The sequence below is a fragment of the Acomys russatus genome, chromosome 27, assembly GCF_903995435.1.
Source record: "Acomys russatus chromosome 27, mAcoRus1.1, whole genome shotgun sequence".
In the NCBI taxonomy this organism is placed as follows: domain Eukaryota; kingdom Metazoa; phylum Chordata; class Mammalia; order Rodentia; family Muridae; genus Acomys; species Acomys russatus.
Window position 1 is genome coordinate 34,533,991 of NC_067163.1, and position 274,842 is coordinate 34,808,832.

Sequence of the window (274,842 nt, forward strand, 5' to 3'; positions counted from 1 at the left end):
CTGAGAATAAGTTCCTGTTCCTTAGATCTGATGTAAACTGGAAAAAATGTTTTTCAACCTACACCAAACTTGCTACCCCAATCACATGTATATCCTTCCCCTTGTTCCTTCCTTTTCATTACATCTTTATAACAATGTCTAACAGCCAACTCTTTTGCCCTGTGAACACCTTCTGTCTCCTGTGAAAGGGATCTCAGAAGGCCAGCAGGGGCTGCTCTCAAAATCCCGACTTAGGCTGAGACAACCACTTGAGTACACCAGGGGGGGGGGGGGGGGCAGCCCGAAAATAAAGCATGCTTTAATTAGACAAGCATGGATTTGGTCTTTTTTCCTCGAGATTTTCTGCAAACTTCATTATGGTGCATTTCGTTTTCCCCGCGAACTGATGATTGCTTCACAGGTGGGAACCATGGTATGAGTTTGACTCCTCTTCTCCACGTTCTTTGAGGCAAAGGTCTTCACTAAGCTGCCACGACTGGAATGGAACTCCTGGAAACCAGGGAACCTCTGGCCTAGCCACCAGAGTGACTAGAACGACAAAGCCCCAAAGCCACTCTTTTATTTACCAGAGTAGTCCCAGCGCTAGTGCAGCCAGGAAGGCTTTTTTGCCTTCAACGTTGTGCCGACATTAAACTCTTAAGTAAAATTTACAAAGCATTCACTCACACATTTAACAGATGCTTTGCAAAACAGGCTTTTAAAGGCATAAATCTTGGCTTGTAACCAAGTAGACAAGAAATTCGTGGAATTCCACTCAAGCAGAGTTTGACAAGTTTAAATAAGAGGATCCTTCTTTATAGCCCTGACTACTGCACCCATACAATTTACTCAGTAAATGTTTTTCTATGGGGGGGGGGGGGAGAGGGGAAGGGGCAGGTTTGGCTGAAAGGCGGGGAAGGAGCAGAAAATGATTGAACTGATGTCTAAAGTCATTTCCTACTAAGGAAAGGAAGCTCGAAATACCGAAGTATCTAAGGAATATCCCTTGTCCGCGAGGCCAAATCACCTCTCCAAAGGGCACCTAATCCCACAACCAGGATCAGAATTGGGGTGCACTCCGCTGCAGAGATTGTAGAGCTCCGGGGCCCGCGCGCTCCCGCCTACGGCACAGCTGCAGAGTGGTGCGCGCCGCCCAGTTCCGCGAGCAGCAGCTGGCACTTGTTAGGCCGCGTTGCCTTGGGAACGGGAGAAACCATTCTCAGAATGCCACGGGAGGCCCTCGGGACACACGAATCAGCACAGACCATCCGCGAAGATCGATGGAAGGCCATAGGACGGAAAATGTCAGCCAATAAAATCTCTCGAAACTAAATCAGCTCCCCGAATACTGTCAATGTGGTACGCTCCTTGATGGTTGTTGCGATGCATGCTGGGAGTTGTAGTCCGTCTGCAAGAGCCCGGCCTTCTGCTGGCATTGACGCCACTTCCGGGTGGACCCTGGCTCACAAGAAGTAAGCGTCTTCGCCATCGCTAGATGGTGAGACCGGTAAGTGATTCTGATTGTCAGTGACCTCTCGGTATTTGCCCGTAGGACTTCCGCAACAGGTAGCAGAATGGTTCCAGTCCCCCTAAAAGGGAGCTGCCCCCGAGGGTCCAAAGGTGACTGTACAAAATTTCCTCATTTGGGTCTCCTGCTACCTCGAGCCTCAGCAGCACTCTGACACGCGACGCTCTGGGTCAGTCAGTGCATCTTGACAGTAAGGCACTACTTGTATTTGGAAGCTACGAAAAAGAACTTTTGATTTTGAAAAGACAGGCGTAACTTCCTTCAAATAGTCTATTCGCTTGCTTACGTGGCGTAGCATCCTCCACTTTTCCCTCTTGTCTCCTCGCTCAGCCAAGTCCTGCCATCCTTAGTGTAGATGATTATCGTCTTCAGGTATACTTTACACCCTGGGCGTTCTCGCGGAACCCAATTCATGAATCTAGTTAACTGTTTCCACTTAGATCATCCAGACGAGGCAGTTGCAGCGCTGACTCATCTTTTCTTCCTGCTCTCCCCACACTCTTCCCTCAGAATGCCCGTCTCTGCAGATAACACAGCTCACCCGTCTTGTGCCCCGAACACACACACACACACACACACACACACACACACACACACACACACACACACACACACGCACTATGATACAGGTCTTTTGTCGTATATCCTTTGCTACCTGAAACTCAGCATATGGATCCAAATTAAGAACTGCTAGTCTCTTCCATTTTGCGGATGCTTTTTTTCTCTCCTGGTGGCAGCCATTGTCCCAAGCCATGTAAATTCTGTGTACCAAGTTTTCTCTAGCTTTGTGCTGTTCTGTGGCTGGGGGTGAAGCTCACATCCCTGTACTCTAACCTTGGTGTGTTTTCTGAGTGTAAAGTCACTGTTGGACCTTTTAAGACAATGAGCTCCATGCTCTCAGCATCAGTAACTTTCCTCTCACTGGCTCAGCCACACTCTCTCAGCATATTAGGCTAGTTTTTTTGTTTTTTGTTTTACCACTGATATTTTCTCTTTTTTCCTTTTATTATTTTTTTTACTTTTACATATACATTTATATTATTATACATATATACAATAAACTATACAGCAAGAAGGAACACGAAACAATTAGGAATTATATAAATGTTACACTCATAGTGTTTTGCCTATTTGTGTTTGGCAACCTTGGAGAAAACATCTTTCCTATCTTGGTGAGTCTAAAATTCTGAATGTAAATCAGTATCTATCATATCTCATCTCTATCAACCTAAAAACATCTATCTAGACCTAAAAACATCTTAACTCCTAAACAACTAAGCTTAATTGTAAAACTAAACTATCTGGTCTTAACCCCATCAGTGACTTGAGAAGGAATAAAATTAATTATCTGAGTAAACAGAAAGTGCAAGTTAGCAGCTTCCCAAATGAGAAAATGACAGACATTTCGCTGCCTGAACAGTCACCCAAAACTGTAAATAACATTGGAGCATCATCTTCAGCCTTCTGGCCCATTATATCTGGCAGACATATTTGTGAGGCAAGAACCATTGAGGACTTGCTTACCCTGTCTTGGCAGAGTTTGGCTGTCAAATCTGCCTGCGTCTACCACTGATATTTTCATGTCATTGCTAACTGCATCGATTCTGATTAGAAGTATGAATACATTGATTCTGAACCTCCTTTTCACATTGTAATCACCAGGAAAGGAAGCAGGGGAGATTTTTACATATTGTTGTGCCTGGCACAGCCTTATGCCAACTAATTAGAATCTCTGGCAATGCCTCCTAACTGTCAGAACTTTAAGCGCCCTGGGTGATTTCAGTATGGAATTAAGGTTTGAAAACTTTTTTTTTTTCCCTTAAGAATCTACAGGGGTTGTTGTGTATTTATGCATAAGGAATTAGCTGGCAAAATAAGTAGAGAATTGAGCTTAATTGGTGCCATGTCCTAAACTGAAGTAGACTCCACTTCCTGTGGAGATGAGTTTGTGTTGCTTTACAAGGGACTTGTGGTTTCATTTGTTCAAGGTGATTTCCCCACACCATGGATATTCTCTTCAGAATAAGAGGAGGCTTTGATCTGGCTTTTCAGCTAGCACCGCCTAAAGGTAAGTCTTCCAAAAACGTCTTTTGTTATGGAATTTATAGCCGTATAATTCCAGCAGAGTTCCTCCATTCTGCAAAGAGAAAAGAGTTAATGAGATAAAACAAACAAAAACAAACCTCGAATTAAATAAGATTGAAATTTAGATACTATATTCTAATTCCCTTATTAGCCCACAGGGCACCTCTATGTAAATTAAAAGACTTAACCTTCTGTTTGAACCTTTAGGGCTGTCTTGAGGAAAATTGTTACACACACACACACACACACACACACACACACACACACACACACAGTAAAATATCCCTAATGAGCACAGTGTAAATCGAGTACCTAGAACTATACATTGCAGAGTTGTAACTGTATGCTCCCTATGTCCCAGTACCCAACTTCTTTAAATACTGTAGTTTATTGGAACATTAGAAGAAATTTGGAGAGGAAAGTCAACAGGATTTGTATAGTGCAAAGGCTGATGTCAAACCCTGAGATAAACAGTGGCCAGGGAGGATTGTGGGAAGTCACTGCTGAGAGCGGATGCTCTTCTGGACTCACCTTGTAGACCAGGCTGGCCTCGAACTCACAGTGATCCTCCTGCCTCTGCCTTCCGAGTGCTGGGATTAAAGGCGTGCACCACCACGCCTGGTTTGGGCTCAGGTTTCCAACCAGCACTTGTTGAATCTGAAACTCAGGGGAGAGTTGTCAGAGCCAGGAGGTGGGCAGGGAACATGAGGTCAGAAGGACTACAGCTAACTCCCTCCCTGAAAGCAACTCACATCACTCCTGAAAATGCTGTCCGTGATGTCTGAGCCCAGATGTTCGAAAGGTAAGGACTGAAGAGTGGAGGGGGCACAAAGCGTGAATGCAGATAAGGGCAGGGTTCCTTTTTTGAGGCAATGAAAAATTTGTATGGACTATAAAAAGTTCAGCATTGATCGTAAATTTTTACAGATACACTAAAATCCATTGAGAGAATCCTAAAGGTAGAGAGGTCAAAATTGTGATAGAGGTTGAAACATAGGAGGGGGCTATTTGAGAGCCATGTCGACTGTTTTCTACTTTTGTGTTATGTTTTAAAATGTTCATGTCAAAAGTTTAAGATCTTTTTAACTTGCTTACTTTTCATTTAGAAATGTTTATCAAGAATGCGCTAAGACAGGTGCTGAGTGACCTGACTGCCAAGCTGTCTTCGGATGCCCTTGTATTCAGAATTTGCAACAGCTCCTTGTACCTATGGGCGAACAGTGGCGTAAACACAGGAGAGCTGACTGACAGCTCTGCCTGTAAAAACGTGGTGCACTTCATCCAGTGAGTGTTTAAAGAGTTTCTGGAAATATTTTAAAGCATCATATCATACTTGTAAATGTCTCTGTATATTAAAATTTTAGATTTGATCAGGAAGAGGATAAAAAACGGAAATTCATAAAAAAGAAAGACAAAAAGTTATCTGACATGGTAAGCAAATCTGTTTTTACTACGGATTTAAAAAAAATTAAATCCTTGAATTTGAAGCTAAGTGAGTTTTGGGTGATAATTTAATCTTGCCCTCCTAAAATACTGAGGCCTAGAAATGTTACGTGTCTGTTTTACGTATCTAAACTTTTTTTCTTGTTGCAATGTGAAAATTTTGACAGCTTCATTTTATTTCGCTCCTGCAAAAAAACTGAAACCTCTTTGAGTAGGTATACAAACTGCTTAAAATAAATGAGAAGGGCCCATTCCTAAACTTGATAAAGTGATGCATTCTGTAATGCAAAACAACGCATGTTGAAGGATTTCTTTTAGTTATTTATTGTTTTACTTGTTTGTTCTACTGATTTTTAAACCAGTACTCTGGAGCCCCTACCGCATGCACGTGTATAACTAGGTTCTTCCTTAGGTACAGATGGAAGGTGGAGACTTATATTCTGCAATGGAATCAAATCTGTTGCCATCATTAACTATTTTGGGTTTTATTTTTAAGTAAGTGTGTGTGTGTGTGTGTGTGTGTGTGTGTGTGCGCGCGCGCGTGCATGTGTATGTGTGTACAAGTGCCCTTGGGGATGTGGAGTCACAGATGATAGTAAGCCACCCAGTGTGGCTTCTGGGAACTGAACTCCATCCCTCTGCAAAAGAAGTACTTGACCTTAACCACTGAGCAGCTTCTATAGCCCCATTATTAGCTATATCGATATTCCTATTTCCCAAGATTGGATCAATAGAAGCTTTTTCAAGATGGCTCTGGTGTCCTTCTGAAATTTTATTTTTGGTACTCCCTACTTTTACCCACAAATGATTTCTAGGTGTGTCATGTACTTTCCCTGTTCTAGTTTGGGAACCGGCCATTCTCCACGGAGCACACACGTGTATGTTTACGATACACACACAGGCACACACATACAAAATGCATATACATGTTTACCTGCATAAATTCTATTTCTGCTTCCAGTTCCGTCACAAATTCTCTCACTAATCTCGGTGAGAAGCCTGGCTCCTGGCATTCTCTGTTCTGCTAATTTGTTCAATACACAGAAAATAATTTCAAAATTGTCCTCTACCAAGAGTGTATAGTTGTGGGGGTCGGCGGCACTTTCTCTTTGATTGGTTCATTCTTGTTCTGAGACAGGGCCTCACCTTGCAGCTCTGGCTGGATTGGAACTTGAGAACTAGAGCAGGCTAGCCCCAAACTCATAGAAACCCACCTGCTGAGCAATTTTATTTGATGGGTTTTGGTTTTTACTTTAGGTCTGTGCAAAAGTGAGAAGAATGGCACTATGACCCAGTGGACTGTACACATGGCTCTAATGCTAATAAACACGTGAACAGGGCTGTACACGTGGCTCTAATGCTAATAAACACGTGAACAGGCTGAGTTCACCTTTACTTACCAATTACTCCACATTCATGCAGATTACAGGACTTTGAAGCAGAAAGCGACTCCCTGGAGTCACTGTCTCTAATGCAGCTTTATGCGTCATCCTCTAAGACGATTTACCCTTTATATGCAGTGTTTAGTGTTCCACATGTTGACTCTTGCTCTCTGTCTGAATAGCAACAGATAGTGAATATAGACCTCATGCTGGAAATGTCAGCCTCCCAGAGAGCTGTGGCCCCCGTCATTGAGAGGGAGGATGAGGAGCACCACTACATTAATATGAGCTTGCCGATCGATGCAGTTGTATCTGTTGCTCCAGAAGAAACGTGGGGAAAGTAGGTATTTAAAGACGGTCCTTCTATAAAGTAATCCGAACTTGGTTTGTTGTTGTTGTTTTAAGATATATTGCATAAGTCATATCCAAGGTGATGGGCTGTTTTTGCTGTGAAATACTTCTTGTTGGCTGTTCTTGCTGTGGTAGACTTCTTGTTATCAACCTAAGAGTCATGGAGTAACTAAGTATTTATTTGGAAGAAGTAGCATCCATACTGAAACTGAGAAGGCTTCCCCTTTAGCCATCCAGAGCAAATACAGTTAGTGTGGCTTTGCATAATTTAGACTTTGATTGACAAACCTCAGCAGTAAAAGTGTTAACTCTATTCTGGGCATATTAACGATACGTTTTCATGTTAGCTGCTGTATCTTCTGTTAATTCACTTAAATATCTTCCCCTACAGAGTGCGCAAACTTCTAGTGGATGCAGTTCTTGAACAACTAGTTGATGTGGAAAAATGCATTTTGAGATATATGAAAGGAACATCTATTGTGGTCCCTGAACCACTGCACTTCCTATTGCCAGGGAAAAAAAATCTTGTAACAGTTTTATATCCATCGGGGATTCCAGATGGTCAACTGCAAGCCTATAGAAAGGTAAAAGCAGATAGTTATTATTAGAAAAAAGTCTCTTGTTAGTTTTGTGGTTAATTATAATTTGCAGTAAGTGTAAATTATTTTGTGGCTTAATTTAAAAGTATGCTCTGATTTCTTTCATGAAAATTTTTTCTTTGTCATGAAAATGTTCTAGTTTAGTATAGTATATAACTAAATTTCAGATGCTCAGTGTAGAAATTTTATCATTTTCTATAGTGAAAAATAGAAATGGAAAAATGCTTACATGCCTAGAGTAGCCGGCAGATGTTAAGAAATTCTTTTCCCCTCTGTTACCTCCAGATTTGTGAGAAAGACAGCAGTACAGTACAAAAAGAGTGGCGGAATCCGTGCTAACTGACTATGATACACGGTGATATTGCAAGCACAAATAAGGTTATTTAACTTTCATTAGAGAAGTTTTGGAGAAAAGCTGTCCAGCATTTAAAGAAACGAGATTTATCAACAGAAGTACTGTTTTTAGAATATGTTCTCTGGACCTGCGGCCTTGCCTGGCATTTATTAATTAAGTCCTAAACTCTTGCTTCTAAGAAATAACATAGCCCTAACCATCTATGCTGCTCCAAGGGGTGGAGAAAATTGGTTGTCAGGCACTACACATGCTGGCCTGCTGAAATCACTAGAGTACACTGGGAATTAGCTAGCCGTTAGGGTAAGGATTGTATGCACTTATGCCACTGGGAAAATAGTGCATTATAAACATTGGTAAATGTTTGTATTCATGCCGTCTTGGTTGGTTTTAAATCACTAATTTCTACTCTGTATTTAACAACTGTCTAAAGTATTATAAACATTGTTTTCCAAAGTACTTTGACATATCATTGTGAATTATAACTTCTGATTTACAGAGGATCCCAATTCCAGCAAGTTATTTTCACATTTCTGTCTTCCCTTTTAGTCTTTACTAAGAGGGATGTAAATTGGTTTCAGTCTATTCACCGATTTATTTTAGTGGGTTAAGTCATGTTGTCGAAAACCTACAGCTAATGAATATTCTGTTTTATAATTCTTGAGTTTGAGTGTATTAACTAAAATTCTAAAATTCTTTTGTCTGTTGATTCTGACTTTATTTAGGAGTTGCATGCTCTCTTCAGTCTACCTCATGACAGACCTTATTTCAGAAGGGTTAATGCTTACCACTTCCCAGATGAACCATATAGAGATGGCTACATCAGGAACCCGCATGCTTTTCTGAGCCCTCCTAACATGGACAGTAGTATGGTGAGTTGAACTAGTTTTCACGGAGTTGACAGATTGTTGGCATTCATTGAATCGGATTGGTTCCCAAAAGAAGTTTTTTGGGTTGTTGTTGTTGCTTTTTGTTTTTTGTTTTTTTGTCTTTTGGTTTTTTTGGTTTTTTTGTTTTGGTTTTTTGAGACAGGGTTTCTCTATGTAGTCTTATCTGTCCTGGACTCGCTTTGTAGACCAGGTTGGCTTCGAACTCACAGCGATCTGCCTGCCTCTGCCTCCCAAGTGCTGGGATTAAAGGTATGCGCCACCACTCCCAGCTCCAAGAGAAGTTTTTAAAAAATGATTCATATAGTATGTCATCCCTAAAAAATGATTTATCACTTGTCTCTTTTAAGCATCTGTTGAAGACCTCATTTAAGGAGCCAGGCATGGTGGCATACACTAATCCCAGCACTCAGGAGGCAGAAGCAGGCACATCTCTGAGTTTGAGGCCAGCCTGATCTACAGAGCTAGTTCCAGGACAGCCAGGGCTACACAGAGAAACCCTGTCTCAAAAAAACAAAACAAAACAAAACAATGCCCTTGCTTAAGAGAGCTGTAATTGCTGGTAGAGGAAAAGCTTAGTGCTTCAGAGTGTTTGCTGCTCTTCCATAGGATGTGAGTTCAGTTTCCAGTCCCCTCATCAAGCAGCTCACAGCTGTTGTTACTGCAGCTCTAGATCAAATGCTGTTTTCTAGCACACACACAAAATAAAGCCATGTATATTAGCTGAGAGGGATAGCACACATACCTTTAATCCCATCAAGTTCTAGGCTAGGCAGGGAGACCCTGCCTCAAAGAAGATAGCAGTAATTAATGATCTATAAGGGTTATTTACCCCATATCTCTTACCAACATAGCACTCTCTGATTTCTCTAAAGGTTTCTTCCTTTCTTCTCATTCTGCACCTGAGAAATCATGGGCAGAGTCTTCCCAAGCCACAGCATGGACCAGGCTAAGATGCTGAACGTCCTATATATACTATCTATACAGCAAGTACCTGGCTACAAAGATAGACTCAGTATAAGCAGCTTAGATAACTGAGTTATCAGAGAGTGAGGGCAGGGGTAAATTAAGGATGCATGAAGGCCACTAAAAAGAATCTGTCATCCAAGAGGTGTGCACAGGAGCAGGGAAGCCCCTTGGGAACAGAGCAGTGGGGTAAGAGGGGCCTGGCTGAGGCTCTGCAAGGCCCCGCAGGCTCCTCGCCGGCAATCTGCTGCTTTCCACGTGTGCTTTGGCTCCCGGGTGCCCTTTCTCCCCTTGTCAGCATCTACCCGCTGTGTCTGCACTGTTTTAGTTGTGTAAAACTGTTTCCTGTTTCTCTTTGAGCTGTTCAGCATATATTCTCGGCAGCTTTATCCTCTGCTCTTGCTGCGGGGTTTACTGTGTGAGTCTCAATTTACATTCCAAAGACATCAACTGCGACTGTGGGTCTTTTGGTGGCATTTTTCCAGTCCCTTCCGAGTGGCTAGGAGCTTTGCAAGGAAATCTTAAGAATCCAAATGAGCTTTGGTAGCTGCGAGAGAACTGAGGCACCCAGTTTTGGTCTTAGCCATCAGCGCATGCCTGGAGCACCAGCCATCTCTAAGGGCTGAAGACAGACCAGCTTCCTTTGGAAACAGCACTAGCCAGATGCCCACCATTAATTCCATGTATATCCGTGAGTCTAGAGCCAACATTTTAGAGGTGTTAAATGATTTCACTTACTTTGATAGGAAGAAATCCCAGGAAACCTACAGTTAATATCTTGCTCTGTCTCAGTCATAGAGTAGGAAATGGAATTTTTAATGTTACAATGTAACTCTTAGTGGCCCTCTGCAAGCTCCTGACTTAAGTATTTTTCTCTCAAACTATTTTTAAAACTCTTCCATGATATGTATTGCGTCCTTTATTTATTTTAAGTTCTTAAAAGTTCCTTACAAAAAGCCTGGAAATTGTAAAGCACTAGGTGCATGCTGATTAACTTTGGCAATAAAACAGGCTCCTTATCCATGTTACAAAATACAAAGGGCGTGTCTTCATTTTGTCATTTTTGGTATTTGACCTCTGCATATCATACACACATCTGTGTACACATACATGGTACACACACATATTTCACAGCATAGCAAATGAGTAACTAGGGCTTACTTCTTAGTTAAGAACCAGAACATTGCATGTATACATATAAAATGTACATTACTTTAGAAATATTTGTTTTATTTTGAGTTTTATAAAATCCTACCATTGTATATGTAGCCTTCTACAAGTTGCTTTTTCACTCAGCATTTTATATCTAGAGTTTACCTTCTTTTGTCTTATTCTGGTTTAGTTATCTTGATTCCTGTTTGATAAACATTTATGTAATTTTCCCAGGATTTTTGTGATCTTAGGCAGTCTTCTCTGAGCCTTCCTATTAATGTCTCCTGTGCATATGTATGTGAACAATTGTAAACATTTGCTTTTTTTTTTTTTCATTTTTCAAAGAAAGTTTTAAACTTCATGTTATTTGCCCCTAAACACTTCACCTGATCTCCTGTAACAATGGATTTGTTCGTTATGTAAATCCATTTTACCATGTTCATTATCATGTCTTACTAGTGCTGGATTCAGTTTGATAATATTTTGTTAAGATTTTTTTGCATCACCAGACATGGTGGCACACGCTTTTAATCCCAGTGCTTGGGAGGCAGAGGTAGGCAGATCTCTGTGAATTGGAGGCCAGCCTGGTCTACAAAGAGAGTTTCAGGACAGCCAGGGCTGTTACCCAGAGAAATTCTATCTTGAAAAACAAAAACAAACAAACAAATAAATTTTAAAACCCTGTTAATTCCTCATAATTTTCTTTTCTCTTAATTAAAAAAAAAAGTATCAGTGATATGCAACCTATTAAATGAGTTGGGGAATACTCCATTTTTTAAATTTCTAGAGTTTATATATAATTGGCATATTTTCTTGATTATTTGATATGATTTACCTGAAAAACAACCTGGACTTGGCATTTTCTTTGTGAGATATTTGTTTTTAAGAGATTTTAAGTGTGTGTGTGTGTGTGTGTGTGTGTGTGTGTGTGTGTGTGTGTGTGTGTGTGAAGGTGACTGTGGGAGCCAGAGGTTCTGGATTAACAGGCAGTTGTGAGCTGCTGAGGTGGGTGCTGGGAACTGAGCTCAGGTCCTCTGCAGGAGCAGTGTGCACTCTTCACTGTGCAGCCAGCCCCTTGGGAATATTCTTAGTAGCAGTCAGCTTTGTTCTGACTATGGGATGCTTTCACTTTTGTGAGTCATGTTTTCCTGGGTTTTGATTCTTCATATAATTATATTTTCTTTTTAATTCTTCAGACCACTTTATAATTTTTTTCCTTTAACAATTTGCCTTTGTTGACTCCTCTTTATAACTTTTGTTTTCAGTCTCACTAATTTTGGGGTTTACTTTGATTTGATGTGTTGTTTCTAACTTCTTTTTTTGCTTGGGTTTTTGGTTTGTTTGTTTGTTTGTTTGTTTGTTTTGAGACAAGATTTCTCTGTGTAGCCTTGGATGTCCTGGAACTCACTTCGTAGACCAGGCTAGCCTCAAACTCAGAGATCCACCTGCCTCTGCCTCCCCAAGTGCTGGGATTACAGGCGTGTGCCATGGTGCCCAGCTTCTTGTAACTTCTTAAATTGGAATTTAGCCTATTGTTAATCTTTTTTATTTTTTAATGTCAAGTTTTAAATTTCAGATAAAGCACTACTTTTTTATATTCTATAATTTTAATTTGAAAGGTTTTGTTTTATTCATTTCTAAGTATCTTTATATTTATATATGATGATGCTTCACTCTTTCTTTTAGAAACTTATTTCATGTCCAACATATACCTGAGTTTTTCCTTTTCCTACTAGTGTATGACCATTGCCTACTGTTAGGAAGAACTGCTAAGGCACAAGACACATTTGCTATGAAGGCTGTGACAAATGACCCATAATGGTAGCCACAGATTGTATAAATATGTCTATCACCGTTCTGGAAGCTGGAAGTCCAAAATTAGCATCACTTGGTTGAACTAAAAGTATCCTTAAGGCCATCCTCCCTCCTCAGGTTCCTGGGGAATATCCATTAAATAAAAAAGGGGAAAGTGCTAGGCAGGTTTCTAAGTAGGTCCACTGGTAAGGACTCTGAACTTACAGGAAAAAGCCAAAAGAATATACGACTAAGCCATTGTTCTGTGAAGGCATTTTTATAAGGGTCTAAAGCAGTGGTTCTCAATGGTCCTAGTGCTGTGACCCTTTAATACGGTTCCCAACTTTATGGTGATCCCCCAACCATGAAATTATGTTTGTGGAAATTTGCTACTGTTATGAATTGTAACGTAAATACCTGTGTTTTCCAATGATCTTAGGCGGTCCCTGTGGAAGGACTTGCAACCCACAGGTTGAGAACCACTGGTCTAAAGTAAAAGTGTGGCTCTCAAAACAGTAAACATGACTCAGGGCTCCACACAGAGTGTGTACTTCCGTCTTTAATATTTTACTACATTTCTTCTTTCTTATAGATTTGTGTGGTCCAGGGCGTCTATGCTTATCATCACTATATGCAGGATCGGATAGATGACAATGGCTGGGGCTGTGCTTATCGATCCCTGCAGACTATCTGCTCCTGGTTCAGACATCAAGGTTACACCGAGAGGTCCATTCCAACACACAGGGAAATCCAGCAGGTACGGACCATGCTTGCCGCTTTAATTTGTACCCGATTGTGTATTCCACTAGCTTTTAATATACCATTGATCATTATTATTACCCTGGGGCACCGATTTCTTTTTATTTTGGGAAAAAAATGTTATTTTTACTGATAATCAAAGTACCCTAAATATAATAATATAATTTTAGTAGCTGTCTTTTTTTTTTTTTTTTTTTTTTTTTGAATGCATAAAGGCTCTAGTTGATGCCGGGGACAAACCAGCAGCATTTGTCGGATCACGGCAGTGGATTGGATCTATTGAAGTACAGCTGGTCCTAAACCAACTGATTGGTGTGACTTCGAAAATACTGTTTGTCAAGTAAGGATGCTTTATAAACTAGACAGATCATCTCTACGTAACAGTTTATCATTTTTATTAAGCTAGTAGAAAAATGACAGCTTCCACTTATTTATTTCCAATCAGTGTTCTTCCTCATTAACTCATTGCTTTATAAATCTCATTGCTTTAAAAGAAGCTGTGATACATAATACATGTATTTTCTCGACTTAATTTTAGTATATACATGGAAACTTATCTTTGGGTAAAGTTCTAGATACAAAATGTAGTTTTCTAATGTTTAAATCTTCAAAAAGTCATATAAGAAGAAAACCAAATGTTGACCGTTATCTTTTTCTTTTGTTCTTTTTCTTGCTAAGGTATTAATAAACCAATAAATGTAAAAATTATATATTCAACTTATATTTTCTAAAATTCTAATAATAAAATAAGAAAATATAAATTAGCATAAATAATATCTCTAATCATAACTTGCTTTTTTATTAAACATGTAAGAAGTCTTTTATTTCATTGCCATAAACATTGTGCTCTGATTTCTCACATGTAGTATAAAATATTTACTTTGATAAATAAATTAGACATGACAATATTACAGTCAGCACCACTATCCCCCAAGAGATATAAGCACCTTGAGTTTGAGATTTTCCCAGGCTGTGACAGACACGCCCTAGAGACTGATACAGAGGCCTGAGAAGCTACACTTAGGCTTTGGTTCCTACAAAGCCCAAAGAGAGACCTGGAGCCAGTTGGGAGAACTGCAGGCGAAGGAGGAAGGAAGGGCAATGTCTTCATGGGCCCAGTCCTACAGGGAGCAGAGGGGAATAAGGAATGCCCAGATAGGTCAAGAGAGAGGCAGGATGTGGTGTGCCATGGAGACCTGATGCCCCCTCACTGTCCAGCCTTGAGTGTAGACATGGTTCTCCATTAGAGTGCATGCACTTCCCAAAGTACTGAGCTAGGCAGTTTGGGAGGAGGGAACATCTATCACCCCAGAAGAGGATTGTGGCCATGCCTAGTGTAATAACTAGGTGTTACTGGGGATCCCACCCTACTCAACTCCTAAGACACAACATTAAAAAAAAAAAAAAAAAACCAACTGGGAATAAATTTTCTTGTACTTTGTTAAATAAATTAAATATTTAAAGACTATGTGTCCATAGGCTTACCTTAAACTGTCTTTACTGATGAAAGACTTTAAACTGTCTTATATTGATAACTACAGTAGCAGAATCTATTGTCTATGTATTTAAAATATTTTTGATCTCACAATTGGAATTGCAAGAATCAGAACAATTTCTAAAAATTAAAATTTGGGGCCGATGAGGTAAAAGACACTTGCCACGAAGCCGGAGTACCTGAGTTCAGTTCCTAGGACCTCCATAGATGTGTGCCATGGCACAAGTATATACAATGCACACTCACAAAATACATTTTAAGAAATTAGAAAATCTTTTTATACATTAAAACATTTGTATGTTACCTGCTCAGCCAAGAGCTTACCACCTGGTATGTCCATAAAAGTAATGGTTCCTACGATGATTCAGCTTACAATTATTTTTTCTTTCTAATGATGGAAATCTCATTTAATCTTTCAAATGTGCAGTACAAGACTCAGGTGATGGCAGGTAGTAGCAACAAGTCATAGCTCCCAGTTAACCGTTCACGAAGGGAAATACATGTGGTGTGCTGCTAGCTCTGCTGCTTGACAGTTAGAGATTACTCAGTACGTTTCACTCACAGTATTTTCAATGTGGAGTGGTGAGGGGTATATGGTTATCTGTAAAAGGAAAAGTACTTAATATAACCAAATATGTTGCACTGAAAATGCTTTGAAGTTTTTTCAGAAGAATATATTAGTCCTAGAATCTCTAGTCTATACACAGGACAGCTGTTGTTGATCCCAATTTAAAGACATTTCAGTCTCATGTTAAAATCCCAGAACCTTTATGCAGTTCCAGAAGCAGGAAGCTCTGTTCTTTTTGTCTCATCCATAGTTAGTAGCCTTAAAATGTTAGTGTTTGTATTGCTTTAAGTTGCAAGGAATCAGGTCTTGCCACCACCACTTACTTTGTTTTCAAGATCCACAAACAAAAAGATTAAAGTATTGTTCCTCGCCCCCCAAAATCATTACTTGACTGAATGCTGAAAATAGTCATCTGATAGATGATTTCTCTTTATTTAGCCAGGGTTCAGAAATGGCCTCTCAAGGACGGGAGCTGGCCAACCATTTCCAGAGCATGGGCACTCCAGTAATGATTGGTAAGGGTCTTTGGACATGTTGGGTTCTTTTGGCAAAGTGGAGAGTAAGTGAGATGTATTTGTATGTTTTAATGTCACATTAAAAACTAGTCACTTAAAAAAAAAAAATTAGTCACTTTAAACATCTTAAAATTGTGTCTGGAGAGATAGCATAGTGGTTAAGAGCTCTGGTGGCTGGGTTCAATTCCCAGTACCCCCACGGTGGGTCACAACCATCTGCAGTTCCGGTTCCACGGAATTCAACACTTCTTCTGGCCTCTGCACATGGTGTATCATGTGCCATAGTGCGTCACGTGACACAGTGCATCACATGGCGCATCTGTATGCATAAAAATTTAAATATTTTAAAGTGAACTTACTATACACACTGCTCTTTGGACTTTAATTTCCAAAGTGTAAAGAAGTTACAAAAAAGGTTTAGCAACTAAAAATAAATGCTAAAAAGTAAATATAACTGTGTTTGAACATTTAAAGAGCCAAGAGTAGGTTTTTTGAAAGGTGATAGTCACTTAAGCCTCTTTAGTCATGACTAATTTGGCTGGTTTTGTGACATAACAGACTACTTACCTTCTTTGGGTTTTTCTTTGTAAACTGAGAGTTGATGGGCTGCTGAAATCACTCAGTGGTTAAGAGCTCTTCCAGAGGTTCAATTCTCAGCAACTACATGGTGGCTCACAACCATCCATAAAGGGATCTAATGCCCTCTTCTGGCATGCAGGTGTACGTGCAGACAGCATTATATACATTAAAAAATAAAAGATTTCATTAATTGAGCTAAAGATAAATGGTTGTATTAAAAGCATCTACTCTAGTATATAAGAAGTGGAGGTAGGTAGGTCGGATTCAGCAGAATGTCAGAGATGGGCCAGACACACGCAGCAGGCCATGCCAGGGACCACTATTGCTTTGGGAGGAGTTTGGCCCCTTGCTGGCCTTTTCTCAGTTGATTTTAGGGGATTTTATAGATATAGCAATACAATATAAACCTGTATGATTAAAGAAATGATCATAGCATTTTTTATATATTTCCATATGTAACACAGTCATTAAATATGTAATCTTATCCTTTCAAGTGTACTTGCCATCATGGTTTCACAGTATTGGGCAGTCTGTTCTAATGCTGTCAATAGGCAAAATAATCATTTTTTAATTTGAGCTGAATAAGCAGCTTAATTTATGCCCTATTATATATTTCCTTTTTCTAGGGGGAGGAGTATTGGCTCACACAATACTAGGAGTTGCATGGAATGAAACTACAGGGCAGATAAAATTTCTAATTCTGGACCCACATTATACAGGTGCTGAAGATCTGCAAGTTATCTTGGAAAAGGTAAATATCCAGATCACATATATTTAAGACAGAAGGCACAGAGCCAGAGTGGCTGTTGGCAAGGATAATAAGGCAAGAGCAGTGAGCATCCCAGCAGTATCTCTCAGTCTGCTGAGTAACTGTGTTCCTGTGTAGGGAACCCTCAAAAAGCTAAATGTTTAGAAAATGTTTAGAAAAGCTTTGCTATTGATTAAACTTCCTAATAGAACATGGCACATTTCCTTTACAGAGTTGGTAGCACATAGTTGTATTCTCTCATCAAGATCCCAAGAGAGCAAACTAAACTTCTATACCTTTAGAATTGGGACTGTGGAGACGACTGAGCAGCTACGAGCTCTTCCCCTTCTTGCAGAGGACTCAAGTTCACTCCCCAGTGCATTTTATGTGGTTCACAACCACCCGGAACCCCAGCTCTAGAGGGTCAACACCTGGTGCACAGATACACACATACCCTTAAGAATCTTAGCCTCAGTCAATCGATAAACAAAGTGCCAGTCACTATAAACATGTGAGTCTATGTCTCATTCATGTACATACAGCATAATTCTATGAAGGTTGGAGTTGAAGCAAATTCAGAAATATTTGACAAGATATCCACTCCATAGGGCATAAATCTACATTGATTTATAGCCAGCTAATTCTCACATCACAGGCTGGTAAGATGTAAGATGGCTCAGCAGGTAAAGTACTTTCTGTCAAAGCTGACAACCTGCTAGAGCCTACATGGTGGACAAGAACCAACCCTTGCAAGTTGCCCCCTGACCTCCACAAAAATAACATAAGTAAATGTAATTTCTTTAGGTAATAGCAACAGTTTCCCTTTCAAAAGGAAAGTACTGAGTCATGTAGCATGGTCCCTAAAGTTCCTTTCTTCACGTAGAAACCCTTGAGTTACTTTGGTGTCTGAGCCTGATGTCAAGGTCCTGCTGACAGAGCTTCATGTCAGAGTTTCCATCATGGAGTCCTGTGGTGTAAACGGCTTCTTTCCTTTCTTCCAAATCTAGGGTTGGTGTGGATGGAAAAGCCCAGACTTTTGGAACAAAGATGCGTACTATAACTTATGCCTTCCTCAACGACCAAATGCTATTTAAATTATCCTGGAGTCAAAGACTATAAAGATAGCAGAGCTCTTCTAATGTTAATAAAAGGGAGCATAATTTTAAATTTACATCTTGGCTGTGATTTTATTTAAACTATGATTTTTTTTTCCAAAGGTAGTAAAGAATGCACAGAAATTTTAATTACTTGACTATTATTTTACAAGTTAAATAACAAAGCATGCACAGCCAAAATATTACAGTCATGTAAATACATGTATTCATGAATGTTCTCTTCACTTAGAAGAAAGTTTTCCTCCTCAGGAGTTTAGCCATGTAGTAAGCCAAGGCCATGGCTTGTAGATCAGTCTGAAGTGAAGCCTTCTGTAAGCCACCTCTTGTCCAACAAGACATCTTTCTAGAAAAAAACAAACATATTGACACTAAAGACATTTTTAAGGGGACTAGAGAAATGGCTCAGGGTAAGAGTGCTTGTTATACAATCAATCACAAGGACTGGAGTTTGGATTCCAGCATCCAAGCAACCAGCCAGACATGCTACAGATGTCTAGCCTGCACTCCCAGCTCCAAGTGTTGAATTCTGGGAGGAAATCAAGAAAACTCACTTCAGAGACAGAAGCTGAAAAAATGAAAACTTTACTGTCTGAGTGCTCAGGGAGACTGTCTGTTCAGGATCTGAGCCTTGTCCCCACATTTAAAGGGAGAGATTGCAAGATGAAGGAGGCTTGGGTGAGCTTCGGGGTCATCCAGTTGTATTCTGACATTGAGGGTTAAACAAGGGAGTGTCTGTTGGAGACTGGGCCTTACCTAGGGCACTTGGCTTCAAGGCTCTGAACTCAATCCCCTTGACATATGGTCCGGAACTCAAGGTGATTAGGGGACAAAGGAGCGGGTCAGCTGCATGGAGTTAATGAGGGCTTGGCAGGCAGTTGGTTCTATAGTTTTACAACCGAGGCTCCTTGGTTAAGATAACAGCAACTTCTACATTCTTTACTGGTTTAACAGACAATTAAGAAAAAACTTGGAGGGGCAGGAGAAGGAGCTGGTCCCTGAGCTGGGACTATGAACTCAGCTTGACCCTGCTAAGAAAATGGAGGAGCAAAATGGAAGAGTTGCTTTTGAGATGGCTGGGCCCTGGTGACTGTCTCCTTATACAAGGGGTCCCATGGCCTCTCCTGACCTCCACATGCTCCCTGAGCACAGGCACATGAGTGCATGCACACACAGGCACACACAGAACCTTAGGGAAAACAAACAACAACAAAGCTTTTCATAGAAGGACCCTCCCTAAATTTCCACAGAACAAGTTTTGGTCTCTAGAAGCTGGTAACTAGTAACTATGATCAATGGTAAATCTAAGAAAACAACAAATCTACTGGACCTTAGATCAGAATGCTGATATTAAGTGCAACAAAAACCTCTATACCAGAAGAGACATCCTTGAAGGAAAAAGCCCGCTGCAGCTGGAAGGCACCTACCAACACTTCCTCTTCAAAGCCGTGTTCTCCACACTTCGGAAACCTCGTTTCTGTCTCAGCGCCGGAGCACGGGGATCACGCTCGACTTGCTCACTTGATGATTTTGTTGTGTGCATGCATTTAATCATTGTTAGAAACCTGGCACATTCTGGAAAGCCACACGACCAAGCAAGATCTTCAGCTGTTTGCCCATTCTTATTACATAAGCTGAAATCAGACAAAAATTGAGTTATTAAGTGAAAATTACTGCTTAGTAAAGGAAATTGGAGCACATATCAACACTAGGTACACAATACACAATAAAAGACACACACACACACACACAGCGCACCTTACTGACATTCCATTGCTGTATTTTTAGTCCATTCTTGTATTTCACTATTGAAATCATCTGAATGACTACAAGACTATCTGGTGTTCAATATTCACCATATTGAGTACCTAAATATAATCAATGAGAATGTCTTTAGGAAGTCTAAGCTAAAACTAGTGGAATCTGCCGTGAAGACTTCTACCACTGAATGTTCAGGATCCATTTCCAATTACTCAAGTTGGTAATTTTTGATAACTACTAAGAGAATACATTTTCAATACCTACTAAAAGAACAGCATTATTTAGCGCTTAGGTAAGCACTGTTTTTAAGATCATGTATAATTAGGCTTTAGGAGTGTGATTAATTTAATCCAAGAAAACACAAATGCCTGAAGCCACTGACTTTAATACTCACTCAATCTGGACATCACTGGCCACAAGGAGGCTAAGGCATTCCAGGCTTCCAGCTTTCGCTGCCTTGTGTAGTGGAGTTTCCCCTAAAACATCCTTTAGGACAAGACAACACGTTAGTGTCTATTCACACTCTGTGGAAGCCAGTGGGCAATCTACTACTAACTATTTGAAAAAGCCAGTGAAAACTACCTTGTACCAACTGAATTATTTTACTTCATTGTATTTTTCATAAAGTTCTCTCACTGTGCAAATACAAAGTTTCCTTTAATAAAAACATGCAGCACATCACATTCACATACGTTAAATGTAAGGGAATGGCAGCAAACTAGGGTTCCACAGAAGCCAAAGGTTTACAATTAATAACTTCTCACTTTAATGAAGATGAAAACTACTGAAGAGAGGATGGTGGGCATGTCTCCCACGTATTATATCCTGGTTGACTGAGGCTTGCACAAATAGCAAGTACTTTTAAAAGTACTGTAGATATATGCTATATACTGTGATGCCCAGTAGCCACCTATTGCTAAAGAGCATTTGAAATGTGGCTAGGCTGAATTGAGCTATGCACTAAGAGTGAAATACATACTGGATTGTGAAAGCAAAAGTAAAAAAGCATACCAATCATTGCTGATATAATTACAGACTGAAACAGTATTTTGCATTAAATTATTAAAATTAAATCTCATGGCTTGCTTTTTCTTTATTAATGTGGAGATTTAAAAAGTTTCAAGTTACCATCTTTCTGTATATATAGTTCTACTGGGAATTTTGTTTGTTTGTTTGTTTTTTGGTTTTTCAAGACAGGGTCTCTCTGTGTTAGCCTTGGCTAGCCTGGCCTTAAACTCAGCAATCCTCCTGCCTCTGCCTCCTGAGTGCTGAGAGGAAAGGCATGCGCCACCACACCCAGCTGTAAATTCTTATATGCATGTTTATACCGAGTGAAACTGCCAGCTAGGAAATGTCTGTGCAGAAACTGGGTGGAGGGGAGAGTTGTACATAAAAACAATCGGTTACCTAGTTACCTGTTGGTTGAGGTCAGCGCCTGTCTGCAGCTGCCAGAGAAGAAAGCAAGCAAGGCCGCCACCTGCAGCCAGGTGAACAGGCGACTGCTCACGGGAATCCGGGGGTGCATTGACTGATGCTCCTGTCTCCAACAAATTCTTGAGGCCATCCTCCTGCAGGAAGAGGACAAATTGTCACTGCCCTGTCCTGCTTGAGCCCTCTCTGAGCTGAAAATCCACGCACACACCCGCCACGAAAAAAGAAAACAAAAACCTAGCAACGTTTGACTCGGTAACCCAGCAGTGGTAAGTCATTGTCACTCTTGTGGGAGCTCCCAAGATGGACCTCCGGGAGATTTAGCCTGCAGGGCTGACTTCAAGGAGCCGGACTCTCACCTCCAGGTTGCAATTAAGCAACAGCATCGTCCACCTAAATCAGATGACGAGTCCCCAGGAGTGCAGAGAGGCGACACTGGCTGCACACTGGCAGGTAAGAGTGCACGGGGTTGCCCCTGTACCGAAGAATTTAAAGCGCCCTGGGACCTGCAGGGAGGCTCCTCCCTCCCCGCCGCTCCCTAGCCTTGGAGCATCCCATCGGCTTATTTCTCAACGGCGCGATTTCCCCAGCCCTGCGGCGGCCTCACGTACCCAAACAGAAACACGTGCAACCCGAAACCCAGGACGAAGGGGGAGGAGGGGGAGGTGACCCTGCTGCGTGGGCCCGACAGATGATTGGCCAGTTCGAACCCTGGGCCCGCCCTCTTTGGAGAGAGGGCCTGGCGGCGCCGGCGCGCATGCGCGATGGCGGCGGTGGGCGGGGAGGGTGGAAGTCCTCGCGGGTGCTCTTAGGCGGCGGCCATAATGCGTGCTGAATTAGGCACGTACGGCCGGGTGGAGTCAAGCCCTTTTATCCCTCTGGAGAAGCGGAAATCGCCTGTGCAGGGTTTTGTGCAAGAACGCACGTAGCCCGGAAAAGACGGAAACAGAAGTAACCCACCCCCTCCACCCCCTCCACCCCCTCCTGAGCCGCCAGCTTCCGGCCTCGTGTCCTGCACCGCCATGTACCTCAGGATGCTTAGGAAGGGGACTCCACTGCGGGATTGCTGGGGGGGTTCTTCCAAACAGTGAACTATCAGCCAGTGCTGATAGGTCCTATGAGAGCAGGGTGGCAATTGTGAAATAGCCACCCATTGTCACGTGATCCTTCATAGAAGACTTGAAAACACTCCTAGTCCTGGAAACAGTAAATATAGGGAGTTTGCCAGGTCTGGGATGGCCTTTTGTTACTAGGACTACAGAAAGGGAAAAACAAGAGATTGCAAATGAAGAAAGCAGCCACATACTACTTAGGCCAGGTAATGGTTAACATTAGTAATGTGTTGACAGCATGAGCCTCTGAGCTATTACGTGAGAAGGCCTCCACTAAAACCCGGAACTCAGGTTAAAGCATTAGAAAAGCCCGATCAAAAGGACACACTTCACAAGATACTTGGCCCATACTACTCAAAGCTGTCGAGTTTGTGATAAATCAGGAAAGTCTGAGAAACAGACTGGAGGAAACATAATAGTTTAGGATGAGGTTTTAAAACAGAAAAATGGCATTCCTTGTAAAATTCGTGCCAACCTAATAGCTATAAAGTTCGAATTCCTGGTAATGTACCAATGTTAACTCCTGATTGCGATCAAGGTAATGTTAACAAAACGGGAAATATATAGGTAAGAGACTATTGTTTTCTGGTAAACCTCAAAAGTATAATTTATTTGAAAGAGAAGATGGCATAGTTTCTTCTTGTAAATCCTAGCTATTAAGGAAGTTTTACTGAAATTTTTGGTTTCCCATTTTAATAAGTATACTTTCTCAATATAACAATATATCTGAACCAGGTTTATCACAATTAGCTACAGCTCTCCAAACTAACCACAAAGTTCTCAACCATTTTGTTTCACTAACTAATAGATTTCTTTGATAAGACAGACTGCCCATTGTGGTGGTCACTTGCTGGTCTGAGGCTGTTCTCTAGAACAGGGCTTCTTAAAACGTTTTCCACTTATGGCCCTTCTTTGCTTGAGAAAATTGTATAGGTGTATAAAACAGGTATGAATCAAACCTTTTTTTGATAATCCTAAATTAATTTTAACACAATTCTTTCATATGTGTATAATTTTATAAGGTTGTAATGAAACTTGCATGCTAATAAAATGTATGTTTCCACGTAGAGAAATACGCTAATATTTGACATTACAGAACATAGAACATTTTCCAGAATAGGTGCAACTAAATCAACTGTAAAAAATGGATCAGGAGAGAATATCTCAATTGGTAAAGTACTTGCTGACCTATAAAGGACCTGAATTCAGTCTCCAGCTCCCACATTAAAAACAAAACAAACGAGTATAGCTACCTGCACCAATTCCAAAGCTATAGGCGTGAACAAGGGAGAATGCCTGAGACTTGCAAACTGACCCTGGCTAAAAAAAAAAAAAAAAAACAAATAAAGGCTCTTTGAGAACCTGGCCATCTAGGAAAATGACAGTGGCATGTTCTATCTTAGGGCTATGGCTTTCCCATCTATGAATTTTCGACCAGGATTACAGTACCAAGTATGGTATTCTCTCCTGAGGAGCAGGCTTCAAACCCAATCAGAAAGCATCCTGTTACCCCATAACAGTCGTATCACTATTGCACTAATGGGCACATCTTGCTTGACAGGTGGGTATTGTAGCATGTGGAGTCCAGCACTGGACAGGAGTAATGATGTCTTTTCTCCCCCAACAGAACAGGAGTTCTGTGAAATGCTGACTTCTGGACATGGTATGGTTCTCACACTCATGGGCTCGCATCTGCTATGGTTAGCTGCACTAGATCAAGCCAACCAAAATTCCAATATAAATTGGAAAACGAGGAAGTTCTCTCCAGGCCCCACTCCTTGTTGAGGAGCTACTAACAGTTTATAACTACCAGGAGGGGATTTTTTTTTTTTTTTTTTTTGACGGTGTGGCCCCTAATTTGGTTGATTCAGTGGACGGGCCCATCACATCCATGCATTCATAGGCAACACTAATTGGATTTAGTGGAGTATTTAGAAGAAAAAGAATATGACATGACATTGGGAGGGGGACATGTTAGAGGATTATGGGCGAGTTGAATATTATCCTTGAATACATATATGAAATTCTCAAGAATAAAGAAAAAGATAATAAGATGGACAGAATTGAGAATTGAAGACACTCAAAGCTGGTCTCTGGCCTACACACACACACACACACACACACACACACACACACACACACACACTGTCTTGGTTTTTTTTCTACTTCTGTGAAGCAACAACATGACCAAAGCAACTTATAGAAGAAAATGCTTATTGGGGTATTATAGTTTCAGAGGGTTACAATCTGTGGCCAACATGGCAGGAAGCAGATAGGCACGGCTCTGGAGCAGTAGGTGTGAGCATATATTTGTTATTCACAAGAGAGAGACACACTGGGAATGCAGTGGGACTTCTCAAAGTTTTAAAACCCAACCCCAGTGACATACTCCCTCCAACAAAGTTCCACCAAATAGTACCACCAAATATATGAGCCTATGGGGGCATCCTCATTAACACATGCACATATGTACACTTGCAACCACCCTCATGACATGTACACACAAATAAACAAATGATAGGGGAAAATAATTCTACACTTTCTCATGGGCACTTCTTTGAAAGCAACAGAATCATGCATCAGCCCATGACACTTATAAACTCTCACAGCTCACCACTGCCCATAAACTGCTTCAGCATACATGAAAAGAGTAGGATATAATCACATTTTATGTGTTGAAAGTTAAAATGTAGCTGGTATGCTTATGTATTATTTGATTAATCCTTATTTAATTGACTGTCAGTCCTATTAATATATCAGAGGGCATTTCCTGCAATTATAACATATCCTGTTTCTTTCATCTAAACATAACAAGTCATCGAGGTGGCTCAGTGGGTAAAGGTGCTTACTACCAAGCCTGCGAACCTGAGCTCAAACCTTGGGATCTACATGGTAGAAGGAGAGAGACTGCTTTAGCAACTTGTCCTCTGCCCTCCAAAAACATATGCGCGCACACACACACACACACACACACACACACACACACACACTAACTGTGAACTAACTGTGAAAATTTTTAAATAAGATGCTAATATATTTTAAATATTTAACATAACTTGAAACAGTTTCTTATTAAAAATCCAGTATTTTGAAATATTAACATCCTCTTCAAATTAACTTTTGGGTCTAGGAGAAAAATATAGTATTGATCTTACCAGTCAAATAACAGTTAAACGAAATGAATAACAGTGCAGTGAGTGGTATAAAGATAAGTTCTGCTCAAAGTGTTACTAAGTACATTGTCTAGGCACTTTAAATAATATACATTTTTAAAGTAAGCAATCGAATTTCCACCCTTAACATAATTTCAAAAGTTGTCTAATAAATCTGAGTTTGGTTTGTTTGTTGTTGGTTTTTTGTTTGTTTGTTTGTTTGTTTGTTTTTGGATAGCGTCTCTATATAGTTAGATCACCCAAGATCTCCTGCCTTTGCCTTCTGAATGTTGAAAGTACAAGAGAACCTAAAGGCCTAGCAATAAATCATTTTACTCATTAAATTATCTTCTGCAGGTATAATTGACAATGTATATTTCTGAGAAACTTAGGCTTTTGAAAAAAAATTCATTGCAATTATGCACAGAAATTACCTATATCTAGCCATTTTTAGACCTTGATGAAATTCTGCCTCTAACTCAAAGGAACTGGAAAGTAGAGCATTCTTTTAAAAAAAAATCACCTAAGTATTTAGAATTTCTAAGGTTATGTTTTATTACAGAGGTAGTCACAGCATTACACGCTGGCCACTGTCATCTGTTTAGAGATGTGTAGGTAGACTAGAATCTTAGCTCGTTACTGCCTAACACTGCAGCCGTCCTGAAATTTTACTGTACACAGAGACAGGCAGAAAGAAGGCAGAAAACAGAATTGTTTTTGTAAGGAGGTGCAATTTTTAAAATATTGGTAGGTTTTTCTGTCTTGTATTTGTTCCTGTATTCTTCGTTCGATCTTATGCGTGCATTTTCTTTTTCTTGGAGCTACTAAGAATTAAATTTTAACAGGAGAAGTACAGAGAAAGGAGGAGTTCTTATTTAACTTTTTTACTTTAACTTATTTAACTTGTGATGTGGAAAAATAATATCACAATATGACAAGATATGTTGGAAGGAATTTTTTTTAACTCCTTTAGAGTTTCTGCATTCCACTGTTAACCATTCTGGTTGTGATACCCAGGTGAGAGGTGATGGGCAGGAATTTTACATACTTAAGGTCCATGCTAACTGAACTTTTGTCTACTAAAATCCAGAACAGGAAGGTAGACTGGGTAGGTATAGAAGTAATGGGGCCGGGGGGGGGGGGGGCAGGGGGGGGGTGGGGGGGGAGGAGAGAGAGAGGGAAAGGAAGGGAGGGCGAGAAAAAAGGAGGGAGCAATGATGGAAGGGAGGGGGAATGGCCAGCAATAACATACACTTAAGGTAAGATCCAAAGTGACCTAGACAATCCACCTTTAAAACGCTCTCAACCCTTCCACCAGCTGAGAAGCATAGCTCAGGAGAGAACATTTTAGATTGAAACTGGAACCGTGAGAATAGCAGCTCTCCTTCTCTCCGCTTTCCCTGATTTCAACTAAAAATACTTCCTTTTCCTCTCTGTCTTGCTGTAAAACTGGTATCCGTGACTTCTCTGAGAAAGACTCACCTTCCCCAGAAAACTAAAGACAACTAGAATGGCCAGTCACCTGTCAATCATCTCAGGACCTGGGGCAAGGACAAGCAACCTTGTGGGTCTCACATGATTGTTTTCTAGATGGTTGAATTTCCTCACTTGATGTGTTTTTCATAGTCACTAAGACATCAGATCAATTTAAATTTTTGCTGCTTCAGATTTTTGTCACTTTTTTATAATTGTTCCTATTGTTAACTGCTGCTACACTTGGAGGGCGAGGAGCAATTTTCTATATAAAAATTTTATTCATGTATTTACTACATGATCTCTAAAAGTAAATCATCTCTCCAGTGCATATTCATAACAATAGTATGAACTTTCCTATATATTCTATATATAGCCACTAAATTTTATGCATATCTGTTTACCGTTGGGTGTTGAAGGAAATCCACCCAAGAAAGGAGCTGATAACAGCTCAGTGGCAGAGCCTAATATGTGAGGCTCTAGGTTTAATCCCCAATGTAAAAGGGCAGAAATAAGGGGGCTAAAAATAGCAAAATTCCCCATGGTGCAGACAGACCCAGACTGCTTTAAGCCTGACTCAGTGCTTTGTGCTGCCTCGTACATACAACTAGAGCCCAAATGGAAGTAGCTACCATTGGTGCCTCACCTCGCATAGCTAGACCTGCGAGGAAACACTTCCTCCAAATAATGAGCTGTTTCCTTGAACTCTGTTCGCATATGACCCTACTCAAATGGCTCTGGAGGCTTTAAGTGACACAATTCTGTATGTAAGGATTCACCCACTGTCTTTCTGTCTACAGTTTCTATTATAACTTTCCTATCAATTTTGGTCTGGGAAAGACTTTTGCATCCACACCTTGGGCTTATTGTAAGGGGAGGGGAGGGAAAGGGAAGGGGAGGGAAGGGAGCGGAAGGGAAGGGAAGGGAAGGAAAGGGAAGAGACTCACTGCCTGTTTCAATATTGTCTTGAGATTGCAGTGGCAATGGTTTTCTCTAATTTTCTCTCATATGTGAATAGATTGCGTTTTCAGTTAATATAGGACTGTTCCTGGCTTGTCTCATGGATACTGGCAGAAGTCCAGACTCCTGGGTCAGAGACAGCTGACTGTGTTGCTCACTGTAAATGCAGTAGTCAGGGTTGTCAGCATATTTGAGCCAGCTCTGCAGCCTACCCTGTTCCCTGGTTGTCACAGGGGTGATTCAGAAGGCACAACCCCTTTGGATGGTGATAAACCCAGAAGACTGCACTATGCGAGGAAGCACACTAAGCTAGAGCGATGCAATGCCTGTTAGGGAAGCAAGCCTGCCCTTTGTCCTTTAAGGTTACTAATTAAAAACCCTTGCTCAAGGAAGACAGAGCCTTGCATTCTTCATACATTCAGCAAGAACATGCAGGGGCGCCCCACATGGGTTGCCTCTTTTAATAATGCAATGATCTAAGTGGTTTGTCTGCCAGACTCATGGCTAAGGACAAATCTATGAAAAAAGGTGGTGTTAGCTATTGTCAGCATTCTGAGCAGCTGATTTTAGAAGCATAGACTTTGTGGGCATTCATTGATAACATATACTTTGAAAAGAACCTGTGAGTTTATTTTATTTATTTATTTATTTACTTACTTACTTACTTACTTACTTACTTATTATGTGCTTATGCACAAGCAAAGAAGCCATAATGAAGAGCACAGGGACGGGTAAAGAGGACCTGAGGAAGGTCCTCTTTAAAAGTACTAAGTTTGAATTGCCCTCTTCTAGCAGTCCTGCCTGCTAGAAATCAGAGAGCCGTTTTGACCCATAAGAAATTAGCCTTGTTAGAGACAGCCTCGTGACTGTAGGGACCATGAGCAGGTCTTTGGGCGGGGGGTGGGGGTGGGGGGGATTTATAGGTATTATTTTTTTTTCTCCAAGTATCTTGTCACAACACCGATTGAAGCTAACAACACTTGTTGCCACTTTACCCAAAAGCAGTGTTTTCACTCTGCCCCTTCTTGATGGCTCAGTGGGTCACCAGCAAAAAGGCCCACTGAGTGTTTTAAAAGGGGGACATTTGTAGGTATTATAAGAACATTAGGAGAGTTAGATTAAAGTCAAAAAGTAAGGAAGACGGCTGCTATGAGCAGCATGGGGCAGGGGACCAAGCTTTCATAGAAAATCCCCAAACTGAGGTGGTGGGCTGCCTTCCTCCTTATCTTCAGAGAGTGGGCCTTGCTTTTCTCCTCCAAGATACACTTGTGTTCACAGAATGGGTTGTCAGGTCTCTGTGTGCAGGGTAGAGAGGATGTGACACTGATTTCTACAGACTGTAGGGCCAGTCTCTCAGAACGACCACCTCCTTAAAGTGAAAGGCTCACACTTACTCCTAACACGTCGTAAAAGTTATATTTGCTTGACTTTCTCCTTAAAAGATAAAACAAAATTAATGCATGGGTGGGTAGGGTACCTTTGAGATGAGGTAACCCACCTCCCCTGCTCTGAGAGGGCTCTCATGTATTCAATGGAGCTCGAAATGCTCTCCATTTCATCAAGTCTTTCAGGAATCTGCACTTACAAAACATCTCAAAAAACCTAAATATGACATTTAGTAGGGCCTCAACAAATCCTCCTTTCCTGTTTTTCAGACCCTCTGAAATACTTCTTTTTAAGCCACTAAAACAACAGAAATCATGTGCAGTCTTATAGCCAGAGAAGACAATGTGAGCTTAAATGAGGTAAGGTGTTGTTTATATTTGGTTTTATTTATGATGCCCTGTCTTGAATTTTCCAAGGTTTCTCAACCTGTGGCTCTCACCCCCCTTGGGGGTCACTTATCAAACAGCCTGTATATCAGATATTTATATTACGATTCGTAACAGTACCAAAACTAGAGTTACAAAATAGCAATGAAATCTTTTCTTTTCTTTTTTCTTTTTTCTTTTTTTTTTAATGTTAGGTCACTACAACATGAAGAACTGTATTAAAGGGTCACAGCATTACGAAGGTTGAGAACAACTGCTCTAAACCTTTTTTAATGTCCTCAGTGAAATAAAAACCATTCAGGCTGGAGAGATGGCTCAGATGGCACTGACTGCTCTTCTAGAAGTCCTGAGTCCAATTCCCAGCAACCACATGGTAGCTCACAACCATCTATAATGTGATCTAATGCCCTCTTCGCAGGCAGAGCACTACACATTAGAAAAACAAACGACTTCTCATGCAGTTTGTGAATGGTGCTCGACAGTGTGCTGTCATCCTATTTGCATTGTTTTCTTCTATATATCTTATATGTATTGCTTCGCTCATTAGGAATTTTACATTCTTTAGTGGAAACTTAGATTTTTAAATGCACATAATCCAATTACTTTATTTTTTAAAGATTTCCTTTTATGTGTATGTGTGTCTGCATGCATGTATGTCACTTGTGTGCGGGTGCCAGCAGAGGCCAGAAGAGTGTGGTCACCCCCTAGAGTTGGAGCTACGGGTGATTGTGACCCACTCAAGGTGGCTTATACGAACCAAACTCAGATTCTTTGGAAACACTTTGCTTTTTTTTAATTACTTACTTTTTTATTTTATGTGTATGAGTGCTTGCCTGCATGTATGTATGTGCGCCATCTGTGTGTCTAGTGCCTGAATGAACCAGAAAAGAGCATCCAGTCCCCTGGAACTAGGGTTGCAGACGGTTGTGAGATGCCATATGGTTGTCTAGGAACTAAGCCATGGTGTTTTTAACTGCTGAACCATCTCTTCAACCCCGTAACCGTTAACTTTGTTCGTGGACAGGGTCTCACTCTGTAGACCAGGCTATCCTTGAACTAACAGAGATCCGAGGGCCTCAGCCTCCTGAATGCTGGCATTAAAGACATTTAGCCACTGGGCTGAGCCCATTAACTTTGTATAACAAGGAAAGGATGCTTTAACATCGCTTTATTTCAAACTACAGATAAAGAAACTAGCTCTTAATTAACTCCCCCCAACACAGACATTTCAGTGACTTTTTCTTTTTCTAACTTAGAAAACCATTTCTCTCTCTTTTTTTTTTTTTTTTGAGTCTCCTCTAACGAAGCAGCTTATTGCCTAAAACAGTACCCTGTACTTATGTAAACACAACTTTCCAATCACACAAAGTTTCTCTTGAGAACTTCTGTAGACCACCAATCAGAGACCGTGCCTGGGAGCTGGCTCCTGATTGGTGGAAGCAAGTTGAAGCAATAGAATGTCTAAGAGCCAAGAATAAAAACAGAAAGAAAGAAAAAAAGCATAGCAACAACAGAGTTTGCTGTCCCCACTACCCTCAGCCTAGGCCAACCTGGACTCCTTCATCCCAAATGAGGTGGCCCCTACATTTTATATGAAGGCTCTGATTTACCAAACAGCGGTGATCCATCTGGTAACATGGCAATCCGATACAGACCGGAAAAGAAAACTGAGCAGCACAGCTAAAATACAGTGTATTCCCAGGTAAAACAGACAAGTACTTTCCTCCGAAATGGATTGTTCATTCCGTTAAAGATCAACAGAAAGTCCCCCAGGTGACAGCAACCTTGTCTGTGAGCAGTGTCATTTGTTGCCGCTGAGTTGCAGCTCTTGTGAAGGAATGACTGGGCTCCAGTGTGAACCCACAGCCAGACCCGAACTGTTGCTACCTCCGGGTCCGGTGGCCAGGCAACGTGTGGCAGACGCTTTTATGATGGGTTCCAACTAGGAGTGAGGTCTCCCTTTTTGTGCGTTTTCTGGAAGAAATTGTAATCACAGTATGTGTTCTCTTTCGTTTACAGGATCCACATTGTGGAAACAGGATGAAACTGACCAGTGAGAAGTTGCCCCAGAACCCTTTCTCTCTGTCTCAGTATGCTGCTAAACAACAAAAATTCTTCCAATGGAAGATGGAAAAGCCGGGTATAAATCTGAATATTTAATCTTTGCTCGGAAAATGTCTTGACTCAAATTCCATGTATGTTAAAATAGACAAGGAAACACACACACACACACACACCCACCGTCGGTTTCCGGGAGGTAGTTAATGTTATACTCCTTTGTGGCTTTGCTGGAGTTTAGTAACCTTCTTACTCAGACAGCACACTGACCCTGGGAGAGTGGAGCAATTCGAGCCTGATTATGATTTCCACCCTTAGGATTTAAAGATAGGCTTCTAAAACAGGGAAGCCAGATGTTGCTTCCCTCGGAGTGCCATGCTGTGGATATTTAAGACTATTTTTATATATGCTTTCAAAACTAAACTGGAGGTGGTCAGCTGGTTTGATTAGTAGTTCTACGTATGGCTCAAGCTAAGAGTTTAGCTCACCCACAAGACAGCTTTGCCCAATGTGTGCAGAGACTGCATTCAAGTGCTTACCTGGGCCTGAACAGTAGTCCCAAACTCAATACACACTTCTCGATTGTGCTGGTGTGTTATGTGCTGCGATCATGATTCTAGTTAGGATAGTGTGTGTGTGTGTGTGTGTGTGTGTGTGAGAGAGAGAGAGAGAGAGAGAGAGAGAGAGAGAGAGAGAGAGAGAGAGAGAGAGAGAGAGAAAAGGAGGGAGGGAGAGAGAGAGGTTTTAGAAAGCAGAAGTTGGAAAGAAACCAATATTAACAGCATCTAATGAATTCTATGTTACATACGGTTTCAGGAGAGAACGTACACACTATATAGTTAACACCATTTTTACCCTTTTGAATCTCAGATTATTACTGCCATGCTAATTTGGTGGATACAGCATTGCAGTTCCTGAAAGAGAGAATAAGGAGAGGGGATGCTATGGCGTATTTTCTAAGAGGTCAACTCTATTTTGAAGAGGTACCATTTTTGGTCTTTTTTTTTTTTTTTAAATCCTTGTATTGTTAGAACTTGATTGTTGGGGTTCTTGCCGTAGTAGTGGAGCAATTGCACAGCATAGACAAGACCGTGGGTTCCACTCCCAACATCACACACAATAAGCAGAAATAGAAGATGGTCACAGAAAACTTGCAACTTTCCTACATGGTTATGCCAGAGAAACTCTGAAATAGTTGCAGCCTTCGGTATGGCACACAGACACAAGGTGGAGGAGAGAGCTGAACTTTCACAACAGTTATTCTAAAGGGGTCATTTTGAGTAATCCGTTTTCACATGTTAAGCGGAAAACATGTTATATGATCTTATTCATATGATGTACTGTCATTCGTAAGCGATTTACATATCAACAGTAATTGAAGTCCCTGATTATCTGGTGTGAAAAGTAGCTTTTCATCTATCCTGTACAGCATGAGGAGACCGCTTCCTTATTTACACACATTATGGTGGTGCAGCTTGGTAACCGGTGGACGCAAGAAGACTTCTGTGTGCTAGTATGGTGGCTCCAGTGATAGAGCTGCAATTACTTGTCAGACTCCAAAGGAGCAACCCCAATCTCTCAGGAGCCTGTCAGTACCCCTAAGTTATTAGTCATAGGTTCTATTCTCTCTAACCTTTTGATATTGGTACCCTCACTTCCTCTACAAATAAATATCTTCTGAAGCCTCCGTGGCTTGTAGAGCCTCTCTGAGATGGCACAGCCTGATCGATGGCTTAAGACACTGTCTTCTCGGTTGGAGCCGTCAGTTCCAGCATGTTATTCGTTAACTGTGTATCCATTAGGTGCTTCAGTTTGGGGTTACTTTAAACACATAATAAAACGGAATCTTCCCTGGGCCTTTCAGGGCTGGTATGAAGAAGCCTTGGCGCAGTTTGAAGAGATCCAGGAGAAGGACCACCAGGCAGTCTATCAGCTAGGAGTGATGTACTATGACGGGTTAGGGACCGCCGCACATGCCGTAAGTCAGTGCTTTGTCCGTAGTGTTAAAGGTTTCACTGCCGATGGATTATCGGATACAATCAAACTGTGCTTTTTAAATCTCTGCTTTTACACCTTAATATCTAATTTTCTGATATTTTAATGACTGTTAACATCACTGTACACATACAGAAAAGATGGAGTTAATTTCTTTTGGTCCCTTCCCATTTTGTCCGCACCCCACCCCACCCCACTCCCATCCCCATCAGCACCAAACCTAAGCCTTGTCCCAGGACTAGATTCAACTCTCAGAAACATGAGCCTCTATATATTTGAACTTGAGTGAACACTCCCAAACTATCACAGAAAGGCTCAGTTTTTCCTTTGAATTTCTTCTCCTCCATATGTACAAGGAGTGATCCTCAGGAAAGGCTGCCATATTGAAGGGGCCACTATAGTTCTGTTCACATGGTGGGCAAGTCTAGTGAAATAAACACCCAGTGTCACGTAGGACCAGTTCATCTCTCCTGGAAAACACAGTCCGGGAAAGAGCAAGTGCTCAGTTTCTCCTTCTGAGCATGGTTCTCCTTATTCACAGCACGCCCTTCCGTACGTTTCCTGACAAGACTATAGCTATCCCGTCAACTCTCACATTAGGCATTTTGCATTAAATTTACATTTAAGGAATTTTTAAACAGGGCAAAAATAGTACAAATGTCCATAGTTTTAAATTTTGAAAGGCCAAAGTTGGAAGTAAGCACTAGGTATGGGGAAAGCTTTTGATAATCCTGCCTGACCAATTACATTGTCAGTTTGCCATAGAATTTCTCAGTTGTACAATGTGAGCCTTTAAGAGCAATTTGTGAGCTTCTATAATTCACCACAAAAAAAAAATGTTTCTTGTTATCATTAGCTCTCACCGTGCTGTTGAAAATATTTCTCTTTTTTAAAAAAGAGGTTCCAAAACTATACAAATGCGGATAGAGTGTAGAAAATAAAAATTGAATCACTTCAAATTCTACCATCAAATGTGAATCCTTATTATTGTTACACCATTATGATACAGGGACTAATATGATGACATAGAATATGTTTATTGACAAAGGACTCCCAAAATTCTGTTTTGTTTTGAGATAGGATTTCTCTATGTAGCCTTGGCTGTCCTAGATCAGGCTGGCTTGAGATCCACCTGCCTCTGTCTCCCAAGTTCTGGGATTAAAGGCATATGCTATCATGACAAACTCAAAATTCTTAGGTTAAAAAAATTGATATGGGTCAGCAAAATGCCTAAGTGGGTAAAGGTGCTTGCTGAACAAGACAGACAGCCTGTGTTCAATCCCTGGGCGTCATGGTAAAGAAGAGAACTAAATCACAAAAGTTGCTCTTTGCCTCCATCTATACATGCACCATGGCATGTGTGTGCCCACACTAAATTTTTAATTTAAAAATATTAAAAATTAAAAGCATTAAAATGGAAGTGATGGTAAAGTCCTATGTTAAAGTTTTCTGTGTATTTTATAAGCAATCTATTAATAACAAAATATATGACAAAACATATCTTGGTTATATACATTATGCAACTTTGCATAAGGGTCCTGAGCATCCTTGACTTTTGTACTCATGAAGATTTTGAAACTAATCACTAAGGATGACGAAGAATAACTGTGTATGTGAGCTACAAGTGTATGCACGTCTATGCACATACATATAAACAGTAACACTTACATATATACTTATATACATAACACTTTCAAAAATCATACAATACATACCAATTTGTAATATTTTGCTGTAATAATTTTGCATGCCCCTTCCTTGCTAGTGAACATAATCTATATCATTACCTTCACTATAATCAGTTGCTCATCAATAATAATTTAAAACATATGTGTTATCTTGTTGAAGATAAAGGGTAAATAAACTGAATTTTGGAGATCATTATTACAGTGTTGACTTTCTCATTCCAATTGCTCCAGGAGGAAGGGCTAGAGTGGGTAAGAGCATGTACTGCACCTGATAGAGAACCCAGGTTCAGTTACCAGACAGACAGACACACACACACACACACACACACACACACACACACACACAGAGTTTAAAATAATTTTAAAAAGATAAACAAACTGGGGCTGGAGAGATGGCTCAGTGGTTAAGTGCACTGGTTGCTCTTCCAGAGGCCCTGGGTTTAATTCCCAGCACCCACATGGCAGCTCACAACAATCTGTGGCTCCAGTTACAGGGGATCTGATGCCCTCTTCTGGTCTCTGAGGGTACCAGGCATGCGTGTGGTACACAGAATGTAATGTAATATATATATATATATATATATATATACACACACACACACACACACACACACACACACACACACACACACACACACACACACACATACAATCTTAAAACAAAAAGCTGAATGACATAAACAGAGCCTGAAATATCCATCTCTACTTCAGCACCAGGAGCACTTACTACGCAGCCCATGAGTTGTGTACTTACCACTGTGGACTGCACACACTGATTTTGTTGGCTTAATGATTTATTTACTCGGTCTTTAATGCCTAAACATCACAGATGATGTCAAAACAGGCGGAGGTGCAGTCAGGGAGGTTTCATCAAGCAGTTGACACAAACTGAACCCTTCTGCTTTGAAAAGCATAGAAAGAATGGGTGGCATGTAGACAAAGGAAGCCACCTGAGCCAGGTTAGGAGACGTCCTTTGACGGCTGAAATCTAGCTTCCCCTCTCAAGGCAGCATATCAACTAAAATAATCATGGACAATATGGGTAGCCAACAATTGCCCATTAACTGTTGCTTAAAAACCATACATAGGAGACTGGGCTCAAGCACGGCTCTCGGCCTCCATGGAGCATCCTAACTGTCTAAGGCAGTTTCCAGTTCATGTGCCTGATGCTGCTAATTTAATGGTATGACCTAATAAATGTTTATTGTTGGGCTTATAATTATTATGGCGGTATTATCTAACCCACTTCTGCAATCAGTAAAGACACAGGTGCCTGACGTGTTTTAGAATAGCCCATTCTCACCTGGGCAAGGCAGACATCACCTCCTAAGCTGTCTTCATTTACATCCCAGCCCCCATCCCATGCCATCTGCTTCTAACAATTTCTGTTTGGGCTACCTCCCTTATATAATCCCAAAATACTTGCTAAGGCTGTTTATCTGGGTCATTTCTGTCATGTGGGACTCCAGAGTTCCCCCTCTGGGCCCACACAGCTCTGTTCCTCCCCATGGCAATGTCCTTCCTTTTTCCTCCTCCTGTCCATCTGCTTCTCTTTCCCAAAATCCTCTCTGCCTCAAAAGCCCACAACCTTTCTCCATGCCTACCTTCCTCTGGCCTTGTCCATGTATTGGCTTTCTTTATTAGTCAAACAGGCAGACAAGGTTAAGTGGCAATACTTGGAGTACATCACAGTCTGCAGTAAAAATTTGGGGAAGGGGCAAGCAACTAACAAATACAAAGCACCAGACCATACTCCACCGATGTGCCCATCAAAGCCCACAGTGTACACTAAATCGCTGAAGTCAGGGGCTGGGTGTTTAGCTCAGGAACGGAGCTGCTGGCCTGTGTGGGGTTCTACTTCTCTTCCCGGCTCTGCAAAAAAAGAGCAAAGTAAAACAATTAAGGTCAGAAATGCAAATCGACACCCTCCCTTCATCTATCTTGTATGATCTTCAAATAATAAAGCAGCTTTTAGGGAACAGTATTAAAATCCACTCCCGGAAACATTTGAGCAAAATTAATCACCAGGAAGAGGAATAGTGGGTGCCGATGAAACTATTACACCTATTTACTCACTGACTGATTCCGGCGTTTTTTGCCTCTAGCAAAACAAGGTTGTCACCAGTGATTCTATTCTCCCTTGACTTCTTGGACTTACTAAGTAGCATTGTGTCCAACACAGGGAAGACTGAATGCATTGTACTTTTTATTCAGCTGGTTTCCTTGACCTACTAGGTTTTCAAGGACATTATTTTTATATCAACATTGAATTGTTACAAAACCCAATGTGCTTTTAAAGAATGTTATCAGGGCATCAGAATGTTTCTGCTGACAAACCTCAGGGTTTGAATTCACTCCCTGGGACCTACATGGTAGAAGGAGCAACTGACTCCCAAGTTGGCTTTTGACCTACACACACACACACCATGACATGTGCTCACCCCACCCCACCCCACCCCTGCCCACATGTACACATGCATGCATATGTACATGCATGCATGCATACATACATACACACACTAAATAAGTTAAATATATAATATAAAATATAATGTAAAGGATGGTTAAAAGTCTCAAAACGTTGAGACTCTTAATGTTTACTCTATTGCCATCTCATGCATTTCTTCGGTATTTTATTAGCATTGAAGTAACAAGCTCTCAGTCAGTTTGCTAGCAAGGCCAGCCAAGATTTAAAAGAACAGACCTAACAGAGGGATTCTGGGTGAGGTGGCCGTCACTCCATGAAGCGGGGCTGACGCTGTGACATATTCATCATACAGTCACATGTGACTCGCGTTACCGTCTCGCCAGCAAGAACGACGCGGCGCACACAGGATCCTTCTGCAGTAAAGCTTTAATGCGTCTTGAGAGGGAGAGCATAAGCTTACGACAAGTAAAATGGAGACCCCAAACAGCAGAAACCCATCCCTTATATAGGAAACTGTTCTCCGCTTAGGATGTGTCAGTCCCTGATTGGCTGTTACTCATCAGGCGATATGACGCCACGGGAGAGGCAGAGCACAACAAGTGGAAAGTTCCTTCGCACATGCGCAGATTACTTGTTTTACCAGTTTGGGACACAGGATGTCAGCGCCATCTTGTAATGGCGAATGTGAGTGCGGCCTCTCACAGTCACACATGCAACTCTCCACGTCTTTTGCTAGCATGAAACCATTTCCAAGAACTGGTTTTATTTTTACCTATCCTTTCTAAGTCAGTGCTCCCTGCTTACGTTTAAATCATAACAAGGCTCACACATTACAAAAGTCACAGGGCCATTTATTGTGAGATTTAGAAGTAGGTATTAAGAAAATTACAGTAAAAAATAATAATAAAAATAATAAAAAAAAAAAAGAAAAAGAAAATTACAGTAATAGTGAGGACCTCTTTCTAAAACCTTTGAAAGATTCACATCTATCCAAAAAGAATTGATCAAAAAGGGAACAATTTAAACTACTCAGAGAAAAAATAAGCTGCAGAACGCACTCTGCTCCTCACTCACTTCTGTTGCCATCCGTGAAGGATTGCTTCCTGATTGAGCTGGCGCAGGGTTCTTCAAAACCTTACCAACCCCCTTCTCTCCCGTTCCTGCCTCTCTCTATGTGTTCTCTTTTTACTTTCTTTTCCTCTGAAAGACAAGTAGGTTGGTCCCATTTCCTCCCACAGAGCATCATTGTCAACCCTTCATTAATCCTCCTATTAATCCCGGTATCTGATGGGATGTTTTCTTCTTAGAAGTTTGCTATAGTTGTACTATAAAATAGCAGTCTTTATTTTCTCATAGCTGTAGTGGCTACTTAATGATTTGTCTCCTGTTTAACTTATTTATCCCTCTCTGAGACACAAGCTTCACAAATAAGGAGGCTTGTCTATCTTGTTCATTGCAATATGCCCAGGTATCAGATCTATATAGTAGACTCATCGAGTATCTGACCTTGTGGTCCCATCATAGACTCATCGTGACTTGGAGACATATTTTGTGTGATCTCCAAAACAATCATCTGTGACAGTTAAAGTTACCAACTAAACTCAAGGCTCCCAACAGACCTCCTCTGGTGCTGAGTTCAGCTCTAGTCTCAGGGGCCTTAGCTTCAGGCTGTCTACTAGGTCCTCCTACCGCCAGGGGGAGCAGTCAGGCCAAGAGGACAAACTCGGGCCCATGGGAAGGGTTGAAACGCTAGGTACTGGCTGAGAGAACAAAGGGCATTGCATTGACACTGTGATCATAGAACTCCATTTGGAGGAGTCACATTCAACGACGACAAGGGAACAAAAGAGAGAGATTGAGACAAACATTTTTGCTTCGGAGATTCAGAAATACCTTGACACTGTGATGTGTGGGTCAGGAAGGAAGCCGTCCAAAGCTAGGAATTCATTAACTTGGTTTAGGTAACACAAATCACTTTTGAAGAGCAGCAGGGCCATTGAATGGACACAGTTTCTGGCCTGGAAAAACTAAAGGGGCAGATTCTGAGCCAAGGGAAATTGAGGAATTGTGGCTTTTCGGGCTTTCTGTGGGAATGCCTTAGTGGTGCTCTTTATTTTGACCTTTCAAAAAGATTTTATTTTTAGGTGTGTGTGTGTGTGTGTGTGTGTGTGTGTGTGTATGCGTGTGCAGGTGCCTGTGAAGGTCAGAAGGGAGCAATGGACATCATGGAGCTGGAGTAGTGATGAGCCTACCTGGGTGCTGGGAATCAAACTAGAGTCTTCTGCTAAAGCAGCACAGTGCACACACACACACACACACACACACACACACACACACACATCCCACATCACACACGAAGAGGGTCAGAAAACTCCTCTTCCACTATGTGGGTTCTGGGGACCAAACTCAGCTTTACTCAAGGGGCATGCTTTGTCACTTTTACTTAGAATGACAATTAAGTAACTGTGCAGATGTCAAGTGAAGATGTCAATTTGGACGTTTCTTACTAAAAGGAACTCGTGGGCCAGAGTGAGAGTGAGAGAAAATAGTGTATGGTGTACACTCCACAGTGCATAGCTCCTGGGAAGCCTGAACAGCGCTTGCTCTTTAACCCCTCCTCCCTTGTCTTCATCCTTGAAAATCCAGTGCAAAGATATCCTAAGTGTAAATCTGGGATTGTACACACTGTGTTAGCCTTGAACTGTAGTCTATATAGACTATATGTACTACACTATATATATATATAAATATATATATATATATATATATATATATATATATATATACTATATATACATATATATATATATATATATATATATATATATATATATACACATATATTATATACTATAAGAAGAAAGACATGCAGTCTGAGCAAAACTAAAAACTAGTGTCTTTTGTTCGTTTGTTTGTTTGTTCTTTTCCTTTGTGGAAGGAAAAAGGAGTGGACTATATGAAGAAAATCCTTGATTCCCCATGCCCCCAAACAGTGCACTTAAAATTCGCTGCTGCTTACAACCTTGGAAGAGCTTACTTTGAAGGGAGAGGTGTGAAACGATCCGATGAGGAAGCAGAGAGGTAACCTTCCCTGGAACTAAGAGTTTGTGCTACTAAACAGCTGACACAAAGGGTAACTTCCCTTGCTCTCTCTCTTAGACTGTGGCTGTTTGCTGCGGACAATGGAAACCCAAAAGCGAGTGTGAAGGCGCAAAGTATCCTAGGACTGTATTACTCAATGCAGGAGCCTAAGCAACTAGAAAAGGTACCTTCTGCTGCCCCATTGAAAGACTGTACTTATTTTGGTACTGGCAAAACCCCAGCCTTGCCTATGCAAGGTGAGCACCCTAATGCTGAACCTCATCTCAGCCTTCTCTCTTTTAACGCTAGCATCACATCGAGGTTAATAATTGTTTCCCCAGTTCTTTTCAGAGAAGTCCTGGTGGAGTAAGTCTGTAGGCTTGGCTGGCTCTTACATTTCCTAAACAACGTAAAGGAAGCTCACACTGGGATCTTGTGTTAGACTTTCCGTCGCCGTGACAGAGATTTGACATGAGAGAGAGAGAGAGAGAGAGAGAGAGAAGAGAGAGAGAGGAGAGGGAGAGAGAGTGGGGAGAGGGAGAGAGGGAGAGGAGGGAGGAGAGGATGCTTGTGTAGGTGGGCTTCCCCCACCTCCCTCTGTTGTCCCATCCTGGCCCTGATCCTATTGAATGGTGTTAGGTCCACCCTTTCTTAATCTCCTTCGGAAACTCCTCACCTGCATACCCAGAAGTGTGCTTCATTGTCTCTCAGAATTTCTCAGCCTAATCAAATTGACAGTCAAGATTAATCATCCAAAATCTTGGAGCTCAGCTCAAACCTCTCCCGATGGACAGCCCTTGCCTTGCCCGCTTTTTACCAAAGGAGACTATGGATGTGAGAATCTGTTGTATGCTAGAAACAGTCCCATGAATAAAGCACAACACTGCGAAAGCTAAAAGAAGATTTTATTACTGATATAATAATGACCAGAATTGTTTAAGCATGACTAGAGTCCTTTGATTTGAGGAAGTATTAAATGACACTGATGAGTAAAACACACCAGGAACTAAAAGTTAAAACTGCTGTATTTCTGTTAAAATATACTCCCATGACAATAATTAGAAGGAAATCCTACAACGAGAAGATGTAGGGCTGAGTCCTACTGGTCAGTGAAGGGTTAATGGCAAATTCCTAAGAGCCAGACCACAGCTGGGAATGTTCCTCAGACATCCACTTAGATATGCTTTCTTTAAATTCGGGTCAGTGTGTTAGGTCATGTGATGGTTAATCAGGGTGTAGAATTACTGAGCAGCAAAGCCTCTGTGCTTATGTGTGGAGGATTATCTAGGTTGGGAAGATGTCCTGAAGGCCTAATCCAAATGTGGGTGGCACTACCCCTTAGTCCAGGCTCTCAGACCAGGTAAGAAACAAGAAAGCTGGGCCAGTGGAATGACTCAGCTTAGGTGTGCTTGCCACCAAGCCTGGCCATCGGAGCTTGATCCTCAGAACCCACATGATAAACGAGAGAATCGACTCGAAAAGTAAATAAAACTGAACACTCTCGCTGAGCAAGCCGTTCATCTCTCTGTCTCTGCCTTCTACTGAGGTTGCAATGTGACTGGCCATCTCAAGTTCCTGCCTTGGTGACTGCCCCGCGTGGTGGGCTTGTATCCCTCCCAAACTGTGAGCCAGAAAAATTATATTCTCTTGAATACCTGCTTCCTGTCAGGTATTTGGCCACAGCAATGGGGAAAGTAACAAATACAAACGACCTAAATTGCCTTTGATCTTGGCAGCCAGAACCTGCTGAGATCCAGCCAGGACTCTCCTGTGGTTTGACTATGAGAGGATCCCACAGATTCCTAGGTTTGAACATTTGTTCCCAGCTGGTGGCACTGTTTTGGAAAGTTGTGGGATCTTTAGGAGGCAGAGCCTCCCTGGAGGAAATAGAAAGGAGGTGGCGCTTGAGGTTTTTTTGGTGTGTGTGTGTGTGTGTGTGTGTGTTTTAAGCCTACCCACCTTCTGCTTCTGTTCCGTGGAAGCAATGTGAGCAGCCAATCACCTCCTGTTCCTATCGCCACACCTTCCCTGTTGGGGGGAGGGGGGGAGGAGGAACAATAAGCCATCAGGCTTTTGGTCATAGCAACGGGAAAGCACACACAAGCTCTAGCTTTCCCTTAGCGTTGGTGGGGATCTTGTGAGCGCGCCTCCTTGCAGGTGTAAGTAAACCTTCCCTTAGCTCCTAGTTACACCTTCTTCTCCTTTGCCCTGCGAGACTTGCAAAGCTTGAGACCCAGGACAGCTGACCTTCCTCTGAAACTCTCCTTGGACTTTGAAGCCCATGTGCATATATGGTCAAGGACATTCCTGTAGAACTAGTTCCTGGAGACATAGCCAATACTTACACAATTATACTTAGAATTTTTTCTTTCTAGAGCTCCCTCGTACTTTCATCCTGCCGATAATAAAATGAAATTGTGACTTCTCAGGCATTTTTCTGGCATTCGGAAGCTTGTGGCAACGGAAATCTGGAGTCCCAGGGTGCACTTGGTCTCATGTACTTTTACGGACAGGGAATCCGCCAGGACACGGAAGCGGCCCTGCACTGCCTGCGGGAGGCAGCTGAACGCGGGAACGTCTACGCCCAGGGCGTTCTTGTGGAATACTACTACCAGAGGAAGTTTTTCACCAAGTGTGTTGCGTTTTCCAAAAGGTGATTGGCTTAGTTTGTTCTGTGTTGCTTCCTCACCACCGCTGAGGGGTGGTTTATAATGAATAGGAATTTTTCTCCCATTTCTGTAGCCTAGAAGTCTGAGATCAGGGTGCTGACAAGTTCAGACGGATGGCAAAGCCTGCGTTCTCTCTGTGTTCAGATGGATACTGTGTCCCCACAAGCAGGATTTCGACGGGAAAGTTTCTCCGTTTACAAAGGCTGTATACAGCCTTTTATTCAAGGGCCTTAATCTCACAAACGAGGTGCCCTTGTGCCCTAAACACTTCTTAATCTTGGGACACTGGTAACACATGAATGTTGCAGGGGACACAGTCAAGGTATAGTAATGTTTGCATAACAAGCTAGAGATAATTTCTTGATGTTCTTGGTATTGTCTTGGCATTAACTACTTGGTGTACTATGCCAGATTTGTCCAACAATACTTTCTGTAGCATTGAAATGACAGCTCCTCCATGACCTTAAATGCTCCAGTGCCACTGAGGACTGACATTCTAAATTAGTTAAATTTTAAGCGAGTAGCCAATATGGCTAGTTATGATCATACTGGAAAGTACAATTCTGTACCTTCAGGATTTCAGCCCTATTAGCTGAAGTGGGTTTCTCAGTGTAAATTGACACATTAGAATGTCTATTAAGGAGTCTTAATCACTTCCTATATTCCCTAGTCATGCAGTTCTGTCCCCACATGGCTGAAATAAAGCTTCATGACCATAAAGTGTTGGTATTGGTCAAAGACCCAAATGTCTTACAAATTCTTTGAAGAGTTTTCTGGGTCCATAAGACTCTACCCTATTTCCTACATATACTTATCCATGCTGTACAAAAGCAGTAATAGAGCAGAAAAAAACAAAACAAAACAAAACAAAACCAGTCCGGGGCACTCTAGAGTGGCCACCAGACTATGGGCGCGTTGATCTATGCCCCAGTCATGCTCCCAACCCCATCCCAGAGAATGACAGAGACCGAGAGAAGATGAAAGCAAGAGAAAAACAAAGTTCTTCCCCTCTCCTCCTGGACATCTCACCTTCCAGGCAGCAGGCCATCGAAGGAGCCACCTCCAGCATTCCCAGCAAGTGCCCATCCTGGCTAGGATTCTACACAGCTCTTAACATTTTTCTTACACTGATTTGTTTGTTGGCTGTGAGTGTGCACACACCGCAGCATGCTTGTGAAGCTCAGAGAGCCCCATGAGGGAGTTGCCTGGATCCTTCCACTGTGTGGGTCTTGAAGGCTAAACTCAGTTCATCAGGTTTGGTGGTAAGTGGCATGGTCTGCTGAGCTATCAAGCCTGAACCTACCTTTAAAATCTTTAGAACCTTGAATCATTTTCCGTATTCTGATTCCCCCTAACATTGTAGCTGACATGAAGTTGACTACATCTCCTTCTCACACAAGTCGGCATATGTATGTATAGTTTGCTAAGGCTAGCATTTAAAATTGCACATTCTTGAAGATAAGTATGTTAGCTTCTTAGAATGTTAAAGTGGCCTATGTGATGACTATCTAGACTTGAGATTGATGTTTCAGTGTACGATCCAAGGGTTGCCATGTTTTTGTTGGTTGGTTGGGTTTTTTGTTGTTGTCTTGGGTTTTTGTTTTTTGCTATTTGAGACAGGGTTTCTCTATGTAGCCTTGGCTGTCCTGGACTCACTTTGTAGATCAGGCTAGCCTCAAACTCACAGAGATCTGCCTGCCTCTGCCTCCCTGAGTCCTGGGATTACAGGCCCATGCCACTGCACCTAGCGTGTTGCCGTGTTTTACAGAAGTTTGGATCCTAGGCCCCTGGCTAGGGACAGTGAGGAAATGCAGAAAGGACAGACACCTCGACAGCAGAAGTCCAGTAAAGCTGGGATCTAGTGGGTTCTGCCACCACCCCAGCCTGTCGTCCTGGTTGGAGATCTCTGTAGGGAGAAGTCTCCAGATGTCACATGTAGGAGGAAGAAGCTGCAGTTCTTAGTCTCTGCACACACAGAGCAGCTCTCCATAAACACTCATCCTTGGACTCCTGAGAAAAACCTTTGCCATGCCTCTTCAGCCTGGCCCAAATGGGTTACCAATCATCCCATGGGTCCGAGTTCCTGACATGGCTGTGCCCAGGTTAAAATACACAGTCCCTGAGGACTTCCTGTGCTCCCTGCACAAGGGAGTATAGACTTCTTTTTTATCCTGTACTTAATTTATCCACAAGAAGATAATTACACTTAAGATATTAATGACATAGTTTTCCCTATGAGCATTTCCACAAAGAAGCTGTGATCTAGCTTACCCATCTTGCTAGTAGCAGACAGTGTTACATTAACTTCGCCACCGCAAACTTCTCAAAGGGGTAGGGCCGTCACTGTGAGCCCAGAGGCTCTACAGGTTGTTCTGTGAGAACATGAACCATGGCTGGTGTCCTTTTGAATTTCACAACCTCACATCCCTTCAGGATAGCGGACTACGATGAAGTGCACGACATCCCCGTGATAGCCCACGTCACAGACTGTCTCCCGGAGTTTATCAGCAAAGGCATGGCTATGGCGTCTTTCTATTATGCACGGTGTCTCCAGCTTGGCTTGGGCATTATGAAAGATGAAGCAGCTGCCAAACACTATTATTCTAAGGTAAGTTTGGGGACAAAATGGAAATTTACCTCCCTCCAAACCACTGTCATCTCCTTGAGAGTGGAACTGCTCTCAGGTGAAGTTTTCTAACCTCTGTGCAGACAACCTGTCTATGGTGAGCCTGTGCAGGTTGCACGTAGACCTGGTAGATTCTTACCAGCATAATTAAGCTCAGATGATAAAAAGTGTCATTTGGTGTAAATTTTTCTCCTTAAATCTACTGCCACCTGCAACTAAAGGCCTATCATTGCCCTTAGGGCCTAAATGTTTGAGTCTTCACGTGAAAAAACTGTTTTAACCTGTCTCTAGTAAACTTTCATTCTAATATCGTCATTAAATGAAGGTTTTTAAGTAACACCCCCATGACAAAGTTTCATGAGTGTGAGGTAATCAGTTACCCTCTCACATTTTAATCCATATGGTCACTTTCAGATCTAAGACTTTTGGGTGGGGCTGGGGAGACACTGTAATAGTAACTGCAGTGAATTAAAAAGACAGACAGACAGACAGGTAGGAAGGAAGGAAGGAAGGAAAGACACTGGTCATGCTTTAGGTCAATGATATTCATGAACACAAGTTAGAATGGCACCGTGATTAACTCTGTATGTCATTCTTTGGTATATGTCTTGCTGTGTAGCCCAGGCTGGTCTGGAACTCATGGCAATCCTGCCACTGTGAGCCCTGAACATTCTGGAACTAGAGGCTAGTGCCAGACCTTATTTCAGAAGAGTTAATTCATAGTCTGTAGGTGTGGGATAGCGCCATATCTGCCAAAGCTCTCTAGTGTGCGCACGGGTTTAGAAACACTGAATTATAGTACTTTAAACACGTTTCCAAAGTTACAAATACAACTGATGTCTGCGGTATTTGCCACCATGTCATTCTGGTCATGTGAGTAATGGCCATGAACAACTAACTTTGCTATAAATGCCTTCTGACCTCCAAAACCAATCTAATCCCATGCTCCAGAATATCCATAGTATGCTTTGTAGATAAGCATGGGAGAAAATCTAGTTTAGAATGACCTGATATTTGGTATAAACACCCTGAAAAATCAGTAAACCAAAAGCGACACTAGAATAGTTTCCACCTATGGGGAGATAATAGCCCCGTTACTGTGCACTAAGGCTGCAGGCAGAGCCAGTACCCAGTTAGGCTGTCCTACATTACAGAAGATGCTGGTGATGTGGAGACAGTGTAGAGGAGCAGCTAGTGAGGTTGTATGAGGGAGGCAGTGAGAGCTAAACACGAGGAGACCTTGATGGTGGTGGTCACTGAGCTGAGAGTGTCCTGCACAAAGGAACTCTGGCCAAGAGGGAGGGGAGCTGGAGCTACTCCACAGGTAGGGCAGTAAAGATGGCAGACCCCCTAGCCAGGGCTCATGCCTGGTTGCAGCTCACCGAGCTCCTTCTACTTGGCTCCTTAGGCGTCTATAAGTGTTGTGTATTCTAGAACCCACCATGTTTCTAAAGTATGTGCTGGGAAACTTGGACTAAACATGAAGGAGACCCTTTTGATTTCACTGTCTCCGAAACAAATACAAACATCTTCTCCTGGAAGATCACAGCTAAGCAAACTGGGTAAGACCAATGTCCTGGTGCTGAAGAGATGACATCTGCTCAGAATGGCACCTGGTGTTCCTGCCAAACCCTTGACATTCTAGAGTCATGCACCTTATGATCTAGGTACGCTAAAACTACATTATTTTAAAATAAAAGTATTGTAGATTCCGCTTACATAATAATATAACAGCTTGAGACTAGATGTTGTTGATGTTTACTTCCTGTTTTAATAATTCTTTTTTTAATTTTTAATTTAAAATATGTGTATATTGTTTGTCTACTTTTAAAGACAGGAGAACCAAACAATAAGAATTTATCAAATGCCTGACTCTCTTCTCTCTTTAAGGCGTGCCGCCTGAACCCTGCAGTGACAGATGAACTTCACTCCTTACTTATTCGTCAAAGAATTTAGACCACAAAGCATCTCAACAAAGACCATCAATTCTTATCTGAAACGTTTGTGTGTTTCCAGCAGCTACATCTGTTATTTTCTGAGCCTCTATTATATTACCCAGGGTATTTTACAGAAATGTTACCTTCATTCTTATATTTGTATTCTGTAATTTTATTACAAACAAAAACTTAAAGGTCAATCAGATTGCTGGGCACAGTCCCCGGAGACACACCCTTAATCTATAGAGTGGCCTGGACTGTACTGAGTTTTACAGCAGGACAAAAGCAAAGTGCCCCTTTGCCTTGTTAAATGCAGTGTCTGGAATGACAAAGTACAGATTGAGTTTTATGATTTCCAAAGCACACATGCTGCCAACTTACTTTAAAACATAATTTGAAAGTTTAACTCTTTATATTTTCTTTAGCATTTGTCTGAGTTTATGAATTTTGCTAATTTAAAATGTATTTAGTATTGAATTTTTTTTTTTCACAAAATTAAGTGAAGGCCAAAGAAAATCTAAAGATTTGACTTTCAAATCCTTTTTGTAGAAATTGTATAATGTTCCTATAACTTTTTGGAAGATTCTTACAGATAATTGGCTAATTTGTAAATTTTAAAAAATGGATTTAAGAAATTATTTAGGTTCACCTTCCCCAAATGTGTCCTCAAAGCTCTCAAATCAATGAACGAAACCAGTATTACCCCTCAATAAATATGAGAATTACAGCAATATGCTTTTGTTTGTATTCATGTTCTACATTTTTTGGTAAATCTTAGAAACATTTCAATAAAGATAAAATATGAGAACAAATTCATAAAAATCATTCACCTAAGAACTACATCTAAATATTGTTTGGTAATCTAGCCTGGGAAAGCTTACTTATGAAAATATTAGTTTTTATAAGTAATGTCTTAAGTTTTCACAAAAAGAAATGGATTTCATCATGACGTCTTCATGCCTGCACCACCATTGTCTCACTCCTCCTCTATGACTGCCCCCCCGTAGCTCCTTTCCCTTCCCCAGTCTTCCCTTCTCCTTCCTTACCATATCCATTTACTTATTTCCCGCTACCCTTGAGATCTCTTCCTCTCCTTTTATGATCCTCTATTTTCAAGAGCTATAAACACGTATACATAAATACAAAACTTGCTCTACACACACACACACACACACACACTTTCAAGTCTTGGTTCCAGAGAAAACAGTTGCCCTTGGAGTCTTATTTAACACGATGCCAGTTCTATCCATTTTCCTGCAAGCATTTCATTATGGATGAAATTCCTGCGTGCCTGTTTGACATTTTCTTCTTCTATTCATTTGTTAATGGGCATCTAAGATGGTTGCATTTCCTAGCTACTGTGAATGGTCCAGAGATAAATGTGGATGCTAATCTCTGTGGTGTACACTGGAATCCCTTAGGTACACACCCAGGAGTGGTATGGTTGGACAATGTGTAGTTCTTTAACCCATCAACTTGGTTAGATAATTCTGGTTTTTAGTGCTTAATTTTTGTAATTCTTTATACATCATAGATATTAAGGGTGCTATAGTTGGTGAATAATTTTTTTTTATTTTGTAGACTATGTCTTCACTCTGATGATTGTCTCCTTCGCTGTGCAAAAACTTCTAAATACTTAATAAATTAGCAAACTTTTTCCTCATGTTAGTGACACACATCTAAATATTGTGTAAAAATAAATTAGCAGGCTACATAGCAATTGGGAGACAATGGCAGGTGGGTCTCTTTGAGCCTGATGTCAGCCAGGGCTATAATGAGAGAGACTCTGTCTCAGAAAAAAGAAAGAAAATTCAATTAGCAACAGTCTTACTGTCAGTGAAATCTACGAAAGAAAAAGATGACAGTGAAAACATTAAAATTCGTATGTTGTAAATTGTGTAATGATATGTTTGTGAAATGTATTAAAAGCATTAGGTCTTAAAGTTACCTCAATTCCCTGCTTTTGTTGGCATATTGGCTGGTATGACTTTATTTTATAAATCTAATGTCATTTTCTTTTGAAAATTAACATTTATTTTATGTGTATGAGTGTTTTTCCTACATGTATATTTGAGCACCACACACATGACCGGTGCTGGTGGGGGCCAGGAGAGGTCGTCAGATGCCCTGGAGCTGGAGGTGTGATGGCTGTGAGCTGCCATATGGGTGCTGGGAATTGAACCTGCATCCTTTGGAAGAACAGCCAGTGCTCTGAATCACTGAGCCATACCATGTCATTTGCAACAGTGGATAAATAAAAACAAAACCTCTTAGTAGTAAGAAAATGGAGTTCGTAGGTGGCGATGTCTGCTGGAGCTGCTGCAGAAGGAAAGCCTGACCCTGGCTCTGCACTCACATACTTACTTTACTTGAACTTTGTTTTTATACAAAGAGAAGACATAGTTGTGTACCTCTGCATGCTACCCGAAAGTTCTATAAAGCAACCCCGGAAACAAGGCCTGTTCCTCTGTAGTAGTATTTAACACTCCATATTCCCTCCCAAACACTGCTCCATACCTCAAGCCTATGGGTTGGTATAACTCTCTCTCTCTCTCTCTCTCTCTCTCTCTCTCTCTCTCTCTCTCTATATATATATATATATATATATATATATATATATATATATATATATATATATATATATTTTTTTTTTTTTTTTTTTTTTTTTTTCCCTTTCAAAAGAGAAAGAAAAGAAAAAAAAATTTTCAGGCTCCAGTGAGGTGTGGTAGGCAATCCTAAGTGCCGCCACTATTTGGAAAGCTGATGCAGGAGGATCATGAATTTGGGGGCAGCCTGGATCATTCAGCAAGACCCCAGTCTGAAAATGAAGTAAGAACTTGGAAAAGCAACAGCCGCGCCCAGTGACATACTTCTAACAACTCTGTATTTTCAAAACAGCACCACCAACCAGGGACCAATTGTTCAAATCCCTGAGCCTGACAACACGCAGGCCTGAATGGGACCCCAGTGTGGCACCTACACTGCAGCACACGCTCACTGGGGAGGGGGGCTAGCCTTTACCTCAAGTGAGCAAGGATTCCAGGTTATTACCCTCTTTAGAAAAGCCCAAACTTCTAGGTTCATCACAGTTGGTTAGCAGACTGTGTCTTAAAGAGAGACGTTAGAGTTTTAATTTCTCACCCAGTTTAAATGGTAGCTTAGAATTACGCAAACGATGCATTGGCAACTTCACTCTATTCCATTCCCTGAATCTACTCTAAATGGTCGTTTCAATATCTCATTGAAGGACAGTCCTTATATATAAAATATCCAACCTGAGTTGTGTCTGAAGTCTTTTTAAAAATTTATTTATTCACTTTATATCCTGGCTATAGCCCCTCCCTCCTGTCCTCCCTGGCCCACTTTCCCTTCCGTCTCCCCCCTCCCTTATTCCTCAGAAAAGGGGCACCCCCCTACTCACCCACCCCAGCTCATCAAGACTCCTCTTTCTCTGTGACCTGGCAAGGCAGTCCTGTCACGGGGAAGTGATCAAAAAGCAGGCCACAGAGTCCATGTCAGAGACAGCCCACGCTCCCCTGACTTGGGGACCCAAATGGAGCCTGAGCTGCCCATTGGCTACGTCTGTGTAGGTGGCCTCGGTCCAGTCCATGCATGGTCCTTGTTGGTGCTTCAGCCTGCACAGGCCCCTGAGTCCTGGTTAGTTGGCTCTGCTGCTCCTCTTGAGGAGCTCCTGTCACCTTTCAGCTTACTCCCTCCCCTGCACTATTCCACTAGACTTCCTGCGCTCCACCCAACGTTTGGCTCTGAGTCTCAGCATCTGTTCCAAACTGCTGCATCTGAAATTTTAAATACCATCTTAATTTGGAAGAAGGGACCAAGCCAGGTGTGGTGGCACACATGTGTAATCAATCCCAGCACTTGGAGAAGTACAGGCAGGAGGATCTCTGTGAGTTCAAGGCCAGCCTGGTGTTCAAAGCAAGTCAGGACAGCCAAGGCTTATACAGAGAACCCCCCTCTCAAAACAAAACAAAACAAAACAAAACAAAACAAAAACAAAGAACCTGTCAGTTGTGAGTTAATAGTGTGATAAACCTATACCATGTGATTACCTGTTTTTCTCTTATACAGATTGCAGTTTTGCCTTCTGCATTTGGTATTTCTAGGAATCAGAGAAAGTGGTGCACAGGTATTACTGCCTGGCGGATGACAAAGCCAGGGAACAGTGACTCAGTGACTTGTCTGTGGTCCCACCATCACTGACCTCACCTAGGGCCCTTGCAGTGCACAAGACTTAAGGATTAACAGACTCTTTCAACTCCAGGAAGTGACTTCCTATCTTTGAGGCTGCCTCTTCCACGGCTCAGCTCACATCTTACCTCCTTGCCCATATGGCCTCTTCCTCATTACGCTTTCCTCGGGAGCCCTCAGCGGACAGTGCCTCCTGTGGAAAAGGCTCTCGGCAGATGTGTTATCGCACAAGTGTCCAAGGGCCTTCTGCATCATAATACCTTTGAGCACTGGGATTTGTTTTTAAATTTTATTGCTTCAAATGCTTCAAACTATGGGAAATCTTTGGTAAAAATAAAGACAAAAAATTTTCACAATAACTTTACACCAAGCATCGCACAATAGTGTTCCTCAAAACACGTGAAACACAGGAATGTTTGGAATCCTCAGCGAGGAGATTAACTGTACAATATTCAGAGTTTGTCATTTAACAACAAAAATTTCATAAATATTTAAAATATTTCCTATGTTCTTATCACATATTAACATTTGTACTTCAATCAGCATGTTGAGCTTTAAAGTATTTATATCATTTAAATAAAAACCAGTAATTGTCACTTTGTTTTTCTGTTGTGACCACAGCGTCAGTCCTCCTCCCTCTCACGCTGCTCACCTCGCATGAGACTAGAGGGAGGCACAGAAACAAAGATGTGGTTCTTGTCAGGCCCTCTGTGGAAAAGAGGAGGACGTGTCGTGCCTACTATGACACAGACATTTCTCCGGCGGTCGCTGCGCCATCTCAAGCTTGACCAGCCTTGAGCTGATCCAGGTGAGCCCTTAGCTCAGGACACAGCTCCGTCAGCAGCAGCTCCATCAGCACCTGCCCGAGGGGGAAAAGCAAAGAAGCCGCTGTGAGACTTCTGAGACCACCCTCAGGATGCACGTGACTCTCAAAAAGAGTTCAGACTACAAAAGCCCGATTTATTTCAAGGTCTGTCAGACATGTCAGCTGTCAGTGACATTTAATATTGGTATTTCTTTTTTTTTTTTTTTTTTTTTTTTTTTTTTTTTTTTTTGGAGACAAGATGTCATGCAGCCCACAGTGACCTCCACCTCCTGTGTATGTGGACTGTAGGCATGCACCATCACATCTGGATGATACTGGTAATCCTAATCAGAAAAACAAACGGAAATCAGTTTCCTTTGCCAAAATAACAGAAACCATGCTCATGCAGGCTGTTAAATCAGAAGTCAACAGAGAGCTTAGCGTGTGACAAGAAGACTCTCGAGTCCCCTTTCTTGTTTTTATTTTTTTGGGGGGGTGTTTCGAGACAGGGTTTCTCTGTGTAGTCCTGACTGTCCTGAACTTGCTTTGTAGACCATACTGGCTTCAAACTCACAGCGATCCTCCTGCCTCTGCCTCCCGAGTGCTGGGATTAAAAGGCGTGCACTACCACGCCCGGTCAGGCTCATACTTTTTAGGCAAATAAGAGGACAAATAAAAATGAAGCAGAAAATAACAGGCCCAGAGTTAAAAGAAATAGATGTGATTCAGAATGTGAAGGGTTAAAAATTACCCTCATATGTAAACAGGAATATAAAATCAAGAAAGAAAGAGTCCTGTCCTGTGGGATGCTCGGTACTTACATATAACAGGTGCTTGTTGGCTCTTCTTTCTTGCAGCGCCTTGAATATTTTTATTATGCCATGGCGAGCATTTTGCTGTCCAACAAGGCTCTGGAGTGTATCTGGAAAAAACAATTTTGCACTTGTTCTGTTGCCCTGCTGGGTCTTGAACCCAGGAACTTGCATAAGTTACGTAGATTTGTTACTTTTCCCGCTGCCCATGATAAAACACTTTTGACAAAGCAACACTGTGGTGGGGCATGCTTACTTTGGCTCACATGTGAGATGAAGTCCAACACAGTAGTCAGAACCCAAACAAGTGGGCCAGGCTGCACTCAGTCAGGAAGCAGAGAACGGCTGACACCTCAGCTCACTTGCTCCTTCATCCTCGCACAAGGAGCTTGATCCACAGAAGGGCCCACTTACATGTAAGGTGGCTCTCCTTACCTCAACCTAGTCCAGGTAAACCCGGAGGCTCACCTGGCCGGAAGCTTGCCTCCCAGTGACTCTAGCTTCTGCCAAGCTGACAGTACTGACCCTGGGGCTGACAGGTACATCATATCCTGAGCTCTGAAAAAAACTGAGTTTCTCTCCTCAGGCGATGTTGTACCACACCCAAGAAGGCAAGCATGGAGGCCTGTCTATGTAACTGCTTAGTTCTCATGACCATTTAAAACAAAAGTTTTAGAATTTTAAAATTTATTTATTTGTTTATTTTATTATGTATACAATGTTCTGCCTGCATGTGTGACTGTCCACAAGATCTCATTATAGATGGTTGTGAGCCACCATGTGGTTGCTGGGTATTGAACTCAGGACCTTTGGAATAGCAGACAGTGCTCTTAACCACTGAGCCATCTCTCCAGCCCCCTAGATTTTTTTTCTTTTCTTTTTTTTTTTTTTTTTTAACCAAAGGGCATTCTTGAAGGCTACAATTTTAACATTTGGTACTACTTGTTTTAGTGATTAAAATAAATGTGTTTTAGCCACATTAGTAAAGTTTCAAAGTAAACTTCAGCCTGCTTTCTGAAGCATAAAATATATCAGCTCTAAATATTCCTGAAATGAAATACTCCTATTAAGATTTTTCAGTATCTTCTCGGCAGGTGATGAGAAGCGGCCTCCTGGCAGAGGCGGGGCGTTGCCCTCAGCAGTGCAAACCCTCTCAAATTTCTCAGGCCAAGTCTCACCTGGAATGTTCTCAAGTAGCTTTTGCTGTGCTCTCTGCTTTGTTTCCTGACTTTGTGCTTCGCTTCTGATTCTAGTGGGTGGTGCCAACTTCCCATTTGGCCAAAAAGCATCCCGGAAAGCGTTGACGTAGTAAACTAGCATTGGCTCACTGAATATCCAGTTCACTGTGTCCCGGATTTGTCTTTTAAGAGAAAAAAAAAGTTGCTTGGTTGAAGTTTTTACAAACTGTATGTTCTATCCTCAGAAGGCATTTGCCAAGGGGTAGGCTAAAACACAGCCTGATCTAAATGTTTGATGGATAAACTGATTATTTTAGAACTCGGGCTATGGGAATTATTGTGCACTTTGTCAATACTGGATGATCAACTCATTCCTGGGGTTCACATATTCACATATTTTTCTGTTTCTTCTTCGTTCATTTTTATTATTTAAGAATGGATTCACATTTTTCAATGGCATCCACTTTTCCAATCCAGTCAGTACAGACAAGAAGAAAAGTCTGAGGCTTCCAGCCTGGCACTTCATACACAGTGACCAGCTAATGCTGGAGGCATGACTAAATGCTGAATCAAACTCACAGTCAAAAGCAAACACAAGCAAACACTCTACAATTCAATTCTAGACAGAAAAAATAATGTCTCTATTTCAACAGGGCTTCTGTCTTTAGAAGGGACTGCCAACCTGCCTGCCTCTCTTCCCTAGAAAGCTAAAGCTCTCTATGCTGTCACTTTAATCTCTGTAGATTTCTTTGGGTTAACCACTGGCACTCCATGAAGAAATGAAATTTCAATTTGCGACTGAACATTAGGCAAGTCTTAGGAAAGATCAGCACCTTTGGTATTTTCTTTCTATCAGCCAAAAAGCTTTGGAAGCCAATCAGGTGTGTGACACCATGACTGCTTCAAGATGAGAGGCTGACAAACACTACTACTTAGTTTTATGACGTGTTGTCCCCTGCAGAAGGCAGAGAAGCACGTACCAGGTGCTCCACACGTCCCTGCCTGGCAGTGAACCCGCCGGCACAGAGAGTCAGACAGTTCCCATAGGAGGCTCCTCAGTCTCCATGCAGGAAACTGCTGGGCCCTAATCATCACTGGCAAATGCGGCTGCTGGAGCCAACGCCGCCAGAGGAATATGGCGAGTGCACGTGATTTGCTGAGTTGGACAAGGAAATACATTAGCAAGCTCAAGTAATGGGGGGAAAGGAGGCATCTGGACATTACTTTCTCTAAGGCCTGTCACGGACATAGGGGAGGGGAGAAGGGGAGAAATGGGAGGGAGGGGAGAATGGGAGGAAACAGGGGAAGGGCTAACAATCGAGATGTAATATGAATAAATTAATAAAAAAAAACTTAAAAAAAAAAAAAAGAAGAAGAAGAAGAATGCTCCGACCTAAGGGCACTAAGTTAAATAAGCGAGCCTCTGACAGACAACTTGAAGTTTATTTTTTTTAATTCTAGAAATAAAATAGAAGTAAAGTTTGTTGTGACCATCAGAAAAACATTCTATGTATAAATAATACAAAAATATATTTTCTTTATAGTATTTCCTATAAAACTGTATCAGTTTGCATAATAAAACCATAGCATCTCACTAATGTTCAAGCAGTAAATTATTCACTTGGAAAAACAGTATTTTCACCTCAAAACTTATTTTTCTATACACAAAATTGTGATTTAGTTTAAAAATTTTTAGACATCCACTCACATTTCTATTCTGCAGAAAATCTGAACGCTAATCTCTTGAAGATCTTTATTTTGGATAGTTATTTAAAAGAACCTTGACAATGGCAGTTGTAAATCCCAGGCACAGAGATATCATGAAACAGGACTAAGTCAAAGGACAAGAAACCATCCCGTCTCTTCACTCTGTCTCCTCCCTGCTAAGGTGAAGTGTTGGGCTAATTTCTGAAGGCGGCTCAGATAGCCCATTCCTGCCATATTTGCTCTGATGGCCGCTGACGGCATGCTCTCGCAGCTGCGGGAAACACCAGCAGTTTCTTAGCGAGTGTCGCTGACTGAGCATGCGTTCTCATGGAGGGCCTGAGCTTCTGTGAACAAACGCTAAGTATGGAGCAGTATGAACAACTCAAAAATGTCCTGCAGAAGGTTGCTTGTGCAAACACTGCTATGTAAATGGACACCGATACAGTCTGGAGTCTACCGAAGACTTATGGTAGAACTGTTTGCCACACACAGCCTTCCTCCAGGGGATGTCCATGCATGAAGGAGAGTTGGCGTGTTACGGCCACTTCAGCTCTAGGGGAATGCTGCGGCTAGCTCAAGTGTTTGCCGTCTATTCACCGCGCATGCTCAAGAGAGATTCAGACCTCTGCTTCCTCATCCAGCCTCAGCATCGTATCAGAAACGAGTACAAAAGAAGGGTACTTCTCCTGAAATCCGTGAGCTGCCGCTCCACACTGCAATTCAACATTCAGACAAAGGGTGGCAGTAGCTTTATATGACTCACTTGTTGATGGTTCTTCCAAAAGTGACCTGAACGAGAGCAATTAATGTTCTTCGCACCCATTTAAACACTAAAAGGTAAACCAGAGGAAAACATTTATCACGGGACAGTGCAAACATCTCAATTTCACAGCTGAAAAGGGCATCAGTGTGGCTTTTGATTGGGTCTGAATCTAAGCATCCATCAGAGGCCCCAGTTTCTAGAGACTGGGTCTGAGTTAGCAAACGCCTGCTCAGGGACTCTGACTAAGCCTTTATGTTTTCACTAAGCAAATGGAGAGGTGAACTTTGAGAGTATTTCTCCCCCTCCCCCTCTTTTTTCTTCTGTCTACATAAAACCTAAAATAATACTTTGCTTCCTATGTCCCTGGGCTGCTGTTGGCACGCTGGGTCCTCACCAGCAGAGAGCGCAGTTCATGTTTGCAGACTTGTGCTTGGCTTTCTGCTTTCAGTTCTTCTAACGAAGAGTTCTCATTAAGAAATGTCTGAATTCCAGCGTTGACAGACTCTGTCAAATGTGAACGAAGGCACGGGCCTAACTGTTGCCGCTTGAGTATTCTAGTCTATTCAACACTGTGTGCTTTTATGTCTTCTTATGCGTTTGGGGCGGGAAAGGAGAAATGTAAAGAGCAGAGTGCTGAATCATGTGAATTCCTTTCCTGTAGCACCTTCTAGAGCTGCTGGGCATACTTTCACCTTGCTGACCCTCAGGCTCCTCGGAAGAGGATGAGATTAAAGCAAGCCGGTACACCTCTGTCCTCTGTCCCTGTGGTGGTTTGAGGGGAATGGCCCTATAGATTCCCGTGAAAGCTTGTCCGTAGGGATTGGCACTATTAGGAGGTATGGCCTAACTGAAGTAGGTGTGGCCTTGTTACAGAAAGTGTGTCACTGTGGAGGTGGGGTTTTGAGGTCTCCTATGCTCAAGCTAAGCCCGGTGTGGCACACAGTCTCCCTCTGCTGCCTGCAGATCAAGATGTAGACCTCTCAGCTCCTCTAGCACCATGTCTGCCTTAACACTGCCATGCTTCCCGCCATGATGATAATAGACTAAAGCTCTGAACTATAAATGTTCAATGAAATGTTTTCCTTTTTAAAAGTTGCTGGGGTCATGGTGTCTCTTCACAGCAATAAAACCCTAAAATAGTCCCGGAGGATGTTCTCTGTGCATGAGGGGTTCTGCCCACTATAACTTTTATTATTAACATAGAGATATTTTGTAGGTGTAGAATATCAATGTAAACCAAAAAAGGTAAAAAAAAAAAACTCATGATATTTTTATGTTCATAAATTTGAATATAAACCAATTTCTTACAATGTATCTTTCCATTGCTAGCCCCTGAAATGTCTGGCTCCTGACAGGGAGAAGTGAAAACTACAGACCTGGCAACAACGAAGCCAAAGGCTCGGCCACCTGCATCCAGCAGGAGCGTTAGGAGGGGTAGACCACACTAGAGCACTGCTGACAGCAGCCAGACACTAGACAGGAAGGCCAAGGGGCATCCCCAACTTCTGAATGAAGCTCAGTGCCTAATGAGAAAACTAACAACCGCAGGGTTCCAAGCCATGCTTGTATGAGACTTTCTGGAATCCACCAGGCACGTGGATGTGTCTATTTCAGGCTGGCCTTTAGGCTAGAACGCACATTTCTGTTCATGATGGTAACTTTGCTTGGCCTTTCTAGGTCAGGAGAGAGGCAGTTCATAGCCAGTGGCTCTGATCACGAATGTTACTCTAGAGAGACTGCCTGATAGATGAGGGGTTTAAGATAAAAACCTGCCTTACTAGGTCCTTATGTAGACTGAACACAAACAGGAGCCAAAACAGTTTTGCTGAATCTCTGCCACCATTGGTTTCTCCTCGCTCCTTCCTCAGTTCCCAAGCCCCCACCTTCCCAGAGGGCCCCTTGACTGCTTCTAATGCCTTGTTTATTCAAAGCGCAGAGGCAGCTGCAGCCGCCGGAGGAGTCCGCTGGTGGCAAACGCATCACATCTCATTATCAAGGCCAGTCTATTTATTCCTCTTGGAAATGTCACTGACAAACCAAACATGCCCTGAGCAGACATTCAGTCGAGGATAAGCAGACTGAAATGCCAGCATGCAGCGTCCTACTAAGGCTGGGACCAGGGTTCTCACCTGTTTGAGTTTATGGAAAAAGAATTCGCTGATGCTAACAGACAGGATGCTGCAGACTCACCATGCCCGCCTCTGTGGGAAATGGGGACAATCACAGGTTTGTGGGCAAGACCTCACGGAAGAAAAGAACGGCTGAGTGGAATACTGTTGTTTCCTGGTTATACTGAACCAAGTTAAAAATCAGCTACTGTCTTAAAAGAATCTAAAATACAACAGAGCTGCAAATTTTTCATCTGAACGAGTTTACTATTTGGATGCTATATATCATGGACATTTCTTTAACAATTTGCATAGCCTCCATTTCTTTTGTTTGTTTGTTTGTTTGTTTGTCTTTGCCTTTCGAGACAGAGCTTCTCCATGTAGCCTTGGCTGTCTTGGACTCACTTTGTAGATCAGGCTGGCCTTGAATTCACAAAGATCCACCTGCCTCTGCCTCCCTGAGTGCTGGGATTATAGGCATGCGCCACTGCTCCTGGCTACTAGCCTCCATTTCTAATGCTTATTTTAGCTCTAACTTTAGCTATTGAAATTATTCTATACCGAATCTTCATCTAGTATATCATATATGTGATATATAACTTATATTATGTTACATATAAGATATATATTATATATCCAAACACTACCCTGGCATCAAAACTGCACCTTTCATAACAAGGTATGTGAATGATTTTTTTTTTTTTTTTTTTTTTTTTTGGTAACTTCTGGTGATGAGACAATGAAGCTACACATGAAAAGAGTCCAAAGTGTTCTCTCCTTTTTAATTCAGAGGAGCACGATGCTGAGTAAACCAGGAACCAAGGTTTCAGGAATGCCGAAATTTGACCTGTCCTAAGGCTGTGCCTTCAGCACAAGGATGGCGCGTGACGCCTGCAGTGTCTTTAACGTACTCTGAAGGGCTAGATGAATGAGTGTGTGGGTGTGAACACACGGAATGCACACCAGGATCAGAGCAACGATAAACAAATCCCACTAACAGCCCAAGACACGTACTTCCTCGAAGCTCGAAAATCTCCCCGATCAGCATGAAGCACGGTTCAGCCAAGGCGTCCTTCTTCCCATCCACATCATCGCCGTAATCTGACAGGTCGCTGTCTTCTTCTATCTCCTCCTGGGGCAGAGGGGACATGATGGGCAGCACGTCACATGCCCAGGAAAAGGAAGCAGAGCAAGGCAGAGCTGACCCCCTTTTTTCAAGCACAAACTCCAAGCTATCCACTGACATCCCAGCCTACATAATCACTTGACCTTCAAATAGAAATCTGCCATTTTCAACATGGAGGACAAAGTGCCTCTACTCTCAGGGGACAGCCAGACTCTTCAGCCAGATTCAAAGCTTAAAATCAGCTAACTGGGGGGAAAACACTCTTTAAGTAATCAGGGAATTAGTAATACAGTTTTCTAAAGAGGATGGGACTGTTTTTGCATTTCAAAAGACTTAACTGAAATGGTTTTTAATTCGCTGTTCTTAAAAATATGTGCATTTTAAAATAATTGAGGTATTTTTAAAGATCTGTTTCAAGCATCTACCATACACTTTGGCAAGTCTTATTTCCTGATCTATATGTCAGCATATTTTAATTCAAACCTTATCATATGCAAGGCACCAGGCTGGTGTACGTGAGTGCAATGAGGTCCAGCCTCTCAGTGGCTGACAATGGTCTGGGGAGATTGATTATATATAGTTTTCACAAGGCAGAATGAAGAGCTGCCCAAATACCAGGCAATAAAAAGACAGTTGAAGATAGTTATTCTAATATCTGCAAAGAAACCCAAAGCTGAAGGCAAAAACTCCAGTGCCAAGAATAGCTTACATCCTGTTGAGTCACTGGCCAAATGGGGTGCACAGACACCCCTCCCCCGCCCCAGTCATCTCAGGCTATTGCCAAGACTCTGGGTTACTCACCACAACTTGATGGTAAGGCCCTGTAGCTGAGGATAGCATTTACTTATGCCACTGAGCACAGAGAAGTGGAGCTAGTATCTAACTAGAAGTTTCTCCACTACTGACTAACGTTCATGATGCTGGAAGACACTCTGCATGATACCAGCTACAAACCCTGACACCTGTAACAGTGCCCTGCCTGCAACATATACTGGTGCAGCAGTGGCACGAGTGTTACGGGAGTAACCAACCACTTTCTAAATTGGATTTACGGCCTGCTCCATGGGCCGAGGGGAAAACCTACTACTGCTATTTAGCTAAAGGAACATAGGAAGGACATGACTCCTAAATGGCAGGTCTGGGCATTATTCTACCCTATCAGAGAAGCTGCTTCTTGCAGTAGATGGTAATTAACAGAGGGACTCAAAACCGGACAACTGTGCACAGAGTGAGGGGCTTCGGAGCACTCAGTCCTAAAGGGGATGTCTTCATCAAATCCCTCCCCTCAAGGGTCAGGGATCTGGGGCTTTTTGTTTGCTTGTTGTTGTTTGGAAAGTGGAGAACATGAGGTTGTGTAGGTATGGAGGTAAGGAGCATCTGGAAGGGGCTGGGGAGGGAGAAGAATACAAGCAAAATAAATTATATGAAAAAAGATTGTAATAAAAATTTTTAAAGAAAAAAATAAAGCTGAGGTTGTAGGACTAAGCACCGGACTAACTCTAGGACTTTGGGTATCATCAGGTGAGCAGTCAAAGTCAGTTCCTTAAAGCACAAGGAGTTCTCTAAGATGTCGTTGGCTTCATCCTGGCCCAGGAACATTAGATACTTCACAGAGGCCGAGGAAGGTGAGCACTGAGAAACAGCTACAACGCTCACTGTTAGAGGACAATTTCATGGGGAGCAGGTCATATGTATACCAAAGGAATTCATGCCTCAGACAGGGTAACAGAGGAAAGCCAGCCAGGTCTAAACTGACACAGAGGGAGGAGGTTGTAGAGGAGCTCCGCTGACAGCGGGTTCACATAGACATGGAATAGAGATGTGGGCATTTCTCTGCCCAACTCAGAGTGCAATAAAGTACCACACTCTTGTTCATGGTCAGCCTCTCTGTGCAAACTCAATTAACCAATCCTGATAAAGAGTCGATGCCACTTAGCAATGAACTGGGGAGAAACCAATTTTGCAGGCTAATCTCTTCTAATTTGTTAGATAGCTAAACAGGGGGCTTTAAGCCTGGCGTTCAGAATGTAGACTGACCGCTGTCTCTCCAGTGGCTGCTTTATCATACACCTTGCTCCCACATTCCTCGTGCTGGCTGATTCAGCATGCTCCCCAGTTCTCCATGTCCAAGAATGACACTTCAGCCCCCTATCCTGCCATAACCCTGGGCCTTATCTTCCATCAGCACATTACAGGCACATCCCACTCTAGTCCCGTGATCTGCCCACTATCCCACTGGCCAGACACATCTTCCTCCCTGAGCCCTCAGACCCAGGCAACTTCTTCCCTGGTGGCCTTTAGCTGGCTCACCATCATGAAGGACCAGTTGCGACAGCACTTCCTGTTCACAGTCTGCAAATCTACCTTGCCATTTATCCTTTTGTTTCTGCTTTGTAACTTTTCCAAGTGACTTACTCCAAAATGTGAAAGTGACCATTGAAAATGAATGCATTTGCCTTTCAGCAAACATCTCTTCTTTCAAACAACCTACAAAAAGTTATCTGCTTGAATATGCTGAAGTGGGACCGCCTTTGGACTGCTCACCTCCTGGTGGGAGAAGAAGTCACGAGGAAGTTTTTCCAAAAATGAAGATAATGAAAAGGAGGTTTTTTTCCCCTGTACATCAATGACCTTGAGGTAGTCAGGAGAAGGGCTCAAGAAGGCATAAAGTGCTTCGCTCTGAAACAGTCTCTCATCTGAAAGCAGGTTCTGTGGAGAAAGAGGATTGGTTAACTCCGATATAGAAAACCATCTGGGCTGCTGAGAGCTACAACAAGGCAGACCAGAGAGAGCTCACCATCTCGTGGCCTCACTTTCACTATAATTCTAAACAAACAACAACAAAAAAAATGGCTGCCTTTTCTCTCAGAAGCCAGCTCTGTAAGAACACTTGCTGGCGGTCTCAGTCACAAACAGGTGATGGTGCCTAAGGCCTCAGCCTGTGGGAGACAGTGTGCAGACACTGCTTGGCATTGCCTGATGTCATGAAAACACTGACTTTGCACAGGACTCAGAGATCTCCAGGGTGACTTACTTTGGTAAGACAACTTTACTCAGTTGTGTTGGACCAACTTAAAATTTGCTGGTTACACATGGATACCACAAAATGCTCGTCAATGACTATGTCCAGATATGGTGGCCTTGCCTAGCAGTGCCACCCCTTTCTAGTGACTGTTTACACGGTTAGGTAACTTAACTGTTTACAATGGCCCTTACGGCCTGAAGTCCTGGAGTTCTGTATGTACTTATGTGGCCCAGGAGAAAGAAGGGAGCGTAAACCAAGGGGGTTGTGGTTGTTTTGTTGTTGCTGTTATTGTTTTGTTGAAACAGGGTCTCACTATGTAACCCTGCTTGGCCTGGAACTCACTACAGGCTTGACTAGGCTTGACCTCACAGAAACCCACCTGCCTCTGTCTCCCATGTGCTGGTATTAAATGCGTGCATCAGCACACCCTGACAGAAATCAAGTTTATGTGTGAGTTAATGTGATTATAATTCAATTAGCAATATGATGACAGACATGCATTTTATCCAGTGTCATAAGAGGACAGGTTTAGAGGTAAAGAAGCCAACGGAAGCCATCATCTGCTGATGGATGGAGACGAGTGGTAGCCATCCTTGGGGAAGGCTTGGTGATGGGGAGACAGCTGCGTGCTGCTGGCAACAGAGACTGGGAGTGGCTTGGGAAAACACAAGGCAAACCAGCAGTTCACCTCCACGTAGCTAATCTCACTGTTACACCCCAAACTCCCCAGTTGCTTACCTGTAAAAACTTGTTTAACTGGTTCTTTGACTTTTCCAGAAACTTGTGATCTATAGATTTGAAAGGCAGCTTACTGAGAGAAGGCAACTGGACTTTTTTTAAAGATGGGACACACTGTCGAGGGGAAGAGATTAGATGTTACTCTTTTGAAACTACATTTTAACCCTAGGAAAATTTACAATTACAGATAGAACAAACCAAATAGCTCTGTCTTACATCTACTCCTCGGCCCCTCCCTGCACGGGTGACCCTGAACTTGCGATTTTCCTGTCTCTGTCTGCCTAGCGCTGGGGTTGCTGGCATGGCTCACCACATCCAGCTAAAATACACCCATTGTGTAGTCAGGGTCAAAGAACATGGAGAAACAGCGCAGTGCCGCGCACTGGATGGGCACACACAAAGCACAGCACGCGGTGCTGGAGGCTCGGAACACAAGCTTTTCTACTGGAAGATGTGCTTCTAACTTCTTTGAGAGGAAAAAAAAAAAAAAAATCAAAACCAACCAACCAAAATAAAAAAAAATAATAACAAAAAAGGAAACAAAGAAAAGAAAGGTGCTCTCTAAAGGCAAGCCATAGGCTGAATACATTAGCGCTACTAACATAAGAGCAGCAAGCTTCTTTTTGTGTGTGGAGTCCTACACAGTATCAGACCAGTGCTAGATGTATGGTGTGTGCTGGCTCGCCCTTGTCACAGCTCTTGGAAGTTTTAGAGAAGTGACCAGGCAGAGGGATTGGGAAGGAGCTTCCACCGCTTACAGAAGTCACAGGAGAGGGTCTCACAGCAGGAAACTCACAGTAGCAAGTGGACCAGGAAAAAGAAGTGTCCAGCCATCGTCCAGATGGGGACAGCAAGAGTCCAAAGGCTGCGTGTGGGTGTCATGAGGCTCCATCTGCATAATGCTTTGGTACAATTCACCTTTTTATGTTTCAAGAACACTTTTGCAACTTAAATGCAAGTATATTTTATGTTAAATCTCTTTCCCTCTTTTGTTTTTATTAACAAGCTAGGGTGATACTTAGCTTTAGTTTTACATGGCTTGTCACACGAAAACAACGCAAGTTTCCATAGTGCTAGTTTTACCCAGGAACTCTGGCAAGACCTTACTCTTATACTGAAATAGATGTCTTGGTTTCCATGATCACAGAATGGCGGCCACAGTCAGGCTGTGAGATGCTGTGGCATGTGTGACACTCAGTTTTGGCTGCCACTCTTTTAAAAGGACTTGGAGAGTTAGGAGTCAGAAAGTCCTTGATTAGGAGTGTTAGGAATTACCCCAGAAGACAAAGTTAAAGGAAACAGGCATCTTTCATTGCGAAAAGTGACGCAAGCAGAGTCATTTGCAGTATCAGTTCATTTTGAGAAAGAAAAAAAAGTTGCCTGAAACTCAAGCTGAGATGATTGTCAAGGGTTTCATTGCTGTGGTGAAAGGAGCTCGTCCTCTGTAGACTGTGGAATCACCTCCAGAGGGAAGGGACAAAGAAGAAGAAACGAGGCTCTAACCCTGATTTGGCAGTGCACACACCGTGTAAGTCAATTAAACACTGGAATCAGTTTCCCTCAACTATCAAATACTAGATTGGTGGCATCCAAATGTTTTGACTAAAATGTGCAACAGAAAATACATCCTATTCCACAACCTATAATGAACATTTATAATATCTGCACCTACATTCTATATCATATATGTGTAAAGCACCTACATTCTATATATATATATATATATATATATATATATATGTAAAGCAAAGCAAAGCAACATGTTGCTCATTATCACTATCAGCAGCAGAACCATGCGAGGGTTTTCCATGCGCCACACACCCTTCTGCTTGTATGTAGCATTTATTCCCTTAACCCTCACAGGCAGGACATGGCAGATGTGGGATGCCAGGTGGAGCTCTCTGGCTTTGGGTGACAACAGAGAGCACGTGATGAAATCCCACATACTCTACACTCCCCTCCTACACACGGCCCCGTTAAAGGGTTACAGCTGGCAGATCCAAACCCTCTGGCCCCAGAAGATTCCTGGCCTCTTACATCTTTGGGGTTCTGTAGCAATTTACAATGAGAATCAGACAACCAACTGTATGTTTGATCTATGAGCACTTTCCAAATGTCAGGCTGGAAATGTTGTTGCGCCAGCATCTGTGGCAAGCAGAAAGAGCAATTGCTTGCCTCTGTGAGAGGCATGAGCTCTGGAACCTCTTCGTGATCAGAGACTCTACGGACCTGTGTTCGAGAGTATCCATACCTCACTAAGTTTCCGGTGTAAATTCTGAAACTCACTGAGCCTTCTTGGCACGGTCCAGTTCTTAGTCTCAACCCCTCCAACCTCTTGTAGATTTACCCTGACAAAGTAACAAGGCATTTGCTCGCCATTCTCTTCTGTCACCTTGAAAAAAGCAAAAGAATCCAGAAAGTTAAATCATGATAAGCAGATTTTTTAATTTAATTAATTTATTCGGATTACATCTCCATTGTTATCCCCTCACTTGTATCCTCCCATTCCTCTCCTCCCCACCTCTTTCCCCCTATTCCCCTCCCCTAGGTCTGTGACAGCAGGGACCTCCTTCCCCACCATATGGTCACAGCCTATCAAGTCTCATTTTGGTAGCCTGGATAAGCAGATATTTTTAGGGAGTTTTTAGCGACCTCCCCTGCCACAAATCCCTTCTCTCTGCTCTGCCCTGTGTGCTGCACTCAATAAACCCTGGGGATCTAAGTATGATAGACCTTACTCTGGGAACTAGCTCATGTTATATGACACAGTACATCTTAAAATAAGGGAGAGGATATAAATCATAAGGCCCTTGAGAAACAGTTTTTCTATCACAAAACAAAACAGAAAACAAAGTCAGAAAGATTAGAAGCCCAAGAAGGAAACCAGCAAGAAAAGAGAAAGACCAGATCTCAGGCTTACAAGGAGATGCTGAACTCTGCCAGTGGCTCAATAAGCCTGGAAGCCAGTGAGTGAGCAAGTGAGTGTATGAGTGTGTGTGTGTGAATGAGTGTATGAGTGAGTGAGTGTGTGAGTGTGTGTGAGTGAGCGAGTATGTGAATGAGTGTGTGAGTGAGTGTGAGTGTGAGTGTGTGAGTATGAGTGAGTGAGCGAGTATGTGAATGAGTGTGTGAGTGAGTGTGAGTGTGTGAGTATGAGTGAGTGAGTGAGTGTGAGTGTGTAAGTGAGTGAGTGTGAGTGAGTGTGTGAGTGTGCGAGTGAGTGTGAGCGTGTGAGTGAGTGAGTGTGTGAGTGCGTATAAGTGAGTGAGTGTGAGTGAGTGTGTGAGTGAGTGTGCGAGTGTGTGAGTATAAGTGAGTGAGTGTGTAAGTGAGTGTGAGTGAGTGTGTGAGTGAGTGTGCGAGTGTGTGAGTATAAGTGAGTGAGTGTGTAAGTGAGTGTGAGTAAGTGTGTGAGTGAGTGTGTGAATGAGTATAAGTGAGTGAGTGAGTGTGAGTGAGTGTGCGAGTGAGTGTGTGAGTGAGTATAAGTGAGTGAGTATGTGAGTGAGTGTGTAAGTGAGTGTGAGTAAGTGAGTGTTAGTGAGTGAGTGAGTGAGTGCTTGTGGTTTTGTTTTCCCCACAGAATGCAGACATTCTGGCCTGGAGACACAATAAGCAGAGACCAGTTACTGTAATGGGGGTTCTTTATTGGCCAGTTTTTGCAATTTGCTCTCTCTCTCTTTCTCTCTCTCTCTCTCTCTCTCTCTCTCTCTCTCTCTCTCTCTCACACACACACACACACACACACACACACACACACACACACACACGAGGGCAGGGGTGGTGGTGGAGAATTACACTAATTTTAAGCCTGAACTAATATCATAAATTAGAAAAGAATCAACAAGCAAAGCAAAGAGACACTAGGCTCCCTGGACACCCTGTGCCTCACCATGGGAGGCAGGACTACCATTCCACTCTGTAGGCTGACACTTGAGGCTCAGCAGAGCCCCCAACTTCCCACACTGCTAATAAATGGGCCCAAAGGCAGGAATGTCTGGTTTGATGTCAACGCAACCATCTTAAACAGGATTTCCCTGTGATCCCTGTTTCTACTTCCCTAATCTTTTCAGTGACCAAGGTACCACAGCCAACACCTGACTGATGACTGGCTGCTAGAGCCAAGTGCCTTGTGAGGAAAGTAATGCATGCAGGGTTGCCCCTCCCTCTCCCTATGGAAGGTTTTAATATGCTGAAGCAGCTCTCAGTACAACTGACAGGGCCTCCTCCCACAGGCACCGCCTTCCGCTTCCAGGCAAATGATAATGCCATCCACGCTTATCAAGTGTTACATCTTTAAAAATGGTGTTGCAAGGTTGAGCCCAGCCTTCCCTAACCCACTGCCCCACAGCCTAGCCTAAAGGGGGTGCTCCCAGCGGGGCACCTGGGAACCCCGACACTCTGTTGGAGTTTTCAGAGCAGCAGTGCTTGGAGAACATGCTTTGTGTTTGCCACATCGAGAGGTACACTATAGTTTGAGTTTTAAGCTCCCTCACGCCCAGTCTGTCAAGCTGCTGAGGCAGCGGCAGGAAGGAGCTTGGATAAGCCACTTGACAGAACAGTGAAACTAAACGTTGACGCCATCCTGCTCACTTGCAACCTCGCTGCTGTGTGAAGCATGCTGGATATGGCTGGGCACCTCCAGCTTTCCACCTGACTCAGAGGCGGAGGGAAGGATGCCAGCAGTCACCATGCAGCCGATGCTCAGGGGCGCTCTCCCCCTAAGGGAAGCTATTTTAGAGTCAAACGAAAGGAGGTAGAGCAGGGAAGAAGCAAGCTAACTGGAATGAAGACAATCAGTGCACATTACATACATGTATGAAAGCATCATAATGAAATCCACTATTTTATGCAATTAACATAAACTGAGAGGCAATAAGTGTACCCTTCAGACCTCTGAAAAAACAAACAAACAAACAAAACCCAAATAACCACAAGGAAAAATATCCACTGTTAAAGACCTAATAATGAATATTTAGAGCATCTGAGATCTAAGTGAACGAACTGGAACAATAAACACACTTATGGCTTTTATTTCTTATCATCACCAATTTTCCAAAAGTACTTTCCATATTTCTATCAGTCATAACAAAAATAAATAAATTAGCAATTCAAGGGCATTTACTGTTCCTGTCTCGTGGGTGAAGAAAGGCAAGGCTGACTGAGGTGGACTGAGATCAGATGTACACTGTGAAGCAGTGGATTGTGTCCATGCACACACGAGCACACCAGAGCGAAAACAGAGGGAATGGAGGCTGTGCACAAAGGCGGCTACAGTGCAGGCTTTGGTCTTCGGTCCTAATTCTTCAAGAGAAAACTACGGTTTATGAAGACCATCAACGGCGGTGACCATACCTCTGCACTGGCGATGGTTGCTTTCCACAGGCCCAGATTCTCACACCACCAATCTGTTCTCGCCATGTGCAGCTGAAGGTCTGTGCATTCTTTCTCTATTAGAAGTATTTCATCCTTCAACTTGGAAATAATCTACCACAAGAAAAACAACCTGGGAGTTATGAAAACAATTCAAACATTATGCAAGTCAGCAGGGTAGAAGCATACATAATCAACACACAAAACACTGTGCTTCTATATGCTAACAAGGAATGATCCAAACAAAATCAGAGACAAAACCAGCACCTGCACGCCTTTAATCCCAGCACTCAGGAGGCAGAGGCAGGTGGATCTCTGTGAGTTCTAGGCCAGCCTGGTCTACAAAGTAAGTCCAAGATAGCCAAGGCACAGAGAAACCCTGTCTTGGAAAAGAAAAGAAAGGAAAAAAGAAAAGAATAAAATTCTCAGGTATTAGCCAAGAAAATGAAAGAGCTCTATAACAAAAACAAATCAAAAGCAATAAAATAATGATTAAAAATGACAAATATTTGCAAAGAGATCTGTTGGCATAATGTTCTTGTGGACTGTGTACAGTTTACCCTTGTTCATTCAAATGCTGATTTCTCTATGCCTCTTTCTGGCTTTAATCTGGACATTGCATTGTGATCTTTATTTGAAGTATCTCCTTTCTCCAGTTTGTGTGAATATGCCAAGAAAAACCAACTAGACAATGCTGAGCAATAACAGAGAATAGGGTGGGACATCATGATCCAGTGAGGGGAGGAAAAAGAGCAGGAAGGACAGGGGGGATGCATGTGGAGAGGACCAAGAAGCACTAAGAGGAATGAGCCAGACCTAGAATATGAGTAAAAAGCAAGTATAAAGCAGGAAATCTGAGTGGGAGGAAACTATACTAGCATAAAGGTTTAGGATGGAGTAACTATTGCACAGCATTGTGCTATAGGCTAATTAAGTAGATCTTAAGTCTGTCTATGTGGTTATTTGGGTATAAAGTTGGTTAAGGAGAAACTGCTGATTTTATTAAAGTAATAATTCAATATTAAATATTAATAACCATTCAACAGAGATCCTAAGTTCATGACCTGGAAGACTTGGTATTGTTGCAATAACAGCAACACCACCCAGTGTAACACGCTCATATGATGCAATAACTATCATAACTTCAGTGGCAGAAATAGAAAGATCCATGCCTAAGTTCATATGGGATCTTAAGAAACCCCTCAACCCAAAGAGTTTTGAAAGAGTAAGAACAAAGTTGGAGGGCTCACACTCCCTGACTTACAAACTTACAAAAGTACAGTCCTCAAAGCCGGTGAGAGTGGCAGACAGAAAGACAGAAAGACAGAAGACCAGCCAAGCAGAGTCAACAGCCCCAATAAAAGCTCAACCATGTGGCCACGTGATTTCTAATGAGGGTGCCAAGAGCCTTTCAACAAATGACAACAGAAAGCTGGATACCCCCATGCAAGAGAATAAAGGAGGACTCCAACAATTAACTAATAATGGGCCAAAATCTACAAAATAAAACCAGAGATAAGCGTAAGGGGCATGTTCTGTGCAGCTAGGTTTAGCTACAATTTTTTAGTATGGCACCAAAGGCACAGGTGACAAAAGAAAGCAGCAAAAGTACTTCTTTATTTTTTTTTTTTTTTAGTTCTATGAAAACAGTGAAGAGGACCAGCACAGAACGGGACACAATCTTCTGTATCTCATACTCGATAAAGCTTCAACGGTCAGAGCATAAAGAGAACTTCTGGAATTCAGTAACAACAGCAAACAGCCTAATTTAAGAATGGGGAAAGGACTTGCATACATTGTTTTTCAAAGAAAATATATGAATGGCTAACAGACATGAAAACATGGCCAGTGGCACTAGTAAGTAGGGAAGCGCAAGTCAACACTACAGCAAGGTCCCCTTTACTGGGGACTATCAAAAAATTAAAAAGGAGAAAGAGGAAAAGTAAAGGGTGGAGACTAGAACACTTTTTTGTTATAAAATGGTGCAAATGCTGGAAAATAGTGTGGCTATTGGCTCCAAGTATGAAAACCAGAGTCACCAGAGAGCTGTGCGATTGCACTTCTGGGTATGCATCTAAAAAGAACTGGAAATGGGATGTCGAGGTGTTATCTGTACACCAATGGTCACAGAGCCGCATTATCTACAACAGTTAAAGGTAAAAGGAAACCTCGTGTCTACTGAAGAATGACCGGATAAACACACACACACACACACACACACACACACACACACCTTAAACGCTGTGCTTGCCCTCTCCTTGGATGTCCCCTCTCTTCATAAGACATATCACAGGCTTCTTAAAGCTTGCAGTTTACAGGCGGCAGCTTCCTCTGAGAAGTCCTCCAGGCTTCTTGCCTTGGAAGGCTAAGGGGACCACAGTGTCTATTTATGCCCCATCCTTGATGTTACCATCAACAGACCATGGCTTTATTTTCATAGCGCCAGCAAGTGTGATTCCTGAGGGCTGGAGTCACACTGCAACACTGACTTTGTCTGTGTGTATGCAGAGGCCAGAAGCCGATGTCAGGTGTCTTCTTCACATTTGGTTGTAGAGGAATGCTAATTCAGAGCATGGCTGTTCTGGCACGAGATCATATCTAAAGACCATCTAGGTCTATGTGATCAGGCTGGCAAGGGATCACACCCAAAGGTCTAGGCCTGTGGGATCTGGCTGGAATACAAACATGCCTTTAATCCAGGAGACAGAGGCAAACAGAACAGATCTGAGTTCAAGAGCAAGTATCAGGTAAAGAAAAGCTTACATCCAGGCTACATGCCTTTAATCCCAAACAAAGGTAGAGTTAGTTTGTAGAAGGAAGCACCCATGTTTGAAGTGATGTCTAATTGAGTGGCAAAAAGGTGACAAATCAGAGATTTGACAGAATAGGATTCGCCCAACTCTCACAAGAAGAGAGAGGAAAGGGAAGCTACTTAAGAGGCAGTTTTACAGAGAGAGGAGGGAGTTTTACCAGGACAGGGTAAAGAGATGGGTTCCTGAGAGAGAACTCAGGTGAAGATGGAACAAGCCAGAAAATGAGAAGAAGCCAGATTAGAGCAGATTGCTTAGTTTGAGGCCAAGCAGAGCAATTCCAGTCCAAGAGAGAGAAGCTGAGTAAACAAATCAGCTGGGAGAGAAGTCTGAGGCAGAACAGCTGAGTTGAGCAAGCCAGCCCAGAGCTCAGAGAGAACAGGTAACGGTGAGCTTATTACACAGTAAGTCTCAGAGGCTGAAAACATTCTAGGTCTAAGTTAGGTTGCATGGAGACTAGAATCTTCCAGGACTAGGCCTAGGTTAGCAGAAGGAGGCAGTAAGCCTCCTAGACAACTGAACCAGGAAAACAAAAGCTCCCTTTACACTTGGCTTTTGCGAAAGGGAGCTCACTGTTTCATTTTCGGTAGCCAGGCTGGCCAAAAACTCTGAAGAGACACCTATCTGCAATCACAGCACTGGGCCTTACAGATGGGCATCAGCACGCCTGGCTTTTTACATGGGGACTGGGGATTTGAACTTAGGTCTTTATGCTTGTGCAGCAAACACTGCTGACTGAGCCATCTTGCCAGATCCACAATTTGCTGGCTTTTCACAGGGATCAGCTGTAGAGGTCTTCCCAGTTAATGACTTACCCCCAATAACACCTTACAGTTTGCTTCAGAATCGGAAGTTCTCTAGAGAAATACAGTTAAAACCTGGGCTAATGTTTCGTTCAACAGCTAATGACACTGCTGGTAAAGAGATCTGAAAGGTGGAGTGGTATGCCAAGCCCCACGTGAGGGGAGGACCGCCATCACACGCTCAGGAAATGTTGATTCACATTTAACTCAGAAAAAAAAAAAAAAAAAAAAAATCCTGGTAAGGATTACCGAAGTCTTTTCAACATCAATATAAACAAACAAACAAACCAAACGCCTGACTGTTAGGACATGTCTTATATTTTCCAACTGAATGACTTCAAGGAAGATGAGGCTCCTCTTGGAGCCCCAAGCCCTGAGCACAGATGTCAGGAGCAGAGGGCGCCCTGCATAGCCCCGGGGGACAATTTGATTTAACAGGAAATCTTGGACGGCCGTCACTGGGGCTGGAGGTTAGCATGCCATGAAGCCATCACATCCCTGAAGCCCCCAATCACTTCAGAATCCCTCAGCTGTGCCTCAGAGAGGCTGAAGAATGTCTCTCAGCCAACTGATGACCCCCAAACCAAACTCACTGAAGGACCCTTGCTGGAGCTCATCTTTCACACAGCTTGCGGGAAACACATTTGAATCAGAACTGAGGTAAATCCAGCTGATTCTGCTTATCCTATCAGCGGAGGCTCTCCACGCTTCACACGCATTAACTGGGGATGGCTCCACGCTGAGGGGAGATAAATCTATGTCCTATGACCACTCTGGAGACCTAGTGTTTGTTTCCTTTGCTTGGTGCCTTCTAGGGCAACTAAAGCGACTCCCAAACTTCTCCTTCCCTCGTGTGCTCTGGGAAAGTATCAGCATGAACAGGTTAGCCTCTTGAGGGCCTTCTCCGTGTCTGTCTTTAAAGCAAGCCCACTGCTCTAATGGAGCACTGACCAGATTACACATGAACCAATATTTTGACTGTAGGTTCTTAAAGTGTTTATGTTGTCTTGGTTTTCTTACATTTTGTTTGAGGGGTACTCTCCTATTATAAGATCACTTGCGTATTCATGAGAAAAGTATTAAAGAAGAATCAAAGATGAAAACCCAACGTGATTCACTAAAATTGTTTTACTCAGAGTTGCTCTCCTCAACACATGTGGGAAAAGAGGAGGGCGGTGTAGTAGAACAAGTCACCCCAAAGGGACATAAAAACAAGGGGTGGGGGCTGGGGGGAGGCAGTACCAATCTGTGAGCTGTTCTTTACATATAAAATAAGTGTGTGTGTGTGTGTGTGTGTGTGTGTGTGTTGCATAAATGCGCACACACATGTGGAGGTCACAGGTCAATATCAGGTGCCTTTTTCAATCACTCTCCACCTTATTTTGAGAACAGGTGTCTCATAGAACCTACAGTTCATCAGTTTGGGTAGAATGTGTGGCCAGCAGGCTCCCAGGCTTTGCCCATCTGTCTCGCTGATGCTGTCTCCTGCAGGCACGTCACACCATGCCTGGGTTTTACATGTATGCTGGGAATCCAAACTCGGGTTCTCACACTTGTATAGCAAGCACTTTACCCCACAAGGCCCTCCCTGTCTCCACTGCTTGCATTTTTTTTTAAATGTATTATTATATGTCTGTGGGTGTTTTGCCTGCACATATGTCCAAGCACCACAAGCATGCAGTGCCCACAGGGGCCAGAGAGGGCATCAAATCCCCTGTAACTGGAGCTGCAGGTGGCTGTTGGCTGCCATGTGGGTTCTGGGCAGACAAACCTGGAAGTACTGCAAGAGCAACAAGTGCTCTTGACCACGGGGCCATCACTCTAACCCCAGATTGTTTATGTTTTCTTAATCTTTTTTTTTTTTCAGACATTTATTTTAGTTTACATGTATGAGTGTGTGCCTGCAGGTGTGACTGCGCGCTGTCTGTGTGCCTGGTGCCTGCAGTGGAAAGACAGGGAAAGGGTTGCAGATAGCTGTGAGCTGCCATGTGGGTGCTGGGAACTGAGCCATGGCAAGAGAAGCAAATGCGGTTAACTGTTGAGCCATCACTGCCATGCCCAGAGCACTGCAGAAAACCATCAGCAGTGCCCTTTCCTCTCTCCCCGCAACCCCCCCACCCCACTCCCCGCCGCAAAGAGAAGAAGCGCATTATTTGGAGCCGACATAACAGGTGTTTGGAATTGCAGTAGAAAGGGAAATAACTAACATTTTCAAGTTTTCAATCCTGTTGGCTTTTAGCAAACCATTCCTCCCCGACCCCCATAATTCTTCTGTGAGGTACTCTAAGTTGTAGAAATACAAGCTAAAGAGGGGACTTGCTCCTGCTGACGATACTGAAGGAAGCTGACCCTTCTCAGCACGAACTGAAAACTACTATTGATCAAAGAAGACAAACTTTCAGAGACACCCTTGAAAGCAGGACAGTTACCTTCTTCTCGGGTTTTGGTGCATTTTGAATAGAACTTAGAGCTTGCCTTTTGTATTCAAGCTTCTCATTTAGCTCTCGGAGTTTGTTTACAGCGAAGCTGGCTTGATCGCTAATCCCACTGGTGCCTTCCGTTGCTTCCTCGCCAGCCTCACCTCCTGAACCCTGGCAGAGAAACAGTAAGCTAGCATATTGTCTAAGGACAGAAAATGACCTGTCACCCACTGTGGAACCGGGTCCCCAGACCAGGGACGGGAAGAACACTGCAGAACCTTCAGCACACTTTTCTAAATTATTTGCAAGCAATGTAACAGGTAACAGGTGATCAGCCCAAACAGGGGAGGGGAACCCACGGATCAGTTCCCAAACTGTGGAACAGAAAAAGCATCTGAGGTGCCATCTCTTCAACTGGGATGTTCCCTCTCTTCCATACCCTTCACAGTCTTACAGGAGTATTATGAGATACTTTAAAATAAAACATTCAAATTTAACAAACTTAATGATATTTTTGTAGACTTTTTGTTTTGTTTTGGGCATATATTTGTCTTATTGGCCTTTTGTCTGGTTTTTATTTTCATTTTTATGGGTTTTTTTCTTTATTTCTTGCTTTTTTGTTGTTTTTATTGGGGGTGGTGGTGAGTAGGGAGACACGGAGACCACAACATTAAAGGTGTGTAGGAGTGTGTGTGTGTGTGTGTGTGTGTGTGTGTGTGTGTGTGTGTGTGTGTGTGTGTAAGAATCTTCAGGAAGTTAGAGAAGGGGAAACACGATCAAAATATTTTGTATGGAAAAAAATTAATTAAAAACTGCTCAAATCCGCACTGCCCTTGAAAATGATTTATGCAAACCAACAGATACTTTACAGGTCAATAGCGTTTGCAGTGTGATTTGGGAAAGACTGCTATCAAACCACAGATTATTTGGTTTCCTCCTACTTAGTCTTTCCCGAGAAGCAATGCTGCACACGCGAGGACTTTGCCATCGATTACAATTCCTATAGGTGCACTGTGCGCAGCCAGGGGATAACTCGCTGAGGTCCCTCCTGCTGCTGCACTTACTGGGGACAACTCTCAGCTCATATGAACTCAAACAATTCTATCACGCAGACACTTTTTTCCCTACATTTCAGTTATTTCAAATCCTTCTTCCCTCAAATTCTCATCAGACATTTGATCATAACAACAAGAAAAGTAAGGAGCACAGAGAAGTGGACGTGAGTGTAAACCGTGACTCACTGGGTCGTCCTTTTCAGAAGCCAGCTGCGGGTCCTGCTTTTCTTCCTCTTTCATAATCAGCTTCTCGTGCAGGTCGCTGACAATGAAGGAGGGGTAATACCTGTCCCTCAGCGCCTCGTACACGGCTCCTTGCAGCTTGCTGAACACCTCAATACCTTTGTTTCCCACGAGACACTGCTGGATTTCTTTGTACAGTGACTTTTCCACAGGTATTTCTTTGCTTTCCACAAAGAAATTCTGATAAATTTCACCAACCAACTGTGGGATTTCATTCTGAAAAGACAGGAAGGTGAAGAGAGAGAAAGGTAAGACATACTGTCTTGAGGGAAATGATTTCCCACTAAATTCCCTATGTGTTAACACTAGAAGGACAGTATCCAGGTGAAGCCTGGAACTGTGAGGGCTTTGGCCTTCTGTGCTCACATTCAGGGTCCAGAGGAAATAGCAGACCTCGATATACAACCACCACTTCTTTGAAATGAATACTTACATTGAGCAGTCAATTTTGTAAAATGCTAGAGGAAAATACATTAAGAATAAGACTGGCTCTCCTGGGTAACAGATATCTCAACTTCACAGAGAAGACGTGACTTACAAAAGGAAGGCAGCCCGACTTTTATCCGATGCAATCATAGGATGACGCGCTCACCTCACAAACATGAAAACCAATTCTCACCCTGGAGAGAAGTGAGAAGAATAACTATATGCAATAAGCACGGCGGGCGTGCACCACAGGTCACGCTTGCCAGTGACTCCACTGTCCTGAGCCACATGGGACAGCCCAGTCCTGAGAGGTACACACGTGTACGTGTGCGTGTGCGTGCGTGTGCATGTGTGACTGCTGCTCTCCTGGAGACATACAAACCTCTCCTTCTATGCCCTCGATCCTCACGTGCTCAATGATTCTCCCTTAACCCAGACTTCCAGACGGTCGTAAAAAACAAAACAAAACAAAAAAAGTGTCATCTTAATAAACAAGACTCATTTATCCGGCTGTCAGACCAAACTATGGATGTTCTGAGGAGGCTGCCATGTTTTCACTGCGCTGTCAGGCTTTTATTACATTGAAATGTTTCAAATTATATTCAGTAGTTTGGGTTAACTCTTTAGATTAGGTTTTACAATATCCTTTTGAGAGCAGCAAAAGTCAGCTGGAGTCAAGGCTGGTGATTATATTTGAGTAACAGATGGTAATTTGTGCCTTGTAAGTCAGCAATGAAACGTATCCCTGAGAATTTAAACTATCACAAGACTGAATCTAGCTTAGTGGGATGTGTGCTATATCGGGCACTTAATTTGGTTTTCTATTCTAGCAACATTCATATGCAAATGAAATTAAATGCTCTTTGCACTTATGTTAACGAATCACTCAAATGCTATTGAGAATACAGTCTATGTGGCATGCATGTGAGTTAGGCTTACCTATACAAAGAATGTACAGACACTCTTCTGAGCTATGTACTGAGAACTTAGATACTGCCATGCATAATGTATTGGGGTCTTTGCTGTAAGAGGCATTGGAAACCAAAGGCATTCACGTCCCTTTATTCAATCACATTTTATGTGAAATAAAAGGAAAAAAACTACTGTAAGAAGTACACATCACAAATAGAAAGAATAAAAAGCACGAAAATTGCACATGGTGATGAAATACACATGATGACAGAGCCAGTTTAGTAGGCTGAGGTAACAGTGATAATAAGAGAGCCTTTTATGAGCCGGGCATGGTGGTGCACACCTTTAGTCCCAGCACTTGGGAGGCGGAGGCAGAGGCAGAGGCAGAGGCAGATGCAGGTGGATCTCTGTGAGTTCAAGGCCAGGCTGGTCTATAAAATGAGTCCAGGAAAGTTCAGGCTAGAGAGAGAAACCCTGTCTCAAAAAACGAAAAAAAGAAAAAACAAAACAAAAACAGCCCCCCCCCAAAAAAAGGGCACATATAATGAAAACCCATCTTTTGGTACATTTGTAAATATTCCCCCTTGACTCCTTGACTATTCAGTCCAAAGCAACTTCTATATAAATATAGTACAATTTTATTTGCCATAATGTGCTGAGATATTATGATGTAAAATGCTCCTTTAATACTACTTATCCTGAGGCATCATGGACATGGCGATGTGCTGCCTAGCACTATCTAATGATTAATTTTCCTTAACGTGTAAGTACACTACCTTGTTAGCATTCTTCAGGTGTTCCACAGACTCCCAAAAGCCAATCAGAGCCCGTCTGTCCATCCGCTCCATGTATGTTCCAAAGTGCTCCCGGTAGAAAGGATTGGTCATAATATCTTCAAACTGAAGAATCTATTAAAAGAATATAAGAAAGTGTAATGGTTTGAATAAAAATGGATCCCATAGTCCCATAGAGAGTGGTACTGTTAGGAGGTGTGGCCTTGTGGGAAGAGGTGTGGCTTTGTTGGAATAAGTGTGTCACTGGGGGTGGGCTTTGAGGTTTCGGATGCTCAAGCCAGGCCCACTGTCACTCTCTCTACCTGCTCCCTGTCAAGCTGGATGTAGAATTCTCAGCTCTCTCTCCAGCACCATGTCTGCCTGCATGCCACCTTTCTTATCATGATGACAATGGACTAAACTTCTGAACTGTAAGCCAACACCAGTTAAATGTTTCCTTATGAGAGTTGCCATGGTTATGGTGTCTCGTCACAACAATAGAAACCTTGAGACAAAAAGGTTTTCTAAAGATCACATTTCAAATACCAGTCTGCTCTTAGTTTCCATGAATTAATTTCTACATTCAGGGAAAAGTGCATTTTCAGTTCATAGACAATGTAATATAATATACCTAATAAGATAAAATATCACATTCCTAAATTTTAAATTCAGATTACTGAATATGCAAAATGCATATACTCAAAAAACACTGATTTCATCTTAAACATTTAATCATTCAAAAAAGATTTATTTGACATCTACTTGCTATCCAGACACAGATAACAATCCTTGTCCTAATGGGATCCATGATGCTAAAAGCAATAGTTGCCAATAATAAACAACTGAAGAGAAATGTATAAACGACTGAAGCCTAATGGTTTGGTGCTTGTACTTTTTTAAATCATATTTTATATAGCTAAAGAAAAATGTAAATAAACTTATATCCTGATTTTTTTTGTTTATAGTACTACAGTCAGTAACAAATCTTATGTAAACTTTTATTTTACTTTATTTAACTGGCTCCTAAAATTCCACTACATGTGTTACCAAATCAGTTCTACCACTCACTTATTATTTTGCACATTCACAGGAAAAGAGAACACTGCATATCTGAAGACACAGAGGTAACACCCACGAGCGGGGACCGCAGTAATAAGAGGAAGCAGATAACCTTCATAACGATTGTGACTCAAGTGGGGGAAATGCCACAGATTCATTTAAAAGACATTTTAAGGTCCACATCCTTAGTCTAAACCAGTAATAAAAATAACATTTAATCGGTGGAACTCAAATACAATTGGAAACTTTTATCCTGAAATTCCTAAAAAATGAACATGATGGTAATTTGCAAATGTTCTGAAATATCACTATTAACATATCTCTAAAAGTCACATGCAAAAAGTCAACACACACCCAACCCTTCTCTCAGCAGCCTGTGTTTAGTCTGTGTTGTAGGCAGAAAGGAGGACATTTTTTTTTTTAAAAAAAGCAGTTTCTGGAAACTAATGAAGGAAAATGACTCACTGAATATTCAATACTCAAACATACCAATTTTGTGCTACTCGCCGAGTCTTCAACGAAGCTCGGGTTTTGTTTGTGTCTGTTTGTCTGCTTTTGTTTTACATCTACTTCACAGCTCTTTACACTCCCTCACTGCTACGTCAGGAACAGAACCAGTCTCCCACAGGAGAAGCAGGCGGCACAAACGCTGCAGCCTGTTTTTTGGTTAGGCAGCTCAGTGATCCCGGGATACATTAACACCAGCTTCTACTACGCAGAAACCTCACCAGGGAAACGCCACAGAGCTGAAACCGTAACCCTACTACGCGCTCCCAGGAAGTAGAGTGAAACTCCTATCGACTTTGGCTGCGGAAGAAGAGTCGAGGACTACGCCGGCAGCAGAGGCACCAGGGGGCCATGTTCTTTTACCCCCAGGACACAGTCCTAGACTCCGTTCAATAGTGCTCCTGTGACTTTTCCTTGGGTCAAATAAAATGGTGTGCAAGCTGGTCTCAAAGGAAAAGCCGGGCACTTAGTGCCGCTCGTGTGTGAGCTTCACTTTTTTTTTTCCTTTTATAAATTAATAATTTTTACTTATATATTTATGTTACACATATATAAAATAAGCCACAAAGAACAAGAAGAACCATGAGACAATCAGGAATTATATTAATGTTATATTCATAGTGTTTTGGCTATTTGAATTTGGCAACCTTGAAGAAAACATTTTCTTATCTTGGTGAGCCTAAAATTCTGAATGTAACTCAATATCTCTGATATCTCATCTCTATCAACTTAAAACATCTATCTAGACCTAAAAGACATCTTAATCCCTAAACAACTAAGCTTAATTGTGCAACTAACCTATTTGGTCTTCAACCCTATCAGAGACATGAAAAGGAATGAAATGAATTACCTGAGTTAACAGGAAGTGCATGCTAGCAGCCTCCAAATTGAAAAGAAAGAAAGAAAGAAAGAAAGGAAGAAAGAAAGGAAGGAAGGAAGAAAGAAAGAAAGACAGTTTGCTGCCTGAACAGTCACCCAAATTTTTCTATAACGCTGGAGCATAATCTTCAGCCTTCTGGCCCAATATATCTGACAGATATATTTGTGAGGATTTGCTTACCCTGTCTTGGCAGAGTTTGGCTGTCAGCTCTACCTTTAATTTCTCTTGCCCCTTTATTTTTTCTGAACTCTTCAATCTTTCTATTGGGATCATTGTGTGCATATGGGGCAGATAAGTGGGGGGGGGTCTTTCCTTGAACATAACAGGACAAAGGTTTCTTTGTTTTCATGTGGCAATAAAAACTTTCAATCTAGTAAGCTTATACTCTGTCCTTTGGCCTCAATTCTTTAGAATCTGCAGAATGAGGAGGCTGCCCCTACGTCACGGAGCTTCATAATAGCTGTTAGGAATTACAGTCAGCAACAAAAACTGAGCAGGGGGCTGAATCATGAGTTTTTGAGAATAGATATTGGTATATTAAGAACTTCGAAGGTTCACTTTCCAGGTGAGTACATATGACTGAAAGCATCGCGGTACCAGCTGCTCCAGATTCCTTTCCATTAGGGCTCAGGGGCACGGCCTCTTCCCTGTCATTATCAACCCAACTGCTCCTTACTGTGCATTTCTTATACACACCCAAAGGTCCTAACCTACATGCTGGCAATCTCCTTCTTTTAATTGGATGGTTCATCTAATTTAGAAGTGAATATTTTGAAGTAATTTTGATGGTAATTCTTGCAGATTGGGACTAGGTTATAGAAAAGCGTTCTACCTATTGATGAAGATAAAAATCAAACCAAAGCCATTTTAACTCTAGCAGGATGAACCACCATTGGGATTCTACAGTATTATCTGCGTCTTCCGGCCTTAAAACTGGAGGAAAGGCTTTGACTGTAAGGATGAGCTCATGCTATAAGAAATGTGTTTCTCCTTTCCTGAGTATTTAGAAAGAATGAATTCTTTGTAGTCATCACAGGGCACCATGCACAGAAACTCCATCCCCACGACTTCCCGGTACTATAACCCTGAACACTAGCAAGCTATTAGGCGCCTCTTGTAGGTGTACATGCTGTGTTTCTACTGGGTTGCTTACGTTTTTATCTTATAATAAAACGGGATTCTTTGAAAATAGGCATTTTATCGTACTCCTTACTCTAATCCAATAACCAAAAGACAGTGAACCCTCAATGTGTCTATTGAATGAGTAAACGAATTACGATAATGAAAGAACACAGGTGGATTCCTTCGCTGTGATAAGTACTGGTAGACATTAAGAGGACAGAAACAGAGGGAAGAAGGCAAAATTCAACCTGTCAAACCCACTCACTCCAACACCACAGGAAAGCTCCCATTTTGCATTCGCAAAGCAGAATGTCAGAAAGTATAGCTGTGAGCAGACAGACAGACTACATGGGCATCGCACTACCACCGAGGGGTTCCTTGAGGCTGCACTGGTGCCACTTGTGTGAGATGCTATAGAACTCTGGCCTGATAGGATGGCAACCCCCCAGAAGAGGCTCTGATGAAGACTGAGTCCGGAGCAGAGAGAAAGGTAAGAGCTCATCCTAGAAGAGGGAGGGGGAGGGCCAGGTATAATAGTGACCTGACTCCGAGCCTAAACACACACTGTTAGGGACTCCGACTGCAAGTCAGAGGAAGGAGAAGCTAGAGGCTGCTGCCACGGTTAAACTATAGCAACATTTCCTTCGTGGCTGGTATCTGACAGAAGAGGGATTTGGCTTTTGCTGTGAAGCCCGGCTCCTCAAGCTCCTTGGGACACACTGCAGCAGTTTCCCCCACCCAAGCTTGTCCCAGGTCTTAGAAGACGAGCACGGTCCTTGCACATGGATTAGATCCTCAAATGGGGCTAGAAAGTGTGTGCTCTGCAGACTCCAGTCTCCATCAGCAAATAGTCCAAGATGCAGTGGTACAGATGCTGGCACTGCCACGTTATGGCTTAGTCGGTAGATCTGTGAATCAAGCACAGCTGGGACTCACCTCGTTCTGCATCGTCCTAGCTCCATGGCTCTGGGCAAGACACTCAAATCTACCACTTCATTATCTAAACATCAAGAAAATAGCTCACAACAATTTGGTGAGAGGTAAGTGAAGCAGTCTTTACTTCTTAGGAGGTACTTTTGATCTGGTTGATAATGGGTGACTTTGGTCGAGGCGCTACAAACAGAACATGTTTCTCTTGAAGGGGGTGGGGAGGTGAGCAGAGAAAAGGACAGTGGGAAATATGTGCATGCACACATGCGCGCGCACACACACACACACCCACCTGCCTATCATCAACTGCCCTTCAAGAAGCGACAGCACGAGCCTGTAGCAAGGAAACAGGTCTTAAATGCTAAGTGGCAGAAGAGCAGGCATGTGCTCACACTGTGCTTATAATAAACTGATACGGTCAGTGAAATAGGAAGCCTCAGGTTCTACCTTCTGGCCCTGAGGCCCTTCCCCTTCATCCAGGGCCCCATCCTCTTGCTGGTCATAGGCAGGGCCTCCCAGGAGTCGGATCCTCTTCTCACACTGCTTTTTGGCCACCGTCAGCTGGTTAATGTACCTTTTCATGTTCCTGGCCCTCAGGAGGTCAGTTTTCATGGCAGCCGACTCCTTACCTTGAATAGGAGGAAAAGCAGTCAGCGAGGAGACAAGGGACATAAGAATCTGAGCCAAACCAGTATCTGATGTGCTGCCTTTTAATTTTCTAAATTATTTTATTATTTTTGAGGCCCAACTGGCCTGGGACTTGCTTTGAAGACCAGGCTGGCACAGAAACCTGCCCGCCTCTGTCTCCTGAGTGCTGAGATGGAAGGCCTGAGCCACCACACCCAGCTTTGATATGCTGTATTTCAAACAACAGATGAGAATTCATTAGAAACACGTACAGGTTTACAAATACAAAATCCAACCATTTATAAATCTCACACACATGTAAAACCTCTCTCTATGTATACCCAGAAACTGGTTGGTGAACATATGAATATATAATATCTGTATATGGCTATTTATGCATGTTTATTTATAGACATGTACTGCATGTTCATTGTGTGTCTGTCAGGCACCGGCTTGACTTTTGATATTCAAGGACGGTTGCTTTACTTCATCGAACATTTCAGAGTCTAGTGAGGAAAAGAACCAAAGACAGTATCAACACTTGAAAATATAATATGGGAATGAAGGAAAATATAGATACCCTCAAATGGTGTGACAAAGGGCTAGCCTGGGCTCTCTTAAGGATATCACATTCATGCAGACAAGGATGACCAGTAGAAAGTGGCAGAGAGAAGAACTGGCAAGACTGGAAATGAGAACCCTGGGCCAGGAAAGAGAACAGAGCTCTGAGCCCTGCAGGGCAGATGCAAATGCAGCGCAGATCTGGATGGTGCTGGAGGAGGCAGGAGCCAAGACTCTGGGAAAGAATTGCATTCTTCAACTCAAGCACCGCAAGGCTTTTGATGGGCTTTGAGAAGTCTGCTGTCTTAGTTAGGGCTTCTACTGCTGAGATTAAACACCAGGATAAAAAAGCAATTTGGAGCCCTGCGTGGTGACACACGCCTTTAATCCCAGCACTCAGGAGGCAGAGGCAGGTGGATCTCTGTGAGTTCGAGGCCAGCCTGGCCTACCAAGTGAGTCCTTAATCCAAAATATAAAACAGCTCCAGTGTGTCTGTAAGGGACTCTCAAATGTCCCTCTGAAGCCCCACAATCCAGGTCTCCATCACCTGCACTGCTCCCAGCATCGTCTTTAAGACCCTACATCTCAGTTACCTCTGAGCAGCCAATGGGTTTTCTAGCCTAAAGACACACAAGTCCTTCCACAATCCTCCAAAGAAACACATGGCCAGCCAGGTCTGTCAAAGCGACACCCCAATTAACCTGTTAACAAGTTCTGTCTTAGTTGGGGTTTCCTATTGCTATGGTAAGCACCATGACCATAGGCAACCTGGGGAGGAAAGGGTTTATTCCAGTCACAACCATCACGTCACAGTTCTCCATCGAAAGACGTCCAGGGCAGGAATGCTGCTTACTGGCATGCTCCTCATGGCTTGCACAGCCTGCTTTCTTTAGTGCTCAGGACCACAAGCCCTGGGGTGGCACTGCCTTATAGTGACTAGCTGGGCCCTCCATGCCAATTATCAATCAGGAGAATGTACCATAGTTTTGCTCACAGGCCAAGTTGGTTGGGGGTACTTTCTTAATTGAGGTCTCACCTTCCAAAGTCACCCTACCTGTGTCAGGCTGACATACAGCCAGAGGTAGACTACAGGTCTACAGCTGCCCATGCATACCACGGTGGGTGCTTTCCCATATGTGTTCTATGTCAGATAATACTAGTACTAACCAGAGCACCGGCTAACTCAAAAGTTATCAAAAGGGGGGGGGGAATATTTTGGAGTTTTCTTTGTGAGAAGATAAAGCTAAGGTACTTCGCTTCAGATTAGTCTACTACATATCAGATGCTTTGGGGCTGTATCAAAATAAACATATACTCACAAAAGCTAATTTTTGAGAAAAAAATGTTTATTTTTAAATGCAGAGAGTGGAGAGAGAGAGAGAGAGAGAGAGAGAGAGAGAGAGAGAGAGAGAGAGAGAGAGAGGCCCCATTACTAACTTTTCTTACAGAGGGTTGGAGACACATGAACACATTTGCTTAGGACTTAGCTGAGGTTCAAGATGGCAGCGTTTCCCTGGCAGCTACTAATTGTCATAAGCTCTGAAAATTAAAGCTGCCTGGAACTCTGAAGTATTTGCCTTTCTCTTCAGCTTGAGGCTGCTATGTTCTTTTTGAAGGAAGAACAAACAGGGTTACCTTATCAAACCTACCACCTGAGATGTCCCAGCCTCAAGTGTCACTTCAACGCAGAGGAAGAAGTAGAAACCACAGCGAGTTGAGAGCAGAGCCACACATTCCCCAGTGGAGACAGGGCAGGTGCCCACAGACCTGGCGCAAGGTCATCCTAACGTGCTGTGCCTGAGACGGGGAGAGCTTCCTTCTGTCTAGGGTTCCAACATGCGTTTCTGAGGTAATTATGACAAGTCAGTGCACATGCAAAATTTAAGAGCGTGGCTTCCAGGTCTGCCCTGTGCAATAAGCGAACAGTTCAGTGTGGTGTGACCTCCTAACGCTGAGGCGAAGACCTCCTTGTGGAGGTAGATGATCAGTGTAGTGGAGACACTCTGTGACTGAAAATCAGGACACCTGGCTACCAACTCTGACTCACGTGTGTCACTAACTTGTTCTACTTTGGAACCAGAGAGATTGCTTAACGTCTCTGGAATCAACTTCATTTGATAAGGGCCAGGTGTTATAAAATACCATCTTGCGGAGAGCGGAAGAGGGTTGGCTACTAAAAAAAAATAGAAGAAGAAGAAGAGAGCCATGAGAACGCCATGAGGGAAGTAGACGTGCCCAAACTCTTCAAGGCCAAAGATGGACGGGATGGTAGAAATGCTGGGCTGCAGACTGCACTTACCATAGAACCGGGTGGGGAGAGCCTTGGCCACAGCCTCCAAAAGCAAGAACAGGGAAACAGCAGGCTAGCTCTCCAAAGGCTCGTTTATCAGGCTTTAATCATCCTTTTTTGGCGGGAAGGGGTGGTGTATGTATGTGTGTGCACACATGTGCATATAAAGGTGGAGGCCAGGAATCAAGACAGGACAGGCATCTCTCTCAATCACTCTTGGGTTTTTTTGTTTTTGTTTTTGTTTTGTTTTTTTAATACAAGAACCTGAACCTGGAGCTCACTGACTCGGGTAGACTGGCCAGTAATTAGGCCCCAAGGATCGTTCTGTCTTTGCCTTCCCAGTCTGGAGCTAGGGGTGTGTACTGCCATTCCTGGCTTTTATATAGATCCTGTGGATGGAACCCAAGTCCTCACACTTGTATGGCCTTACCGTCATCTGGTGAGGACATTTCAATATACTGATTTGGGGGACATAACATTTAAACCTCAGGGACTAGAGAGAGAGTTCAGCGGTTAGGAATAGCATGCTCTTACAGAAGACCTGGGTTCAGTGCCCAGCACCTACATCAGGCGAGCTGCAGTCTGTTACCTCCAGTTCCAGGGGATACTGCTCACACACACACAGGTACTAAAGTTTATACAAAAAGAAATAAAAATAACAAATCTTTAAAAATACATAAATCCATCCCTCCCCTTACTAGAGGGCCCACATGGAGCCTGAGCTGCCCATAGGCTCTGCATCTGTGTAGAGGACCTACGTCCAGTCCGTGCATGATGCTTCAGGCTCTTACAGGCTCCTCTCGGTCCTGGTTAGTTGGCTCTGCTGGTCTTCTTGTAGACCTCTAGGTCCTTTTATCCTCTGACTCAGTTGCCTGCTTTTTGATCACTTCCCCCTAATGAGACTGCCTTGCCAGGCCACAGGGGAGGAGGACAAACTCAGTCCTGATGGGACTTGGTGAGCTAGGAGGTGAGTGCGTAGGGAGGGCTCCCCTATTCCAAGGAATAGGGGAGGGGCGGAGGAGGGAGGGTGGGACTGGGAGGAAAGGAGGGAGGGGTCTACGACCGGGATGTAAAGGGAATAAATAAATTATATTTACTAATGCTACAAAATCAGACTGTATTAAAGCATTAGAAAGCATCACAGCATGTCCACCAGAGCCCACAGATCAGCCCCTTTAGACTGGACAGAGCAGCACTGTGATATGTTTAACAGCGACTTGTAATGACAATCGTTACGATTCTCATTAGCAAGTGACACTGTGTGTGTATGTGGGCATGAATTTATGTATAGGAATGTATACATGCATGATTCTATTTGATATAGTTAACTTCAAAGCTGTTTAATTACACTCTAAAAAGTGATCCAGCCTTAGCAAATGAACACAAAGACAAGAATCCCAACCTTCACTAACTGCAGCCCTCTTCACATGCACTGCACATACAGCATTTCCAGCACACAAAGAGCAGCTTCATGTCTTTGCCTGGAGTCTGCTGAATGAATGCTACTCTTGAGCTTATTAACATTTTAGGATCCAAACTGCTGAGGAGAAACCATTAACAGCAGCTGACAATACTGGGCTTATTTGCCCAACCACAGGAAGGTGCAGCATGTGTCCCATCACTACTAGCATGCTGACATTTGGGCCACAGATTCTACAAACCCATTTCTCAAGTACTCTGGCTATTATAGCTACCCATAAATAGAAAGCTGTGTGCTGGCCACTAAGATGCCTCTGGTCCACCTACAGCAGTGCTTCTCAGGATGTGGGTCCCCATAAGTAGCAGCAAAGTAGCAGGTGCCTGAGGGACACTGGAGCATGCCGACCCCTGAACTCAAACAGATCCACAGGGCTGGGAACTTTGGAGTAGGGCCAAGTCACCTGGGTTTCACAAAGTCGCCCAGGTGAATGCGGTACAGACTGTCACTTGAGAGCATGGCTCTACAGAATTAAGCCCAAACTTACTAGGATGGTGTCAAGGCATTTCAGGTCCAGCTCTTGTCCACCTATCAAGCCTTGCCCCTCCACTGCATGACAAGCACCAGCACAGTGTCCACTTGACACAGGCTAAACACTAAGGCTGTTTCACTACTCTCTGTCTCTCTGTCTCTCTGTCTCTCTGTCTCTCTCTCTCTCTCTCTCTCTCTCTCTCTCTCTCTCTCTCTCTCTCTCTCTGACTATGTACATCGGGAACCATCTACTCACATCTACCTTATATGACTCAATGGGACTGAGAGATAGTCAACCTTCACGCCACTCGGTGTTAATTTTAAGAGATGTTATTTCTTAGCCGCTGTTCCAGGTTGACCATCCCACACATCTGTAGCACTACTGTACTCTCGAGTATATCAGTACTGCTGCATTTATCAGTAGACTATGACCTCCTTTAGTTCAGGGACAGTTTTAGTCATTGCACTGCTGGACCTAATACACAACGGCACCCAAGAAATGTTTGCTGAGTAAAGAAAGACTGATTTCTAGTGATTCCTGGGCACTCACTGCTGATACGACGCATCTTAGAAGATCTCAAGGGCTCTCCTAACAACCCAGAATCAGAGGAAGTGGCACTGAGCTCAGAGAAGAGATAGCGGACATTAAATACAGTGGGTAGGCCGGCGGTTCCTGGGAGTGTGACAGTAAGACAGTAGCACACGAAGAAGAAACAGGGTACGAATAACTGTTTAGAGAGGAAAGATAAGTCGAGCTAGGGGACAAGAAAGTCCGCGAGGGTGGAGTGCAGTGGTGGGTCAAATGGCAGGAGGCAGGCAGAGTGGGCGTCATGCCAAACAAGCGGAAGGCCATGAAGCGTTTGGGAGAGCCAGAGTGCTATCGCAAGAGCTGTAAAGACTTTCATGTCACTATGCCCTCTGAAAAGAGCTACACAGGTCGTCAGCAATGTCCAGCCCAACTGGCAAAGACAGGGAAGACTGGAAACAGTTCCTGGAAATTAGCCAGTGCTTGCCAACCTCCTTCAGTTCCAAGACCAACAAGCGATGAATGTCAGTAATGAAGAAAACCCAAACAATGTGTATTTGTCCATTGCTTGAGTGAATAAAGTCTAGGGGAAGAATGTTTGTGGAGTAAACTAAACCAGAAACAAACTGGTCACTATTTGTCAGTTTGCTAGAATGATGTCCTTGTCACACACAATTAGATTTTCATGCTCACAAGCCAAGCATGAGTTCCGTTGCAGGCCTCTCAGCTAGAGTCCTGTCTGATGCACTTCCTGTTTCTAGGTCCTCATCCCCACTGAAGGGCTGGGAGGACCTCCAGGGCTCTTCCTGCCTTCAGCAGACTCGTCACTGCAACTCCCACGTGAGCCGTGAAGCTCCCATGACTTGGGAGATCAACTGCTGACCTCTCACCTCTTGAATGTAATCAAGCCATTGAGCATAGAGCCATCATGTTCAAGGAGAGCCTCTGCCTAAAAGCCACGCTGGACAAAGTGGGACTACATGAGGTCAGAACTGAGAGTGAAGCTTGCAGGGGAAATATTTGACCCATGGGCTGTCGTGAGATATGACCAGGCTAGCCACTCCTACATGCTCCTGTGCTTAGTCAGTGGATGAGGATGGGATAACAATTTAGTTGTAATCTGAATAAATTAATAAACTTAAAATAAAAATAAAATAAATAAAACTTAATTTAAATGCAAAGCAAGACATTAAGAATGATAGTGAGCTAGGCACATTAAAACAAAACATTGTAATAAAGCTGCCATCGCTGTTACTCGTGCCCCTTGGATCCATTTTTAAGTAAGAGTTACGTGAACAACTGCATAGTCAGTAGAAGGGCTAAGTAGCTACGGCTAGCAGGTGAATAGCATAGAAAACATGGATGCTTTGGACAAAGAGAATTTCCACCTAGGATGGCATGGAGCAACTGGGGAGAGATCTCGTCACGCTACTGTCGGCAGTGCAGCTTGGAACCACAGTGACCCAGTGAGAAAGGGCTTTTCTGTGCTGAACTTACACCAACAAAGAAAACCATGTAAGAGATGAGGGTAGTGAACCAAATCCCCATATGTTAAGTGCAGCATTCCTTAAAACACGCGCCAAACCGCCTGGGAGCGAAGCGCCTTCCCTGTGGGAGCAATGAGGATAAGAAGAACGCCCGCCCTTACCGCAGGCGCCCTTACCGCAGGCCTCAGAGACAAGCCTTCCTCATTCAGAGTAAGCCCCAAGCCTCCCAGCGCCAGCAAGGCCCATCATGACCAGTCGCTGCACCTTAGCGAGCTCCTGTCTAGCTGTTTTCCTCCAGCCTGTCTCTTTTGGTCAACCTTTCCCAAGTGCCGCCCCAGCTGTCTGCATCTCCTACCGCCCTGACTCACTCCCCGCCACACACACCTAGACTGCTCTCCAAAGTGCTTACCACCTCCTGACAAGTGTGCGGCTCTTTACTGTTTGACTTCCTCCCAGCTCAGTGAGACTTTGCTTCTTGCTGAAGCATCATCACTAAGTTAATGTTCAACAAGACTTCCGTGGACATGTACGGAAGGCCTTCCTTAGGGGCTCAAGAACCAGGGCCTCTTCCTCATCTGTACCCTCCTTGCTTCCTTTGCACACAGCTCCTGTGTTCTGCAAGTGACTGCGCTAACTGGAAACTTGTGGCAACAGAATGTTTTAAAGTCCCCGACTCGACTCTCATTTGTTCTTTTAACGCCACTACCTGGCAGGGATCTGAACGGATCTGGGAACTTTTTGTTTGGTTGGGTTTTTTCGTTTGTTTGTTTTGTTTTTTCTTTTTTCTTTTTTTAAGAAATGCATATTTTTATTTTATTTTTTTTTTTATTAATTTATTCTTGTTACATCTCAATGTTTATCCCATCCCTTGTATCCTCCCATTCCTCCCCCCCCTGTTTTGTTTTTTCAAGACAGGATTTCTGTGTAGCTGTGGCTGCCCTGGACTCACTTTGTAGACCAGGCTGGCCTTGAACTCACAGCAATCCACTTGCCTCTGCCTCCCGAGTGCTGGGATTAAATGTGTGCACCACCACGCCCGGCTAGATCTGGGGATTTTTAGAAGTCTATTCTTCCCGATGACTTCTGTCTACAGAAGACTCTGTGCTGTAACATGCCCTCCAGCTTTACATATATAAAGGGGCAGGGGAAATGTGGGAGCACAGGCAAGCGACAAGGAGCTAAAAGCCACCCTCATATCAAACCTCTCCCCAGGTCAAGCCTAGGTAAGGAGCCCTACTTCATCTGAGGCAAAATGATGGAGCACATACATCTGGGCTTTAGCAAACTAAAATACAAGAGTAGAAAGAGGAGAAATCGTACCAATCCAAACACTTACCTGGTGGGAAAGACTAAGCGAACCACGACACTAACCTGCCGGGATGACTTAAGTGACATCAAGCAGAAACATCAATGAAAACCACACTGAGTATAATAGAAATTATACTCAGTCAAGCTCAGTGCTAAGATCTGTGGCCACAGTTAAATTTTTAGGCTTTTAAGGCTAAAGTGGTTCACTTGGAAGCACAAGCACTGAGTTTGATTCCTGGAACCCACATAACAGATGTTGGAGCTGGTAGTGTGGGCTTGTAACCCTGTCGCTGCCAGAGTGGGGACAGGTGGACCCTGGGGCCACACTGGCCAACCACCTAGCATACGTGGTAAGTTCCAGGCCAGGGAAAGGCCCTTTTCAGCCTTACCTCAGCATGAAAGATAGAAAGTGCCTAATAATACTCAAAGTTGTCCTCTGGCCTCAACATGTATGCACACATGCATGCACATGCATGCAGATGTGCACACACACATGCACACATGCCTACACATACATGAACACACACACAAAGAAAATACAAATTTTGTCAGGATGAAATTACTTTTACTTTCTTTAATGATATTAGACCAGCAGTTCTTAACCCATGGGTCTCGATCCCTTTGGGGGTCAAACAACCTTTCACAGGGGTCACGTATCAGATATCCTGCACAGCAGATATTACATTCCTAACAGCAGCAAAGTACAGTTATGAAGGAGGAACAAGAATAACTGTGTGGGGTCATCACAACAGGAGGAGTTATATTAAGAGTTCACAGCATTGGGAAGGTTGAGAACCTCCGTAGTAGACCATAGTTTTAATAGATTTAAATTACTGAAGTACATGTCAGCAAATTTGCCGAAGACCTGACAGGAGAGTGGACTCTGGGGTGAGACTGAGGCCCTTTTACAAGTGCACTTGGAGAAAACGAATCGGTTCTTACCCTTGTGCCTCTTCAGTTGGGGAATGCTGCTAATTGTAGTTGCTTGGATTATTTCCACTACAATTTGATACCTGATTTTAAAAGAGAAAGAAAAAAATTCAATAGGAAGAAAACGCTATTTGCATACATACCTTTAGACTGTGTTTATGCTAAACCAACAGCACAGGGGCTATGAGGCCCCAGGACTCAGCAAAGCAATTCTAATGGCCGGAACACCTAAAAGGGTCAGGACGGTGCCACGTGTTAGCACTTCTGAGGCCCTAGTGTAAGAGCCACTCTGTTCGGACAGAGATCATTGCTACCTGCTCCCATGATTGAAAAACTTCAAGGTCATGTACAACTCTGAGGGTCATGTTAAACTCTTCCATTCAGCCTTCCCCAGTAACTAGAGACAATCAGTTTTATCCCTTACATTTTCATTTCTCAATAAGATGGCCACTACTTACGTGTAGCTATTATGTTTAGTTATATTAAAATCTTAAGATTGGGGCTGTAGCTCAGTGGTGTATCACATGTACAATGTACAAGCTTCACATTCCATCCTTTGTAGTATATATATATACATATATGTGTATATATATATATATATGTAATGCGCACACACACACACACACACACACGACACATGACACAAAGACCTTGAGCTACATTTCCAGTGCTCAGCAGCCTCAGATGCGCTGGCTGAGCTGGAGTGTACAAGCAGAAAGAAGCTTCTTTAAGCACACACAGTCTGTTGATGGTCTGACCCCGCAGCCTGCTGTCACTGCCCTACTGTATTTCTTCATTGCTTCTCACAAGACTGTTCCAGACCTTTAGTGGCAGAGCATCTGCTGCGCATCTCTGGCGCAGATACTTTTCAGAAGCTGATTTGACACTTTTAATACTGAGAGAGCCAAAAACCATTAGCTTAGGACACAGGGAACATACATGTACACCAGAAACGACCTCACTCAGGGAAGATAAGTAGAAGTTTCCATGTTAGGTGACAAGAACAAGCCTAGGATTGTGGTTGTTTTGAATGTATTTAATTGGACTTTAGAAATGAAGGTTTGTTTTTTGGCTTTTTGGCTTTGTTTTGAGACAAATTCTCAGTACGTAGCCCTGGCTGTCCTGGAACTCACTCTGTAGACCAGGTTGGCCTCGAACCCACATCGATTCACCTGCCACTGCCTCCTGAGTGCTGGGATCAAAGGTGTGCGTCACCACATCTGTCTTAGAAATGAAGTTCTTGAGAACACTCAACGGTTACTAGGCACTTCCCTAACCACACTGACCTGTCCTGAGTGTTTCATATCTTCTAGTTCCACCGTGTTTAGAGGTTGCCCACAATAAAGCTAGTTAGCATCAGTTCTTACTTTTTAAACAATAACGCTGGCTAAGCCTGGTAGTGCAGACCCCAGCTTCTAGGCAGTTAAGACAGTGAGATCATGAGAGTGAGGCCAGCCTGGACAACAAAGTGAGTCAGGGACCAGCCTGGGAAACTTGGTGAGATCATGTCTCAAAATGAAAAGGGAAAAAGGGATTGGTGACACAGCTCAGCGACATACCACCTGCCTAACATTCACAAGGCCCATTTTAAAAGAAACAGAGCAACAACAGACCACCGGCTGGATTTTAGAGCAAAACAACCACATAACGTTCTCAGCTTTTCAGCCAAAATCACAGGAGACACACAAATTCGTCAAAATTAAAGCTAGTTATGGGTTCCTCACAAACTTGTGCCTTTTTTATTTCTTCAGTTACACGATATAAATACTGATGCCTGATGCTCGCCATCGCAAAGGCAAGCTGTCATTAGCGCTGACACACTGTCACCTCTAGACTGTGGCAGACACTGGCAGCTACCACAGTTTTATCAGGGAAAGCAATGTCCTTAGCCCAAAAGGCCTGAGGGGTCAGGGATGACCACTGCTAGAGTTCCATTAGAGGAGATGTTGGAAAGGGCTGGCTTCCAGAAAAACATTCTTGGTGGGCAAGCTGCATAGAGAAGCCCCCGACATGTCTATCTTTGCCTTTCTATGACTGTCCTGTGTGAAGCCAGGATGGATGTAATTGGAGGAAGGGACCTGAGCCACCTCCATCCTTCAGGGGCCATAAGGACGAGGCCACATGCTCGGCATGGTAAAGTAAGAAGAGACGGGGAGCGTAGGTCTCCAGCGACAGCCCTAAGCCATCAAATCAGTCCCACACTATCTCATGCTGTCGCCGGCAATTTGTGCTGTGGGAAGAAAGCTAATTATAAGTCACTGTGTGTGAACCTATCTCACCCAACCAGAAGGCAGCTCTTTGAGAACTCCATACACACAGAAAATATCTCTAGGCTGATTATATATTCAGGCTGTTTTCCAAATCAGGGCCTTGCTAAAAACGTTACAGATCATAGTTTTCTGGTAGAATCACCATCATTCCACCAAATGATGGCAAAGCCCAAAAAATGGCTCCTTATGTGACTTGTGCTGCAAGTTGCTAAACAGATGAGGAAATAGTTGACAAGAAGCCGCCACATTCCTGGAACTACCAAAACCTACCACTCCCTAACCATGTCCCTCACTTAGTCTTTGAGGTTTGAAGTTTACTACCGGAACTCACTCACTTATCACTCACTTCCAGAGTGTGTCTGCAAACACCTCCCTGTGTGCTGCAATCCGGACGTCTTAAGTCGCCTCACTTTCCATCCACACAGTGCTTCTAACCTGAAGTGTACCACAAGGAAACAACAGGCAAGATGACCTAACCTGCTTTAAAAAAAGCCTAAACTATTACATACATGTTTATTGTAGGAACTTCTATAAGGAAAAGAACAGAGATCGTCAAAGCTGCTTTCTTTTTGGCTGTGCTTTTCCTATGCTTCAGACACACAGGAACAGACACTGATGTGGCTGGTCTCTGCTTCAGGACACTGGGGATTAACCAGATTCAAGGAAAAGCACTCAGCCAATGGTATTTATATTTAAACAATGTGTGTAAATAAATGTTTATATGACTTTAATTCTCAAAATATGAATGATGTGCGTATTTATAACTGCAGACATATGACTGCAAATGAGCCTGGACTACTACCAGGCAAACGGGACTGACAGAAGGGCGGTTGTATTAAACTGGTATAATTATGCGTCATTTAAAAACTTCTCTAAACTGTTGCTCTCTTCCTGTTTCACTCTCTTCTTGATTCCCTAAGCTTACATCTCCGTTTCTGCACTAGTGTCGCCATTTTTCTGAAATGCTCTGTTTGAGAAGCCCAGTCTATTAGTGGGCACCCATCTCAAAGCCCTGTTGATTTGTCCTCTGCACATCTTCAAAGGCGCTCCTATTCTTCCTCCTGCTGTCACCCCATTTTTTCCTAACCTGTGGGTCACGGCGTTGGCTCATCAGTCTGTCCTTCTCTCTCGTCCCAACCCACTTGAGCACCTTTGACAAACCCCTCTCCCTCCTTCACCCCATCCCTTCCTTGCTCAGCACCTCCTCACAGAAGGAGCCTCCCCACACCCCCACACCCCGCCTAGGCTGCCTTCCCCTCTACAAGCAGACTAGCATCAGCTCTCCCACCAGCCCTACTCCTTTTCCCCTCCATAGAGACACAGAGCCCAAGCAAGCCAACTTCTGGGCCAGTCTCCAAACTAGTTTCTCCTGGCTCTTCCTCTGCTTCCTCCCAGAAGGCCACCTCCCGGAAGGAATGCCTATCTAATCGGAGCTCGCCACTCGTGCCTTCTCTCTTACCACGTTACATCAAAAGCTGTCCTCTCTCAAACCCCATTTCACTTCTGCCTGATAATAAAGCCGATTCATTTACTATTTTATGCTGCCGGTTTAAAGAGTCATACTTCCTCAAAGAGTGCTATGGAAAAACAAAGATGGGGTGTCTGGTCATTGTGTGTCTAGTCATGGAAGTCTAAAAACTGATGACACATTTTTAAGTCCAAGGAAACTTTGTGGCTTTGTCTACAAAAAAAGATGGGATACTGAAGAAATACACACCATCTGAGTAAAGAGTTGACACTTTTTTTAAAGCTAACTCCTGAAATTACAGCGTAACAGGAGCTCCCAATTTACAGCTGATGCACTAGGTACTAGGTTTCTTTTATAATAGATGCTACAGTCACCTCCCCACTCAGAAGTAGACAACAGAGCTCAGGTGGATTAAGAAATCCAAACAAAGTTACACTGCTTGTAAGTACCACACCCAGAATGACAGCTGGGGATTGCCTAGCCCACACCTCACGCTTTTACCCACTCCCCTGCTCTTCTAAAGCTCAAAGTATAGAAGCGCGGCTCACATCAGATAGCGCCGAGACTTGTGCCTTCCATATCCCCCTAGCGTAGTGAGACTGTAGGCTCCCGGTACACTGCAGCCCTTCCCTGACTCCCAACCCTCGCACACAATCTCCTCCCTCCCCTTATCTGCTCAAATCCCATCAGTTCTAAAACACCTGAGGTCATGGCCATTCCCCATGATGCTGAGGATTGCTCTTTCATCATGAGAGACTTAATGCTACAACTGCCTGGTTTTTAAACCCACTTCACTCCACTTCTAGCCTGAAGACCTGCCTTACTGCTTAGCTATTTATATCCTCATGTGTCTGCAATGCTGGATTATTACAAACAGCACACACACACTCCCTGTCTCTAGGGAGCTATTTAAACACCCGGCAGCAGCCTTTGAGACTGGTTCCAAAACCAAGAGATAGTTGTAGGCTTTGCCTTGATCAGACCTGTGTAAATTGTTGGTATGTCTCCCCAAAATGATGGTGTGAACTCAACAAGAAGAGCAGGCTGGTGAGGTGGCTCCGTAGACAAGGGGGCTTGCTGCTGAGCTACGAAGCCTGACAACCTAAGTTTGATCCCAAGGACACGCGTGGTGGAGGGAGAGAACCAACTGGCCTAACTTGTCCACAGATGCCCTGTGACATGTGTGCATGGATACACACACAATTAGTAAACAAATGTAGTCAAAAAAAAAAAAAACCCCACACATCTTTTAATTTAATTAAGGAGAATTGCCATAACTTCAATTCAACTACTTCCAAGCTCCAGCACTTCCCCTGCCTACAGTCTCTCTTCTGTAATGGACAAGGTAAAAACTACACAAAGAGGCCTCACTTGCTCCTCTGAGTAGCCACCTCACCTCTGTTTCACTTTAATCACTAAATTCGGCTAAACAGACCTAGAGCAGATTGGTATTTATGAAGTAATCCCGCACACTTGAGACACTTGAGATGCCTTGAGCTCCAAAGCGGCCTGCAGAGTACCACACTTCTACCAACTACTGCTCACTCCAGGCCTGGAGCCGTAGAAAGTGGACTTGAAAGTTACCTACATTCCAAACACAGTCTCAGCAGTCTGCCCCTCTCTGTCTCTGTTTCTGTCTCTCCTCCCCTTCCTCCCCAGTCCCCGGTGCGCTGGCCTGTATGTGCATGCGTGCATGCGTGCATGTGTGTTTGTAAGAGATGTATACGGATTTTTAATGTAGCCATACTTCTCCGTAATTAAAAAGGTACCCCATACTCTCTAGTCCTGAATCTAAGCAAATCAGGTTTATACACTGAGGTCTCTAACTACAGTAGGCTGGAGAATGTATGCCAGACGGACTGTGCCAGGGGAGAGCGCAGTCCTGGACAACTTACAGGAAGCATTGCTTCATAGCTCAAAAGCAGGGCTTTATCAACGCAGGCAACTTTGAGCGGATCAGGGTTCAATTTCCTCAGGGACCATAACTTTAAGGAAAGCTATGTGCAGGAGCCTCAAAGCTGGAGCTCTGTGTCTCAGTTATAAACCTAAGGTGTTTCTGTGTGTTAACAGTCAACACCAGGGTACACCCTTCCTGCTGGTACAACTTCAATCAAGTGTCCAATGGTCTAAGCCTTGGGGTGGGGAGGGAAATCTCAGTGATTAGGAAAACTCAAGAAGTGGGGATCATAATGCCCTTTACGGCTGCAGTGTGTATCAGGGAGAAATGCTACTTCCTGTTAACTGGGTGGCTGGCTGTGCAGTCTGTTACTGCAGCCAGCCAGACTTCATTTTCTCAACGTGAGCCCACATTTAGTTTCTCTAAGATACTGTCTTTCACTAAAGAAAATGAAAAACACACAAAACACAGCACACAGCGTTAACCTCCATTCACATCTGCCCTTTTTCCTGCTCAGTACTTGTTTTATTTTTTATTTTATTTTATTTTTGGGGGGGACTTTATAAGACTTTATAACTCATACTATCTTAAAGATAGTTTTTAAAAAATAATCTGAGGACTGGAGCAATGGCTCAGTGGTTAAGAGTGTTTACTGTTCTTCCAGAGGACCTGAGTTTGGTTCCCAGCACTTATGTCTGGCAGTTACAATCCCCGTAACCTCAGTTCTAGGGTGTTAAACGTTGTGTTCAGATCTATGAGGCGGCATTCACATACACACATGTATATACAAATACACACAAATGTACATGAATAAAAATACTATAAGTCTTTAAAATTAATATTCATAGATGCATATTTAAATATTCTAATTCTATGTCATTAATAATACACACTATGGATGTACCATTTTTAAAGACTAAACCTTTATTGTTAAATGTTTGGTTATTTCAAACTTTTCTCTATTTTAAATAAAACTTCAGGCTGGAGAGATGGCTCAGAGGTTAAGTGCACTGGCTGCTCTTCCAAAGGTCCTGAGTTCAATTCCCAGCAACCACATGGAGGCTCACAACCATCTATAATGTGATCTGGTGCCCTCTTCTGGTGTGCAGGCACACATGTAGGTACAATGTTGTATATGTAATAAATAAATAAATAAATCTTTTTTAAAAAAGTTTTTTGTTTTGTTGTTGTTGTTGTTTGGGGGGGTTCGTGTTTTTTGAGACAGGGTTTCTCTGTGTAGCCTTGGCTGTCCTAGACTCACTTTGTAGATCAGGTTGGCCTTGAACTCAAACTGATCTGCCTGCCTCTGCATCCCAAGTGCTGGGATTAAAGGTGTGCGCCACCACGCTGGGCCCCAAAAAGTTTTAAACAAAACTGCAAAAACAAACAAGCAAACTAATATTCTTGGGGAAAAAAATCTTTCCACAAACTCAGGATTATTTTCTTAAGGTAAATTATGAATAGTAACTAGACAAAAAAGAAGCATTATAGAAAAAGATATACATCTGCCACTAACATGGAATGTCTATTTTTCTACACTCTTGCCAACAGTAGATACCATCAAATATTTAACAATCAGCATTATTATAAGAAAAAAAAAAAGAGGCATGGTCTTTCTTTCCTGTGTGTCTGAGTACTGCTGAGCATGGCATAGTCTGCAGCTCTTTGCACGAGGCCGCTTGCTATCAGCGGTACTGGGCACAGCGTCAGAGGCACAGGCTAGAGATCTTAAGTTAGGACTTGGAGGGTAGAGAACTAGGGTTTCAATCCTGTTTATCTTTCTAGTTTGCAAAAGATGACTCCAGGAAAAACAAAGACACGCTTAACCTTTTCTCGTTCGTGGCACACACAGAAAACGACATCTGACATAAGTCACTGAGTTACCAGCTACCCTAGGTACTACCCAGCCACCACAGGGGCTGAGGAATCTCATTTCTGTGAGCCGCGGTGTGTAGGAAGTTCAGGATTGGAGCAGCTGGAGTAAGGTGTCATGATTTATACAAACGTGCACAGTACCTCCTTCTCCCCTACACACATATAAATACTCTGGGAATACTCTCATTATCAACAATTTTCATAGAGGAGGCCGAGATAGTGGGTTGTCATGAGTTCAAGACAAGTTTGGGCTACACAGTAAGACCCTCTGTCCTAAGTGTAAAAAAAAAATTCATCTGTTATGATTAGTGATTTTTTTTTTTTTTTTTTTTTTTGAGATAGGGATTCTCTGTGTAGGCCTGGATGTTCTAACTCTCTCTGTAGACCAGGCTGGCCTTGAACTCATAGAGATCTGCCTGCCTCTGCCACCCAAGTGTGGGGATTACAGGCATGTGCCACTGCTGTCTGGCATAGTGAGTCTTATTTTCAGTCTTGCCTATGCTTTTTATTATCAATAAATAACCTAATATTCCTACAGATTTATTTTCTAGTACCCAGAAGTTATAAAAAAAAATTTACCAAGGCCGTGTCATGTCACTCCTGCCTGCTAACCTCAAGAAAGCCAGACTGTTAGCTCTGTGGTCTCTCCTAGTGCTCCCCGCGCAGGTCACTGCTGTCGTCCTTCCTCGGGTATATAGTCCGCATGCAGTACCAAGTACTACCAAGTACTAAGCTTATTCTCAGTGCTTGCATTGCACAGTTCTGTTCGGAGTATTTACTGAACGTTACTTTGCTGCTGAGCTTTATAGTTGATTCTGAAAATTCCCTAATGACTTTATGACACATTTTGAGTAAAGCGTACCTGAAGTAAGATAACGCATTGCTTCACCTCCTCAGTTAACCCTATCTAAGTCAGAGCCACCTCTTTTTCTTTAAGTCCCGGGTGGGAACTCAGCCTGGGTTCCACGGAGAAGGCAACATTACACTGACCTCAACCTTATCACTCTAGCCTCCCCGATACTGAGACGACGGCAGCCCTGTGCTTCTATGTCTGGCTTTCTATGTGACCTGTGAGCCTGAGATCTTGCTACCTTAGAAGCATGAATGATTACTGTAGGGAGCCTTTTTAAAGGTTTATTTTTATTCATATGTATATGTATGTTTGTGTGTGTGTATGGATATGTGCACATGAGTGCAGGTACCCTCAAAGACCAGAGGTGTTGGAGCCCCTGGAGCTGGAATTACGGGCAGTTGTGCGCTGTCCAACACTATTGCTGAGAAGACAGCTTGGGTCCTCCAGGAGAACAGGAAGTGCTCTCTTACTGCTGAGCCACCTCTCCAGCTCCTCGATTAACATTTAGGCAGTTAAACCTTGAACATCTCTACAATTGTATTTCTGTATTAGTACAGAGACTGGTCACCCCAAGACAGTGGGCATCATCACCTCCTTATTGTTAGTGTCGCCCATGAGATGACTTTTGTCTACTGTATCAGCATGGATATACTGCACTCATAAAGAGTCACTGTTACAAACTCTTCCCAATCCCATGTTCAATGACAGCACGGTGGTGACTGAGCATAGTTGTGCCTGAAGAAACTGGCAAATGCCCCAAAGCCAGAGTTCTCAGTCCACTCAAACACCAGCTGCTAAAGAGACTACTGTGCCGCTCCTCCTATCTTCCCCGCCTTCCAGTGGCTGGAATCATGAGTCACAAAGCACTTTGCTGCCACAGGGACTCAGTATTGCCCACCTTTAGAAAGGAAAACTGCTGATGTTTCCTTCCAAGTATGAGAAGGCCCAACTCTGGCATCTCTCATTCCCCAATTTACTACTCCCCAGTGAAGCAAGGGTGGGAGGGGTTAACCTGGTCACAGGTAAAGAGGAACTGAGTATGTGAAGCAAGCCTTTCTTCATCCACTTCCTCTTCACCCACTTCCTATTCGGGGTGTATGTTCTTTTCCTTCAAGGGCAGCTAGCAGGTAGACGTGGGTCTGCCAGGGAGGTGGGGAAATGGTACAAGCAGGGATATGGAGGCCTTACTCTGGTCCAGCATTTCTAGGCAAAACTGACTAGCTAGTCCTGGGTTAGCTAGTACACTGCTTACATGTGGAACAATGAATTCTCAGCTATCTACCAGGAAAGAAACTGTCCTTTTGACCTCTGCCTTATGTCTTGACTCTGCAATGGTTCAAGCTTCAGAGCAAAGAAGGGCATTGTTGCTCAGGCCTATCTAGCCCCCAAAATTAGTTGGTAACTGGTAGTTGATGAGTGTTCACAACAAAAATAAACTGATTTGCAGAACCTGACTCTATGGGATATAATAACAATAGCAGCTACAGCTTACAAGTAGGACTATGCAAGGCTGGGTGAAGTGCTATACACACACTGACCTGTGGGTGGGTATTTTTCGTGAAGCAGAGACACCCATCCACAACTGCAGTGGCACTCCAAAGGTAAGCATACAACTAACTCTCTTGAATGCAGAGAGATAACAAACTTACTTACTTCACAATGTCTCCTCCATCAGACTTCATGTTGCTCTATGTTGGGGGTTGGTCTGTGTTAGTGTATTTCACTGTTGATTTCTGGCTCCTCCCTAGGATCTGGTTACACTTCCTATGAGCACATTCCCATGTACACCAAGTGATGCTGTGTAACTTTGCTCCCTAGTTACCCCTGATTAGCTAATAAAGTTGCAGACAGCCTGGGCTGGGCACAAGAGAGGTAGGCAGGGCTTAGACTACCAGGCTTTGGGGTCTGAGAGAGACCATGAGGCAGGAGAAAAGAGAGGAAGCAGAAGATGGAGGAGAAGGAGAGGAAGCTGGAGAGAAGGAAGTCGCCATGGGGCAGAATGGACCGTGAGCACGTGGCCACGGGGACAGAGTGACGGAGCAGATCCAGCCCACACAGGATGGCTTATTGGCAAGTACCTTGGGGTATGTAGCTGGGAGACAGAAAAATGGTTTAGAGGGTTGATATCTGTCCAGCTCTAGTGCTCTCAGGCTTATAAAAGAAATTATCGTCTCTCGGTATCAATTATTTAGAACCTAGCTGGGCTAGAGAAGCCTTCAAGAGTCTGCTACCGCCCTTGTCAGCAGCACTAATGTTGACTTCTCTTCCCTCCTCACCCAAAATGAGTATGTCTTCAGACATGCTCAGCTCCCGCCGGTGCCCTCTGCTGTCTAAGACACCAACAGAAGGAATTGTGTTCTGAATTTGATGTGTTTCTACTTTATAGGAAAACGAAAATATTTTCAAAGCATATTTTCCGAACAAATCCCACATCTTCCTGTATCTTAAAACTAGACTTATATTCATTTATTCTTTTCATAAAATTTTTTCCATGATTCACCATTTTATACTCGGATTTTTCATCTCCTTGTCCACCCACACTAGTCTTTTGTTTAGCATGCTAAGCTTGCTTATTGGTTTCTAGCATGCTCTATTAGTTTGTCTTGCGGTATGCTCAATCTCTCCTTTCATGTTCCTTCACAATATCATCTTGTTTTATTACTCATGCTTCACAATATATTTTGAGATCATTGTTCAAAACCAGTGTGTTCAAATAATTTATGTTCTTCACAAAAGCATGCAATTCAAATAGTTTTAATGCATTATCTTCATGTACAAGTGCCAAGCTGTGGCTGGAATCTGAAATAACCTCAGAAGACCAACCATCTAGGGTGGTTGGTCCTGATTGTGGCACTATTTTGAAGGTGGCAGAATTAGGTCACTGAGAGTGGGTTTCGGAACCTTCTTTCCACCTCTGGTACCAGCTAGTATCTCTGTTCCCTGACCCATCAGCATGGAAACAGCTCTGTCACATGCTCTAGCCATCATAAACGGAGACACTCAGAGGTCTAAAGGAAATCACCTCTCTCTTATGTTATTTCTCCCAAGTAGTTTTAATCATAATGATGCAAAAGTACCTAACAGAAGCACTGAGACCAATTTAGAGATTTAAAAAATTCCCTAGCATACATACAAAGAGAAATCAGTGGTTCCATCCTATCACAAATGTTGACTGCTGGAGTTAAACACCCAGGAATTCCACCTCAAGTTCAGTATGCAATAAAGTTTTCATTCTCTGAGCTAAGTAATCCTCCATCTCCACAAACTTAAGCACTTTGGTCTAAAGCGTTCTCCATACAAAGTGTTTCAGTCTCCACCTTGTTCTTTAAATAAGGGGCCGGAAATAAGTAGAGCTGAAAACAAAACAAACAACAAACAAAAACCTAATGATGACTGGGTTGGTAGTCAATGAAGACACGGCAGTGATGAGCCACTCTGAGTTCACTACCGTCCAGTGCTCTGGCAGTCTACTGCTGTCTTAATCATAGGCAAGGGTACCACTGAGGGCCCTGTTCTCTTACAGGATTAGTGCCCGTGAAGATCTGCAGAGATCCCAGGAGGTGGGGCATTGCCACTGAGTGCTGGGATCAAAGGCATACACCACCACGCACCGCTCATGACCCTCCTTTTGAAGTGGAGTAGTAAAGTCAAACTGTGGCTTGAAGGTAGCTCAGTGGGTACAATGTCTGCTTCACAAGTTTAAGGACCTAATTTTGGGTCTCCAGCACCCAAGCAGAAAGCCAGATGTGGGCATATGTACTTGTTATCCTAAAGCTCAGAGGCTGGACATGGGAGGTCCCTGGAGGCTAGCTCACCAGCGAGTTCAGCCAACTGCTAAGCTTCAAGCAGGAATGGTCCCCATAGACTCGTGTTGAATGCTTGGCCCATAGAAAGCAGCACTATTAGGAAGTGTGGCTTTGGAGAAAGTGTGTCATTGTGGGGGTGGAATTTGAGGTCTCCTATGCACAAGCTGCGTCCAGATATAGTCTCCTCCTTGCTGCCTGTGGACCTAGATCGAGAACTCTCAGCTCCTTCTCCAGCACCATGCCTGCCTGCACACCGCCCTGCCTCCCACCATGACGACAATGGACTAAACATCTGAAACTGTAAGCCAGCCCCAATTAAATGTTTTCCTTTATAAGAGTTGTCATGGTCATGGTGCCTCTTGACAGCAATAGAACACTAAGACAGTGAGAGATAGGTCTTAGGTAAGAGGAAGACACCCAACTCAAGCCCTGGCTTCTACAGTGCACACGCATGTGTGTGTACATGTGCATGCACACATCAAGCTCGTAAAAGCAGAGGGCAGGACAGTGGCTCTTGGGCATGAGCATTCAGGAGAGCTGGATGCAGTCAAACTACACAAAGGGCCTGTTGTATTAGGTAAGTCAGTTCTGGGGTGCTAAGGTACAGCACATGACCACAGTCGTTAACTCTGTACTATAGACTCAGTTTTTGTTAGTAGATTCAACCCTGTGTGCTCTCACCACAAACAAAAACAAAACAAAGCACTGTAATAACATGAAGTGATAGGTGATGGTGAGCTTGCTGTGACAAACGTTTCACGATTTAGTATACTAGCCACATATACTGCATTCAGAAATGTTACTTGTCAAGCATACCTCAAAGCTGGGAGGCAATGCTGTATGTTAAAAGCCATCAGCATTTGTTGGGGTTTCTTTGACTTCCAGCTGAATCTAATGCCCACTAGTACTAACCTATTCGTGTAGTTAAGCCAGAAACTCTCAATCAAGGACAACATTTTGCACACAGGGATCATTTGGCAGCATCTATAGATGTTTTTAGTTATCACAGCTGCAGGGTACGACTGGCATCCAGTGAGTGTTGGTTAGGCATGGAACAACCCCTTGCCTTAATGAATTTTCTAGCCCCAAATGTAGAGTTTATCATGGCAGAGAAGTCTCAGGTTTAAACAAATCTATCTGAAAGGTCAGTTATAAAGATACATTTGTTCTGTCACAATAAATATGGCAAAAAGAAGTGTCCATACAACATTGTGCTGGCTAGTTTTATGTCAATTTGATACAAGCTAGAGTCATCATAGAAGAGGGAGCCTCAGTTGAAAAAAATGCCCCCATTAAGATCAGGCTATAGGGGGTTGGAGAGATGGTTCAGAGGTTAAGGGCACTGACTGCTCCTCCAGAGGTCCTGAGTTCAATTCCCAGCAACCACAAGGTGGCTCACAACCATCTATAATGTGATCTGATGCCCTCTTCTGGCCTTCAGGTGTACATGCAGGCAGAGCACTGTATACATATAATAAATAAATTTTTTCAAGGAAAAAAAATATATATAAATGATCAGGCTAAATGGTGGAGGGCCCAGCCCAACTATGTAATGCTATCTTCTAGGCTGTTGGTCCTGAGTCCTACTAGAAAGCAGGCTGAGCAAGCCATGAGGAGCAAGCCAGTAAGCAGCACCCTCCATGGCATCTTCATCAGCTCCTGCCTCCAGGTTCCTGCCCTGCTTGAGTTCCTGACTTCTATTCATGATGAGCTGTGATGTGGAAGTGTAGGCTGAGTAAACTCTTTCCTCTCCAAGTTGCTGTGGCCATGGTGTTTCATCACACTTATGGTAACATTAATAAAACAGATATGCCTTGACCGAGTTCTCATATACCCAAGCTGTTTTCCAAGAATTAGAATACACCAAATCACATACCATGACATCTAGCTGAGACTTCAGATCAGCAGCGCATGGAAAAATATGCTATGTAAAGAGAGATTAGCAATATGAGTTGCATTCTCTAGGGGAGCTTTCTGTAATACCGATGTCCCATTCCTCTCCACTTGGTGAGTTAAATATAAAATAGCAGCAGACGGATGTGGTTGAAGCTGGCTCTCCAGCTGGTGGCGCTGTGGAGCGGTGGCTGGAGTCTAAAGTCCCAGAGCTTTGCCCATGGGTTAATGCCGTGGTGAGCTAGTTACTAGGTGATGGGACTTGGTTGGAGAAAGCAGCTCACTAGGGTTATGTCCCCTTACGACTTATCTTCTCCCTGGCCCTCCCACTCACTGTTTCCTGTCTGTCATGAGGTGAGCAGCTATGCTGTGGGCCCTAGTGTTCTGCTTTGCCAGGTATTGCTGGAAGTAATGGAGCCAAAAGACTGTGGATAAAAACTGGAGCAAATCAGATCTCTCCTCCTTCAGAATGCTTATTTCAGGTATTGTTTCTGTCCTAGTGACAAAAGCCAACCCTGCTACATAAACATGCCTGGCAGTAAGCCCAGGTAACTCTATTTTTCTGTTGAGGAACAATATATTTCATTAGAGCACATCCCACAAACGCACTGGGGGATCACCAGTACCGGCAGCACAGGACGCTGCCCAGGGCCACCATCTGTCCTGTCCTTGCTGAAGGCTCTGTAAGAGCAGTACTCTCCACCTCTCCTTTACAGTGTACTTGGACCCCAGTTTATCTCCAGAATATTCAGTTGCGTCCCTGGTATGGTCCTGATCTCTGAGTTTTGCTGAGCCCTGGTTTCATGTCCTGGACTGTGACCTCCCACCACTGGCACCAGCAGTAGGAAACAGATGCACGTGTTCCCTAGCATACTGGAGCTAAGATGCCCCTCGCATGTTTGGGTCCTGCAGGTTAGCGGCACTGGTCATTACTCCTAGAAAACTACAGAAAGCTCACAGCATCACCCCAGCTAACCACGGCATCCTCACTTCAAATGCTCTGACCCCAGGGAAGAAGGACAGAGGGATGTCCAACTGTCAGTTTCATAACGCTTGGACGAGTCTGGTATATAGCCAGGGCTAAAGGCTACTATACAGTTCACTGGAACCAAGTGCCTCTGGCCCGAATACTCCCATGGGAATAGCCTAACGGCACCATGAAAGCATCTTATTCTGACACAGAAAGTATCCAGACTATGCTCAAACTAGAAATACCACCCTCAAGGGGTTTGCTTCATCTTTTAAATGCATCCCAGCCTAAATGAATCAAATGACTTTACCTCTTTAGAAAACATGCATCATCTCCCAAATATGCAATATATAAAGCTAAATGACTTCATCAGCTGCTTAGCCTAAAAAAAGTGCACTCCCTGCCCGAGGCAGCAGCCAATCTTCAGTCTGGGTGAGAGTAGTTTGAATACAGTGACCTCAACACTAATAAAGTCAGACATCAGAGTACTCTGATTGTACCAGAAAAACATGTAAGGGGTGATTATGATCAAAGAAAGCAGCTCCATTAGGGTTTGCAGGCCAGTAAGTCTCAGCACCATCGACTAGACAAGGAAGTAATGAAAAGCGATTTGGACAGTCATCAACAGTAAGCAGATCTGATCCTTAGGTAGAGAGATTTTATATCAGGCAGTAATGAACCAAGTGCAAAGACTATGTAATCTACATTTCATCTACATAACATCGCCTACATTTTGAAGCAAAGAGCATGGCCACTGCTCTTACAGTCATCCTGGGGGTCTTTGCAGATTCGGCTGCGCAAGATGCAGAGAATAAAGCTTAGCCACTGCTATGTTCCTGTGATACGCTTAGTTCCTCATAGGTAAAAGATGCCCCAGCACAGGTCAGACAGGACTGCCTGAGACCCTGTGCAACAAAGCCCAAAGAGCTGCTTCACGGGCCAGGAGAGGGTGCCTCAGGATACAGGGTAATCTCGTGGGCTTTCTAAAGGTAACTCTCAATGCCTGCCACAGTATTTGCCCCCCACAGCCCTTTGCCAAGCTTGCTGAAGGGACTAGATACTCTTCTGGATAGCTGTGTGCCACAACTGATAGTGCCAGTTGCACAGGGCTCTTCAAGGGGAAATTTTTTAAATTAAGTTTTGATTATCGTACAAAATAGTTTTCTCTCTGACATTTTCATGCAGATATTTTTAATGTGTGCGTGGGGTGTATGTTTGTCTCTATGTCTCTATGTGTGTTCACGTGTGTGGGGGCATACATGCACATGTGTTCATGCTGAAGCCCAAAGTTGATGCCAGGTTCTTTCTTAATTGTTCTCCGTCTTACACACTGAGGTAGGGTCTCTCCCCAGGCCAGGGCTCATCACTGTGGACAGGCTGGCTGGCCTCTTGCTCAACAATTGCCCAGCTCTGCCTTCCGCATGCTGCCTCAGGAGACTGCAGGGAAGCTGCCACGGCTGCCCAGGTGTTACAGGGGCGCTGGATCCAACCCCCAGTGCTCACACCTGTGGACTAAGCATTTCACTCCCCGAGCCACTTCCCTAGCCCCGTTACGCATCATTATTCCTCTCCCTCATGCCGGAACAGAAGATGCTGTGCCTTTCTTGTCTAATGGGCAAGTCTTGCTGATCTGTGTCGTCTCCTTGATGGCAAACTGCAGCCTTCCTGCAATTACGAGCTCTTGGCCTGCACACTTAAGGGATGAACCGTGGGACTGGGAAGATTGTCTCTGTGGTTAAGAGCTCTTGCTGTTCTTGTGAAGGACCTGAGCTTAGGTCCTTCCTAGAACCCACACGGTAGCTAACAAACATTTGTAACTCCACTTCTAAAAAACTCCAGTGACTTCTTCTGGCATCTGAGGGGAACCAGGCACACACAGCATGGTGCGTGTATATACATGAAGGCAAAGCACTCACATACATCAAACAAATGTTTCTTGAAAAGTGGTAAAGATGAACTATCAGTTCTTATCACTGTTCAGTCCATGACAGAAATTGTGCTCACATGTAAAATGGCAGACGGTGCTAGAGAACCAGCAGGCGGGGCTAGAGACATGTCTCAGTCGGTAAAAGCACTTGCCACGTGAAGCCAGGCATGGTAAAATGCGTCTGTAACCCCAGCATTCCTAAAGTGACAGGGAAGGTGGAGACACAGAAATCCCTGGAAGCCTAGAAGCACAGGCTAGCCCGGGGTACATGGGGGCAAACAGGAGACCCTGTTTCAAACAACGAAAGACAGGATTGTCCAAACAGGATTGTGTTTGACCTCCAAACACATACCATGGCAACCCCCCCCCACGCACACTATACACACATAGACTCACACACAATGCATACGAAAGTTATTTTAAAGGAGATAGAAAATTAATACTTAATCATTTAAAATCATTAGTTCTGACTTTTAAAATCTCTTTGAAAAGTTGTTACCACCCTTGCCTATGTCAGCAATATGAGGTGCCAGAATCCTTTTGGAGAGAAAATACAGAATCCACCCACAGTTCTAGAACAACAGTGAATATTGATGGCGTCACCTAACCTGCCACTAGGTGCTCTAGGCTGCTATATTAAACTTGCCCGGCGTCGGAGAAGTGTCTACATCTGATTTTCTTCTGGATAGAATGTTTACTAAAAGAAAAACTGCTTGGGGACTCAGAGCTTGACATTTTTGAACATAAGGGATCTGCTCCTACACAGCATCTTAAGGAGAAATTATAATTCCATAGAGGACGATCACGGCACACAGGCAAGGAGGTTGAACACGTCGGCATGGCTATGCGAGTGGAGGAACGAACAGCACAATATACAGACAAGACTGCCAGACACGTAGCTCAGTGTGAGCACAGGACTTAGGAGGAAGAAGCAACACAAGAGTGCAACTGTAGGGCTTCTTCTTTTTGTCTTTTTGACACAGAGTCTTGCTAGGCTGCCTAGCCTAGCTTCGAACTCACAGCCGCCCACCTCAGTCTCCAGAGTGCCAGGACCACAGTATTTGCCACCCTACCTGATTCTATGAGCAGTTTTTCAAAGGAAGCCATGATAAGAAGGGCCTATAAGTGGACAGAACCTGTACACTTAGGGTAATAAATGTGGACTGCTGGCTCTTGGGTTTTCTATCAGCTTAAGCGTTACACTTCTCAAGATGGAATTCACTGACTCAGACATAGATAATATATATTATATATATGTACATACTTTATAATTTAGCACATTTAATATTATTCATGAGAGGAAATGCATAAATAAGATTCCAAGATAAAATGCTCATAGACATGATATCATATATAAGCAAAGCCATACAATATAACTAGTCACAAGACGTCGGTGAGACCTAGATTAACCATGACATAATAGGTAAGAACACACACGTCCTACACATGTCCTGTCGGCAGTGCATGACCCAAATCAGAGACTCTGCAGCACAGGCTATCTCCCTGTTAACCTTCGTGCAAAAGAAGGGTGTATGTCTAACATCTCTGATGTTAGGTCCAATCTAATGTCCATCTAAGGTCCAATTTTGGTCAACGTTTTACTTTCTTATTAATGATTTACCAAAATTATTAGTAAAATGAAAATTGGCCCACCAGAGTTTCCCTTCCTTCCCATTACCATTTGGAACAGGAAAAGAAAAGAGATGTGGGGAAATAAGGCCAGAAAAGCCACACACTACCCGACAACAAATAACCGCAGCGTATATGCAAGGAGAAGAACACGCAGCACACCCCAAAACGTCTCAAAGATATCGTCCCTTCCCAGCGGTGCCTGTGGTATTTTCAGATATGCTTCCTCAAAATAATTAGTGAGGAAGCCCTTGTTCCCAGGCCCTGGCTTCTTCATTTTCTAAGACAAATAAAAATCAACACAATGTTTTACATTGTCATTTAAAGCAAAACAACACCACACCACACCACACCCTCTCCTTCAAATGGTTTCCTGTGGCAGGCAGGCAGGCAGGCATCTGAACAGCTACATGGGTCTCTGTGACAGCTCAAGAGCTTTCAAGCTCCTATTACCTAATTCTCAGGAAAACCTAAAGCTTTGAAAAATTAATTATAATTCCACTATTAAGGAGAAGCTCGACAAATGCAGTTGTCATTAAATGAGAAAATTTATGAACTGCCTTTACTTCCATTTCTCTGAAATGAACTCATTCTCTCTCTCTCTCTCTCTCTCTCTCTCTCTCTCTCTCTCTCTCTCTCTCTCTCTCTCTCTCTCTCACACACACACACACACACACACACACACACACACACACACACACACACACACACACACACACACAGGCCTAGCTAGGCAAGGGATGGCAACTGACGCCTTTACTGTGCTATAACTGAAGGCCAAGTACCTGAGCTGCTTCAGGAACTCCACATCCGAGTTGCTGTTGATGAGCTTGATGAAGTCCTCGTAAGAAGGGGCATACGTGTAGGCTCTCTTGTGATGCTCATTCACCTGCTCTCTGTACTCCAACTGGGCGAGGAGCATCTGGTTAATGTAGTCAGGGTTGCTCAGCAACTCCACTACTGGCTTCAAGACTAGAGTAAGAAAAGAAGGTGCCACTGAGAAACAGACTCCTTCTTAAAGACACAGATTCCATATCATGCAACTGAAGTGTATGTGGGAAACATTTCCACTAACCAAGTGGGGGAAGTTATCATCATTTGAGTGTTTTAAAATGTTCAGTAGGTACACATGCATATGTACACATGGAGCTGCTTATCGCTCTGTATAAGTTAATGTATGGTATAATCAATGCTTATGTTGATAAAGGAGTGAAAAGAATAATGGAAGGAAGTCTTTTGGAACTCGCACTAAAAAAACTCTTCAAAATTAAGTACACCGGTTTTCCTCACTTCATAAGGATTATTATGTTTTGATCAGTCTAGTCTACCAAAAGATGAATGTAAGAGGGTGTGGTGGCGTACGCCTTTAATTATAGCACTCATGGAGGCAGAGGCAGCCCGGTTGCTGTGAGTTCAAGGCCAGCCTGTTCTATAAAGAGAGTCCAGGAAAGCCAAAGTTACATAGAGAAACCCTATCTCGAAAAACCAAAGAACCAAAATAAATAAATAAGTAAATAATGCCAATGCCCCCCCAACTATTCAAAGTAGATGCTGGGGAGGAAGTTGGTTATTGGTTAAGTCAGGAACACCATCACAAACCTACCCCCACTAAGTGTAGAGCAGTTAGTAAATCAGCTGATGGGCACAGATGGATGGTGGGATGAAAGAGACAGTCAATCACAGTATCTCTCTTGTTTAAGATTCTCAGGGAATGTTTGTCTTAGGTAATTTTTTCTTCCATTTTGTCTTTGTCCATCCCCACTCCCCGCGCAGTGAATGTATATATGCACATGTGGGGGCTAGAGGTCAGCATCCAGTGTCCTCTATCAGTCTCTGCCCAAGTACTTTTTGAGACAGGGTCTCTCAATGAACCTGGAGCTCCGTTTTGGATAGACTGGCTGGCCAGCAAGCCCCTGAGATGCGCTGTCTCTGGACCCTAGGTCTGGGGTTAAGGAAGTGTTCTGCCACACCTGGCTTTTACAAACTCTGGTTAAGCATTTAGCTGAACAAATAAATCTTAAATACTTCTTATTACGCTATAGTACCATATGTATTGTTTATTCAAAGTTCCCAAAAGCAGCATTACCAATGGCACTTACAGAAGAAGTATAGGTAGATGCTGACAGATTTTGTATGCATGTGTGTTGTGTGGGTCCTCTTTCCTTAATGTATTTATATTGGCCTGGGTAACTCAAAAACTATTCCCAAAGCTTCCCAAGCATAGATGAAGAATGGTTTTCCTGTGTCAAAACTAATAGCATTTGCAATATATATATAAACTTTTAAAGTTTAATATGTATGGCCAAAGCCTTTATGTGATAAGTAAATTTGAAATGTCTAAAATTCCTTACAACCCATATGCTCCACAATATATAAGATCTGCAAATATGTTATATGGAATACAATTTGTCAGGTGTGGTGGTGCACACCTGCAATCCCAACACTCAGGAGGCAGAGGCAGAATGATCGCTGTGAGTTTGAGGCCAGCCTGGTCTACAAAGTGAGTCCAGGACAGCCAAGGCGACACAGAGAAGCCCTGCCTTGAAATAAACAAAACAAACAAATACAATCACAGTATACATAGCACATTTGTTTACACACTTATCACATTAGTGGTGTTAATTTTATACATCTACCTTTCATTGTGAGAATTTCTGCGAGCATTATACGTAAGCTGAGAGACTGGATATCCTTCGAAGGGAGAAGGCAGAACACCAGAACCCGAGAACACGTCTGAAGGAATCTTACTTCATCATGTGAGTTATTCAAGCATGCGTGCAACACAAAAGGCCTTGGCTGTTCTTCATGTCTGAAAGAATAAATAAGTAGTAGATAGATAGATAAATAGATATAGATAGATAGATAGATAGATAGCTAGATAGATAGATAGATAGAAATTTCCAGAAACAATTCAATTATATATCATTAGGTGAAAAACATTCCAAATGAGAGACACATTGATTTTAAAAACTGCTGCCTCCTCAGAAATTATAATAATCAATACTTGCCTTAAACACAGAGCAATGTGAATGAGTGGTGTAGTCGCTGGTTTTGTGAACACGACACAGCTCGAGTCCCCCAGGAAGAAGGCACCTGACTGAGGATTTGCAACCATCAGACTGGCCTGTGGGCATGTCTTTGGGAGCATTTTCTTCCTTCCTTCCTTTCTTTTCTTCTTTCTATTTTTAATGTTACTTTTAGTTTTGTTTATGGATGTTTTGCTTGCATATAAGTCTGTGTACCACATGGCATGCCTGGTGCCCAAGAAGTTACAGATGACTGTGCATCTCTGTGAGCTGGGACTCAAACCTGGGTCCTTTGGAAGAGCAACAAGCGCTCTTAACCACTAAGCCATATCTCCATCCCCTGAGAGCAATTTCTTAATTGATGAGATGTGGGTAGGCCCAGCCCACTCTGGGCAGTGCCACCCCGGAGCAGGTGGTCCTGGTTGTGTAAGAGAGCAAGCAAACCTTGAGAGTCAACCAATAAGCAGAGTTCCTCCACAGTCTCTCTTCAAGGTCTTCCTTGAGCTCCTGGCCTGACTTTCCTCAGTAATGAACTGTGTTCTCGAAGTGTAAGCCAAACGTGACCACTCCTTCCCAAGTTGCTTTAGGTCAGTGTTTACCACAGCAACAGAAAACAAGGTAGGACATGTGGCCTCATTGTATTTCCAAATGCAGTCATGACAACCACCTTTACTAGCAAAGGTTATAGCAACAATTCAAAATGGCATGAGTATTTCTTTAACTTTCTATTGGTTCTTTGTAAATCTCATGTCACGTCACAACGCTAGATGCAGCTCTTGTCTCCCTGGCACCCACTGAAGCACATGGGACACAGCCTGCAACACTTCTAGGGGAAGGAAAAATTTCTTTAACTAAACTACCTTCAAGTTTCCAGATGAATCACTTATGTATTTGCTTGGTTGGTTGGTTTTGTTTGTTTATTTGTTTTGAGACAGGATCTCACTATTTAGCCCTGGCTGGCCTGGAATTCATTATGCAGACCAGGCTGGCCTCAAACTCAGAGATCTACCTCCCTCTTCCTCCTGACTGTTGAAATTAAAGGTGTGTGCAGGATGGCTGAGAGAACAATCAGGGTTGGACATCTGTCACCCTACTGACCACTGAGCCTGCTTCAGCTGATCTGGCTGGCTAGTAGGTGTCCCTTTCTCACTTACAACTCCATGCACATACTGCCTAAAGCTGTGCACTTGACTGAAAAGAATGACCTTCCCCAAATAGAGGAAAGGAGTCTTTGGTCAAGGGTACACAACAGCTATGTTCTCTTGCTAGGACCTCTGAACACGCTCTCAGATGTCTTAAATGTGATTCATAGGTTCACTCTTAAAACCAACTAATAATGCCTAAACCTGTATTGTGAGCCACCTTTATTATTATTATTATTATTATTATTATTATTATTATTATTATTATTATTAAACTTTTTATTGACTCTGTGAATTTCACATCATGAACCCCAATTCTATTCATCTCCCTGTCCCTTCATACACACCCTGAACCCTTGAAACCCCTTGAAAACAATCTCACTGTGGAAGCTGTAGTGTGTTACGGTGTGTCCGTATTTCTTTGCTTGCAAATGTTCACTGCAATGAGTCATTGGTGTGGCTTAAGGCCTCTGGCTTCTGCTATTCTATCAGTATTTGATTCTCACTGGGACTCCTCTCAGATATCCTGTTGTTACCCTGTGTCATAGAGATCCTGTAGTTTTGAATCTGTAAAACCAGCCCGTTCCCATGCACCATCAGTTCATAGATGGGGTAGATGTTGGGGTGGGTCAACTCCAAGTCCAGGATCTGGGCCTGGATGGTAGCTGAAGTGGTCAGCCTGCCAGCTCCCTTGCATCCACACCACCAGGGCCAGCTCTCTTGCCCTGCCCCAGCTAGCTCATCTAATGTGCAGCTGGCAAGGGGCAGAGTCAGCTTTCCCACTCAGGGCCCACTCTCACCAGCACTCTGCCATCAGCACAGCTGGAGAAGGACAAGGCCAGCTCTCCCACTCTCATGACCTTGGGTCTGCGATAGGTGGCGAGGGGCCTGGGGGTGGGGGAGAGGAGAGCATCTCGCTCATGCCACCACAGCAAGCCACCTTTCTTGGTGAGGAAATTCTCGGATAGTAAGTCTGGATTATTTCTATGGACAGAGAGGTCTGCTGCTTAACGCTCCCAAGTGTGAAAGCAAATTGCATGTCAGCACTAAGCCCATCCCAGAACCACTACTTTGAAGGATCTGATTGAAGAGAAGTAGAAAGAACATTCTAGGCTTTTCTTTTCCATAGCACCTGGGAATGCTATTTTTTCTACTATCTTTTATAACAGATGAGTGACAAAGAACCTATAGTAACAAGAGGCCAGTCCTGAGCATAGCATAGAGTACAGAAAACATATTAAGGACTTCATAGGAAATGAAACATGAAATGCATATTGGTATCTTTATGATTAATGCCTCTCAAGAGTCACTGTGACTTCTTACACTAGAGACTGCACTAACTGGAATATATACACCAAAAAGTAACAATCACCTTCTTTGTCTGCATAACAAGCTGAAGATATTCTATCCTAATGTGCAAAGCGACTGACATGAAGATGAAGTGCTGTTGTATGTATGTAGGTATGGGTCTCATGTAGCCCAGGCTAGCCTTGAATTTGCTATACAGCATTAGGAAAACATTCAACTCCTGATCTTCCTGCCTTCACCTCTCCTGTTCTGGGATTACAGCTATGCATTACGGTGCCCCAGTTATAGGCTGCTTTTAAATTAAATGCAGGCTTCATGTATCCTAGATAAACATTCTACATTCTGGTCTCCATGTTGACTTTTTGAAAGGTTCCTGAAGAAAAGCATGCTGGAGCATGTATATGAAACCAGTCCTCAAAAGGCAGACGGAGGAGAATCAGGAGTTCTGGTTCAGTTTAGGCTGTAAGATTCTGTCTTAAAAAACACAAAAGCAACCAAGCAACAAAAGATGGTACCAGGCCTAAAACCATGAGTTCAAGGCCTGAAAGAGCCTTGAATGAGGTCAATGCCAGCCTTCATAACTTATTAAGACCCTGTTTCCAAAAAAAAAAAAATTATTTTTTTAAAGGAAGAGGTGGTCTGGGGCTATAGCTCAATAGTAGAGCATTTAAGTAAAATGCTTGAGAGCCTGGGTGTGAGCCTCCGCATCTTCATTTATTATAAACTATAGCTATGCTGTCGCTGTAGTTGCGTAAATAGTAAATACTAAGATGCTATTCCTTGGTCACCCCCAGCCCTTCTACAAGTAATTTACTGCCTTAAAATACACATTTGGTATAGATCTAAATAGAATTCTCAACAGAGGACTCTCTAATGGCTGAGAAGTGCTTAAAAGAAATGTTCAAAAGCCTTAGTCATCAGGGAACTGCAAATGAAAATCAAAATGACTCTGAGATTCTATCTTATATTGGTCAGAATGGCTAAGATCAAAAGACTCAAGGGACAGCACATGCTGGCGGGGATGTGGTGCAAGAGGAACACTCCTTCATTTCTGGTAAAAGTACAAACTTGTTCAACCACTTTGGAAATCAATTTGGTGGTTTCTCACAAAATTGGGAATAGTTCTACCCCAAGATCTAACTATCTACTCCTGGGCATATACCCAAAAAATGCTCTACTATACCACAGGGACATTTGCTCAACTATGTTCATAGCAGCTTTATTTGTAATAGCCAGAAACTGGAAACAACTTATATGTCCCTCTACCAAAGAATGAATAGAGAAAATGTATATTTACACAATGGAGTATTATTCAGCTATTAAAAACAAAGATATGTAATTTGCAGGGAAATGGATGGAACTAGATAGAAAAGATCATCCTGAGTGAGGTAAGCCAGTCTCAGAAAGACACACATGGTGTGTAGATATTAGCCATGAAGCACAGGATAACCATGCTACAATCCACAGACCCAGAGAAAGTAAACAACAAGGAGGGCCTGGTAGGGGGGTGGACACTGGAATCTCACTGAGTAGGGGAAACAGAACAGATATTGGAGTTGAATGGATGAAGGCAACTGGGTGGGAAGGGGAGCAGGAGGGTCCTAGTTGGGGGAAGACAGAGGGAGAGAGAACTAAAATCAGTGTGGGGCATCTCTGGGAAGAGCTAGAAACCTAGGACAAGGGAAACACCCAGGAACCCATGAGGATACTGAGGACATGGATCCAGAACCAGCCATCTCTAATAACCAGAAAAGACTTCCAATGGAGGTATTGGGACACCAATCTGCTACAAAACCTTCAACCCACAATCTGTCCTGCCTACAAGAGACGCAGGGGTAAAGATGGAGCAGAAATTGAAGGAAAGGCTAAGCAATTGAGTGGCCCAGCTTCAGAACCCATACCATGAGAGAGAAAGCCCACCCCTGACACAATGAATCATATTCTGCTATACTTGTAGACAGGTACCTAGCAAAACTGTCATCTGAGAGGCTTCACCCAGCAACTGATGGAAACAGATGCAGAGACTCAAAGCCAAACATGAGACAGAGCTCGGGGAATCCTGTGGAACAAGGAGGGGAGGACTAAAGGAGCCTCAAGACACCACAAGAAAACCTACAACTAATCTGGGCCCATGGGGGCCCACAGAGACTGAAAGGCCAAACAGAGAGCATGCATGGGACTGACCTAGGCCCTTTGCACATATAGAACAGTTGCATAGCTCGGTCTTCATGTGGGACTCCTAACAGCAGGAGCAGGGGCTGTATCTGACTCTGTTGCCTGCCTTTGGGTCTCTTTCTGCTAACTGGGCTGCCTTGCCTAGGCAGAATAGGAGAAAATGTGCTTAACCCTTCTGCAACTTGATATGCCACAGCTGGTTGATATCCAGGATATCATCTTCTTTTCAGGAGGATGTGGGAAGGGGAGGAAATGAGGAGGAACTGGGAGAAAAGAGAGGGGGAAGCTGCAATTGGGAAGTAAAATTAATTAATTAATAAAAATTTTCAAATCTGGTGAATAGCCTCTACAGAGTTGGCACTGCAAGCTATTTGTAGCATTTTCCAATTCTTATGTTATTCTATTTATATCTCTATCTCCATGTAATTAAGTATACATGACAAGAAAAAATTTAAAACATAGTTATATTGTTTGTTTGTCTGTTTGTTTGTTTTTTCAAGACAGGATTTCTCTGTGTATCCTTGGCTTTCCTGGACTTCCTTTGTACAACAGGCTGGCCTGAAACTCACAGAGCTCCACCTGTAGAGCTCTGCCTACCTGAGTGCTGGGTTTTATCTTATTGTTTTTGTCTTATTGTTAAAAAGAAAAATATACATTTGGTTAGTACTTATTGGGGAAGAGCAGCCAATTGGAACTACTTTTGCAAGAGAAGCTTCTTTATATAATTCTGAGCCTGTGCACCAGCTGGGAGCCACATGGTCATGAGAGTGTCACAAATTCCCCTCCTTCCTAAGAGCCGAGTTAGAAGAAAACTAAGAAAGGCAAAGGCCGGAGAGGGCTGATCCACTGAGATCACAGTACGGAAAAGCTCCCCACATGACTCCCCTAGAACCTCTCTGAGCGGGACACTTTAGGAGGTGGGCATCGGTGCTGCTTGTGAACCGAGAAAGGCTCACAAAGCTTGAGCACTGCGGGTGAGGAAGAATCCTCTCAGCTCCCTGTGAGCTGTGATGGGTCTTCGCTGCATCCTGCCCTGTGGATCACTGCAGTTCCCACTAGTCACCTCCAGTTCTCGCTCCTAGAGTAGGGAAGCTGTCAGTAGCTTTGATGTGTTTCCCAGGTACAGTACGATCTAACCCTCCCACCTAACCCGAGAGGTAGATAGCACCACTACCATCGCACAGACAAGAAAATGAAGAGCTGAATAAAGTCATGGCAGTGATGAACGGTGGAAACAGCTCTCGCTCCATCGGTCTCACTCTCGAGTATGTGCTATGCTACATTATAATCAGATGCTGCAAAGAAAAGGGAGGAACAAACATGTCAGAAAGAAAGAAAGAACATATGTGAATAAAGACACATTTTCCTGAAACAACATGCCTGTGCTTGATGGGCACACAAAACACAGATTGTAAAGAGAGTAGGAAATGTTAAAATGCTATTGAATTAACAGTATAAAGGCAATCACTTTTAGACTTTCTGTACCACGCTGAGACAAGGCAGATGGGACAAAGGAAGAGGAAGCTGAGCAAGCCTTATATGTGATCTGGACTGGTTTACAGCAGCAGCTGACAGGCTGGAAATAAGCACAGCTGACCGGAAATCTGCCTCCAACAACTTGTTTAACAGTCAGACAAAGGATGCATTGCTTTTATTACTGCAATTTATTAGCCTCTGACAGTCACCAACTCAAGGGTGTGTTCCCAGGGCCACCCGCATCATTTTGCAGTCCATGAAGATCTGTCTACCGGTAACATTTACAGGACAAGAATGCTGTTACCCAGGGCTGCCAGAGGAGGCAAATAACCATCAAAACCTACACTTACTGGAGGCAGGCCTGACTGTGTGCTTTGTATAAGGCTACGTAGATAACAGTTATTCTCTGAAACAAATCACCCATATGAAAAATATAGTGAGTAACTGACATTCTTTCAAGCATCTGTAACTACAGGGAATAGTAGTAGCGTTTTTCTCTCTCTCTCTCTCTCTCTCTCTCTCTCTCTCTCTCTCTCTCTCTCTCTCTCTCTCTCTCTCTTTCTTCTACATTTTTATCATCAACCAGAGTAACAAGGAATAGAGAATTAGGAGCTGTGTCTCAGTTGACTCCGTGTCTGCCTGGCCTGTACAAGGCCATGGGTTTACTACCAGCACACCTAAACTGGGTGGTGGCATATAACTAACTGTAACTCAGGAGGCCGAGACAGAAGGATCAGAAGTTCTGCAACACAAGAAAACAAACAGCAAAATAGAATGAAAATCCCTACAAGCCTGAAGAGCCAGCACTTCTAACAGGGAACAGATGCTCTCTTACTCTCTTGTCCTCCTCTCTGTTAATCTATTTCTTCCTTCTCTGTTACTCTCTTGTCCTCCTTCTCTCTGTTACGCTCATGTATTGCTTGTTATTCTCAGGTTTTTCTTGGAAGATATTTCGGAAAGCTGTTGTTAAACATCTCGATGAAAAACTTACCCTCATGTTGAAATTTGATATTCATAAAAACTCTCATTTTCTCTAACTACTTGTCCTTTTCTTTTAAATCAGTATTCCTCTAACTAAAATAAATGTTTAAAATACTGTCATCTAGTGAGTGTAGCTTAAGCACTTTAAAATAAGTTTCCTTGAATTCAAATGAGTCTTTGACAATTATTAAGTAGGCAGAACCATGGAATACTTTAGTTGCTGGGTACCACAGCAAACTACATAATATAAATGATAGTGCAAAGGCCTAAGGAAACTTGGAAAGGAAGGTCTAAGCTACAGAGACCATGAGGAGGTGACCTAAAGGTCTTTTGTTTAACTCTCTAATCCACATACACTGTCTGCCAGAAGTTACTTTCACAGCACAGAGCAGGGTGCTCTGAGAGCGTTCTATGTGTTGCAGAGATGCTTTAGGGGAGGCCAAAGCTGTATTCATTATTATTTCACTCTCACTTGTCACAAAATTTCATTTTTCTCTTTCACTCCCAAGAAGAGCAGAATTTTCCACAGAGGACAGACACGATGTGAACTTGTACCTTAAAAACTTCTTGGTTTAAACATCTGATGTTGTAAATATTGATGAACATAACAGGCACAATCGGTGAGGCTGGCAAATATTTAACAATTGGTTCTCCAAAGGACAAAACTAAAAGTATTTCCCCATTCCATTCTATACATGACCAATTTCAAGCCAGAAATAAGATTTCACTGAGCTGAGGACTGTGAGGCGCTATGCAATCAGCTGTCACCTGCCAGTGCAGGCTGGCTATGGCACCACTAGATGTGAGCCACATGGACTTTGAAGTTCAGTTGCTTTTAAGATTGTAGGAGTATCCTCAGATAAAGAATTTTGAGAACCACTGTCCCGTGGCAATGTTTTGAAGACTACAGGCTGTGCCCAAGTAGTAAGACAATAAAACTAAGTTAGTCTCAAATGACATTTAAGTAAAAAGTGGTGCAGAAAAAGAATCATCAGTTATCACAGGTAATTAGAGCACCATTTTATGAAAGTGGAGCACAACTAAAATGCACTTCTCACCAAACATTACAGTTGGAGCAGCTTGCAAAACACTGGGTCAGCAAGCGGGACAGCAGTGGGAGTGTAACGGTGCTGGGTTTTGGCCTCATCAGCCCGAGGCTGGCAGACCTGGGGAGAGAGGACAATTCAGAGGAAGGAACTATGGAGATGAGCACGGACAGATGCCATTCTTAGCAACCAGTCCACTGCCAGGGCAGCACCACAAGCCAGAACAGGGGTTGTCATGTGACAAACTCAAGCGCAGAGCTTCTGGGAAGAGAATGTGCGCTACCTGCTGCTGAGGAGGAAGCCGATGCCAATGCTCCTGCAAGTGGGCATAAGCAATCTTAACTAGACGTCATCCTAAACAACTGTGCATCTCGACAGGCAGAGCCGCTGCTTTTGTTGGTTTGGTTGGTTGGTTTGGTTTGGTTTTCTAGAGAGGGTCTCTCTGAATAGTCCAGGCTGTCCTGGAGCTCACTCTGTAGACCCGGCTGGCCTTGAACTCACAGAGATCCGCCTGCCTCTGCCTCCTGAGTGCTGATGCTAATTAAAGGTGTGCACCACCACCAGCTGAGCTGCTTCCTTCTTTAGGACCACATTTTATGTGTAAACTACATGTGCTGTAATTCACATGCTGGCACTCACTCAAGAGGGCAATACAAATGTCAGATTCTGCTAACAAGCCTAGGAAAATAATTTGTTCTTGGCATAGAAAACAGCCCCGCTGAAGTCTTCCAAAACCAGATTCACACCAAATAAGCACAGACATACATTTTTGGAACAACAATGCAGGGGTTTACCAACTATGTATGAGATAGTTTCATAATGAAACCAATTCTTTAACTAGAGGCCATGAGTGCTAACATTAAGTTCCTCTAACAAATTTCAGAACATCCCTAGCTAATCAGAGATGCAAATTAAAACTACACTGGGATTCCATCTCAACTCGGCCAGAATGGCTGTCACTAGGAAAACAAGTGACAACGGACGCAAGCTAGCAGGGGTTTACATGGAAGGGAGGACTGACAAAGTGCAGTGGGAATGTAGACTAGCCTGGTCACTAAGGAGTCAGTATGGGTGTGAGGGGGCTCATCGAAAAACAAAAATCAGGGCCCAGGAGATGGCTCAGCAAGGAAAAGTGCTTGCCACACAAGCCTGAAGAATATCTAAAATCAAGCCCCAGGACCCCACGTGAGAAGCCAGAGTCGGTGGTATGCATCTGCAACCCCAGCCACCTCTAAAGCAGGATGGAGGCAGAGACAAGAGAATCTTCAGGAACTAATATGCAGCAGGGCAAGCAAAGGACCCTGCGTCAAAAACAAAGTAGCAGCAAAGAGCCAACTCGGGAAAAGGTGTCCTCTGACCTAAACACATGTGCTATGGCATTTACACACACACACACACAATCTTTTTTAAAAATCCTAAAATTAGATCTACCATAGGCCCCAACTATTCGCCACTCTTCAGCTATACTCAGTTGACTGCAAGTCAACGTACAACACAAATACTCGCGCACCACCACTCATTGCAGCACCACTGAAAACAGCTAAGTTGCATATCCTTGTCCACCACAGCTCAAGTCACAATAGCTAAGAAGTAAAATCAACCAGCTTGCCCATCAACTAATGAGTAGATAAAAAAAATGTGGTACAAAAAAAAAAAAATGTGGTACATACACACAACTGACTATTACTCAGCTGTAAAAATAAATGAAATTTGAAGGCAAATGGATAGAGTTGAAAGCATTCTATTGAGGTCACTCTGCCCCAGAAAGACTGTTGTATGTGCTCTCTCATATGTGGGTCATACTTGAATCATTTGCTTTGCTATGTTTAATCTGGGGTACATGAGGAAGCCAGGAAAACTAGAAATGGGGTGCTGGGGAAACAGTGAAATAGAGTAAGATGAAAGTAGAGAAGAGACTAGTGGGGCAGAGGGGCTCAAACACGGAAGCAGGCAGGGACCAGGAAGTGAGGTATTGGCAGGTGGCTTAACAAACATGAAGAGTATGTTTTAAAAGCTACATAGAAACCTATGATTTTCCAACACAAGGAAGAACTCAATTAGAGGAGATGCTAGAACATAGGAGATAGGAAAAGTGTATGTGTGTGGGGGGGTGTGTACCCGGGGTTAAAGGCTTAAGTAGAGACAGGCAGCTTGGGGAGAGCAGAGGACAGGGGGAAAACTAAACTAAGGCTATGCAAAGACGCCATATGGAAATCCACTAAGTGGATTAAATATGCACAATATAGGTATATTTTCTTTTAAAGGGGAGTTTGAATAGAAATACCCTGCATGAGTGGACAATTCTGCTCCCAGAAGATATAGGGTATTAAATAAGAATCCTGATGCCAGGCACTAGGTACCCAACTCTGAGCTGTTCCTCGGGGAGTCCAGAGGTACCCAGAACAAGTGGACACTGCCACTGAAGATAGCATTCACCGTGGGGGCAGGACATGGAGAAATCAACCTGAGCCCAAGTGGGAATCTCTCCCTGCTGGCTAACTAACTTTCACGGTGTTGCAGCGTGTTGTGCAGGGGGAGAAAAGACATCAACAGTTGCACCCAGCCCAGGACTCTGCACACTACAATACTGACCTTCCAGGCCAGAGGTGCTGTGGTGCGATAGTGGCATATGGCAGTTACGGGCACAACAAATTGCCTTCTGACTGGCTGTGCGGTCTGCTCCACAAGAAGGCTTTTGTGTCTGGTCCTGTCAACTTGGTCAAATGTCCAAGACTAGGGAAGTCATAATCCCTGGGGGAACCTCCTGTTGTTATGATAAATGGCCATGCTGTTAATGTCCTTTATACCCATAGATTTGTACTGCTCTCACCTTTGGTCAGAGGATCTTCTCTTTACGGTGAGTACTGGCTAATCCAGAGACTCGTTTCTGGTCAAGACTCTGAGTATATGAATGCTCAGCTCTGTCAGGATCATCCGTATCGACCTCTCACCATCCAAGGCTCGGGGAACTTTGTGGGAGGAGGGCGAGGTAACAGCCAGTGGATGGGGTAAGCATTACAAAATGCTTCTGCATGTGACAGAACCACTGTCCTCAGGAACTCATAATGGCTATGGTTACCTGCACAAGGTCAAGCCAGTAAAATCCCAGCACTGACTGGGGTTTGGACCTCTGTTGGAGGAGCAACAGCTAACAGCTGCTGAGGGAGAGAAGGAGTCACTCCCCTTTGGGGACACGGCTGCTAGTAGGCTGCTTGGGTGCCCGGTGGATGGCCACACACCCATGCGCTTATGGGCAGCACTAGTTGGACTCAAAAAAAAAAAAAGAGACGAGGATGCAAAGTTGGGAGGGAACTGGGTTGGGGAACACTAGGAGAGATGGAAGGAGGTCGTGGTACCTGAGTATGGTCAATATACACCTTATCAATGTACGTGAACCTTCAAGGGGTTAAAAAACATTATTTTAGAAAGTTAAAATACATAAGCTATAGAACCAGTCTAGAAGTAATGGGTAGAGAAAATGTGGCATAGACTAGCGATGCAAACTTACAAACTTTGTTCATAAAGAATAAAGTTGCATTGATCACAGGAAGATGGATGCAGCTGGAGAGAATGATATTAAAGCAAATTCAGTCAGAAAGGCAAACATCACATCTTTCATCTGTGGTTTCTAGACTTTTATGAGTACATGAATCCATGTATGAATATGAAGGTAGAACTGAAACTTCAGGAGCACAAAGGGCACTAACAAATAGAGAAGTGACAGAAGGTAAGACGGTATGAGGGAAATATGTCTGAAATGCGTTGCATTCTGTATGAAAGGGTTCTGTGTAGGCCAGTACACTATAAGATAGTGTTTCTACTTCATCTCTAGATACCCACAATATTGTAAGTAGGTTAACTATAGTGCTTACCAAGAAATCTACTCTGTAAGTACACTGTGACTATTCCCCTTCAAAATGTCTACATTCCGAGTCAAGCCGGCAGATTATTTTAAATAGCCTGTTTTACCCCCTCAACAGGAGGGGGATGTATTGATGAGAAAGGGGAGAGGTTTGCTGATGTTACACGTTTACCTGGCATTGGCAGCTTTCAGGTCACAGAAGTGAGTGAGCAAAGCCTTTACAACGTCATTACAGACAACTTTAACCACATCCACGTGACTCAGCCTGTGGCGAATCTGCTTGGCAATTTCCCAGAAGTCATCCAAGAGCAGATGGTAGAGCTGTCCTTCATCTCTGCTGAGGTTCCCGTACCAGGAGAGAATATAGTCTCTGTAACTGTAGTCGAACACTGTGAGGAATAAAGCGGAGCTGAGTCAAAGTTGCAAACATCCAGGCGGCTCATTGCTTAAAATATAATGAGAGTAGAAAATACAACAAGGGAAAGGAAATCTTCTCAGTTAAAAGATCCTCATCTAACTGGGATGCCTGGGTCTTGTACAGTCTAATTTTAAATAGTTTGTTTACCTTGATGCCCACCTTCTTAAATACATATAGTACAGCAAATCTTCTCAATCGTCGCTTGGGCCGTGAGTAAATGGGTAAAGTTAATAATATATTTCATTTCATATAATGTAATTATATATCAAGTATCAGCATTTAAAATTAAATGTTTTCATTAATTTTTCAAGCCAAGCTTTGAAATCTGGCGCATGCTTTATAGTTACAGCAATCACAAATGAACTGTTGAAGTTTTTAGTGCTCAGTAGCTGCCTTGTAGGTCTCGTGGTTGCCCATGGCAGACATCACAGCTCTACTTAATATGGAAAGACTGTAATTGTTAGTGTGATTGTTCAAGAAAGAAGGACTCCTGAACAATAAACTGACATCTGGCATAGACAGTGACACCTCCCAAGTGCCACAGGGGGAAAAAAAATTAGCCACACAACCCTGCTCCAGCTCAAGGACACCAAGGTTACTGATTATTTCTGAAATCATTTAATTCTCAAAGCTTTTTCTTTCTCAAACACTACTCATAGCCTGGTAGGATGGTGAACACCTTTAATCCCAGCACTTGGGAAACAGAACCAGGCACATTTATGAGAACTGGAGGACAATTTGGTCTACATTGCAAGTTCCAGGCCAGTTAGGGATATAGAGTGAGACCTTTTCTCAACATACAGACAGACACACACTGAGAGACAGACAGACACACAAACAGAAACCCACATACAGAACATCAAGATTTTTGTTGACATTCATATATGCCCAAGTTTAAGCAAAATCTCAAGGTGATGCCAATGGCTTCAATCACGCCTTCTAGCTGAGAACAATTATCTTCCAAAGGCAGGAAGAAAAAAAAGATGCTACAGCAATCTTTAACCATTCACTAAACATTATTTTATAGACTCTGATATGTAAGGTGGCATTGACAGCCACATGAGTAACAACCAAGCGATGGAGAAAAGCCATCAAACAAATGAGCTCTTCAGATTCTTAGTCATTTTTATGTTACCATCCAGATATTTGATCAGATGACTGTTAAGTTTCCTAAGTTTTGCAGAGTAGCTGTACCTCATCTTGAACTGGGCGGGTTCCGTAGATGTAAGATGAAAACCGGAACAAGACAGCTCTATAATGTCATTCATTTGTGACAAACAAACAGAACATGGATCCTATGTGGCAACTGAGCATGTTATCAAGAAACTGAGGTTAAAGGAGTGAAATGACTTGCAGGCAGCGATGCCACACTTCCTGTCCTACTCTGCACACTGGAGTCCCCCATATGCCACACTTCCTGTCCTACTCTGCACACTGGAGTCCCCCATATGCCACACTTCCTGTCCTACTCTGCACACTGGAGTCCCCCATATGCCACACTTCCTGTCCTACTCTGCACACTGGAGTCCCCCATATGCCACACTTCCTGTCCTACTCTGCACACTGGAGTCCCCCATATGCCACACTTCCTGTCCTACTCTGCACACTGGAGTCCCCCATATGCCACACTTCCTGTCCTACTCTGCACACTGGAGTCCCCCATATGCCACACTTCCTGTCCTACTCTGCACACTGGAGTCCCCATGTGCCACACTTCCTGTCCTACTCTGCACACTGCAGTCCCCCATATGCATAAGCAGAAGAAGGAAAGCGTTAAGAGTAACAGGCAAGAGAACACAGAAACGGTGTCCTTGTCCGCAGCTCATCTGGCGTCTTTAAATGACATCCATAAGGAGCAATAGGTCACAGACACCACTTTGTAAAATGCTCTGGAAAGCACAACAAGAGGGCAGCACGAGCATCCTAGAAAAGAAGTTCTGCTCGATTCAATATGAAGAGGACCTCAATAAAAGCAGCACAACTTTCCAATATGCAGTCACAGCAGATGGTGGCCTTTGCACCATCTAATGGACAAGGATGACAAAAACTTAAATGGCCTCCAGAGGGCCTTGTCTGCAAGGCCAAGTAATTAGGGCAGGATGAGAGTCCCTTGCCAAAATCACTGCTTGATTGGTCCCTTGATCTTTTTATTAAACTAAGTTTTCATACCACAGAAATTTAAACTAATAAAGCATATGCAAAATATGAGAGGTAAGTCAAATTATAAGAGATTTAATAACTTTATAGTAAGATCTACTCGGTGTGCTGCTCTAGTCACTGCTGGGTTGCTGTAAAGAGACACTATGAGGAAGGCAACTCTTATAAAACGCTTAATCGGGGGCTGGCTTACAGTTTTAGAGGTTCAGCCCATTATCATCATGGTGAGGAGCATGGCAGTATGCTCAGCACTGGAGCAGTAGTGGGGAGCTACATCCTGATCCTCAGGCCAAGAGAGAGACTCTGAGCTTGGCATGGGCTTTTGGATCCTCAAAGCGCACACCCAGGGACACACTTCCTCAAACAAGGCCATGCCTCCTAATCCTTTCAAATAGTGCCATTTCCTGGTGACCAAGCAATTAAATCTATGAAACTAGAGGGCCCGTTCTTATTCAAACCACCTCATGTGCCAAAATGTTTAACATGGAAGGTGTATCATCTTTGTAGTGTCCTACTACATTTCCTGACGACACTGCATATGCTATTTAATACAACCCTGAAATACTCCTATGGTAATACAATTTGGTTAGGAATTTATAAAAATCAATTTGGTAGGAATGTATACTCAGCCACAAACTTTTTTTTTTTTTACCATAGATAGATCTTCCATTAATAACTAATCAATATCTTTCTTAAGCATCATAGCTGCATGTATAACTTGAATATATAAGGCAAAAAAAGAGCCATATTTCTAAATATATATTACATAGCAATACAGACTCACACAAACACAAAAATGAACAAAACGTTGTGTTATGTGTACATATATGTTTGTGTGGTATGTGTGTGTGGAGGGCAGAGGGCAATGTCAACTGCCTTCCTTTCTTGTTCTCCACTTTATTCTTTAAGGCGGGGTACCTTACGGAACCTGGAGCTTACTGATTCAGCTAGACTGCCTGGCCAGTGAGCTGTAGGGACCCACCTGTCCCTGCTACATTGGGATTAGAGATGCATGCCATTGGCTTTTATGGGGATGCTAGGTCCTGGGTCCTCAGGCCTGCATGGTGAGCACTTTACCAACTGAGCGGTCTCTCAGCCCACCAAACAACATATTTTTAAAGGTAACTCAAAAGTGAATCAATTGCAGAATATGAATTCCCTCTTGTAGCGCAGGCCTCAACTCCAATCAGAGAGCAGTTGGTTGCCTCAGTAACAATGGGGCCTCTATTGCAACAGCAGTACATCCTGCCAGCAGGCTGGTCAACCAGTTAACGTGTAACGTACGTAGTATAATTCTTGTTGTTCTAACACCTCACTACACTGTCTTGCACAACTTTTTATTCTTATAACTCAGTATGTACATACTTTAGATAATTCCTCGTCTACACTGAGCTACAGCACAAACACTGTTTAGCAACAAATGTGTTTATATGCTTACCACACATATATTTGTAATTTACTGTACTGTTCGATGGCATCATTTTAAGTTATATATACCAAGGGCAATAAAGTAAATATATAAAGACAAAATAGCACAACATTATCTAGTTAAAACTAACTTTAGGAGGAAATTTTTAAGTATTTTGTAAGTGGTTCACATCAACTAAATGTATACTGTAGCTCTAATAAACACGCTGCCACTTAAGCTTTTTTTTGATTATCAACATTAAGTCTGTTACCACTTGCTGTAGTTTAATTTAATATACTGGTACTACGGTTTAGAAATATAAAATCTCTCCAAAGATATAAACCACATTTACAATGGATGTTTCTAAATGCTTGTATAATCTCTTAGCTTTCTCAATACACATTCCTAGATTTGCCATAAATGTAAGTGGCCACATTTTTTAAAAAGTAATTCCAGTTTTGGCCTGTTTGTTACTGCTGTTATCAACAGCTGCCAAAGGTGTAACCTGCATTCCTCAATCTATTGTTAGAGCAGCCACCAGCTCTCATTTTGGGTAGAGAATATGATGTTCAACTTCCTGACAATGATCTTATGTTTTCAAAATATTAGATCAGAACAAAGGACTCTTGAGCCTTAAGAAGTTGGCTAACAATGCCATCTAACAGATAACAGAAGCCAAGTTGCAACAGAGAAAATTACAAAAAAGTCAACCTCAATGTAGCATAGAGAACACTACCAGTAGAGAAGAGGCTGGATTTAGTTAGTGTACACTGTACACATAAACGAAAACATCACACCAAATCTCCTTAATACATACAGGTGACACATAAATTTAAAAAAGTTTTAAAAAGAAAGAAAGCCATCAGATGTGCTTTTAAAAAATACCAAATAATACTTAACCAATGCTCTTGCCCAAAAGCTTTGTGTGACACTTCCCTTTCAAGAAAAATGACTGCACAGGAATTAACTTAAGGGCAACGTGTTATTTGCTTCTGTCAAGTAGGCCTCAAGTTTCCCTAAGCCCATCCCACACAAATAAATCTGAAACAAACTGGCCCACCCAAGAGAAAAAGGTCATCATCAAAGAAACGCAAAGAAACATTTAAGGCTTCCAAAATTAAAAAGGCACCATATTTTAACATTAACAACTACTCTAAACAGAAGCAGCTCAAGTTTCCTCAAATGATGAACAAATAAAATGTGGCAAATAAAGACAGTGAGATATTAATTAGCTTTTAAAAGGAAACAGTGTATACAATTAAAGATTTGTAATGTTTTGTTTTTGTTAGGGTTTTTTTGTTTTTTGTTTTTGTTTTTTGTTTTTGTTTGTTTGCTTGCTTTTGGTTTTTCGAGACAAGGTTTCTCTGTGTAGCCTTGGCTGTCCTGGACTAACTTTGTAGACCAGGCTGGCCTCGAATTTACAACAATATGCCTGCCTCTGCCTCCTGAGTGCTGGGATTAAAGGCGTGCGCCACCACTGCCCAGCTGCTTTGTAATGTTTTTAATGCTGTATTTACTTTATTTTCCATGCAGGAGTGTTTGTTTGCACGTGTGCACCATGTGCGTGTGTGGTACCCTCAGAGGCCAGAGAGAATATAAGATCTCCTGTAACTAGTCACATAGATGGCTGTGAGCCATTGTTTATGTGCTGGAAACCAAACCCAGGACCTCTGCAAGAGCACTGAGCCACCTCTCCAGCAACTGAGGGATGATTGAGTCCCTACCAGAAGCAAACAATAATCTGGAGCACACTCGGGTGTGTGTGTGTGTGTGTGTGTGTGTGTGTGTGTGTGTGTGTGTGTATGTGTGTGTGTGTGTGTGTGTGTGTGTGTGTGTGTGTCTTAAGGCAGTGAAGAAAAGCCAGCAGTTCAGGAGCTAGAAGTGTGTGTGTGTGTGTGTGTGTGTGTGTGTGTGTGTGTGTGTCTTAAGGCAGTGAAGAAAAGCCAGCAGTTCAGGAACTAGAAAGCCAGCTCAGTGTTTTAAGAATCTGCCCTCCTGCAAGGAGGCCAGGTTCAGCTCCAGCACCCACAACAAGTACCACATCACAGTCGTAACTCCAGTCCCAAGAGTCTGAATGCCCTCTTCTATTCTCTGCGGGCACCAGACACACATGGTGAGAGCATGCATACATGCAGGCCTGCACACACAAGCACATAAAATAAACATAAATATTTTTCAACTGGTTGGTGCAGGGCCATCAAGGTGGTTCAGTGATTAAAAGTATTCCCTGTTCAAGTCAGACAACCTGAATTCAACCTCCTGGGGCCATGATAGAAGAAAATGATTGACTCCCAATGTTGTCCTCTGACCCCCACATGCATGGCGTGGCACTTGTGCAGCTGCCCTTACACACAGCACAGGCATGCACAGAAGTAAAATTAAAATTCTGTTTAAAGTTGTTTAGTTTTGTTGAGCCCTGTGAGTTTAAGGCCAGCCTGTTCTACAAAGTGAGTCCAGGATGGCCAAGATAACATAGAAAAACCCTGTCTCGAAAAACCAAAAAAAAAAAAAAAAAAGAAGAAGAAGAAAAGAAAAAGAAAAAATTAGTAGAAACATTACTAATATTAAATGACAGTCTACCAAGTTCTAAAATTCAAACTTTCAAGCTATTTCCCTGCGTCTATAATACTTGTCTTCAACTTTAAACATGGTGATTTTTGTGAACTATGCCGAGTGAAAGTACTTATTTGTGTATTAATTATTCGATGATCTCTTAGCTATCTACCTAACACCATGTAGTTGGGTGGAAAACTCACACTTTTTCCTTGAATGATAGTATAACTCACTGTTTAGAAATCTGATTTTAATAATCCTTTAAAACCTTAATTTGATCTTCAAAATATACTGCATCCTTAAATATTAATATTTAGATGCTCACTCCAGGACCGTATGTCCAGGAATGTAACCCCAGTTCCTCCACCCTCTCCATGCAGACCTCATTTGCATACTCTCCGCTGGTTTTTTGAGGCTATCACTTAATCTGCTTAAACAGATTTGTCCATGAGTGGACCATCCGCTAACCTCTAACATACATCCTCCAGGTAGTGTCTAGAAAGAAAATATTTCCTGAAGCCTATTCTGGAGAATAGGGAGCAGATCTGCTCCCTATTGTTGGTGCACCTCTTCTGGGCTGGTCAGCTTCATGGAATCTGGAAATTTCTACTCTATAAATGCTTAAACCACTTCCATTTGTCCAAAACACAGACGCACCCAATCTTCAAACAGAAGCTCATGAAAAATCCTCACTGCCCTAGGAAGGACAGATAAACCAGAGATCACAAACTCCCTTTGAGAACAGTGTTGCTTTACGTAGTAATTCCGTGAGTGCGGTCCATCCTCACCGTCTTTCAGAGCTCGATCCATGTTGTGAGAAATGACCACTTTCCTGCCCTGAGCTGACTCCTGTGGATTTCCACATACAGAGCTCTGCAATGAGAAGACAGAAAGCACAGCGATCACTGAAGGAATAAACTATACACAAAGATAAAACCAAGAAGAAGATTAGGGGATTATAATCTTCCTCTGGAAAAGCTAACAGATGCTCAAGGTTAATTAGGAAATGTCTAGGAAGAGCTGAATTACTATTATAATATTTATTAGGAGTACCAGGAAAATACAAAACAAAAAATTAAATCAATGAGGGAAAATATACCACTGTTTGTCTCCATTAGGGTTTCTACTGTTGTGATAAACACCCTGACCACAATCAGCTTGGGGAGGAAAGAGTTATTCCAGCTCACATCTCTCAGGTCATTCATCATCACTGAGGAAGTCAGAGCACCAGCTCAAGGCAGGAACCTGGACACAGGAACTAATGCAGAGGCCATGGAGGAGCACTGCTTACCGCCTTGCTCCTCACCCCGCTTTCTTACACAAGTCAGACCACCTGCCCAGGGTGGCACCACCCGCAGTGGGCGGGGCCCTCCCACATCAATCACCAATGAAGAAGATGTTCTACAGACTTTCCTAACAGGTAATCTGATGGCGGCATTTTCTAAATACAGGCTCCCTCCTCCCAGCTGACCCTATCCTGTGTCAAGCTGACATAAAAACTAGCCAGAAACGATTCCATAAATGATACTAGGGTAGTTTTATATTCATAGGTGGGGGAGGTGACAGTCATACTTTATTTATAACTGATTAGGGAGCTAAACATTTCCTTAAACTAAAATAGCTAATTTAGAAAATTTGGAATCAGATGTTCATAATCATGAGATAGCAAAGGCCTCTCTACAGTAAGGCACAAACTCCAAAAATTATACGGGACAACAAAAACAAAACAAAATATGACTTTAAAATTAAAAATTATTGTTTAACAAAAGATGAAATGAACAAAACATAGGCAATAGTCTAGGAGAATATCTCAACACATGTAACAAAAAACTACCTATTTATACATGTGTATTCAGACCCCATACTCCAAACACCATACTATATGGCCCTTTCATGAGGAAAATGGACCCTGACTGCCAAGTTCAGAAATACTCCTGTTGGCCACTATACAATGAAATGTTTGTTTTCTTATGTTATTGGAAGGGTGTCTATTTCTCCATGCTCTGAGGAAGGAAACTGCACGACCAATATTAAATTTTTAAGTGAACTGTCTTTCAGCAATTCCACCCCTAAGGAGGTCTAATAGCTGACATGGCTGAAACACGCATCCAACAAACACAGCTGCAGGTAATCACAAGCCTGAACGAGGAGTGGGAAATGCCTGGGACTAACTATGTCCCCTGCTGTCTTTGGGTAGAGAGCCAAGAGTGTCATCCTGTTCATCCTCTAAGGAAAGCAAAGGGCACAGCCTTAAGATTTCTTGCTACCTAATACACATATTTGAAAGCAATCTCATATTAATAACAATAAGAAGTATATGTGCATGTGTGTATTATACCATGAAAGGACTTTATGCTACAAAGTCAAGACACAGCATTTAGTATTTTCTCAAGGCATTAGAAATTTTATGCTCACGTAGAGGCAAACCAGTTGATATATGAAAGACAAAAATGCACTCTCAACCATTTAAAACTGCTTTCTAGGCTCTTAGTAACTACTATATTTCAAGGTCAGACTTAAATCTAATTTTCAGTTTTTTAAAAAAAATTTTCAGTTACAGGTACATCATTTTTGGTGACCCACAGTGGTCATGTGACAGAACCAAAGCCAAGGACTGGAGAGCTGGCTCATGAGTTAAAGTACAGGCTGCTCTGGCAGGGGACAGAGGTTGCATCCCAGCACCCACATGGAAGCCCATCACTGACCATAAGTTCAGTCTCAGGGATGCAACACCCTCTTGTGTCCTTGGAGAGGACTAGGCATAGATATGGTGCATAGAAATACATGTAGGCAAAACATTCATATACACAAAATAATGTTTTTTTAAAACAGTTAAAAAAAATTTAAATCCAAGCACTTAATTGAGAAAGCTCCCGAGGTCCTAGCACCTCCAACAGTGCCCACTATTTCTCTCCCCCAACCCTTGAACATAGTTTGTATTTTAAGAACCAATTCTGGAAAATCTCAACTGAATGCTTGACTTTGTTTTTTTTTCATCTGAGCACTGTTGGTCACCAAACCTACTGAACCTGTACTTGGGAAACCAAGGGCTGGTGGAGAAAGGGAGTGGGCTGAAGATATGACACGGTCCCCAACCTGTGCATGGCACTGCTGGGAGGGGTAACACCTTCAGTGGATATGACAGAACCAAGCGGGAGGAAGTTAGGTAAAGTCTTTTTATTTTTATCTCCCTCATTACGGACTGCTATCTTTTTTTGGTTTGCATTACTGAGTCCATGTCTGGGGGTTTGCTGTCATATGGGGAAAGCCTGTTTGCTTTTGAGACAGGGTCTCACTGTGCATCCCAGGCTGGCCTCAGCCTCGAAATCCTCCTGCTTCATTCCCTCTTTCCATTTATAGATTTGAAAAGCAGGAACTCCACCGGCTGGCCAACCCAAAGACTTGTTTCTGAAGACGACTGTCCCTGTCTAACTTCTGTCCTGTTGGCACACACCTGCACCCCACCCTCCACAGTCACTTCCCTGCAAGGCTGGTTTGGAGAAAGATAAAAGGCAGGCATGTATTCCTTCTGTCACAAAGGATTCTTGTAAAACCAACACTATATAGTCTGGATATAGTGTCCATAAGGAATCTGATCACTCCACTTCCATGTTGGTATTTTAGTACACATCACAATGTTCATTCATGGAGGTTTTTGGTGGGACAGACCACTATTATATGCATATTGGATTTTTTTTATTTAATGAAAAGAAATGAAACCTATCTTCATATTAAGATTTAGAACTGTTTCAAACTAACCAAGGTCATTTTTAATTACACACAGACCTCTCTAGAGGAAAAAAATTAGAGATCTCAACATATAATTGCATGTTTTAAAATGTTTCCCAAAGTCAGACCAAAACCTGAAAGCTTTTCTCTAATTTCTACAACCAGATCTTCAGAATCAGGAACAGTCAACATAGCAGTAAATGCTCCATTGAATACATAACAGTTTTCAGTCCACAGCCATGACACATACATACTGTCTGTGGGACAAAGCCAAAGATACCCTCTCAAGAGAAAACACCCAGAGAACCCTTGCAGGAAAACTTGGGCATTCTGACCCACTAGTCACTAGACACCCAGGAGCTGTCGGGACTCTGGCCTACACAAATTGGTTAAGATGGCAATGCTGTCTGGGTGGTTTCCAAGCCAATCATGACATAATTTTTCTCATGGCTATCACCTGCTCTATGCTAGTAAACAAATGTTTCTCCTCTTTATTGTGTACAAATATTTTCAAGTGTTTTTCAGTGTATTCCAGCTTCTGTTAAAAAGAAAAAATATAGCCGGGCGGTGGTGGCACACGCCTTTAATCCCAGCACTGTGAGGCAGAGGCAGGCGGATCGCTGTGAGTTCGAGGCCAGCCAGGTCTAATAAACAATAACAACAACAACAACAACAACAATAATAATAGAAGAAGAAGGAATAATAATAATAATAATAATAATAATAATAATAATAATAATAATAATAATAATAATAAAAGAAGAAGAAGGAAAAAATATCCAGGGATGGAGACACACAACTATAATCCCAGTATGAGGGAGCAAAGTGATGGGACTCCGATAGTCATCCTTGGCTGCGTTGCTAGGCTAAAGTTAGCCTGAGCTGCTTAAGCCACAGACAGAAGATAAGAGAAAGGAAGGGAGGGGAAGGGAGAGAAAGGAAGAGAAGGTTACACCACCTTCAGGGGTGATGTGTATATTTTCTGTGAGGCTGGTAATCTATCTTACAAAAGCCAATGTAAGCCTGCAGTCACCATTACTACCCACACGAGTGTCACAAGGCTGTCTGTCCAAGGATTCTGAGCATCTGATCGTCTGCTGGGATCCCACAGCTTTCTCACTTTTCTCAAACCCTGGTCTCTTTCAAAACAATGACATTCTCCTATTCTCCTTTGGCCCCAAGAATAATGTATTCAAAACCAAAGAGATGAAGAAGCCATGTATATCTTTCCTCGGCAAGAAAGAAAGGACTAGGACACTTGAGAGGCCACCTCATTAGATGAAGACTGGCAAAGATAGGAAGATATGCAAGGACACACTTTCCCCTGTGCACAAGTGAGCAGCCAGGACAGAGAGCTGGTGCAGCAAAGCAGGGCTGGAGACCACGGTTGACGGGCTTGGCTCTGCTCTCACTCACTAACGCCATCTCTGGACCCACACACTTCCTGTTAGGCTCTTTTTAAGGGTCTTATTGTGTTCCTTAGGTTTGTTTATAACTGATATTGGAGTTCCAAAAGCAGGAAAGCACAGCAATGGCCAGGAAAGCACTAGAAATAGCAAAAGTGGTCATGACTGCCATTGTGCTAGGTGTACTGACTTTTTTTTTTTTGCCTCAACAACAAATGGAAATCAATAAATTTTAGGTATCTCCATCTAATTCAATGTTACTACAAACACTATTGACTTACCCTGCGCCAAACTGTGAGCCAGGTCCAGCCCACTGACATCGTGTCTACAACTGTAGACTCACACAAAGTTCTTGGCAGAATGCCTCACATGAAACAGCACAGTCCCGCTATGATCACTCATACAACACAGAATGTTACCAATTTTCAAGAAAACTGGTTGGAGGTAGGCATGGTGACACACACTTTTTATCCGACTTAATGGAGGCGGAGGCAGATGAATCTCTCTGTGAGTTTGAGACCAGCCTGGTCTTCATGTCAAGTTCAGGGTTGGCCAGAGAAACCTATCTCAAGAAAAGGGGGTGAGGGGAGGAGAAGGAAGGAAGGAAGGAAGCTAGCTGCTTGGGTTGCTAGAAGATTCAAAAGGACCACAAATGTAGAAATGAGAGCAACAACACAACAGCAGAAAGCTGGACAACCAGAATGAGGCAATGGACGTATCACTCTTAAGCTGTTCTCTGCCTTTGTGGCTACACATGACAGAGAAGAAAGAACACGTTTCCTGAAGCTGCACTTGAGTTTCTGTTCCTTTACCCTTCCTGTTGCTGAAGCCTGCAAGTCACATCTGCCTTAGCGAGGGCCAGTTTGGCTAAAACTGGACTCGGCTTTGCTATGCTTCGTTGTGAGCTTGCTTTCCTTGGCATAAAAGAGAGCTGTCAAAACATAAGCTAAGTGATTACCCTCTGGGGAATTTCATTTTGATAGAAAGTAGTGGTGTTTGAAAAATCTCCTCCCTCTTTTATGGAGTCTTAAGTTTGTGATTTGTTTGTTTTCTGACACAGGGTCTCATCATGTAGCCCTAGCAGCCTTGAACTCACAGAGATCCACCTGCCTCTAAATTTGGTCTTTTTTTTTTAACTGATGACGTAAGGGCATAGAAGACATAGACATGCACATACAATGAATAATGTCTAAATCAGATCAGCCATCTCATTGATTGTCATCATGTCACTGGGATGGAAACATTTTTAAAAGTCTTGGTGTATAGCCCAAATGGACGGACCTAGAAATCCAGACTGTGCTCCTCAGCCTCCCAGGTGCTGGGATTACAGACTTGCCCCAAACTGTCTGTCACTCAGAGTCCGGTGAGGACCCTGGGGTCCGAGTCTGGTGGGCTGGTCCGGGTGTTGCTTACTTCCTGGGAGAGGGGGTGGAAAACAGGTGGACCTTGAAATCAAAGGTCCCAAGGTCCCGTTTCTTGCTCAGGGGCAGCTTAGAGCACTAGCTTAGAGCCTAGGCCGGTCACCTGGGTGTTAGAGGTTACTGGTCTCACCAGGGGAGATAGAAAATGAAGTTTCCATGGAGTGTTACAGTTTAGCTCTTTTAGAATGAAAGTGCTGGTATCAGAAGGCAGTGGAGACTCAGGGACTCCACAAGCCCATGCTGATACCCAAAGTGTTACAGCCCTTTCTTAAGCTGCTACGCTAAGCACAGCATAAACCTACTGGCAGGCAGGTCTGGTAAGATTCAGGCCTGGCGGTGCTTTACCAGGGATCAGCACCAAGCTAGCAGTGGTGGCACGGCTGCCAAGGCAGCTCTGGCATCATTGCTTTGACTGGTAGTCAAAACCTGGGCATCCAGTGGCGATTCTTCCCCAAAATAAATGGAGTCTCAGATGGTCATGGCAGAGAAATGGTGAGCACTCACAAGAGAGTGAGCACACCAGCCCGCCTTTATTTATAAATCTTGGGCAGTGGGGAGGGGTTTGAGAGAACGTGTCTCATTCGCTGGGGCTAGGGGTGCCAGGATCCTTCATCTACTATAGCGGTACAGTACCTCATTTACATATAGTAGCACTCAGTCCTATCACAAGAAGGAAAACACAGTACTTAATTATCCCGTGGGTGGGGGAAGAACTTCTAGGTACAATTAAAGGTCATTTGCTGGAGGCTAGGATCTCATTAGCATAGGGTAAGGTTTTCTCTGAGGGCTTCTGACCAGATCTGGGGTTACCAGATCAGGTAGAGTGAGAACCCCACTGAGAAAGGGGAGTCCACTGTCATAGACCAAGAACAAATGACTATCTATCCGGAGATGTCAGACTTCAACCTATCCAGCAGTCTCACACTTGTCCAGCTGACGAAAGCTTTGAAAACCCTTCATTTTCCCCCCAGAGAACCACCATTCAATACCCAGCATTCGTGTCAGGTGACTTGAAACTAACTGTTACACTGGCTCCAAGAAATCTGAAACCTTACCCAATACCTAAGTGCGAGCACACACACACTCACACTCAAAATAAACGTTATTTTAAAAATCCTTTTTTTTTTCTTCCCTAAACTGAGTACAAGGGTATTAGCTTGTAGTCCTGGCTACTTGTTTGTTTAAGACCAGAATGTGAGGCCAATCGATGCAATACAGACCCATCAGAAAAGGAAAGGAAAGGAAAGGAAAGGAAAGGAAAGGAAAGGAAAGGAAAAAAAATCCTTTCTTTTGGTACATTATTGTCATATACACAGTCACTATGTTATGGCAGAATAACAACATGCCATATTCCCCCTCTTAAACAAGATTTGTATCTTAATTACAAGAGAATTTATTTTTGAAATAAAATCTACAAATCTCTCGTAATGATTTTTTCTAGATTTCAAAGAGGCTATAATTTTTCAAATGTTATTTTCAGCTACATAAATTATAGAGACATCGTTCAATACATTATGGATGTAAAGAAGTGAGCTGAACCTATTCCTTCATCCAGAAGGGTCTTGGCCTATTTCCTTGGAGTCAGTGTGTCCAACCTTTCATGACTATAACTATGGGCAAGTTATCTTTCTGTACCTCAGTCTCCTCATCTGTAAGACAGATAACAATAGTACCTAACTAACCATTAGAGTCAACATGAGCATTAACAGAAAGAACACACATGAACTACAATAGCAACTAGAAGGCATGTGAAGTATAAAACACTACTGGCACTTTTTCTGCGTACATGCTTTGTGTCAGCATCAAGAGTCCTCGGTTGCTCTTACCTTACTGTTTGGGACCAGGTCTAGCTTATGGAACCCAGAACTAGCTTATTCGGCTAGATAAGCCAGCAGGCATTGGCAATCCTATCTCTACCCTCCTCACCACAGGAGTTCCAGGTAGGCACTACCACACCTCACTTTTTACATGGGTCCTAGGGCTCAGAACTCAGGTCACTAAGTGTTTGCATGTAAAATACCCATTGAACCACCCTGCCACCCACACTTGCATATTTTTACAAGAAATTGCAATCAATTCTGCATTTGGCTTTTTAGACTCAATATTGAATGAAAAGTGTTGCTTTCATAATGAAAAACTTGGAATATAATGTTTGAATGACTTACATCATAATTTATTTGCTTACTCAACACTTATTTTGCTTCCATCTTTTTTCATATTCTAAATGAAAAATATTTCCATTTTTGTACTGTTAAGCATGACGAGAAATGCTCTAAAAGATACTAAAAGTGCTTCTGAAATACATGGTGGATTTATACCCTAACTTTATTTAATGGGCTTAATGCCTAAAGGATTTTCCTATGGGGTAGGGAGATTGCTCAGTCGGTACAAGAATTTTCTGCACAAATGTGAGGACCTGAGTTAGAATCTCTGAAGTCCATAGAACAGCCAGCCTCGGAGCGTGCACACCTGTAACCCAGCACACCTGCAGGAGGAGGAGAGGACATACAAGAGACTCCCCAGGGCTTGCAGACCAGCCGGCCTGGCATACACAGTGGGAAAACACAGACCTGCTCTCAAATGGGTGAGGGTGAGGACAGACACAGAGGTTGCTCTCTGACCTCCACAAATACACTGCGGCAGACATCCCTCCTCCCTCCCTCCTCTTCCTCACCTCTCTTGCATGAACACACACACACACACACACACACACACACACACACACACACACAAATAATAAAAATTAAAGAGTTGCTTCAAGAGGTCTTCCACTAGCTAAGAGGAAACTGAAACGCAATCAAGGTGGGGTTTGGAGGAGGAGAACTGATGTTTTCCAGCTAAGCACAAACTATGTGAGCAACTGGAAATATCCTCTCGGTATCTACAACCTAATGCACGTGCCATCAAAGCAGAGCTGCTCTTTGCAGATATTTCTAGACCTGTACATCCCTTTTATGCTTTCCTGGTTACTAATCTAAGGAAAAAAAAAATAGTAAACCACAAAGGCATCATCTCTTTAAACTATTCATACAGACAGATTTTTAAGATAAGCTAATAATACTTAGGAATGTTTTTCAATGTATTTGAAAGAATCAGACTAACATGGGAGAAGTGTAGTAAAAAAAAAAAAAAAATGGTTTCTTTTTTAAAAACACACAAATGTTAGAGGAATGTGTTTTTGTTTCATTCCCAGGTGTGGGATATGGGACTGCTTCAGATTGCCCACAGCGGCTGACTGTGATTTGTCTTGTGCTCTGGCAGAGGCATGATTCTGCCAGCTGAGGATGGTTTACATTTGGAATTCTGCAGAGCTCTTCAGAGGGTATATAATGCCAGAGCCCTGAGAAGAGAGCGGTTGCTGCTTCCCCTGATGTTGCTGCTGCTTGCCCTTTGGTCCTGATGATGCTGCTGTTTGCTGTTTGCAGATATCCTGAAGGTGAAGATCAAATTTATCTCAAGGGATTCAATACCCCTAATCAGCAGGAAGTAGTCTAATGATACTGATGCCTCCTTTCCCCTGACCCTTCTCTCTCTCCCACCTTGTGTTGGGGGTTGGAAGGGATAGGGGTGTTGTAGGGAGGGAGAAAAAAGAACCCAATAAAGTAATCAAAAGTATGGTTACAGAGGAGTGTGTTTTCTTTCTTACATACTAATCTAAAGAGGGTGTTTAAAAACACACACACACTCTGCTTGATTAAGACAAATTTAAGTCCATTATTTGGAAATGAAAATTATAACATGCGCTTGAAAACACGTAGAGAAATAGTAATGAGAGATGAATAGAAATTGAAGGGTATAAATGGATAGGGGAGCTGGAGGGAGGGAAAAGTCAAAAAGCAAACTAGCTTACAAAAAAGTAACTAAAAATCTCTGACATGAACTTTTTGCATTCCTGAAAGGGTTGGTGTGATAAAAATGCTGTTCGATTTTGTTACCTGCTTCCATCGTGTGCATTCATCTCATTTGAGTTTATTTGGCCCGTCTTGGGTTTGCATAACACGAATCGCATTTCCATCCATTTACTCAAGCACCCAACAGTCGCTGAGGACTCAATCGGTGTGCTTGGCACCTAGCCAGACACTGGACAGACAACAGCAGAGAAATTGAATTTGCTGTGTGGTGGGACTTGATCTGCTCTTCATGAATACTCATAACGAAGCAGCTAATACCCCGCTGTACATCGGGAGTGTGCTTAAGAATCCCGGATTCCTCGTGCCCTGGAAACCTTCACACTCGCCACTCGCTGCCCCTCCTGTTAGTTGTGGAAGGAAGCCACTCAAACACACAATGAATCTCCCTCCAACAGCACTTCATAAGAACTGTGAGATCCGTACGGATATGACGTAATCTCATTTCATAAGAGACAGCACTGAACTCAAATGGTAACCAGCCTGGTTACCCCTGCCTCAGAGCTTTTATGTAACTCCACAGCTAGATGAGTCACACAGAATTGCTTTTTTCCAGCTTTTGTATTCCATTTCTGTCAGAAAATACCATGATGCCATTTTATTAATTGGTTGGCTGGTTTTTAACTAAAAACTGGTGGTAAAATATTTGTACCTAGTTAGAAAAAAATCACGTTGGTAATTTGACTCAGTGAAACCTGTTGTTTCTCAGCTCCCTTGAAGCAGCGAACTGAGCTCTACAAACAGCAGCTCTGACGACATGCGCATGAGACACAAAGATGGGCGCTCAGCAGAAAACGCAAGGCCCCCCGGCTCAACTGAATCCACTCCGTCCTTTCTAGCTGGCAACACCAGCCTAAAGCTAAATCATAAGAACTGCTTCTTCCCTTTCTATCTAAAGCAAATGTGTTGGACTTCAAAGACTAAATTCTCCCCTTAGACAGGCCTTTCCATAAGAGCAACTCTGCCTCTGACTAGGTAAAGGACTTAAAAAACAAAACAAACAAACAAACAAACAAACAAACAAAACCACCTGCACTAGGCCAGGTGTGGTGCCTATAACCTTTAATCCTAGGATTTGGCAGGCAGGGGCAGGTGGGTCTCTTTGAGTTTGGGCCAATCTGGTGAGCTCTAGGACAGCCAAGGCTACATAAAGAAACTCTGGAGGGGGAGGAGCAGGAGGAGAGGGAGGGAGAGGAGGGGCAGGGAGAGGAGGGGAAGGGGAGGGGAACCCACACAGGAGGGCACAGTGTGAACATGAAATGTGCATGTGACTTTCCTTTCTCCTTGATGACACCAGGAAGCCCTACCTTCAAGTTGAAAACATGTAATTTCCAGATACATTTGGGTAAAGGTCTTTGGATACAATTTTATAAACCCCTCTGTATATTTTTTGGCCTGGAGCACACTATAGCTCAGACTGGCCTCCAATTCAAAGCAATCCTTCTGCCTCAGTGTCCCAAGCAATGAGATCGCTGGTGTGAACTACCACATCCAGCTCCTTTAAGTTTCTTAATTCAGAAAAGTGTAGACTGCATCTTTGGGATACATAATTTTAACAATAACTTTTACATAACCTCTGAAATCCCTGGACCCCACTTTGAGAAACACTGCTAAGTAGTGCAGTTAAGAATAAGAAATTTATTTCCACATAAAACAATGATTCATATAAAATGAGAGGTGAGTCCCGAAAGATTCATCTATGAAACTGAAGTGTAACTAAGTTGGCCAAATGCTTGGTGGGTGAACAAAAGCTCCTGGGAAGATGCTGCAGCTGGCTGTAAAGGGAGCCGGATCTGTCTTATCGGCAAGCGCTGATCATCAGCTAATTACCATGTCAGCATTGTGGAGAGGTGGACATGATTAGGTCCAGAGGCTAAGTTCTAACCTCTGAAACAGCCATTCCTTGCTTCCTTGATTTTGTATTGGAACTAACATCTTGTGACAATAGATTTTAAAAACCTTTAAAAAAAAAAACTTTTACAGTCTATTGACGTAGGAGAATGCTGGCTCCCCACTCCAAATGCTGAGGATGTCATCAGATAGCATCTTAGGCCGACAGTAAAGCTCTCCCCGTCTCCTTGTACCCACCTATCTGACACACTCACCAACTCATTCTAAAGTTGCCTTGATCTATGGCGTTATTTGTTCTTTTATAAAGCTATTAAAAAAAACAACAACTTCATAAAACTGCATCCACGTTGGAACATGGAATTTGGGGTAAGTTAAGTCTGTGTTCCCAGGCCATAGTCACTCAAAATGGCTCCAGAATAAACTATCCCTTATTCCCTGGAAGATGAGATGTTTTTTGCATCAACACCTAGCATGTACAACGTCCTAGTTTCTATCCCAGCACTGCACAACTACCACGTGTCAAGTGCCACGATCCTGGAGATAGAAGGATTAAAAGTCAGATTATTCTAAGTAATAAAAACATAGCCTGAACTATATGAAATTCTGTCTCAAAAAAAAATCACTCAAGGTCACGTTCCTTTGGACATTAAAATGGTAACCATGCATACTCTTCATTGTGTTCATAAAGGAGACACCATGAACTCCTTTTTCCTGCAGAATTCCCACTTAATACCATTAACAAACCATTAGTGTAAACTTTAAAGGGCAAGGGATGTCTGGGTGCTGGTGTTACATTCCTTTAATCCCAAGCACTCAGGAGACAGAGGCAGACAGAGCTCCATGAGTTTGAGGCCAGAATGGTCTACTGATTGAGTTGTGTGACAGCCAAGGCTATGCAGAAAAGAACCCTGTCTCAAAAACAAAAAAGAAACAGTAAAAGCAAGAGAAATCAGCTCAGTTAATGAGAGGTAGTTTAAATAAATAAACTGCCTACATCAAAAGCTTATAATGTTCTACACCATGTATAGAAGTTGAATCGACTGCTCATTCTTGAAGCTTTAACATGTCTAAAACACATGGCACAAACTAAGAATCCCTATACACTTAGCTCAACCACTTTAGAAATCATTATGGAAATTCCTTAAAACACTGAAAATAGACCTACCAGTATGCACTCCTGAGTATTTATCCAAAAACAATGTGGTCAGCACACAATCAGAGATCTCCACACCGTGTTTATTGTAGCATTGTCCACAATAACCAAGTCACAACACCAACCTAGGTATTGGTCAGCAGGAAATGTGGTATAAATACAATGGAATGAAATCATGTAGTTCTTGGGAAAATAGATGGAACTGGCGATCATCGTGTTAAGTTATCCAGACACCGAAAGTATTGTGATTTCTGTCACATGTGAAAATTGAAAAGCCCAGGGCCAGATGGTTTCAGTGCAGAATTCAAGGGTGAGCTAATACCGATACTCTTCAAGCTACTCCAAAAGATAGAAATGGATGGAATATTACCAAATTCATTCTATGAGGCCATAGTCACATTGATACCTAAACCTCACAAACACTCAACAAAGAAAGAGAATTTCAGACCAATTTCTCTCATGAACATCGATGCAAAAACACTAAATAAAATACTTGCAAAACGAATACAAGAACACATCAAAGATATTATTCATCATGACCAAGTAGGCTTCATTCCAGGCATGCAGGGATGGTTTAATATATGGAAATCCATCAATGTAATCCACCATATAAACAAACTGAAAATAAAAAACCACATGATCATCTCTTTAGATGCAGAGAAAGCATTTGATAAAATCCAACACCCATTCATGTTTAAAGTTTTAGAGAGATCGGGGATACGAGGCACTTTCCTCAACATAATAAAGGCTATATACAGCAAGCCAATAGCTAAAATCAAAGTAAATGGTGAGATACTCAAGGAAATTCCTCTAAAATCGGGAACAAGGCAAGGCTGCCCACTCTCTCCGTATCTCTTCAATATAGTACTCGAAGTTCTAGCCAGGGCAATAAGACAACAAAAGGAGATCCAGGGTATCCAAATGGGAAAGGAGGAAGTCAAATTATCCCTGTTTGCAGATGATATGATAGTGTACATGAGTGACCCTCAAAATTCCACCAGAGAACTCCTACAGTTGATAAACACCTTCAGCAAATTAGCTGGATAGAAAATTAAGTCAAAAAAGTCTGTAGCCTTCCTATACACAAATGACAAGCTTGCAGAGGAAGAAATTAGGAAAGCCACACCCTTCACATTAGCCACAAGCAAAATAAAATATCTAGGAGTCACTCTAACTAAGCAAGTGAAGGACTTGTTTGAAAAAAATTTCAAAACTCTGAAGAAAGAGACTGAAGATGACCTGAGAAGATGGAATGATCGGGAGAATTAACATAGTAAAAATGGCCATCCTACCAAAAGCAATCTACAGATTCAATGCAATTCCTATCAAAATACCTACACAATTTTTTAAAGACATTGAAAGTTCAATTCTGAACTTCATATAGAAAAACAAAAAACCCAGAATAGCTAAAACAATCTTGTACAATAAAAGGTGCTCCGGAGGAATCTCCATACCTGATCTCAAACTGTACTATAAAGCAATAGTAATTAAAACAGCATTGTACTGGTACAACAACAGGCTGGTTGATCAGTGGAATCGAATCGAAGACCCAGATATGAATCCACACACATATGGTCACTTGATTTTTGACAAAGAAGCCAAATCCATTCAATGGAAAAAGGATAGCATCTTCAACAAATGGTGCTGGTCTAACTGGAGGTCTATGTGTAAAAAAATGCAACTGGACCCATATTTGTCACCTTGCACAAAACTCAAATCCAAGTGGATTAAAGACCTCAACATAAAACCAGGACACTAAGTCACTTAGAAGAAAAAGTGGGGAAGAGCCTGGAACATATTGGCACAGGAGACAACTTCCTGAACAGAACACCAACAGCCCAGGCCTTAATGTCAACAATTAATAAATGGGACCTTATGAGGCTGAGAAGCTTCTGTAAGGCTGGAGACACTGTCAAGAGAACAAAGCGACAGCCTACAGACTGGGAAAAGATCTTCACCGACCGTACATCTGACAAAGGTCTAATATCCAAAATATATAAAGAACTCAAGAAGCTAAACACCACCAAACCAAATAACCCAATTGAGAAATGGGGCTTGGAACTAAACAGAATTCTCAACAGAGGAATATCAAATGCCTGAGAAACACTTAAAGAAATGCTCAACCTCCTTAGTCATCAGGGAAATGCAAATCAAAACAACTCTGAGATTCCATCTTTTTTTTTTTTTGCATTTTTTTTATTAATTTATTCTTGTTACATCTCAATGTTTATCCCATTCCTTGTATCCTCCCATTCCTCCCCCCGCCCCATTTTCCCATTATTCCCCTCCCCTATGACTGTTCCTGAGGGGGATTATGTCCCCCTATATATTCTCATAGGGTATCAAGTCTCTTCTTGGCTACTTGCTGTCCTTCCTCTGAGTGCCACCAGGTCTCCCCCTCCAGGGGACATGGTCAAATGTGAGGCACCAGAGTACGTGAGAAAGTCGTATCACACTCTCCACTCAACTGTGGAGAATATTCTGACCATTGGCTAGATCTGGGAAGGGGTTTAAAGTTTACCTTCTGTATTGTCCTTGGCTGGTGCCTTAGTTTGAGCGGGACCCCTGGGCCCAAATCTGCCTATCATATTGTTCTACTTGTAGATTTCTAGGACCCTCTGGATCCTTTTATTTTGCTGTTCTCCCATGCGTCTCTCATTTAGAGTCCCAATAGGATGCCTTCCCCTCTGTCCCAGTTTCCTGGTAAGTGAAGGCTTTTGTGGGACATGCCCCTTGGGCTAGTATGCAGATATAAGTGAGTATATACCATTTGATTCTTTCTGCTTCTGGGTTAACTCACTCATTATGATCATTTCTAGCTCAATCCATTTATCCACAAATTTCGGGAATTCCTTGTTTTTAATAGCTGAGTAGTATTCCATAGTGTATATGTACCACAGTTTCTTTATCCACTCTTCTACTGAGGGACACTTACACCCATCAGAATGGCTAAGATCAAAAACTCAAGTGACACCACATGCTGGCGAGGATGTGGGGAGAGAGGAACACGCTTTCATTGCTGGTGGGAATGCAAACTAGTACAGCCACTTTGGAAATCTATCTGGTGCTATCTCAGAAAAATGGGAATAGGGCTTCCTCAAGACCCAGCTATCCCACTCCTTGGAATATACCCAGAAGATGCTCCAGCACACAAGAAGAAAATTTGCTCAACCATGTTCATAGCAGCCTTATTTATAATAGCCAGATCATGGAAACAGCCTAAGTGTCCCTCAGTAGAAGAATGGATAAAGAAACTGTGGTACATATACACTATGGAATACTACTCAGCTATTAAAAACAAGGAATTCCCAAAATTTGTGGATAAATGGATTGAGCTAGAAATGATCATAATGAGTGAGTTAACCCAGAAGCAGAAAGACTTAAATGGTATATACTCACTTATATCTGCATACTAGCCCAAGGGGCATGTCCCACGAAAGCCTTCACTTACTAGGAAACTGGGACAGAGGAGAGGACATCCTATTGGGACTCTAGATGAGAGAAGCATGGGAGAATGGCAAAGTAGAAGGATCCAGAGGGTCCTAGAAACCTACCAGTAGAACATTATGATAGGCAGATTTGGGCCCAGGGGTCCCACTCAAACTAAGGCACCAGCCAAGGACAATACAGGCGGTAAACTTTAAACCCCTATCCAGATCTAGCCAATGGTCAGAACAGTCTCCACACTTGAGTGGAGAGCGGGATATGACTTTCTCATGTACTCTGGTGCCTCACATTTGACCATGTCCCCTGGAGGGGGAGACCTGGTGGCACTCAGAGGAAGGACAGCAGGTTACCGAGAAGAGACTTGATACCCTATGAGCATATACAGGGGGAGGTAATTCCCCTCAGGAACAGTCATAGGGGAGGGGAATAAGGGAAAAAGGAGAGGGAGGGAAGAATGGGAGGACATAAGGGATGGGATAACCATTGAGATGTAACAAGAATAAATTAATAATAAAAAATTAAAAAAAAAAGAAAATTGAAAAGATTTTAAAAATGATCTTAAAGGAGACAATTAGAAAATTGAAAGGGCTAGATGTGGGATGAAGAGGAGAGAGACAGGTCAAAGCATGATATTGGACATAAAGTCAGTGAAGCCACCAACTTGCAGAATTCAAATGCTTTCATAATCATAAAACTATACTCTTCTAAGGTAGAGAAACAGCCTCACGCTAAACATAACTTTGATTGTACCACACTAGTGAGATTGTTCCAGAGTACAGATAAATTCCCTGAATGACAATGGTATAGTCGGAGATGGCTCCAGGCAAAGTGGTCCAGAGGCAGCATCTTCCACTGGACCCAACCTGTGCCTCTTCACTCCCTAGATCTCACCATGTGCAATGCAGTCTTCCGTGACAACACTTGATATTTTCTCATGTTTATTCACTTATTGTATGTGTGGGCGGGGGGGGCCGAAGGAGTTGCTTCTGTCTACCATGTGGGTCGTCATTAGGGTCAAACTCAGGTCCTGAGGCTTGGCGGCGATCACCCCTCACTTACTAAGCCATCTCCTCCACCACCTCTCTGACATTTTACCAGAGAATTTTGAGAAGCAACCGTTTCAATGACAAAGAGAAATAAGACGAAGCATATGAACAGTGGGCCAGATCACACCTAAACACTATTTGGCCCTCTCTATGCTGGCAACCCTCATCCCAAGTCCTCCCCCACTCAATTACCCATTCCCACAGCCACTCAGAAGGCTTTGGGACAACAGGGGACAGCCAGCAATCCCTTTGACTCTTTAAACTCTCAGATCCTTCCTGGTCTTCGTGCCTCCCTTGGCTTAGATGACATCTAAGTGGCTGTCAAATATTCCTGCATCGATGCTATTGTCATATCAGAAAAACTCATAACCACGCACCACCATTCATCCAGCTCTGTCACGTTTGGGATGTCGTTAAATCATTTAAGCCTGCTTTCTGATTCATAAAGCTGAATAATAGTAAATGTGTCATAACTGAGAGGAGTAAATGAGTATTTAGCATAATGCTTAGTAGACAGCAAGGACTCAACAAACGCTTTTGCTATTATTTCATCCATTTATTTCCAAATCTTTTATCACTTCTCCTAAAATAAATTTTTTTTAAAAAGTGCCTTCTGCAAATGTCATCTTCCTCACCTTCAATAATTATTTTTGCCTCCCACTTACCAAGATATTTGAAGCTTGAAATATCTCCTACTGTTCCCACTTCACCCCTCTCCCAGTAGGCTCAAGCCTGACTCCTGCCATGCATGCTCTGACCGTGCCTCCCTGGCACTGCGCTATCAGGCAGCCTCTATCTCTGAGATTTTCTTCCTCTCTACTTTGAAATCTTTAACACAGAACTATGCTATGCTTCCGTTTCTCCTCTCACAGGGACAACAGGGGCTGGAGAGGTCGCTCAACGCTTAAGAGTACTTTTTGGTCTTTGCGAGGACCATGGTTCAATTCCCAGAACCCACATGATCACATGGCCATAACTTCAGCTCCAGGGGATCCAACACTCTCTTCTGACCTCTAGGAGTACTTACTAGACACACACAGGGTACACAGACACACACACACAACACACTCATACATATAAAGTAAATAAACTTAAATGACTACAGAATCCCATACTGCGTGCGTGATACCACTATCTTTCCTTGCTGCCTGTTCTCCTTCCTCAGCCAGCTTCTGGACTGTGGGCTCCACAGGCTATCTCTAGACTTCCAACCCCCTACTCTTCAACCTAAATGCCATTTCAAGGCTACCTTCACCTCTTTGCCTAGAGCCCCATACAATGCTAGCATAGGCCTGTAATATCTACCAATCTGCAGCGTACAAGGGTCACCCCCTTTCTGGATGTCTACATACCACGTGACACTACTGGCTACTCTCTCTTCTCTTGTGTCATCTCTCTGAGTCTGTCTCTTCCTCTCACTCATTAGATTTTTCCTCCATTGCCTGCCCAACCTCTTTCTACTGTTGTAACCTGCTTAAACTCTATAGCCCCTCCATTGAGACCTACTTTAGTCCTTAGCATAAACGTAGCTCCTATGTTAAAACCTGCTGTTGCCTTTACCTATCGGAAGCCATTTTGCTTTAAGTCTCCACTTTGATCATAAGGTGAAATTAAGTTCAAGTTCTCAGGCCCTACACGCCTGAGACCAGGATAGCCCAATACTTGTGGCTTAGAATAAAACAGTAGATGATAAATGCATGTTCTTCTTGAGTTAAAGATAACTGTGTGTTCTATTAGAGTTAAGACTGCAACATCCTACTACCTTCCCTTCTCCCAGAATGGCGGGAAACTGGAAAGTCCCCAGTCCCATATCCTAGGCAATTAGCTTTAAATGCTTTGTCTATCTATCTACCTGGATACATTGTGCTCAGAACAAAATTGATTCTTCTTGTGTTTAGCTAATCAAAATGATATAATGCTGCCCCCCCCCCCTTGCTTCTCACCAGGTTACCTGGTTGTTACCTGGTTACGGTTTGCCTACCTTAGAAACAGACCAGCATCATAGTCTGGTTCCCAAGCCCAGATTATGGCCCTGACCTGTCAGTTCCTATTCAGTTTATGTTCAGTTTTAGTTCAATGAACTTTCATCAATCTGTGTCTGTGGTGAGTGTGTGGCTATTCTTGAGCCCATAACACTATTAAACCACTACAAACTCGGCAACTCCCCCGCCTAACAATTCTCCTTGTTTAACCTTCACCTCTCCCCCACACTGCACATCTGCATACCTAACTGCAAATCAAACACATCCACAGGCGTGTCAAAACATATAGGACCAAAACTGTTATATGCTCACCTCTGCTGTGCGAAACCTATACGAGTGGCATCTGTATCCATTCAAAGACACAGGCTGAAAGCTACAAGTAAGCTAGAATTCCCCTTTCCTCGCCTTAGTACATGTTTACTGGGCAGAAATGAAGAGCACAAATGAAACTGACTAGAGAGAAGGAAAACTGAGCCTGCGCACCTACCATGAGGAGCTAAAGGCACTGAAAATGGGAGCAAGGGCCTTCCGTGAGGCTTGAGGTCCACGCGCGTATACCACACAAAGATAAAATCAGCAACAACTACTGATCTACGTAAAGGGCGAGTGAGCGGGAGAGGTATGATGTCAGTCGTGAGCACCTCCTGTGTGAGTGAGGTGAAGTGTCCATTGTCTCTCTGCTTCCATCTCCTTCCTGAGGCTGTCCTAAGCCAGGGAGAAATTCCGGACGCCTTACCAGCAGTTTCTAAGGAACGGGAACTGGTCCAAGCCTGACCAATAAGATGTCAGTGAAACGTTGCCAGTGGCATTTCTAGGAATTGTTCTGCTACCACCCCACCCCACCCCCACCCCCGGTTCCAATCATTTTCCTGTTTCTTCTGATTATCATCCTGTGAGACTGTGGTACCTAAAACTGATGCAGTCATTTGACCAACAGCCCAAGAATGAACTGACTCATGAGAGGGGAGAGACGAGAGATGCACAGAGAAACGGTGCTGCGCCTTACACTGAACCTGCCCTACCCAGAGATTGTGTGTTATTTCTAGAATAAGAAGACACTTTAAGGTTTAATTAAAGGAAGTGGTTACAGGAATCAATAGTGCTTACCACAGGTCTTATTAGCTGGGTGTGGCAGTTCATGCCTGTGAATCCAGCACTCTGCCTAGAGTGCCAAGGGTTAGCAATAAAGAATATGGGACTCCTCCCAAATGGTATAATACTGACTGTGAGCTGGGCAGTGGTGGTGGATGCCTTTAGTCTCCGGACTCTGGAGAGGGAGGCAGGCAGACTTCTGCCTTGGCAGATGCAAAGGTAGAGTTTCTGCCTCGAGTCTGAGGATATCCTAGGCAGTCTGTGAGTTCCAGGCTGCTTAGACCACAGCATGAAAGCCTGTCTTAGAACAAGCACAAATCCCACCTCTGGTCCTTCCTTGTTTGTTTTTGTGGTAAACTTGAAAGTGGCTCTCAGAATTAAACCTTGAAATAATAGTCTGGGAAACCTGACTTTTACCAGGAGACTGTAAGGGGATAGGGCAGACTGGTATGGTTCAAAGTCAGAAGAAAAAAAAAAAAAAATGCTGACTTCAAATCTATCCTCTTAATACCTGTCCTGTACTGACTCATTCCAGAAGTATTCATCCCTCATCTACCAAGTCACCTACCGAAGCACTAAATATAACGGAGAGGACTTTCCACCCTGAGTACAAGGGTTAAGGATAAAGCACATAGGACTACTCCCAAATGGCACACTATTAAAACTGTGAGCCAGGCAGTGGTGGCTCACGACTTTAATCCCAGCACTCAGGAGGCAGAGGCAGGCGGATCTCTGCGTTCAAGCAGAGCTTGGTCTACAGACTGTGAGTGCCAGGACATCGAAGAACACACAGTGAGACTGTCTCAAAAAAACAAAAACAAACAACTCAAAGTGTGATAAGCACAGGAAGTATTTGGTGCTACTGAGCACGTAAGATCAGGGGGAATGTCTATACCCAAGTAATACTGAGGGCTGAGGGAAGAAAAGAGAGCAGGTAAAGTGGGGGGGTGGGAGATAACAGTGCTGAAGGCAGAAGCCACCAACACTGCCAGTCACAGTGTGGACTGCGGTTGGAGCCTGGGGAGTGGAGTTAATTGTGACAGTTCAGACTTGAGCTAGGAATAGCAACAGGAAGCCACTGACAGGCTTTAATTAAACATGTTACTGAAGATGGATCTGCGTGGGCTAGTATTTTCAAAGAATAAGGAAGGAGCCACAGAGAGGCAGACAGACAAACTGACGCTGCTCGGGTTTGCTGCAGGATATTTGATCACACTGTGCCCCCCACCCCTTAAGACTGTGTTGTTTACTGGGAAGAAAAAAAAAAACCAACTATTTCCAGTCGTGGTGTGGCTCAGTACTAGCACACACCTTTAACCCAAGAGCTTTCTTCTTGAGTATTGTAAACACAATTAAATAAAGGTAAACTTAGGTGGAGAGGTAGAACAAGCAACCAGCCGACAGGAAGTGAACATAGGGGAAAAAAACCATAGAGTAAGCAGAACTCAGAGGACAGGGAGGAAGACTCACAGGAAGTAGAAGGGACAGATATTCCGTTTTTGAGGGTTTTTGAGCTGTCGGAGGAGGAAAGCTTCCTTATCCTTTCGGGAAGTTGGCTGAGGAGGCTTTCTCTGCCTCTCTGAGCTACCAGGCTTTCGCCCTAGGATCTGTCTCCTGAGTCTTTATTGGTAAAATTGAACGATTGGGATTTTGTTAAGAAGGACAGTGGTTGCTGTGGTGGGAATGGACTTGAGAAGTTGAAAGAAATGGGTACATTCCAGATAGGTGGGGCCTGCTGGCTGTGGGATGTGACTCCTGGGAGCGCTGGTCACTGATAACAGGGGCAAGAGGCCACACTAATCGGATGCTGTCTCAGGAGCTACAGGGACTACTGACTAGAAATGTCCAGGTAAGCGGCGGAATAAATGAGCCTGAGGAATAATGGAGTTTCTAGTGTAGAGACAGTTAGTGTGAGGGACCCAGAGAGACCAACGATTTCAAAACAAGACCTCAAAAGACAGACAGACTTGAATGCTGAAAAATGTATCAACTTTCTCAGTTATCTATCAAGGAAAGAGAGAGGGTTAGTGAAACAACAAAAATAAGGTCAAAGATGAACAGCTGTCCTTTGTAATCCACAGTAGTTTCTAGAATACTGAAAATGTTCACTCCAGTGTAACGTCCTATTCAAGTTCAGCTAAAGCCCTGGGGTATTTGTATGGGTTGTCTGCGTAGGAGGAGGACACTTTCTGGGAGGTGACTTCATGCTGAGGTTCCAGGCTAGAGGTTTGATCCTGAAGTCTGGTCTGAGCAAGATGGTGAGAAGCTAAGAGCAGAAAAGAAGCTGTTGTCCAAGGAAGTGCAAATAAGCCGACATGTCCCAACTCCTATAAACCACGTTAACTGCTTTGTTCAAGCACGGCTGAGTGACACAGGTCAATCTTCCTAGCTCTTGTTTGTTACTTACTCCTAGCATTAAAAGTAGACCAGGAAAGTGGGGCACGGAGCCTCAGATCTTTAATCCAACACGTGGGGGGGGAGGAGGAAGAGGGCAGAAGCAGGCCGATCTCTGTGAGTTTTAGGCCAGTCTTGTCTACAAAGAGAGTTCCAGGACTGCCAGGGCTACGTACAGAGAAACTCTGTCTCAAAAAACAAACAAACAAACAAAACAAAACAAAAAGTAGCTCAGGGGGAAAAAAAAAAGCAAAAGAACCAAGAATTAAGTGACCTGAAGCTCTGAGGAAGAGAAAGAGTGTACCGCCAAGAAATGCCCTTTCCTCCAGGCTCTGCATGAAGCAAGAAGTGAAGAACTGAGAACTCACTCTACATCTACAGATGTGGATAGCAAAAGGGGAGGGAGGAAGCGGCTGATGAGAAGAACAGAGCCATAGCCTATATATATTAGTTATCGCTCCATAGAGAGGAAGGTGAGTTGGCCTAGTTATATAAAAAATGAAGGCTGCAAATTTATTTTCCAAGAGCTTTATTCAACACTAAGATAGAAGGCTTATTAAACTGGACACAAACAAGTCCACATCTTATTCTGTCCAATCTTATTCTGGGTCTCAGAGGCATTTTACTTTAAATCTACGTGTATTTTGATTTGCACCTACTTACCTTCCTTGTATGTGGGCATGGAAATCCCCAGGCCAACAAATGTACAAGGACAGGCCACTACCTAGTGGTTAGTGCAGGCTAGCCCCAAGGTAAGATCTAGCATACCTCAAAAGCCTAGCTCCCTTCTCTGAGGTACCATGTAATCCCAAAAGTTCACCAAAACACACCCATATTCAGGAAGGTTTCTGTAAAGCTCTACCGTGCTTGGATATAGTACAGGAATGTGTCCCAGGGCCCACACAGTAGGCCTCTTGCCTTCTGCATCTAACCAATCAATAGCTCTTTGCTAAGCTAGTTGAGATTGCAACAGTTTTTTCTTAGAAATACAGTTGCTGCTTAAATAAAACAAAAACAACAACAACAAAAAATTAGGTTTCTATACAGTCATGCGGATGCCAACAGCCCTCACTATTCATTTTCCAAAGCCTGTATGTACCCTCTGCAGCAAACTGCTGAGTCATCTTTTCACTGCAATTGAAAACATACATTTCTAAAGAAAATCTAGGACAGTGCCTTCTCCTATGTGATACGGTTTAGAAATGAACCCTACAGCATTTTTAAGCTAGCAGCACCAATTACCGAGGTGACGTCACTGCAATACTCACCCAACAAGAAGCTGCTTAAGATTCTAGTGTTGGAAGTAAACAGGCAGAGGATGACCAGGACTAAGGAGGTTCAGAGTAGAACAGCCGCATCCAGAGACGGCAACCTTTGTCTGGAAGTGTGAACAGTGGGTGTTCTAGTTTCCCTTTTGTTTCCGTGATAAAGCACTAACCAAAACAAGTAAGTAGGTTACAAGTTGGTCTATCACTGGGGGGGAAGCCTGAGCAGGACCTGAAACAGAGGCTGTGAAGGGCTTGTTTACTGGTTCTTTCCAGCTCACAGTCAACTGCCTCTTTTTTGGGGGGGGGGGGGAGAATAGAGGCTCTCGAGACAGGGTTTCTCTGTGTAGCTTTGGCTGTCCTGGACTCCCTTCAGAGACCAGGCTGGCCTTGAACTCAAGAGATCTGCCGCCTCTGCCTCCCTGAGTGCAGGGATTAAAGTCCATCACTCCCAGCTATCAACTGCCAATCTCTCTCCTCCTGTATCAATTAGCATCAAGAAAATGCCCTAGACATGCCCATAGGCCAGTCTGCTTAAGTCAAATTTTCAGCTGAATTTGCTTCCCGACCCACCCACCCCACCCCCACCTGGTGTGTCAAGTTGACAACTAATCAGGACAGAGGGATGGACTCCCCGGTTTGTTTGGTACTAAACCTTGGTTAAAAGGAAGGCAGAGTGCCTGAAAATAATCATGAATCTATCTGCCATGAAACTAGTTATTTCTAATAAAGACAAAGAAAAACCTTGACTACTGGTTTTGTTTTGTCTTGTTTCCTGGCCAAGAACTCCCTCTATAACTCAGGCTGGTCTATCTAGAACTCACTATGTAACAAGAATGGCTTTGAATTCCTGATGCCCTGCTTAGGCATCTAGAATGCTGGGACTACAGGCCCCAGCCCCCACCTCTTCACTATTTTCCCACGATGGCCACACATGATATTTCTCATTTTAAGCCTAATCGACCTGACATTTCTATAGCCCACCTCTGATGTTCTTACTCTTGGACTCAGATAATCTCAAAAGCTGTCAAGGCCTACAGACCGAACCAGTTCTCCTCTCACTGAAGGACTTCCATGAGGCCAAGATTCTTTCCAATTCTGTGGCACATCTGATATAGTCACTGACAACTCAAATTAGTTAGTCCGTCTACTCTGTGTTTGAAGCAGGTTTCCGGATTCTTTTCCACAAGTGGTGAAAATGTATGCTGCTCCCTTAAGACGGCACTCCTCCTGAATTCAAGCATGGCTTCCTCATTTCCCAGTATACGTTTGCTGGGTTTGATTGGCATTTCTTTGTATGATGCATGTATTATATCACTCTACTTTGAAGCTATCATTATTCATATGTGACTTCATTTCATATTTACAAGCCTTAAAGAAGAAGAATTCCTTCCTAACAAGAGACTAGAGAAAATAATTTTTCTGCGTTTGTATAACTGTGAAATGATAGGAATCAAAAACTTCTTGAATACTTATTTGTATTTGTTTATATGTTATATGAGTAGCTGGTGCCTGTCTTTATGTAAGAAAGCTTTCCTATATGCACATTGTTTATCTTTCCACTCACTTTTATTAATCATATGACCGTACAGCCCATAAAATGTATACCTGAAATTATGAACAGCAGGAATTTGAAGTGCAGCATCCTGAGACCATAAAGAATTAGGCAGGATTCTATGATTTATAAGTTTTTAATTGGCATTCTGTAAGCCAAATATCAATCCAATGATTTAATAGCCTTTTCTCTTTTTTTTTCCCACCATGACTGAAAACCTCTTTAGTTGAAAAGTGAATGAATATTCTGGACAGGGCAGTAACTATATTATGCCATTATCTAGTATCAAATTATTGAGGATTGTTTATTGCGTTAGGATAATAGGGGAAAGCCACACAGAAGCTATGTATAGTCTCTCTAATCCCTGTTTCTTTCCTCTTCCTCTCAAGCAACTAAATTAAGTTTGTTTCTCTCAAAGAACATTTGTATTGCTAAAAGAAGTCATTTAGGAATCCTAGCAGTCTGACCCAAGCCAACTAGAGCAGCGGATGGCCGAGTGAATGTTCTTACTGTCTCTATAAACATCTGCCTTTTCATCCAGTCAATGCTACTTGGCCAGAGTAGCTGGACAGGGAGTATTCCTGTTTATCTCTGGATCCTCCCCAATGCACAGTGCCATGCACACACAAAGAGTAATTCAAGCTTTGTGTGTGTGTGTGTGTGTGGTTTTGACACAGCATTTCTCTCGCTATCCTGGAACTCACTCTATAGACTAGGCTGGCCTAGAACTCAGAGATCCACCTGCCTCTGCCTCCAGAGTGCTGGGATTAAAGAGGTGCACCACCACCACCTGGCTTTTCTTTGAGGGGGGCATTGTAATTCAAGCTCATAATGCTAGGAAGCTGGTTGAACTTTCAAACCTAACAATGTCATCTATACTTACTGACCTTTGTTCTAATCTAAATACATCTAAAGAGAGTACGCTGGGAGCTGGAGAGCACACTGGGGGCTAGAGAGCACACTGAGGGCTAGAGAGCACACTGGGGGCTAGAGAGCACACTGAGGGCTAGAGAGCACACTGAGGGCTGGAGAGCACACTGAGGGCTGGAGAGCACACTGAGGGCTGGAGAGCACACTGAGGGCTAGAGAGCACACTGGGGGCTAGAGAGCACACTGGGGGCTAGAGAGCACACTGAGGGCTAGAGAGCACACTGGGGGCTAGAGAGCACACTGAGGGCTAGAGAGCACACTGGGGGCTAGAGAGCACACTGGGAGCTGGCACCCAGCAACTCTGCAGAAGAAAACAAAATAACCTAGCAAGATCAGAATGTGAGTTATGTTTCAGATATTCAGAAATGCTTACTGATTTGGTTTGACAAACTGTCTAAACTTTTCTGTCTGATGAACTTCCCAGTCTTACACAAATACTTTTCCGCCCAACTCCTGTGGACTTTGCTGTGCTGGCCCTTCAATCTTCACTAATTGCTTATTCATTTTCACGTGGTACAAATCAAATAACAAACATTAAGTATTTGAGGCAAAGGAATGGATAGATTGTTTATCACTTTAGCATAATAGTCCACATTGTATTCACAAATCATATTGATAACTCGGCACACTATAAACATACATACACTATTACAAACTCTCCAACTTATGATAAGGTTTTTTTTTTTTAAGTAGCTGGTAAATTGTATATAACAAAAGAGAAAAATTTAGAGTCTAAGACAGGAAATGTGAAAAAATTGAATGATGACACTTCTTTATGTCATCAAAATGTAAGCTGTGTCCCTCTCTTCCACGATAAGAAAATATACTTTGACTTACCTTGTAGTGATACGCTTTCCAACATCAAATGATTCACTCTTGCCCCATCTCTCCTGCTATTGCCTTGCATGGATCAAATGCTAGTGTCCAGCACCTGTGGCTAGTGAACGCTCACATCCAAACAGGTTAAATGGCCTAGCAGAATACTGACCTACACCTTAGACTAGGTAACCCTACACTAAGATAGCCCACTTAGTAAAACTGGGCTAAAAACTGTCACTGTAGGAACCCAGGCGTCAATTATCAAGACTTTGGGGTCAACCTTCTTGATCTGAGAGGCTTCTTTATTTCCTAAAAATACCAAGAGATAGTTGAAATGGAATTTCTGTCTGGGATGAAAACTACTTGTATTCTGTAGTTATTGCTACAGACACAAAGTCAAAATCTGTGCACATATAAGATACCCACCAGGTACTACAAAGGAAAAGCACAAATTTAGTGACCATAAATAAAGTCAATTTTCTGAATTATCATCAGCAAACACTTTGAGCAGGCTCCAACTCCTATTAGGTACAGGGCATAATAACAGAAAGTGTCGGTTATAGATTCTAACTGCATGCAGTTGAGAACTGAGAGCACCATGAAGTGTTCAGAAGCATGACAAGACTCCTCAACAGGGTGTAGTGGTCCACACCTACAATCCCAACACTCAGGATGTGGCAGCAGGAAGATGAGGTAGTCAAGGCCAGGGGCCAGAAGGATGCCTAGGCAGCGCATGAGAACGCTATGCAAACAGGGCCTGAGCTTAGATTCCCATCACCCTTGCTGGGATGCATACACTCTGTGAAAACAGACCTTGCTGAGTTTAGAGACAGGCAGAGCTCTCAGCTCACTGGCTAGCTTAGAGCTCTAATGAGAAGCTCCAGTTTCAGAGAGACCCTGTCTCGGTCAATCAGCCAATCAATTGATCAATAAGGGGAAGAAAGAGGAAGACACAACTGTTGACCTCTGGCCCCAACATGTGCTAGTACACCTACACATGCATGCATGCATACACCACATATACAAAATTTATAAAAAGTATTCCTTTCATTGCAAATAGTTTTTTTCATATTATATACTGATTGGAGTTTCCCCTCTCCCAGCTTCTCCCAGATCCTCCCCACTTCCCACCCACCAAAGTCCACACCCTTTCTTTCTTTCTCCCCTTAAATACAAATAGGCATCTTATAATAAGAAGATACTATAAAAACAAACCAGAATAACACAAGACAAACAGGAAAAGGAGCCAAAGAAATAGCGCAAAAAAACACATTCACACACACACACACACACACACAGAAAACCCTCAAAAATACGTAAATAAATAAATAGATAGATAGATAGATAGATAGATAGATAGATAGATATTACCAGGGACCATAATGTAAACAAAAGGCCTATAAGGTTTTTAAAAAGTCCAGACAAAGCATTGTGGCAGGTAGGGGTGGGGGGACAGAATTCCATGGAGTTCATTTTGTATTGGCCATTTTGTACTGCATGAGGCCCTTAAGTGTGGGTTATATACCCAGTGAGACTCCACGGCAGAAAACTAATTTTTCCTCTGTGAGTGGTTATCAATTGGAGATAGTTTCCAGGTCAGGGATGGGAGCTCATGTCTACTTTCCCTCTTGGCACTGGAGCCCCATCTAGCTTAGACCTGTGCAGGCCCTGTGCATGCTGCCACAGTCTCTGTGAGTTCATCTGCGCATCAGTCCTCTTGAGTCTAGAAAGCCTTGTTTCTCTGGTGCCCTCCATCCCTTCTGGCTCTCACGGTCTTCCCACCTCTCCCTCTTCAGCGGAGTACCATTATATGGAGTTAAGCCACAGCCTTCCTCCTCTGGCCACAAAGTACTCTTGCAAGTTTCAGTTTTATGATGATATCAATCAATTTGATGGAGACACCCGCACTGTTAACCTTTGGCCTCAACATACACAACTGTACCCACACATATGTACACGAGCACACATGTATAAGCTACGTACACAAAATTTTTAGAGTATTCTTCAAAAAGAAAAAGAAAAAAAAGAGTTCAAGACTGGTCTAGGCTACATAGGAAGCCTCTGTCTCCAAAAACAAAAATAAGTCTTCATCTACTTTTAACAATGTGTGAAGTTTTGTTTGTTTGTTTGTTTGTTTGTTTGTTTCTCCACAGAGGGAAGCCAAAGAGGGTGAGGAAAAGAAGGTGGGAGGGATGAGTATCAGTCTATCCTATCCAGCTCATATGTGAAACATTCAAAATGCACTGTATAAGAGCGCTCTCTCTTTATTCTGAATCTAAATTTCTGTAGTATTCGCTGTCACACCATCTCCCTTTGGTTCACTGCTGAGCAGCCTCCCCCTCCACAGATGCCAGCTGACCCATGGAGCCCAGCTTCTACTCCCACAGACTCCCAGACATCTCACACTACCCCACATGTCTACACCTCCCGGCCTGCCATTCAAAAAGATAACTTTTACTTTAAAAACGTAAATGACTGCAAGTATGGTAAACAGCCAAGCAGTGGTTGCTGCCTGCCTTTAGGGAGGCAGAGGCAGGTGGATCTCGGTGAGTTTAAGGATAGCCTCGTCTACAAAGTGAGTTCTAGGACAGCAAAGGCTACACAGAGAAATCCCCTCTCAGAAAAACCAAAAAGAGAGGAAAACAAAACAAAACAAACAAATACTACAAACAGTAGAGCTTGAATGAATATCACCTATAAAATAAAAACTGAATATTATGTGACTAACATGTGCCTCAATTTTAAATGATATATAACTTAGGAAGTAACTTCCTGGTTATCTTATAACAGGAATTAAACTTCAAATAGGATGGCCATTAATCCCTTTCCCCAGGGTAAAAATTCACCTGTTCTATCATCTGAAATCTGATTTGCATGTGCTGTCTTGCTTCCAAGTACTGTTTTTTCCCACTAATTCATCTGCAAAATCATTTTTTTTTTTCTAGATGATACTTTAAATTTCCCCTTACTCAGAAACAAACTCAGGAGATCTGAAGGTATGCACTTTGAAAGAAACAGAGTAGTAATCCACAAGGGAAGGTTTTGGCGCCCTGATAGCTTGTAGTAAGTATCACAACTTTGACCCTTCCCTTGCCTTCCCTACATTCACTCCCAACTGCTCAGCTCTTGGTTTCTTTTTTGTTTCATAAACACTTATCGCTATCCAAAAGTTATCATTTTTATTGTCTGGTCCCCCAGTGGAATATAATCTGCAGTAAACAGGGGCTTTTATGTCACTTGCTAATTCAAACCAAATTTCCAGAACATGTAAGCCTTGGTTTATAAAAGATGCTCAATAAATAAGCGCTGAGCTTAGTTTGCGCGCTTACGACACTTACGAACTCTGACGTGCCTTATAGAGCTATAAATAAGCTGGTAAACTTTTAGGGTCCTTCCTTCTTATTAGAAGTGGGGAAAGAATAGAAGGAAGAACACATCTACTCGCCAACTCTGAGCTACAAATGAAAACAGACAGCCAAAGCAAAGTTCTTAAACTCAAGAGACAGTACTAATTTTTTAAGACTACTGGTGTGTTTCCTGAGCTTAATAAGTGACGATGCCATCCTGAAGTAACCGGTTCTGGAAAGTCATTTTGAAGAGTAGAAAGCTCCTCTAGAAGGTAGCCACCAGCTCATGCCGTAAGCAAATACAAACCCCGGGGAGAGTAATCACTCTAACGATCGTTTTTTTTATGAAGTTGAGCTACTGCCATTACGCTGGCCCCAAAGTCCTCAGGCAATTTCAGTTTTTATAATGATATCAATCAGCCACGTTACAGTAAAAATGAAGGTCCTTTTAAAGGGTTATTATAAACATACTGGGAGTAAAGTTTCATATAAGGCAAACAAGAGATCTTTGGGAAGGAGGGAAAAGCACGTTGAAAATATAGTTCTTTCCCTGCATCCCATAACCACAACCTTGATGTCCTACATCCACCTGAAGACAGCTTTTCCTAGAAGCAAAGACCGACGGACCATGGTTTCTGGTGCGCCGGCCCCGACCCCCCGCTGGCCCCTTCAAAGCAGACGTCAGCCAGAGCTCCATTACTACTTAACCAACATGGTGGAAGACAAGACCTTACAGGTAGGAAGTACACCGAGGACCCCCCCCACACACACACACTCCATACTCCCCGGTGAGTGAGCTTTCCCAGGCTGGTGACCTAAACAAGTTTTCTCGTCTGGACACCTTCATGAAGTTATCTCCCACCTACCACGGATCAAAGACGCAAACGTGATCACCAGTGCTGAGTGCAATCCCTGCATCCTGTGGGTGTTGCTGCGTTCGCAATTTTCCTCTCGCACTCACCAACTGCACCTCAACATCGGAAACCCACCTGGATCACTCGGTGCTCCAGGCTGTGTGGCTGAGGGTGGTGGATGAGTAACTACAGTGCCTAAAACCGCGCGCATGGCCAACCCGGCGCCTCCCAGTCTCTCACCCGCTTGGGCTCCGGGAGGGCCCCCCGGGGGCGCCCCCGGGGGTCTGCGCGCGCGAGAGGCCGCGGGCGCGCGTGGCAGCCCAGACCGGTACTCACCCGCAGCGGACAGCGGACGGCCGCTGCCAGCCGGCTCCAGGAAGAGGGGAAGTCGGGAGTCCGGGCGCGCGGGCTCCAGCAGATGAGCGCGGCCAGACTCCCCAACAGCAAGGCGGCCACGGCGCAGCTCAGGTACAGACTGAGGCGCAGCAGCACGGCGCCCGGCCCCGCACCCGCCGCCGGTCCCCAGCCCGGGACCAGGCAGCACAGCGCCAGCACAGCCAGGGCGGCCACAGCCGCGGGCCCCCGCCACCACCCGCCCCGGCTGTCCGCCGTCCGCTGCCCTCCGGTGGAGCCCGGGGCAGCACAGCCGGCGTCTGCGGCGAGCGTGGGGCCGCGGCGAGTGCCGCTGCTGTCGGTGGCATCGCGGTGCATGCTGCTTCCTGGACCGCTGGCCACAGGCTCATCTCCCGGCCCGCTGCCCCCCGGCGCCGCCCCGGGCCGTGGCCTGTGCGCGGCGCCCTGCCGCCTCGCCGCTCCCGCCGCCGCTCGCGAGGCAAGGGCAGCCCGCGTTCATGCCCTCGCCGGCGGCCCTGCGCGGGAACCGCTCCAACAGACACCGCCGCGCCCCCTCCGTGCCGCCGCCCCGCGCCGGGCCCGCAGCTGGCCCCCGACCAGGCGCACCCAGGTAGCGGGACCGTGAAGGGACTGGAGCCCCACGGGCTTGAGACGCGCGGGGGCGGGAGCTGCGGCTGAGTGACAGTGGGGCGGGGTCGCCCCGCCCACCCGGGGGTGGGGGCGGCCGGAAGGGGGCGCGACCAATCGCAGTAGACCCCGCTACTTCCCGCGCCCCACCCCCGGTCCCCCGGGGACGGCGTCTGTTCGTGGAAATTTTTGCTGCAGGTGTCAGAAGCGCATTTCTCGGCTCAGGTGCTCCCTTAATTTTCGCCCTCCGCTCTTCGCCTCGCCTACAGCCTTGTACCAGACGCCTGCCTTGTTCTCTAGCTCCCTGATCAACCTCGTTCCGTTCCTGATCTTCACTTTCACTAGTTTCTAACAACCGACCTAATTATGGCCCGAGGGCAGAAACCAAGACAAAACTGGAAGAGTAAGTGAAGCCCGTAGTTCCCACTTAAGGAAAGGCTCCCAGAGTGTCCGCCTGGTGCCAGAGAGTGTACACAGCTGCTATAATCAATTTGGCTCCGATTTTGTGTTTTTGTTGCCAACAACTACTCGGTACAAAAGCTGTTACCCACGCAAAAGAAACTGGCTCAAATAATTTTGAGAGAACACATTTTCCTCTTCCGTCTTGGTCGCAGCCGGTAGTATACAGACGATGTTTGCTGAAAAGACAAGATGTTCAAATGCTGCCCAACACTATTTCTGAGCTGTCAACGCCGATAAAGGGCATCAACTGTCTTAGAGGGATGACGGAAATAAAGGATTTCTGAAGAGACTGGGAAGGGAGATGGTGTCAAATAAAGAATGAAATAAAGAAAAAAGGGGGAGCTTGAGAAATAACGAGCCTAGGACCTCTTCCCCCATGACACTGTAACGAAGAATCCCAAACTCTTTAACTTCCACTGTTTTGTTTTGTGACAGTCTCTCTAGCCCTGGCTGTCCTGGAACTCACTACGTAGTCCTGGCTGGCCTCGAACTCAGTGAGATCTGCCTGACTCGGCTTTCAGAGTGCTGGAATAAAATGTGCCCGGCCTAAGTTTATAGTGTTCTCTAATACTTGGATTTACATTGCTCTGCGGGTAGCAGATAAGTAAAATAAGTATTAAAATGTAGTGTTCACTATTGTGGCTACACTGTTTTGTTTTTCTGTAAAGGGATTGTTCTACCTGTAATAAGTATTGTGCCATTTCATCAAAAAGAAAAAAGTCAGGAGACTCATGAAGTAAGCTACTTATTTGCTTGAGACGAAGTATTATACAAGAGATTACTGTTTGAACAAGAAGACGCTGGTGAACATAAACGGTCTACCCATGTATTCATTCTAGGTCTTCATAATAAATTTCCCCAAGGACACATAGATTTCAAGTGGGAGACAGAGTCAGAGATTAAAAACAAACAAACAAAAAACCTTAAAGGAGTGTGCTACTACACCTAGCTGTTGAAGCTTTAAAAAAAAAAAAAAAAAAAAGAATTTTTAAGTTTTTTTGTGAGTGTTCTGCTTGCATGTGTGTTTGTGCACCATGTGCGTGCAGTGCTGACTGCAAGAAGAGGACATCGGATCTACTGGAGCTGGGGGTGGGGGGGCGGGGTAGGAACAGCTGTGAGCTACCATGTGGATGCTGGGAACTGAACCTGGCTCCTCTGTAAGATCACTAATCGCTCTTAACCACTGAGCGACCTCTCCAGCCCCCAGCTGTTTGCTTTTTAGTGTTTATTGGTGTTCACGGGGCATTTCATTCTCTTATGTGGGCCAAGAGACATAGGAAGATAATGGGTGCCTCATACCAAATGTGATTACGTTGAAAAACATTAATCTCGTCATCACCCCAACAGATACTGTTTGAGACTGATGGCAAATGAGGCACCAGACGTACTTAACTTGCTTGAGAAGCTAGGGCTAAGATTTGCTATTATTCTGCATGGCACTAGTCCAGTTTGTGCACTTAACCTCTGTGCTGTGATTCTATCATCTCCTGCTACACAGGAGCAAAAACTGGGGCTAATAAACCCATGAGTCTAAGACCAGCGTGCCACGGCACAGAATGTCCAGTTGGGTTCCTCTGTGGGAACAGACACCTTCGTTGCACTGGCACGGAGTGAGTGAGCACAACTAGTAAAGGGGAAACCGGCTTCATGTTGACCGCACATCACTCAAGACCGTGGCCCAGCAGTGAGCACATGGTTCCCAAGACCAATGCAAGCCACTGTCAGGAAACCGCCTCAAAGCACATATTGTCTTCCTGCTAGGCCAGCACTGATAACTTGAGACACAGAGTGAAGCCTCCACCCTGTGCCTGGTTGGAGGATCACTGAGGTAAGGCAAGACACAGGGGTAGAAGGGCATGGCTGACAGCAGAAGGTGCTGAAGAAAACGAGGCGCTACATCAGATTCTAAATTGGAGTTGAAATGTCCCTTTCCTGTAGTCGCTGCAGAGGCCTCACCATCCTTTTGAAAAGATTTATTATCTATATTTTATTTTATGTACATGTGTGTAGACCTGAGTGTAGGCATATGCATTGTGTGTGCGCCCACAGAGGCCAGAGTTCAAAGGATAACATCAGGTCCCCTGGAACTCGAGCCACCCAAAGTAGGTGCCGGGGATCAAACCTGGGTCTTTTGAAAGAGCAACAAATGCTCTGAACTGCTGAGTCACCTCTCCGGCCCCAAGTCCTGTCTGTCTTAAGGGCTTAAAGAGAAAATTAAGAAGTAATGTCTTATTATATATTTTTATCGCTAGTGAATTCTGGCAGGCTATAATCGAACGCACCATAAGGCCATCTTTATTATCATGTAGAAATCTAGAATGGGGATGGCTTCTGGCTGAACTCCCAAGGGAAAATGAAGATAAGGAGAAAATGACCATTTTTTTTTTTTTAAATGCCAGACAAAGCAAGTTCAAGAATGTATTGGCAATGTTTATAGGATGATGAACCTCTGAATAAAATTTTAGAACATATACAAACTATAGTGAGTAGGGTACCATATTAGTAAGTAAAAATACTCATATTGAAAACTTACGCAAAGCCAGAGAGGGAGAGAGATTTTGGGAGCACCCGGACCTAAATGGGATGTCTCCTTAAATCCCTCCCCTCTGAGTTAAGGGAACCCCCTCAGAAAAGGAGGCAGAAAGAGCAGAGGGGATAGAGGACACGAAGAAGACAAGGCTCCCTAAATCAACTTGAGCAAAGGCCATACGGACTCACAGAGACTGAGGCAGCATGCAGAGGTCCGGCCTGGGTCTGCGCCAGCTCCTCTGTGTATATCGCATGGCATCTGGTTTAGTGTTTTTATGGGACTCCTGAGGAAACAAGTGAGTGGGTCTTTGATTCTTGTGCCTTCTCTCGGGCTCTTTTCTTTCTGAAGGTTGGTCTTGTCCAACTTTGATGTAATAGTTTTTGTCTTACTATGTTTCATCTTGTTGTATTTTATTATTATCTCTTAGAAGTCTATTGTTTTCTAATGGGAGACCAAAAGGGAATAGATCTGGACGGGAGGGGAGGTGGGGAGGGACTGGGGGGGAGTAATCGGGATATAGTATATGAGAAAAGAACCTATTTTCAATAAAAAGGACAAAAAGAAAACGTATCCAAAGTCATTAACCTTTAAAAAGAAACTGATTTTAAATTTGTAAAAGCTAAATCAGTGTCTACCAGGATGAATAATTGTCAAAACTGGACACATTTCCTGTTGACTTGAAATCCAGAGAATACGGGGTCGATTATCTTTGCATAATGAACTACCTCCAAACAAGTCATCTATCGCCTCGATCTCGTGGGTGAGACATGTGGGCTGGGGTCAGCTTTGAGTTCTGCTCTTCCGGTCTCGAACTCTAGAGGGGCAGCCGGCTGACACACACCCTACGAGGCACTATGTTCTTAACCTCCAAGAGGTCAGCTTGGGCTTCCTCACATGATAGTGTCAGGGATGCAAATTTGTACACTTTTTAAAAAGTTTTCTGTTTTATATTTGTCCCCTTTGGTGCCTTCAAAAGAAGACAAGGAGCAGTATGAGGGACAGGGGATTTTTGTCCAGTGTTTATGTTTATGTATGTCTGTGCTGGGTGCCTTGAGTGTGTAGAAGACATTCGATCTCATGGAGCTGGAGATACAAGCCATTGAAAACCACCGGACATGGGTTCTGGGAACTGAATTCAGGTCCTCTGGAAAAGTGACAAATGCTCTTACCACTGAGCCATACCACCACCACCACCACCCTGTTCCCTACATGATGGAACATTAAATAACAGTAAGTATAACTCATTTGTTTAGTCATTTGTTTGTTTGTCTTTTGAGACAGGGTTTCTCTGTGTAGCTTTGGCTGTCCTGGACTCACTTTATAGATCAGGCTGGCCTCGAACTCACAGAGATCCACCTACCTCTGTCTCCCTGAGTGCTGGGATTACAGGCATGCACCTCTGCACCCTTGCTTAGTCTTTTAATGATCTACCATAACTTGGCAGAATAAATATATTATTCAGTTTTTGGTGGGTCAGCAGGCTGGTCACTCATATCAGTAGAGTCTAGTAATGTTATTAAAAATATATTAAAGTTTCTATTTCTGGCCCTGGGGATCTATAATCCTTATAATTTGTCCCCTCCTATTGAGTGAGGATGGCATGAGAGAATACAGAGAAGTGATGTTTATGTTTGCTAGTTGTGACATTGATAATGTCGATCCTCGCCATATAATTTAATTTTTACTAATATACTAATATTTTGAAGTTATAAAAAAACCAAACTGTAAACTCAGCTAGACTTTGATATCCAATATTAGTGATTGGCAAATTGTTAAGATTGATATCTCATGACCCCAAAATACATATGGATCAAGCTTTTTGGATGCTCTAAGTGCTAATTGGCTGTGTTTGTTGAGAGCAAGAGAAAAGTTGATGGTTAAGGCCTGAATGTTTAAGTGGCCTTCCAAATACCTATGTTGAAGCCCAGTTACCAGTGATTGGCTATTAGAAGATATGAACACAGGAAAGTAGCAATGGCATTGGCAGAGCCTGTATGGGTAACATTAGCCCCTCTTATGAGCGGCCGGAAGACTAGAGAGAAGCCACCCTAGTTAGGCATTCCGGCTACTCTCCAGACGACCAGGGTAAGATTTTTCAGTACCAGCACAGCAGCCCACCACCATCTGTAACTCCAGTCGCAAGGCATCCAGCATCTTCTTCTGGCTTCCTTGGGCGCTGCACCCAGGCAAAACACCCTTACACATAAAATAAAAATAAAGGTTAAAAAAAATTTTTAGGGGACTAGGAGCCAGGCATACTGGGGCAAACCTGTAATCCTAAAATTAGGAGAGGAGGAAGATCAGTTCAAGGCTATACAGTGAGTTTGAAGGCAGCCTGAGCACCATGAACCCCTGTCTCAAGGATGGAGAAGACACGCCAGCTGCCTTGACTCTCACGCCAAGTGAGAAGACACAGAGAAGTGCCCGCTGGAGCCCTTATTATGTTGCTTCCGACTTCCCTTCCTCCAAAACTGAGGGGGAAGCTACTCACTCTCTAGGATTTGCTGTAACAGCCCAAAGGACAAATACCAATGATAAGCCAAGACTTAAAAATCTCAGCCTCTGCACGCCTTTAATCCCCGCACAGGAGGCAGAGGCAGGCGAACCACTGTGGTGAGTTCAAGGTCAGCCTGGTCTACAAAGTGAGTTCAGGACAGCCAAGATAACACAGAGAAACCCTGTCTCAAAAAAAATCAGCCTCCAAGAGAATCATTAAAGATCATTTGCTTTTGTTGTAAAATACACAAAATAGAAAACTTACCAGCCTAACCATTTTCACAGTGTAGTACTAAGTACTGTGTAGTTATCACTGCTTTGTTGCGGAATTATTAATATTTAATGTTGATTTTATATAATTAAGGCATACGTAAAATGAGTTGATATTTTGTAGATGTTAATTAAATGCACGAAATTATCATAGCCGCAGTTATTCCTTGACCAGCTACTTATAAATAAAGAGAGACAGAAACTTGTTAGATTTATGCCAAACCTTATACAGCACTGAAGCTGGGCAGCGATCAGCCCTCTAAACTGTCTTGTCTGCTTCCCAGCCAAAAGCCCCATAAACGCTTAGGGCTGCTTCTGCGTCATCAAATCAGTCCTCAGCATAGGCAGCTCTCGGCCACACGATTCTAGGCCACGCTAACCCATGGCAACCTGCGCCTTCCTTCCTCCTTCCTCTCTCCTCATGGTCCTTCTGAGACCCCACAAGCCCCCAGACACAGTAAGGATCTCAGGGGACAAGCTATTCACATTTGAATACACAGTAGGTCCAGATCAACCCAGGCACTGCTACCCACATCCAGAACTTTTCCCATCAGCCAGCCTGTGCAGAAACTCTGTCATCCAACAACTCGCCATCCCCTCCTCCCACGACCCTTCACACCCATTCTGTTTTTGTTTCCATGAGTTTTGACTATTCTAAGCCTCGTGGATAGGGGATCGTGTATTTGTCTTTTCCGACTAGCTTACCCCACTTAGCAGAGTATCTTTAAACTTTATGTCATAGCATGTATTACGATTTGATTCCTTTTTGTGGCTGGATAATATCCCACTGTGTGTATGCAAATGCCTGTATAACATTGTATCTGTTAATAGGCCCTTGGGTGGTTTTTATATTTCGAGTATTGTGAATAATAATGTTATGAATCTGAGTGTACAAATATCTGAGATGTTGCTTGAGTTCTTTTGGGCATATATCCTCAAATGGAATCGCTGATTCATATAATTCTATTTAATATTTTCAAGAAAATACATAGAATTTCCTGACCTGCCGCTTTACATATTAACTGTGCCAAAGGCTTCTGATTTGAGTCTTTGCCATCTTGTCTATTTTCATTTTTGCAAGAGGTATTCTTAAAATAACTGTCCTTTTGGGGCTAAGATGTACCTCGTTTTGTTTTTGTTTTTTGTATGTTTGATGTGTGGGTACAGGTTCGTCATAGTGAAGCTGTGGGGGTTATAGGGCAACCTTGAGGAGCCAGTTCTTTCTTCCCACTGTAGAATCTGGGACTCAAACTCAGGTTGCCACATTTGCTTCGGCAGTATTTTTACTAGTTGAGCCAGCTCCCTGGCCCTGGATATGTTTTATTGTGTTCTGGATCTAGTTTTGGTCATCTGGCAAGCATGTTTACCTACCAGACATAGTCATGTCACAAACATTCACTGATTTTGACTTGCATTTCCTTAATGCCTAGTATCTCTGTTACTTTTCTATCGCTGTGCCGTAACACCAGGACCAAGTCTACTTATAAAGCATTTAATTGGGTTTCCAGTTTCAGAGGGTTAGAGTCCCTAATGGCAGAGCAGAGGGGCATGACAGCAGAAACAGATGAGAGCTCCCTTCTTGATCCAAAAGAAGCTGAGAGGCACACTGGGGAAAAAGCACAAACCTTTCACGACCTCCAAGCTCACTCCTAGTGACACACCTCCAACGATTAGGGCACACCTCCTAATCCTTCCCAAACAGTTCCACCAACTGGGGACTAAACATGTCAACTATATGAGCCTACGGAGGCCACATTCATTCAAACCCTCGCACTTACTGAAGTTCCTGTGTTTTCCCTTGCTGTTGGCTACTTATACCTCCTTTGTAGAAATGTCTACTCAGACACTTTATAGCTACCCTGGAAATTGGTGCCAAAATATTTTCATTAAGTAAAATCCTTTTAGCCAACAAAGTGTGTGTGTGTGTGTGGGGGGTTCTTTGTTGGTAATCAGGACCAAGAAAATATAATATGCATTGTTCACAGTAGGAGTTCTTTTTCAGGCTGGAGAGATGGCTCAGCGGTTAAGACCACCCGCGGTTCTTCCAGAGGTCCTGAGTTCAATTCCCAGCAACCACATGGTGGCTCGCAACCATCTATAATGAGATCTGGTGCCCTCTTCTGGCTGACAGTCACACATACAGGCAGAACATTGTATACATAACAAATAAATAAATAAATCTTTTTTTTTTTTTAAAGAGTTCTTTTTCATATATGATGGCTATGACTATGATCAGACACACAAATCTGACTGGAAACATCTAGAGACTTAGTGAAGCTCACCTCTGGGTGTGTTTGTGAGGGCATTTCCAGAGACATCATGTGGGCTCTGATCTCATCAATGGAGTGATCCTTGACGGATTCATAATATGCTGGCATTATTAGCAGGTGGTCAAGGGGAGGAGGTGGGGCCTAGGTGGAGGAAGGTCGCATGAGGGGTGTCTCTATGATTATGCCTTGCCCTCGCCTCTTCCTGTAGGCCAGATTCCCCACCCTCACAATTACATGAACTGCTCTACAGTGCCACGAAGGACTGAGCCCTCTCAAAATGTGAGTCAAACCCATCTTTTCTCATCCTGTCAGCTAGTCTGTCACAGCTCTAACAAAACAACACAGCGGTGGTCCCTAGGCTAGAATGTTAAGTGTGCGTTAGCTTTCTTTGTACCTTCATATAACTGCTGAGTACTTAATTATGGCTGTAACAAACTATTCAAAGTTAGAGGTATACAACCCAAATTTATCTGAATTAGGGCTGTGGAAGACAGAAGTCTAAAATGAAGGCAGTTTTGAGTTCTTTCAGGGCAGAATCCATTCCTTCCCTCTTCAGCTTTCCAGAGCTGCATGCATTCCTTGGCTGACAGACTCTTCCACACACTCTTTTCTGTCACAGCTCCCTACAGCTTTCACTTCCCCCTTTTATAAGGGCCCTAGTGAGTACGCAATGAACTCCTGGATAATTTCAATTTAATTACACCAGCTAAATCCCCCATGCTGTATAAATCGGCATACTTATGTACTCTGGTAGTTAGAGGATGAAGATTTGGAATGGGGTGCCATTCCTGTCCCGACGAAGCATCCAAGAGTTCAAGTTAAGGCTCTCAAATATAGTCCATAGAGATCATTTTTTAGATTGCTTTAACGTGTACTCCTATCGCCACTAGAAAGGCCTCCCTTCATAGATTACCTGACCCTGATGCACATTAACTTTGCTTGAACTGCATTATTATTTTTTTTTTCCCCTGACACGATATAGCCCTGTCTGGCCTGGAAGTCACTATGTAGACCGGGCTGGCCTAGAACTCAGCCATCTCTCCCTCTGCTCCTGAGTGCGGAGGTTTAAGGCACGTGCCACCACGAATGGTTTATGTGAACAGAGCTTGGCTGAAATAAAGCACCACAGAGACACAGCCCTCTATCTTTATTGTTGTCCTCTTGTTACAGAGCTACAAGATTACAGCGTCTTTGTAGGAAAGCATCCTCGATGCCTAAACCTACCGCTATGTCGTGGGTAAGCGAGCAGACGATGCCCTGGACAGCAGAGAGGCCTTGGTGGTCTCCTTTCCACAAGCCTCCTAGTCCTCGAGAGGCCCTGCCAAGAAGCTATCGCCCCTGGTCTCCAGGAGCTACCAACACAGAGAGTCCAGCCGGCATCCTCTTCCTTACACACTCGGCTCCGCGGCCACCCCGCCTTTCCCCTTCCGCTCACTCGATCCCCGGAAGCTTACGCCCGCGCTCACGCCTGCGCACACCTCGGTTAGCCACCAGCTCGGGGAAGGGAGACCGATGGAGGTGTGGCTGCGCGTGCGCAGAGCGAGCGAGGATCAGCACGCCGGTGGCGGCGCGAGAGTCGGTAGCGGCTACGGTTCCCAGGTGAGCGGCTCAGGGCCTTCCGCATCCGGTCGGTCCCGCGGCGGGCGAGCCGTCCCTCCTCTGCGTTCGGGGTCCGTTTTCCCCGGTTCGGAGCCCGACGGAGGCGAGCACCCGGGGTGGGTACCAGCGGACTTCCGAGGTCTCAGGCCGTCCTCAGCACTAACTCGGCCTCGCCGACCCGCGGGCGGCGTGGTCACCGCTAAAAAAAACAAAAAACAAAAAAACAAAAACAAAAAAAAAAACAAAAAAAACGGTACCCCGGCTCGCAGGACGCAAGAGGTGGCTTAGAGTCGAGGTCCGAGCCCGCTTCAGATGTGGCCTCTGCTGCCCATCTTCGGGTACTTGAACCCGAACCCACAGGCCTGAGGAACTGTCCTTTGCTGTGTCCCAGGCGTCCAGACAGGGGACTGAATGCTATCGCGGAGGACGAAGCCTCACACTCGTGAAAAAACAGGTGTTCAGTTTGGGCCAAGAGTGTCGTATGGCCTATTTGAAGCCCTATTATATAGACAGATACGGACTATCTCAAATGTACGAAATGACGTTTCTAATTCCAGATTATTTGTATATTCTTTCCGCTGTACCATGAAAGCACTATCATTTCCACCGCTAGCTCCGCGTGAGCTAAACAGCAGTGACCAAATAACTTCCAGGTAGCTTTGACAGAAAGCTGACTAGGTGCACCAGAGGGGCTATTCAGGTCTCAGGAATTGTTTGTTTGTTTCTTCTTTCCTGGTATGTTGTAAGATAATCATAACTGTCCTATAAAAACATTGCTCTTCCTTATTCCCCAAGGTAAATTGAATAACAGCAATCCTTGATGTAAATTTTTGCAGGAGAACTGCTAATGGGTGAGACTGTCAGATAAGTTTCTCTGGAAATTAAGTTAAATCACCTGTTTTACGTGCTTACAGCCACCCTTGTCCGTCAGAAATTCTGACCGTAAACACCTCAGAAACCTCACATCCACTCTCGTGAGGAGAAAGAAAAATTATCAAAGCAACCTGAAACACTGATGGTTTTACTCTGTCTGCATTGAAAGCAAAGAGCAAAAACCTGGCCTGAGTCTTAAGTCTCCAGCCTCCTTTGCGGGGATAAGCATTATTTAAATATTTACCTATTTTTTGTAGGTCTTTTTTTTTTTTTTTTTTTTTTTTTAACACTGGGTATGTCACTGGGTGTGTAAAGACATGAGGAGCTCCCGGTCTGGTAAGAATGGGCACACCGCCTCCTCACCCACCCCCTCTGTTGTCCACTTGCCAGAGTCTCTAACCCCCTCACCCCCCACCCCCACTCCCAGCTCAGTTTGCCTTCACTCTTAGCTGGCCCTGTAAGCACACACCAGTGGCAGCCAGCCTGCTGAGGAGACTGCTGTAGGCAAAGTTGAAAGCAAACCTTCTGGTTCTGTGTTGGACCTTGGAAATTAACTAGACAAGTCAGTCTCTGTGTAGAGGACCAGGGGACACTTTCAGGTGTCCTTCATCAGGTGCCATTCACCATTTCTTTTGAGAAATGGACTGGAACTCAACCAAGTAGACTGGCTGGCCTGGAAGTCCTAAAGACCCTCTCTGCCTTGGCACCAGCTTTACAAACACATGCCTGCCCTCCCTAGCCCTCAGGTACATTGAGTTTAGGTCCCCAGGCTTGCAAGCACTGAGCTATCTCTTTCTCAAATTTAAGCTTTTTTTTTTTTTTTAAATTACAGCCAATCTTTTTGTTTGGTTGGTTTGGTTTGGTTTTTTGGTTTTTTTGAGACAGGGTTTCTCTGTGTAGCATTGGCTGTCCTAGACTCACTTTGTAGACCAGGCTGGCCGTGAACTCACAGAGATCCCCCTGCTTCTGCCTCTGCCTCCCCAGTGCTGGGATGAAAGGCGTGCCCAACCACACCTGGCCAGGCCAATCTTTTTCTGAATAAAACTGAACATATACTTCAATGAAGTGTCACAAAGATGTACTGATTCTGAACAAACCATTAATAGAAGCCTCTGTTATGATAATTGCTTCTTTTCTTTACTAAATTTTATTAGGTGTGTGTGTGTGTGTGTGTGTGTGTGTGTGTGTGTGTGTGTGTTCACTAGTGTTTGTGGAGGTTGGGGGGGAACCTGGAGGATTTGGTTCTTTTCCACCATGTGGGTCCCAGGGGTCGAACTCAGGACGGCAGGCTTCATGGCAGACCCTGTTACCCAATGAGCCGTCTCACTAGTTCTAAAATTGCTTTTTGATTATGGTTAAGATATGTTTAATTATTTAGAGTCCATAACGTATCTCATCATTTAGTCATTTTTGTCTAGTACGAGTTTCTTCAATTTCAAGAAAATTACTTTCCTCTCGGGCTATTACAGTGTTTTCTCAGGTTTAGTTAGTGCAGAGGCTAAACATTTGGAAAGCAGTTACCCTAGAGGAGGTAGTATTGTCTGTAATACTCCATTTAAATTCCCTCTCAGTTCCCTTCTTTTTTGTTGTTTTTTGTTTTTTTGAGACAGGGTCTCTCTCTTTGTGTAGCCTTGGCCATCCCAGACTGGCTTTGTAGACCTGGCTGGCCTCGAACTCACAGCAGTCTGCCTGCCTCTGCCTCCCAAGTGCTGGGATCAAAGGCCTGTGCCACCACGCCTGGCTCAGTTCCCTTCTTATAGTACCATTCAGTAACAACTTCTCATCTCCATAGACCAGTGACATTTCAAATCCATGGGTGAGGCCACCCCCCAATAAGAAATGGGCTTTAATTTATTTACAAGGGCCTTACAAAGGCATAAGTCTTAGTCTGTGACACATTTAATAAAATGTATTGAGTAAAAAAAAAAAAAAAGAAATGGGCTTTAAATCAAGGCCCACTATGCGGAATGAATATATATATATATATGTGTGTGTGTGTGTGTGTGTGTGTGTGTGTGTGTGTGATAGAAATAAATTTTATGAAGTATTACTTGAAATGTGTTATGCATTTCTGATTTTTATACTACTGTGCTTTAATGCTTAGTGTGGCCTACTGAATTTTTACATTGGGTTATGACATGTGGTTTAGTATAACACTTTAGGTTGTGCTTTGAAACTGTTCTTTTGAAATTTGAAGAAACAAAGAAACCATTTTAATTGCAAAGGTTTTTGGGGGGGGGTTGTTTTTGTTTTGACACAGGGTTTCTCTGTGTAGCCTTGGCTGTCCTGGACTCACTTTGTAGACTGGGCTGGCCTCAAACTCACATCAATCCACCTGCCTCTGCCTCCTGAGTGCTGGGATTAAAGGCACCACCACACCTAGCTAATTGCAAAGTTATTAATAGAAGTGACAGAGGGGAGAAAACAACCAATTCTATTTCAGGCCTTTGTTGTTTCCAAAGGTAAATTATCTTTAAAAAACAAAACAAGTTTGAGGAGGGGGAGCTACTAATTGAGTTCTAAAGGTACCCACTAATTGAGTTATAAAGGTGGGTATTTTGATTTTTTTTTTCTTTTTTTTAATGTTTTTTTTTAAATACATTTATTTTATTACACATGTATAAAACAAACTACATACAGCAGGGAGAGCCATGTGACAATCATAAGAATAATGAGTTCTATATATGTTACGTTCATAGTGGTTTGGCTATTTGTATTTGTCCAGCTTGAAGTAAACGTCTTTCCTGTCTTGTTGGGTCTAAATTTCCGAATTAAATTCAATATCTATCCTATCTTGACTCTAAAAACTTAACATCTTTTTCTTGATTTAAAATTATCTTATCCCCTAACCAACTAAACTTGATTGTCAAACTATACTATCTGTCCTTCAGTGCCCCTCAGAGACTTGAGAAGGAATAAAACTTAAATTCCTGCATGAACCAGCAGTGCGGGTTAGCAGCTTCCAAATTAGACTTAGATGGTTTACTGCCTGACCAGTCACCCAGCATTCTCTGTAACACTGGAGCCATCTTCGGCTTTCTGGCCCAATATCTCTGCCAGACTTACTCACAGGGCAGGAACTATTGAGGACTTGCTTACCCTGTCTTGGCAGAGTGCAGCCATCGACTCTGCCTGCATTAAGCTGCCCATTTTTAGGCAGAATTCTGTTTGTGGCAGAAACGAGGACATTTTGCCCACTGGCTGGTTTGCCACCTTTGAAGCAAGCCATCTCCATAAGGAGGCTCTTTGATGCTCATCATCTTCTTTGAGGTTGGAGGGGTATTGTCAGGAGTTAACTTGTCTTGTCAAAGAAATTTAGGATTATAAAAACAACTTTAAATGCCATATTCTGTGTGTCTCTGAGGCTTTTAAAGACCTTATTCAACTATTTTACCTCATATATCAATAGAGTCATATCTATCTGTTAGACTTAGGATATGTATTTTTGTGCTAAAATCTGACAAGTATTTGACATGCTCATGTTTTGTATCAATATATTAAATTCTATAGCAATGACTTAGACATAACCTTCATTATGAGTAACAATTAAGGCTTTGAGTGAAGAAATAGGTTCAATCATCTAGCTTTTGTTCTATCCTCCCTCTATGTTCCTTTATCCCCCTTTCTTTCTTTTCAGCTATCTCTTTACCTACATATGCAAGATAAAGGAAAAGAGAGATGTCCCTGTGTTTCACCTAATTTTTTCTCTATAAGCCCAATAATGATTTATAACCACCTCCTAATGAGAATAAGCATTTGTACACCAAGAGAGCAAACAGAAACCTATACAACCTCCCTCCCCTTTTAGAAGGAATGGGGCATTGCTCTCTTAAGGCTTCTTCAGGTTGAATTGGGGCGAATAATACCTTGGAATGGGCCCAAAATAATTGGAGAAAATGGTTAAGCAAGCCAGGAATTGCATTTGTGGTCCAGTTTCTAAATGTGGTCCAGGCTTAATAGTAGATTGAAATGGTGGTCCAAATTGGATCCGAAGTTTTCTACAACGTTGTATATAGTGCTCTGTCTGCATGTACACTTGCATGCCAGAGGAGGCCTCAGATCACATTATAGATGGCTGTGAGCCACCATGTGGGTGCTGGGACTTGAACTCAGGACCTCTGAAAGAGCAAACAGTGCTCTTAACCTCTGAGCCATCTCTCCAGCCCCTTTTTTTCTTTCTTAATGTGAGCGGCTAGAATGATATGAGGAATATTCTGGGGACAGACTCCTGTCCAAGCTGGTGTTTCCTCAGTCTCATTGCTTCCTTTTCCTCATATATTTATACTCCTAGATTTTTAATGTATGCCTTTCTAACCCTCCTCTCTGGCCTTTTCTTTATATATATGTGCCCACTGAAGTTTGCAGCATTGTTTTGTGTATGCTTTGTTATTCTATTGTTGCTTGTTTAATCCTGCTTTTTTATTCAACATTTCTTTTTTTTTTTTTTTTTTTTGGTTTTTTTTTTGTTTTTTTTTTTTTTTTTGGTTTTTCAAGACAGGGTTTCTCTGTGTAGCCTTGGCCATCCTGGACTCACTTTGTAGACCAGGCTGGCCTCGAACTCACAGCAATCCACCTGCCTCTGCCTCCCGAGTGCTGGGATTAAAGGCGTGCGCCACCACGCCCGGCTTATTCAACATTTCTTATAGATCTCAATGTATCCTTTTTATCTGATCTTAGTGACATCTTACTTACCCACTCCCCACTGGACATTAGTAGGGGATGTTTATATAACTTACTGCTGTTACAGAGCTTAATGTGTGCATTCTTGTACGTGTCCCTGGATCGCAGGGCCAGGAAATGTGAAACCAAGCTTTATGCTCTCTGGGTACTCAAGACTTAGCTTTTCCTTTTTTCATACACTTGGCATATTTCTACTTATTATTGCCTATACATTGGAGTCATCATAGCAACGAGAAATGTTAAAAATGCAGTGGAATCTCTTCCATCAAGTCAACTTTGCCTCCCCTCAACTTTTTATTTAAATATGTACATGTTATCTTTAGTACAGATAACTATGTATTTTTATTCATATATATTAACTATATCAGATCTACACACTTTTTAAGTAACTTACCTAATAAATATTGATCTTCGGTTGAGGCTGTTGAGACTCTGAGTTGTAATGTGAAAGCTGTCTGAGGTAATACCTAAGCCCTGAATAGAGCTGTACTCCAGCAAAACTCTATCTGCATAAGGTAACAGCCAGACCTGACCCTGAATTGTAGTTTGCTGGTCTGTGATCCAGATATTTTAATGAGATAGTAATTTTACTGTATGCAGTTTTTATTTATTACAGGCAATTCCGTGACTACTTTCATGTCTACCTTTTGTGCTTTTATTATAAATGTCTACAAATGAAGTTGTGATTCAAACAGCTTATGGCTCTTGTATGTCTCTGAAAACAAATTGTCAGATGTCTTTTTAAAAAACATTTTAGGTGCTGGTTAGTTCAGTGGTTAATGATCTAAACTGCTCTTGCAGAAGCCCCAAGTTGTGTTCCCAGCACCCCCTATGGTGCATCTCACAACAGCCTATGACTCTAGCTCCTGGGATCCTGACATGCTCTACTGGACTCCACAGGCACCACACTCATGTGTGCACGCACAGGCAAACACACTGTAGATGTTTCTACTGTTTGTATCACTTGCCTTATACAAAAATTTTAGAAGACAACTCTGTACCTAAGGTCCTAGATATCATAACTGTATAGTAAAGAAGATATTAAATCTCTAAATTGAACTTAAATATCAAGTCATTGAAATTTATTTAAAATACTTGTTGGAACTTCACCTGACTTCTACTACCAGAACTTACTATTCATAAAGTTAATTTTGAAGCAACAATACATGTTTTGTACTGATAGGTTTAAATATGTGAATGGAAGAATCTTCTTTCCTTTGCTGTAGTTTCCAATTTTTCTTTTGTTACAGTTACCCTGGTCTTTGAATAAAAGTAATGTAAAAATGTACCCTCTTAGAAGGACAATATGAGTGGTCCAGAGTCTCAGTAAAAGATAGATAACATATCTTTAAAAAGCATATAATCTACATTTGCTGCTGTTTTGATAGAAATAAAAGGGATTCCTACCTTTATCTTAAAAATCAAATTTTAGTTTTATAAATTACTTAAAAGAATAGACTTTGGTATCTATAAAGGTAAGTAGGTTAGCTTAAAACTGTACTGGGTATCTGAGGGTTCTGTCTTCTCTGTTGCTTTGCTAGGGATCAAGATCTCTACCTCTAAACTATCCTCCCAGCCCCCCGCCTCACAGTTTGAAATTTGAATTTGTAAAGAAGGCATTAATATATGCTTACATTTTGAAACTGATATCTTGAATATTAATAGAGGTATAAATGTTTTACCATAATGCTTCTCTATGATGAGTACTTTTGTTTGAATCTAGGTTTGTGCTAACTTTTTAACTAATTTGTACTTTCATTAATCTTAGTTTATAAAATATTAAGCTTCCTGGACATTATATATGACATTTGTGAACCTGCTTGTCATCGTAATTTTAAGTTATACTTCATGTTTAAATATTTCCAGTACCTAACAAGTTCACCTATAAGTCTAGCAAGGAAATCGTTCTAAACACTTAAACAGTGTTTATAAAGTTATAGGTTTAATCAATCCGATTCCCTTGAGCATTTAAAGATAGGTTACAGTCAACTTTTTACAACTCTAAGGGCAGGAAGTGTAGCTCAGTGGTAGGGAGCTCATCTAGCATGCCAAGTGCTTGGGTTTAACCCTCAACACTGCAGATTATAAATAAGAAAATGAATTTATGTCTAGCTGGGTGTAGTAGGTAGTATATGTGCCTTTAATCCCAACTTCCTGAGGCCAAGGCAGGCCAGTCTCTTCAATTTGAGGCCAGTCTGGTCTATATAGCAAGTTCCAGACTACCCAAGGCTACATAGAGAGATACTACCTCAACCAAAAAAAAAAATTATTTCTAATATATAAGAAGGTGTCAAAACCTTAAAGAGAGAAAAAGTTACTCTGGCGATAAAATGTTTGAATACATGCTATTACAATGTTAATAATAAGTTTTATTACTCTTAAATCATACCCATACTTATTTTCATGTCTTCTCTTGGGCTGTAGGGCCACTTAACAGTAAATAATTTATTCAGTGTGTACTGGCTTCTATAGGATACACATTACATAATCTAGTGTCCAAGTTACTGTGCTGGAATTAATTATAATTAAATTCAGTAAGCACACTCTTGCCTGGTTGGCTGCTATTAATAATGGAAATGTTTATATGTCCTTCAATGTAATGTTATCTATCCCTTTTGAATATTTTTGTGGACTAAAGAGCTCCTGCAGAATTTATCATTTATATATGTATTTTGCTTTTGAATTTGTGCTGTGTCAGCCCTTTTCCACTTTGACATGGTTAATCTTGGTTATCAGTTTGATGGATCAGTAAAGCAACCTCGTCCACTAATGGAATGCAAAAGGAGAGAGCCTACCACTGCAGCCATTCCTTTCTTTGCTTCGCCTCCAGCTCTGTTTCACGTCCCTCCTCCTGTGATGGACCATGTGCCAACATTTTTTTTTCTTTTTTTTTTGAGACAGGGTTTCTCTATGTTATCTTAGCAGTCTTGGACTTGCTTTGTAGACCAGGCTGGCCTCAAACTCACAGCGATCCACTTGCCTCTGCCTCCCGAGTGCTGGGACTAAAGGTGTGCCAATTCACCCAGCTCAACAGAATAATTCTTCCATTAGCCTCCCCTTAAACTGTTTTAGGTATTTTACAAGGGCAAACTGGTATCACTACCATCCCTACAGGTTTCACTACCTTCAGGACAGGCTCATTTGATTTCTCTTTATTTTCTTTTTGCTTCTAGCAATAACATCAGCTGCCTTCCAAGGACTCTTTGGTTGTTTTGTTATTTATGTATGTATTGTTCTTAGCTAGATGTTTTGCCTGAAAGCCGCCTGTGCACCATGTGTATGCCTAGTGCCTGGGGAGGCCAAAAGAGGATATTGGATATCTGGAACTAGAGTTCCATGATGGTTGTAAACTATCCTGTGGGTGCTGGAAACAACGTGGCTTCTACGAAAGAGCAGTGAGTGCCCTTAACCATTGAGCCATCTCTCTAGCCCCTTCTTGAGTTTTGTTTTTGTTTGGTGGCGGGGGGGGTTGGTTGGTTGGTTGGTTGGTTGGTTGGTTGGTCAATTTTTGGTTATTTCAAGACAGGGTTTCTCTGTGTTTAGCCCTACCTCTCCTGGAACTCACTTTGTAGACCAGGCTAATCTGCCTGCCTCTTGCTTCCTAAGAGTTGGGATTAAATATGTGTTCCAACACACCCAGCTTGGTTTTTGTTTTTGTTTTTTATATGCATGAGTGGTTTGTTTGTTAAGATTTATTATTTATACAGTATTCTGCCTGTATGTAGGCCAGAAGAGGGCACTAGATCTCACTATATATGGTTATGATCTACTGTGTGTTTGCTGGGAATTGAACTTATGATCTCTGGAAGTGCAACCAGTGGGCTGGAGAGATGGGTCAGAGGTTAAGAACATTGGCTGCTCTTCCAAAGGTCCTGAGTTCAATTCCCAGCAACCACATGGTGGCTCATAACCATATATAATGTTTTTTGGTTTGGAGGGTTCATTTTGTTTTGTTTCAGTGTTTTGTTTTGTTTTGTTGAGACATGGCTTCTCTGTAGCCTTGACTGTCCTGGACTCACTTTGTAGACCAGGCTAGCCTCGAACTCACAGTGATCCACCTGTCTTTGCCTCCTAAGTGCTGGAATTAAAGGCGTGCACCACCACGTCCAGCTCATGTTTTTTGTTTTTAATGGAGAGTAGGATTAGAAAGTAAAGGTTGAACTCAAGATTATCAGTAATAATGTGATACTGCCTTTAAGTCACTGTGACACCAGAAGTGAAGAAATACTTTTTAAAGGCTATAATGTTATAGTAATGTTTCTAGCTTAGTTGTAATTGTGTGGACTATTAAGATATTTTATGTGAACTTTTTAAATTCATTGTGTATGTGCATAAACCTGTAGGTTAAGTAATTTAAGGTCTATAGCAAAACATAGTGTCCTTACTCCATACTAGAAATAACTACATAGAAGGTTAATTCATATCTTTTTCTAATGTTTAATTTCATGTGTCTAAATAATGTGCTGTTTTGTTTTCTAAACAAATGGTGCCAACTGTAAGGTGTCTTATATCATGTATACTCCCCTGCGGAACTGTTTCCTGCGTTATATCATAGCTTGTGATTAACTATTCAGACATTTGTTGGAAGCTTCTTGTTCAGCCTGTTTATGGATCTTGGGGTTTCTGTTGCTCACTGAGAAAGGATGGAGGAGATTTTAATAGTCACAGTTCTCTGTGCTTCTTCCTCAGTATCTGCAGTAAAAGAACAGAAAGGGATGGCTGACAAGTAGTAAGACGGTGAAGCTCACTGACTTTTACTGCATTGTTACCACCAGAGTAATTGGTGACTGACTGACTTAACTGATCCTGAGGAGTTTTAATACCAGCTGTGAGATTAACCTTGACTACAGGCTGATATGGTTGAGAGATACACAAAGCATGCCTAAGAGCATCTGGGAGGAGATTTCCAGGGATAGTTAAAGCAGGCCTTAACCTAACGATGGAGTCACTGGGTAAGTGGCAGAAACCAGAGGAGCATCACTGAAGGCCTGTCTTGTCCCCGCCTTCCACTTCTGCGCTGCCGTCCGCACTCTTCTGGCCATGGGCTAAAATAAAGCTTTCCTTAATTATTTTGTTTCCATATCTTGTTGTAGTGACAAAACAAATGGCTAAAGGTCTAATTGTACTGACAGAAGGGACACTTCGCTTTTGCGTAGCTGTTTATGATATGCCTGCCTGATGAGCTATTGTATCCTTGTGAACTCTGAGACTATTGGTATAAGTTGGTACCCCAAGAACTTCACAAGCTGGCTTTCCTTTTTTTTTTTTTTTTTTTTTTTTTTTTGGTTGGTTGGTTTTTCCTTTTTTGTTTTTCAAGACAGGGTCTTTGTGTAGCCCTGGCTTTCCTGGACTCACTTTGTAGACCAGTCCGGCTTCGAACTCACAGTGATCTGCCTGCCTCTGCCTCCCGAGTGCTGAGATTAAAGGCATGCACCACCACAGGCTTTACTTAAAAAAAAAAAAAAAAAAAAAGATTTATTTATTTATTATGTATACAGTGTTTCTGCCTGCATGTACACCTTCAGGGCAAAAATAGGGCATTAGATCACATTATAGATGCCTGTAAGCCATCATGTGGTTGTTGGTAATTGAACTCAGGACCTTTGGAGGAACAGTCAGTATCCTTAACCTCTGAGCCATCTCTGCAGGCCTGGTTTTACAATAGTTTTTTGTTCTTGTTGTTGTTTCCCTAGCAACATTCCTCATTTTGGAAAAATAAAAAAAGTATTTGGAAATTACTCCAGTCTGATGGTTGCACTTTCCCCCGTTTCAGACATCCTTTTGCCATCATGGATCGATTTGGAGATATATCAGAAGGTGAAGTGGACCATTCTTTCTTTGACAGTGACTTTGAAGATACAAAGAAATGTGAAAGTAATTCAGTTTTTGACAAGCAAAAAGATGACCTTAAGGAAAGAATAGATAAGGACACCAAAAATGTAAACTTGAAATTTGGAATACAAAATGATGACCCTAAAGAGAGACTAGATAATGACACAGAAAATGTGAGCTTGAAACTTGGACTACAAACAAAGGAAAATTACCTTACTCAGAAAGGAAATGAAAGAAAAGCAAAAATTTCCTCAAAGGAACAACATGAAGAAAATGACACCACACAAACAGGTTCCTGTTTGTTGGCCACTTCTTCAAGATCAAAGAAACCGTGTGATTCTACAAAAGGACATAACTTACCTGTTCCAAATAGAATGCCTAAAAGTGTAAAAGGCGAGGATAATTACTACACAGATGGAGAGGAGAGCAGCGATGATGGGAAAAAATATATGAAGGCCAAGTCAGCCAAGCCCTCTAATAACTTCAAAAAAGGCATAAGTAAAAAGTATTCCAATGTCAGTTCCTCCTCCTCTTTGTCTTCCTCATCTTCAAGATCAAGTTCAGACTGCTCATATACAGGATCTGACATCCAGAAGTCTGAGTCATGCCCATCATCTCAGAAACATGCTTCTGATGTAGCCCTCTCGTCACCAAAACAGAGATGTAAATCAGGAAGAAAACCTGCAGGTCAGCTGCCTTCCAGTACTAAACAAAAAACTGCTGACTATAATGAGGAATCCGAAGACACTGTAACAGATGTAACTCCTTTGTCACCTCCAGACACCAACACTTCCCAGTCCTTTGAGCTGGGCCCATCACATGATCAGAAAGTAAAAGTTAAAAGGCAAGAAAACGTGAGCCAGGACGTGTATGAGGATGTGGAGGCTTTAAAGAATGATTCGAGATCTCTGAAATCAGCCAGAAGGAAAGAGAAGAGTGGGCTGAATTGTGCTCCCAAATCAACCGTGTTAGATGCCAATCTAGAACATAGATCCAAACAGAAAGTCTTACACGACACAATGGACCTGAATCATCTGTTGAAAGGTAAGTTGTGAAATTCTGCTTATTGAATATTAATAATTAAATATTATGTGCTGTGCATGTGCATGGATGTTTTTAGTCAATTTCTTTGCCAGATATATTTCATTGACCATAAAACACTTGGAATATCATTGAGTCGTTAGATAATTGCAAAGCTAATCAATTATGACTAGAAATTTCAGACTAGTTTTCAGTTCCTCTCAAACTGGAAGTGCCTTGTGCTCTTCCGAGGTAGTTCTATCTTCATTCTTTGGTTTTTGTTTGTTTGCTGCTGTTGTTTTCGAGACAGAGTTTCCTTTGTGTAGCTTTGACTGCCCTAGACTCCGTTTGTAGACCAGGCTGTCCTTGAATTCCACCTCCTTGAGTGCTGGGATTACAGGCATGCACCACTGCACCTGGTTTGCATGGTTGGTTGGTTTTCTATCTGCATTCTTAAGCTACCAGTACGTATCTGCATTAACTTTTATTGCCCACCTTCAGGCATGGCAATGTCTAGAAAACACTTTTCCCCTAGCTCTCAAGGTATAAGAACCTTTTTAAAGAAGTATCTCCAGACAACTTGCACTTAGTTTTATTTCTGAACCAGTGACTCTCCAGGGGAGAGACATCTGAAATCAGTCGGACTCCTGATGGAATTAGGAGTGGGAGTTGTAAGATCCAAGATCTATTATAGAGAGATCTAGAAATAGGTACAAATTGGGCAGTTAGGTTTATCACTGCTTCCTTAAACTTTAGTTTGCATATAAATCATGCTGGGATCTCAATCAAGCACATACTGTAATGTTGAAAGTAGAATCCAGACAGCTAAACATTTAACCTGGCCCAGTGCTGGTGGCAGTTCTACTTGCCAAAGGATCATAGTTCTGGATCAACATAAACAGGAGTTTATGTATACACATTGCAGGCAAACACCTATACATATAAAAATAAATAAGACTTAAAGAATAAATAAGGCATCCTTTTTTACCATCTTTTTATGTGTTTTATTTAATTTTGTTATTTTTGTTTTGTTTTTTGAGACAACCTATGTAGACCAGGCTGGCCACCTACCTCTGCCTCCCAAGCGCTGGGATTAAAGGCATGTACTACACATCTGGCTACTATTTCTTAAATTTAGCAATATTCTAAGGACCTATATATTTCTGATTTTTAGGTGAGAACAGTAATCACCACCTCATTTCCTGAATACTCTCCTCAGTTACAGTTAAAATAACATGGAAAATTTCCAGTTTGAAGCACAGACGCATGCTTCAGTTTTTCCACTGTACACCAGCAAGCCCAGCTGTAAGAAGCCAATAGTAAAGTGCTCTTCTGGCCTTTTGTTGTTGAGCTGGCAGTGAACTTTTCCTGATCCTCCTGCCTCAGCATTCTGAGGGCTAGAATTAAAACCACACACCACCACAGCCAGATAGTGCTTTGTAACAAAGGCAGAGGCAGGAAGGGGACGTTTTGCTAGTCAACATATCTTCTGTTGGAATCCATGAATAATAGTCCCCAGGGGAACTTTTTTTTTTTTCCTGGTTGTTGGAGACAGGGTTTCTCTGTGTAGCCTTGGCTGTCCTGGCCTTGTAGACCAGGCTGGCCTCAAACTCACAGTAATCCACCTGCCTCTGCCTCCCTGAGTACTGGGATTACAGGCTTTTGCTACCACACCTGACTCCCTAGGGAAGTCTTTAAACATTCCAAACTATTAATCCATTGTTTAGATCTAATCTAATGTTAGACACATGTTTAGTTTCCCAAAATTATTATTCAAAGCTTTTCAGATCCTCATAACTTTGCTGTATTTGCCCCCATATATATAAATCTTGCTCATGATAGAGGTGGTTACCCTCCCAGCCCAACTTGGGCCTTTTTTGTATTCATCTCATAATCTTTATCCTTTTCATATTCTAGCAAATGAGCTTTTTTAGGTTGCATTGGCTTATCTAGCTGTTCTACAGCCTCCTTTCACTTTCTTGGAAGATAAATCCTTTTATGTAGGGAAGATGATCATGCTGAAGTGTAGCATGTTTAAAAACCTCCTACTAGAACATGATCCTGTCAGCACACAGCTGAGGCAGGAGTTTAGCACACTACATCTTTCCAGGGTAAGCATTTTACTGGCTTAAGTACAGATGTTCAAGAGAAAAACTTACCAATTCCTGTAATGAGTTTTGAGTAAAACATTTTTATAAATTGTTACAACAAATTTCCCAAATAGTAAGGAATGCCCGTGTAGCAAACTGTAAAATAGTGGTTTTAAAGATTATTGTTTACTAAATAAAGACTTAATAAAAGAATATAAGAGCAAATATCCAAATACTGCCAGTGGAATGGTGAAACAGTATTGAATTGGGTACTTACTTAGTGAAGTAGATGTGATTCTAGGAATTGAAACACAAAGCTGTAGACTTCGGGCGTTATTGACGTGTCCCTGAGCTAGACAGTAACTATGTATAGGATGGGCTGGTTAGTCTCATTGAGAGTTCTGGTGTTCACTCGAAACTAACAGATCAGTGTAGCCTGGTATTAGAAATGTAATTTACGAGACCTTGAAAGATTAATACATTCTCAGCCTCTTACCTCTATAAGAAAGTTAACTTGGGAAATTTCCATCCTATCCGCCTTCTGAAAACATCCAAAGACTGTGACTGGAATTAGATATTTAACTTTGGGCTGCAATCCTTGACTAGGCATTGAGAGACTTAGAAAATGGAGCAGTAAACATATTTTGACATGAGGTTGTGGCACGAGGCTGATACATTTGGTAAGCGTTTCAGGAGTGAGCAGACGGATTAAAGATACAGTTCATACTTTGTCTTTATAAAGTCGGACCATGTTAGAAGGACTCTGAAAGGGCAAAGTAGACATTCTAGAAATATGTAGCCTTAATTCTCTCTCTCTTCTGTCCCCCCCCCCACTTTTGTTTGTTTGTTTTTGGTTTTTTATTTTTGGTTTTTCAAGACAGGGTTTCTCTGTGGAGCCTTGGCTCTCGTGGACTCACTTTGTAGACCAGGTTGGGATCGACCTCACAGTGATCCACCTGCCTCTGCCTCTCAAGTGCTGGGATTAAAGGTTTGCACCACCACACCTGGCCCAATTTTATCTCTTCTATTGAAAAAAAATTAAGAGTAAGAAGTGAGACTTTAGGAGGCATTGATAAATGAAGAAACTAGTTAGAGTTTTTTTTTACTAAGCTATCTGTGTGTCTATTATGGAGGGATTAAGGGAAATGCTTTCCAGACCCTATTACTGTCAATGAGAAAGAGGAGGCTGTGCTGAGCTGACCGGCTTCCAGCATGTCCTGCCTGGCACCACAGTTTAATCTCTTTACTGGCAGGTTGGCATTGTTAATACCTGAATACATTACCTAGCATTACCAAGCATTTGAGAAAAGCTAAAGGCAACAGAGGGGCCACATCCTTATGATAAATGTAATATTGAAAATTGATTTTTTTTTTTTTTTTTTAAAAGCAAGACTAGATGGTTTTAGAGAGATCTAGGAGGACAAAGCTGTTGTAACACAGAGAAGTAGCCTCGACTGGCTTTATACATTCCCACTGCTGCAGATAGTCAATCAGCAGGGCCTTTGAGGGCCACATGACAGTGACAACACAGTGCAGAAGCAGCAGTGAGAATCCAGCTGTCTTCTGTTCAGCTAGGCATTTAAAAATAACAAAGCTGTTACACCCCTCCACACACATTTTTAATGAAAGAATTCTGCTTATGTATGTATTGTGTATATGTGTGTACACATGAGCACAAATGTGCCAGAGCATGTGTGTGTATAGGTCAGAGGGGAATCTGTGGGAGTCAGTTCACTCTTTCTATCACGTGGGTCCAGTAGATAAAACTCAGTTGTCAGGCTTGGCAGCAAGGGCCTTCCCGCTTTGTGCCATCTTACAGGCTCTTTTTTTTTTTTTTTTTTTTTTAAACTAGAGATGTTACATTGACATATAATTGGTTTAATGTTACTGACAGAGGAATGAGTAAATATCTTTAGTTTTGTTGTACTAGTAGGCTTTTATATAATAAATACTGGTAGATGTAACCCAACCTTTAGGACTGTAAAGAATCAAAAAAAGAAAAAGAAAGTTCAAAAACTTCTAGAAAAGTGAAACTAGAATTTATTATTATGGTAGTTGTACTCTGAAATTTGGAGCCATTTTTAGAGAAAATGATTTTTAGCTTACTCTTTCAGAAAGGGAAAAGAACGAGGGGCACACTTTATAACAGCTGTAGGAAGAGGGCCAGCCAATATAAGTAACTGACTTTAACATGGAAGACAGCGTGGATGTGTTCAAAGGTTAAATCAGGAATGTCAGTCAGTCTTAAAGAGAAAGAAAGAGCTGGTCTGTGCTGCTGCAGCGTGGCTGAGCTGGAAGGTATGATGCTCAATGAAGTACGTCTGGAAAAGACAAGCACTAGCACCTGAGGAGAAGGCAGGCATGGTGCTGTGCTCTGCTGCGGTGTTTGTTATCAGTGCCCTGGGAAACAAGAGGTTCCCTGAGGCTTAGTGGCCCGCTGGCCTACCTGAGTCAGTGAGTCCCAGGTCTAAGTGAGAGACTTGTCTCAGAAAACCAATGTGGACAGCTCCTAATGAATGAGGTCCCAGACTGACCTTTAGACTACACACACACTCACATCTGCAGATGCATGAACACGTACATGCCCATACAAAGACAACTATCATGTGATTCCATGTATGTGATGGTATTAGTCAAAAATCACAGAGACAAGTATGATTTCCAGGGTCTAGGAAAAGGAAGACAGAGATTGTTGGGATTTTTGGGTTTTTTAGTTGGCTTTTTTGTGATTATAAGTTTTCGTTTTCAATATACAGCATTATGGAGAATGAATTGTAATATTACTGAATAATATATCTAAAAATAGGTCGGTAGCCTGGTGTGCTGGTGCACGTCTTTAATCCCACCACTCAGGCGGATCTCTGTAAGTTTGAGGCCCGCCTGGTCTACAAAAAGAGTTCAGGACAGTCAGGGCTCTATGTAACAGAAAAACCTTGTCTTGAAAACAAACAAACAAAAAGTAAATTTTTGTATTTTTGCTACAGTAAAAAGGAAAACACTAGTTATTTTGGTAGTTTCTATTATGCTAGCAGTGGGTACTCATTAAATACCAGTTATACTGGCAAAGAATAAATCAACAAAATCCAAAAAGATAGTTACAATGGTGTTAGGAAGATTGAAAATAGATGTTTTTTAAAAAGTTATATTTCCTTTAAAAGAATAAATAGAAAGACAGAAATAGAAGTAGCAACCCTATTAGTACAAAAGTAGAATTCAAGTTTTTAAAAATACTAAAGGGGACAAAAATGGATGTTTTATATTAATACATAAGCCAAATATGCTAAAAATGTACAATACTGATTACAGCATACAAACAAAACTAGACAATAAATTAATGAAGTCCAAGCTACCACAGAGGACTGAAGATCAGAACAAAGCACCAGAGAGTTTTTTTTAAAGTGTTAACTTTGTGTGGGGGCTGCACTTGATTCTCAGGTAGTCTCTGGCTTACATTCATTTTTTAAAAAAAGGATAAAATATGCAGTAACGATCACTACAGAACAGATTGTCCCGGCACTTGTGGAATAGAGAAACTCAAAAGTAGGTGTGAGACAGTGCCTTGGGACAGAAGTGTCTGAGTGCTTGTTTACCCACAAGTCCGGCACCGAGACCTGAAGCTCACAGGTTAGGACTGCTAAACAGAGAGTCCCAGTCTCTAACATAGGCCTAGCTTCTTCCAGTATGGTGGCCTCGGGGTACTTAGACTTCTTACATGTACTCAGGTAACACTCCAAGCAAAGTGTTCCAGAAAATAATAGAGAAATCTCAGAGCCATTTGAGACTTAACTTCTAGAGTCATCCTTTTGTGCTTGTGTTGTTTCTTTCAGATTATGAGAGTTGACTGCCCTAAAACTTTCTATATAGATTTGAACTTGTAGTAATCCTCCTGCCTCTGGTGCCAAGTTGCTAGGACTATAGGCATGCACAACTATACCCAGTGTTGGCAGCAATGGTTGTAAACCTCCCAAATTTAAAGTAGTGGGACATAGACCCTGCCTTCTTTGTTTTAACACAGGTCTCATATAACCCAGGCTGTAACTGAGGATGGCCTTGACTGTCTGGTCTTCTTGCCTCTGCCTCCTGGGTATGAGGATTACAAGCATACACTATCATGCCTCGTATTACCGTATTTTTCAGACCATAAGACACACCTGACCATAAGATGCACCCAGTTTTTAGAGCAGAAAAACAATAAAAACAATTGAGTCATAAGATACACCGTAATTTCCCACACCCTCACTTTTTTGGGGGGAAGTGCGAAAAATACAGTATGTGTTGCTAACCATTACTCCCAGGGTGTGAGGCATGCTAGACAAATAGCCTACCTCCTGAGATGTTTTCATCAGCCTCTTCTATCATTATCCCTCTTAACAGGGTAAGTGTCAAGTAGTTTATAGAAATACCTTTAAAATCTCTTCGCTACTATTTGTTTCTCCCATATACAAAATGCATTGCCATTTTCCAAATATAGTCTGAACCTCAAGATCCAGGACCTAAGTTAAATTTGGTCCAGGTACAGCCAAGATTCCTCAGTGAGTAAGCTCTTGAGTAATTTGAACATCTTCTACTGGGGGAGGTAAGGGTGGAGGAATTGTTTTATTGTGAGCTCTGTAAGTTCTGAACCCTGGCTCTTACAGTTCCTCTGTATTTTGTTTGAAAACTGACCAATTCCTGGTTTTAGATCATATTTCTGTATCCTATTTTACTATGGATAATATAAGCCATTGTATTTTCAATGTCTGGCTTGACTATCTTCGCCCAAATCCACCAGTAGGAATTTTTGCCATTTTCCTTGTCACCATAACAGTGCTGCTAAATAGTCAGCCAGTCCACTCTCTAACTTCATCAGCAACCTTCTTTTTCCAGATTTATTTATGTATATGAGTGTTTTGCTTGTTTGTGTATATGTATGTGCAACATGTGTGTGCAAATCTCAGAGGAGGCCAGAGGAGAGTTGGATTTCCTGGAACTAGAGTTAAAGATAGTTGTGAACCTACACCTGGGTGCTGGTAACCAAACCCTAGTCTTCTGCAAAAGCAGCAAGAGCTCTGAACCGCCGACCCACCTCTCCAGCCCCCTTAACTTTTTTTGTGGGGGGGAGTTTCGAGACAGGGTTTCTCTGTGTAGCCTTGGCTGCCCTGGACTCGCATTGTAGACCAGGCTGGCCTCAAACTCACAGGGATCCACCTGCCTCTGCCTCCCGAGTGCTGGGATTAAAGACATGCGCCACCACCGCCCACCTTTAACATTTTTTTTTTCAAGAGTCTTCCAGCTCTATTTCAAACCTAGAGTATAAGCACTGATCTTTTAAACGTACTTTATTTGAGGTTCCTTAATGCCTCTGCCTCCCTTCCAACCCCTGGCCCTAGGCAGGAGAGAAAGAAGATTAGAAGGAGCAGGAGATGTAGACCTCTTCAGACTTGGTTCCAATGCAACAGTTTCAGTCTTTGTTGTCAGTACAGCCAGCAGACCAGCTAAACCAGCCAACAGCAAATGCTGCAGCCGAACAAACCATGAGCAGTCTCTTTAACGCATCTCCTGGAGCCTCTCCCTCTCAGTCTGCTCTCATATTTATACCCTCTCAGAGTCCCCAGCTGGCAAAGACCACGCCCTCCCCTACACACACACACACAGACACACACACACACACACACACACACACACACACACACACACACGGCAATCATCAGCTGGCAAAGACCACCACTCCCCATCCCCATCCTCCCACCCCCCGCATGAGGCAATAGTCAGCTGGCAAAGACCATGCATGCCGCTCTGCATGAACCTGTTGTCAGCTGTGAACAAACCAAAAGCATTCTCCTATCCTACACTTGGGATTAAAACAGAAACATATTTACATAACTGAATTTTTAAAGAAAACAAAACTTCCACTATGCTAGAGCCATGAATTTTAAGTTTATACTGTTCCATTTCCTTGTACTAAATTTTGTAGTAGCTACTATTGCTCTGATAATAAAGTATCACAAAACTCAAGTTGTATAAAGCAGCAACCTCAGATGGCTTAAATGGTAGGATAAAAGTTCCTTTGCGTGGATTCCATTTAGTGATTTGTAGTGTCACACGTGGCGTCCTCAAGTTACTATAGGGCATGCATAGTGCTGCGCTCCAAGCAGCTCACTGTACTGTCTCTTGTCACTCCACCTCCAGGGCTGTTACACCTCTATGCATGTGGCAAACACAGACACACATATACATAACTACATGAATCATGGGGCCTGGAGAGAGGACTCAACAGCTTAGAGCGCCGGCTGCTCTTCTAAGGGTACCTGGCTTTCATTCCTAGCACCTGTATAACAGCTCACAGCCCTCTGTAACTCCAGTTCCAGGGAGCCTGACACCCTCTTCCGGCCCCCTAGGGTACCAGACATGAAGGTAGCGCACAGGTATACATGCACATACATTCATACATACAAAATAAAAAATAATAAAATAAAATGAATCTTTAAAAATGTCTGTCACATACCATTCTGACTACTCTATTGGTCAGAGCTGAAAGGTGCCTACAGAAATTCAAAGGAAGGGAACAAAAAGTCAGAATTTTTCATCTAACACTTAAAGAAATGCTCGTCCTCGTTAGTCATCAGAGAAATGCAAATCAAAATGACACTGAGATTCCATCTTACACCCATCAGAATGGCTAAGATCAAAAACTCAAATGACACCACATGTTGGCGAGGATGTGGAGAAAGAGGAACACTCCTTCATTGCTGGCAGGAATGCAAACTAGTACAACCACTTTGGAAAGCTATCTGGCACTTTCTCAGAAAACTGGGAATAGGGCTTCCTCAAGACCCAGCCATCCCACTCCTTGGAATATACCCAGAAAATGCCCTACCACACAACAGGGACATATGCTCAACCATGTTCATAGCTGCTCTATACATAATAGCCAGAACATGGAAACAGCCTAAGTGTCCCTCAGTAGAAGAATGAACTAAGAAACTGTGGTATATTTGCATGATGGAATACTACTCAGCTATTAAAAACGAGGAATTCCCGAAATTTGTGGACAAATGGATTGATCTAGAAATTATCATAATGAGTGAGTTTACCCAGAAGCAAAAAGAGACAAATGGTATATACTCACTTATATCAAAACACTAGTCCAAGGAATACATACCATGAAAATCTTTACTTACCAAGAAAGTGGGTCAGAGGAGAGGACATCCGATTGAGACTTTAGGCAAGAGTAGCATGGAAGAAAGAGGAAATAGTAGGACTCACAGGGTCCTGGAAACCTACAAGAAGAACTTTATGACAGGCAGATCTGGATCCTGGGGTCCTCCTCAAACTAAGGCACCAGCCAAGGAGAATATAGGCAGTAAGCTTTGAACCCCTACCAAGACCTAGCCGACGAACAGGATATTCTCCACCGTTGAGTGGAGAGTGAGATCTGACTCTCACACGAACTTTGGTGCCCCTTTTCTGACCGGATGGGGAGACCTGGTGGCACTCAGAGGAAGGATAGCTAGTTACCAAGAAGAGACTTGATATTCTGAGAGCATGTATAGGGGGAGGAGGTCTCCCTCAGTCACAGACATAGGGGAGGGGAGAAGGGGAGAATGGGAGGAAACAGGGGAAGGGCTAACAATCGAGATGTAATATGAATAAATTAATAAAAAAAAGAAGGCAAATAAGAAATCTTATAAATTTGGATCTTATGACTTGTTACTAATGTTGGCTTTTTAAAAACAGCGTTAAAAAATAACTATGTAGCTGTTTTTTCTCTAGAGTTTTATATAGAACAATTTTTTATTTTATTACCTTGAGACTGGTTCGTGTCTTCCAGACTAGCACGGAACTCACCATGTAGCTGAGAACAGCCTTGCACTTCTCACTCTTCTGCCTCCACCTCCCAGTGCCAGAGTTAGACTACACTACATGTGTGCAGCACCAGCCCTCCCAGCTTTGTGAGTTTGGGAAGCAAATGCAGAGCTTTCCCGCCAGCACTCCCTCCTGCTCCTCTCCAGCCTCACTGGGCGTGAAGACAACACGGCCTGATAACATTCCCGCTGTAGCTTTACACACAAGTTTTAAAGTATAGTCTTTTTCCAGTAGCAATGGCAGTAAAGCTGGTCCTCTGTGACGTGGGGTTAAATGATGCCAGAAGTGGCTGTTTATGGCTGTGGGTTGAAGAAGATGCAAAGAGTTTGCCTTTGCCTCCCAAAGTATTCGCAAGTGCTTACGAGTAGGTAGACACAGCTGTATAAGTAAAATGCTTGTTAAAGCTTATATTTAGGTTTTATCTGAAGGAATTATGTATTTGATGTCAATTAGCATATAGTCACTTTTTAAAGTGTCATATATTGTTTTCTATCAGTAAATACGCACTCCGTTTTGTTGTTTTCAATGAAGGAAAGCTTAAAGACTGCCTTTTGGCAATTGTTGTTTGATTTTTTTTAATGAACTAAAAATTTTTTTACTATTGCTCTTTTTACCTCTGAAAATGTGCCATTAGGAATTTTAGCCTAATTTCTTTTAGAATGAGATTCTAAAGAATTTTATGTATAGCTAAATGAACCTAAAAACTTTAAAAAATTATATGAACAGGTATTAAAAGGAAGGTTATTTAAAATCTATAGTGTATGTATAGTTTTCAAATCATATTCATTTAAATTTTGTCATTTAGTTGGTGTGGGTTTTAACTACTATCCCTTAATTCCTGAATTTTTCTTAAGAGGAAACTACTGTTTATCTGTTTTGTTTCTTCCTATAATTTTCAGTAGTCTTTGTGATCCTTGGTATAAACATAAGAAGTAAAATTGCTGCCTTTCTCAGTTCCCCTCATGACTGGATTAAACTCACTGTCAAATGGAGGTTAAAATTACCCTTTCCCTTTACAGCACTGTGTCTAACAGGATGAGATGCTAAACTAGACACGTAAGAAGGAAAAGCATGTAGTCAAGTAGCATCCAACATTTACCCTGGGCGCTGTGGAGATGACAGGAGGCATTGTGCACAAGACTGACGACCTGAGTTCAATCCCCAGAATGTGCGTGAAGGTGGAAGGAGAGAGCCAACTCCACAGAGTTGCCTCTGTCCTCCATATGCACACAGGCACGCACTTTGACAAATATAGATCATGCACACCCTAAACGGTAGTTATTTTTTAATCTTAAAAATATCATAAAACCAAACCAAAACTACACTTGTTAACCAGCTACCATATGTTGCTATTTTAGTATACACTGCAGTAGAGACATTCACTGAGCTCAGTATTTTAGAAGCTCTTCGCAAGTGTGTAGTACTAGTCATGCTTTCTGAAAAGTTTTGTAACGGTTTTTTAAGCATGTTATTAAAAATTCTTTTCAGGCAGAGGACATAGCTCAGTAGTACCATATTCATCTAGAATAGACAAGACCCTGGGTTCAATTCCCATCACCACCCCAACAAAAATCATTTGGTATCATAGTGTGCAATTTATTTTCTCAGCTAGAAATATCTTTTATATAATGTGTTCGTTTTAGCTTATACTTAGTACAGAATAGAATGTTTGGCATTCACAGCAGAAGTGCTCTATTAACAGTATTAAAACCCTTGGCTTTCATGGTGTAATACTTTGAGATGAAGTTGTTCATTCTAGACTGGTTTGAATTTATTTTTGCCGTTGCTTCCATGAGTCATTGCCAAGGACGTCTGGTGTTCCTGTTGAATTATGCCCTTCCTTTCAATTATTGTATTAGTATCAGCACTCCAAACCCAGAGGTTTCTAAAGTCCCTCACTATTAAAACTGCTGTGGGAAAACAAAATAGACATGGCAAGAGAGGTATTCTGTGTGTGTGAATTACCTGCCTGAGAACTAGTATCACATACCATGGTCATTCTGATGTGAGTACCTGTTTGCATGAGCTTTTATGCTCAAAGGGCCCAATGAACATAAAACTCTAAGCTACATCCAGTTTTTTTTCCCTACACAAAGACCTTGTTATCTCATTTCTTACCCTTTATTAAAATTTAGTTTATAGTTTTAAGAATGAAAGTATGTACCATCATAGCTACTTTGTTTAGCCACTTTCATTTTTTTGCTTGTTTGTTTACTTCTGTAGCTTTTCTGCAATTAGATAAAAAGGGACCACAAAAACATCACTTTGATCAACCTTCAGTAATACCTAGGAAAAACTACTCTTTCACAAGAGAAGAGCTGAGACAGATTGATCGGGAAAATCAGAGGCTTTTGAAAGAACTGTCAAGACAGGCTGAAAAACCAGGAAACAAAAGTACAATTCCTGGAAGATCGATCAGCCACCCCCCTAAGTTGTATCATAGTGCTCTCAACAGACAGAGGGAACAGCAAAGGATTGAAAGAGAAAATCTGGTAAGTAATACATCCTTTAGTTGTCAAAGAAAATGCATTGTACTGCCTTGTAAGTACAGCTTACAGGAAACCCCAAGAATAGCCAGCTTTTCAGTGTAGTTGCCTAAATCAGGTACAGGCAGATGTGCCATAAACTGTGGCGAGTGGTGAGCCTAGAAGTTAGCCATGTGTATTTCTCAGCTTGCGGAGGTTATATGAACTGAAAGTGTCACTATTTTCTGATTAGGTTAGTTAAATCACTGTACAGTTACAGGAAATGTACCCAGGAGTCGGGGGCATGCATCCTCCATGATGTGTTCAGTCACTAGCCAACTGCTTCACCCGCCATATTCTGGACATTCTTGGGATTTATTTTTAAAGGATAAATAGGCCAAAGTTGGTACTTAGCTTGAGATGAGTGCAGCATAGTTATGGATTATATAGTTACTTTGATATTTTATAGGACATATACATGCATACATTTAAACTGTTACAGTATCTCTCTTTTTTTTTTTTCAGTAAAATTTAGCCTCCTAGTAATTGCTATGTATTGAACTCTTATTGGAGTTGTTCTTATAGGCCTTGTCCTAAAATATCCTCATATTTCTTGAATCTTAACAAATCTTTGAGGTAAGCATTTAAAAAAAAAAGTATATGAAAACAACTTAAAAACCTAAAAGGATTACATAATTACCCAAAGTAAATACCTGAGCCAAAAACCTTAAGCCTAGGTAGTCTCTTAAATAAATAGAAATCAAAGTGAAGTTAGCCCTCCTGTAAGTTTATAGTTCACACCAAATGCGTGTTAACGCTGTTAAAAGTAAGGCAGTTCCAAAACGGGCCCTCCTGCTTCATCCCCAGTCACTCTACAGCACCTGGCCTGGGAACAGTAAGTGTTTATTACTATCTCTATACCAGTGAAATAATTGAAATTAATTTTCTGTGTGATGAGCTAGCTACACAGTAGTTTTCTGTACATCAGGCTAACTGTGTTTGATTCATATTTTCTGAAAATGTGGAACTACTAATGTCACAAATATAAGAGTTTATCTTGTTTTTATATGTCCATTTGGCTATGAAGCCTGTTTTAATTGACAATTATACTCCTCTTTTGCAAATATTGGGTCATTTAATCCTCATACAGTATAGCATGTTATGGCATGAGAGAAAATGAGACACTGAGTAGGGCACAGGGAACTGTGTGAGGTCAAACAGCAGGTAGAGAGCCCAGATCCGGGCTTAGGTTGGCTGTCTTAGGTTTTTGGTTTTGTTTTTTTAAAGCTTTAAATATAATTTGCATACTGTATCTACTTTAAGATTACAGTCCGTTGAGCTTTGCTATCCTGTTTTAACTGTGACATTCTCCATTCCTATTCCCCTCTAGGCCTTAAAGCACTTTTTGTCTTTATAGATGTAGCAGTTTAGATGTTTTAAGTGAACGGGTGCATGCAGTATTTCTCTTTATACCCAGCTGAGGTCACTTGATGAGCTTCCAAATATGATCCATATTGTAGGGTGCATCAGAACCTAACGGACAATTTAAGATTTAGTTATTTTATATGCTTATGGGTGTTTTGCTTGTATGTATCTGTGTGCACTGCATGCATGCCTGGTTCCATGGAAACCAGAGGAAGGCACTGGATCCCTGAAACTAGAGTTAGCCAGCGTGAGGGTGCTGGAGAACCAAACCCCGGTCCTCTGCATAGCAGCATGTGCTCTTCATCAGTAAATGGTCTCTCCAGCCTCTGCTTTAAAGCCGAATAAGTATATAACAAATATTTTGATTCTTCCATTTGCTGGTGGACATGTCAGGCAGTTGCTGTCGTGGCTGTTGTGGGTAACACTGACATGCAATTGTCTATTCAAGCCTCTGCTTTCATTTCCTTTAACTACTTAAAACTGGAATTGCTGGGTCATGTGCTGGTAATCCTGTGTTTAGTTTTTTTGTGGTTTTATTTTGATTTTGAGATAGGGTCTCACTGTATAACCCGTGCTGACCGTAGTCCTTTCATCCTCTTGTCACCTCCTTCCCAGTGCGGGCATTATAGTGTGCGCTTCTGCTGCAGTTAGCTCGTTAAAGAGCCTTAAAGCTGGGGAATCTCAGCCCATTAGTGTCTGAAATGCATTGTATTCATAAGAATAGGCATAGGGTGACAACTTTCAGCAGCTTCTATTTACAGCTTTCATTATTCCTCCAGCAATGTTGTTTGGTTTGGTTTGGTTTTGGTTTTGGTTTTTGAGACAGGTTTCTCTATGTAGCCTTGGCTGTCCTGGACTCGCTTTGTAGATCAGACCAGGCTGATCTCGAACTTATAGAGATCTCCCTGCCTCTGCCTCCCTGAGTGCTGGGATTACAGGCATGCACCACCGCACCCGGCTCAGGAGTGAAATTTTAATAGCGGTAAGAAACTGCCAATATTTTATCTTCATTTGCTCTGTATATATTATGATTTACATATGGAAACAAATATTTTTCTCCACTTGAGAGTAATAAATTGTCATACATCAAAACAATTGTGAATTCTTTTAAATAGTGTTTTATTTAATTGATTATATATGATATTGCTGTATCTGCTTTTATTGCATTGTTTGTTCATTCATTTGTGCTGGAGGACAAATCCAGGGCTTGCAGATGCTGCCACTGAACTGTCAGAGCTACAGCCCCAGCCCACAGTACTGCCATTTCAGCTTGTAATCAGTACTAGTGATGAGATATTTTTACTTCCTTTTTGATGAATCATTGAAACTTGTGTGATCAATACGTAAAGTACACACCTCTCAGGATTAGCTCCCCTCAAGGATATGATGGATGCCACATATAAGCATTGAACAGTACTACTCTGAAATGAAAGACTAACTTAAAGCTAAACAGGAAAACATGGCATAATTTATTGTTACCGTGAAGAAAGCTAATCTTCCTAATTGAACTCTTCTTTCTTAAAACCAATTTTCATACCTTCTCAAAACTTTTTATACTTTTGCATTTATTTCTAACAATGAAACATTTTTCCTTATTAAACTACTTTGTTGCAGTTCACTTTGACTTACATTTTAATCATAGTTTTTTTGTTTTTTGTTTTTGGTTTTTCAAGACAGGGTTTCTCTGTGTAGACTTGGCTGTCCTAGACTCACTTTGTAGAACTGGCTGGCCTTGAACTCACAGCGCTCCACCTGCCTCTGCCTCCCAAGTGCTAGGATTAAAGGCATGCGCCACCACGCCGGGCATAGAATGTTTTATATTGACTAATTTTGTCTTAAAGTTCTGAGGAATGAACCAGGCCCTCATACAGCTGGGAAAGTGCACTGTTTCTGAGCTCTGTCCCAAGCTCGATACTCATTAGTACACTCCTGTCAGAAATGCAGTATTTCCCTTTATTCGAGCCTTCTTGTAACCCACAGTAGTAAGATTTCCCACCTTTCTTCAAACATATTTTTGTGCTATTGTATATAGTTTTCATGTTTCCTAACTAGTTACTTCTGTTATTGGTTTTTATGTTTATTTTATATCCAAACCCTTAATTTATTTTTCTGTTTATTACACACACATACAGAGAGAGAGAGAGAGAGAGAGAGAGAGAGAGAGAGAGAGAGAGAGAGAGAGAGAAAGGAGAGGAGACAGAGGTGAGCGTGCACCAGTAGTTATTTCTAGGTCTATATATGAACAAACTAGGTCCATTGCTTTATAGACTATATTATTTCTATCTCCTCATTTGCCCTGTCACTGATGACAGAGGAAACTCAGGTGGTTAATAGGCATTTATGTCCCAGTATTTATATTAACTTGTTGGACTTCAGAAGCTATATGAATGGGTCTTAAATCCAGACAGTAAAGTACTGTGCAGAGAAGGTGTGAAAACTGTAAGCTAGAGTCCTAGAATTAAAAGCAAATTGTTAGTGCCTCCTGCTAACTTTGAAGATCCTTGTTATCTCTTTCACTGGGCAGATACCAGCATTCCTCTCAATAGATTCTGTATCCAAAGAGATCAAGGGAGTATAGAAGAGACTCTAAAGTGTTGTTGCTCGTTTAATCCCCAGCAACAATAAGAAAAGGAGGAGGGATAGAAAGAAAAGAGAGAATGTGTGTAAATAATAAAATACAGTTCTCCAGCACTCGGGAGGCAGAGGCAGGCAGATCTCTGTGAGTTCGAGGCCATCCTCAAGTACAGAGTCTAGGACAGCCAGGGCTCTTGTTACGTTATCCCTAAAAAATAAAATAAAATAAAATAAAATAAAGTTTTGTCCAGCAGAGGGCGGGCTCACTTCATCTTAACGCAGTTGCACTGAGACTATTTCCAAAACAATGACCAAGTTTTTAAGTCATGAATTTTGAAATGTCCTTGTTAAAGGATGGATGGATGGATGGATAGGTTCTCGTTGTTATCATTTGAACATGGTGTATAGCCTTTTTTCATCACGCGGTGGCTAACAGCTGCCTGTAATTTCAATTCCAGGTGATCTAGTACTGTCCTCTAGCCTCTTTTGGGCACTAGTAAATATACAGCATACATATATACTCCAGGCAAGCACATATACATATAAAATAAAGAAATATTTAAAAAATAAAAGTAGGAATATTTATATTAGACATGATCATATTAAAGAAAAGCACCTTCTTGGGCCAGGCATGGTGGTGCATGCCTTTAATCCCAGCACTCAAGGCGCACAGACAGGTGGATCTCTTGTTGTATGCGACTTACCTTTTAAAAGCTGCTGTGACAGTTTCTGAGATGAATATCAGGAAGGTTTATTTTGGCTCCGGGATTCAGTTCGTGGCTAGCCCCATTGCTTTTAGACTGATGGCAAGGCAGATATACCATGGTGGGAGAGCATGGTGGAGGGAAGCTGCCTGTCTCAGGACAGGAAGCAAAGACAGCCAGAAGAGGAGGCCAGGGACAAGATAGCCGTCTGCTTACTCAAAGAGGCCCAGCCTCCCAGTTTCCGTTGCTTTCTAGTAGGTCCTCTCAATTTTTATCCATCACTGTATTAGTCCCTTGCTGAGATCAGAGCCCAGCCACTTATCAAGCCTGCAAACACCAGCTGGAGACCAAGCCCCTAAGGGAAACACTTGATACCCAGACTGTAGAAATCGCTTAATCATAGCGGTGTGGGTAATGGGTGTGTTAGGGAAAACCCTGGGAGTTTTTCTGAAAATGTATTATTGATTTTTAATTATTTTTTGATATTATAACATAATCACATCATTTCCCCTTCCCATTCTGCCCTTCAAACCCATTCATATAGCCCTCTCTATTAAATAATAGCCTCCTGTTTCGTTATTGTTACACATACACGAATATATTCCTAAATACAGCCTGCTCAGCGTGTACAGCGTCACCTGGGTGTGTGTTTCCAGGGCTGACTATTTAGCACTGGATAAGCTCTTGCGCTCTCCCTGGAGAAGACCGTTCTCCCACTCAGCTTTCCTTAGTTGCCTGCAGTTCTTGCGTGGGGTGAGGCCTCATGGCTTTTCCCTGTCCACACTGGTATGTTTATTGTTGTTCTTGTTCAAGGCTTGTTGGTGAGACTTGAGGTACACGGCTCTGACAGTGCTAGGAGACCATCTCGCAGCAACGTTCCCTGCGCCATGAGTTGTTTGTCGATGTACCCATTAGGACTGGATTCCACAGCTCTGCATTTTAAGTGGATGTGGTTTTCTGTAATGATCTCCTCTGTTGCAAAGAGAAGTTTCCTTGATGAGGGAAGAAGGCTACACTTAGCTGTGGGTATACAAACTAACGTGTAGAGTGTGTTTAGGGTGGGTGTAGGTTCTTCAACCCCGGTAAGAAAATTTCTGGCATATGTGGAATGACATACACTGCTTTTCCTTAGTGAATTTTAGGTTGTAGAATATTTGAGTTTTAAGAAATGGTTGGTAATTATCCGGGATTAACTTTCATATTTTTTATGCAGGCTTTATTGAAACGGCTCGAAGCTGTGAAGCCAACAGTTGGCATGAAACGCTCTGAACAGCTGATGGACTATCATCGAAATATGGGGTATCTCAACCCTTCGCCGTCTGTTAGACGAGTGAGATCTACTGTTGGCCACTATAGCCCACTGAGTAAGAATAAGCTATTTTTTATTTGTTTCTTGTCTCTTTTATCTTTTTTAAAAGTAAGAAATGTAATTTATGTTCTTATGATAGAGATTTAAAATGCTAACTTTTGGAATGCATTTTATTTCTCATTGGCATGTTTTTATATTTCACTTAATTTCAGACTTCATATACAGAATGTAATAATAGTAGCATAAAGAGAAAACCAAAAGATAAAATGAGTGAAAATAGCAGTATTTCCTCAGATACTAGAAGGGAGTCTTTTAATCTTAGTATGTGTGTTTAAAGAATAGGATATTTGAATGTGGCTGAAACATTTTTTCCAGCCAATTATAAACATTTGCTAATACCTTGTAACCCTTACATGTGTCCTTTTTCTTCCTCACCAGATAACTAAAAATTAATAAGATAAAGATGTAATTCTTTTTACTGCTTGATATGTGATCAGTTACAGACTTAGCCACTAGTGTACCCTAGAGTTGTAGAACTTCAGTACCAGGGTATACAACACATGGGAAGCCAGACACATGCCTTTCCAGAAGCTGGTGCTGCATGCACACACTCTAAACTGCAGTCTTCTTAGAGATGTAAGCCATTAGTTCTACAGACAGTTGGAGCCTCTTCACTTCCCGGTGCTCATGTGACTTAGTCACTGGCTGGGCATCTCACTACATTTTAAAACATGCTGTTACCGTGACTTAAAATATGGCCTTGCTCTAGTAACTGATACTAGCATTATGCCTTGACCTTAGCAAATTATTTGTCAAGCAGACATATAAGTGATATGCAAAGTGTCTTTGTTTTCATTTGAATCACTTGAGTAGCTTGAAACTCCATGGGAAATTCTAAAGTACAGTTCTGTTGAAAGTCATCTCATTAGAGCATTACACACATCTGGGACAAGGAAGGGTAGCCAGGCTAGACTTAGAATTAGGGAAAGAAGTTTACCAGGTGACAGCTTGTGTGCTTGGTGCAAGTTACTGACAGCGCCGTGTCTTTGTGTGTGAGCAGGAGGAGCTTCCAGGACGTCCAGTGCGACCAGTCGTCTGAGCAGCAAGACCGACCCCCGATCAGTGTTGGACACAGCCGGTGGCTTTTTGCTAAGACCAAAACCCCTGAGTGTTCGTACTGCCTGGTTGTAAAACCTTTTTTATGATACACGTTGTCTGTCCAATTTTAAGAATGTATTTTTATGTATTACTGTTACTCTTTGAAAACATCTGTAATACTTTTTTCAACAATTTATATAGCAATGAGTATAATTTATTGTTATTCAGTGCAAAATTATTATCAAAAGATACTTTGATGTAAAATCAGTGTTTCATGCGATGGCATATTTATAGGAGCTATATGTCTGTTTAATTGAGAACGGTGTTAAGCATGAGTCGTTTCTCAGGATAGGAATTCAGTTGTTATGCTGACAAAACAGCCGTGGTGATAATCCATGTTAAAACCAAGACACTATATGGTTCTTACTCGATATATTTTTCAGTTAATGTAAATGCTAAACAAGGGGTTGACCTTGTAAACTTAAGCGCCCTGTGCTTCAGTCAGCTTTAGAATGTCTGCAGCAATGGGTTGTCACTTGATTGTGTGCTACGCTCTTTACGGGGAATGTTGAAATTTGTTTTCATGGATGAGCTGATTCAGATTTGATGAGGAGGGGGAGCAACTTGTACTGGTGCAGTCCTACTTGAGAGTTTGAGTATCCATTCCAAACCACTGCACACTGTGAGCAACGGGGGCTTCACTGGAGAAGCTTCTACTTTGTGTTTTTATGCAGTCCAGTAAAACACGCTTGAGGGTTCTGAGGAAAGAGGCAGGCTTTAACAGTCTACTGTCTTGTGGCTGGTTTGTATCCAGATCCTTTGCATCATAAGCAAAACCAGGTGTGTGTTGGATCAGTGAGCAACACTCCCAGCTTGAAGACCCAAGAAGCAGACCCAGGGCATGTTAGAGCAGTGTGTGACATGATACTGCTAGTGTGTATGCTCTCATTGTGTACTTCTTGGATTAGTAGAAGGCTTAGATAAGAAAGAAATGCTTTTCAGAAACCAAATATAAACAAGAAAGAAACTAACCACACATTGGTTAGAGCTGCTGCCATAAATATTAGTGCTTTTCTCAGTTTAGTTTAGTTTGGCTGAATCCTAAAAGCACTGTTTTTATTAGTCTCCCAAATTGAAGGCCTATTAAACCTGACGGAATTGCTAGTGACACATAGGTGTAATATCATTGACTTTTCTGTCATCCTAGAGCCTGTTATTTATAGGACAAAGTCTGATATTTCATAGTCATAACCTTTTTGTTGCTGGCCTTTGCAGTATGCCTTTAGTACATATAAGTGTTTCATATTCAGTGACACGTTTTTCTTAAAATATGAATTTTCCCCAGGCACTGATTTCAGTGCTTCTGAGTGTCGCATGTGTGTGCCACACCTGCTTCACCTTCTCTAGAAGGGAGGCTGACTGCACTCACCAAACACCAGGCCATACACTGTTGGTCTCAGTTTAATAGACTGAGTTTTAGACAGAGCAGCGAACGTTGGAAATGGTGAGGCCAAAATAATTGCTGAGCACATACCACACACACACACACACACACACACACACTACACTATGCACACACAAATATCTACACAGTGGATGCGCATACACCACACACACATACACACATGTACACACACAGTGGACGGGAACAAACATGACTGAGTTTTTCTGTTGCATTTGGGGCTGTAACGTTCTTTAACCATTTGTTTCTTTGTTCTAATGAACAGGATTTCATACCAGCTTTATATACCTTAGCTGCACAAACAAAGACTTTATTTTGGCTTAGTTTTTAACACTGTACTTCTAATGTTTGTGTAACAACTTAAATTGAAAATGCAGCATTTTGTCATTTTCCCAATAGTGAGTTAATCACTTTTTAAAACAGACTTTTGAGGAGGAAATGTGTGCATGTAAACTCCTCTGTGTTCCCGGTGACATTAGCCTATGAGTACATTTTATTTAGTTTCATAGCTAAAACTACACTTTGATTTAAAATGCTAATTTATGCCTTAGGTTTTTTTCTATTTGAAAGAAGTTTGTCTAAGTGTTACTGATAACAGGGATTCAACTACAAGTAAAGGGCGACCATCTTTTTAAAACAACTTGGAATGTTATGTTATAGGTGCAGATATAGTGTGTATATATGTACACATATATAATACATATATGTATATGGCGACTAGAAGTACATGGGTAGGAATGACAAACTTAGAAGTCACTGATGTAAGTCAAGGTACTTTAAGGTTAGGATTTAGGAGGCATTTGTAGTGGAGTTGTCACAAGTACAGTTATCGTTTCAACCTCACCAACACAAGCACATGAGGGTTAGCACTTTGCACAGTTGGCTGCCTTGTCTTACTGCACTGCTTTGAAGATCCCCTATCTGTCACTAGAAAGTGTGCTGGCCTGCAGGCTAGTGGACAGGTCTGAGAACTGTTTTCACCCCTGTCAAATGCTGTCATCTCCTTTTCTAAAGAGTTTTTATGAAAGATTTCAAACTATTAAAAATATTTCTTGAGGAATAGCTGCTACCTCGCCCTTCCCTACTTTTTTAGTCTCTATTTAAAAACTGCTCTTAACCGCTATTCAGTTAACACTTTGTGGTTTGCTTGTAAAATGGCATCATGCAGTTGTGCTCAACCCAAGTGTCAAAAACGGGAGTATGCAGCTTTGAAAGGTGGTTGTGATGGATCTGCTTCTCATCTGCAGATCAGTGCAGCAACTCCAGAGTATTAAGATTACAGTAAAGCTGAAGATGCAGCCTTGCCCTCGTTAGCAATGCAAAGCCTGTATCATCATAAATGCCAAAGTTTTAGTGTGCAAATGGCTGTAAACCGTCAAAGAGCATGTGCTTAATGCTAATGGCTGAGTTGCTTGTTTTCATGAATAAAAATTACCAAAAAAACTTTTAGAAAAATTTCTAGTTTGTTACATTTTAGGCATGAAGAACTAGCTTGGCCTACTGAAAAAAATAAAAGATTTAAAGAGAACCAAGTTTTGAGTCTGCTTTCATATTTTTAGAACTATAATAAAAATGTTTATGTACCTCCAAGACTATTAGTCAGAATGAAGTTGGCAGTTAGTTGTATTTTTAAAAATAATATTTCTTTGGGAAAGCTTTTTTAAAATGACATTCCAGCTCAGCATGTCTTTGAACCATGTGATTTGATTCATGTTGTAAAGTCATTACTATGCTACACTACAATAGACTTTGCTTTAGAGCTTGAATGAGTGCTGTTATTGTTGGGCTACTTTGTCTTTAAAGAAGGTGGCTAACCTTCCCCGCCCGTATGCCCAGTAGGCAGGAAGGTCAGAAGTTGAGAGTCATCCTCAACTACACCAGGAGTTCCAAGCCAGCCTGTGCTGTATGAAGATAGATCATACCTCACACAAACAAACTGAATCCACAGGAAGAACTCTCAGTGGCTCCCATGGGTGCATAAACTCCCTCTGCATGGATGAAGCACGCACAGCACAGATGGGCTTGTATTATGTCAGGTAATTTTGATTTTCGAACATAGAGATGGTTTTTAACTTGTCCCCTAGAGGTAATAAGTCCCTACTGCTGAAAACACGATGCACTTTAGACCAGTTGTTGGACATGTTTCAGCCATTGATTGAATACCATGCTTACCAGGCCCAGAGGCTCCTGAGCTGGAGCTAACCTAGCTGCCAACTAGCTTTCATGGTACCAGACGGTATCATTCAAGCTTCCAAAGAAAGTGTGCAGCCAACAGTCTTACCCACCTATGAAGCCTACAACCACAGCAATGACCAGCATGGCACAGTAACCCTCAGGGTGCAGTAGTAGCATGCATACCTTAGCAGTGACCATCAACTCTCTAATTAGATGCACTCAACAAGAGGGAAATGCTGTCTGGGCCTGGAACCGAGCTAACTACTCAGTGCTAGTGAAGTCATGGTTTTTAGAGGAGAGCCTACAAACCACCACTTTACTAAACCAGCATAACTCCTAGTTACATCTTTAAAAAAAAAAGAAAAAAGTTTTATTTATTCTTTATATAGTATTCTGCCTGCATGCCAGAAGAGGGCACCAGATCCCTTTATAGATAGATGGTCATGAGCCACTGTGTGGTTGCTGGGAATTGACCTCGGGACTTCTGGAAGAGCAGCAAGTGCTCTTATCCTCTGAGCCATCTCTCCAGACGTCCTAATTACATCTTAAGCAAATGTCCAAAAAAGAAAAGAAAAATAAGTCAATAGCTGCCTATATATTGTGGTAAGAAACAGAAATTCTTTAGAAAGCACAGTGATTCTCACATTTTTTTTTAAGCTATTACTTTTGCATAGTTTATGGAAGTCTGAGGACAATTTGTGGAGTCTGTTCTTTCTCTATTCTACCTTGATGTGGGTTCTGAGGACCAAACTCACTGTGTCCCACATACATGGCAAGTGCTCCTTACCACCGAGTCATCTTGCTGGCTCCCGCAGCTGTCTTTCAGAACTACTTCCAACACACAGTGTATCACAATGTATCTCGAGGTCCCTAACCTTATGTCAAGCTGAGTCAGAAACGGCCTGTTAGGCCATTTATGCCTCCTGCCTCCTGCCTCTGCCATTACTTGCTAACTAATGCCTGTTCAGTATGAGACCTCCAGAAGCACCTCCCACAAAGCAATCTGTTAGGGCCAACTTCATACTTGATTGTATTCAGGGCTGAGCTGGGTGTGAACATTCAAATGGAAAAAAAAAAAAAACTAGAAGAATGGCGACTAAGGCCGGTAGCCCCGCCCACACTTGCATCCCCACTTTTGCCAGTCTATCTTTGAATATGAGTTAGGTTGAAGTGAATATTGCTCATGCCTGATGTCCTTGCGGCCCTCCTGTATCTTCCTACCAGTCCCCTCCAGTATTCTTTCATGTGTTTATTTGGCTCTACCACATCCTCTCCACCCTGGGGGGGAGGAGGGGGACCCTAAGCCTACTCTTCCCAGCTTTATGTCAGGAATTGTACCTGCGATGGAGGAGCCAGGTTGGTTCGTCTTTTGGCAACAGTGTCTGTGTACTGCCTTGTCCATAGTGGTGCTAGGCAAGGCAGCATGGGATGACCAGTCCCTGCCCTCCTCCTCCCCATGACTCCCTAAGATTTGTGTTGTTCTGGCCATATCTATCGACTTAACACAGCCTGAAGCCATTGAAAAAAAAAAAGAAAGAGCCGGGCGTGGTGGCGCACGCCTTTAATCCCAGCACTCGGGGAGGCAGAGGCAGGCAGATCGCTGTGAGTTCGAGGCCAGCCTGGTCTACAAAGTGAGTCCAGGATGGCCAAGGCTACACAGAGAAACCCTGTCTCGAAAAACCAAAAAAAAAAAAAAAGAATCCAAAGTGAGGAATTATTTAGACCACACTGGCCTGTGGGCACAGCTATGGAGGAGTGTCTTGTCAGTTGATGTGGGAAGGTTCAGCCCACTACAGATGGCACCATTCCAAGGGCCTATGTGGAAAGATAAGCACCAGCCAGCCACAGCTGGGAGCTCCCTAGTTGGAGAATATCCTGTGTGTAATAGCAAACAGGCTGCTTTCAATATCCTGTCTTGTGTTCCCACCTCAACTTCCCTCAGTGTTAGACAATAAACCCTTCCCGCCCATAGTTTCTTTGGCTCAGAGAATCTTATCAGCAACTGAAAGGAACCTAGAATAGCTGGCGTCTTAGTCACTGTCCCATTGCTGTGAGAAGATGCTGTGACCAAGGCAACTTATAAAAGAAATGTAATTCAGAGCTGGCTTACCATTTCAGAGGGTTGGTCCGTGTTGACACAGAAAGCACGGCAGCAGGCAGGCATGGCACTGAAGCGTTGGCTGAGAGCTTACCTCTCCATCAATTTGGAGGCAGAGTGAGGGCAAGACTGTGATTGGCATTGGCTTTTGAAACCTCCAAGCTCACCCTAAGTGACACACCTACTCCAACAAGGCTACACCTCCTAATCCTTCCCCAAACAGTTCCATCACCTCCTCCTTGCCTAACTGAATTCAGATCATTAATGATGACTCCATGTCAAATGCTGTCTTGGGGTACAATTCCTGTGAGGAAACACTGTGACCAAAGCAACGTGGGGAGGAAAGGGCTTATGCAGCTTATGCTTCCACGTGACAGTTCATCACTGTAGGAAGTCAGGATAGGAACTCAGACAGGCCAGGAGCTGATGCAGAGACCATGGAAAAGCATTGCTGACCTTAGCTTCTTATAGAACCCAGGACTGCCAGCTCAGGCCTGGCTCCACCCATAAATGGCAGGGCCCTCCCTCACCATTCACTAATTAAGGAAAAACAAATAACCCTATAGCAGTGGTTCTCAAAATGTGGGTTGTGACTCCCCATGGGCATCACATAGCCTGCATATTTACATGCCTTTACAACTCATAACAGTAGTAAAGTAATAGTTATGAAATAGCAACAAAATAAGTTTGGGGCTGAGGGTCATCACTTGAGGAATTGTATTAAAGGGTGGAAGCATGAGGAAAGTAGAGAACCAATGCCCTGCAGGATTGCCTACAGCAGACTCTTATGGCAGCATTTTCTTAGTTGAGGCTTCCTCCTCTCTGATGAGGAAACCTCAGATGAACTTGTGTTCCGTTGACATAAAACCAGCCAGCACAGATGCTAAAGCTTCTCACTCCTTTGCATTATTTTTGACCTGCTGCATTTGGCATCAGCTTGTTTTGGTTTTAGATGTATTTACTTTGTGTACAGTTCTCTGCCTGCATGTACACCTGCAGGCCAGAAGAGGGCATCAGATCATGTTCTAGATGGCTGTGAACCATCATGTGGTTGCTGGGAATTGAACTCAGGACCCCTGGAAGAGCAGTCAGTGCTCTTAACCTCTGAGCCATCTCTCCAGCTCCTTGGCATCAGTTTTTGAAACATGCCACTTTGATGACACATTAATTCATTCTCTTGCTTTTGCCTCTGATGATTTATGCTGACATGTCTTTTGTGAAGATTTTATTTATGCGTATGTATGTGTGCCTGAGTGTAGGTAGGGATGTGCACCACATGCATGCAGGGGCACCTGGGGGCCAGAAAATGTTGAGTCCCCTACAGCTAGAGTTACAAGTGTTATAGAGCTATAGGTTGTACATTGCAAAGTATGTATGCTTCAAACTGAATAGAGTCCTTGAAAAGCAACAAGTGCTCTTACCACTGAGCCATCCTTCCAGTGCCAGTGTCTGCCTTGAATCCATAATGGAAACTCTTGAGGCTGTGGGCCATCCCTGTGGGGTTTTTTGTTTGTTTGTTTTGTTTTAATTATTATAGGGGGATGACACGCATGTACCACAGTGCACGTAAAATAATGTCCAAGGACAACTTGCAAGAGTCAGTTTTCTCCTAATTTCAGTCCCAGGGATTAAACTCTCCTCTTTGGCAGCAAGCACCTCCCTCTAGAATTGATTCTATAGTTTTTCTCCCACTGCGGGAATAAAGGTGGCTAAAGAGATTTCCCAGAGGTGGGATCTTGGCCTGGCATGGAATTCTAGGGTTTCCCTGGAATGGGACTCCCCCCCCCCCTTTCCCAAGCCTTCAGGCTTGAAATCTTTGTGATGGTGGAGTAGGACAGCAGGGGAAATCCTGCCTGCCCCTCCCCCACCCTCCAGCTTGGTCACAGCGTTCAGTAACTGGCCTCATTCTAGGAATTCCTGTTGAATGAAGTAGCTATAGTGAAACCAGTTCAGCAGGACTCCTGAGGTAAAGAGCACTGGGCTTAACCTCAGCAGGGAGGAGAGTCTGCAACTGGGTCATGTGCAGTAAGGATGATGTGCACTGTTCTGATGTGCAGCCAGTTCCTCCACTCTGCTCACCACTGCATGTCTGGAGGGCAGGTGGGGGGGGGGGAGGAAGGTCTGCTCACAGGGAGTGGGGGAGGGGGAAGCAGGCTAGAAAACAATTTAGGGGTCAGCTAGGCTGTAATGACTTACGGTTCCCAAGTATATATTTCATGGCCTCCCTATCAGGCTAAACCCTTAGGTTTGGAAATATTGCAATGGGTGGCCCTAGGCTTGGATATGGAATAAGAAATCATTTGTCCTAGTAGCCTGTGCTGCTTTTAGCTGTCAGCAACATAACTTGAATCATTAATATTCTGGGATGCAAAGCAGTGGATTTGGAAGGCCTCTAGCAGCACTTGCTCCTTGTCCTTGGGAGGCAGAATTGGCATCTTCTCATCTTTTTAGCCATTTCCATCCATCTAGACGTCTGGTTTGAGATTAGATGTAATTCTAGATACTAAAAATGCACGTGTACATGCAGACGGAGACACACACACACTCTCTTTGGTTGCTCTGGCAAAAACAAGGCAGCCAGTGTTTTACCCAGAGGTGGGAGTTAATTGGAAGGGCCTGGATATCACAACCCCAAGCTATCTATTAGGAAATACGGAAAACAGACATTTGCTCACTTTCCAAGTTCTGCCCACGATCTGCTCTTTCATGGCCACTTGTTCTCCCATTTGAAATAGTAAACCCCTTTATTTTATGTATATGAGTGTTTTGCCTGCATGCGTGTTTGCGCACCAGTGTGCCTAGGACCTAAGGAGACCAGAAAACCATTGTGAGGTCCCTGGAACTGGAGTTAAAAACAGTTGTGAACCTCCATGTGGGTGCTGGCAACTAAACCCAGGACCTCAGCAAGAGCAGTGCTTTTAATCCCAAACCAGCCATCTCCCTAGTGTTGTCCTATTTTTCCCTTGCTCACAAATCTCTGAAAGTCAAGTCCAAATAGGCTTTCCTCCTGAAGCTGTTACAGAAAGGGAGCGCAAGCAGATACTTTGTATAACTAGGTAGTTACTTTCTACGGAGGTCCTCTCCTGTCTTCCGCAGATACTTTGTATAGCTAGGTAGCTGCTTTCTATGAAGGTCCTCTCCTGTCTTCCCTCTCCACCCTCCCCCACTTCTGGTTGATTTCATCCTCTCTCTCCCACCTAAGCTTCAGGAGAGGTTCCCTTTGAGAGCCTCCTAGGCATTAAATACCAGCTTGGTAACTGACACCTTGAACTGAATGTTGGGTGTGCCCCCAGCCCTGGACCTCAATCTCTACCCCTCAAGAGCATAGTACAGGTCCCTTGGAGAAAAACTCAAGATGAGTATGTAAAGCCTCTGTCATGTGACTAATGTCCTCCAAGAGGGACTCTGGAGAGCTCTCCAGCTCTCTTCCCACCCAGAAGTTTCTGGAAGTCAGATGGCTCTCTGATCCTCACAAACTGAGGCTTCAGAATGGTGACGAGTACTCTTTTTTTTTTTTTTTTTAATGAGCCAGCCAGCGTGTGGCACTCTGCTATTCCAGCCCAAACTGAGACTTCAGTGAATACTATCCACTTGTTAGGGAACTCTAGGGATCAGGATTCTGTGCGGGAACTTAAAAAAAAATGGAGCACTTTCTAAGCATGTAAAAGTCTTAGCCCTGTGACTGAAAGCGGAGGTTCATAGTTCCAAAGACTGTAAAGGTCACACAGTTGGGGGACTGTGGGAGCTCTGTCCATGTTACCACATTCAAGCCTTCAACAACAGGGCGTGGCCTGCTTATGTCTGAAAAACAACTCTTACCACCCCGTGTTCAGCATAGGGCATGCACACAGGAGTCACTGACAAAGGCCTCCTGCTAGAAAATATGTCCTGAAGCTTTTCTTTTTTTTTTTAATCCATTAGTAGTTAACGAGTTCCGGGAGATAAAATGTATTGAGTAGTCTTTATTAATGATTCACATCCAGTTACTCTTTTCATTATCAGGTCTTCAGTTAATTAATTGAACAAGTATGATAGGCTATCTTCTGTTTGCTGTGGGAATCTAAAAGTAAAATAAATACAAAATACTTTTGTGGTTTAATGAATACTCAGTGAAGCATTTTTTTTCCTGAGGTATTCCTTATGGTCTGGTTTTATCCAACATCTGTCTTTTTATTTCCTTAAGAACAGTCTGTTAAACCACACAACGGGTCTGTGAACGTGTGAACCAAGTGCACAGGAGTTTTTAATTACATTAGACATATTTTTTGATCTCGTCATACAACACCAATACAAAAGCACCGCCCATGCCTCTCAACACATTGGACCAGGCACCTTTGAAGAAGGCCTTGGCTCCTTCATCTTTTGCGATCTTCCTCCAGCAATCCAGAGTCCCCGTGTACATAATATCAGCTGTGGAGACAAATGCAGGTAAGGGCTCCTTCCCTCCTTCCTTCCTTCCTTTGCATAACTGTTCGGTGGTCTTCTAGTATCCCTAAATTCTCAAAACTCTAAGATGAGTTAAGTAAAGGCCATGTGAGGAAGGAGTGTTGCGTTTTGTGGGTAACTTTTTATGGATGAGAAAACTAGCCCTGGCCTCAGATTACACTGCCCAAGATTATGCCAAAAAAAAAGGCATGACTGTTGGGTTATACAAAATTCCCTCACATTTGCTGTCCTTTTCACATTAAAAATGACGATTTCATGCTTTTACCTATGGAAGCTAAAACTATCAAAGTAGAACGTGTCAAGTCACTTCTTACCTAACTAAAACATCCATTTGTTCCATTCACACTTCCAATAACTATAAAGGGAAACAGGAATTTGAGTGAACAGCTAATTATTTCTTTGCCCTTGCTTATGCACCCAAGGTCTATGTAATGCTAAATATCTAGGACCAACTCGGTTTCTGGTTTCCTTTTGTTTCTTGTTTGTTTGTTTAATGTTCTTATAATCTTCTTAATAAAACAAAACAAAACAAATCTCTGAAGGAAAACTAAAGGAGAAACTATAATCTCCGTTTCCTAGTCCTTATACAGAATTTTTGCCATTCAGTTTAGACAACAAAACAAAACCACAAAGCCTCTTAGCACTTAAGAGTATGTGCTTGTTCTACAGGGGCAAAAACTAAGATTTACACCAGCAGAGTTCATGCTTACCCCCTTTCCGGCCAGACTGCATCATCATCCTACGACGAACAGTGTCGAATGGGTAGGACACCAGCCCTGCGACCGCCGTCACGCTCTGGGCTATCATCCAACTCACGATAATATGCACATTCTTGGGGTCTGGCAGCATCCCTGTGAGCAGAGCCAAGACTCTTGACCCACCTCTTTGCCTGGCCCTTCCACAAGAACCAGTTCCACCCAAGGACCCCTTCCATGCAACCAGGTAGCCAACCACAGCTGGCTGCACCTTCCCTTTAACCAAGGGAGGCCACAGCTCTGTTTCTATGGAGCTCACTTCTCATTCAACTGAGTGACTGACAGCTGCATTGGAATAGAGTGAGGCTCTGCGTCCTCTGAGCAGCTCAAAGCCGCAGTATTTAGCAGCAGAGGACACAGAGGCCCCTTTGGTCCATTAATTGATGTAAGCCACATCACATCACCTCCTCAGAACTCAGTTTATCTAGGGACTGGAAAGGAGACTAATAAACACAAAGGTCTTTGAGGAAGAATGGGTCATACAGAATCCTCCCTCCACACCCCCTCCCAACACCTTCCACCCCAGAGCCCCTCTCTCACCCTTGGCAGTGTCATAGACTCCGAAGTAAGCAGCCCGATAGATGATGATGCCCTGGACAGACACGCTGAAACCCTGGTAGAGACCCTTCAGGCCATCAGACTTGAAGATCTTGGTGAGACAGTCGCCCAGGCCATTGAACTCACGCTGGGAAGATCCCTTGCCCACATCGGCAGCCAGCCTGGTCCTAGCAAAGTCCAGCGGGTACACAAAGCAGAGGGAGGTGGCCCCAGCTGCCCCACCGGAAGCCAGGTTACCAGCAAAGTAGCGCCAGAACTGCTTATGCCGATCCACGCCTCCCAGGAAGATCTGCTTGTACTTGTCCTTGAAGGCGAAGTTGAGGGCTTGGGTGGGGAAGTAGCGGATGACGTTGGCCAGGTTACCCCTCCAGAAGGAGAGAAAGCCCTGCTCCTTGGGAATTCTCACAACACAATCAATGATGCCTTTGTACTGTTTCTCTGCACTTATCTGTTTGCTGGCATGCTGGACCTGGATGGGGGTAGGGGAGTGTGGGTGACAGAGGGCAGGGGGAAGAGAAGGAAAGACAGGAGAAAAAAAAGGTTTGTTCTTGATTTCCTGTTTAGCCCAGGCTAGCCTAGAAGTCAAAAATCTTCCTGCATTAGCCTCCCAAATTCTGGGGTTACAGATGTGCACTACCATGCCCAGGATCCTCACCCACCCTCAAGGGACAAAAGAGAATTTCAATTGTTTTATGCATGTCTGAGGAAATCAGTTATCAAGAAACTGTCAATAAATGGTAGTTACTTGGCTAAGCTAAACATTTTTTTTATTTTTTATTTTATTTTATTTATTTATTTTTTTGGTCATTATAATGACATTTAAGAGAACACCTCTGCAGACTTTTGAGAGATACAAATAAAGGTCCCTTTCTCAAGGGCTCTTAACATGAGGAGGGGGTGACAACTCCCCTGCCTCACTCTAAGGTCCCATGAGACAAGGTGCCTGAAATTTTTCAAGGAGGTTATCCAGGTAATCGATGATCGAGTTACCACTGCTGTGACTGGTCTGTTGCAACATTCTGTTGTAGATCCTTTAGACTCCCAAATGGCCATTCCCACTGAATAGCGTTTGCCTTTGGGGTAGATCGGATGCTGTTGCTGCTGATGATAGGCCCGACCAGATAGGGATAAAATTATATGGGGGGGAAAGGATGGCTAAGGCGATCTGAATTTATGCTGAAAATTACTTCTGAATTGCTGCCTCAGTGTCTCCATCCGTGAAATACAGGCCAAGAATTCATAGCTTGCAGAAGTAATAGAAAGATGAATGAAATCAAATGTCAGGCTATTGCGCAGCGTACGCGACACAGCGCTATCCCCAGTCAATGATGGATTTGATGCTTCTATTGAAAAGGGTGGATCAGATAAGAAGGTGCAAAGGATGCGGCCAAAGGGTGAGGCCGGCCTAAGAGGCCTTGGGTGGAATCCCGCTTGCTGTACCGAGCGCAGCATCTGGCTCGAGGTAGACCGGCTTCGGGGTGGGTTTCCATATATAGACTCCCCAAGGCGGGCGCCACCCGACACCAGGAATCTGCCACTGACGCTGGACCTGTATCTGCGTAGAGGGCACCTTCCCCTTCGCGTAGGCCCCGGGCTTGCGGCCTAGCACAGATTTTCCGCAGCGCTGCGCGCGCCCACGCCGCAGCATCCCCGCGCCCCGCCCGCATCCCCGCCCGCATCCCCGCGCCCTGCCCGCATCCCCGCGCCCTGCAGCGCCCCGCCCGCGCCACCCAGCCGTCCTTACCTGCAGCAGCAGTTTGACCCTCTCGATCGGGGCGACTGCGGTCTTGGAGACGGCGGCGGCGATGCCACCTGCCAGGAAGTCCTTAAGGAAGCTCAAAGCCTGATCCCCCATGCTGAAAGCCGGGCGCGCACAGCCTGCAAGGAGCCGCTCTCTCACGCTCTTGCCTACGCCCGGCTAGGCACCGCCACCCCGTCTCCGTCCCTGCACGACGCGAAGGGACCGCCCGCCTGACCGCAGCCCTCCTTATATCCCCGGCTCGGCGTCTCGCGAGAGGAGGAGGGACCCCGGCGAGCGCGCAGCGCGCATTGGCTGCACAGGTCCCTGGACAGCCCCTCTCCATCCCCCTCCATTGCAGAGGGCATTGGGGGCGAAGACGCTTCCGGGAGCTAGGGGTGGGTTGGGGGCCTGTCCCTGCAGCTTGGGACGTTTAAAGGGCAAATTCATGTTATCTGTCCCAGCGAGCCGAGGGAACACCGTGTCTCGGCCTCATATGGGCCGTTGTATTTATAGCTCAAAAGGGTTTAGCCTGGAGCCGACCTGGGGACAGGGGACCCGATGCGTCAAGCAAAGCTCTCTTTAACCTGGATCTTGCACCATTGTGCTCCTGGCCAAGAGATTTCAGCCTTCCGCCCCTTCCCCGTTGTTAGGGCGTTCCCAACTACAGCTCGCTGTCTGGATTTGGGCCTCTGCAGAGCTATGCGATTCTGCAAATAAATTATGCTCCTCTGAAATACATACTAACACCATTTTATGCTGCTATGGCCTCATAGTGTCGGGCAAGCTCCTGTCTCTGACTTTTCTCCATTCAAACCTTGAACCGTTCAATCTGATAGGAAATACTTATGCACCCGACACTCTGCGCCATCTGGGAAGGGGGGGAGTGGGGGAAGCGGAATGCAGGGCCGCTAGGTGGATGGATACTCCGTTTGGCAGTAAATGTGGATGCCTGGCTTTTCTGTTAATTCAGCCTTTCACACCGACACCCATCCTGAGGACTCCTAAGAACAAGACACTCCTTTACTAGCTCCCCGGATTCTCTTGTAGACAGACCTCTGAAGGGCACGAGTGAGCGCTCTCCTCTTAATGGAATCTCAAGCATATTCTGTGCAAAATGGTTCCAGTTGGCTGGCAGCTTCCTGAGGATCAGAGCCCTCCAGGCTTCCGGGAAGGTCGAACCCTTGGCTGTGTCTTGACTCTGTAATAGGTACCTTGAGGTTAGGGAGCCTCGGCTGTATCTAATCCCGGGAAAGTGGTTGCAATTAATTCTTTTAAACATATGAATATGAGATTTCGTTTCCCTTACCTCTTTTTTTAAGGCAGTTCAAATATAACTGCTCATATTTTCCGTACTGCTGTCCCTTCCCCAAGAAGGAGTACAATTAGCTTTAAATTACAGCCCCTTCCTCTGTTCTTTTCCCATATTTGCTAAGCTTCGTTTGGACATTTGACAAGGCTTGTGCATCTTTTAAATGTTTGCTGATCCATGCAGACTGCATGTTGGTGTTGATTGAGTTGCAGCTGTGTGTCATTCAGAGCCTAAAGACTTAGTGGAGCAGAGGTCACTAGCTCGGTGCCAGGAGTACATAGGTGATGTGTTCATTTGCAGTTGGGGCCGGTTAGAGGTAGGGGGAAACAGGCTTAGGACTTGTTACAATGTTGCTAGAGGTCAAAGAATACAGAAGCAAACACAAACACAAAGACATCTCTGTGTTCCGCCCTCTACAGACACTAGCTGAGCAATCACTGTGTACCAGGAAGTGTGGCCTCTAAAGGCAACACAAGTTACACCTTGGGCTACCTCCAAGGACCTTGCAGTTCGGTGTGTTCATCACAGTTTCACACAGCAATTCTCATGGACAGTATAATCCATATATTAGTCACAGTTATAATTGTGTATCTACTGCATTAGGCTCTAGCAATATTGAACAGTAACTGAGGCCATTTTTCTTTCAGTTGTTAGAGATGTTGCTATTTATTTACTTATTTTTTTACATACAAATGATTTCCATTTATTAAGGCAAATTTTCAACCTCTTTATTTCTTTTATTGAAAGTATATTTTTAAAATACAAAATATTCTGATTATGGTTTTCCCTCCCCTTGCTTTTCCTAGTTCCTCCTCCACTAGCATCCAGATCCACACCCTTTCTGTCTCATTAGAAAACAACCACGAAGGGCTGGAGAGATGGTTCAGTGGTTAAAAGCACTGGCAGTTCTTCCAGAGGACCCAGGTTCAATTCCCAGCATCCACATGGCAGCTCACAACTGTCTGTAAGTCCAGCTCCAGGGAATCTCACACATTCATATGTGCAAACAAAACAAACAAACAAAAATACACCAATTCATATAAAATAAACAAATCATTTAAAAGAAAGAAAGAAAAAAAGGAAACTGGGCTCCGTGGCACACGCCTATAATCCCAACACTTGAGGAGGCAGACACAGGCAGATCTTTGTGAGTTTAAAGCTAGCCTGGTCTACAAAGCAAATCCAGGCTAGCCAAGGCTACATAGAGAAACCTGTCTCAAACAAACAAACACCCCCCCCAAAGAAAAAATACAGCCATGTAAGGAATAATATAAGACACAATAAAATAAAACAAAAATAAATAAGTAGAAATAGGATAGAACAAACAAACAAAAGAAAAAGCACAAGAAACATACATTTGCATGCACAGGAATCCCTTTTAAAAACACAAAACCAGGGTTGGAAAAATGGCTCAGTAGTTAAGAGCATTTGTTGATCTTACAGAAGGCCAGACTTCAGATACCAGTCCTGGGTGCCTCAGTCTGTAATTCCAGTCTAGGGGATCCAACACCCTCTTCTGGACTATGACCAACCCCCCTATCCTCCCCCCCTCCCCCCCCCAAAAAACACACACACACGCAAAACAAAAACTAGCCGGGAATGGTGGCACACACCTTTGCAGAGGCAGGCAGGTCTCTGTGAGTTCGAGGCCAGCCTGGTCTACAAAGAGAGTGCCAGGACAGCCGGGGTTACACAGAGAAACCCTGTCTCAAAAATCAAAAACACAAAAACAAAAACTGGAAGCCATAATATAACTGAATGGGAAAAAGAAAAGAAAACATGGCTGCTCCTAGGTACAGTGGAGAAGAAGGTTTATTGTAGATAAGTGGAAAAGCAGAGCCAGAGGCAGGGACATCTGGGTGAGTCCAGAGTGAACATGACCCTGAGCCAGACCCAGAGGAGGGGGAAAGAGAGAGCCATACCAAGTGGCCAGGAGGGGAAAGGGTAGAAGGATAAAGCACCAAGTAGCCAAATGGCTGAATTATATAAGGAAGGGCAGCTGCAGGAAGGGCAATCTAGGCTGTAGACTAGAGAAGTTCAAAAAACAGGGCAGAGTAAGTCAGTCAGAAGAACCCTGTAACAGGTAGGAGTTCTGGGAGAACCGCTAGCCAGGTCCACTTTCATATGTTAAATAGGTACCTCAGATAAGCCTTTGCCCTGGGGTTGAAACCCAACAACAATATGCAAAGGACTTGTAAGGTTTAAAAAAAAAAAAAAAGTACCAGGTGGAGAGATGGCTCAGAAGTTAAGAGCACTGTCTACTCTTCCAAAGGTCGTGAGTTCGATTCCCAGCAACCATATGGTGGCTTACAACCATCTATAATGATACCTCGTGCCCTTTTCTGTCATGCAGGAAAAACCACAGAATACAGAAGCATACCTTTAATCCTAGCACTTGGGAGGCAGAGGCTGGTGGGTCTTTGGGAGTTCAAAGCCAGCTTGGTCTACAAAGCCAGTCCAAGACAGCTAGGGCTACACAGAGAAACCCTGTCTCAAAAACGAACAAACAAAACAAAAATAAACCAATCAGGCCATCCTGGTCTACAGAGCAAATTCTAGGCCAACCGGGTTTACAGAGCCAGTTCCAGGACAGCCAAGGCTACACAGAGAAACTCTAACTTAAAAAACCAATAAAAGCTGGGCGTGGTGGCACATGCCTTTAATCCCAGCACTCGAGAGGCAGAGGATCCCTGTGAGTTCGAAGCCAGCCTGGTCTACAAAACGAGCCCAGAACAGCCAAGGCTACACAGAGACACTCTGTCTCAAAAAGAAAGAAAGGAAGGAAGAAAGAAAGAAAGAACCAATAAAAATAAAACAAAACAAAAAAATGCCCTGACTCAATATTATGAGACCAAAAAAAAAAAAAAAAAACCTCCAAAGATGACCTTGGCTTTGTGTTTTGTTGGCCGTCTACTGCTGAGCATCTGGCCTACCCTTAAGAGTGATTTGTTTCCCCGGTGAGATTCCCTTGGTTATCAGTTGCCTTGGTTATCAAATGGGGGTGTGTCCCCGCTTCTGCTTGACCCTGCTGCTGGTGCAGACCAGTGCAGGCCCTGCGCATGCTCCCTGTCTCTGTGAGTTCACGCGAGCATTGATCACGGTGTTTTAGAGGGACTTTGTTTCCTTGGTGCCCTCCGTTTCCTCTGCATCCTACATTCTTTCTGCCTCCCTGGGCGGGAGGGATTTGAAAAAGAGATTTCCCTCAGGGGTGAGTGTTTCAAGGGGTCTCACTCTGCATGTCTTCTGGCTTGGCTCTCAGAGTTTGTTCCGGTCTACTGTAGGAGGAAGCTTCTCTGATGGTGGATGCCTGAGCAAGGCACGGATCTGTGATTACAGCAGAATGTCGCTGGGACTCCTGTTATTGCTACGTACCCTTAGCCCAACAGTAATATTTGGTTTTCCCCTAGGTTCCTAGCCTATCAAGTGTCAGATTCTTGGTCACCCAAGCAGCATCATGTATGGGCCCCATCTCATGGAGTGGAGTGGGCCTTAAGTCAGATAGTGGTTGGTTAACACCCATAAGCTTTGTGTCACTAGCACTAGTGTATCTTGCAGGCAGGTCACCATTGTAGATAAAAGGGGGCTTTGTTTATTTGTTTGTTTTGTCTTGTTTTTTGTAGCTGGGTTGATGTTTACCTTTCTCCTTTGATAGCATGCATGCAGAGTACTTTCTATACCATGAGCGCTTGTCTGTAGGGATGAAAGCTCTAGGTAGGCACCGGCTCAAATTCTCCAAGTTCAATAGAGGTGTTACTTATTTGTATTGTGAAAAACACAATGTTGCTACTTGAACACTCTTGTAAAACGTTCATTTTCTTCTTTGTTTCTTTCTCACATGGTCCCCAAATAGAACGGATACATTGAGTATTTTACAGGTTTTGTAGCTCCTGAAATAATCCAACAATTATTCTTGGACCACTTAGATGGCCTGACAGATAAAAGTGCTTGCTGCCAAACCTGATGACCTGAGTTTGATCCCCAGGCCCCTTGTGGTAGAAGGAGAGAACTGATTCCTCTAAGTTGTCCTCTGACCCACCACCACTATCACCCATCACACATACCCTTAATTAAATAAAATAAATTATCTGGAGAAATCAGACCCACCAGCAATATTATGTTTTCTTGTTTCTCATAGATTCTTCTTTAACAGTGTCCTAAAAACAACAACAACAAAAAAAAAAAAAAAAAAAAAACTTTTAGTTATTTGTGGCATTTTACAAGTTTGTGATAAAGTTGTGTTTAAGTTATATAACTAATTTTATTTTATTATTTTTTGTACACACTTTTAGTCTTCCTTGAACAATTACTTATGTACTTGAAACAATAAACATGTTCATTTTGTTTCTTATCGATTTTTGTTCTGCCATATTGTTCTATTAGTGATATTTATCTATACATAAATTTATATCTGAAATATCATTGCAATAATAATCTTTTCTACAAACAGATTGTTGATTCTTCATAGGTGTACTAGTTTATGGGCATCAGATCTCCCCAGGATTGGAGTTATAGGTGGTTGTGAGCTGCCACAGGAGTGTTGAGAATGGAACTTGGGTCTGCTGGATGAGCAGCCAGGCTCTTAACTGCTAAGCTATGTCTGCTCCAACATTAATTATTAAATAAGTATTTCCTTCACTCTATTATTTGCCATCAGAGGCTAATTCTAGTTTGCCATATACTAAGTTACATGATGGCCTTAAATGAATGAAATCTCTATATTATGGTTTTATTTCCTTTATTGCTGTTCTTTAGAGAAAAAAAAAAGCTACAAACAAAAGATTAAAAAGCTATTGTGTCTGGACTTTTTATTATCAAGCTGTTCAAGTACTAAAACAGCACGAGAAAAAAAATAACAAACACTTAAATCGAATAGAACTGAATTAACATATTAGTTCAGGAAGTGTGTCTTCTTGGTTGCAGTCACAGAATTGTTGCTGCTTTCTGAGTAGGAGATACCACGTTTCTCCCTAGCCCTCCAGTCGGAGGAGGAGCATAGCTGGAATTTTTCACAAGAGGCTTTCCACGGAAGCCCAGCCGTGTCCTCCCTGTCCGTGGATTGTCTCAGGAAAGAGAGGCCTCAGATGCCCTCAGCAGCCTGTGATCACAAGACTCGGGTATCACTTACCCAGAGCAGGGAGAGAATGGAACGAGGCAGAACATGTGTCTCCCAGCCTGCCCCAGTGCTCCCTGGACTTCCGCCAGGAACGGACAAAGCAGCTAGATAGGAGAGGGAGCCCTGCTCTCCAATGCTTACAGTATCCCGGAGGCTGAGCGGCATGTACTGTAGAAAAGACAATGAGGTATTGAGCTACCTTTGGGATTTTGTTTGTTTGTTTTATAAGTCAACAATTTTACAGAACTAAATCTCTTTTATCAAAACGGGAACTGAGAACAGGAGAGGCTCACCAGATATAGAACCGCGCCTAAGAGTGTGTGGATGGAGACGCTAGCACAATGCCTGTGAGTTCCTGTCTCTCTCCAGCGGCACAGAACGCTCTGTGTGGTCAATTTAGCGTAAAGCAAAGATGAAAATATTTAATTATGTATTTATGCATTCGTGCCTGTGCACAGAGGACACACTTGGGTGACATTCCTGAGATGCAGCTAGGTTTTTGTTTTTTCTGTTTTGTGACAGGGTCTCTCGGTGGCAAGGGTGGCCAAATAGGCTAAGCTGGCTTGCTAGCTAGCCCATGGCACCTACATTTCTCTCAGCACTGTGATTACAAGCAGGCCACCATGCTTTAAAAAAACAACAGCGTGGTGGCGCACCCCTTTAATCCCAGCACTTGGAAGGCAGAGGCAGGTGGATCGCTGTGAATTCGAGGCCAGCCTGGTCTATAAAGTGAGTCCAAGACAGCCAGGGCTACACAGGGAAACCTTGTCTCGAAAACAAACAAACACGGGCCTGGGAATCAAACTCAGGCCATGCTTGCCAGGCAGGCAGTTTACCAATTAGATGATCTCCTCAACACCCCAAAAAATATCTATTTGACTGCATAGGTTTATGCATGAGTTGCTAAATGCAGACCAAAGGTAGGCAGTGCATGCAGACACAGAGCAAATGAATAAACACCTTTGCATGATTCTTGCTGACAGCAGCTTCATAACTTAGAACTACATGTCAACAAGATACATCATATAACAGAATGAAAATTTTCCACAATGATCTATACGTAAAGTCCATAACAAAGGGCACCCACATGAGACACATGGCTTAGAAATCATGGGTCTCAGCCAAAGTACTTAGTTGAAACTACAATAAACACCTTTTTAATGTTTATTTTTATTTTTGTATATATATATTTGGCTGCATGAGTTTATGTGCACCCTGTGTGTGCAGCAACTAGACTTACAGGTAGTTTTTAAGTTACCTGCTGTGGGTCCTGGGAATTGAACTCAGGTTCTCTGGAAAAGCAGTAACTATTTTTAACAGCTGAGCTAGCTCACCAGCCCCTGACTTTTTTTTTTTTTTTTTTTAAACCCAGTAATTCTAGATAAAGTTCACTCTAGACTGGTCAGTTCCCTTGTGTATTCACTTCTCTCATTCACTTCTTAATCAGAATTAAAACGGCATAAATCAGTTCCTACCCTGGAGGGCAGTGACGATTCAGAACTCAGAAGGCTATGCCAGCCTGGGAGAGAAGCCCATAGCAGGGATGCATAGGCCTTGCTGCCTGCGAGGCTGTGACAGTGCAGTGTGACAAGAGTCCAAATGAAAGCTCTGGATGAATGGTCTTTACTATGATACAGCGACAACTTGTATTTTTTATTTATTCCCCCCCCTCTCTGTGTGTGTGTGTGTGTGTGTGTGTGTGTGTGTGTGTGTGTGTGTGTGTGTGTTTGGAGACCGGACAAAGAATATCAGATCCCTTGGAGCTGGAATTACAGGAGGTGGTCAACCACCCACTGTGGGTGCCGAGAATCAAACTCAGGTTCTCTGAAAAAGCAGCCAGCTCTTCTGAGCACTAAACCATCTCTGTGCTTCCCTAAATATTTATATTTTCAGTCTTAAATTGTGTGTGTGTGTGTGTGTGTGTGTGTGTGTGTGTGTGTGTGTTGGGGAATGGGGGATGGGATGTGCAAATATGAGTGAAGGTGCTCTCGGAGGCCAGAAGAAGGTACCAGATCCCCTGATATGGGTGTGTGTGTGTGTGTGTGTGTGTGTGTGTGTGTGTATGTATGTGTGTGTCCTAACATGGGTCCTAGAAACCAAATTTAGATCCTCTGGAAGAGCAGTACACACTTTTTTCTTTTTTCTTTCTTTTCTTCTTCTTCTTCTTCTTCTTTTCCTGTTTTGTTTTATTTTTCTAGATAGAATTTCTCTGTGTAGTCCTGGCTGTCCTGGAGCTCACTCTGTGGACTAGGCTGGCCTCAAACTCATAGCGATCCCCCTGTCTCTGCCTCTCAAGTGTTGGGATTTAAGGTGTGCGCCATCACCATCTGGCTACATGCTCTTAAGTGCTAAGGCATCACTCTTGACCCAAAACATCTATTTTTAATGTCTTATAAAATATTTATTTTAAAAACCAATTCTCCTAGAAGAATTTGGAACATAAGTGTTAGCTGGAACAGGGGAGAGGCAGAGGAGTTCCTGAATTATAGAAAAGCTCATGAAAAAAACTGTTCTCAGAAGGCCTTCTGTGGAAACTGAGTCAGGCTGGTCATGGGACATGGATGCTACCCAGCTCCAGATGCCAACCCACTTGCCAAGTACAAGTAGACTTGGCACTTCCTCAAGATGGGCATATAGCTTCCCTTTTCTGCTGGCTGTCAGGGCCCCTCCTCACTTTATCCAAGACAAGTATATTTAGAATTTATGGCATGGCTGATCCTACAGTAATGCCTTTCCTGCTAACATCTTCTGGCTTCACTGGCATGCTGCCCTGTGAGTGAAGCCACCTAGATCTGACTTGACTGATTGTCCAAACACATTTTTAATGGGCTCCTCCGGTGTTTAGTGCTTCATACAAAACATTCTATTCTTTGCTCTGGGAGACTTTCTTCATACAACCAACAAAACATACTGTATCAGTGAAGAAGAGAAAAAAAAAACCTCAAAAATCAAAGAATGTCCTCTATTATTAGCATGATGTTTTTTGATGTTTTAATGAAGGAAAAAAATCATGTATAAACAATAAACATGGCATAGGGTACCAAAGGGAAAGCAAAGGTTCCTGCCCATGTGTCCATCCAAAGATTACATAAAGATTTCCCCAGATCTGGATAGAAGGTGGGGGTTCCTGAAAGAGAAGGGCTCTGCCATCTGCTCCAGGCAAGGAAAGTAGCAAGACACTGCAGTGAGGGGCGGTATGGGGGTGGGTGAGGGGGGGGGGGGGGGGTTGGGGGGGGGTGGAGAGCAATGACTGGCTGGTGTTGTAGTGTCACACTAGATGCAGCCCTGAGGAGGGCAGCCAGGAACGAGAGGAGCTCAGAGGAGCAAGATCTGGACCCTTGACGTGTAGTCTGCTGGTGTACTGGGCCCCCCGGATGGCCCTGTTAAGTTTCACTCGCCCCCAGAGTATTTGCAGAAGCAGCAGAGTAACACTTGGTATCCAAGGACACCAGGAAGCCAGAAGAACCTCATGTCCAGAAGTGAGAGAAGTATCAGAAGTGACCTTGATGGAGCAGTGACTGAAGGCATGAGGACCTGGCAGCACAGACAGATAGCGTTCCAGACCATGTGGCACTCTCTCTCCCAGGCTCAGCACTACAGAAATCCCTGGAATGTAGGTGCTGCTCACTGCAAAGCATGAGAGAAGAGGCAAGGTCAATAGCTGCCAGGATGAGCTCTCTAACTGAAATTACATGGCCTTTCACAGCTGAGCTTGAGGACCAATGTTCATTCCCACGGTGGTGTTCTCTTGTTTATAAAAGAAATATACTGAAGCAGGGCAGAATTTCAAATTTCTATACTGGCCAGGTAGTGGTGGCGCATGCCTTTAATCCCAGCACTCGGGAGGCAGAGGCAGGCAGATCGCTGTGAGTTCGAGGCCAGCCTGGTCTACAAAATGACTCCAGGACAGCCAAGGCTACACAGACAGACCCTGTCTCGAAAAACAAAACAAAACAAAACAAAACAAAATTCTATACTGGTCCTCGCTCCATCCAGCACATTTATCTAAGAAGATAGTAAATGGCGGGGGAAGGGGGGGCAGGAAACGGGGGAGGGGGGGAAATGGGGGGGAGGGGAGGAAGGGGGCGAGATTAGACGAGGAGAAGTACTTCAGGGCAGCTTTCCCTGTGAGCCTCCAGCCTATACATTTCTGTTAACTGGGCAAAGAATGTAAGTACAGCTACAAGTTGCTGTTTTAAGCATAAATGACATGGTACCTTGAACCTCACAGGTCTTTAGCATTTTTTGATGAGTAAATGCGTAGAAAAACACTCCACTTCAGCTTCTAGCCCAGTGGTTCTCAACTTTATCCAGCTGCAAATGGCATGGTGGAGCCTTGCTGTACTCTCAGCACTCCAGAGGTAAAGGTAAGAGGATCAAACCCTGAGTTCAGGGCCATCCTCAGCTACAAAGTGAGTTCCAGGCCAGCCTGGGGTACGTGAGACCCTGTCTCAACCAACCAACCAACCAACAAACAAACACAATCTTGGCAACAGTGGAGCAACTGGAGCCCATCATAATTTTTGTTGAATGCTATGAAGTAGGCAGGTAGAATTTCATCACAAAGATGAGGGGGTCAAGCCGGGCGCGGTGGCACAGGCCTTTGATCCCAGCACTTGGGAGGCAGAGGCAGGCGGATTGCTGTGAGCTCGAGGCCAGCCTGATCTACAAAGTGAGTTCAGGACCACCAAGGCTACACAAAGAAACCCTGTCTTGAAAAACAAAAACAAACAACAACAACAAAAGATGAGGGGTCGTTACATTAGCAGAGATGTGTTTTCCTATACTCTGTGTCCACTGTGCAGCATCAAAGACACTTTATTCAATTGCTCTCCTGGTGGTCTGTCAAGTGTGCCTTACTTAAAAACAATTACTAATTTTTTATTCTATGTGTAGGAGTGTTTGCCTGCATGTATACATGTGTACCATGTGTGTCTGATGCCTGTGGAAATCAGAAGAGGCCACCAGATCCTTGGAACTGGAGTTACAAATGGTCATGAGCCACCATGTGGGTGCCAGGAACCAACCTGGCAATCCTGTGCAAGAGCAGCCACTGCCCTTAACCACTGAGCCATCTGTCCAGCCCCTTTCTATCCATTCTCAGACTTAGTTTAGATCTGAAGTCATGTGTGCTGTGAGCTGTTCTCTCTTCTGGGTAGATGGGTTTAACTTTTTGTCCTTAAGTTGTGCCCTCCTTGTTGATTGGCAACAGTTAATGTTTGTCTTGCCGTTCTTTCCCACTCGGCTGGGAGAGCAGACCCAGCTTTTCTTTGGTTTGTTTGATCTTTTCCTTTCTTGACTCAGCCATTCTGTGCATTTCAACAATGTTCTATGCAAACCATGACATTCTCCCCCTAAAAAACAAACAAAAAACAAAACAAAACAAACAAACAAAAAACCATACCTCTAAATTGGTGCTTCTTCAAATAACGAGATTGGGATCATTTCCTCTTCTCATGGCCACTGATTATTTTTTGTCTTTATTTTGAAACAATTCAAAGAATGCTATGGAGGATATGGTAGCACACGTTTTACATCTGCAATTCTTCTGTAGTGCTTTGTTGCTGCTGCTGCTGCTGCTGCTGCTGCTGCTGTTTTGAGACAGAGTCTCACTATGTAGCCCTGGCTGTCCTAGATCAGGCCAACACTGAACAGAGAACTGCCTACCTCTGCCTCCCAAGTGCTGGGATTAAAAGGCATGTGCCATCATGCCTGGCCCCATCTCCTGTGTGGCCTGAAGGAGATGTTTTTGAAGCAATAAATTTTACTACTTACAATGACTATCTTATGTAAACCCATGAATCATTCATAAAACTGTAATTACTATTAATTACGTTAGGCGCACACTACTTTGCTAGTCCTAGGGTGCCTCAGGGCTTTGATGCCATTTTATAGTCTGCTGTAGTGGTGGTGGTGGTGGGGAAACTGCTGTCAGGATGTAAGACCTGAAAGAAGAATAAATTAAAAAAAAAGAAAGAAATTAACATAACTGTCAAATAACTAATTGTGTTATTCATTATGGCCACTAGAGGGAGATCTCAAGTAACTGTTCTCAACATAGTTTTCTAGGTTTTCAATTTTTACTAAAACCTAAAACTATCACACAAATATTAAGCATACCTTAGGACATACACGCACAGCCTCCAATAATGAGCAAAAGAGTTAAGTCAAGCTGGGTGTGGTGTCGCTCACCTTTAATTCCAGAACTTGGGAGGCAGAGGCAAGTGGATCACTGTGAGTTTGAGGCCAGCCCAGCCTATGAAGTAAGTCCAGGACAGTCAAGGCTATACAGAGAAACCCTGTCTAAACAAACTAATAATAATAATAATAATAATAATAATAATAATAATAATAATAATAATAATAATAATAATAATAATAATAAATTTTAAAAAAGAGTTAAGTCAAAATATAAACTGGGGCTGTAATATGGCTCATCAGGTAAAGGCATTTGCCTTGCAAGCCTGACAACCAGAGTTCTGTACCCAGAACACACCTAAGAGGGGAAGCAGAAAGCAGACATCACAAAGTTGTCCTCTGATTTTCACATGCATGCCATGGCAGGTTTCCCAGCACACACACACACACACACACACACACACACACACACACACACACACACACACACACACACACACACGTTGTTAACCACCACCATCATCATAATTAGAAAAATGAAAGTCTCAGCCAGGTGTGGTGGGGGACGCAGAAGCAGGCAGCTCTCTAATGAGTTCAAGGCCAGCCTGGTCTACAAAGTGAGTCCAGGACAGGCAAGGCTACACAGAGAAACCCTGTCTTGGGGGAAAAAAGAAAAGAAAAGAAAAGAAAGGAATATGCACCATAAATGATGCACTTAGGTTATGATTCAAGAGAAAATAACAATCATAGACATTATGGTGTTGCCTACCATGTATGAACCCTGGGTTCAGTCTCTAGCACTGAATGGTAGTGGGAGTCTGTAACCCCAGCACTCAGGATGTAGAGCCAAGGGGATCAGAAATTCATTCTACTCTACATAGTTATATATTGAGTTTGATGTAAGCACAAGTTATATGAGACTCCATCCCATCTCTCTTTATAGAGAGAGACAGATTATGTGTATGTGTGTGATAATTCAAAACCAATATACTTATAAGAATAAATAAACAAATTCACACACACACACACACACACACACACACACACACACACACACACACACGCTATTCTTAGAGATCAATCAAGTTGATTAATAGCCAGAAAGTTCACAAGGGAAGAAAAAAGAATTAGAGCAAGAAAGGCAACATCACCAGGAAAACGAGTTTTAAAAACAGCCCCTGCCAATCAGACATATGGGGAAAAGGACAATTCCTTGAGAGAACCACTGAGGCTTGCTGGAGGGGTAGGGATGGGGGGGCAGGCAGTGTGTGGCAGTGAGGGTAATTCCATAATCAACTGAACTTGAACTTATAGTTTTGGACATTCCCACAAAGCATACACCAGGCCTAGAAGTTGGGGATTCTACCACACATTTCATAACTGAGTAACAGTTCTATACAAACTCTTTCTAAATGCCAAAAAGGGATGTGATCTTGTAAAATGCTTACTGTGCTCTGAAATAACACAATTGATTCTGAGTCAAGTATGAGTGACCATGATCCAAGAACACAGATTACCCTGGGCAACTTGTTTGTCCCACAGAAAGGGGTTACATGATACATGACTCTGTTTTTCTTTTCCTGACAAGAACTCTTCCCGTGTGTGTGGGTGGGGTGGGGGAGTGAGTTGTCGTATTTTAAGGTCACAGATTGGTATCGGGTAGCTTCCTCAATTGTTCTCTACCTTATAATTTGAGAGTCCCTCTGCGAATCTGTAGCTCACTAATTCGCTAGCCTGGCTAGCCAGCAAGCCCCAGGGGTCCTCTTGCCCCTTCTGCCCAGCACTGGGAAACTTTTTTTAAAGCCAAGCCTAACTTTCTACTTGATGCTGGAGATCTGAATGCAGGTCTTTACGCATGTGCTGAGCAAGCACTGACCTACCCCCTGACCCCCCACCCCCAGGCCTCCTACATGGATTTTTATTGTCACAGAAAAGAAAGACATAATAGCTTAGATTTACCCAAAAAAAAAAAAAAAAAAAAAAAAAATGCATAGGAAGCCAGCTGATAGTGGTGTACACCTTTCATTCCAGCACTCAAGAGGCAGAGGCAGAGGCAGGTGGATCTCTGAGATCAAAGCCAGCCCGAACTACATAGTGAGTTCCAAGACAGCCAGGGCTACACAGAGAAACCCTGTCTCAAAACAAACAACAAAAATGCATAGGAAGAGTCATCAGGTAGGCAAATGTAGCAGGCAGGAAAATGTATAGAATTAAATGTTGTCTTTAACAGATTTTTAGCTTTAAAATTGGTGTCAGTTAGAGGTGTGTCAAGCTTAAGGACACATTCTAGGAATCTTATCTAGAAGACTTTCTGGATGTTTGGTGAGATACAAATGTTGATACTGACAGGAGCTAAAGACAGTTTTGGCTCTTGACCTAAACCATTTATCTCTCCACAGTCATGCCTTCCTACACAGCTACTGTGAAGTGAAGGCGGACCTTTAGTGCAGATGCAGTTTCTTCAGAGAAGGTCACCCAGGGCTAACATCACACCTGATTCTAGAAACCAGACAGACACACACACACACTTGGAGAAAGGGAGGCCACCTGGCTACAAGTATTTTTAACAACAAATTGGGGGTGGGGGGAGTATATCAATGTTACATTTCATGGTTAATTGGGGATTAATCCCAGAACTCAAGTTTCATTTTTAACATTAGAAAATTAACCAGAGTCCACGCCTTTAATCCCAGCACTCAGGGAGGCAAAGGCAGGCAATGCCTGTGAGTTTGAGGACTGAGTCCAGGACAGCCAAGGCTACACAGAGAAACCCTATCTCAAACACATACACACACACACATACACACACACGCACATGCACACACACACACACAGAGAGAGAGAAAGAAAGAACACAAAGAAAGAAAGAAAGAAAAGGGAAAAATTAATTAGTAATTAATCAGTACTAACAAACTGAAAAGTCACAGAAAAAAGCCTTTACAAGTCCAGTATTTGTTTCTTTTACAAAGTTTTTATTACATTTGTGTGTGCTCACGTGTTTGTGTCACATCACAAGTGTGGAGGTCAAAGGACAACTCTTCCAGGAATTGGCTGGTACTCTCCTTTTACCTCATGAGGTTCTGGGGTTGAACTCAGGTTGTTATGCTTATAGAAAGTGCCTTTACCTACTGAGCCATCCTGCCAACCCCCATATCTTTTATAATGCTAATTAAAACATTCTTACCAAACTAGAAATAAATTTGTAATCTCTCAGCTAGAGAAAGGGTATTTGTGAAAAACTGATAGCTAACATGCTACTTAATGGAAAAGACTAAATGATCACCTACAATCTGGTATTGTGTGTCTAGCCAAAGCAATGAGATAAGAAAAAAAGAAAAGATACCTAAATTAGAAAGGTAATTTAATCCCAGCACTTGGGAGGTAGAGGCAGGTGGATCAATGTGAGTTCAAGGCCAGCCTGGTCTACAGAAGAGTCCAGGACAGCCAAGGCTACACAGAAACCCTTTCTCGAGAGGGGGGTGGGGAGTAAAAATTATTGGATAAATAGAAACAATCCGCTTCAAGCTGTTAGTTTGCCTGTTTTTTTTGGGTTTTTTGTTTGTTTGTTTGTTTGTTTTTTGTTGTTGTTTTTTCGACAGGGATCAACAAGCTGATCTTACAATCATGAAAACAAAACAAAACAAAAAAAAAGACAGAATAATGCAAACATTTTTGAAAAAGCAGAATTAAGTCAAAGAACTATCAAACACACCCTGCTTTCAAACCATCCTAAAGCTACAGTACTCAAAACAGTGTGGCACCAGAAATGGAGCCGCAGGTCCTTAGAAAAGAGTAAGATTAGAAGCAGACCTACACACGGATATACAACGGATTTGACTAAGGTTCAAAGCAATTCGCTGGAGACTAAATGAAATCTTCCAGAGATCCGGGAGCTCTGACCACCTGTGTTTAACTTATAATGAAACACAGACAAATAGAAAACTCAAATGATAAAACTGTTCCAAGAAAACGTGGAAGGTTTTCCTGATCTTGGATTAGCGCGGGTGCAAGCTGCACACTCAGCACCCGGCGCCAACACGGAAAGACAGAGTGCCACCACGGGCTGGCAAGAGCGAGGAAGCTGAAGCCTCCACACAACTATGGCGGAAATGTAAACCGGCGCAGGCACTTTGGAAAGCCTTTTGATAGTGACTGCTAAAGCTGAGGATTTGTGGACGCCATAGAATCCACTCAGATTCAAAACGATGCGTTTATATTGCACTGCATGCAGAAATCCTCGGAGGAGAAAGACGACAGGTACAGGCTGATCCAGTGAGCCTGCCGTATTTATTCTGAGGGAGCAGAGACAGTGAGGGCGCTGATGGACAGTGTTCAGAGTTCGCAGCTGTTGGGTCACTCGCCAAGCGCAGACTTTCCGTTGAATTACCGGAGAGACAGACCGTTTGATTTTACTCAACCTTCCTAATGCTGAGACTCTTTACGTCCTCAAGTTCGTCATGTTGGGGTGCTGCTCAAGCATACAATTATTCTTGTTGCTACTTCACAGCTGTAACTTTGCTACTATTATGAATCGCAACGTAAATATTTGTGGAGATTGGGATTTGCCAAAGGGGTCGCATCCCAGAGGTTGAGAACCACTCCTGTTTTACGCTTACCCCGTAACAGTTTCCTTTCCTTCCTAAAGCCATTTCTGAGGTTCAGGGACTCCTGACATCTATGCATTGGGAGGTACCGCAGGCCACAAATGCTACTGAGCAGGAGCGCCGAGGTCTCAGTGTCCCTAAGGACAAGCTGGCTTCTGCAGTCTCTGCTCTCCGGGAGCTTTCATGGGACATCAGGCCCTGGCCGGTGCCCAGGGTGCTGGATCTGGCAGGGTGCAGAGGGAATCCAAGGTCGACTTCACCCTTCAGCTCTCCCCAACAGGAGGCCTCTAGAAGGCCTCAGAAGCTGCCAGGAGGGATGCTGGGCATTTTCCTGCTGCTAGTAGCAGCATCTGTGTCCCAGTGCTCAGGACCTCCAGCTCCCGAGGAGCCCCAAAGGAGAGGTCAAGAGACATCAGCGGAAATTGTACGATATTAATGAGCGTTCTGACCTAATGGCTGTATGGGAGCCCCAGGGGAGCCTGGGAAACTGGTTGTGACTAGAACTACGTAACTTTGTGGTTTTAAATCTCATCAGCTCCTTCCTAACCTCCACCCACAGCCCGGCTACCTCCATCTCCGGAAGGTAAGACCCGATCAAGCAGGAAAGTGGCAACCCTGGGTGTACACCCCTTGCCCTGGCTTCAGGCCGAGCCAGGAGTGTTCCAGAACAGCCCTAGACTCCTATAGCCACTATCCCTGGGAATAGCTATTGCCCTCCAGGAAACGTGCTGTGTAGAGAGACCTGGGTCAGACTTGCAAGAGTTCTAAAAGTATTTCCTTGGTTCCTGTTTCACGCTTGGAAGCTGGCTAGAAAAGTTCACACGCTTTATTAAAAACAATAAAGAGTAGAGAGGAAACAGAATGTCCAAAGCCCGGTTTCTTGAACTCCATCTGTGGCTGCAGCCTCTTGTGGTGAGGAGCATCATGGCACCCTTCTTATCTCTACTTCCTGACATGGGTCCTCCTTAAACACTGTTGTGCAGGCAATTCTGCGGACCTACCCTCAGGGACCTAGCAACTCTTCACCTGCCTGCCGTTGCCAGGTGGTCATCACCTGCCAGGTGGCAGCCTGCTAAAAATCCCCCCACCCCACCTCGCCCCTGCCATCCAAGCTCTCTCCCCGCCCCCGCCCCCGCCCCTGCCCCGCCCCTCTCTCTTCTAGGTGTCCCCTTCTAGGCTTGTTCACTGCCTCTACCCACTTCTCCAGACTCTCCTCTCCCTTCACTCAATAAACCCCCTTTATACGTGTTGCTTGCCGTAATTTCTTGGGCCATGCCTTGACATGGGCCCGCCATGGTACTCCTTGACCGTATCGTTATATATCTTTTTTTTTTTTTTTTTTTTTTTTTTTTTTTTTTTGGTTTTTCGAGACAGGGTTTCTCTGTGTAGCCTTGGCCATCCTGGACTCACTTTGTAGACCAGGCTGGCCTCGAACTCACAGCGATCCGCCTGCCTCTGCCTCCCGAGTGCTGGGATTAAAGGCGTGCGCCACCACGCCCGGCTCTCATTATATATCTTAACAAACACACACTTCACTGAGGCTTGCTTCTCTCCCTCCTGGGCTTTGGTACATTTCTGGTTATGGGACCCACTCAGCGGGCAACATAAAGGAGCTCGCTTTTCCTCATGTTTGATAAGCTTTAAAATTAGAACCATGTGAACTGCAGATGCTGTCAAAGGGGCTGCAAAGCTGATTGATTATCTGGGTCCGTCTTTAGTTCCAGCGATAGTTCGTCCTAGTTGCTAATGTGATTGGGTCTGGAATCAACTAAAAGACGTGCTTTTGTGCAAGTCTATGGGGTAGGAGAAGGGTCCAGGAACAGCCCAAGTTATAAAGAGGCCTGAGGAGAAACAGTGTTACTTCTGCCTGCCTTTGTTCCTTTTGATGAGTTTCTCTACAATGTTTCCAGCCTTGCTCCTTGCTGGGGAGTTTGTCTGCTGTGTTTCCGCCTCTGCTGTTTTCTTTGCGGACATTAAAACCTAGCTTCTCCAGCCTAACCAATACAGACTGAAGACCAGTGGCTCTTCAGAAACCCGAGCTTTTAGCATTAGTTTGGGACTGCAGAGGCATCACGTTGGTGGGCTGAGCAGGCACTACCAGGCTCTCCAGCATGCACAGCCATTGTTGGATGTTGGACCCAGGCTGTATACTGTGAGCCCACCTGTCCTTTGCAGTGTACATATTGGTTCTATTCTCCTGGTAGAATGGTTCTCAACCTTCCTACTGCTGTGACCCTTTAATACAGTTTCTCATGTTGTGGTGACCCCAAATCATAAAACTATTTTTTGTTGCTCCCTCATAACTGTAATTTTGCTATTGGTATTCATCTTAATGTAAATATTTTTGGAGATAGGGGTTTGCCAAAGGGGTTGTGACCCACAGATTAAGAATCGCTGTTTAGCCGGGCGTGGTGGTGCATGCCTTTAATCCCGGCACTTGGGAGGCAGAGGTAGGCGGATCGCTGTGAGTTCGAGGCTAGCCTGGTCTACAAAGCGAGTCCAGAACAGTCAAGGCTACACAGAGAAACCCTGTCTCAAAAAAACCAAAACAAACAAGCAAAAAACAAAAACCAAAAAATTCTTTTTGGAAGGACCAGCCTGCCTTCCCTAGTGAAAGAGGTTACCCCAGTGCATGAAGGGCACAGAGCACTGACTTGATGTGACTCACGTCCCCCTGAATAACTTCTGCAGCTCCTCAAGTGCCACGCTTTATTTTTAGCTTCAGTCTTCTGGAGCATTTGACCTTTTGCCTAGATAGGGGACCTTACTATGGAGCATAAACTCAAGGCAGCTCTGTCTGTGCTACACAGGGACCTACAGTTAAATTGGGCCTTGTTTGGAACCCTTGCAACTCAGAGGGGTTACTTAGGACAAAGAAAAATGGTTAATGGACACACACACACAGATACACACAACATGTTGGAACCATCACTTTCCATGTCTGAGTTAGGATTTTTTTCTTTTGTATCTGTTCTGCCATCTACTGTATGAAGTTGGTATAAACAACATTTATGACAACACTTTAAACTCTGAGCAAGCATCGTCTTACTGAAATATTAATCCCCACTCATTTCAGAATAACAAAAAAACTGTGCAAGTAATGTTCAGAAATAAAGCTTAAAGAAAACAAAATGATATACAGTCATTAAAAATTATCACCCAGAAGTTTTTCTTTTCTTTTTCTCTTTTTATTTTTTATTTTATTTTTAGATTTATTTATTTATTATGTATACAGTGTTCTGCCTACAGGCCAGAAGAGGGCACCAGATCTCATTATAGATTGTTTTGAACCACGATGTGGTTGCTGGGAATTGAACTCAGGACCTTTGGAAGAACAGCTAGTGCTCTTAACCTCTGAGCCATCTCTCCAGCCCTCTTTTTCTCTTTTTAAATAATATTGTTCTTTACTGTGTTTGCGGTTGTTATAACTGGGTAGTTGAGACTAGTAATTCATAGAAAAGAATTTATTTCTTTCAGTTCTAGAAGCTACAAAGTCCAAGGTGGTGTCTGGTTACAGCACAGAACTTTGTATGGTGAGGGGACTCGTGAGGGCTGGTTAAGCTTTGTGACTTACAAGCACCGCTGTCTTGTCATAATCACCCCTTCCATTGCTCACTCCTCAGCCACTCTAGAGGAAGTTAGATTTCCAATGATAGTGCTGCAGGAATGAAACTGTGTTGCCACTGACATTTTCCTGCTACATATTTTCTTCCTTCCTTCCTTTTTTCTTTCCTCCTTCTCCCCCTTCTTTGTTTTGTTTTGTTAACAGGATTTCTCTGTGTAGCCTTGGCAGTTCTGGAACTCACTCTCTAGACCACAATGGCCTTGAACTCACAGAGAGATCCACCTGCCTCTGTGCTGGGATTAAAAGCATGTGCCACCACACTCTGATGCTGGTCTCTCTCTCTCTCTCTCTCTCTCTCTCTCTCTCTCTCTCTCTCTCTCTCTCTCTCTCTCTGTCTCTTTCCCCCCTCCCTTCCTCTCTCTCTCTCTAGAATTCCGGCAATAAATAGAATTACTTTTGTGTAAGAGGGAGCCTACCTTCCCCAGATGTACTTCAATGCATAGGATACGGAAGGACTAAGTTCTGGTGATTCCCCCTTCTTCTGAGTAACTCTCTAGTGTCATTGATGAAACTAGTCTACTCAAGAAAGCAGAGCCCTACAGTCTAGTCATTGGCCAAAGATCCCACCGCAACAGCCATTAAAGTTTAGTGAAAAGACATGAGTCTAAAGCAATAAGCCAGCACACCTGTGCCTTTGTCTGTGCTTGTCTCTTGTCCTTGCTGCAACAGCTGTCATCTATATGTGTTCCTTCGACAGGAATGCTCCCTTCAGCCAATTCTCTATACTGAAGCTTGGGGTGAGGGGTCTTCCTACTTTTGAATATGTATATTTAAAGATTTATTTATTATTTCATGTTGGAGTATGATCTGGTACATTGTATTTGTTAATTACTTGCTGCAGCCCCAAGATTATTTTTTTTAAGATTTATTTATTTATTTATTTATTTATTATGTATACAGTGTTCTACCCCCATGTGTGCCTACATGCCAAATGTCATTATAAATGGTTGGGAGCCACATGTGGTTGCTGGGAATTGAACTCAGGACCTTTAGAAGAGCAGATAGTGCTCTTAACCTCTGAGCCATCTCTCCAGCCCCCGAGATTCTTACTGCAGCCTGTCATATCCCCCAAGTGTTGCCATTAAACCTTGCCTCCCTGTTTGACTAATAAAGAAAGGCGATGTCTAGGTAGGTGGGATGAAGTTTCCTGGGCTTTTGGGACAGAGAGGATCTTGGGAAGGAGAGGCCGACAGGCACCAGAGGAGACAGAACTGTGCCACCACAAGATAGGTGGAGAGAGCAGTTAGCCAAATAGGCACGGATAGAGGGGAAGCAGAAACATTAGCAAGTATTTAAGGATTATGGGTGGCAGGTGGCCCAATAGGATTTATTAAAAACAGATAGCATGGGATGGAGGCTGGGAGATAGGGAAGGTAGTTTAAGGGATGGATAGCTGCCCTGCCCCAGGTGAACCAAGGCTATTCTAAATAATACAACAGGTGTCTGTGTCTTTTATAGATTGATAGCAGGTTAAAAAATACCACCATAATAACTATAAGCATAATAATAAACATTTCTTAGGCCACACTTTTAAACTAACAGCAACAATTTTATGTGTCTGAGTGTGTGCCTGTGTACCACGTGTGTACAGATGCCACAGTAGAGGGCAATGAATACCCTGGAAATGAAGTTACTGGCTGTGGTTAACTACCCTATGTGGGCACTGGGAACCTAACCTTGGTCCTCTGTGAGAGCAGCAAGTGCTCTTAACCACTAAGCCATCTCAAGCCCCATGAATGTGACCTAGTTCACTCCATATTCAGCCTGGTCCAGTGCTGCCTGCTGCCTGCTGCCTTCTGGCAATGGCCAGGGACAGTGACACAGATTCCAGAACTCCTGTGGTCCCCTCTGTGATGCTCCTCAGTGCCTCGCCTATGCTATCCTCTTCTTCCATCTTATGGACCATGCTTCCTACTGCCTGGAGTTTTACACATGGTCTTTCAGAAAGCAGCATTCTTTTGTTTGTTTGTTTGTTTGTTTTTGTTTTCCTTATCATCCATCATATGTCAGAGCAGTCACCATTCCTCAGGGAAGTTTCCCCTCATCCTTACTGTGACTTGGCTTCTCCTCATCCGTGCTTCCATTTCTCTCTGTGCATTCTCTTGCCGTGGACTTGCTGTCTATTTAGCATAATGTAGTCTCTGGTTTCCCTCCACATGACAGCTAGGGCTCTGTCTTTACTGTTCATTATTGTGAACATAGCAAACAGTATCACAGGACAGGCACTGGCTGCTGTCACAGAGAACCCACGGTAGCAACACCATTTCCTGAGCCAGGATCCTGGCTTTTTCTTCCTGTGAATGAAGAAAGTGAGTTGAACAGTAGGGCTCATCTCTCCCGACTGTGGATACAATGTTACCAGCTGCTTCCTGGTTTCCCAACCATAATAGACTGTACCCCTGGGAACTGTGAACCAAAATAAACCTTCCCTTCTTTTTTTTTTTTTTTTTTTTTTTTTTTTTTTTTTTTATATATATATGAAAGAACATTTTAGTTGGGATTACAGTTTCAGAGGGTTAGAGTCCATGATGGCAGAGCAAAGTCATGAGAGCAGAAACAGCTGAGAGCTCACATCTTGAGCTATAAGCAGGCATCAAGAGAGCACACTGGGAACGGCAGCGTCCTTTGAAACCTCAAAGCCTGCTTCTGACAAAACCACACCTCCTCATCCTGCCCAAACATTTCCACCAACTGGGGACCAACTACTCAAATAGATGAGCCAAGGTGAGCCACTCTCATTCAAACTACCACAGACCTCCTTTCTGCAGGTTGACAGAGTGAAGATTATCTGCTTTCTGGGAAGAACCTTTGGATGTAATTCCAGGTGCCAATTCTTGTGCTTTCTACCTTTAAAGTCTTATCTATAAAATCTGTGACAATATCCAGGTGTTTGTCATATGTCTTACTTTGGCTCCAATACGGCTTTGCTATAGTATCCTTGGCTACTTGAAATATTTTGTGCTATCTTAGGAAACTTAGAATGTTTTCTCAAAGTTATGCAAAGTTATTCTTAGGATTAAAGTAACTACTGCTATATTGGGGCCTGAACCTCCTTTTTATGTCTAGTACTGTTTCATTTTTATAAAATTAGGTACTGTTCTAACACAGTGTGTAAATTTACAACTCATTCTGATATTTTCTGAATATAGTTTGCTTCTTTCCTTATATCTTGTAAATTTGATGGTTTAACATATTAGCAATATTTCTTTCTTAATCCTCATTGTCATATCAATTTTCCAGTGGGATTTATTCACATTGTTAATGATTGTATTTATTCATCTCTCTCTCTTCTGGGTATAAGGGGTGATTCTCTCTTTGCAATCCTGGTCTAGTGGCCGTGAGTTGTCTTGATTTATCTCTATCATGGAAGATATTTACTTCTCCCATTGTAAAGCACAACCTTGCTGTGTTGCAGGATATTTAATCTCAGTGTGATCCATGAGACTATGAACTGTAAAAACCTGTTTTTGATCCCATTGTGATTCCTGAGATTGAACTATAAATCTGTATTCTTTGTAGCTGAGCCCTAACACACCTTTAATCCAACAGCTTTCTGTTTATTGCAAACAGGTGATTAAGATGTGGTTCAGCCAGCCTTATACACATCTTTAATCCAAGAGCTTTCTGTACACAGGATTTAATAAAATTAACCCTAGATCAAGAGGTGGAACAAGATACCAGCTGACAAGGATTAAAAAGTAGAAGGGACTTTGAGTTGAGTGGTATTTAAGACAGTGTAGAAGTAGAAGGGGTCTTTGGCACTTTTAGCTCTTGGGCTTTACTCTTGGGATTTTAGCTTTTAGTTCTTTAACTTTTGAGCTCAATCAGCTACTTGGCCTTTGGCTTTTTGGGCCTTGAGCTAGCAAGCCTTTGGCCTTGGAGTTTTTGGCTTTTTCCTCCTGGGCTGTCAGATGAGCTAGAGAGCCTTTTGTGCCTTCTCCACTGGGATGAGAGCTGAGTAGGACGGTCAGGTGGGTCTTTTCTCTGCCTCTCTGAGCTAGAAGATTTTTCACCCACAACACCTGGCTCCTGAGTCTTTATTGGTAAAATAGAACGACCAGGGATTTTCAATTAAAACCACATTGCTGGGCATAATAATCACGATTGATAGTTATTTTCTTTCAGGGTCTGAAATACATCGTTCCATGCCCTTCTGGCATTTAGAGTTCCTTCCGGGAACTCTGTTGTTGGTATAACACATTTGCCTTTACATGTTACTTGACATTTCCCTCTGGGAGATGATGTACTTCTGTGGCCATGTCTGTTTGCTTCTTGTACATGGATGTATATGTCTTTCCCAAGATTTGGGAAAGTTTCTGCAATTCTTTTACTAAAGAGATTTTTTTTAAAATGCCCCTAACCCATAGCTCTTTTTCCTCACATATGCCAAGGATCCAAACATTTTTTTTTTTAAGGGTATCTCAAAGTTCTTGCATTTTCTCTTCAGGCTTTTTCTTCTCCTTCTCCTCCTCTTTCTCTTCCTCTGCCTCCTCCTCCTTCTCTTTTACTCTGTTCTGACACTAACAAGTCAGAATACCTGTTTTCAAGCTTAGTTTTCTTTCTTCTGCTTGATCTAACTTGTTACTTTGGCGGTCAACTAATTTTTCTGTCCGACCCTTAGAGCGTCTCAGGTCCTTGGTGATTTCTGTCTGGTTTTCTTTCACATCTGTGTTGCCCAACTGCTTGCCTGTGTGTGTGTGTGTGTGTGTGTGTGTGTGTGTGTGTGTGTGTGTGTGTGTGTGTGTCTGTGTCTGTGTCTGTGTCTGTGTGTGTGTTTGAGTGCGTGCATGTGTGTGCACATGTGTGCCCGTGTGCCTACGAACCTTTTGATAACATATCTTGGGAGGTATTGGTCCTTGATTCGACTTCACAGCACAGTCTCTGCTTCTTGTCTCCAAGGCTAATCTTTTACCAAGTGCCCTTCCGCTCTCTCTCCTTGCCCCCCTTCCCTCTCCTCTTGCCCCCCCCCCCTCTCCCTTTGCCCCCCACCCCTCTCCCCTTGCCCCCCTCCCCCTCCCCTGCACAGGACAGAGCTAAAATTTAAAAGTGTGAGCTGTCCGCTTACTTGCACCCAGCTGAGCCTTCCATTCCTAAGTTGCTTTTGCCAGGGCATTTTATCACTGTAACTGCAAAGTAACTAAGACAGAGCTTCTATTTTGTCATCACTCGCATGGCTCATCTCGTTTCTGTGACTTAGAAATGTCCTCCAGTATGCCTGCAGCTTCAGCATTGCCTCTGTGCTGATGGCACTCATCCGTGCGCATCAGCTCAGGCTCCTTTTCCTTTAGCTGCACACTCAGGCACTCTAGGCTCTGCACCCGTTACTTTGTTTTAAACTTCCTCTACCTCCTGTACTTCCTGCATCTTGGTTTGGGTCCAAAGCAACAAGCTAAGAGCTACCCCTGTCCTCTCCTCACTCTCCTCATAGCACGCAATGAGCCACCAGAGCAGTATAAAAGTAATTTCCACCGTCTCTTCCTTTTCCTTTTGAGTCCACACTATTTTGTCTTGCCTGGATGGTAAGAATACTCTCTCAGTTGGCCTCTCTGTGCCTAGCCTACCCTCTTCCATCATGGACACAGCATGTTGCTAGCGTGCTCCTTCTAAACTGTATGTGTGACCACTGTCAGTTTCCTGTTCAAAATCCATTACATCCCGTTGATTTCAGAACTAATTTTTTCCCAAAGACTTATTAGTATGGGTGCTTTGCCTGCGTGTGCATCACATGTGTGCACGGTGCCCTGGGATGTCAGAAGAAAGTGTCAAATCTCTTAGAACTAGAGTTGTGGATGGTTGTGAGCCACATGTGGGTCTGGGCAACCAAAACCTGGGTTCTCTTCAGAAGCAACAAATGTTCCTGGCTGCTGGGCCATATCTCCATCCCAATTTAATAGTAATAAATAATAAATTATATAATAATTTATATTAGTATATTATATTAAAATCATAAATAAATAATGCCTTGTTTTGGCTTGGTATACCAGGCCTTGCTCCCCCTCCCTCCCTTCTTCCTCTCTCTCTTTCCTCCCTTCCCTTTCTTTCCTGTACATGGTGATCAACAACAACTTACAGGAGTCAGTTCTCTCCTTCACCTATCTGGGTCCTAGGAACCAAGTTCAGGTTCTTAGACTTGTTGGCAGCCATCCTGTAGTCCACATTATTTATTTATTTATTTATTCATTTATTTATTTAGTTAGTTTTGGTTTTTCGAGACAGGCTTTCTCTGTGTAGCCTTGGCTGTCCTAGACTCGCTTTGTAGACCAGGCTGGCCTTGAACTCACATCGATCCACCTGCCTCTGCCTCCCGAGTGCTGGGATTAAAGGTGTGCGCCACCGTGCCGGGCTCCACAATATTTGTATTGAAGCTGGATTATACCCTAAAAGTCTGATTATAGATCCTATTCTTATTCACACACCATTGTATCTAAATATTCCAATTTTTAAAGCATCACCTATAATAACAGAAGCAAAAAAGTCACCCTCATCACCTTGTAAGAGGCTAAATTCAAACGACTGCAATTACCTTTGAAAAGCGAAGTCTCAAACCAATATAAAATAGGTAAAAACCAGGGCTGGATTCCTGACCCTAAGCATACTTTTTATCCTGAGATATGAAATTATATGCCCCGGCCTGTGGAGTTCGACTAAAACTCAGGAGGAAGTTCACCTGTTGAAAATGCAAGACACAAAGAAGGAGAGCAAGTCTGAGTAATCAAACTCTCAAACTTTAGTAGTCAGGCAGCAGCTTTCATAAGTCAGAAGGCAGGGAAGCATATTGCTATAGCAACCCAGCTGCAGGCTTTTCTCAAAACACAGGGAATTCCAGGCAGGGTCATAATGTCCTGACACACAGGGTATCTGGCTCCATCTTTGTCTAGTCTAACTGCTAAGCCATAACAGGGTTGTTCCATCTCTATCTGTCTTTAGTCTAACTGCCGACCCACAACAGGGTCAGCTAGTTTCTGGTGAAAGGCAAGCTCTGGGAAAAACAGAGACTTAAAGGTGCAGACTCTGACAAGATGGCTGAGCATTGGCCATATGGCCTATTGTCCCCAACAATTATATATATATATGCAGGTTGCTTTTATTGGTTCTGAAACAGGAGAAGAATTAGCCCCACCTCTACAGTAACTAGAATTGGGCTCAAATCTACAAGTTCGTTTTAATCTGGTCTTCTCTCACCTGACCATTTTTAAGTAAGCATTCAAACAAAACAAATATTTCCGTTTTGTCCTTTTCTTATTTTATTTTATTTTTTTAAAGATTTATTTACTAGCTGGGCACGGTGGTATATACCTGTAATCTCAGCACTCAGGGAGCCAGAGGCAGGTGGATCTCTGTGAGTCTACAAAGTGAGTCCAGGAGAGTCAAGGGGGGTGGGGAGATTTATTTACTTTTATCTTATGGATATGTGTATGTTTTTACATGTGAGTGCAGTGCTTGAGGAGGCCAGAAGAGAGTGCTGGATGCTCTGGTGTTAGAGTTTCAGGCAGTTGTGAACTGCCTGGTGTGGGTGTTCATAATTGAGCCCAGGTCCTCTGAAAAAGAGCAAGTGCTTTTAACTGCTAAGCCATATCTCAGCTCCGCCCCCCCCCCCCCCCCCACTGAAGGCAGGTAATAAGAATTTGCATATACGGTTTTTTTTTTCAGTTGAGAACAATAAGTATGGATTCTTTGCTGTGGTCATGTTTCTGAGGTCCACATACTAAGAACAAAATTTCTCTCTCCCCATAGTAAAAGGACATAAAATGATTATTTTAAATGTGTGCTTGCCAAAAGTCATCTTAAGAATTACTAAAATTGCCGAGCGTGGTGGTGCAGGCCTTTAATCCCAGCACTTGGGAGGCAGAGGCAGGTGGATCTTTGTGAGTTCGAGGCCAGCCTGGTCTACAAAGAGAGCCCAGGACAGCCAAGTTGGCTTGGTGTTTAAGAGCACTTGGTGATCTTGCAGAGGACCTGGCTTCAATTCCCTGCACTTAACACCAGATAGCTCACAACAGGGATCCAATGACCTTTCCTGACCTCCTCAAGCCCCAGACAAGCTTGCGCGCGTGCACATGTGCACGCGCACACACACACACACCACAATACACACATGCACACACGCAAAATACTCATGCACAAAAAATAATGAAATAAAATTTTAAAACTTCTAACATTAGTAAATATGAGATGAGAAATTTTAACTATTGTCTCATTCGGTTAAAAAAACAAAACAAAAACAAAAACAAAAAACAAGCTAGCAATAAAAACTTCCAGAGTTCGCAATGCTATTACTATTACTATTACTAGGCAAACTTTCCTTTTTCCTTTATCCAGATATCTGCTTCATATTGGTTCGATGGTGATTCGATGTTCTCAGTCCACCAGCATCTGGGTGGGACAGACCACGTTATTACTCTCTAGTGAGCATGAAAATCTTGTAGCCACTAGGTGGCAGTGTGTACTTGGTCCCGACTGAGCTTTGCAGTCTATCCTCCCACCCTGACCCCACATGAGATGGCCAAGCACGGTTTACAGCTTCTGGGAGTGACCCTTAATCCTTTATTCATGCACTCCAGAATTATCTTGAACCCTGTGCAATACCCACACATTTTAAAGTTTATTTGTAAAACTATTAAATAAATTTAAATAAGTGAAGATACTGTAACTGCTAGCAGATTGAAAATACTGAATTTTTCATTCTGTTTTGTTTGTTTGTTTGTTATTTTTGGTTTCTCAAGACAGGGTTTCTCTGTGCAGCCGTGCCTGTCCTGGGACTCACTTTGTAGACCAGGCTGGCCTCGAACTCAGAGATCTGCCTGCCTCTGCCTGTACTGGAATTCAAGGTATATGCCACTACCAACATGCTCTGAAATACTTTTAAAGTTACAACATTTAAAAAACAAGTCTAATTGAATGTGAAATATCTATAGGGCTCTGATAACGACTATCATGCCTTTTAAAATATTACAAAATAAGGGTACACACACACACATACACACACACACACACACACACACTGTTAGCATGCTAACACACGCCACACACAAAATAAATAATTTTGAAAAACAATAAATTCCAAATTATTTAATCTTTTCTAGTTGAATACTTTTTCTCTTTAAAAATTTCTCCTCCATTCTATTTCCTCCACAAAACCATACACGAATGTAAGACATTTTGTGTTTAAAAGGCCATGCTTTCTGCATTGTACTTCTATGCAGCAGCAGAATATGGACTTGAGTGTTTTATATTTCTCATGCTCCTAAGATGCTGCCTCTGCTTCCCCCTCCCGCTGACCATGGGATACTCCCTGACATCCTGAACACATTATGTCTTCATAAATGGTCATAGGAAGATGCACAATTAATTGGAAATGCATCGTGGGATGTTATATATTAGGGACTTGGATGTTTTGGTTGTCCCTTCTGGGGAGCTCTAGGCCTTTCCTCCCCCAGGCTGTGTCCACAGTGAGTTTCTGAATGAAAAAGAAATTTGCCTTTCTTTTGTAGAGTAGAAGCACTCTTATTTGAAAAAAGCAAAGAGAATGAAGATACAGCACAAGAAATGCTTGTTAATTTCAAAGTGACATGGGTAGACTAATTTTATTAAAAATGTATTTGAACTCAATGTTTAAATATCCGTTTCCTTAGTGGGGGGTGGTGGGTGGGGGTAGGGGTGGCTTTGGCAAAGCCTGGAGACTGTTGGGGTTCTGACAGCTGGGGGCCAGGAGCTGGCATCTGGTAGGCAGGGGACAGAGAGATCTGCTAGACTGCTCTGTTCCTAAACCAACACAGCTGAGCTCCCAGAATCCGCGTACTGTGAGTGCTCAGCAAATTTGTGGAAAGAAAAGGAGGAAAGGAACCACGCAATGGCTGCTGGGGACTGGAAGAGCCTGAGACTCTTGTGATCCTATTTGCCCAAGTTAGGAATAATAGCTCCACAGTAGAGTGCTTGCCTGAGTAAGGCCCTGGCTTCGATCCCCAGCCCCACTCCAAACAGTCAGACAGACAGACAGACAGACAGACACAGAAAAAAAAACCCTGAAAATTTTCAGGTGTTCCCCCCCTACCCCCGTTTTCTGAGTTCATTCTATTTTCTCAACCAAAAGAAGAAAGCCTAGAACTAAAGCTAAACATTTATAAATATTTTTAGTATACACTTATTTTTTTATTAATTAAAAATAAAAACAAATTACTTATAATTATACCACTTAAATGATACACATAGAGAATAATAAACTAAAACTTGTTTTGTATAACCCCATTTTGTCTAGATAATGTCAGCTAGGTAATATTATTTTATTTTTTCAAAGTTTGTATGTACGATGGCCTTCTTTACTTAGTTTATATAATATCAATAATAATAGAAACACAAAACAGTAATACAGACTCCAAAATTGCCTACTTAAGAGTTGTAGGGGTGTGTGTTGATTTAGTTGTGTGTTTTGATATCAGGTATTAACTATGTAGCCCTAGCTGGCCTGGAATTCACCATGTATTCAGGTTATGGTGTGAACCATCATACTCAGCTAAGAGATTATTTCCTAGTTATTTAAAGCTCATAATCCTAGTACCCTAGAGGCTGAGGCAGAAGGGCTGTAAGTCTGAGACGAACCTGAGCTACAGAGACTCTTATGTATAAAAACATGTCCTGAAACCGGATGCAGTGGGGCACACCTGTAATCCCAGCACTTTGGGAGGCAGAAGCAGGAGGATCTCTGTGAGTTTTGGCCAGCCTGGTCTACAAAGTGAGTTCAGGACAGCCAAGGCTACACAGAGCCTTGTCTTGAAAGAAAGAAAGAAAGAAAGAAAGAAAGAAAGAAAACCAACCAACCAAACAACAACAACAACAAAAAAACCAAAAACATGTCCTGGAGATGTAGCTCAGTGATAGAGCATTTGCCAAACATGAGTAAGGCCTTGAGTCCAACCTCTAGCACTGAAGAAAGAAAGAAACAAACAAACAAAGAAAAGAAGGAAGAAAGAAAATGAAATAATGTCCCAACACTAGATGTTCCAGTATGTGTGTATGTACAGACATGTTACATGTACGTTCCCAGTCGCAAAAGATCTTCAGTGGCCTATGTAAATTTCTAGACTTTAGAACCAATTCTTAGAGAGTTTTGGCACCTGCCACATTAGAGGGAACACAGGCTTGTGCAGACCACCTGTTCTTCGACACCAATTGCAAGTTTGGGAGCAGAAGTATTGGTTCCAAAACATCCTTGCACTCAGAAATTCACTCCAGAGACCCCCAGAGCTCATTGAGAATCTATAGATGTGTTAATATGTTTATCACAGGCCAAGGTGACAGATTAAAATCAGACCAGGGAAGGGTTGTGGCGGAGGGGTGCGAAAATTTTTTCAGCATCTGTGTAAGACAAAACACATGAGCTAGCCAAGCTGAGATGCTCGCCTGAGCCTAGGTATTCTGAGTTCTAAGCTGGCTCCAGACCAAGGTGATGGTTTTGACTCATGCACAGTGTCGCCTTGACTAGATGATCATTAGTGACTGAGATCAGGCATGGAGGTAGTTAACGGAGTCTAAAACTGAGCCAACAAACAAAAAACTACGAGAGAACTTTGTGGAGTTGGTTCTTTCCATTGCCTTTTGTGGGTTTTGGAGGTTGAACTCGGGTTTCTAGGCCTATGCAGCAGTCACCCGCAGAGCCATTTCACTGGTCCCGAAAGAAATATTTATTATTATTTTTTGGTTTTTGTTTTGTTTTGTGTTTTGTTTTTCCAGACAGGGTTTCTCGGTATGGCTCTGGCTTTCCTGGAACTTGCTCTTTAGACCAGGCTGGCCTGGAACTCAGAGATCTACCTGCCTCTGTCTCCCAAGTGTTGGAAAGCATGTGCCACCACTGTCTGGCTCCAAAGAAATTCTTATTAAACATAATTATGAGCATATTGTCTGTCTCCGACAGCTGACAAGAAACTTCTGGTGAGGAATATGTGGATTTGGCAGGAAATGTGTTGCAGACATAAAGAAAAGTCATTTAAGATATATATTCTAAAAGTGGAGACTAACACATTCTGTTTTCATGCAATATTATTTTCAAAGCATATTTTATACATTTCCATCCTAACAGTTTTCTGTGTGTGAAGTGGGAAGCGAACAATCTTAGCATTTGACATTGAGAATCCTAGAGGTAAACTTTCATCTTCTCCATCTCCTCTGAGCCTATATAGCTGAGGCAGTTGGAATCCGTGCCTTGCGCTTGTCCACAGTCGGCTCCTCTGCCCAGAGGCTGGAGATAGGCATCCCACCCTACAGGGGTTACCGGGGCCAAGTGAGGAGAGGTCATGGCAAAGAATAGCCCAGGCCTCACTCACGTCAGCCATAGAAAGAGAGAACAGCTCCCGGGTAAGAAGAGTCAAGTGATATTGATCCGCGGCTCCCCAGGGTTGAATTCAGAACATGTTCTGCTGTCTCATGGGTGCCAAGATTTGACAGAAAGGGCAGAGGACAACTGGGACAATGTCGGGTGGGCGGGTGGAGCCGCCATTCATCGCTCATGTGGGAATGGAGTGCTCCGAATGAGGAGACCTTGACAAAGCTCCCTGCCAGCAGCCCTAGTAACCCAGTGACCGCTTGCTAGCTGGCTCGCTGCCCCCACCCCCCCCCCACCCCCGTCGCCATCCTCACCCTTGGGCTGGACACAGTGAGGAGGCCTATCAGGCTGCTATTAATATAGAGGGATGCTCTGTGAAGTGCATTTGGTCCATGCTGGGGAGGAAATAAGAGAGAGGAAAGAGAAAGAGAATGGCGCAAGAGGAGAGTCCAAAATGAAAAGCCAGAAAAAAAAAAAAAAAACCCAAAAAAAAAATCAAAAACAAGAAAACCACTTCAAAGAATATAACACAAACAAAAGGAATAGAAGAGAAAGCAGCCTTTGGGTTGACAGGAAACTCAGGATTTCGATTAAAGCAATGTGAAGATTAATGGAAAAGCAAAAAGACATACTTGAATGCAATCCAGACATATATTAATCATTAGGTGGTTGGTCACACAAATTACGGCATATTCACCCAATAGGATATTGCATTTAAAAGAAATTAACTGTGTAAATATTGACATGGATATCTATGATTCATTTAGAATAAAAATGGTAGACTGCTTTAAGACTATAATTTTATTTTTTAAAATTATAGTTTAATATACATATGGAAAAATATCTGGAAAGTGGAGCACTAAGTATCTTGGGGGAAGAGAGGAAAAAAGAAGAAGTAACTACCACATAAAGGGGTTACATCTACACTGCAGAATTTTGTGTTATTCAAAACATCTATAAGATTCATGTGGTTTCTTTTAACATTAGCAAAAAGTCAACACCAAGTTTGGAAATAAGTCACAATACAAAGAAGAGACATCATAAACAATAAAGTGGGCAAACGTATAATTTGCAATAGAATCTGAGGATCCCAGAGTAAGAATTTCAATTCATTTAAGTAACGTTCAGGGCTGGGGCTATAGCTTGGGTGTTAGGGCGCGTGTCTGGCACACAGGAAGCCCTGGGTTTGATCCTCAGCATCACAGAAAGCAGGAGTGATGGTGCACACCTGTCATATACCAGATGAGTGGTAGAGGCAGGAGGATCAGAAATGCAAGGTCATCCTTGCCCACATATGGAACAAAAGGCTAGCACAGGATTAAAAATAATAATAAATGTCCAATAGTCCTTTTTTGTTTGTTTGGTTGGTTGGTTTCAGTTTTTGGAGACAAGAGTTTCTCTGTGTAGCCTTCGCTGTCCTGGACTCCCTTTGTAGACCAGCCTGGCCTTGAACTCACAGAGATCCACCTGCCCCTGCCTCCTGAGTGCTGGGATTAAAGGCGTGTGTGCCATGGTGTCCAGCTCCAATAGTCTTAAAATGACCTGCACAGTAAACTTTTTAAAGGAGGCAGTTGTGACTATAAGTGTGTGGTTATACATATATCATACCTTATTGTATGTATTAACAACCCATAATGACATAAATTACCAGTTGGTGCAGTTAATGGTGATTTTCTTATGAATAACTTGAATTAGTCCCCTCCCCTCCTTGTTATATATTGTAAACCGCACAAAACAATTCTAATTGCTTTTAATTTAAAGACAGTCATTCCCACAAAAATGTCCCAAAGCATTAAGAGGGAAGAGGGTGGGGCTAGAGAAGGTAAGCAGGTGAGAGTACTGGCTGCTTTTCCAGAGGCCTAGGGCTTGATTCCCAGCATCCACTAGTTTACAACTTACTGTAACTCCAGTCCCAAGGCAACTGACATCGTCTTCTGGCTTCAAGAGGACACAAGGCACACACAGATATACGCAGACAAAACACATACACATGAAATAAATGAACATATTTTTTTAAAGAGGAAAGAGAACAGGAAATTTGTAGATAGGTAGAAAACATTAACAGAATAATTTAAATCAGATCTTTAGAAAAATAACAGGCTGTGGAAACTAAGGAGTAATTATTTAGTCCTTCTAGATGGAGTAATTTGTTGTAGCTTTAAAAAACAAAAACAAAAACCTAGCATACTATCTAGTCTAATTCAAAGGCTATTTTGTGAAAAACAGAGTGATAACTTCCCCTAGGACTTGGGAGATTTTTCCATAAAAGATTTAGGAGAGGGCACATGCCAAATCACTGAGGATCTGATTATAACTACAGCCATATACAAAAGAAGTGTAGTATCCTGTTGTGTTCAAAATGACACCGAAAATGTGTTCCAATTAATGTGCTTGCTGCCCTCCGGTCAGATGGACTTCTGTTTAATAGGATTTCATCAATAATCCACTCACACAGAGCCAGGGCCTTGCCCTAAATTAAAACAAGCATAAAATGAATTGCCTAAGATGGAAAAATGCACACAGGGGTTTAAAATGATCACGGACAACTTCTGAAAGTCTATACAGTCCATTTCAGGTTGAATACAAGTGATGCTTCTGAGACATTTCTCTCCATTGGGTTGTTTAAAAAAAAAAAAAAAAAAAAGAGGCCAGGCAGAGAGCTAAAATATCTGGGAGCGGAAGTCAATACTTGGGGGAGGATTGAGGAAGAAACCAGAAATGATCCCCTTTGGGCCATCTGCACCAAACTGAGTACTAAGGAAACTGAGCTATGACGACACACTTCTGACAGGGAAGGGATGGTGCCTATAAAGAGTGCATGCTAACTTGTTCTTACAAGACAGGCTACAAAACAAACCCCGCGGGGAAATTTTACCCACGCATGGCCACTGCGTTTGGGGCATGGCCTCAAAAGGCTCAGGTCCCCCTCTACACCCTGCTCTCTGCATCCAGAGCCTTCTCAGCATGCCCCGAATTTTCTCAGCACTTCTCTTAGCCAGCCTACAGCCTTCCTGGCCCATGCAGAGTGAATTTCACAGTTTAGCTTTCACAGAGGCCCCTGAGCCTCTCTGTCTCCGAGCACGGGCTACTCAAGTTCACACTTGGGAAACACAGACCTCTGGGTCAGGAAGGGGCCTTGCTCTGTGATAACGGACTAACGGATGGACAGACGGACCGGACGGAACAACGCTATTTAAGGTTGGATTTTCACCAAGGTCTTTTAATGCTTGGAAAAATTTTACTTAGTCCTCCACAGCATCCCAAGGGAGTTTCAAAATTCTGAAAGACCAGTGGGCCCCAAAGCCAACTCCCCCTGGGAGCAAGCCAAGCTTCCAAAGTCAGTCAGCTGTAGGTTAGGGGAAACACCTGCTCAGGGTCAAAACATGCTCTCCCTACTCCTTTGCATGAACTTCCAGGTTTATCCTGTCTGGGCTGTTACTCACATCTAATTATTTTATTTTCCCCACAACTTAAGTGGGATCAAAGTTCATGGAAACAATGTTACTGCCGAGTAATGTAAGTGCGTAGCAAATTAGCCACCAGCTTTTGTCTGGACAAGTTCAGATGGATGGAGATTTTACCCAATTGCACTGTTAATATTGTGCACACTAGGTAAAGAAATTGAGTTACAAAGTAGCTTTCTTTTTAAAATAGTGCATATGTGTTCACGATATGTTTGTTAATCAACTTGACGGTGGCATCAGTCCTGTTGGTGGGTAGGTTGTGACTGATGATCCTGTCCACTTTATAAAGGAAGAAACAGCCTGCATGAGAGAGAGACTTGAAGCTTCACATGCAGGAAATAAAAACCTCAAGGACTCAAACCCAGGAGTTCTCAATGTATAGCACATGCCTGGGGATTTCCTTCTAAAAAGTCGTAACCCATTCTTTAACTTGTATCCAGCCTGGTATCAAATACCCTTTTCTTTTTGAGGATAGTCTGCTAAATAACACAACACAACACAGCACACACACACACACACACATGCACACAGGTGCACGTGCACTCACACAGGTGATGTGGCTGAAAGGGAATTTTCCTAGTTGGAGGCCATCTGGCAGTTTAGAATGACCAAGGGCCACCTGTGATCATAATGCCAAAACACTCTAGTACTTTTCACGTCTCTGGCTCAGCCCCACTGGGCACTTTGGAGAGTGCCACGATCACGGATCCACGTGGGTAATCTTGGCCTGCCTCTACAGCTCAGGGTAATACAGGGCAAGACATCTTACTGTCCTGACACATTACCCAGGGCAGGTCATTGGTCTGGTGGCATCATCAAGGTCAGTGGGCTGCCATCAGCAGGGGCTCAGGGCTCTTTTGTACTGCGTTTGTCTTCTTCATGTCTAATGGTGTTAGAAGGCATATTCACGAGACATTAACATAGTGAGGTAAATTCTCAAACCCAAAACATATGTGTTACAGAATTTACCATAAGCTTGATAATAGCATATTTTGTTGTCCTTGGGAGAAGTATCAGAAAATGTTCTCTTCCTTGTGGGCAGATTGAATTCATTGTATGAGAAACAAATTACTTGGTTTTTTGTTTGTTTGTTTGTTTGTTTTGTTTTGTTTTTTGTTTTTTTTTAGACAGTGTATGTTCGAGGTTGTCCTCAAGCTCTTCATGAAGCCCAGGATGACTTTAAACTCTTGGTCCCCCTGCCTCTACCTTCCATGTGCTGGGTTTATAAGTATGTGCCATGATTGTTAGGCTATAAAATAAACAGGAAGAAATGGAACAGATCTGATATGGAGAGATTTATTATAGAAGAAAGGGGAGAGAAGGAAGAGGGCAGGATGCCCCAGGGGAGGTGGGGACAGAAAGACAGAGACAGAGTAAGAATAAAAAGGACAAAGTAAGAGAGACAACTTAAAGTGGGCGCAGTGGTGCACGCCTTTAATCCCAGCACTTGGGAGGCAGAGGCAAGCAGATCACTGTGTGTTCGAGGCCATCCTGGTTTACAAAGCGAGTCCAGGACAGCCAAGGCTAACACAGAGAGACCCTGTCTTGAAAAACCAAAGAGAAAGAGAAAGAGAGAGAGAGAGAGAGAGAGAGAGAGAGAGAGAGAGAGAGAGAACTTAAGAGAGCAGTGAATGGCAGGTTTGTCCTTTTATATCCTGGACTCCTGCCTGGTGGAAGTAGGTGATGATGTCAGAGATTGCTAAACAACCTAGAGGCAGCTGCTTATATGCCAGCAATGACACTTGGCATACATTGTTATTTTTCTCTGATATGTTTTTATTGCTTTAAATTATATGTATGTATGTGCCTCTGTATAGGAAGGTATACATGAGTGCCCGAGGAAGCCAGAAGAAGGCAATCTCATTCCCTGAAAGCCCAGTTACAGGGAGTTGTGAGCTGCCTGATGTGGGTGCTGGGAACCGAACTCAAGTCTTCTTGATGATCAATATGTGCTCTTTAGTCAATGAGGCATCTCTCCAGCTCCACAAATTACTTTATAAAACCACACTGGGCCAGGCATAGTGCTGCACAACTTTAATCCCAGTATTCTGGAGGCAGAAGCAGGTGGATCTGTGAGTTCAAGGCCAGCCTTGTCTACAAAGAGAGTTCCAGGACATCCAGAGCTGTTACACCGAGAAAGCCTGTCTCAAAAAACCAAAACCAAACCAAAACCACAGCAGCTCCATCTCACAGTACTGTCTTAGGGATATGTGCCCTGTGTTCAGGAGGACACTGAAGCTCCCCCAGAAAAAGTCTGAGATAAACTCTTTTTCCACAATACACTTGTATAGTACCATATTAAAGCTCAGTTTTGGTTGTACCAACTCCGTCGTAATTTTATCAAATATTGACATTTAAATTTCTCTAGAAGGATCTCAGAGAGCCTTTTGGTGCTAAAGAAAGCATGCAACACAGGAAAGAGAATTTCAGGGAGAGAAACAGAACACTCAGGAAGAATAACACAAGGGTTATCTGGCACCTCAGGGTGAATTGGCAGGGTTCAAAGTCCACCTTCACCAAGTGCTAGGGAGGTCCCACCACACCGCTTTGTGAGGAGCCAATGAATTAATATACATAAAATAGGTCTGAAGTGTAATAAACAATCCATAAGGACTGGCTGTTACTATAGCTGAGACCTTTAGCTGGTCAGTATGCCCTATAGAGTGAGTAAATAATAAACCCTAAAATTGGGTGTAATTATGCTTAAAGTTCCTTTTAGAATCTAAATCTGTCTGGCCTCATACACACTAATTTTGGCTTTATCTGTGATATAAGGCTTCTAAAAATATAAAAATATAGCATGCATCCGCATGCACACACACACACATGTACACACACACACATGTACACACACACACATGTATACACACACACATGCACACACACACATGTACACACACATGTACACACACATGTACACACACACACATGCACACACACATGTACACACACATGTACACACACACACATGTACACATCACACATATATGACTCCTACTCAGGCAACTCTGTGGAGTCTTTTCCTTGATTAGCGACTGATGTAAGAAGACCCAGCCCACTGTTCAGAGTTGTATAAGAAAGTTGGCTGAGCGAGCCAGGAGAGGCAGGCCAGTACGCAGTGTTCCTGTCAGTGGTCTCTGCATCAGCTCCCTCCCCCAGGTGGCCGCCTTGAATTCCTGGCCTGGCTTCCTTGGGTAGCAGACTACAAGCTGTAAGATGAAATAAACCCTTTCCTCCCCAAGTTCCTTTCAGTCATCGTATTTTTTTTTATTTTATTTTTATTTTTTATTTATTTTTATTTTTATTATTTTGTTTTGTTTTGTTTTTTGTTTTTGTTTTTCGAGACAAGGTTTCTCTGAAGTGATTGTATTTTTAAAATAACAATGGAGGCTCTAAGACTCCTGCTCAGATCTCAGCTTCTTCTAAATCACTATCTTCTTCAGTGAGAACCTGGCCCTTTGATGAAGACCCCAGCATCTGCTGTGTCAGTGCGTGGGAGGTGTGTCCCGGGTTCGAGCCTGCAATAAAGACTTCCTTGCCATTGCATTTGGACTGTGCTCTAGGGTGGTCTGTTCGGGGAGTGTCTCAAAATTTGGGCATAACACTACCAAGGGCTACACCCTTAAAGCAAACTGACCCTCTACCTCCCAGAAGCCATCAACTTGTCTGTAGCTCCCCAGTTAGAGGTGGAGGCTGGGGAGACCCCCTCACCCCCCACCTTCCATACTGGCACATTGACTGGTTTGAACTGGAGCAGGTGACATAACCGCTGTCAGCTTAGGAGTGCAGCAGTTCCGCCATGTCCCTGCTGAGCCCCGGCTCTTCCTTACGTTCTGTGATGGACTTGGGCCTTTTGGGGTACAGTGATACAGATGCGCCATCCATGGGAGGACTTATTCTCCGCACTTCGCCCAGTTGTGAGTTTATGTGTTAACCACCGTCCCAACGACCAGTGCCTCTCCAGAGAAAAACTTCTCTGATGAGGCCTGAAAGCCGCCCTAGTTTATGAGCATAGAGATAGGACATTAGAGGGCAGCTTGGCACTACCCCGCTCCGCCCCCTCCCCAAGGGGGAGGGATTTCAGCAGATCCTCTCTGTGCCTGCTCTGCTCTGCTCTGTGTTCCGGTTCTGTACCCCGTGCACTCTTCAGTTTCTTCAACACCCACTCTTTCACACGGAGTCCCATCCCCCACCCTACTCAAGGGACGGTGCATCTGACTTCACAGTACATTAGACAAAGAATGCTTCCGATATATTTACATGCTGATAGTCGCCATTGCTTCCTCGGCTCCCTGGTTCAGGGAAAACTATTTTTTTTTTTTGTCTTCCCCGCTCTTGTTCTCAGGTTCTTCTTTCCAAGTTCCACAGAAGACTGACTCCTCTCTTAAAAACCACTGGGATTTAGCTCAGTGGTAGAGCGCTTGCCTAAGCAAGCGGAAGGCCCTGGGTTCGGTCCTCAGCTCTGAAAAAACAAAACCAGACAAAACAAAAACCCCTGTGCCTTGCTGGGGCCACGGTGGCATACGCCTGTAATCCCAGCACTCGGGAAGCAGAGACAGGTGGAGCGCTGTGAGTTCGAAGCCAGCCTGGTCTACAAAGTGAGTCCAGGATAGCCAGGGCTACACAGGGAAACCCTGTTTCAAAAAACAAAAACAAACAAACAAACAAACAAAAAACCAAAAAACACCCAACCAAACAAATAATTTTGCCAGCTTGATTGCATCTAGAATCAACTTCGAGACCCACCTGTGGGACAGCATTTCGTGGGAGGAATAGCTGAGAGAGAAGACCGTCCCTCGGGGCAGGAGGCACTTTTTTTTGGGTGGCTTAGCTCTGAAAAGGTCTAAGAGAAAACCAATGTTGTTTCCCGGCTGCCTTTACTTCTTGCTGATTGTGTTTATGCTGATTGGCTGATTGTGGCTTTCCCGGCTGCCCTGCTCTGCCCACATTGGAAGCCCTGTAGGGACGGGCTTCAGGCTTCCTAGGGCTTCCGGGGCAGGCAAAGATGAGCTCTCCAGGAGCCCTGCAGGCCTCTGGTCACAGGTTGGTACTACTGAGGCATCCAGGTTTCTGAACTGAACAGCTTTCAGGGGCCCGGTCTTTCCCATATGTAGGCAGCCATTGTTCGACTAGAGTATAAGCCAATTAACACATCCCCTTTGTAATGTATGTATGTATGTATGTATGTATGTATGTATGTATGTATGTATGTATGTACGTATGTATATATTCTATTGGTTCTGTTCCTTTGGAAAACCCTAATACACTGCCCTTGTCAGCACTGAACAATAGTCATTTTCCACAGCTTTTGAAAATCTACAACCTTAGCTGGGTGGTGGTAGTGGCGCATGCGTTTAACCCCAGTACTCAGGAGGCAGGGCAAGATGGATCTCAGAGTTCGAGGCCAGCCTGGTACACGAAGTGAGTCCAGGACAGTCAAGGCTACCCAGGCTGTCTCGGAGGGAGAAAAAAAAAAGGGGGGGGGGGGGTTGGAGAGATGGCTCAGAAGGAAAGAGCACTGACTGTTCTTCCAGAGGTCCTGAGTTCAATTCCCAGCAAGCACATGGTGGCTTATAACTATCTATTATGTGATCTGACGGCCTCTTCGGCCCTGCAGGGGTATATGCAGGCAGAGCACTGTATATATAATACTAAATAAATAATCTTAAAAAAAAAAAAGAAGAAGAAAATCGACAACCTTGAGTCCACTTTTCCCTGCTTATTTGTTTTCCTTTCCCTTTATCTTCCCTAGATTTTTTGGAAGGGGTGCCCGCCACATCTTCTGTGTCCTGTATCAGCTCTGATTCTTGGCCCACTGCAGTGTGGGTTTGGACCCTTTCAATCTACTATGGTGGCCCTTCTTGCTGGACTGACATAGGAGTCTAAATGTGGAAAAAATTCACAGAAGCTTCTGGCTTTAAGGTCCTTCAAGTGATTGTATCGGGTCAGCTGTTTGTTTTGCTTTTTTAAAAGAAGATTTATTTCTTTTATGTGTATCTGTGTTTTGCCTGTATGTATGTCTGTGTGATAGTGTTGGATTCCCTGGTACTAGAGTTACAGACAGCTGTGAGCTGCCATGTGGGTGTTGGGAATCGAACCTGGGTCCTCTAAACAAACACCCAGTGCTCTTAACCACTGAGCCAAATGGTTATGAGCTTTAGTTACATGTACAGAAGCCATACACAGACACACTTAGATTAGGATTTGATTGTCACACTGGGAATTGTCAGCTAAACCAAGTCGATGTGTAGGGGGAAAAAAATCACAGTTTTTATGCCTTTTAAATAAAATCCATATTAAAAAATAGTTGCCTCTATGGGCTAGTGCCTGCGTGTTCACTATCCTTTTCATGTGAACTGTAGCCTTGGTGAGTCAGAGGTCTGGTATAGGCCATTTCTCTACTTAGTTCTTTCTTGGTTGCCCAGCTAATTATCAACTCCTAGGGAACTTTTCTTCACTTTAGCCTGAGTTAGATCTTGGCATTTAAAATTCCCTTTGTCCTATGTCTCTTCATTATGTTTCATTGAAATTTTTGTTAACTGTCTTCCTTGCTATAATGCAAAATATGGCTTTCTTTTCCTGTGTGCGTGTATGCGTGTGTGTGTGTGTGTGTGTGTGTGTGTGTGTGTGTGTGTAGATGCTAGGCATCAGTATCAGATGTCTTCTTTTATTGTTCTCTTTATACTTTAAGACAGTCTTTCATGGAGCCTGGCCTCACTGATTGACTAGACTGGCTGGCCAGCCCCCTGGAGGAATCCTCCTGGTTCTTCCTTCCCAAAGCTGGGATTACAGGCAAGCCCCAATTCTTTTTTTTTAAAATAATATTTTTATTTTTACATATACATTTATATTATTACACATATATAACATAAACTATATAGAACAAGAAGAACCATGACACAATCAGGAATTATATAAATGTTGTATTCATAGTGTCTTGGCTATTTGTGTTTGGCAGCCTTGAAGAAAATATATTTCCTATCTTGATGAGCCTAAAATTCTGAATGTAAATCAGTATCTATCATATTTCATCTCTATCAACTTAAAACATCTATCTAGACCTGAAAACATATTTTTAAATTATTTTTAAATTAATTTATTCATATTTCATCTCGATTGTTAGCCCTTCCCCTGTTTCCTCCCATTCTTCCCTCCCTCCCACTTCTCCCCTTCTCCCTTCCCCTATGTCTGTGACTGAGGGAGACCTCCTCCCCTTATATATGCTCTTAGAGTATCGAGTCTCTTCTTGGTAACTTGCTATCCTTCCTCTGAGTGCCGCCAGGCCTCCCCATCCAGGGGATGTGGTCAGAAAAGGGGCACCAGAGTTCGTGTGAGAGTCAGATCTCACTCTCCACTCAACGGTGGAAAATATCCTGTTCATCGGCTAGGTCTTGGTAGGGGTTCGAAGCTTAATGTCTATATTCTCCTTGGCTGGTGCCTTAGTTTGAGGAGGACCCCAGGATCCAGATCTGCCTGTCATAAAGTTCTTCTTGTAGGTTTCCAGGACCCTGTGGATCCTTCTATTTCCCCATTCTTCCATGCTACTCTCTCCTAAAGTCTCAATAGGATGTCCTCTCCTCTGACCCACTTTCCTGGTAAGTAAAGTTTTTCATGGGACGTATGCCTTGGACTAGTGTCTTGATATAAGTGAGTATATACCATTTGTCTCTTTTTGCTTCTGGGTGAACTCACTCATTATTATAATTTCTAGTTCAACCCATTTGTCCATAAATTTTAGGAATTCCTTGTTTTTAATAGCTGAGTAGTATTCCATAGTGTAAATGTGCCACAGTTTCTTAGTCCATTCTTCTACTGAGGGACACTTAGGCTGTTTCCATGATCTGGCTATTATGAATAAAGCAGCTATGAACATGGTTGAGCATATGTCCCTGTTGTGTGGTAGGGCATTTTCTGGATATATTCCAAGGAGTGGGATAGCTGGGTCTTGAGGAAGCCCTATTCCCATTTTTCTGAGAAAGCGCCAGATAGCTTTCCAAAGTGGCTGTACTAGTTTGCATTTCCACCAGCAATGAAGGAGTGTTCCTCTCTCCCCACATCCTCGCCAACATGTGGTGTCACTTGAGTTTTTGATCTTAGCCATTCTGATGGGTGTAAGATGGAATCTCAGTGTCGTTTTGATTTGCATTTCTCTGATGACTAACGAGGACGAGCATTTCTTTAAGTGTTTCTCAGCCATTTAATATTCCTCTGTTGAGAATTCTCTGTTTAGTTTCTGAGCCCCATTTTGCAATTGAAGCCCCAATTCTTTGCATGGGCGCCGGGTATCCCGCCTCAGGTCCTCATGCCTGTGGAGCCAGGCGTTTCACCATCTCCCTAGCCCCACTCTCGTCTTTGCTTTTGTTCTGGTGGCTGTTGCCCACACTGGCCTCCAACTTGCTATGAAGATGACTTTGAACTCCCCCTCCCCGATCCTTCTGTCCTCACCTCTCAGGTGCTGTGACTACAGGTGTGTGTCACTAGTCCTGGCTAAGAAACATCTCTTATATGCACATTCAAAGCAATTAATACAATGTCTTACCACAGAACTATATCCCTAGTTTTTACAAAAGTTCTTTTACACTTTGTCCTTGCACTCACAGCCTTCCTGTGTTAGCCTCCGTAGTAGCTGCGATTACATGTCTGTACTGCCATGTCCTGCTCATTCTTTCTTTAAACACATGTAAATCATATATGTGCCTCATGATGCTTCCTGCTTTGAGTGTTTCTTTTTCTTTCTTTCTTTCTTTTTTTTTTTTTTCCTGGTTTTTTGAGACAGGGTTTCTCTGTGTAGCCTTGGCTGTCCTGAACTCACTTTGTAGACCAGGCTGGCCTCGAACTCACAGAGATCCACCTGCCTCTGCCTCCCAAGTGCTGGGATTAAAGGCGCATGTGCCACCACACCCGACCTGAGTGTTTATTTTCATTATCCAACTATCTCGTGGCTATCTAGTAAAATAAAGAGGCCAAAGGCTACCCAGACCATATGAGAGTTGAGACAATGGAAACATTAAAGCCTCAGGGAACAATTCCTAATTCTATATCTACCTGCACTTAGTGGATATGAACTACACTGAGATCTCTTGACATTTTAAGATTTTACTTTTTTGTCAATATCCCTATTTTTTTTTTTTTTAAATTCTGTTTCTTGTGAAATATGTTGTTTATATCCAAATAAAACCTGAGAACTGATCCTCATTTCTCTGGCAAAATGACAGTACAAAACACCATTAGTACTGGTAACCTCGCTGCTAAGAAATGCTAATGAAAGGGATTATGATAAAAACAGCGCTAAGTGTGACACTAAGTAATTGATTTTATTCTTTTACCCTAAGTTTACACAAGTGAGAAAAAGAACATCCAACTGCAGAATCCCCAAGATGCCCTTCAAGTACGTCTCAGACATGAATATGTGATAATTTAATTTGTTGCAGCCCATTGGGAAAAGCCATTTTTATTTGTTATGTTGTTGATGGTGGTGTATATATAATTCCCCTTACAATTCTCCAGGAAATGATCCTGAAAATGAAAACGAAAAGGTTTTGATCTTATTCTTTCATTGCATCGCCAAAGAAACTACACTATCCTCTTTCCCCAAAGTCAGCTGGGTTTCTCTGGCTCTGCTAGGCGCTGAATGAACGCCTTGTCTGTTAATATTGGCGGTCATTCTTATTTATGCCTGTGATTCGAGGATTATGTTTTTATTGTTCTTGAGAGATGGAAACTCTTTCTTGCTGATGAATAAACACTGCTACTTTAAAAATATTTGTATGCAGAAGGCCCTTAAAGCCATTATGAAATGCAATAGCCTTAGGAAGCTGGTTTTCAAAAAGGCACTTTCCCTGCACCTCTGCTTTTTCTTTCATGCTAAGTAGTCCAATTGAAAGGCTTTTCAGATTTAACTTGTTTAAGCGGTACCAGTGTTTTAGTGTAATGAATAACTTTTTATAGAGGACAATCACACACAATTCAACATGCTGGTATTTCTATTTCTGCGCTCCACCAAGGCAGGGATTCTGTGGTAGGGTCTCTTTCTCTGAGAAAGCTGAGCCGATCAAAACCCTGATTAACCTCTGATATTCACGTGGGGCTCTTGATCGCAAGGGCCGCAGCAGCAACAAAGCGTTAATGGCAGCCATATGCTTAGGGCATTGTGGGTACGGGTGACCCAAAATGTGAACTTGGGGGCTGACTAACTGCTATTTGTTTCAGGTTTGGTGGGGAGATTACGAATGAAGAGTTTCAGTTGCCACTTGACAGAATCCCCCTTGATGAAGACGGAAATGTCAGAGACACCCTGCTCATGCCCAAGGATTGATTTCGCAGTTTCTCCTTCCTTCGTAAATTTTTGTCCTTGCTTCTGAGACAGAGAATGTACCCCTAAAAGCCATGTACAACTTCTCTGCCTTGCTTTGGATCTCCCGTTTTAATATTTTACGTGACAAAAGATTTTCAGAATAGCAAAGTTACTTCTTTTTTAAGTAGGGTCTTTTCAGGGTGAGCCAGAGAGGTGCATTTTAAGATATTTCATATCTCATCTGCTTAAATAGAAACATGGAAGGAACTAATGGATACAAAGGAAAGCATGGAATATTTGTCAAGTTGGGAAGAAACTGTGGAGAGTGTGGGACAGTTTTCTTGTGATACATTGTGTTCCCCACCAGTGACTGTTCCCCCCATTTTCTTCTTAAGTCCACATAACCAGAGGACTTCCTCCCCCTTCTCCTCAGAGACTTTCTACCTAGCTGTGAAGATGGAGCAGAAACACATTTAGAATGTTTCTGTGCATATACCTCTATCTTTTTTAAATGCTTTTTTTTTGGGGGGGGGGGAATCTGTGACCTGATTTTCTTGGGTGACATAAGACTTAAGTTTTTTAAAGCTCTGGTCAGTATTGACCTTTTTTTTTTTTCCTCTCCAAGGCATCTGAAAGTTTTGACTGAGGCCGCCAGAAAGTGATCTTCACTCTAAAGATGCTATTCCTTTTTTCACCAGAGCAGTTGTTTGAACATTTTTTTTCCTCTGTATTTTTCTGGAGATACAATTTCCTCCTATGAGATAAGATTTTCTTCCTATTTCATTAATGTGTCTTCAGTCAGCTCTTGGTACCAGAGGGGACAGATAATAACCTGGTTTGATTTTAAGGGCAGATTATGGCATAGACCTGTAAAATTACTTTCTATCACATGAACTATAGAGACCAAAGGCATCACCTTGGGTCCACTTCCTTCAGCCCACGGGGCTTTGTTTTCTACTGAAGAAGCTGGTACAATGATGTGCTTATTTCCTGAAGGATTTCTAATATCTCAGATGTGTATAATGAATCTTTTTGTTTGGTTATGTTTTTGTTTTTTCAAGACAGGATTTTTATGTGTAGCCTTGACTGCCCTGGACTCACTTTGTAGACCAGGCTGGCCTCAAACTCACAGCAATCTGTCTGCCTCTGCCTCCCAAGTGCTGGGATTAAAGGCGTGCCACCCAGCTGCAATAACTTATTTATTTTTATTTTATGTGTGTCTGTGTTTGCCTGCATGTTTGTCTGTGTGAGGGTTTCAAATCTTGAAGTTACAGGCAGCTGTGAGCTGCCGTGTGGGTGCTGGGAATTGAACCCCAGTCTTCTGGAAGAGCAGTCAGTGCTCTTAACCACTGATTCAGTTCTCCAGGCCCTTGCGTAATGAATCTTGAAGAAGATCCTGAGACAAGCAATTTAGCTGAAGTATAATCCCAGAAAGTGCCAACTGGTGAGATGATGGGGAGTTCAGACAAGAAATGGAAGAACTCCAGTGTATCAGTGAGTGTGCTATTGACATGGGCAGTTAGGGCTCTCTCTTGCCTCAGTCTCTGGGAAATGTATACTATCTCCCACAGGAGAGTGGGTTGGGACCACTCTTTGTAGGAGAGAGACCCTGTCCCTGCAAGGAGGCTGCCGGGGTCTGCTACTGCTGGCGAATGTCCTCAGGTGCTAGAGGAAGAAACCCCCAGTGTGAAAGCGAGTCTGAGGGTTGGGTTCCAAATTGGCCTTACCGACCATAAAATTTAGTTGGTGGCATTTGCCAATCCTCTCTGACCTTTCGAGGAGCACCTTGGAGGCTCATATTTCACAGTCCCAACTTGGGAACACCACCTTAGTTATGTTTATTTTACTACTAAGTAGATAGTCTATCTACTAAGTAGAAAGGCAGAGTGGGGTACCTAAGGGGATGGAGAGGGAGGAGGAAGGGAAGGAGAGGGGAGGAGGGGGAGAGAGAGAAGAGAGAGAGAATAGAAAGAGAAGAGAGAGAGAGAGAGAGGAGAGAGAGAGAGAATAGAAAGAGAAGAGAGAGAAGGAGAGGGGAGAGAGAGAGAAGAGAGAGAAGAGAGGAGGGAAGGAGGGGAGGAGAGAAAGAGAGAGAGAGAGAGAGAGAGAGAGAGAGAGAGAGAGAGAGAGGAGGAGGAGAGAGATAGAGAGAGATCACTTATAAGAAGGGGGAGGAAAACAACAGGCAGATGCTGTAGAGAGTTCCATCGTACCCAGAAGGCAGCGGGTAGTGAGCCTAAGGGCAAGGTGTGCAACAGATGCAACATGGCTATGGAGCTGGTTCTGAAAGAGCCGGCTCTTCTACCTCATCAAGATGAGTATTAGCACTAGGAGGAAGTCTCCGTTCTTTGTATTCTTGACACAAGGTAGGAAACAGCGGGCTGTTGTTCTGCCATTCATTGTTAACAAACACCTTGATCCACCTCATCTTTTACATGCCATATCCATTTTCCTTGTGGAAAACAGGCATAGAAATGGACTGAGTTGCCCGGGTAACAGAAGCCAGAAAGCGATCATCTTATGTTAGGGTTTCTATTGCTGTAACGAAACACCGTGACCCAAAAAAGCAGCTGGGAGGAAAGGGTTTATTCAGCGTACACTTCCAGACATAGTTCACCTCTGGTAGGAGTCCAGGCAGGAACTCAAGCGGGAAGAACCTTTCCAGAGGCAGGAGTGGATGAGAGGCTATGGAGGGGTGCTGCTTACTGGCTTGCCTCAGCTTGCTCTTATAGAACCCGGGACCGCCAGCCCAGACGTGGTGCTACCCACCACGGGCGGGTCCTCCCTCATTGATCACTAATTAAGAAAAATGCCTTACAACTGGATCTCATGGAGATATTTTTCTTAGCTGAGGCTCCTTTCTCTCTGATGACTCCAGTTGGTTGTCAAGTTGAAACACATAACCCAGTCAGTACAAGGATCAGGGATATTCCATTCGAGGCTGGTGCACCTGACTTGGAAGCTAGTTGCTAGGCTTTGCACCGATCCACACCAGCAGCGGAAGCATTAGGAGGCATTTCCTTGAGCCCCACACAATGCTGGAGTTGTGTACGCTGTGCAGTTCAACAGTCAAGCCCATGTCTCTAGGCTCTGTACTCTGACATTACTAAGTGTCTCTTGGACAAAAAGATTGTATTGCCAGGTGATGTGGCAAAGGCTCCTTCCTCAACTGTGTTTCAGGTACATTGATCCGGAGTTATGACTTAGACCTTCGCTTATAAACTGTAGGGCCGTGATCAAGTCTCTAACATGTTCTTGCTCCAGTCTTCTTATCTACACAAATGAAAGTGTAGATCAGAAGATTCCCCACAGTCTTTTCCAAGTCTAAATTCTCCTTTAAGCCATTTATATTCTTAGAAACCGTCCAGGAATTGAAGGGTCACTTAATATACTCACATCACATCCTCATAGAAGCAAATGGTTCCTTGTAAGTAAAAAAATTGCCATCGATAAAATAAATAATGCATACATATTAGAACTCATCAGATTAAAATCAGTATTTTAACTGAGTGTGGGCCAGCAAGATAGCTCAAAGGGTAACATGATCGCTGTTCAGCCTACGACATGAGTTCAAAACCCAGAACCCACATTAAAGCGCAAGGAGGTTTCTGACACAGTCCCCTGGATGGGAGGCCTGGTGGCACTCAGAGAAGGATAGCAAGTACCAAGAAGAGACCTCGATACCCTAGATGCCATATCTAGGGGGAGGCAGGTCTCCCTTCAGTCACGGTCATAGGCCGGGGAGAGGGGGAAGCGGGAGGGGGGGGTTGGGCGAGGGGTCGGGGAAGGAGGGAGGGAGGAAAAAAGGGAGGGAGGAAGGATAAACGGAAAGGGAAATTGAGGGAAATGGGAGGATTACATTAGGATGGATGAGGATGGGAGAGTTGGATTGATATGAGGGCGGGAGGGGGGAGGGTAGAGGGAGGGAGGAGGAGTAGAGGAAGAGGAAAAAAGGAAGGATGGGAGGGAGGGGATGCGAAGGGAGTGAGGAAAAGGAATAGGAAAGGAAAAAGGAGGAACTGGGAGGATGGATACATAAAAAAAAATAAAGGAAGGAGGAGGAGGAAAATGGAGGAACCATCGGAAGGAATGAGGAGGGAGGAACAGGAAACGGAAAAAAGGAAAATGGGGAAGGGGTGATAGGGGATGGAGAGATAAGGATGGCTGGGGGAGGGAGGGGGGCGGGATGGGATAAGGAATGGCGAGGACTGGATACAAGGGAAAGGCTTAATAAATTAGATGTTAATATGCTGTTGTCAATAGGAATTAATAAATATTAATTTAAAAATAAAAAAAACACAAAGCACCAAGTGTGGAGGAGGAGGATAGCTGGAAGTGCAGGGAAGAGGGGAAGGAGGAAAGTAGGAGGAGGGGAAGGGGAGGAAGGGAAGCGGGGAAGCTGCTCACAGAAATGAGTTTTTCTCCTTCGAAACCTCCCCAACCAATGTGTTGGGCCACTGTGGAAAACAAAACACACCACCTGGCCTCCCCAATAATAATATTTGTACCGTTTTGTGTAAGAAGCAAAAAAAATAAAAAAAAAAAACCACCCCGTGGTGGTGGTTTGTGACATGCCACAACCGTTTTAAGACCTATTCTGATGAGGAAGGGAGGAAGGAAGCTAATTGTGAATGTTTTTTTGAATGGTTTGTTTCTCAAGCTCAATGAACGAGCTCGTTCTCTTCATTTTATAGGGAAATTATTTGCGACCCACACGGAAATGAACAACATGCCAAGGGCCCAAGCTTCTCTCAGAGCTTCTCCTTCACAAGTCTGTGCATTAGGTGAGGAGCAACCTGGGTCCCCCCCCCCTTTGGAACAGATAGATGTGAAGGATTGGCCCTGCCCAACCATGGATAATAAAACATACTTCGGAATATCCTTTGAGATGAGGAAAAATTGAACGGCTTGGCTTATACTTTTGTTTGCGGCAATGGCAGAAAGTAAAAAGGAGATACTGATCTAAAAGGAGACCGTTTGGAACAGTGGCAGGAAGGACTTTGATTGGTATCAAATTAGAAGATTTATAAAACATACGCATGAGAGAGAGATCATCATCTAATGACGGAGGGTAGGAAAAAGAGACCAGGCACTAAGGAGTTGGAACGCGAAGGATTTGATAATATATTGTTATATTAATGGTAATAGAGACGTCTGATGCTTGAAAGGTTGGTGCGGGACAGGGGTTCCGGGTTTCCGGGGGTTGGTGTGGTTTGTTGTTTTGTGCTTTCCACACTAGATGTGTTGCACACGTAGACGAAGTTAAGGCAGTTAAGGCTCCCCTGCTTTAATTAATCCATCCTTTGCGTGACGGTTCTTTTGTCTGTGATGACTGGTTTTACATAAAACCAGAATCCTCTCTACCTCCACTGGCTGATGGCTCTTGAGAAGGTAGGTATGAGAAGTAATAACAGGTATGCTGCTGAGACGTAGTAAGCTGAGAAAGTGAGAAAGGTACATTAATAAGCCACTGGGGGTTTTGCGTGATGTGGTTGGGGTGTTGCTTTGTGGTGCTTCTGGACTATATAAATGCTTTGTGAGTATTTAAACGATGCAGGAGGAGTGTGTGATTGCTTTGGATAATCGGAGCAATGCAAAGCAAAGAGGCAAGTCTTTGTTTCGGTATCGGATCCTGTGGTTTTGTTCTTCTTCTTAAACTGAGAGTGGTACACGTGGGGTTGTTGTGGTCTAACATACACGATCAGAGGTGTGGAATGGAATGTGGAAATGGAGGGGAACAAATGAAAATGGAAGGGGGAAAATGGGAATGTGGGAAAATAACGGTTTAAAAAAGTCTCGCTTCAAACACATTTCACTCATCAGGGTATTCCTTCTAAATGTTATTAAAAAAAATACATCACGGAGAAATATTGGTTTAGGGTACAAAGCATGTTTCATGTTTGTTAATTGTATTTTTATTAGTCAACCTGTTGGGCAAGACAAACTCAAAAATACCCAAATCATCCTCTTATTCATTATAAGAA

At 43.0% G+C, this 274,842-nt stretch overlaps 6 protein-coding genes and 1 non-coding gene across 9 annotated transcripts; 3 read left to right on the forward strand and 4 right to left on the reverse strand.

Annotated features, from left to right (window-relative positions):
- The first annotated feature begins 1,447 nt into the window (after positions 1-1,447).
- Positions 1,448-18,338, forward strand: Ufsp2 (UFM1 specific peptidase 2). The gene is made up of 12 exons (XM_051169725.1): positions 1,448-1,486; positions 3,496-3,575; positions 4,699-4,876; positions 4,957-5,023; positions 6,600-6,757; positions 7,160-7,352; positions 8,445-8,591; positions 13,111-13,275; positions 13,493-13,617; positions 15,779-15,855; positions 17,061-17,185; positions 18,190-18,338. Exons 2-12 carry the CDS (start codon positions 3,512-3,514, stop codon positions 18,274-18,276), a joined length of 1,386 nt encoding a protein of 461 aa, XP_051025682.1. The 5' UTR covers positions 1,448-1,486; positions 3,496-3,511; the 3' UTR covers positions 18,277-18,338.
- Positions 18,339-18,495: 157 nt separating this feature from the next.
- On the reverse strand, positions 18,496-22,099 carry Ankrd37 (ankyrin repeat domain 37). 2 transcript variants are annotated; one of them, XM_051169721.1, is made up of 5 exons: positions 21,846-22,095; positions 21,471-21,623; positions 20,450-20,541; positions 19,722-19,928; positions 18,496-18,640 (listed from the first exon to the last, which is right to left on the reverse strand). In XM_051169721.1, coding segments are annotated over exons 1-5 (480 nt in total). In that variant the 5' UTR covers positions 21,873-22,095; the 3' UTR covers positions 18,496-18,639. The 2 variants fall into 2 exon arrangements, with proteins under 2 accessions (XP_051025678.1, XP_051025679.1); XM_051169722.1 differs by lacking the exon at positions 19,722-19,928 and having other exon boundaries at positions 18,505-18,640; positions 21,846-22,099.
- Lrp2bp (LRP2 binding protein) lies at positions 21,692-48,687 on the forward strand. Its single transcript, XM_051169726.1, has 10 exons — positions 21,692-21,939; positions 29,839-29,928; positions 31,975-32,095; positions 32,884-32,996; positions 33,878-33,991; positions 41,063-41,205; positions 41,284-41,389; positions 43,635-43,858; positions 46,308-46,482; positions 48,391-48,687. The coding sequence occupies exons 2-10, from the start codon at positions 29,884-29,886 to the stop codon at positions 48,454-48,456; spliced, it is 1,107 nt and encodes a 368-aa protein (XP_051025683.1). The 5' UTR covers positions 21,692-21,939; positions 29,839-29,883; the 3' UTR covers positions 48,457-48,687.
- On the reverse strand, positions 29,131-29,263 carry LOC127210403 (small nucleolar RNA SNORA21). The gene has a single exon (XR_007833311.1). It is a non-coding gene; the product is annotated as a small nucleolar RNA SNORA21 (small nucleolar RNA).
- Positions 48,688-53,397: 4,710 nt separating the features above from the next.
- On the reverse strand, positions 53,398-167,006 carry Snx25 (sorting nexin 25). The gene is made up of 19 exons (XM_051169724.1): positions 166,574-167,006; positions 134,827-134,911; positions 127,675-127,891; positions 115,123-115,295; positions 113,272-113,458; positions 93,911-93,981; positions 84,669-84,850; positions 79,727-79,858; positions 77,556-77,828; positions 76,324-76,485; positions 70,264-70,395; positions 67,160-67,300; positions 64,909-65,022; positions 63,690-63,854; positions 61,034-61,151; positions 57,912-57,978; positions 55,442-55,623; positions 54,273-54,373; positions 53,398-53,505 (listed from the first exon to the last, which is right to left on the reverse strand). Exons 1-19 carry the CDS (start codon positions 166,946-166,948, stop codon positions 53,425-53,427), a joined length of 2,958 nt encoding a protein of 985 aa, XP_051025681.1. The 5' UTR covers positions 166,949-167,006; the 3' UTR covers positions 53,398-53,424.
- A 9,734-nt stretch (positions 167,007-176,740) lies between these two features.
- Positions 176,741-209,319, forward strand: Cfap97 (cilia and flagella associated protein 97). Of its 2 annotated transcripts, none has more exons than XM_051169717.1 (5): positions 176,741-176,845; positions 188,172-189,274; positions 201,409-201,677; positions 207,567-207,717; positions 208,723-209,319. In XM_051169717.1, exons 2-5 carry the CDS (start codon positions 188,188-188,190, stop codon positions 208,851-208,853), a joined length of 1,638 nt encoding a protein of 545 aa, XP_051025674.1. In that variant the 5' UTR covers positions 176,741-176,845; positions 188,172-188,187; the 3' UTR covers positions 208,854-209,319. The 2 variants fall into 2 exon arrangements, with proteins under 2 accessions (XP_051025674.1, XP_051025673.1); XM_051169716.1 differs by having other exon boundaries at positions 176,799-176,961.
- A 9,123-nt stretch (positions 209,320-218,442) lies between these two features.
- Slc25a4 (solute carrier family 25 member 4) lies at positions 218,443-222,232 on the reverse strand. The gene is made up of 4 exons (XM_051169609.1): positions 221,999-222,232; positions 220,237-220,723; positions 219,652-219,792; positions 218,443-218,905 (listed from the first exon to the last, which is right to left on the reverse strand). Exons 1-4 carry the CDS (start codon positions 222,107-222,109, stop codon positions 218,748-218,750), a joined length of 897 nt encoding a protein of 298 aa, XP_051025566.1. The 5' UTR covers positions 222,110-222,232; the 3' UTR covers positions 218,443-218,747.
- Between the last annotated feature and the right edge of the window lie 52,610 nt (positions 222,233-274,842).

Bases quoted from the DNA above. Each gene is read 5' to 3' on its own strand.
- Ufsp2 (XM_051169725.1), top strand. From the start codon at position 3,512: ATGGATATTCTCTTCAGAATAAGAGGAGGCTTTGATCTGGCTTTTCAG. The intron at 6,758-7,159 runs GTAGGTATTTAA...CTTCCCCTACAG, and splicing joins CCAGAAGAAACGTGGGGAAA to AGTGCGCAAACTTCTAGTGG. The intron at 15,856-17,060 runs GTAAGGGTCTTT...TCCTTTTTCTAG, and splicing joins GGGCACTCCAGTAATGATTG to GGGGAGGAGTATTGGCTCAC.
- Ankrd37 (XM_051169721.1), bottom strand. From the start codon at position 21,872: ATGCTGTTGCTTAATTGCAACCTGGAG. The intron at 20,542-21,470 runs GTAACTAGGTAA...CTTGTCCTAAAG, and splicing joins GCGCTGACCTCAACCAACAG to GATGTTTTAGGGGAAACTCC. The intron at 19,929-20,449 runs GTGAGTATTAAA...GTCTGATTTCAG, and splicing joins GCCAGTGATGTCCAGATTGA to CTTATGTAATAAGAATGGGC.
- Lrp2bp (XM_051169726.1), top strand. From the start codon at position 29,884: ATGTGCAGTCTTATAGCCAGAGAAGACAATGTGAGCTTAAATGAG. The intron at 32,096-32,883 runs GTATAAATCTGA...TTTGAATCTCAG, and splicing joins ATGGAAGATGGAAAAGCCGG to ATTATTACTGCCATGCTAAT. The intron at 43,859-46,307 runs GTGATTGGCTTA...ACATCCCTTCAG, and splicing joins TGTGTTGCGTTTTCCAAAAG to GATAGCGGACTACGATGAAG.
- Snx25 (XM_051169724.1), bottom strand. From the start codon at position 166,948: ATGCACCGCGATGCCACCGACAGCAGCGGCACTCGCCGCGGCCCCACG. The intron at 93,982-113,271 runs GTACTTGGCCTT...TTTTAAAATCAG, and splicing joins GAGTTCCTGAAGCAGCTCAG to GTATCAAATTGTAGTGGAAA. The intron at 54,374-55,441 runs GTGAGACTTGGC...TGTTTTTTCCAG, and splicing joins GCTACTTGAGAACATTCCAG to ATACACTCCAGAGCCTTGTT.
- Cfap97 (XM_051169717.1), top strand. From the start codon at position 188,188: ATGGATCGATTTGGAGATATATCAGAAGGTGAAGTGGACCATTCTTTC. The intron at 189,275-201,408 runs GTAAGTTGTGAA...TTACTTCTGTAG, and splicing joins CCTGAATCATCTGTTGAAAG to CTTTTCTGCAATTAGATAAA. The intron at 207,718-208,722 runs GTAAGAATAAGC...GTGTGTGAGCAG, and splicing joins TGGCCACTATAGCCCACTGA to GAGGAGCTTCCAGGACGTCC.
- Slc25a4 (XM_051169609.1), bottom strand. From the start codon at position 222,109: ATGGGGGATCAGGCTTTGAGCTTCCTTAAGGACTTCCTGGCAGGTGGC. The intron at 220,724-221,998 runs GTAAGGACGGCT...ACCCCCATCCAG, and splicing joins GGGTCAAACTGCTGCTGCAG to GTCCAGCATGCCAGCAAACA. The intron at 219,793-220,236 runs GTGAGAGAGGGG...CTCTGCTCACAG, and splicing joins AGTCTATGACACTGCCAAGG to GGATGCTGCCAGACCCCAAG.